This window comes from Pseudorasbora parva, chromosome 14 (assembly GCF_024679245.1).
Source record: "Pseudorasbora parva isolate DD20220531a chromosome 14, ASM2467924v1, whole genome shotgun sequence".
Lineage (NCBI taxonomy): Eukaryota > Metazoa > Chordata > Actinopteri > Cypriniformes > Gobionidae > Pseudorasbora > Pseudorasbora parva.
The window spans coordinates 25,668,299-25,956,656 of NC_090185.1; the positions used below are offsets into that span (position 1 = coordinate 25,668,299).

At 38.9% G+C, this 288,358-nt stretch overlaps 7 protein-coding genes and 1 long non-coding RNA gene across 14 annotated transcripts in view; 2 read left to right on the forward strand and 6 right to left on the reverse strand.

Moving 5' to 3' along the window:
* Positions 1-2,117: 2,117 nt before the first annotated feature.
* On the reverse strand, positions 2,118-3,885 carry LOC137039546 (uncharacterized). Its single transcript, XR_010897686.1, has 3 exons — positions 3,489-3,885; positions 2,425-2,526; positions 2,118-2,152 (listed from the first exon to the last, which is right to left on the reverse strand). It is a non-coding gene; the product is annotated as an uncharacterized lncRNA (long non-coding RNA).
* A 2,954-nt stretch (positions 3,886-6,839) lies between these two features.
* Positions 6,840-129,291, forward strand: dennd1b (DENN/MADD domain containing 1B). Of its 3 annotated transcripts, XM_067416076.1 has the most exons (23): positions 6,840-7,162; positions 7,850-7,914; positions 45,363-45,406; positions 61,084-61,133; positions 61,878-61,997; positions 66,155-66,224; positions 71,517-71,597; positions 72,331-72,384; positions 75,089-75,142; positions 76,201-76,311; positions 82,295-82,395; positions 84,662-84,707; positions 85,926-86,027; positions 97,361-97,486; positions 102,813-102,914; positions 108,096-108,186; positions 108,867-108,907; positions 109,827-109,865; positions 114,563-114,619; positions 117,884-117,970; positions 126,152-126,225; positions 126,458-126,677; positions 127,609-129,291. In XM_067416076.1, exons 1-23 carry the CDS (start codon positions 7,146-7,148, stop codon positions 128,206-128,208), a joined length of 2,352 nt encoding a protein of 783 aa, XP_067272177.1. In that variant the 5' UTR covers positions 6,840-7,145; the 3' UTR covers positions 128,209-129,291. The 3 variants fall into 3 exon arrangements, with proteins under 3 accessions (XP_067272177.1, XP_067272179.1, XP_067272178.1); XM_067416077.1 differs by lacking the exon at positions 72,331-72,384 and having other exon boundaries at positions 6,842-7,162; XM_067416078.1 differs by lacking the exons at positions 72,331-72,384; positions 76,201-76,311 and having other exon boundaries at positions 6,841-7,162.
* A 5,884-nt stretch (positions 129,292-135,175) lies between these two features.
* crb1 (crumbs cell polarity complex component 1) lies at positions 135,176-164,958 on the reverse strand. 4 transcript variants are annotated; one of them, XR_010897898.1, is made up of 14 exons: positions 164,815-164,958; positions 158,605-159,201; positions 157,810-158,005; positions 156,564-156,703; positions 156,139-156,321; positions 153,014-153,943; positions 152,057-152,610; positions 151,281-151,446; positions 149,981-150,899; positions 148,225-148,269; positions 146,911-147,033; positions 146,584-146,710; positions 144,353-144,469; positions 135,664-135,798 (listed from the first exon to the last, which is right to left on the reverse strand). XR_010897898.1 is itself a non-coding variant. In XM_067416079.1 (13 exons), exons 1-13 carry the CDS (start codon positions 164,897-164,899, stop codon positions 135,580-135,582), a joined length of 4,284 nt encoding a protein of 1,427 aa, XP_067272180.1. In that variant the 5' UTR covers positions 164,900-164,958; the 3' UTR covers positions 135,176-135,579. The 4 variants fall into 4 exon arrangements, 3 of the variants coding, with proteins under 3 accessions (XP_067272180.1, XP_067272182.1, XP_067272181.1); XM_067416079.1 differs by lacking the exon at positions 144,353-144,469 and having other exon boundaries at positions 135,176-135,798; XM_067416081.1 differs by lacking the exons at positions 144,353-144,469; positions 153,014-153,943 and having other exon boundaries at positions 135,176-135,798.
* A 1,382-nt stretch (positions 164,959-166,340) lies between these two features.
* On the forward strand, positions 166,341-194,298 carry aspm (assembly factor for spindle microtubules). The gene is made up of 30 exons (XM_067416082.1): positions 166,341-166,708; positions 167,628-167,771; positions 169,046-170,471; positions 170,615-170,683; positions 170,770-170,871; positions 172,094-172,240; positions 172,337-172,573; positions 173,192-173,259; positions 173,382-173,523; positions 173,608-173,738; positions 174,271-174,446; positions 174,608-174,753; positions 174,859-174,944; positions 175,092-175,304; positions 175,481-175,685; positions 175,818-175,966; positions 177,001-177,129; positions 177,219-177,413; positions 177,526-182,535; positions 182,641-182,790; positions 182,976-183,142; positions 183,230-183,389; positions 185,306-185,515; positions 186,653-186,802; positions 187,109-187,300; positions 187,656-187,848; positions 187,922-188,076; positions 190,758-190,934; positions 193,682-193,851; positions 193,945-194,298. Exons 1-30 carry the CDS (start codon positions 166,418-166,420, stop codon positions 194,045-194,047), a joined length of 10,893 nt encoding a protein of 3,630 aa, XP_067272183.1. The 5' UTR covers positions 166,341-166,417; the 3' UTR covers positions 194,048-194,298.
* Positions 194,299-201,413: 7,115 nt separating this feature from the next.
* On the reverse strand, positions 201,414-217,426 carry LOC137039765 (P-selectin-like; the record flags this gene model as incomplete). Its single annotated transcript, XM_067415039.1, has 4 exons — positions 201,414-201,520; positions 203,319-203,510; positions 203,616-203,807; positions 217,219-217,426. Coding segments are annotated over 4 exons (699 nt in total), but the record flags the coding sequence as incomplete, so codon positions are not given.
* A 541-nt stretch (positions 217,427-217,967) lies between these two features.
* cfhl4 (complement factor H like 4) lies at positions 217,968-222,764 on the reverse strand. Of its 2 annotated transcripts, none has more exons than XM_067416083.1 (9): positions 222,609-222,764; positions 222,343-222,525; positions 222,050-222,155; positions 221,878-221,954; positions 221,437-221,625; positions 220,166-220,357; positions 219,869-220,060; positions 219,409-219,594; positions 217,968-218,240 (listed from the first exon to the last, which is right to left on the reverse strand). In XM_067416083.1, exons 1-9 carry the CDS (start codon positions 222,679-222,681, stop codon positions 218,050-218,052), a joined length of 1,389 nt encoding a protein of 462 aa, XP_067272184.1. In that variant the 5' UTR covers positions 222,682-222,764; the 3' UTR covers positions 217,968-218,049. The 2 variants fall into 2 exon arrangements, with proteins under 2 accessions (XP_067272184.1, XP_067272186.1); XM_067416085.1 differs by having other exon boundaries at positions 222,343-222,522; positions 222,609-222,763.
* A 2,047-nt stretch (positions 222,765-224,811) lies between these two features.
* LOC137039766 (complement factor H-like) overlaps positions 224,812-288,358 on the reverse strand; it is a 108,945-nt gene continuing 45,398 nt past the window's right edge. The window contains exons 15-23 of the mRNA XM_067415040.1: positions 270,358-270,534; positions 266,332-266,508; positions 266,089-266,250; positions 265,781-265,957; positions 250,040-250,225; positions 249,787-249,960; positions 249,182-249,221; positions 225,470-225,509; positions 224,812-225,276 (exon numbers count right to left, since the gene is read on the reverse strand). Coding sequence (XP_067271141.1) covers positions 249,211-249,221; positions 249,787-249,960; positions 250,040-250,225; positions 265,781-265,957; positions 266,089-266,250; positions 266,332-266,508; positions 270,358-270,534 — 1,064 coding nt within the window. The 3' untranslated portion in view covers positions 224,812-225,276; positions 225,470-225,509; positions 249,182-249,210. The remainder of the gene's footprint in view (positions 225,277-225,469; positions 225,510-249,181; positions 249,222-249,786; positions 249,961-250,039; positions 250,226-265,780; positions 265,958-266,088; positions 266,251-266,331; positions 266,509-270,357; positions 270,535-288,358) is intronic.
* On the reverse strand, positions 281,706-286,829 carry LOC137040447 (uncharacterized). The gene is made up of 2 exons (XM_067416090.1): positions 285,258-286,829; positions 281,706-281,944 (listed from the first exon to the last, which is right to left on the reverse strand). Exons 1-2 carry the CDS (start codon positions 286,372-286,374, stop codon positions 281,922-281,924), a joined length of 1,140 nt encoding a protein of 379 aa, XP_067272191.1. The 5' UTR covers positions 286,375-286,829; the 3' UTR covers positions 281,706-281,921.

Sequence of the window (288,358 nt, forward strand, 5' to 3'; positions counted from 1 at the left end):
GAGAGCTTAGTGTGATTGAAGCCAGAACCCAGGTATGTCTGACCTTAACGACCTGCAGATGAAACAAAGGTAAATTTGATGAGCGGAGAACAACAATATGAAAAATAGAATGGCTAGAAAAGGCTGATGTAAAAGATTTATGTAATAAACCATTGATTTTACGTAAAGTCTCCAACCTTCGGCCGACTTGTATGCACAATTAACTGACAGAGGAAATAAAAAGATCTCACCAGATGCTCAGTTTCGATACCAAAGGAATCTCCTGGATGGAGATGCTACTCAAGCATTACCAGTTTCTGCTATTTCCAAGGAAGTCCCTCGAGGTTTTAGACTCATTTTCCCTTTCCTCACTCTCATGTTTTCTTGTTCAGTTGTTATGATTCCCACACCTGATCCCAGCGCATGACAAGACTAGCGAGCTCATGGTTTGTGAGTTGTTTGCTAAAGCAAGTTTTCTTGAAATCTGTCTGTGCTCTGAGGGACTGAGCATTGTGTAGCATTTGCGTCTCAGTCACCAAATACTGAGAAACAGAGAAAGGAGGGACAGAAAGGGAAAAAGAGAACGACAACACTATGCATTCTCTGAAGTCATATGATGCAGAAGAATAAGGCAGACTTGAAAGTTGGCCTATTTCATGGTCAGGCACTAGGACTGGGAAGGGTCTTGAATGGCAATGCATCTACTTTAATGTGACAGACAAGTCCCTAGGCAAAACAAGCAGACCCGTGGCAGGCAGGCCCAGGTACTTGATGAGTGTGACACCTTTGCCATTCCACTGGAAATGTTGTTGCCGTACGCTCCGCTGCCTCATCTTAGGTTTTACCCAAATAAATTTGCCTCTCATCCGGACTGACGATGCCACAAGCCCCTCGCCTGCCTGTCCTCCCTGGAACTGTTGAGATCATGAATCTCCTTGTCGACGTTCATAGGGCCTTGCTCCTGATAAATGTGCACCCGCCTTGGGACCCTCCCGCCGCCTGATATTGTGCTCGGCGCCAGTTTGCAAAGCTGGGACAGAGCTCTGCCACATACACATTCCCGCATTCAGAGACCGTTTCCTTGTTCCTGCTCTGCGATGCTGTGTGACAGGTTGGATGGCCAGTGCCTGGGGCAAAATCTTACTCGGCTTTGCATATCTACAGACAAAGCATCAAGTAAAAACAATGACTGCACATGATTATAAATGAAGAGATTTCTACTAATCATTGTGTGATCTGTGTACTTACAGTATTTGTGCTGAAATCAGTTTTAGTCAATAAAAAAGAGAAGAGTATCCATCTCAGTTAGCCACAAGGAGATATAAATCAGAAATATGAAGACACATAAAATGACCAGGAGGTACCACACATTTTAACTTAATTCTTATATCTTATTAAACAAGATTTTGATGAAATACACACACAAAGACCACTGATGAAATAAAAAAGGCCTGTTAATTTCTTTTGGTTAAGAATCCCATATTCCCTCAGGCTCAACATGTATGCTATGCCATAAAGGGCCTTTAGTGGGCACCCACGGGGCCTTGACAGCAACACTGTTTATATAGTGCATTTTTTTTGTGTGCATGAAAATTCAAGAAAACAGTTTTAAAAAAGTAAGTTTAATTAGTGTAAATGACATGTGATAAATAAAATCAAATATACATCTGTGAACTCCTGTGTATAATTACATTTTTTTTTTAAATGAGAAATTAATCGATTGTATCCAACGTCAACACACATTTATGAGAGGGCTTTATTCTCCATTGTGTTTTCTTGGTCAAACATTTACCAGGGAGGAAGTATGTAGTCAGAATTGACAGCTGTCAAAATTATGATAGCCTGTAACCATATGAATATTCATCGCCGCAAAAATTCCCGCTTGTGGAATTCAACTGACAGAGGAGCACACCAACTCCTGTAAGTCAAATCACAGTGGATAGATGTGATTCAAACCATTTCCTGAAGTGTGGGTTGCACATCTGGTGTAGCGTATTTCATCATTTTAAACAGAGTGTAAGACGAATGCGCATTAAAAGAAGTCCAAATTCAATACAGGAGCACACTAAATGAGTTGTTCAGCCCATCTTAACATTTACTGTTATACATAAAACAAAGAGTTGAAGGTTTTCTTCTTAGCAGGATCCTCCACATTAATTTGCCCGTATGGACACTGTCGGGATAAAAAAACAAGAAGTTTAGAGTTAACATATGGGCACTGTAAAGTTAAAAAAGAATTAATATCATGTGGACAGTTTGCTTTTTATTATGAATTGTGGGTTACTGACAGAATGGATTTCTCCTGTCTCAGCATCATGTAATCCATAAAAAAATCAACTAAATTTCACTCTAAATAAAAAATACTTACTGTAAAATTAATACAATACTGACTGACATTTATTTCAGTCCTCTTGTAAAGATACATGTGAAAAATATGAAGCTTACATGTCTGCAGGCACTCCCACAGCATCTTCCTCTTTTCCTATGGGCAAACTCAGTGAACACATTGTAGCCGGTTATAGGGTCAATGTATGTTCTTTCCTGATTCTGTGAACAGATGCAATTTGCAGTTGATCATCTGTTTGTTAATGCTCATATTTGATAAGACCAGTGTTTAAAAAAATAAAATAAAGATCAGTGTTTAAAAAAAATAAAAAATAAACATATTTCAGGGTAAATTATTAAACTTCTAAATAATTATAATAATAAAGTTTACATCTACTGGAAAACATCCCTGGAAATTGAACAAGTCATTAATGAAATACAGCAGAAAAACAATACAATCGTGTTTCTTAAGCATCATTTCTGACTCTTCCTCAGAGAGCATGGCTTCATCTATGACAGCCTTCGACGCCAAAAAGGCCTGAGGCACTTTTTGTGGCATGCCATTTCAGATGCCATCCTTTAGCTCCATAGTGAAGCTGACACTGTCTGTGCATCCTCCAACTCTATGGGTCTTCCATAACTTTCTCTCGGTCATCAAACTACATAGTTCCTGACAGCCAAAAGGAACTTTCAAAAATGACCTAGTCTTCCACACACTGAAGTAGCCTATTCTGCAAGTTAGAGGTCTAGTATGTTCTTTTTAGCTACATAAGAATGTAAAAATATCCTTAGAGTTGCAAAATGTAGGACTTTTTTAATAGTAGGAAGGCTTAGTTTCTAATAACCATCTGTGTTGGTTAGGTTCCCTCACATAGGTCACTGACTCAGGCTCGTGTATCTACACGAGTCTCTATAAATGTGACACCAGCTGCTATGCAGTTTATAAGCGTTTGTTTTTGCTCTTACCTTGCATGCGTCCATATGCAGTTCATAAATTAATCTCTCGTCATCTGAAAGCGTGCTAGATTCACGTGACGCGGTTGTGTTTTTACCGTGAGAATTCGAATTTGATTCGCTCTCGCGTGCACTGCAATATGAACGCGGCGTTTTCTTATTGTAGACCTCATTTGACATTATTATAACCGTTCGACAGCGTTTAAAACTGGTTAATCTTAAGAATCTACCTGAAACGAGGAGCACCATAACTCATGCTAAAAAGGGAAACTAAAAAGTCCTGTCACCTCACGACGTTGCTTGCAGACAAATGCAAACTTGTGACAGTACCTAGACGTGTGGAGACAGTTCTCACAACCACTGCCTACAGGACAAACTGTTGTTGTTGTTTAAAGAACTGTTCACACTCTGCTTTGCTGCCAATAAATGTTAAAAATAACCGCTGTGTTCTTCCTCGTTGTGCTTTTCATGTTCTGACAGTATTTTACACAAGATGCATTTAAGCGCCCTCTCTGTTGGACTGTAGAATTGCAGCAGGGGAAATTGTGTATTGTAATTCTTTTAAAGGCACAATATGTAAGATTTTTGTATTAAAATATACCCCAAAACCACTAGAACGATGTCATATATTTTGTTTACATTACATTACATTTGTTACATTATCCCAAATGCTTCAAAGAATGTTTAAATCAAAATATTTTAACCAGGACACGGACTGTGTCCGTGCATCACCTATCAATTGCATCATACCCGCTTTTATTTTGTGGAAACCATGGAAACACCAAATATACTTTAATATATTATGTGTTGTATTAGACAGTTGAGCAACAGGATACATTCATATACAGAAAACTAATCATTGTTCCTATAGCTCAACATAGTCTTATTGTTTACCATGTACCAAGTACCATGCTTTACATGCATCTTACTGCATTGTGTCTCATAGCTGCAACTTTCAATACACTTAAATGTCAAATCTGTATCTCCCCCATGTTAAAGCCCCACTTGGCTACTTTTCCTCTCGGGGTCCCCCTACAGTTGGGAAAAAATAATGTCCTCAACTACTGTCGTAAGCTCTGTAATCCTACAACAGGGCATGCCATCGCGCGTGCATTTGTTGACATGACAACCCTGATAGCCCTGAACTAGTGATGCGTGGCTCGTCTCATAACCCGCGGACCCGTATGTCTATTTAATGGTCGCGGGTGCGCGGCGGGTTGTAAAAATATATACAGTGGTGCGGTGCGGGCCAAATAACTTCATAAAAGCCTCCCGCGGGTCGGTGCAGCACTAACAGTTCCCCTGAACACTGCAAGAGGATTTCGAGTTCTTCTGGCGTCGCGTGTGAAATGTCTTCATCCCAGGTAACGTTACAGTCAGTGGCATATGCTTCAGCATGTCATATGAATATAATTTCATGGGTTTTATTTTTTTCAAACGCCAAATAATCACGATGCTCACGTTTACAAGCCAGCGTCATTATAGTAGTCTATTGGTTACCGTTTTACAGAATCTATATGATACTTCAGTTCAATGTTTGAGTGGTAGCTCACCGTAACAAGCAGGACAGCATCGGTCGGGCACGCCTCCTTCAGCTCACGCCGACGAGAAAACGCTGGTCACATTTTGATCCTCGTCCTGCCTTTAGTCCCATCACTTTTTCTTTTCCTCTTATTGCTTTCCTCCAACAAAACCTTTTCTTTCTTATGTGTCTGTGCTGCTTCGGACATGACTATATTATCCGACGAACAAAGTTGGGCTCGCACGTCTGAATGTAAGGAAGTGTGTGTGTTGGTGGAAGTGACGTATATGCCGTAAAGCAGTCGAATTTTGTAGTTCTTTTTGTTCTCGGGTTACTACCCGAAACCCGAAGTTTAAAAGTACGATTAAAAACGATACAGACCCCATCAGGCTATGGCAGACGTGTCATTCAACCTATTGTAAGTCGATGTATCATCACAAGAGTCTTAAAAAATATATTATGAAGGTTGAAAAGTTACCTAGTGCTGCTTTAAGATGCCCATCTTTATAGCAGAAACAAATATGTTTATAGCCTACAAACATTTGTTTTGGTCTATACAGCTAATTTTTACAACTTTCATGACAACTGTGAGTTTTAAAAAAAAAGTTTTTGTTGTAATCTGATGGCTCAGAAAGGCCTTATTTGACCCCAATGTCATTTCCTCTCTCAATACCCATAAAAGGCATCAAAGGTGCCCTAGAATGATTTGAAACAATATTTTAAATTGTTCTCTGATATCTAATAGAGGGTATGTGGCTTATTTAAGGTAAAAAAAAAATCCAGATACAGTTTTACAGGTCCATTTACAACCCTATAAATTGTCCCTAGTGTGTAATGTTCTGTTTTTGCCTTATTTGGAGGGGTCATGAATATTAATGCAGAGTTCTGCTCTGATTGGCTGTTTCACTGCACGGCTCAATGACAGCTAACACATCTATACAATTGTCATGATTTTACAATGATAGCTTCTTAACTTTGAATCACAAACTGAACTGGGTAGCGCGTAATATATATATATATATATATATATATATATATATATATATATATATATATATATATATATATATATATATATATTTAAATGTGACATTTAAAACACATGACCGCTTGCCCCACAAAAAACGTGATAAGTTGCACTGACTTGACATTTATAAAAAACTTCCTTGTTCTAAGAATTTATAGTTCATCTGCCATCATTATATAGTTGACTCTTGCCTGTTTAACTGTGCATACTATTACAGGCTTGCATATTTAATTCCTTAGAATATTGTGCTTATTCAGATTACTGGTATTACTGGTAAAATTGAGTAACTACAAACAACACATAACAACAGTATATTTCACTTTGAAATAACAAGCAGTGACACGTAATGTAGCAAGATTTCCCTTCATTAACCACATTCACACAAACCTTGTAGTAGTTTTCCGCAGGAAATAGACACATATAAAATGTCCTTGTATTGCAACAGGTTTCAATGATGGTGACCCATAAGAAACAAAAGCTTTTTTTGGAAACAAGTGGGTGGTGTGAATTTATACTTCCTTTGCTTCACCAATAGTGTTTATCTTATAAACAGGTCCTGTTTTTACATTTTTAAACATGTGGTCATATTCCTTTTTCGAAATATTTAAGGACATAATAATATAAAGAAGGCATTTACAAACCATAAACACAAGCATAGTATGCAAGATAGCATCAGTAAAGACATGCCTATGCATGCATGATAAAGAAAAAATGCTTTGAAGGTGCAGGGACAGTTTAGCTAGGCTACATAAAACATAAATAAAAAAGACATTTACTCCTTTTCATTTCATTTTGTTGAAAACCTTTTGTGTTCCACATTTTTTCTTCTGTGGAACGCAAAAACAGAAAAACTAGCCTATAATAAGTAAAGCAACTGCAATATTAACAGTCACAATTCACTCGCATCTTTTTTCCATTCAAGTGAATGGAGACTGGGGCTGTCATTTCGCCTGTCACTTCATTTTGTATTACACTCATACAGGTTTGAAACAACACGAGGTCGAGCAAAATTGTTTATTATTGTACATTTTTGGAATCACAATCCCGCTGAAATAGGTACACTCGCGCGCTCGAGCAAACTCGCGTGACCCAGGTGCTTCCTGGTGCTTCACTGCAGGATCACAGCCAGGGGAACCGAAACGGTCAGCAGCGCGTCCAGGAAGCGTCACCGAGGAGCACGCGCGCCGGCAGATAGAGGAATGCAGCAGTTTCCGCGACCGTCTGTCAGGTGGCTGCGAAACTAGAAGGTTCGTAGGCAGCGCGCGTGGCTCGGAGTGCGCGACGGTGTTTTATTTTCCCGCCGTCGGCGCGAGCTTCTGCTGACGCGATGCTTTAACCATGGACAGCAGGATAAAGTAAGTCATCAATTGTTTACCTTACACATTTATCGTGTTTGTCGCGGTACGCGTTATCAGTCTCCTCAAATAAAATTATCTTATATGGTTAAAATGAAGGTAGCGGCTATTGTAAATCTGTTAGTTAGCTCATTTGGCTAGTGAGAAGAGATGACAGGTCCAGCTGACCGGTTAGCTGTTTACCTCAGACATGCTAACTAGCCTAGCCGCATTCCTCAACAGCCATTTAAACTTGACAGCTGCACATATTTAATTTAGCTGGAATTAGACGCCGGTAACATCTTGTACCATTATCATCTATGTGTTTTCACTGTAATAACATTATTATGATTATATTGTGAATTCACAAGAGCAAACTGACTAACGTTACATACTATAGTCTCTAATGACATGTCGAGCTTTTAAAGACATAACTTAGTTGATGGAAAATTAACGTTACAGCATGTATAACTTTTTCTTCTGTGGAACACAAGAAGATGTTAGGATGTTGTATGGAAATATATGCAGTAATAGTAATTGGGAACTGAGACTGTCATTTTGACTAACATCTTGTTTTGTGTTTTCAAAAGAAGAATGAAAGTTACGTTGTTTCGGAAAAAAAGGAAAATCGTGACAAAATGTTTGTTCCTTTAACAGTCTCAAAGAGTTGTTAAATTAGTGAATTGTGCTTGTTTTTTCTCTTTTCAGCGAGAATCCTGAGAGAACATTTGATTTGGCCCTTCAGGTTGCATGTCCATCGTCTGAAAATGAAGGTAAGCTTTCATTTATCAATTTTGTTATGTTTTGCATATGCAAGTGTTGCTTTAAAGGGCCCCTTTTTCCTCCAAAACACATTAGAAAGACTTTGTTGATCCTCTATTTTAAATCACTATTTGCTTGCTGTCATATACTTTGAAATGGCATAAAAGGAATCCCTGTTTACTCAGGCTTATGTAACACTGCTCATATTTCATGGCTTTTAAGTGATAATGTGTGGCGTTTGTATTGTACAAAAGTGTATTATAGTTTTTTCAAATGACGTTTGTTTTTGTGTCAGTGATGACATATATAGTTGAAGGTGAATTATGTATGATATTATGGGTATATGCGTCAACTAAATGTGGCAACTGAGTAGCCATTTAATTACATAACACAGTTTTCAACTAAACTTTTTTTACACAACAACAGCGTTTTGGGAGCCTGAAAGTGCAAACTTTTGGAAATGTGATTCAAAGTGTGAGGTTTTGAAATGATGCTGTTATCGCCTCCGGGCAAACTACAAAAACGTGAATTTTGTGACAACGGTGATGTCATGTTCAGTCTATGGGCCCTATCATACACCTGACACAATGCGACATCAGGCGCGACGAAAGTGTTTTTTTTTAGCTAGTTTCAGTCTGCTGCAATTATAATTTTTAAATCCAGCTCCACATTGCTTAAATATCAAATGTGCCCATTTGTTCACCCATGGTCTGAAAACGAGGTGTGTTCAGGCGCATTTTTGGCGCGTTGCTATTTTGAAGCAACTAGAAATGGCTGCACCATTGACCAACTGAAACCTGGTCTATAGTCAATAGCGCAGCATTTTTTGTTATTTAAACGGCGCATTAGTAATATGCACCTATATGCCGTTGGACAATGTGCGTACATTCTGCTTATTACACACACAGAGAAGCGCAACACATTTTAAATATTAAAAATAAAAGGACTGCTTTCTGGAGAAGTGTTCAGTCTTTCCGCACAACTGGCTTTTAAAGGGAATGGGAGATGAGACTCTGATTGGTTTATAAAACTTGCGCCCAAAACATACCTATGACTCATTAAGAGACTAGGTAAAGCCCTTTTGGATCATGCTCCAGGCGTGCCAACTTTTTTTTTTTTTCGTGTCAGTGTCAGGCAAACTAAATAATAAAATTACACTTCAAATATTTTTTCCCCAAAGTTAGTTTATGTCACTGAAGGCAGTTATCATCACAATGATTTCATTTCAAGTGTTCGTTTTTAAAATAAGTTTAATTTGAGTTAGTTATTTGATGCTATGAAAACGAGGGGTGTGACGTCATGATTGACAGCTGAGACTGACGGCTTCTCTGAGTGAAGTTGTCACTGAGGCACTAACTGTCTTTTTTCGAAATTTTTGGGAGCAGATTGGAGCTTTAGCTTTAATTTCTACATTTCCATAACTGTTTATTTCACACCAACATAATTAATTGTTCTGCATCTGCGAGAGTGTGGGCGGGCTTTTGATATCGCAGCTGTACTTCCTGCTCTACTTCCTGCTCTCTACTGCGCAACTCTGGTCCCGAAATCGCTACTGCGCAGACTCGGTCCCAAGATGTCCGCGCCGTGCAAGCCACCTAAAAGCTTCAAATCTACCAAGCGGAAACGGAGGATGTCGAGTCGTCCATATTTTTTTACGGTCTGGTGTTACCTCAGCGATTTAGCATATGGCTTTGTATCAGTTGAAAGCCAGGAGTATATTCTAATGATCATGCTCCCCCCCCCCCCCCCCCCCCATATCCTCCTAAGACGGAAAAAATCCATAGATTTCTGGAAAATCTGAGGATTTTGAGCTGTTTTCCGCATGTTTTTCAACCCGCCCATGGGGGGTGGGATCATACTCAGTGCTCGGCTTGGGCATCTACAGGCATTTATGTAAACGGAGCGGAGGAGCAAAGAGTGTGTGAGCAAAGTGTGCTTTTAACTTTTCAAATTAATTCCTATGAAAGCTAAGCTTTCAAAGGCATGAACTGAAAAAACGCTGCGAGTGTAGGCCGCGGTCGCGCTTACCTCAACTCCAGTGCACCAACACGATGTGTTTCAAACCATGCATTAAAATAGGTCCCTATTATTACGTGGTGTTAAAAAAAAAAAAAGACCGCAAGCTACTGGCCTGGCATAATACAGCATTTTTAAAATAGTTTTCGTGGATCCATGTGAATGGGGATCGCTTTGAAAACATTGACGTCTATACATGAAAAACGCGAAGGAAATCACAATTGTGACAAAAAAATAAAAAAGGTTTTACTTCATTTTCTTAACATAAATTGAACCAAAAATGGCTAATATCCACATTTAACCAAAGTCTTACTAAGCTTATCATCAATCTAACTTTGTACCATCTAAAGCCTTTATTGTGAAACTTTGACAGCTTTAAAAGCAACTTATTTTTAGCTGATACGCTTGGCCATTTTCCATGCTTGAAATGTATGACTAAATGATGCGTTTTGCGTCTGGGGGATTCACGGACAGGAAGTTGTTGCTGTAGATGTGAGGGGTGGTCAGATTCGCTTTTGTTGGGCTGGCATGCGTGTGTTTCCATTTTAGATCAGCACTCGCTTGGTTTGCATCTCCTCTGAGCTGTTCAGAAAAACCTGCAGATGCATTTTGTAATTAGGTTAATGTGCTGTGATATCAATCTTGGTTTTGTGAATCTGGTATGCTTTGAGCTCTGCAAGGTTAAATAGAAAACACCCATATCTTTAACAGACCAGGTAACGACTGCTGTGCTGTGCTGTGCTGTGAAGTGAGACTATTATGAATCTTTTTTGTAACAGAAAGAAACATTCCTATGTTTGGACTCAATATGACATAAACGGATATGAAAAATGGCTTGTTATATGCTTCAACATACTGATTTTTGTTCCTATCCTGAAACTATCATTACTCTTTTTGCTTGACATTGAAGGGGTGGGGAGCAGGTGGTTCACAGAGGCAGCTGTTGCTCTGACCGAAAAAGGAAAATATTCCCGGTCCAGCCGCTGATGTGAAAGTTGAAAGCTATAACCCACTTCCCTCATCATCATATGTCGGCATTCGTCTCATTTCCTGACCCCGACTCTCAGAATTGCAGCTTCATTCTAAGAGGCTTTAAGGCCAAACAGAAGTTCGTCAAGGACAGGAAACAATTCCAGCCTGAGATAACATACACACGCCATTAGCCGCATGCAATATCTTCTCACAAATGAAAGGTTGTGGTTTACAAAATAACGAATCTTTTCCCATTTCCAGTTGAAGCATGTGATTGACTGCTCACGGCCCAGTACTTGAGTTTCATGCTTTTTGTTCTGTTCAGACACGGTGGGCCTGCGGGATAGCGCCTGAAACATATTTCTGTTGCCAAATGGGGTGATTCAAGAGCATTTGTGGGAATATGAGGCATTCAAGGGGATTCTCATCAGACATTCTGCCTCTCCACTCACCTCATGTGTCATTTAGCCTAATTTGATATTTGATCAGCCCAAATACAGTTCAGTTTCTCTTGAGGAAAAAAGTCAAGCAAACCTACAAATACATTGCATTTCAAGGAATAGTTCACCCAAAAATGAAAATTGTCATTACTTACTCACTATTCACTTCCATTGCATTAAGTTGCAGGGCTTGACGCTTACTTTTTTTTTACCCCAAGGAGCACCTGTGCTCTAGCCTAGAAATCTAGACGCATCCTAGCGGCAGCAAATTTATTCTGCCCGCGAGTGTCGTCTAGCAACTCTCAATACCCTTCTGAGCTGTAATTGCCTAACTCTTGCCGGGCCAATCACATCGTGTATAGAGTCGGTGGGCGGAGCCATAATGACGACGGCCGAGTTGCGCATGTGTGCTTCTAGTAAACACATAAACTGGCGAACGGCGGTCTTTCGAATCAGCTTTGACCGGGCCTCTAGAAGACTTTGAGTTAAGCTTTTCTCTGAGAAAAGAACGGCACTGAAGTTATTCTTAAAAAGAGAAGATGTGTTCAGAGTTTTGCCGACCGGATACGGCGAATGTTTAATCTGTCAACAAGCTCTGTTTCACCTTTGTTGCTCTGGTTGGTTGTAGTGCTATCCAATCGCGTGCAGAGGGAGTTTGAAAGACAACCGTTTATCCGCCCCTCAGATTGAGCCCTGTCTATGGTGAGTTTCCAGACCAAACATCTTGATGTGGGTCTGGCTTGTCAGGCTACCTGTGCTCTCAAGTTGAAAAATGTAGGCGTGCGTATAGAAACTTTAGAGGCGCAGCTAACTATCTCACCATTTATATAGAAAATGTACTCAGGTTTTGCCATACTAGTGTTATTTACTGAGATACTGTATAATACATTTAATTTAATTCTGCTTTCATTTTAATTTTAGAGAAGTTTTTTTAATGCCTATAGTTTTTATAAATATTTCAGTTTTAGTTCGGTACATCAGGTTAATTTCAAATAAATAAAAATAAGAAAAGTAAAAAAATAATAATAATATTTAATTTTATGTTGGTTAACTTTTTATTTATTTTCAAGTAAAGAGTTTTTTAATGGTTTTAGTTTTTATTAACTATAATAAAACGTATAATAGTAAAATCTGTACATTTAATAATATGCATCAAATAATATTCTTAGTCTTTTGTTACTGTGACGGGGCATCCTAGACATAAGCTACAATAGATACAGCTGCAATAATGAAATGGAAATTAAAGTAAACTACAAAGTTTGTGTAAACAAATAATAACCGGGGTGGTCTTTTATTTAATAAAGCCCGAAATACACAGGGACTATTATTTTAAACTTCACTGACCACATTACTGCAACAGCCCGGTCCTGCAGATTTGCTTTATACAACATTAGAAAGATTAGACCCTTCCTATCAGAACAGGCTGCACAACTCCTGGTTCAAGCTCTTGTTCTCTCCAGACTGGATTATTGTAATGCTCTTCTGGCTGGGCTTCCAGCATGCACTATCAAACCCTTGCAGCTGATCCAGAATGCAGCGGCGAGAGTGGTCTTTAATGAGCCGAAGAGAGCGCATGTCACCCCTTTCTTCATCAAACTGCACTGGTTGCCAATGGCTGCTCGCATCAAATTCAAGGCACTAGTTCTCGCCTACAAAACAACCACTGGTTCTGCACCATTATACCTAAACTCAATTGTTCAGACTTACACACCCTCCAGAAGCTTGCATTCTGCGAATGAGCGGCGCCTCGTGGTTCCTTCCCAAAGAGGCATGAAATCGCTCTCACGGACATTTTCCTGGACCGTTTCCACCTGGTGGAATGACCTGCCGATCTCAATTCGTGCTGCCGAGTCTGTAGCCATTTTTAAAAAACATCTTAAGACACATCTTTTCCAATTGCACTTTTCCTATTGCACTTGACCAATACAGAATAGCACTTACTGATCATATCTACGTCTCTCATCCGGATTTGTGCCTTCAGGCGGGTATGTTACATAGTTATCATAGCTACCAAAATCCAGTGTTCTGTATTTTGCGTACGTGAGTTTTTGCTGTCGATGGCTATTGCTGCGCGTTAAGCTAGAATGCCATACAAAACCAACCCATTGGGCCACTGAATCCGCATTAACGACAACAGTTGGGGCATCAGCCTTAGTCCTAATGGGTTGTTATCTTAGCTATCCAAATCCAGTGTTCTGTATTTTCCGTACGTGAGTATTTGTTGTAGCTGGTTATAAAAAAAAAAAAAAAAAAAAAAAAAAAAAAAAAACACAGTTGTGTACTGTGCTAATTAATTGAGATTTCTTACAGCTCTTACAGGTTGTTGGCTTTGTTTGTTTTGTTGCTTCTATTGCTCTACCCTTTTTTGTAAGTCGCTTTGGATAAAAGCGTCTGCTAAATGATTAAATGTAAATGTAAATGTAAATTTTGAAATGTCTATGGTTTATTATTGCAGACTGTTTATTCAAATTCAGATGAGGGAGATGAAATATGCATTCTTACAACTGTATACAACATATTACCATATAAACACCATAAAGTAAACATCGTCATAATTGATCAGCATTAGTTCATAAGCAATCGCTTGGCATAAATGAGCGCTATTCATTGATTCCTAACTGATCTGAAGTGTTGCGTGAGCCCGTAGAACTCACCGTACGTAGTTCACCGTTCAGGCTTCGAAATGCGAAAAGCGAAGCGCTCACATTTAATTGATTAAAATCATAGCCTTTTGGAGTTTAATAATCACATTAGGCAGTATTGCAATTTGTTTTTCCACCCCCAAAACATAAGATGCCTTAAAATGAACATTAAGACGCTTGTTATTCCATTTAAGGTATTGAAGACTATTATATATATATATATATATATATATATATATATATATATATATATATATATATATATATATATATATATATATATATATATATATATATATATATATATATCATTTTTTTTTTTTTTTTTTTTTTTTTTAAACTGATCCGCAGGGATTGTTTCTTCACACACAGATGCTCCAAAATACATTGTACAGTTCGCACACATATTTTTAGTCGCAGATGTGAGTGAAATGGTCGCACTGTTGAGCCCTGAGTTGTTCCAACCCTGAGTTTCTATCTTTTGTTGAACTGAAATGAAGATATTTTAAAGAATGTTAGTGAATAGATAGTTGACGGCACCCATTGACTCACATAGTAGGAAAAAAATAATATAGAAGTCAATGGGTGCCATCAAAATGCATTATATTTGTGTTTATCCAACGTGAGCTGCATTGCAGGAGTTCATGCATTTCTTGGGAATCCATCCCATGATCTTGCTTTACTCTGAGTTACAGGAACCACTGGCGTGATCTTTGTTTGTGTTGGTCAGTTTATTACTAGATACCAGATTAGAGGAAACCACCCTTTGCTTTTGTGTCATCTTTCATTTCCCTCTTTGTCCACAAAAGTTTACTCTTAAGTGCATTTTCTAGTAGTGATGCATCTTAGTTTCAGAGCATGTCACGTTATCCTGCTGCCGTTTGTAGGGAGTTTTTTTTCTTCTTCTAATGCTGGAGAGTAATTAGCTTCACACTGTTAATGTGAACAGTGAAACCTTTGCTTTTTAAAGTTCAATTTCCTTTTAAGCAACGCTACTACAACATTACAGGGAACCACTGCATCTATTTTCAGCATGCTGCCACGAGAACACAAAAGTCATTTCCAGGACTTCTGATTCTGAAGATGGTGTCATGTTTATATATTTTTTTTTGTTCTGTTCCAGTCTTTTGCGCATTGTCAAACAGGTTTTTGTTTAATGTGTCTTGCGCTAAGTTTAGGGACGGAAATACTTTTTTGTTTTTTGAAAGAAGTCTCTAATGCTCACAAAGGCTGCAATTTGATTTAAAATACAGTAAAAACAGTACTATTGTGAAATATTATTACAATTTAAAATAGTTATTTCTCGGTTTTAATATAGTTTTTAACTGTAATTTATTTCTGTGATGCAAAGCTGAATTTCCAGCATCATTACTCCAGTTTTCAGTGTCACATGATCTTGTGTAAATTTTTTTGGCTATAGTTTGTACACCTCGTCAGTGTTGTGTATTATATGCGCTTCTGTCACAAGATGATGACAGGAAACTAGGCATGCACTGATATGAAAATGTTTGCCGATACGATGACCGATAATTCTTTATATTTGAATGCCGATAACCCATTTACTGGCCGGTGAATCTAATTCCAAATGTTTACATACATTTTGAGAGCTTGTTTACAAAAACAAAAGTCTCACAATTAAAAGCTGTAATAATTTTATTTAGCCTAAATAGCAGACTTGCACTTCACTGTATTTTCCTTTTTGAAGTGACTCCAATTGTATTTCAAGCAATTTAAAACCGTCACGCTGTACAGTGCGCACCTGAAGTGCCTTGAACCGCGCAGCATTATTCAATGTGTTGACGTAATTTCTCCTGAAATGCTCCAGCTGTAAGAAGCTCCTCCCCTTTTTGAAACGGCCAATAGCGTTTTGTTAATACCACAGTTTGACTAGAGCCTTTCTGTTTTCTTCCGAATCTCTAATGTTTATAATCATAATCTCCTCCATATCTCTTTGAAATGAATCACTTAATCACAGAATTGAAATGTGTCCGATATGTTTTGTTGTCTCCACCGACTGGCGCATTTGATCCGTGCTGCGCTCTCGTGTCTCTAATCAAAGGCTCTGTTTTAGACTGTGTGTGCTGGGGCGGTGTGTGTGAAACAAACGTAAAACCAGGGGCTTCAGATTCTAGAGAGCATTTGATTGGACAGAAGATGTGATGAGAAGGTGAAGTCTGCGATGATGTCATCAAAATCCATGATCCATTTTTACAGAAGTGAGAGACTTTGAATGCCTATATCTCCTAAATGTAAATGTTGCCATTGTTTTGGAACACACCAGCTTTTTCACAACCTGAAGGCTAACATAGTCATACTAAAAGCTAAACACCTTCAATTTTGATTTAAGGGGGCCTTGAGTTTTCTAATAATCCATTAAATAATCCAAGGAAATAATCCATTATTTGTCTGCTTTAATATATCAGCTAAATTATTTTATCGGGCCTATAACGATCATATTAAAAATGAACCTATATCAGCTGATACTGATATGGATGCTAATGTATCGTACATTCCTACAAGAAACCTTTTTCTGTAGTGTGAGCAGCCCAGCAATTCAGGTAGTCTCGCGGTCCTGTAGTGTAAGCTTCCCCTAACAGATCAGTTAACTTGCCAAAGTCAAATTTGAAAATGTGTAGCTTTGCTCATCTCTAATATAAATAAAATAGGATACATTCAGGAACAAATAGTTTTAAAGGTAATGCCATTGTTTTCGTCTCCAGCATGGGTCTGGGGTTGACAGGCCTAGAGACTGCGGAGTAGGTGACTTATTTTAGCTAACATTAGAAGATGAATACTTTGCCAGATTGGATTAAGCAGGACTGCCATGCTTGTGCTTGGCACTAGTGAGCCGCATTGATGTTTTTCATGCCCTGTGCCAAAGCCAGCAGATGATGCTGACTGTGCCAAGGCAGTAGGTGGAGACAGATGCTACCTGTCTTGCCTCTTCTTTTCTTCCAGATTGCACCCAATAATAAAGCAATAAAAAATAATAGACCTGATATTTACAACTACACTTGTGCTGCAATTAGCAAAGTGATTTCCCAGCGATGACCAACAGCTTTTTCGCCCAGGCCACATGTATTTCAGTTGTGTTAAGGACCTATTTCATGGTGCCAAAATCCATGCTGTCCGCCCCCAAGTCTCTGATTTGTTTTTGGTCTGTAAATATGGAATTTTAAATGCAATTTATTCACTTACAAAAAGTTGAGATACGGTCACATTTACCATTTTTCAGCAAATTTTCGTAAGTGAAATAGTCATTTTAATAGAATACACATGATAAAATGTTGGCACACAGGCCAACACTACAGAATTTACATGTTGACCAACAGAAATCTGCTTGGTTTGAGAGTGACTATACATGGCTAAGTTTTTCAGGTTGATCTATAATTAGTTAAGAAATACTACAGAAATTATTGTAATCAAATGTAAATTAAAACTGGATAGTTTTCTTTGTAAAGATTAAATTTAGTATTTAAAGATGAAATGCTATACTTGTAAAGATTAAATGCAGAATAATACTTACAGTTACAAAAGTTCAAAAATGATTCAGTCAAGAGCAGTCTTTTGTTCTTTGATTTAATATGACTGACAGTTGCAGGTTTATTAGGCTGCTGTCACTTTAAGAGTTTATGCACCGATTCAATATACTTCACAACATGCGTTTCTTTCAACTATTTACATTCTTAAACTGACTGCATTTACCTGAATATTTGACCAGACCGGCATTTTGACATAATTGTGTATGTGTTTGACAGTTTAAGCGCAATAAGCCAGAAAAAGAAGAGGATTTTGCACTCACAAGCTGTTTGAGGCGGCTTTATGAGAGCAACACTTGAATAGATCAGTGGTGTGAGCGCAAAACCTGTGGGAATGAGTAGAATTATGCAAAATACAAGCACTAATTAATCAGAGCGAATAAGATGAGAGAGCAAGAATGTGCAGCTGGTATCACTATATCAATACTGCAGAAAATGATTATTGGAACTGTTTCAGATATTTTTAGAAATATTGCTATTTTTGACAACATTAGTTTGAGATGTAGCTTCACTATCGGAAATGTGCTATTTTTGCCTGGGAATATTTGCCAAAATTTGATTAATGTGACTGCACCTTAATAGCACAACTCTGCTGAACATGCCGCACAATTTAAGATAAAATTTGTCTATTTTTTAAATATTTTTTTTTACATAATGAACAATAGTAATAATGATGCTTGTCATAGCAAACACCTCTGATTGTAAGGTAAAAATAAGGTGCCAAAATGAAACCAAAATTTGATCTTTCTTTCAGAGAATCAGTTACATTTGCAGGCTTCAAGATTAACCAGTTTGACTTTGTCATGTGAAGTTTGAGTCATCAAACTAAATATTATAAAAATGTACCTGTAGCTCGATTACCTTTTTAAATATATCCTAGCACATTTATTTTCCTGCCTCAGATTTCACACACCAGCTTTTGACAGGTCTGTGAGCCAAGGGTCTTTTTTTGCCATTTGACCCCCACCTTGTTAAATAACCTGATTGGCGCTCAGCTGTGTCTAGGGTTCAGTGCCAGCTAACACTTTGGTGGGGCTTCGTTGTCAGACTAACAATGCCGCTGTGCCTAAGATGGTGTTGATTGGTCATTACTCATAATGGCTACAGGGGTAGTTTGCGCATGATTTTCTTTTACTTTATAGTCATGCAGATTCAATTCAGTTTGATCTGCCCTCATTATACTTGTGCAACTTCATCAAGTCTCCCCGGATCCCCTTTGCCAGCATCACCCGAAAATACAGCTTAATGATGGAAAAAAGCTTTAGTTTGAAGCCATGGAATAAGTTATCCCACACACCCCTGCTTAGAACTGAATTCAGATTGACCTCCAGTTCTGCAAGTTATGGATTTTCACTTCATGAAACTCTCTGTGCTTTTTTTCCCCCTTGCCGTGCTGAACAGTCTCGTTAGTTGTGAACAGTCTGAAGCCGTTCCACTGGGGCTGTGAATATATGAATTTCTGATTACGATGGAAGTTTTGCCAAATTCACCAGCGCTGGATGGTTCCGCAGTCACCTGTTCCTAAACTCCTACGTGTTGCCGCAAGTGGCGCACGCTTTGAGAACCTTCTCCTTTTTTGATTTGCAATGATTTTGATTGACGTTCAAGTGGTTTTTGTTTTGCTTAGCTTTGCTGTGGTGTCCGGTGCTGGCGAGTGAAGATCAGCAGATGTGACGGGAACAGTCAGGCCCTGCAGGGTGTCGGCCTGTTTCTTCTCAGGTGGTTTGACCCCACACACCCTCCCTCTTAGGCTACACGGGACCTGTTCTGCTGTGTGTGGACTGTGTTTTGCGTGTGCACGGCAGCAGGACGAATCTGCTGATTGGTGTAATCTGAGAGGCAGCTCACCGCAGGGCTCGTCACGGCACTCCAGACTTCCTCGTTTTAAGTGCACCGTCGCAGTCAGTCTTCAAGAACATGGAAAGACTGCTTGGCAGAACTATTCTTGGAGTTGCGTAATGACATTGAATGTGAGGATGCGGTAAATAATTGATCCTGCTGATTTAGATTATTGCGTTGTCATTTCAAACACTTCAGCCTGAACCCAGAGAGAAAGTTTGCCTTTACTTCTGCAAATGCTAATAAGGCCAGCTCTGAAGAAAGACACATTAAAAGTTGCTCCGGATCTTCTGTAGGCTCCTACTTAATGTTGGGTTTGAGTCCACATTAGTCAAGTCCGAGTCGAGTATGAGTCTTTAACCAGTCGAGTCCAAGTCCAAAAGGTCCCAGTCTGACTAAACAATTCTGAATTTCATAAGTCAATAATTTTTTAAACCATAACAACTTTTTATAAAAATGTTGGAACTGGCCACTGTTCACGCCTCCCTTTGGAAGCATATAGAGAAGCTATGGTGGCCAACACAGGACAAAGATGTTGTCTGAGACAGCAGAGAGTGGCTAGCGCTCTGTAGAAAAGTTTGTCCATTTAGGGCTAGCGTAGAAATATGACTGTATGAAATGGTGACGTCACTTATAGGGGACCTGCGAAGAATATAGATAGAAATGCCTCATTCTAAGGTAATAAAAACATAACGGTTCAATATGTAAGGTCTTTATACACCACTGAAAATAGTTAGGTATGTTATATTGCATTTCTGTCAATAGATCCTCATAAATATTACACACTGCACCTTTGAAGAAGCAAATACTTAAAAGTCTATGGGCCAGATTTACGAAACAGGGCAAGTTAGCGTGAGAGTGCAATTCCAAAAAAGTGCAGATGGGAGTGTAAAGTTTTGTGTGATTTACTAAAATTAAGGCCCACAGACACAGCCGGATTATTTCCATAATGACAAACACAATCAACCAGTTAGCGTCTAGTTTAAGACATGCTTTTTTTGGCTGTAAATAATGGCGCGAACACCAGTAAATAGACGAGCGCAAACCTTAGTAAATCACCTTGCATAATTCATTTAGATACTCTCCTCACATAAATTTTGCACCTGAAAGGGAAAATCCCTCAAATGCATATTCAATAAGGTTAGCCGCTAAAATAAATGTGTCCAGCGCTAATTTTTCACTTTGTGTCTTTAGTAAGTCCTGATAGCCAAAAGAGGGTTTGTGTTGACGCAAGTTGTTAGTAAACCTGGCCCTATGAATGGATCATTATTGCATTGATTATTATGTTTCTAGCATGTTATATGTTCGGCAACATTTATTCTAACCCTAACTGATGGAGTGTGTAGTGTGTAGTTTAAACATTCATGTAGGAAGACACATCATGGCCAAGCTGCCTGTTTAAATCCAAACAGCGACTTTTATAAAATAAAATGTTTATTAATTATTATTATTAGTTATTATTTGTTTAGACATTGGTACGAATATAGTGTTTTATATAAGGATTTTCAATGTTCAAGTGTGCTTTTTTAGGTTTGCCTTTTAAAATCCTCTCTTTTTAAAAACGCCTCTGCTTACAGTCATGCTTATTTAGAATGACTTCTTTGACCATTGTGTCTTACACAAATTTTTTTTTTTTTTTTTTGAGAATTAAGTTTTATGCATAAGTGTTGCGTTCTAAGACGGCAAGTTTTTAATACAAAGTTTTGTCTCAAGACCTCTGTGTTCTGTTCTATTCTGTTGCAGGTTTAAATACCTGTTGGGTTCATATTATTTTTGTTTTTAGTTAAAGATATGGCTTCCTCTGTGAAATGTTCAAAATTCCAGTAATATTTAGGGTTCATGCCATTATCATTTTAATGTTCCTTGAGGTTCACTTATAATGTTAATAAAGTTTTTTTTTTGCATAAAAAAACTAAAACAAAAATATATGTGCGGAAAAACCTATTATTTTGAACCTGAAAGTTTTATTCATCGTGTCATGACCCCTTTAAACATTTTGTTACCTTTTTCTTTATTATTATTATTATTATTATTAGGTGAACATATTTTATGATTATCCTTATTTTAAGAGGAGGCTAGATTTGCTACATTAGCTCGGACCTCATTTTTCAATCGTTACAATATAGGCCTCTCTCTGCTAAAAATGTTCATGTGAAGAGTGACTTGTGGCAATTTTTTGAGTTTCATATCACAGTGCTGGCCTCTTTTTGGGCTCCAGCCCACTTTTCACCACTGAATGTAGGTCAGTCCCCACTGCTTGTCTTTGTGAGGGCTTTGCTGTGCTATTTGTCATTGAATATCATGTGACTCATCCATGAGGTCTTTGTTGTCACACATGGAACCGTGTTCTCTCACTTGATTGGTCCTCGGCCCCTCCTCTGATTCAGGGAGTGTCGGATGGAATTAGCATACAGAACTGTCATTAGTTAAGTATGTGAGCATGCCTCTCTCATCTTCCCCACTCCAAGTCATAACACTCTCAGACTAAAACCATTCATTTTTTTTCCTGTGAGAAATGCTTATTAAATTCTACACCATCCTACAGTTGGTACAATTAAAAAAAGAAATCTTATGCTCATCAAAGCAGCATTTATTTGATCAAAAAGTCAGTAAAACATTAATATGGTGAAATATTATTACAAACTGTTTTATGTTAAATATATATGTTAATGTGATTTATTCCATTGGCAAAGCTGAATTTCAGCAGTCAGTCATTATTTCTTCAGTGACACAAGATTTAACAAGAGCTGCTACATGTGGAGACTGTACAGTTCCCTTTTGTAAAACATCTTTTGCCCAAAATGTTTTTTCTGTGAAAGGAGCCATTCTGTGGAATTGGCTTCCAACACATTAGGGGTGTAATGGTTCACAAAATTCACGGTTCGGTTCGATACGATACACTGGTGTCACGGTTCGGTTCGGTACGGTTCGGTATGTTTTAGATACAGCAAAAAGAAAAAATTGGCAGATAAATAACCTTTTTTTATTATTTTTTTATTAAAACTAACAAAGTATGATTTTTTTATTTTGTATGATTTTACCCATCTTCTATGTAGTTACAGCAATAAGACATTAGCTCTTTACATTAGCGTGTGCCGTGTTGCGTTGCGTGTGCGTTGCAGGAGCCCCACACCCTGTAGTGCTTTCACATATGCTGCAGGGATAGTTTGTGGGATAGTTTATGGCTGTTTCTCCTTTTTATCGTCTTGTTGTCGGCGTAAATGAGTTGATTGACATGACATGAATTATTCCCGCTGCTGTACTATCAGCAAATGCGACATACCGTTGTTTTTTAATCCATCACTCTTGCCAACACCATCGCTTACAAAGAATCCAAAGTTCACCCAAACACGAGACCTGTTGGTTATTGGAGGATCTTCTATTTCTGGTTTGTTAAACGCAATAGCCATTTTGCCACGAGCATTCAGCGCGTAGCCTACTGAGTAACGCCTGTTTCACACCGCAAGCGTGAGCAGCACTTCAGCGTAACTACACCGTGACTGCAGCTGCAGACGTGCGAGAGTATTCACACTGGAAGCGTTGGTGCAGCGTCACAGCAGCGGCTCCCACAATGATAGAGCCTATAACTGTCTGAGTATTAAATACTAAACTAAACGAAAGTTTATTATATTTTCTGGCTAGTTTACTTTACTTTTTATAATACTTTCACCCAAACTGAATAATTAAAACAAGTTTAAATGGGTAAATCTACAGATGATTTTTATTCTTCGTTTTCTTTAATTACATACTCCAGTTATTGTTAAAACACATCACATGAGCTTCTTGTGTGCATTTTGAACGCTTTTGTGATATTATATTTATTTTGTCCATCAAAAGTGTGCTTTCACTTTACACCGTGACTGCAGCTGCAGGCCGAGAGCCTTTACCTGTCTGAGTATTAAATACTAAACTAAACGAAAGTTTGTTATATTTTCTGGCTAGTTTACTTTATTAGTTATAATCATAACCATACTCTCACCAAAACTGAATAATCAAAACAAGTTTAAATTGCTAAAATCTTCCACAGATATTTTTTATTCTTCGTTTTCTTTTCTGACATACTCCAGTTATTGTTCAAATACACTACACGTGCTTCCTGTGTGCATTTTAGGCACTTTTTGTGTGGAATTACATTGATTTTGTCCTTTAAAAGTGTGCTTTCATTTTAATTGAGCGTCAGAAGCGTCAGCAGCGCAGCAAAAATAGGCTCGCCGCCGAAACCCCCGCTTCACTGCTGCTCACGCGACGCTCCTGCTTGATGCTCACGCGCTGCTCCTGCTCCCGGTGTGAATGCACTCATTGATTGACATGGGCGCAGAAAAAAATACGCGCTGCTCACGCGCCGCTCACGCTTGCGGTGTGAAACGGCCGTAAGCGAGCACCTGACTGAGCAGCCTAAAACATATTTGGTGTTTTTTCTTTCTTTCACTTCGGCGGTGTCAGGGGCATTGGCTGTTATGTCGTTTTGGTTATTGGGCTACCTTGTTGAACGCATATTATTATATTTCACACACTTTTTTATTTTCCAAATCTAATTAATTAGTCCAAGAACCGTTCGGTACATAATGCGTACTGCGTACCGAACCGAAAGCCTCGTACCGAACGGTTCAATACGAATACGCGTATCGTTACACCCCTACAACACATAAAAATAAATAAAAATAAATAAATTAATAATTAATAAAATAAAAATTTTAACTAAACTGTCAGCTTTTAAAAAAGTTACAAAAACTTGGTTATTACAGCAGCAGAAGTGTAATCATGCCATATGAGGGGAGTATGTGAAATGTGACCTGTGTGAGTTTAAAGACATGTGTTTATCTGATACATTTATCTTTCTTGGAGCTAACTGGTTTCTGGACATTTTATTTTTATTCGCTGTTTTTTTAAATATATATATATATATATATATATATATATATATATATATATATATATATATATATATATATATATATATATATATATATATATTTCTTATTTTTTAAATTATTTCTTCATTGTCTTAATCTGTTAAAAGCCTTACTAGGGACAGGTGTTGCGAATTAGCCCTGGCTAAAAACACTGAGATACATGCAACGGATTGTTCTTTATGTAATAATCTTTGTCAATTTTGTATCTGTTCCTATTCAAATAAACAACAAATAAATAAATAATTTATTTTATTTTATTTTTTATCAAAAAATAAATAAATTTTGCTGCATTTATCTACATTATAAATGTTTTAACGGTTACCTTTGATCAGTTTAATGCATCTTTGCTAAATAAAATATTAATATCCATACAATTTCTTTTACTGACCATGTGTATTCCACAACAAGAATTGTGACTATGAGTGGACCTCACAAAAGTTTTTGAAAAGGTATGAAATTTCAGTGTAAAAATCACACTTTGACAATATTCGAATATTTTGCATTCAAAATCTTACCACAGTGATGATGTCATCACATTTGCCTGCTGAATTGTCTGAATAGTTTTTTTCTTTCATATATTTAAGTCTATAGCCTCCTTTAAATGCAGACACATGTTGATTCTCCTGCACAAGTGAATATCTATTTTACTATGATGTCATATGAACCGTCAGCAATAATCCAAATTTATGTCCCACAAATCTTAAATACACACAATTTGTGTAAATTTCCTGACAGACACCATTAAATGTGTGTCAGCAGATATTTCAGTGATCTATTCATTAAAAGAATTGCTCATATGAGTCATCTGCTTTTGAATCGTTCAAGTTCACATCTTTTTATTCTCATCGCATTAAATGCAGTAACGCTCACATTTCACTTGGGTAAAATATTTCTTTCAACTACTGAAAAAATGTGTGCAAGTTTAATCACACATCATGACACACCGATCAGACATAACATTATGACCAATATTATAACTAACTAATATGTTGGTTGCAACAAACTGTGATGCCCTGTGTATTCTGACACCTTTCTATCAGAACCAGCATTAACGCCTTGAGCAATTTGAGCTGCAGTAGCTCGTCTGTTCAGATCGGACTACATGGGCCAACATTCGCTCCTCACGTGCGTAAATGAGCCTCGGCCGTCAATGAGCCTGTCGCTGGTTCAACAGGGTTCCTTTATTAGACCACTTTTGATAGATACTGACCACTGCAGACCGGGGACACCCCACAAGAGCTGCAGTTTTGGAGATGCTCTGACCCAGTCGTCTAGCCATCACAATAGGGCCCTTGGCAAACTCATTCAAATCCTTACGCCCATTTTTCCTCCTTCTAACATATCATATTTGAGGACAAAATGTTCGCTTGTTGCCTAATATACCCACTGACAGGTGCCCTGATAAAGAGATAATCAGTGTTATTCACTTCACTAGTCAAAATGTTATGACTGATCAGTGTATTTCAATGATAGATCAGGGGTCACTGCTGATTGCCTGAAGGCATAGGTACTATACAAGTGTTTGATGCGTATTAAAGCACCTTCTCTGTCCAATGCCTAATTGTCATATGCTTTAATAGATAATTGAGTTTTTCCTGCAAGCTAGCCCATTTTTAGATGTGTATGTGTTATGTGCGAGGCAGATGGTGCGAGCATATGGTTTGCAACTTGTGATTACCTGCTGCAGCCCCTTTCCAGCTTTTCTCCTCGCGCACCCAAACCGGAGTCGCGGCTGCCCCCCTTTAAGAGGTAAAGACATTTTAATGTCCATGAGATGTAGCCTAGCTTGAGATAAGGCAGTTTGATGACTGATGTGATTAGTGCGCTTGGCAATACCTCCAGAACAGCCTCCCTCCCGTGTCTGTACTGTGCATATAAATTACCCTTGAGTCAGGAGTTAAGGTGTGATTTGCGAGGCAGATTGTTTGAATGTTGTTTATTCTCTTTGTGGTGCGCTGGCTTTCTTTCCCGACGTTGCATGCTAGCTATGAGCCCAACCAAATGGTATGCAAAAAAAAAAAAATACGTTCACATGAAGACAGTTGATAAACATTCTCGCAATTGGACATGTATTGTGACAGACTGCGCTAATATACAGTGATATGCCGGTACTGTCACATAGCCGACATCCATATGCTGCTCCACTCAATCATGAAGCTGTGAAATTGGGTTGCACCCCAACTAGCTTCAAGATTTTTTTTTTCTTCCTCTCTTCTTCTCTCTGCTGTTTCCTAGCTGAAATCTATAAGTGTATGTAAAATATGCAAATGAATCCACACAGACTTTTGACAAATTGTCACACATTGAGATAAAACACGGGAATAATCAGCGTTTGATGTTTGCTGGAGAGCCCGTTCCCATATTTTTGCCTGGATTACTGTATTACACTATGCCAGTTACTAATATGTATCAAATTCACCTGTAATTTGTAATGTTATCTTTCAGAAGTCCTGTCACTATTATTTAAGATTAATTAAACACAGTTTCATAAGCCCATTCAAATATTTTGTTGTACAAATGCCACAAACTCGCTTGAAGTCCATGGTTTTAAGTATGACTTATGAATGCAACATGCTTCAGGTTCACTTAAGACATTAGCGTGATTGCATTTTTGGGCATCACAGGTGATTGTGAAACAGAGGTCGAGATAATCGCGTGTCTCCAAATTTGGAATGAGGAGCATTTGGTGAAAAATGTGCTAAATGTTGTCAGATACAAAAAGATACAATGCTCAAGGGTTTAACCCAACCATCTTAAAATGTCACAAGAAATTGCGACAGAAATATAGGCTAAAATAATAATAATAATAATAATAATAATAATAATAATAATAATAATAATAATAATAATAATTTGATATATATAATATATGCGGTTTGTGAACCTCTTGCAGAATCTGTGAACATGTGAATAATTTTAACAAAATTAGAGGGATCATACAAAATGCATGTTATTTTTTAAATAGTACTGTCCTGAATAAGATATTTTACATAAAATAGTTATACATATTAGGGGTGTAACAGTACACACAACTGACGGTTTGATATGTATCTCGGTTTTGAAGTCACAGTTCGATACAGGTTCGGTACAGCAGTTTTACAAAAAATTTTTTTATTCAAAAGTGGTTTACTGAAAAATGTGTGTCTGTCCTTAAATTAATTCAATTACAACTAAACGTTTCTTAAAGATAATGCTGTAAACTATATATGGATGCCCTTACTTATAAATTGCTATAATATTAAATTCAGTTGCTATTTATTTTTAAATAAAATAATCAACACTCAAATGCTTTACATAAGGCAGTTTTTGTATTAACTTCTAAATATGTATGTGTGTGCATATATATATATATATATATATATATATATATATATATATATATATATATATATATATATATATATATATATATATATATATATATATATATATATATATATATATATATATATATAATATATATATGTTTTCCTTTTTTTTAAAATATAACCATTTATACACAGTGTCATTTTCATGACAGATTTGTTGAAACATACATTAAGTAAACAAGACAAGAAGGTTCGGTAGAATATGATGAATATATATGCTAGTATAGTGCATATATTTAGTGAATGAGTTCATCTCTCTAGTGAACTAACAGCTGTGGACACTGAATGGCTTCTGAGGCAAATGTGACATTATTTATAAGCTGTTTTATCGTCTTTCCACGGTTGAAACACAGATTGAGCCATTACACAACATATGATACATTTTAGTAAGTTGTAATGTATCCTCAACATGATATTCATTCATGTTTATTCTAGATAATCACGTTCACTCGCTTAAACTGACAAGCCTATACAGTGATCAGTCAAGTTACATTAAAGAGCGTAAAGACGGCATTTATCGTTTGAATTTTGTGATAAAATGGACTGAATACTTATGTTTGTGTGGGAGCTTGGATTGAAGTGTGTTCCATGCTTAAAACAAGCCGACCGTTAACTGTTAAAGATTGCATTCTGAACTGTTTGGTACACTCATGCACCGAACTGAAAGCCCTGTACTGAAACTGTTTGGTACAAATCGGTGTACCGTTACACCCCTAATACATATAGACCTCAAGACCCCATTCAAAAGCTTTCGAATCCTTGATTCTTAATAATGTGTTGTCACCTGGATGATCCAAGGCTGTTTTTTTTGTTTTGTGATGGTTGTTCATGAGTCCCTTGTTTGTCCTGAGCAGTTAAACTCATCAACGTTGTTTAGAAAAATCCTCCAGGTCCCAAAAATTCATCAGTTTTCCAGCATCTTCCAGGTCAATGACACAACATATTTTTGTGTATTTCCTTTAAAAAAATATATAAATTCATGACATATCGCTTTATTCTATAAAACCTATTTCGTTTGAATTCGTGTTTAGTAAATTTAAATAATACATGTATTTTGTATATTATTTTATGTTTTGTTGTCTGAATCCTCCAACATGTCTTGAAAACAATTTAAAATGGGTTCTTAATAATAATCAAAAACTTAATACTATGGCATCATTTTAGGTTTGAAACCTTTAATATAAAGACATTTTTAGAAATATCTGCAGTTTTTAAGCTGTTGAGATCCTTCAAAAACTTTTGTGTAATAATTTGATTGCCAGGGTGGCACAACTGCAAACATGGCTCTTGTATTATGGATTGACATTTGTCTGGCTATCACCAGACCAAGCTCAATTTAAATTGAACATTGGTCTGGGGAGTTTGCTCTGTATTTTCTACTTCCGAAGAGGTGTGATAAACAAGCTTCTTTATTCACAATTGGATAGTCCTTCAACCAATCAGACCACAAGAGGCAACACACAGGCCTTCATCTGTGGATAAAGACAGAAACCACTGGTTTTCAATGGGTTTTCACCCATTTGTCTGGTTCACAAGAGATTTAACTGTAAATATCTTCTTCTCTGTATTTTCTATTGCACAAGAGGCGTGATCAACAAGCTTTATTCACAATTGGATAGTCCTTCAACCAATCAGACCACAAGAGGCATGATTAACAGACAAATAGACCCATCGCTTCTCTATCCGTCATTGCGTTAAACCCGCCGAAAGAAAAGCCCGTCTGCAGTTGGTTACCGCAAAAGTGTAACAGAAGCAGTAGAAATGAATGTACAGTTTTCCAGACTGAGCTACAGGGCGAAATCAAATCGCCGGCAGATCAGGTAATAAGAGTAAATAGGATAAAGTATCATCCAGAAGAGCCCAACTGATCCTTGTGGCAGGGAAAAAATGTTTGTAGATCTCTCAAATACTGAGAAAAACTGCTAATTTCAAGCATGAGTAGGTTGGTACACTTTCCACTTTCTTTTCAGGTGGTACAACTACAGTATATAACAGTTTGGTTGTACCGCATTATAACTGCTAATTACTGCTTATTTAAACTGCTTATTATTAGAGGATATGTTTTGAATGGGGTAGGGATTCAGGGTGCAGAATATGGTAATGCAGAAGCAACTAGTTAATAGTGAATCTTTACCAATCTAAATTGTTAGCATATTGCTGCAAACTCATGTCGGCCCTTGTAAGTCACCTAAACTTGTAATCTTGACAGCTGCACGCTTAACTTCCAAGGGTAAATGCAAACTATTGGGGTTTCCTTTTCACAGAGAAGTTCACAGGCAGTAAATGACCAGTGTGATACTTTAAAGAAGCATATCATTGCCGTAAAGTATATCCTTTTTTAAGGTTCTTGCCAGCTAAAGTAGCATGAAATGTAATGCTATTTGTGGCTTGCAAAAATAAAGAGTGAGGGGGAAAAAAACATTTTAAAACGACTGAGTGTTTTCTTTCTGTTCAAGCTTGAAAGATGCCTGCTAATCTGCTTACCCTTTTAATTGTGAGATCTGGGGGCAGAGCTGCTCGAAGCTAGAATAAAGTTACTGATCCAGAAGTAAACTGATGACCACAGTTATTCCTTGCTTTTGGCTTCCAAACACTGCCCTCCCTCCCCTTTCCACTCCCCTTCATTCTGGAGGGGAAGAAAAAAGCTCCTTGTACCAACAAAAGATTTTTTTTTTTTGCCATATGTTCGGTTGACATCTTCATCAGGTTCACAGCGGGTTACCTTAGTTAACGTTCACTCCACTGCTTGATGGGATTTTCTAGCAGTTTCTTGAGTAGCTGGCTCAAAGTCTAGACGAGCCTCCAAAGACAACCGGGACCCTTCCAGCATGCCAGGCACAATGGTATTATTGTGGACGTCGAGGAGCTGGTGCTTCCTCTTTACACAGACCTGTTCGGGCACAAAGACAATGGCTTTGTTCTGGGGCATGGAGTGGGTTAATCCAGACCTCTACATACTGTGAAATAAATCTTTTATAGATGTGCGAAAAAAGGAGCGGAAGAAGAAAAGGTTTTGCCAAGGAGGTTGCGAGTTCAGCATTTTAACCTTTGGCCAAGAATAAGACATGAGGAGGAGGAGGCACACAGGGAGGGTACAAAGAGGAAAGGCAGACAGGCAACACACAGGCCTTCATCTGTGGATGAAGACAGAAACCACTGGTTTTCAATGGGTTTTCACCCATTTGTCTGGTTCACAAGAGACTTAACTGTAAATATCTTGGATCCTTTTTAGAACATTCAGCTGTAGCAGTGAATTCATTTAATGTGTTAAAAAGGACAGTTCACCCTAAAATGAACATTTTAGCATCATTTACTCACCCTCATTGTAAAGATATTTCCAACTGTCAAATGTTTTTGTTTTGGTCCTCATTGGTTTTTTATTGTATAGACAGAAAGTGTCAAAACATTCCTCACAACACGTCCTTTTGTTTGGTGCAAATGAAAGAAACTCATACAGGTTGGGAATGACATTAGGGCAAGTAAGTGATGACAGAATTTTCATTTCTGGGTGGACTATCCTTTCGAACACAAATGAAGATATATTTTATGAAATCGGACTGCTCTCTGAACCACCCATAGGCAGCAACATCATTGCAACTTTCAAGGCCCAGAAAGGTTGTAAAGACATCGTTAAAATAGTCCATGTGACTCCATCGGTTCAACCTCAATGTTATGAATGAAGCAACGAGAATTACTTTTTGTGCGCAAAAAACAAACAAAAATAACGACTTTATTCAATAGTTTCTTATCGTCTGTCAGGGATGGAAATTAGCACCCGCCACCAGCCAAATGCAGGTGATTTTTAGTTGTGTGGTTAAACTCGCTTCACCTAATGGCCACCGTGGCGGGTAAATAAAAATAGCATACTGTTTCACCCGGCCGTATGTCCGAATATGACCAGTGGTTTTCGCCATCATTACCCCGATGTAGTGCCAGAAGACACGAATAAGGACTAGCGTGCGCTGAGAGAAGATCCGGTGTCATGACAAATCCTGTCCGCTATGAAATTTTGTCCGCAAGGACCCCCCCCAGAGCGATTCTATTGGCTGAAAGAAATTTTAATAGGTAATCTGTTCAGTCTGATTTCAATTCTTACAAAATCGCGTTTTGATTTTTGCTGTTTAAATTGTGTTAAAATAGTCTTTAATGTCTTACAAATCATATGTTTCATAGTAGTACTATATAACTGAAGCTATAAGTGCTTATATTTAAGATATATACAAGCATATCTCGTATATAATATTTTTTTTTATTTTTTTAATTCTTTATTATTTACATTATAGGTACATTATGTCATGATTTTGTATTGGCACTTAGTTTATCAGTCGAAATAATTCAGAACATGTTTTTGCTCCCATTATAGCAATCAATTACATATTTCAAATAAATGTGTTGCGTGTGTATGTGTGTACTTAGTATGGCAATGAACTCATAGTTTATTTTTAAACAATTGCTTGTCCAGAACCATGTATAACAACTTTTGATAAGGCATTTAAAACCGCTACCAGCGGACAAGATTTCACAGGCGGATAGGATTTGTCATGACACCGTCACTGTGCATCCGAAAGCACATGCTCGTCTCACAGCGTGCAAATATTGAGTTCTCTTTCAAGTCTTGCGCTTAAACGGACAAACTCACTCAAGAAGTATGTCAACATGTCCGTCTTGATGAGTATCCAAGGAGACAGTCTGAATATGCCTTTAGTGAACTGTATACAGTCGAGAAATACAAGCATATCCTTCTATTAGGTCTTAAAGGGGCAGTAGCCTTTACTGCTGTCTGTTTAATGTCAAACAAAAGGACATCTCTCACTGCTCTTAATTGAATAGCTTTTGTAAGTTAAATAAGGATTAATCTTTAATTTAAACAGTTAAATATGCAGTTATTTTACATTTGATTACTTTATTCAATTTCTGTACTGTTTTGCAGGCCAGTAGGCATGTACATTATTATTTAATGTACACATGAATGAGGTCAAGTTAAACATTTTAGTTTGAATTTTATTTTATACTGTGGATTATTGCAATGTGTTAAATAAATATTTGCATAATTTGTAATTGATTTATTATTTGAAACTTTAGTATTAATGAATGCAATTCCAATGCCTTGATTTTTATTAAAGTTACACAGTCATAGCATTAGCCATAAATGGTACTAATAATTGGCATAATTTCTTTTAGTGTTTTGGTTTCGGTCAAGAATTTTTATTTCGGAGCATCCCTACTGACAATATTCTGCTCGGTATGTCGTCAACACGCTTCAGAAGATGCCAAAACAACTAGTTTCATTGTTGGAACTAAAAACCTAAAACTGGAAGCCATAAAAGACAACGAATCATCCAAATGCCACACAAAAAAAAAAGAGCGCACAGAGCACAGAGCCCTACTCATTTAATGAAATGTATATCAGTTCATGGTTTGTGTGTGTATAAGAAAGAATAAGAGAATATTTCAGTATTTCATTGAGACTAGTTTAAATAAATTGCTTAAGTACTGTAGAGCTTGTAGTATTAATTTTTCACATGCAGTTACACATTGTCGGTTAAAAACGAAAGTGGCTGGTAAAAACATTGAGTGGCTGATAGATTTTGAAATAAAAGTTAATTTCCATCCCTGGTCTGTCTCATTCTCCTACGCTGTTGTCGCAGTGCTTCTGAGTTCACCATTGGCTAGCTCACCGAGAAGGGGCTCATGTGGGGCTCATGTGACCAGCGTCAGCCAATGGCAAGCCAGCGTTCTGATGTAGAACTCGGAAACACTGTACTGTTTGGACCCCAGAAGTTGAAGACGTTGCTGCCTATGGGTGGTTCAGAAAGCTCTCGGATTTTATCAAAAAAATCTTCATTTGTGTTCTGAAGGGTCTGGCGGGTTTTGAAAGACATGAGGGCGAGTAATTAACGACAGAAATTTCATTTTTGGGTGAACTATCCTTTTAAGACTGCGTAAGTAGACAATGTTGTCAAAGTGCTAATATTAACGTCATATGATCACCACAATAACAATCAGTTTGCCTCATCAGACTATAAACACAAATGATTTGCACCACATTAACATCCAATCAGATGTTTAATATTTAGTCATGTGGACAAAATGTCCTGTAACTCGTCTTATAGCCTTTATCTACTGTATTTTTCTCTCCTAACCAGGCATCTTCCAGCAATAAGTAATTTTTCTGTCTACAATAAGAGCCAGTATTTGCACATTTGATGTGATAATCAGTAATATGGAGTGTTTTGGACGCCGCTGATGCTCACTGGCTAGGACAGCGTTATATTTAGAAATTCGACAGACAGCATCCTTTGCCCTGTGGGCTCCACGGTTTGGTCTCTACTTTGATAATACTTAATACTATGATAATGACACTTCATATATTCACGAAACTTGTTGACACAGTGTATTAAACACAAGTCGATCCCAAGGAGTCGTTAAGGTACGTTGAGTTTTTCCATCAGGCTACGATGACAGCTTTGGCAACTCAATCGGCTCGGCATGCATTCCGGCCTATTGGCTCTACACCCATCCCGTTCGCAGATAGACAGACAGAGGTGGTAAAAAGTGGTGTCAGCTGTGAGCTCTTTCCACCACTCACCTATTAACCTTCTTCCCCCCGGCCTCGGCTCTATCAAAGCGGCGTGTATCGACTTTTAAAGACAAGCATTCCCGGGACGTCAAAACATTGATTTGCGACTGACCCGCACTGTCTGCGCTCGGGGCGGCGGCGTGTTGCCACACAGCGGCGGTCCTGTCGAAGGTTAGCCGTGCACGAAGCCCAGGGGGAATCTCTGGAAGGGCCTTCCCAAGCCTGCCATCACCCACGGCCGGCTTCACATTGGGTGCGAAAGCAAAAAAGGAAAAATAGCTCGCTCCTCCGAGGTGATTTCAATTCAATTCTCACCCATTAGCCGCCGTTCGCTCCGCAGTCAAATTACTTGCCAGGTCTGATGCGAGCGGGCGAGATTGTTTTCCTTGCCGATGGGTTTTTAGATTTTTTTTCAAGGTGTTTTCAGTGGTGGTGAGATGAAAACAGTGATGGCAATACATTGAGCTGCCACCACCTTGGCATGCTACGTCAGATTGGAAATGCTGAGGCTAAGCGTAATGATGGATTTCCCCCATCATTACAAGTTTAGTTCAGGTTGATAAATCGCAAATGAACCTGGACAACTGTTGAAGCTTTTGTTAAAAGTCTCATTAGAGTTATATTTGAATTTGATTTATATAAATGTCTGTCTGGACAGCTTTGAGAAGTAACTCCAAGGTTGAAATTTGCCGTGGATTTTATGACCAAAATCTCAATAAATTTTCAGCTATAGTTATTTTTGCTTGTAAAAATGCTTTATTAAATAGCCATGCGGTAATGCCAATTCAAGAATAACTCTGTGAATCAAATAAAGTTGAAAACTTTTATAAAATAATTACAGTCAAACCCATAAAGCTGGTATAATTAATTTTTATTTATTTATTTGATTTATAAGGGAATAATCCACAGTCCCATAAAACACTACGGATATCATAATGAAATTAATCCAAAACTATTGCACAATACATAACTTTTGATGTAAATCCTTTTGTTACAAATATAAAACAGCATATTTAATGTATTGCAAATATTCTTATCTAAAGATATAAGATAATCAGGTTACAAGTCAATGTTATTTATTTTATTAAATTAGTACTTGTATACTATTTTTATTTTATTAATATTTTGCATTAGATGTAATTTATATTTTTAAAATAAAGCAGATTTTAATTTGTAATTTTAGTGTTTTATTTGTAATTTTCATTTTTTTAAATCTAATATTTATCATTTATTTTATGCCACCTTTATTTCAATTACCAAAACCATTTTCTTAAATAGTTTTAGTTTACAACATTGGATTACATCATTCACAATGCTTTATGGGAGAGGGTTTGCTATTTGATTCCCTGATTGGTGGATCTTCTTCTTAGGATTATGGGTAGTGTGGTTCATCACCTGGAATTCTGGGAGGGTCTATAGAGAATCATTGAAAATCAATTTCTCCGTAGAGAAAGTGAATGTGATATTTACTTTCAGAACCTGATAGGTGTACGCAACATACACACACCTGTGGCTGCATGTCCGTTGATTTACATATGACTTAATATATTACTTATTTCAGACACATCCTGCTCTGCATTTTCACATTACCTCTTCACATTACCTGCTCTCACATGTAAATATCTCTACCGACTGACACTGTTCTCCCCATTGTACATTTAAATACCGCCCAGCCCTAGTTGAAAGTCAAGTTGGTCTACCCCTCTTCCTGTGCATGGGTGTGTGTCTGTCTCTCTGTTTCCGTGTCTCTGTGTGCCCACTGGCTCGGGGCGGTTCGCAGACCTGCTGGGAACAGGAGCGGCCTCAGTGTGTCAAGCCCAGGAGGGGAGGCCGTTGGGGAGCTAGAGGGGCGAGAGGGGGATTAAGCAGCCCCAGGTCTGTCACGGTGACATTTCTCTCCCTGCCTCAGCAGCAGGGGTTGGGTTTACCCTCCTAACCTTCAACTTTCAGCCTTAACCCATTAATCCCTTTGTGTCTGCCCGCCCCGCGCAAACACACTCACAATATGGCAGCAGGAGGCTGCGGAGGCAAGGAGCCGGGCTCCCTTTGACAGCTTTTCACCCACAGACAGGGGCCTTCATCTCTCTACATTCCCTAGTGTACAAACCTCCCTCCTCCCAAAAACAGACAGTTGGTCACCCAATCGGTCATTTTTACATGCGTTTGTGCAGATTTTTGTGTTTGTGGTGCATTTTAAATGAACAGTGAATAAAGGCAGCACTTTCGCCGAAGTCCGTATGGGAGGTTAATTGTTAAACAACCTCATATTGAACTGATGATACCATCTTTTTTCAGCGTCACTGGGAGAAATCGCAAAAATGATGGCGCAGCACAAAACTTTCAATATAAGTTTATCTTATATATAAACACAAGTTTTATAAGAAGATACCAATCTATTCATATTATAGTAGTTATTAATATTTTGAATTGGTTTTTAATTTTATATTTTCAGGTTAGTTGGTCATTTTTGTATGCATTTTTTTTCTCAATACACAGATTTTTGCGTGTCTGCGACATGTTTAAACACTCAAACGAATGAAAGCGACACCTTTGCCTAAGTGCATTTGGGAGGTTAATTGTTGAACAAACTCGTGTTTGAACAAAAAAACACGTTTTTTTTTCATCGCCAATGGGAATTAGCGTTACCTGAGAACGTAACTTATCTGAGCACGTCAGATACTGTCATCTTTCTTAAAAAAATGACAAAACGTTTGCTTTGAATACTGCTACTAAGTGTTTGGGCAAATATTTGATTGCATTGCTCAGATTTGAAGCCGGATCTGGCTTGTTGAAGGGACAGAGCGGGTGTTAATAATAAAAGAGCTCATCTGAATTTTTGGGGCTTTTCATGTGAGCCCCCCCGCCGTGCGAAAATCCCACAGGGATAGAGATTTGCAAGTCCTTTTGCCTCTGTGTATGAATAAGCATGTGTCTCAAGGTATTTTTGAATCCGTAAGAACACGGGAGCCTCCAGGATACGCAGCACAGAAGGTGCGTGGTTGGAGGGCTATGCCCCCTCTGTTACCCCTCCCTCTCACCTATCGCTTTCTCTTGCCTCCATTTTTGTTGTTCAGTCTTCTCTTGTAATAAACCCTTTTTATTGTCTTTTCCCTCTCTATATCAAAGCAGTGGATGTGAGCGTATTGACACCAGTGTCCTGCACTGTGAGATCTAAAATAGTTTAAACATCATTTTATGACTACATGGCATATTTTTACTGCCTTTCTAAAGGGGTTGGCACGATTTTTAAAGACGCTTTTGTTCACCAAGGAATTTGATTAAAAATACAGTAAAAACAGCAATATTCTGAAATAATGTTGCTATTTTAAATAACTTTTTTCAAGAAACATTAGTGGTAACACTAGTTTAGGATCCAATTCTCACTATTAACTTGCTTATTAGCATGCATATTACTAGGATATTGGCTGCTTATTATTACTTTTTATTACTATTATTACTATAAAGTACATATTAATGCCTTATTCTGCATGATCATATATTACACTTAATCCATACTTAAACTTAAAAACCACCTTACTAACAATTAATAAATAGTAAATTTAAGTTTGGTGATGCAAGTAGTAATTTGTTAAAAAATGGACCCTAATCTAAAGTGTGACCCATTTCTAATTATTATCAACTTAAAAATGTATTATTGGGAAAAGGTGGATATAAAAATATACACTTTTACATTCATTAAGATTTTAAGCTCAAATCTTAATGATGTTATTGTAAACCACACATCATTCTCTCTCTCTGTCCCTCTGACGTATCTCTTCGTTCTCTTTCTCTTTTTCTCTCTCTCCTCTCCCTTGTGTTCCTCTTTCTCTAACTGGCAGTGGTTCCCATCCTCTCACCCATAAAATCAGCATAAAATTGACCTGACTCTGCCAGATCAGATGGAGGAGTTGGGCTTCAGATCCCTGGGGAGAAGGAAATTCAGTCTTTGTAAAAATATTATAAGACAAGGTCCGTGAAATCTCACAATGGGATTATGTAATGCACCTTTGTCAGTCTTTTCACCCCCGCCCCCCTGAAATCTGGTCAGCACCGGTGAAGAATATGCGGGCATATTTACCTTTGCAGAGAGAAGTGACATGGCTATGGTGGATTTGTCCAGAGTAGTGGTACAAAAAAAGAAGGGGTTTGGATTAAAAAAACAAAATGGAAGATGAAGAAAGGTTGAATTTTAGGTTCATGCCTGACATGCTTAATCATCACAGCATTCATTCTGCTAATCACTGCTTCGTCTGACATCAGTTCCAGCACAGCAGAACTAGATCATCAGCACTGTTCCTGTGGATTAGATCAGAATGCAGAAGCAAGAGTTTCTGTTCAAATATGATGGGAAGTTCATATCGTTGCACTCTAAATTGATGCTGACATGAAAGAGGAAATGGTTAACATGCAAATACTCCATGTTTAACTTGCCTCATTGATTGGATTTAGTGGAATAGCTGCCGTTTGTCTAAACCTACACTAGGGAGTTGTGCCAGGGTGTTATGAATTTGATAAGGTGTTCTAGTGGTTGCTATGGCATTGCTAGGGTGTTCTGAGTCATTGCTAGGTGGTTCCCAAAAGTCTGTTGGTGCCTGTGGATGCTATCAATCTCAGTTGTCAATCATGACGTCTACACATTTTATAGTTTCAAATAACTAACTAAAACCACTCATTTAAACTTAAAAAAGAACAACAACTTAACCTTTTAGGGTGTCCGCGGGTCCTTAAAAAGTCTTAAATAAGGTATTCATTAATAAAGGCCTTAAAATGTCTTAAATTCAGATTCGATGGGTCTTAAATATTTTTGGTCATATTAACGGGAAAATTTCTCCAGTCTGGCGGACACGGGGACTGTTATCCTTAGACAAGCTGCAGGTTTCCCCCCGCTGTTACATTAGTTATGCGTCTTCATCAGAGAGAAGTGTGATGGCAGAATCATCCAGTCGAACTAGAGCTAACGTTAGCTGACCAGACTCCTAACTAGTTTAAATGGGTTTGTGCAAGTTTACAGAAATGGCAGTATCATATCCCGAGAAATATTTTTTCTGATTGTATAACGTTCAGCGCAATTCAGCGATTTATTACTGGTATCAGTGTCGTGCTGTTGAGGCTCGCGTGCACTGCCTGACTGTGAGAAACTTTCATGGAAAAATAAAATTACCGTAATGGCAAATGTTAAGAAATTCACTGAAGAAATGCACTGAGGTAAAAATTCCACATGTTTTGTTTATTTCTAATATAGGCCTATAGGTAAATATATCATGACAAGGGAGCTATTTTGCTGAGTATTTTCACGAGCGCAATGCTCCACCAGTGCTTTAGTGCGTGCGTGCGTGCGCGCGCACGCGCGCGTGTGTGTGTGTGTTTATTCTGGGGTGTTGTAGTTCTTCTTTCGCTAATCCAACTATAGTTCACTCTGTATTACAACTACAAATGAGACCAACATGTTTCTAATATGGCAGACAATTAATCAGCTTTCGTGTTATAAGTCTCTTTCGCATTGCACCACAGACACAAATTTTATTCTTCAGCTAACAGTTCTCCAGTTCTTCCAGTTCCAGTAAGCATAGTCTATAAACACTCCTGTATGTGTGTTAATGTTAAACAAACAACAACAATAGGGGTAAAAAACAGTAGCCTACCTAAACTTAAAGCACTGTTAGTAGCCTATATTTATGTTGTATTTGTCCTGTTGTCATTTTTTTTACTGACCATTTAGGCCTACTTGATTAATTAATAATTTGAGAAATTTTTACCTACATTAAGCAAATGCTTATTGCTGTGGTTTATTTTTTTGGTCATATTTCCCACCCTTAGCGATCATGTTATTATAGCTAGATAGCACACCACTGGACCAGCCTTTTTTTGTAAAACCAAACAAGATTAATACATTTAGTTTTTTTATTGCCATGTGTGACTATAGGACATAGTATATGGGGCATCCTAATTATGGAGAAAAAAAACAATGGGATTTTTTCCCCTGCGTGATATAGGTCTTAAATTACATTCATATTGGTCTTAAAAAGGTCTTAAATTTGATTTGGTGAAACCTGCAGATACCCTGGAAAAAATGTATTTTGAAGTGTAATTTGATTTAGTTTGTCTGGCATCCCATTAGAATACACAGAGAGGGTGGGGTTTATGAGCTATACTGGGACCAGTCACCTTGGGCTGATCAAAATGTTTTGGCTTCACTTTTCAGGACTTGTGTGGTACACTTTGTTGTTCCACAGTTTTTATTTTATTTTGTATCATCATGCTTTGTAGTTTTGATATAAACATACTTTTACTTTCAGAGGGTGTTCACACTTGTAATTCAGTTCACTTGCTTCTTTTACCAACCCAAAAGATACCCCCCATCTTTGTTGACATATATTTTGGAACATGAGGTGTGCTGGACCAAATGTGTACGTACATATGATGCTATTTTTATCAGTAGAGAACTTATGTAATGTGTACTAGGGGTTGCACCGTCTAGTCGACCTTAATGCTCTGTCATGACGCTTTAAGCTTTTTTTTTGTCAACACTTCTGTGATTTATCAATAAAATAGCTGAGAAACTGGAAAGTTCTAGCATATATTTCTTGATAACTAAAACTCACAGCTTCCCTATCAGTAGAGAGACGCTGGCAGGTCGAATTAATTCACAAGCACTCACTCACTAATGCATTCATAAACATGCAATCTTTATTGTGTTACTTTATCTGCATCTTATTCAGAACGAGCAGAAATCTGTGAGAAATATAACGACCGTAAGACAAAAGAACTGATACAAAGCTGTTATGTAGGATTAATAACCTAATGGGCAGTGCTGTGTCATATGCCATAGCTGTCCTGTGCACAAGAAGACCCGAGTTCGAGTCTCAGCTGAAGGTTCAGGTTTATTTGTTCATTATTGACGTCATCAGTGACTAGTCGACGTCGACTTGACTTTCATCACATAAATGTCGACTTTAAAAAATCGGAAGTCGTTTAACCCCTAATATATACACACGGTTCTGATGATGAACTGTAAAGGGCAACATGGCTCCTATGATGAGAAAAAACAGGTATGCTTAAACGTTCTGGCCTTTTTAGGGTCGATTCTTGTGACAAGTCCTGTTTTTTTTTTTTTTTTTTTTTTTTAAGATGTCTTTGGTCTGTGTTGCATTCATATTCTTTCAAAAGCTTTTCAGGGGTCTTGGGAGTGCTTTCACATCTGAGCGTTTGTTTCAGAACCTGGTGCATTTTCTCCTTTGGTTCGGTTCGTTTAGATATATGTGAACATAGCAGTTGCTCTTTGATCTGCACCAAAACAATCGCTCCCAAGATCTCCTGTCTCCTCGATTGGAAACCAACAATTGGGCGGTCCGATTGAGGTGTGAAAGCAATCCGACCTAATGGACCAACAAACCAAATCATGGTATTATAAATCATTACGGGAAATGTGCTGTATAAATAGCAATAGTGTCTGATTCTGTGAGTGGGTCCATTAGTTATCACAGTTGAAAACCAAAAGAGCACCTCTTCATCTTAAAATGTTGTGTAATTGTAAATCTTTGGCGAATGCTCTCCCGACGAATCCTTGATTTCTGCTCTAACCGCATTATAACATTTGTATAGGCTAGTGTTTTCGTGTGTTTAGACAGTTAACCTCTATAAAGTGCTGGGAGATCAAGAGAGAGCGTGTTTAAATTAATTGGCTGCAGTTTTGATATGAGTGTAAAATATAATTTAATTGCGGGAATGACGTCTTCATTCGTAAAGGGTTTGCATGTGTCTCGACATTTACAAATAAAGCCATAATAAGCTAATGGAGCAAAGTTGTCAATCATCTTGATGGATAATGCAGACGAAAGTCTGACCAATAAGAGTACAGTTGCACTTGCATGTGACTTTTATAGACACATTTTGCTACTCTTGGAAAGTTGCCTTCTAAAAGCGAACCGAACCAAGAAAATGCAACGTTGTAAATTAAATTAAGTCTCTGTTTCGGAACAAAACATATGACAGGTGTGAAAATGCCCTTAGTATGCTTTCTTTGGTGTATAGCAACCAAACTGTGATGGGCAACATCGTGACTATGACGAGAAAAAACAGGTTTACTTGAGCATTCTGTCCTTTTTAGGGTTGAATCTTCTGACATTGTTTAAATGCCTGTTGATATCCATTCAAATGGGTATCTTTTTGCTTGTTTGCTGTGCATTAGGGTTCGGATGGCAGCGTTCACACTCATTCAATAAACTGCACCAAATAGAGCAGTCGCATCGCACTCAGAGCTTTGATATTTTTAAGACATTGGACAGTTTTGTGCACTTCCTGTCATGTGCAGTGCAGACACTTTCATGTGGCCAAGACCGCAAGTGTGGATATTTAGATTTAGATTTAGATAGCCACTTGTCTATTAGCCCACTTAATATCACATTAGAAATTTTTGAAGACATTTAGCCACAAAAAGGTCTATTGTCAATAATGTAGTAAGGCATGAAGCACCGTTCGCTCAGAAGTCACTTTCAAACAGAGTAGTTTTCCGTTGGTCAAAGGGGTGAATTCATATGATTAACTTTAACACGAGTGAAATCTGGGTTGTTCTCATACAATTTTGCGTATATTTCTATATTTCCCTCTAAATGTATGATATAAATGTAAACAAACCTTTAGATATGTGTCATAGTTGTTGTACGAGTTTCGTGTGATCATCTCTTCTCTTCTAAGAACACATTTATCTTTCATCAGACAGGATATTTGAGCTTCCTGTAACAGACCAGTCTTTGATGCAGGGTCAGTCATTCTCTCAATGCTACCTCAGCTGAAGCGGGAAACAAAATTAGGTGTAGCAACTTTTGTTTTGGTTGCCAAATATTTAATGTGGTTCGGAAACAACTGATTTATAGTGCATCACAATAAATCAGCTGTTTCCAAACCACATTAAAGAACAGAACAGTCATGTTTACTGTTGTTCGTTGAAATTCCACATGCAAAATCCAGTTATTTTTATAGAAATCCACACAATTCGAAATTTCGCATTATGGTTCAATAAGGGGTGTGTTCACACTTGGCATGCCTGGTTCGAATAAAACAAACCCTGGTCTGTTTGCTCTGTTTGTGCGGTTCATTTCAATAAGTGTGAACGCTGCCATCCAAACCCTGGTGCACAGCAAACAAGCGGACCGAGACCATATGAACGCTCAACAGGGATGCAAACTAACCAAAAACAGGACTTAATATCACAAGATGCAACCGTAAAAAGGACAGAATGCTCAAGTAACCCTTTTTTTCCCTCGTCATAGTCATGATGTTGCCCATCACAGTTCTTAACAGATGTCAGATCGCAGGTCTATCTTTGTGTGTGACGGAGGGATTCCTGCTGCTTTTTTGACTCATTTACACATTTTATAAGCTCTTCACGAGTTCTCAGCTGGTCAAAATACCATCATATGCCGGTTATGCACAGATGTTTGGTAAGTTCCGTTGCGAAATAAAATACATACACGCATAAAAAAACCCTGACCATTCAGGTTGTGATGCATATCTCTATGCCTTTAGGTTCGGTGTTAAAATGTCAATGTGAACGCTAATCCGACCATAGTCTCAGCCTCAGATGTCACACCCACGGGCCATTGGCTGAACGACCGATGCATATGGTACAGTTATCTGGAAACACTTTAGGAGTTTCGAAGTCTTCATCTGATTGGTTGAATTCTACAGGATGTCCGCGAGACATGCGTGTTTTGCTCTTTAAATGGAAACAAATGCTGTGACTCCAAACCCCCGCATTGAACAAGAACGCAGTCGTGTTTCAACTGTAACAATGAGTGCTTCCCAGGATTAACAAAACGCTGGATTTTCAAAATTTGAAGTTCGCGGCTCCATTGTTGCAGTAAACTTGAACAGCGTTCTTAAATGAATAATTTATAGTTGCACCCTGGTCTGTTGCAGGGACACTGACATTACATTTTCACGCCCCTAAACATGACGCGGAACAAAACGAGCGGTTATTGTTTGCGTTACATGTCAGTCAAATGTCCTCCCGGGCGGTCCTTGACCAATAAAAAAAGCGACTATTGAAAAGCAGACCAGTACTCAATGTCTTTTGTTTTGGTCAGGGCTAAAAAAACCAAGGGAACCGAACTACAAGTGTGAACATGCCCTAGGTCATGTGGACCAACAGGAACCTGCTTGATTTGAAAGTGTCTTCTGCGTGCTGTGCTTCATGCATCACTACACTTTTAAAACTAGTGGACTTTTTTTTGTCCTCAAAAACGAATTGAAAAACAAAAAAATTCTCACCCCTATTGTCAAAACATGGAGGTTGTAGATCATTCGTACCTTGCCCACCCTGTGTGTCTGTGAACCAACTCATTGTCTGGTTTCAGTGTTCTCACATTGACCTTCAGCAGACATTGAGTTGTTGTTTTGTGGTCCAAGCTGATCTTTTTAGAGTGACTCATAGCAGAGGCGTCTGGAGAGCTGCCCTATTATGTGTCGCAAGACGTGGTTTCAAAGTCTCCACATACTTATTTATGTCAAGATTACACCGTTTCACCAAAAATCTAAATAATATGTCTGATAAATATTTTAAAACTGCTAGCAATCTAACTGAGGTATATGCTAAGTTATTACCTCCCAAACATTGGTGGCTATACATGCTCTGACAACAATAATTAATACAAATGTACATACATATTTAAAACACATATATCATATTTAACTTGTTTTTATATATTTATAATATTAATAATAATTATTTATTTATGTATTCTCTAATTTATATTTTTCAGGGCCAGAGTTGCCCACCCCTGGTCTATGACATATAATATTTATAAAAATAAATAATAAATGAATTGATATTTTGAATGTGAGCATTATATTTTTAAACGACTGCAGTAAATGCTTTCCTTGAACAAATTTAGGTGTGAAATATTAATGCAGCGCCACACATCTGCTGTTTCTGCAGGTAGTCGAGTATTGTCTCCGTGTGTCTGTGTTTCTAAAGGCCTCTATCTAACCGGATGACATTTGCATATGCAGAACGCTCCATGCCTCCGCTCGTTGCCGCGGTGTGCCGACACATAGGAGAAACCACCCTTGCCCCCACCCCCTTCATTAATATGTATGTGTTCTGAACGGTGCGTGGTTGCTGATTAATGCTGTCTGTCAATTTCTTACAGATCCGACAGTGCTGTGGAAGTTCCCTCAGGACTTTAGAGACCAGGTTGGAGACAGAGGAACTTTTTTTTTCTCTCTCAGTACACCCCCGCCCCACCTCACCCCACCCCACCAGCGCCACATCCACGACCCCTCCTGCTCCTCAGGCCTCCCTCCCTCCTCTCTTCCTTCCTTCCTTCCTTCCTCTTCTCTCTCTCTCTCTCTCTCTCTCTCTCTCTCTCTCTCTCTCTCTCTCTCTCTCTCTCTCTCTCTCTCTCTCTCTCTCTCTCTCTCTCTCTCTCTCTCTCTCTCTCTCTCTCTCTCTCTCTCTCTCTCTCTCTCTCTCTCCCATGCGGTGTGATGTTGCTGATAATGAAAAGTGGTGAGCAGGTCTTCAATAAGCGTTGTTCTGGTAATTATCAGCTGGCTGTGATGTGAAGGGGTGTGGATGGAGCTTCTTCGTACGCCCACCACTGTATCTCACACCAATACAGCTGTGTGTCACTCATGGGTTGGTACTATATCACACTAGTAACGCATAATAAATAGAGTAGTGATAGACTGATTATACCAGCCTGATCAGGTGATATTTGGCTCTTTTAAGATAATCATTCATATCACATTATACCTGTTAATTCCTAACTATATTATATTTTATTATATTATATTATATTATATTATATTATATTATATTATATTATATTATATTATATTATATTAATTATATTATATTATTATAATCATTTTTAAACATATTTATATTTTTAGATAGATATTGTAGTAGATGGTTGGATTTTTTTAATATTATTTTTTAAACATTCATTTATTTATTATACTGTATGATATTAATTATGTTATATATTTAAATACATTTGTAAAAATATTTATATTTTCAGATCAATACTGTAATTTTTTAAATATTATTTTTTATTCAAACTTATTCAAACAAATTAATGTATTATTATATTAATTATATTATATAAATTATGTTGTTATATATTTAAATGTTTTTTTACATTTTTATATTTTTAGATTGATTCTGCAGTAGAAATATTTTTTTTATTTTAAATGTGTATGTATGTGTGTATATATATATATATATATATATATATATATATATATATATATATATATATATATATATATATATATATATATATATATTTATATATATATATATATATATATATATATATATATATAATTTTTTTTATATACATTTAAAATATGGAATCACATATATGGACATTACATTGGCGATGCTGCTCTAGATATTGCCATTGGTTGTTAAAAAGCTCCTATCAGTTGAGCACTAGTTGTAAGAATAGAACTCTTTCACATTTAACATTTTATTGCCCTCTACTAATTAAACATCTTTCAAATAGGCATTGCAGAACTTCTACGGCCTGTAAAACTATGATCAGTAAAAGAAGAATTGAAATGTTTGCACTTGTGTTGGTTGCTGCTTCAGTGTAGTTCAGGTCATGCTCTCTGCACAAGAAGAAGTGGGTCTGGGCCTGGGTCATAGTGCACCGTTGCGGTTTTCACACTTCATTTCTGATCACTCGGCCTCAAGGTCTTCATGTACAAGCCTTTCTTCTCAGGCAAAGAAAATTGGACGCTTCGTTATGAACTAAAATGAGAATAAAAGAAAGAAGACGTGAGCATCTTTGGCTTTCGTGTGCACTTTGGTCTTCATCAGACTTCTGCAGAGATGCTTCAGAAAGTGTAATTTACATGTTGGCGATTATAAAAACTCAAACGTGATAGCACAAAGTCCTCCAGAAAGGCTCCGCTCAGCTTATTTTGTGACAAGATCGTTTCTATTTTAAGATGTGTACAGATGGATCGGCCTTTTCCACATTGACATAAAGGCTCTCATTGAGTCGCCTCATTACCAGGATTAGGCTCTTTTTGCGTCTTTGTACGGCTGCTCCCTCTCTAGCCGCTGAAATCCCTTTTTTCCCCCAAGTTAGCCAGCATATGGCAGCAGCAGCTCCGATCTCTACAGGCCTCCTTTGTTTATCCTCTTATTGTTGCGGCGCGTAATGACAGTTGTAGGCCGTAGATCGGGGTGGAGGGGTTACTTTACCCCAGGGGAGCGGGAGAGAGAGAGAGAGAGAGAGAGAGAGAGGGCGAGGGAAGAGACGGAGACAGACAGGACTGTGGATTATGGAAATATGAATTGATTTTTTATCCTCCTCTCTTCCACTACCCGCTCTGCTCGAATAGGGACTCTAAATGAGGGGCGAACAGACTGGAAGCTGGCACAGAGGGCGGCGAAATATGAAGTGCGATCCCTCGGCCCCAGAGACTCGCCGTGGTCGCGGTCACCTACAGCTGCCATGTGGAGCAGCTAGAGAGCCGTATATATCTGAATCGCAAGGAGGCCATTTTTTGCAAATGAAGCAGACAGATGGAAAAGCGAGACTTTATTGCCCTGATCTCTCTCAGATCTCTTTTCGGATGCCAGTTGAAAGGGAAAAATAAAAGATATTAAACCGATATGCATATGCGGGTTATTATTTCGGTGCTTGCCATAGAAACTGACATTATTTGAAGTTATATGAAAGGGTTTGCTATGAAAAGCATTATGTTTTCATTGATGGCGGGTTAAAGAGCATCAGCTCGTAAATAACTGGAGAGATTAGCTGTTCTCCTCCTTTAAAGCATCGTCTTGTGTTTGTGCTCTATGGAAAATCTCAATAGGACGTTTCATCTGTAAGCATTTAGTAACACTAAGAAATCACAAATCACTTTTATTTATTTTTATTTTTTTTGTCTTTTATAGTACAGTGCAGCATATATTAATGTTGCTTTTTATTAACAGGTGCAGTTATAGTTATATATAACTATATAGTATATAGGTTATTAGCCGGCCCACATGGAATCTCCGCCCACAGAAAGCTTAAATACGTGCAGTATTTGTGTCGTTCATATATTTTGACTAATATGTCCTCTTCTTGTACTTTGCTGTGAGTTCTCCACCATACAAAAACATACTTTTCTTACTTAGTAGTTTGTCTTGTTTCTAGTCCAAACATCTAAAAATTAAAGATTATTTTGCTTACCCCACTGGCAGATTATTTAGCTTATTTTAAGCAAAAACTCTCTTAATTTTGAGTTATTTTTCCCCAAAACAAGAAAATAATTTTTACTTGTCTAGTAAAGTTTTCTTAATGTAAGAATTTTTAGAAATTCTGACTAGAAACGGGAGAAAAAAACTAAGTAAGAAAAGCATTTTTTGCAGTGAGAAAAGCTATAAAAATGTAAATAAGTGATATAATAAAATATCAAATATTGTAAAGTAAAATATTAATAATAAGTATCAAGTAAAATAATTAGAATGTATTTTTTAGACATTATTTTGTTGTTGTTGTTATTATTATTATTATTATTATTAATAAATACATTTCTAAATAATTAAACAAAAACAATGATGTGACGATATAAAAATATATTAATATTTATACAATATATTAGTATTTACATTAGATTTTTATTATAGTTTATATTATTATTATACTTTAAAGTTAAATGTATTTTGTTTTTTTATAGACAGGAAATAAAACGTGAAAGAAGAAGAGGCGGGAGAAGAATCGAAACTCACAGTGTCAATACATTAGGATTAAATATATAGCTTTTGCTCTGAAATCTGATCAGATGAGCCGTTTTTGAAACCGTTGCAAAATAGCCAATTTACACAAAACATCAGTCGAATTCTGTGTTAATTTGGCAATATTTCATCTCACACGTTTTATGAAAACAGTTAGCCATTGGAGGTTGTGTTAAACTAGACTTAGGGTTAAGCAAGGCCTGATATTCTGCATTTAGTAGATAATCATATTGTCTTGTTTATCTCAAATTTAACCTTTAAACATGACCTTATCATGCACATCCTTGAGATTTACACATTTCTCCAGCATTGCTTTGCATCCCAAAGGGAATAGCACGGCGCTAACATCACATTCCAAGCCACCAGCAGAGTGTGTTTGACCTGATGGATGTTGGAGAGTTTCACAGGAAGCCTCCAGATGTCACCCGGCCCTCCATCTCCTTAGTTAGGCGGTAAACCGGCATGCTGAGTGAAGCTACAGCTCATGTAACAAAGCGAGAAACTGCGTCCCCGGAGCCTCGCGGGGCAAATATTTGTCTAGCTTTGACACAGTGTACAATCATATGCCCTGAGCCTGACACTTCATGATTGGTAGCCTTTCCCCCCGCTTCACCCCCTCCTCTGCAGGACACGCACCAGCAGCCCGGGGGGAAGGCCAGCCAGCGGAGCATCATCAAGGAGCGCGAAGAGCGTCGGTGTGGTTTCAACGCTTTAACATGGAGGGCATGTGCGAGATGAGCCGTGATTGAGGAGAACATCGTCTGCTGGAGCTGGAGGAATGGAAAGGGGGGCCATGCCTTGCACTTGGGGTATCCCATACTCGTCTCATTTTGGAGATTTTTCTTCAGTTCAGATCTCCAGAGAACGGGTAATGTGAAGGCCGGGCTCAGTTAGCTGGCCTTTGCATCAGGCTAGTCGAAACATCCTCACTAAGGCCGCGCTGTTGCCCGTGGCGTCTGATTACCCTGACCTTAGGGCTTTGAGAACGGAAAAAAGCGCTCTCTTCATGGCTCTTTCTGTTAGCAGTGCCAGAAACGCTGGAGGGTGCTTGTAGGAAACAGTCTTCATTACATCGGATGTCTCAGACATTGACTTGTTCATCAAGAAAGTGACATCTTGCAAAAAAAACAAAAGGGATATTTTCAACTCTCACGTCCTCTTTGAATATGGAACAGGACGATTGGTCATCTGTCGGTTTTACTTCCCTACGCAGCCACAGTTTCAGTCCACCTACTGAACTGAAATTAAGAACTGCACGGTGACCTCTCATTTGAAATGTTATCTTTAAGTGTTCTAGGGCTCACAAACCTCTTGAGATATGCATAGTGCGACAAACCTCAATCGAGGAAGGAAATGCTTGTCGTTGGCCCAAAGTGCAGGATGTCCTGGTTTGGTGGAGGAAGAGAGAGACAGAGAGAGAGAGAGTGAGCATGAGGGGGTGGTGGTTGCATTTCTCAGAGACTCCACACGCTTGATGTAGCTTCTAGCCACAGCTGAGAGAAAGAGAGAGAGCGAGAGTGAGTGAGCGAGCGATCGCGTGGTCCAATGGGAGTTGACAGCTTAAACGCAGAAAATCCCCCAGGCCACTTGGCACTCAATTAATGATGTTTCTGGCTCTGCGGTTCTCGGGCATATGTAGCTGAATCTCAGCTTGGCCCAGTAGAATATCAGTTGTGTATTCTTAAGAACAAAAAACGCTTACCCGTCACATTAATATATTCATTGCAGAGTGTTTTGGAAAATCTATCCTTCTGCGTTTGCTTTCAAAATTAAGAGAAACCTTGTTGTTTGTACACAGTATTAGCAGCCTGAATATCATACTTGTGGGTGGGCGCGTTTCACTTTGAACCACCTGAAAACCACCTCATAACACCCTGGAAACCACCTAGCAAACGTGTAGTGGCTTATTGATCGCGCAAACTGGGCTAATGAGCTATATTTGGATCGAATCTCTAGATTTATTTGGAAAATTTGTAATTACATTTTTTCCCCCCTCATTTAAATTCCACAATTTTTGTCTCTGAGGCCAGTTTTTTTTTCTTCTTTCAGAAACCCTTTTCTCATGCGTAGCACTATAAAACTCTGGTTTCCAGTGACCACAGGCCTAGTGAAGTTGGTGTTGGAAGGCTTGGGGTGGTTAGCGTGGAGGTTGTGTATCCACACTGCCCCATGTCTCGTCCCAGCGGTCCTGTCACGCACTTGTCAGTTCTTAAAGTGGGCAGAGGATCAATACATCACCTGCTACATTTCCTTAAGCAGTCTCACACAGACGGCGTGTTTGCGCGGGAAAGAAATAACCTCTGTGCCAGCACACCGAATATTAGCTTCTTACCACCTAAGGGTCAGTGCAAGAAGCCACGAAAAAGAAAAGGAAGACAAGGGCTAAAGAAGAGAAATCAACCACCTCCCGCTCTGCTTGGCTCGTTTCAAGTGAAAATGTAATGCCCTGTGTCAATTTGAAACTCTGGATGAGCTACCCCTTTAGCACTTTGCCTCGATCCAGGGGCGAAGTCGGCACTTATTAAAGGCGCGTAGTGCAGGGTCAAAAGCGGCAAGCCAGCAGCATACGATTAAAACGTAATGAAAGGAATCTCGGTTGGAGATTTGAGGGTCCAGAGAAGGCAGAATATTATTTTATCCCCATTGATGTGCCGTTGCATCAGGCGCCAGTTCTAATAGAGAATATATACGCTTTAAGCTAGCACCTCAAAACTGCATGACCATGTCATGGATGGACATGGATTTATATGCCGATCTGAGATCAGGTATTATTCATTTCACATTTTTATTAAATATCATTAGCAGAATTTGACACCCGCCAAATGTGGGTGGATTTCAGCAATGGCGTGTAACACAGTAACTCCTACTAGCCACTTTGGCGGGTATATTTTTTTAGGCTATATATAAAACATTTTTCAATTGTAGTCTTTTGAAAAGTGCATCTCTCATCTCACCGACACAGAGTTGCACAAAAACCCGCCACCCCTCACTCACGCGTTTCATTTTTTCCGGATGAGCATTTCAGCTTGAATTTAAGAGTGAGATTTTTTGTGTTGCACATCATTTTACTCCTTTTTCCTCCTTTTTCCTTAATTTTACTCCTGCAGATTTTATGCGCGCACCCAAAGTGTGTGCACACATAAAGCCGCCTCTCAGTACTAAATTGAGTTCTTTTTCTCTGATTATTGTGTTTAAGCAGTCAAATGCACACAAAATAATGGCAAAATGCCAGTCTTGGCAAATGTTCACGTAAACACAGTCAGTTGTTTTTTAAGTGAACGTAAACATTTGAGAAAGACAATGCAGATGTAACAGTATTATGGATCGTTGTGTCAGGTCTTAAAGTGACAGGAGCCTAATATACAGTACCTGCTGCCAAATTATGAGACAATATAAAAAATAAAACGCACACACAGTGTGTGTGTATTTTTTTAATTTTATATTGATGTGAAAATGCTAAGTGGCTACCCTACTGAAAAATAAATATATTTGAATGAGTAATGCAATTAAAACGTACTTAATAGCCTTGAAATTGTACTTGTGGTATACTAAATTGATATACTTAAAGTCTGCTAATTTGAAAAAACTAATATTGTACTTAATGCACTTTAATTATCCAGAAATAGTAGAAATAAATAATATAGTTTAATAGCACTTTAAATATCTTACATGTACCGTATTTTCCGGACTATAAGTCGCTCCGGAGTATAAGTCGCATCAGTCAAAAAATGCGTCATGAAGAGGAAAAAAACATATATAAGTCGCACTGGACTATAAGTCGCATTAAGGCAGAGCGGGAGCCGCGCGCGCATGCGAGCACCCGCTCGCGTGCACTCGCTCGTGCCCACTCACTGTAAATAACCGAGCAGAAGAAAGAAAGTTTGAAGTGAGTGAGAAACTTGTAAGGGACTGGCGAAAAACAGAGGTTACTTTAACTGTAATGAAGAAAAAGAAGAAAGCTACTTGCGGACTGAAAGCAAGATGGCCAGAGCTGAAGGAACGAGTCCACAGACGCTTTAACTCTCTGCCGGGAGAGGCTCAGCCGCGCCAGTCAAACGCTTTGTGAATCATTCTCCGCTGCATATTTTATTACATGCAGTTTGTATTTTGCAGAATAAGATTTTCTTTATGGGAACATTTTGTTTGTGTTCAGTCTTTCTAAGTTGTTGTCTTTAAGTTAATATTTCAGTTAAGAGTTTTTTTTCTGTTTTCAGTTATTTTTTTCTGGGGTAGACTACAGGAGCAGCATAAAGCGCCCTCTCGCGGCTATGTTTATTCTTGTCAGTCAGTATGAATTAAATTTGATATATAAGTCGCACCTGACTATAAGTCGCAGGACCAGCCAAACTATGAAAAAAAGTGCGACTTATAGTCCGGAAAATACGGTAAACATTGATATCATACAGTGATCTTAAAATAAAGTTTTAATATTAAGAAATGTACATTGTGCAATAAAAAAATTCAATTGTAGGAAACAGCTACAATTATGAGAAATTAAGTAGCAGTTATGAGAATTTGTTGCAGTTGTGCGATAAAGATTTTGTCTGGCTATCACCAGACCAAGCTTGATCTTTTAAGATTGAACATTAGTCTGGGGAGTCTGTATTTTCTACTGCACAAGAGGCGTGATCAACGGGCATAGTTCAAATGACTCCGTACACAATTAGATAGTCAGACCACAAGAGGCGTGATCAACAGACATCGATCAATCGCTTCTCTATCCGTCATTGTGTTAAACCCGCCAATAGCGCGCCAGGTGGATAAGCCAGTCTGTCATTGGTTCCAGCAAATTTGTAACAGAAGCAGGATAAATTATTGTACAGGTTTTCAGCCTGAGCTGCAGGGCGATATCAAATCGCCGGCAGATCAAGCTGGGTTTACCCAGTCTAAGATAAAGTAGCATTTATGAGAAAAAGCTGCAGTTACAACGAGTTGCATCATTGATCAAAAAGTGGCAGTTTTGAAAAGTAGTTACAGTTGGCATTAATTCTTTTTTCCCCCATTCATTTACATTGTTGTAGGGCCCAGAGCCATATTTATATATAGAATGGAATAGATCTAATGCGCAATAGAACCAAGCATGCAGCCATCTTTAAAAATGTGTCTTTAAACTTCCTTTTTTGTGGTAGCTTTGTATATTTCTATGGCATTGCTGTCGAAGAGGAATTAGCTGGTAAAACGAGTGGTTCATTCATAAATCCGTAAGATCTTACCTTCATGCTGTGGAAATACAAACAGAAGACAGAACATCATGAGCACAGCGGTGAAAAGGGGCGGGGCTACGTGAGGTTTATATCAGTAATCAAACACCTAGCAACCACAAAGAACACCCTAACAACCATGTAACGGTATACAACCACACATTAGTAACAGCACCGCAATCACCACCAATGTTTTAGCATCGTGGCGGCGAGTTTTGCACAGGCGAGCAGGGCTCACGTTCCCTTTAGAGAATATAGTAGTTGACGCATTCGGTTTTGGACCCAGTAGCGTTTTCGTCATAATAACCATGGGGTGCTGCATGTGTTATGGCCGCATTCTCTGACACCCAGAGAGAGGGATATGGAGAAAGAAAAAGCAGGACTTAATTGGGGTTTGGGGGTACAGTGAACACTGACCTGTGGGGAGATTGGGTTTGAACCTGTCACTGGGATCTCTGTGCCATGGTGGCTCTGCCAGTCCCCCCCCCCCCTCTCTTTCTCTCTCTCTCTCTCTCTCTCTCTCTCTCTCTCTCTCTCTCTCTCTCTCTCTCTCTCTCTCTCTCTCTCTTTCGTCAGACACACACACAATCACACACTTCTCCCCTGCTGGAGACAGTTCCATAGCGCCGTGTAGACCTGCTGGCTGGCAGAATTTTTAAAGAGCATGGAGGTTTAAAGACAGAAACCCCTGGGGAGGAATCCCACCAGCTTGGAGAGAGAAAGGGGGAGTTTGCTCTCTCTCTCTCTCTCTCTCTATTCCTGTCTTTCTCTCACCTTATCTCTCTTTTCTCTCCTATCTCCGTCTGTCGGTCTGTCTGCCTGTCTATATATCTCAGTTCTCATGCTTTCTCTCCCTTTCCTTCCTTCTGCCTCTTTCTCTCCTTTTCTTTCTCCCTCTATTTCTCACCACATATCTCTCGCACCCCCTCCCTCCTTCATCCCAGTATTGACAGAATGAAGAAATGCTTTTCACTCGCTCATCCGGTGCAACGCTTAGTTCCCACTCACAACATCTTTCTCTCTCCCTTTTCTTTCTCTCTCTTTTTCTCCCTCGCTCCCTCCCATTCTTGTCTAGTTGTTCCCATCTAAATATTCAACTGTAACATTCACATCACCTAGTAACATTGGCTACATTCACGCTGCAGCTGAATGTGGCCCGAATCTGATTTTTTCCCTCTTGCAGATGTGACACAGATCAGTTTTTTTTATTTTATAGAAGCCCATTTCTGAGTAAAAAAAAAAACCCAGAATTGTGAGAGAAAGTTTAAAATAATACATTTGTGATTGTGTACAATAGTTGCATTAAGAGACATACATTTGCAAATATGAAAAATAAAGTAGACTGTAAACCCACACAAGTTGGCAAAAAGTTAAGAAAATCAGCAGAACTGGCAGAATTTAATTTTGTACTCATAGTTTTTAAGTGTTCGTAAATTGAAATGTTTGAGTAGCCTAGAAATCTAGACGCACCCTAGCAGCAGCAAATCTAATCTGCTGCGAGTGTCGTCTAGCAACTCTCAATACACATCTGAGCTGTAAAAACCAAACTCTGGTCAGGCCAATCACATCATGTATAGAGTCGGTGGGCGGGGCTTAACATAATGCTGGCCGAGTTGCGTTTGCGTGCTTCTAGTAAACACTGGCGAACGGCGGTCTTTCAAATCAGCTGTGAGCGTGACTCTGGAAGACTTGGAGTTAAGCTTTTCTCTGAGAAAAGAACAAAGAACGGCACTGAAGTCATTCTTAAAAAGGGAAGATGTGTTCAGAGTTTGAGTAAACTAATTCATACATTTAACTTGAAATTAAATGTAAAAAAAATGTATTAGTATAAACTTGGCTATCTCTAACAAGCTAATTCAGAAAATGCTATCTTGCTAATTTGCTAACATGTTTACAACAGCATAGTATAGAATTTGCTGAATGAGTGTACTTGCTCTCAAACCAAAAAAAAAGAAAGTTCTAAATACGCGTAAGTTAATTTGACTGAACTACTTCGTTTAATTTAAGTTTGTCCTCAAACTAATTCATTATGTTGATCGTTTAGGGTTTACAGTGTAGCAAATGCATGAACATTGTAATTATGAGAATTAAAGGGTTAGTTCACCCAAATTGAAAATTCTGTCATTAATTAGAAGATATATTTGATGAAATCTGAGAGCTTTCTGAACCACCCGTAGGCGATTAATTTAATTACTACTTTCAAGGCTCAGAAAAATAGTAAAAACATTGTTAAAATCATCATTCTGACTCCAGTGGTTCAACCTTACTTTTACGAAGCAACGAGAATACTTTTTGTAATAATGAATAATGACTTTGTTTAACAATTTCTTCTAGTCTGGGTCAGACTCATACACAAACAGAGCAGCGTTTCCAGAACGCCAGCTTACCATTGGCCACCACTGTTCATGTGAGCCTCACAAGTCGTTCTGCCGTAGAACTAGGAAGCACTGAACTGTATTTACTACGTCAACAGCGTGTAAGTCTGACAAGAAATTGTTGAATAAAGCTGTTATTTTTGTTTGTTTTTTACGCACAAAAAGTATTCTCGTCACTTCATAACATTAAGGTAGAACCACTGGAGTCACATGGACGATTTTAACTTTACTGCCTTGTCTTTACTGCCTTTCTGAGCCTTGAAAGTGTTAATTAAATAGCCGTCTATTGAGGGGTCAAAGAGCTCTCTGATTTCATCAAAAATATCTTCATTTGTGTTCTGAAGATGAACGAAGGTCTTATGGGTTATGAACAACATGAGGGTGAGTAATTGATGACAAATTTTAATTTTTGGGTGAACTAACCCTTTAAAGTTACAGTTGCACAAAATAAAGTTGCAATGATATAAATAGTTGCAGAGGAGAAATGGTTACAATTATGAGAATTATAGTTGCATTATGAGAAATGGTTACAATAAATAATATTTTACCAGAAACGGTGGCAGTAAAAAGAAATTTGCAATTGTGAGATAATCACAGATTAGTTATTCAAAATAGTAACAATTGTGCAAAATGTCACAATTATCTAAAATGAAATTGCAATTTCGTGACAATATTGAGAAATCTTGACTTTTTTTTGTTCATTATATAATACTTTTTATACATATCATATAACACTTTTGTCATCATTGCTCCTTTGAAAGCAACCTTATAGTCAAATGTCTCCCTATCGTCAACTACTTGACACTGATTGCTTCTGTGTTGTGGTTCTATTTCTGGCTCTAATCGTGCACCCATGCCATCAGAATGGGGCAGTTTGGCTTGAGGTGTGAACGCTGTCATTATGCAGAAGCCTGAGCGAAGCAGCACAATCCCCTGATATCTGCTGCTGCTGATGCCAGTGCTGGATCTTCTGCTCACATTCAGCCCAGAAGAAGCTCCCTTCCTCTGCAGGGAGTTCAGGGAGGGAGCGGTAGTGTCTCCCGGTAGCGTGGGGCGGTAATAAATGCTGCTGGTGGAGGAGAGAGAGAGATAGTGATAGAGGAGAAGCTGTGATTGCAGGCCTCCGCAGTGGGACCAGGGGGGAATGGAGACTGCTGTCTCATTGAGTGATATCCCTGTCTCAACAGTAAATAAATAATGCAGCCTGCAGAGTTCACCCTGCCTCCTCCAGTGAGTTGTAAATGCATTAGCTGTTTTATATTCTTTTGTCTTGGGAAAATGGTTGGGAGGGAGGCAGAGAAAGGGGAAAACAGTACAACCAAACAACAGGAACGACGGCAACTCACGTTACACCTTTTCACACGATCTGACTCTCCTCCCAGAGCACACTTTGGTATAGTCCCCCGATCACCTGGATGAATAGTAATAAAACGCCACGAGAAAAAGGTGTGTAATGCACATGCGCACAGAGATTTAGATCTACTAAAACCTTGAGGAGAACCGTGAGAATATTTCACTTAGATGCCGGAAGCCAAGCGGCTCAGGTTTAACGGCTACGAATGGGTTTGATAATCAAACATGAAATCAAAATTCAACCAAAAATGACTTGTATGACTTGTTTTTGACTCCACTGACTTCCATTGTATGGACAAAAACATTCTTCAGAATATCTTCTTTTGTTTTCCTTATATCAACTTTTCATGATACTAATGGATTAAAATCAGATAGAAGGTTTTTCCCTGTTACAAAACAAGTAAAAATGGTTGCAAATGCCATTTCACATTGACATTTAATGAAAGGAGTTATTAAAAAGGCACAGGCTTTGGAGTTTCTGTGGTCTTAATCATTGGCTTTTCTTGTGTTTATTGAATTCTTTTGATTGTTTCAGCTGACATGACATTATGAATGCATTCATTCAGCTGCATATCATCACAAATATCGTCTTTTGTTTAGTCCGAATGTGCGGATTTCATTCTTAGTTCCTGTCTCGCAGCTCAGATTGACAGCAGGGACCGGCGTTGACTGGCGTCAAGCAGGCCGGTGTGAGACCCGCGACAACTTCTGCATCTGCGAAGGAGACGATTTTATTTGTGTAGCATCCGTTTGCATACGCTTCTGCAAATGCGTGGCGCAGCTTGGCATAAACACTCGGGGGAAGCGCCTATAGGAGTTAATGATAGTAGCAGTCACATACGGCGGCATCAGGCTTGCGTACGCGTGACAGCTTTACTGCCGTACAGTCATCCGCCGCGCCACGACACGGCGAGGATGTTTCTGCCGCTGCCAACGTTCCTCTCTCGCCTGCCAGAGCCTTCAATCTCCTCGCCGCTCTCTGTATCACATACTAACTCTCTCACTCTGTCTTCCCCCATCAGCACCACCGCCTCCCACCGAGAACAGCAACCAGTCATCATCCGCGCCGTACATGCATATATACGCAAATAAAAACAGACACCCTCGCAGGCTGGCACACATCCGCGCACGTTGACCGATTAATTTAGTTTTAAGGTGCAGGTACGGGTGTGGAAGCCGCGTTTGAACTACCCAGCTGCCTCCAAATACATCGGCACCATTCTTTTGAATGGTCGCAGCTTGTTATACTTTGAGCTGGGGATCACTGGCAGTTCCCCATGGCTAGTCTACAGCCCAGGACTGGCCAGACGTGGCTAACCCATATGGCTATGTAAATCCATATGCTGCTGGTGCTAGGACTCTCCCTCTGGGGTTGTGCGGGAAGGTAAAGCCCCAAAGGCTGGGGCTGCTTTGCCCCCCCCCCCCCCCCCCCCCCCATCCTTCCCGCATCTCCTCTGAACCCCTAGTGCTGCTCAGCCATTGTTCCAACAATCTGCCGTCACCTCCGTCATCCCCACACCTCAAGCGAAACGATCAATGAGCTAATGGCCGCTAATTATTTTAGTCTCTGATCGCCCTCCCCTTTACGTCAGCTTGGTGTCGTTTCCCTTTAAATCCATCCGTTTGCTCATTTGTTTGCCAACTCCTGTTCTGCGTAATGAACAGTTATTTGATATACTGATTTACACCGTTTGCCCTACAAACCATGGTGTTTTAGAAAAGTGGTGTGCTTTTACTTTTCTAATCAATTGAACTTCATCACTGATTTTCATCTGGTAGACAAAAATAAAAACAGGAGAAAAGTCCCTTAGACTTGCATTATAAAGGTATCTAGGGACCAACATATCACAGAAACATTAGTCTCTTTTCACTTGACAATATGCAGCCATCATGCAATGCACTAAAACGTAAATATGTTTTTTTGTTTGTTAGCCAGCTACTGTTTTGCTAAACAAAGTTATTTTGAAAATGATTTACACAATTTCTCCTACAAACCATGGTGTTTGTGAAAAGTGATTTTTCACTTTTCTAATTAATTGAACTTAAGATTTTCGTTTGACAGCCAAAATCAAAACAAACAAAAGTCTTACATTAGAACCATATCTACGGACCAGAATATCACAGAAATGTTATGCTCTTTTGACTTGAGATAATATGGCGCAACCAACCATAGCAACCATTCAGCAATACACTAAAACGTAAATTTGTTTCTTTGCTTTTGTTTGCCAGCTACTGTTCTGCATAAGTTATTTGATATACTGATTTACACCGTTTGCCCTGCAAACCGTAGTGTTTGAGAAAAGTGATGTGCTTATACTTTTCTAATGAATTGAACTTATGATTTTCGTCTGGCAGACAAAAATAAAAACAGGAAAAGTCCCTTAGACTTGCATTATAAAGGTATCTAGGGACCAGAATATCACAGAAACGTCGACAATATGCAGCCACCATGCAAAGGACTAAAACATAAATAAATTTGTTTGTTTGTTGGTTTGTTAGCCATTTTGAAAATGATTTACAGCATTTCCCCAACAAACCATGGTGTATGTAAAAAAATATTTTTCACTTTTCTAATCAATTGAACTTAAGATTTTTGTCTGACAGACACAAATCAAAACAAAGAAAATAAACTCTTGTGACCAGAATATCACAGAAATGTTATGCTCTTTTGACTTGAGATAATATGGAGCAACCAATCATAGCAAACCATTCATTAATACTCTAAAACGTACATACGTTTGTTTGGTTGTTTGTTTCCCAGCTACTGTTCCGCGTAATGAATATTTATTTCAAATGAAGCCGTTTCATTTGATTAACACGTGCGCACCTCAAACTATGTAGGAAACGCGAAAATGTGTTTTTACTTTTCTAATCGATTGCACTAGATTTTCGCCTGGCAGACGGGAAACTGCTGAAAAATCATTTAGACGTACATTAGCGCCCTATCTGGGGACCAGAATATCATAGAGGCATAAAGTTGCCAATATGCATTGAACATTGCACTAAAACACTCCGAACACATTAGCAACCTCATAGCAACACCCTGGCATGTTCTCTGTTTGTCACATAATCCTCTTTATCATGTCATGTCATATCATTAAGTCATTAATTAAGGCTTATCCTTGAAAAACTTATTTTGATTAGTGAACAATGGCATGAATTGAATGACCCCTAATGTCTCTTTTTTGTTTCTTTCCAGGAGGTCCTGCAGACAGTGCCTAAGTTCTGTTTCCCATTTGACGTGGAAAGGTAGGAAGTCCCTCACGCTTCCAGAAAAGAAGTCAATCGATGTGTGAATTGGGAAAAATTAGGATGTTTGTTTACACAACACTCACTCACACATGCTTTAAGGGGCTGTCGTAAACGAAGCACAGGGTAGAGCTGAACACCTTGTTTGGTTTCAGTTGTACTAGTCTCTAATGTCAGACCCTTCACTTGAAGCTCTGTAGAAATAAAGCACCTTTATAGAAATTAAGACACCCCCCCCCCCCCCCCAGTAGACAGTGTCTGTCCTAACTGAAATGATGTGAGACACATCTCCTGAATAAACAGCAGTATGTGTGTGTGCGTTTGAAATGAAAAATGGAAAGTGCTGTTGTATAGTGTATGTGCTGTGTGAGAATTTAAACACTTTCTTCCAGCTAAAGCTTTCTTGCTGCCATCTAGTGGAGATAAACTACACAGTCACCCTTGGTTTAGTTCTTACAACCTTAAATGTAATACAATCGTTCTGCTGCCAAATGTATACTAGTGAATGCTTTTAAAATGCACATTTTTCTTAATGTGAGTTTTTTTTCTCCACATATTGCCTTTTTGATAGCTTTTCAGATATTTTACATGGATATGAGTGTATTTTGCTCTTTTATGATTATGCTGAAAATTACAGTCGCTGGCTAATACTCAGACCATTCCATCAAATATGAAGTGAAGTGTACGCTTTGATAAAAGATTAATTTCAGCCTTGTTTTTCCCTCTCTTTGTGGTGGGCTGCAGAGTGTCCCAGACTCAGGTGGGCCAGAACTTCACGTTTGTGCTCACAGACATTGACAGCAAGCAGAGGTTTGGTTTCTGTCGGCTAACGTCCGGCTGCAGGGTCTGCATCTGTTTGCTCAGGTAAGAGGTTTTAGTTTATTTATGCACTTTTTAAACTTCTAAAGTGCATAATTAGTTATTTGAATGTTGATAAGTCGAGTATTCATCAAGACATTTCTTGAGAAATACCGTGTGTCTGTTTTCCTTTTTAAGGGAAACCAATTCTAGATGAATCATCAAAAGGGATTTGAAACAAACAATACTTCACTTTTATGAAATAATAATAAACAGATTAAAAATACTCCTTTTTGCTTCCATTCTGAACCGTTCCAATGACAATAGAAAGCAGCAGATTGAAGACTGTTACTGTTGCATAAACGATAAACCAGTGTATTTAATAATACAAAGTAATTTAGTAATTCAGAGCAGCTCAACTGGGACATATCACATTATTTTTCCCCTCTGTCTACACTGTATTGATGGACAATCGCAGGTTTATCATCGTCATGATGAGCTGCTGTCGAGATCTCTCCTCCTCCCTTCCCAACCAGGATGGCCTTTGTTTTTTGTGTGTGTGTGTGTGTTTTCTCTTTCTCTCCACTCGTTATTCAGGCACAGAGGCATGCCGGAGACGGTTCACCAATAATTATGCATGAAGCCCTGCTGCCAATTAGCAAGAGTCTCCCCTGTCCCTTTCACTGAGTTTTACATGCTAATTCATTTGACATATGATGTATAAAATTCATTATGCATTCTGAGTAGTTTGCATGGCTTCCTTCATTCATAATAAGAAAAGCATTTTGAAAGTTTTGCTTTTTTTTTTCTTCTTCTTCTTTTTTTTTAGACCCTAGACTTATTTTGTTTATATCATGTATTTGGAACGAACATGGTGAAACATTAAATACCAGAGGAAAGTTTTGTTTTTCTACCCCCTTATATAGTGTGTGTGTGTGTGTATGTATATATATATGTGTGTGTGTGTGTGTGTGTGTGTGTGTGTGTATTCAGACACCTTCAACATTTTCTCATTTACCATTAATACCATTTTTAGAAAATGGTATTAATGATATCATATAAAATATTTTTTTTTAGATTTTTGTAAGTTGACACTTTCTTATTTACACACATATACACTCTCCAGCGGAATATAAAAGAAAAGTAATTAAAACAGTTTGTGTCCTTGTGATTGTTGAAGTCCTGGGACCATAAAATTGTCACCTAAGCTTACACAAGGAAGTTGCCTAATGAGAGGGACAGTTTTATGTGGACGGCCCTTTGTAGCTTTGCAGGTTTAGCCCAGGCCAAATAGGCCACGGTTCCTTCAGGCCAAACCACTTCAAAAACACAAGCGTTCCGTTTTACCCCACCCTCTGCGCCCATTCGGCCCTTGGACACTCTCAGCACATAGCCTTCGGACATCTGCGAGACCCCAGATGAAATAGACCCCCTCTCTCTCGCTCTCTCTCGCCGGTTTTATTTGATGGCTGGGACCCGACTTGGCGTCTTCCTCAGACAGCATAGGTTTTCCTCAGTTAGTGGTCATTTAGCAATTTCTTTTCCTTAGCTGGACATAAAACTCAGGAAAAGTCGGTAATCATGTAATCGTATCTCATCCTGGGAAGGATACAAGGTGCAAGCTGACTTGATTTTAAAGCTCCTAAATACCTCTGATGATTTAGGACGCATGTTGATTTAAGGGCCGATTAGATTGTACAGGCGTATGAGACAAACCAAAGGCCATTCATGCAGCGTAAAGCTTTGTTTTCAGATTGATTTACAGTGGGATTCTAAAGTCTGAGACTACTAGTGAGATTGTTCTAAATAAGTTTAATAAAAGGAATTAGCATAGCAATTTGTTTTGAAGTTAACAATTTGATTTCCCCTTAGTACTAAATATTTAATATTTTATTAATTTCATTAAAAAAAAAAACTATACTAAAACGTTTTCTATTTCCAGGTTTTAAATCCTAGATTTTCATTATGGTCTTCAATATTTATCGATTTAAACATAACTTTTGCCAAGCAGTTGCAGGGATTTATTTAAGTACTTAAGTAGCTCGCACTTAATTCTTGAAAATACACATACATCTTTTCTAATCGTGTCATGACCTACACATTCTCTCATTCATTGGTGGTCAGTTTCTGTCATTTTTTTTTCCAGCTATCAAACCATTCGCTCAAGCTTATCTGATGCTTCTGGCTATGGAAGCAAGGAGCTCGAGTTTGTTAGGGATTGCCAGTAAGCCACAGATAAGTTGGTTTACTCTTCGAGTACACACGGCGCTAGAGAACCTAAAAGGGCCGTTGAGATTGGCTCGTCTCAGCACAGTTCAGCATGATGAATGTTCCTCTATCAGAGGATTTGCCGAATACAAACACATTTTTACTTACTAGCTGTGAAGAGATTGGGCTGGGGTGCCGTGCTCCCCTCAGCCTATTTAAAAAAAGAAAAAGAAAAAGAAATTAAAAAAAGAAAAATGGTGCTCCTGCTTTATGACTTGAAATAAAAAAATGAATCCAAGGTTTTGTGAAAGGTATTCCTCCCTGGATATCTTCACAACGCAAGTCTGCAGCTTATAGAGCAGTGATTTATTTGACTTTAATACAAAAGATTTACATGCTCTCATTTAAGAGTATAATGAGTGTTTGTGCTCTCCAAGGCCTGCCGTGCCTTTCTGACAAGGAGTTTAAATCCCCTTCACATGTGAAAAATGAAGGATTAGCATCCAGGAGCCTCGCATTTCAAACAAAGAGCGAGCAGGAGAGGAGATAATGATTTTTCTTTGTTGTGCAATGCAGCTTGAGCAAGGTGTCGGTCAATTACGATATTTCAAACAACGCGTCATGCTAACTAAAACACGCCACAATCCAGGCCATGGATCATTTTTTCTCGCCCGTCTGCAATTTGCATAGGCGCATTTCATTTAGAATAGTGTGACCTGGTTTGCGATCATTGACATGCATGTCAAAATATTGGCATGTTAAGAGATGATTGTTTTAGGTTAATGGTCACCCAGACTTGAAACTCGCACGCTTGAGCGCACATCTCTGGGAACGGCTTGCCACTGGCCCCTTTCTACGCATTCGGCAATATGAAAATTTGCATTAGATACACTTAGTTGTGTTTTTTGTTGTCTGTTAATTCCAGTCTGCTGGAGAGCCCACTGACCCATGGAAGGATAAAAAAGGGGGAAGAAAAACTTGAATCAAGACACTGCATGCTCTGTGGGTCAACTGAGATCAGTTGATATGAAACCTTGCTTTTTCTTCTTCAAAAATTACCACATTCCCAGTAATTCTTTACTTTCATCGTAGCCAATTAAAGTAATCAAGCAGTAGCGACAAACAAAAGTCAAAGCGCTGGAAAAGAATAGCTGATGTAATCGCTCTCAGTTAAGTGTGAGATTTCAGACCGAGTCGAAATGCATGTTGTAATCACGCCTACATACCGGGAAAGAAAAAGTCAGAGCCCGCTAGCAGGCCGCATTTTTTCACTAGATTGCATAACAAAATAAATGGTGTGTGTGTTCTTACAACCTTCAAGCCAAAACAACACATTGGCCGCGTTCCATCTTTAAAGGCCTGTCAACTTTGCCAAGATTCTGTCAGGCTGCAACACACACAATGTTGCAGATACTCTTGGCTAGTCATTGTGTGATTAGTTAAAACACATTGATAAGGTGTGAATTATTTTTTTACTCCTGCTGGGAAATTAATTTGAAGGAGGGGGTAAAAAACATAGAGTAGTGACATATGTAGTAACTTAATGTACGACAATGAGGTTCAGGTTGTGCATCTGGGCACAGCATGCTTGTAAACCATCCCATCTCTGGTTTATTACAGGCTACAGTGGTCCAGTCATGTTTTTGTTGAAGAAACCAAATACTTTTATTTAGCCCGCTCCATGGTTGGAATGTTTAAAATGCAAATGTCAGCGAGAACCAAGAATGTTGTATCAAGGTTTACTTACCTGAAAATGCTAAAGGAAGTCTAACGCTGGGTCTACACCAGACGCAACAAAAGCAAATGGAAGCCATTATAATCTATGATGCTGTCTACACCGAATGTGCCACGGCACAAAGAAAAAAAACATGATGTAACACACAAGGTTAAAATTCAAGCGGTGGAAGAATCGTCTGTAGTAGTGCAGATTTAATAAAATTGATGTTTATAGCTTTTTCTTGTTAAATATTCCGTAATATTTGTTTAATGTATATTTATTTCTGTTTTTTTGGCAGCTATCTCCCATGGTTTGAGATTTACTATAAGCTGCTAAATACCTTTGCAGACTACTTATCAAAACACCAGGTAAGTTAAGGGAAATTTTCAACTTTTCTTCACATGAAAAAAAATAAAAAGGGTAACACGTAATTTTACACCATCCCTGTTACAAATGTTACATGTACCTGCTATAACAGGAAATTATGCATAATTACATGCAACTAACCCTAAACCGAACCTAATCCTACCCTAAACCTATAGTAAGTACATGTAGTTACTTAATATAACTCAGTACTATTAACAAATAGTACAAATACACCAACAAAGACACAAAGACACCTTGTAATAAAGCGTAACACTGTATTTTAAGTCGGCGTCTGTACATTGGATTTTTAATAATATTTATTAACTACATGTACTTACTATACAGTTACAGTTAGTGTTTTGTTTAGGGTTAGTTACCTGTAATTATGCATAATTGACATGTAGTTACGTGTAACTATGTCACCTTAAAATAAAGTGTTAACAAAAAGAGCACCATAATAATATATTTTATGAAATATTTCTGCATATAAAAAAACAGATAATTTATGTAAAATTGTTCATAATTTTTTTTAATGTAAAATAATTTTTAAGTACAAACTTGCTTAAAAACTTTTTAAAACACCAGCTAAGTCAAAATCTTCAACTTGTCTTCAAATGAGAAAAACTGGCAAAATTTCAATACAAATTTATGAAATTCACATTAAATGCGGCAACCGCTTGAAGAATTTTACACAGTTTTACACTTTTAAGGCAGTTTAGTCTTGCAAACTTTTTAAAACTTATCGAAACATTAGGTGTGTACTTGTTTCCACATGGAAAAAAAAACAAGCAACATTTTAATATGTAAGAATAGTTTTATGAAATATTTACATGAATTCACATTGAATATCATATATATTATATACATTATATATTGGATCAATGGCATGACGAGTATATTTTTGTGTCCAAGTGCATTATTTCCTAAAATAATTTGATAAGTTAATGACATTTTTTTAATACATTTAAGTAATGATACAAATTAAACATGTCAGGAACTGTCCAAACAAATGAACAAATGAAGGAAAAAAAACTATTTAAAATGGTTTCTTAATAATAAAAAATGTACAACATGGCATAAATTTGGATTTGAACCCTTTCATATTATCACATTTTATAAATATCAGCAGTTTTAAAGCTGTTAAGATCATTGAAAAACATTTGATTGTCAGGGTGCCACAACTGCAAACATTTGTATTCTGAATGGACAAGATAACAACAGTAAATATGATAAAGCATCATCCAGAGGAGCCCAACTGATTCCTGTGGAAGAGTGAACACGTTTTTTTAGGTCTCTCTCAAATACTGGCTCATTTCAAGCATGTGCTGAGATGGAACCTGGAACCCCACCTGACATGGAAAGTTGGTACACTTTCCATGTCAGGTGGTACCACCTGACATATAAAAACAGTCAAAAAATATAATCAAAAGGAAATGTTATTTAACAACTGAAATTTGTTTAAACACATTGTTCATGACTTAGTTTTGAAAATATTTTTAAAGAAGAGTTTTAATTTCAATACGTAAACATATCCAACAGTATCATAAAGTTTATTAATGAACTGTAAACATGTGTAACTGTAAAAAAAAAAAAAAAACCTTCCTCTGCGAGGTGGCTTTTTCATGTGGCTGATTGCGCCTAGCCGGACCCCCTATTGAGCAAACTGCTAATGTCACAAACGGCATTGAAATTTCCCACTTTCCTGCCATCCAGCTTGTGAGCCAAAAGTGCCACTGCAAAGCAAAACTTGAGTGTTTTTTTTTTTTGTGTGTGTGTGTGTTTGCAAAGACAAAGGAGAAAGAAAAACGTCATCTATAATCCATCTCAGCGAAACAGGCACAGTTGGTTGGTTGCGCTTTGCTTTGCAGTGTTGTTGACATTTAACAGACCGAGCATCGAACAGGAAGTCAGTCCTTATGATATACGGGAAAACAAATTGTCAGGAAATACACTGTGCCAAATCGTTTTGTTTTTTTCCCTTTCTGAAAGTTTCACAGCAGTAGCAGACGAAGTAAAGTTTGAATTAGGAAAAGGGGATGAAAATATTAAGCTAACATCAAATGAAAAACAGAGTTTGTGTGGAGCCAGTGTGCAACTGAATTGCTCCGAGTTTCTCTATCAGTCTCTTATCATTCAGTTATGTGTAACGGAGCCGCTGAAAGAGAAGTGAAGAAGACCAAGCCTCCGCTACACAAACAAATCATGGGCTAAGTACACTGGGAGACACAGGGGTCAGGAAATAAGCTGTAAGATGCTCGGTGTCATCGACCCATTACATTGCCAAAAGTATGCCTCTTTTTCTTTTCTACTTTAAAAAAAAAAAAAAAGAGTTTCCCACTCATTCTCTAATTCCATGTTGTTCTATATGTAAAGCACATTCTCTTTTTTTTGTTTCTGCAGATTCTCTTATTTATAGCAACTTTCAAAAGATCTTTAGCTTCAATTAGGAGACTATTGTAGTGAACAGATTGAATTGATTCAACTCAGAAAGTTTTCTTTTGGGAAAAAATGTGCCGCCTGTACAACAAGAACGATTCAATACATTTAAACCCAGTACACATAAAACAAACACACAAAGAAAAGCTAAAAAATAGTGAGATTATTTTTAAGCAGTACACCGTGTAAATCAGTGCAACAATTTATTTAAAATGTGCATTAAATATGGAAATTTAGGCAAGCATAGTATTTACACATTTTTATTGTGTAAACCATTTTTACAAATTATTTGCACAGAGATTTGCAGTACATGCAGCAATTTATGTAAGAATAATTTCAGAAAAGATTTACACATTTTAAATAACATTCGTTTTTTTAATGTACAATTTAGACAGAAATTTGCATTAAAATGCGACAGTTTATATAAGAACCACCTTTGCTAATGATTTGCACAGAAACTTGCACTAAATGCAACAATTTATGTAAAAATTGTCTTATGGAAGATTGACACAAATTTTAAATGAAAATAGTTTTTATGAATAGTTTAGACAGAAATTTGCATTAAATGTGGCAATTTAGGAAAGAATAGTTTTTAGTTTTAATTTATGAATTAAATGCGATATTTTTAATACAAGAATGTTTTTTACGAATTATTTTCACAAGTTTGCAGTAAATGCAGCAATTTATGTAAGAGTGTTTTTTTTTTAATAAAAGATTTACACAAATTTTAAATAAAATAGTTTTATGTAGAATTTAGACAAAAATTTGCATTAAATTAGACCGTTTATATAAGATTGTTTTTGCGCATGATTTGCACAGAAAGTTGCACTAAATGCAGCAATTTATGGAAGAATAATTTTAGGAATTATTTACACACATTTTAAATGAATATAGTTTTTACAATTTAGACAGAAATTTGCATTACAGGTGGCAATTTAGGCAAGAATAAGTTTAGGAATTATTTACACATTTTATTGTATGTGTCAATTTTGTGTGAAAAAATGTTTATGTACAATTAAATACGACAATTTATAGAAAATTTATATATAAGAACCGTTTTTACAAATTATTTGCACAGAAATGTGCAGTAAATGCAGCAATTTATGTAAGAATTGTTTCATGTAAGATTTAGACACATTTTTTAATTAAAATTTAGGCAAAGAAGTATTTACACAAATGACCCTACTTTATATTAGGTGGTCCTAACTACTATTCACTAAAGTTTAAATGAATAATTTGATACAATGCACTTATTGTCTACACACATGTTTTTACATTGTTCTCACATTTTTAAAATACCTGCATGCAATTACAATCTTAATTAATTTCTGTAGTTACACTGTTGACCCTTCCGTTACACCTAACCCTACCCCACACCACCACACCTGTCCCTAACTTCACCCGTATCCATCTCAATATCAGCAAAAGTGTACAGCAACACAAATACATTACAAGTGCTTCAGTGTAAATACAAGTGTTTTTCATGTTACTGCCACCTAATACAGAGTGGGACCACACACATTTTTATTGTGTATGACACTTTTGTGTGAAAAATTGATTTGTACTATTTATAAATTAAATGTGTAACTTTATATATGTGAAATTTTCATTAAATTTGACAATTAATGTGCAAACGTTTTTTCAAAACGATTTGCACTAAATGCAGCAATTTATGTAGGAATGGTTTCTTGAAAGATTTACACATTAATCGTCAATGAAAATCGTTTTTACATTCACTTAAGACTGAAATTTGCCTTATATGTGACCAGTAATACAAGAACAGTTTTACAAACGATTAAATGCAAGTTTCCGTAATGGGTCACGTTTATAAAACTAAAGCACAATAACGAGTCTAAATCATTCATAAAAGTATTCTTAAGTAAATTGGTGCATTAAAATTCAATGCGGGAATGAATTTATGAACTGTTTTCATAAATTTGTTGTGTACAGTGGTTTTATAATTTGCATTAAATGTGACCGTGCGAATACTTCTGGTGTTTCGAGAATCAAGCCCATTATAATTTTTTTAACAATAATTATATTTTTAGTTGGTTTTGTGACTCTACCCCTGTCTAACAACAGCTAAACTTGTACGCGTAAATGAATTTCCTTGAGCAAGCAAGCATGATCGGGTTGACTTTTGGCGTTCCGTTCCGCGTGAGGCGGCGTTGACTGACGAGGAAGGACAAGAGCGATGAAGGTTTATGGCGAGGGTAAATGAAGTGTTTCCTCAGGCTGTGTTACTGACCATGCGTGTGAGCATCCAGGCTCTCGTGACAGCAGCTCACACACCCCCGCACACACACATGTACAAGCACACGGCCATATACGCTGCGAGCTCTGGCCGCACGGCTAATCTGGGAACTTGCTTACAAGGAAAGGGCATTTCTAAATATGTGCCTAACTGTTGGATGTCAGTCTTTGTTTTAACAGCAACAGCATCGCTATTCTACAGCAAGTTTGAGAGGGTAAATTGCGCTCTTGTCATAAAAGCTCGTAAAAGCTCAGCGTTATAATCCTGAGGCCTGTTTTGTGGCAAAGCTTTTCTCCAATGGCTTCTTAAAGCCGCCCGCTCTGAGCAAGGACCTTTGGTTAATTACGAACAGCCAATGTTTGCCATAAATCATCCCCAGAATAATAAGCGTCTGCCACAGCCTAGCTTACCGTCTCTTAACCTCAGGATCGCTCGTTAAATGTGTGTCAGTCGGATATATTTCTCTTCCGTAGACTGCTGTAGGAATACTTTACGCTGACTGCTTTAAATCATAGAATCTCTTTTCTTTTGTGCTCGTTCAGTTGTGCCCTTTTCTCGTTTGTTTGTTTTTCATATTAGTCCTTTTTTTCTGTGTTCCTCACAGGAAGAGGACTTGAACGACATGTTGGAAACGCTGCACAACCACCCTGTGCCAAAGCCGAATATGCCAGTAAATCTGAGTGTGGTAAGTACTGGGGAGGAATAACGGTTTGTTTAGAAACAGAAGTGGGACCGCCGGCTCTCTCAGCCTCTTGCTCTGATAAGAGACGGCTGGGCAGAGCTAAACATAATGACCATAGATTAACACTGACTTAAACAGCTGCCAATGACAGACTATCTATCTATCTATCTATCTATCTATCTATCTATCTATCTATCTATCTATCTATCTATCTATCTATCTATCTATCTATCTATCTATCTATCTATCTATCTATCTATCTATCTATCTATCCATCCATCCATCCATCCATCCATCCATCCATCCATCCATCCATCCATCCATCCATCCATCCATCCATCCATCCATCCATCCATCCATCCATCCATCCATCCATCCATCCATCCATCCATCCATCCATCGGTCTCACTGTCTGTCTCCTTCGTTCTATTTATATCTATTCGTCTGTCGTTGTATTGTTCTGTCTGTCGCTTGTATTATTCACCCACCCATCCACCCATCCATCCATCCATCCACCCATCTTTCCATCATCCACCCATCCACCCATCCATCCACCCATCCATCCATCCATCCATCCATCCATCCATCCATCCATCCATCCATCCATCCATTTCTATCTGTCAGTATTTTGCAGTCTATGTCAGTTTTTTTGTAGTCTCTGTCTGTCTATGTTTATGTCTATATGTTTGATCTCTCCATCTAATCCATCTACATTCTTTCCTTCATTTTTTGCAAGAGCAACCACTTACATTTTGCCAATGGGCAAGTAGTGCAAGATCCAGGAAGCACGGTGAGTGGGGAGAGAGTGTTCTGAAGGGAGAGGGATGAAAAGAGAAAGAGAGAGAACGGGGCAGTTCTGAAATTTGGAGCCGTTGGCCTAATCGCATGGGAGACAGCTTTCCAATTTTGCCAAATAATCCATCTCTATTCTTTTTTTAAAATATGGCAAAAACCCACCCTGGGTCTTGCTGTCAGTTCTTTCTTTTTTCCCCCTTTCTGGAAAACAATCAAACTTGCTAAATGATTCATGCTTTTCCATGCTGCTGTATTCTCTTTTCAAATATCAAACATTTTTATTTATTTATTTATTTTTAAAGCAAAAGGCAGTTATGCTCAAGAAATCTCATTGATGCTCTGCCCATTAGCCTACATTAAAAAACAACAACAACTTGAATATCTGCTCAACAGCATTGTATTAAAACATCATGCTGTTTTATTTTTTCAAGCTATAACACTTTATTATATTATATTTATATTTTAGTACATTTTCTAAAGCTTAATTTAGACACATCAGAGCAAAAGTATTTATATATATATATATATATATATATATATATATATATATATATATATATATATATATATATATATATATATATATATATATATATACACACATACACATACACATACACACACACTGTTTAAAAGTTTTTGATTTGTAAGATTTTGAATGTTTTAGAAGTCTCCCATGCTCACCAAATGTCTGTAAATTTTATTTCTATAAATTCTATCAAAAAATCTGTAATTATTTGAAATATTACTCAAATGTAAAATAACTGTTTTCTATTTCAATATATAGTAAAGTGTAATTTATTCATGTGGTCAAAGCTAAATTTATCATCATTACTCCAGTCTTCAGTGTCACATTATTTTCAGGAATCACTCTAATATGAGAATTTGATGCTCAGGAAACATTTATGATTAGTATCAATCAATGTTGAAAACAGTTGTGTAAAACATGTTTTAGGATTATAAAAACATGTTACATGGATTATTTGATGAATAGAAAGAACAGCATTTATCTAAAATAGAAAGCTTTTGCAATATTGTACTAAAAGAAATGAATACATTTATTCAGCAAGGATGCATTAAATTGATCAAAAGTGACAGTTAAGACATTTATAATATTAAAAAGATTCTACTTAAAAAAATGCTGTTCTTTTGAACTTTCTATTCATCAAAGAAACCTTGGGGGGGAAAATCAACATGGATGATAATCATAAATATTTCTTGAGCATCAAATCATCATATTAGAATGATTTCTGAAGGATCATGTGACACTGAAGATAGTGATGCTGAAAATTCAGCAGAAATAAAATAAATAAATTACATTAAAAAAAAAATCAAATAGAAAATAGATTTGTTTTGTATTTTTAATAAAATAAATGCAGCCTTGGTGAGCATAAGAGACTTCTTCTAAAAACATAAAAAACGTACAGATAATATTATATTTATCACACTATATTAAATACATAAAGTTGACATCACTAGTTTTTAAGCTAGCTATTACTCAGCATCAATTATCAAGAATTTGACCTCAACGTGCAATCTAAAAGCCCGTCAGGTCATCCGAAGGGGTTTCTTGGAATTGTCCGTACCGTCTCCCAGCAGGTGGTGGGTTCAACTTCTGAAGGTAAAATGATTAGCAGAACGAAAACTCTGTTTGATTTTGGAATTTGGGAAGAGGGTCTTGGTGATAGGAGAAGTTTGAATCAGCACTGTGTGGGCAGTAATGTTTCAATCAGGCATGTGTATGTGTGTGTTGAGGACTGGTGTTGGGTGCAGGGTGTGGGATTCTGATCACACTACAGGGAGCAGCAGGCTGAGCACGGTGATAACAAGCGCTCTGATAATGTGTGATTTTTATAAACACGGCTGCAAAGTGTTGGCCACCGCCAGCTGGAACTGCAGTCCACGACATCGAGGGCAGTCAGCTGCTCGGTATGGGAAAATAAACACATGTCAGCACATGAAGAAGAGAACTCGGTCACTCCGCTTTATTGATATCTTCAAACTGTTTATGTTCGTACGATTACAGCAAAAGTACTCTGGACACACATAGAGCCAAGATAAATTTTGACATTGCACAGCGCTTGGTTTGATTGCTCGAGTCATGTGATCACAGCATCCGAGATAAATATTTTACAGCTTTTGAGTATTAGAGGATGCTAGTTGCACTTGCGTTTGTTTGTGGAACATATGCGAAGGCAGCAAAAGTTGAACCTGTGTGTTGAGCAACAGATGGGTGCTCTTTACGCGCGACGAATCGCGACCCAGCCTTGGGAAAGAGCGGATCGCGCCACACAGACAAACAAAAGTGCTAAAGTTAGCAGGCAGCGTGGGATCTTTGCTTCGGAGCCCCTTTGATCCAGACATTAAACTTGCTCGCCTGTTCAAACGTACGCCTGGCAGACCCCTCTGATACTGTCAGAACAGAGCAGTTGGCTTTTGTACCTTAATAAAGACTTTCTCTCCGATGCGGGAAGCCTCCTCCGGTAGTGTCCACAGGGGATCGGCGTTTGTTGACTTTATGTATCCGTATCTGTTGTCTGTATGTATGATGTTAACAAGCTTAGACACAGTTCAGGCCAATCGCGGTTTATTTATTGGTTGTGGAACAGACAGTAAGTTAGAGGGTCTATAAACACTAAATACTGGGTGGTAGCGTAATGGTGACTTTCTCTTCATCTTTTCTTGTCTGTTTTCTGCAGCATTCATACTTCATAGCTCCTGACATTATTGGACTCCCCACAATACCTGAAAGTGTGAGTATGTTTAACAATATACGGAGGCATTAAAAATGAAAAATTAAGTCACACTTAATGTATGAATGTCATTGTGCTACATATTAAATCAAGTGACTATGAAGAAAAGCAAAGCATTAATAAATAAAAATAAAATATATTTAAAGCAATTACATTCATACTTTTTGAAGGGTTAGTTCACCCCCCATCCCATGATTTACTCACCCTCAAGACATCCTAGGTGACTTTCTTCTTTTAGACAAACACAATCTGGGCTTTATAATGGAAGTGAATAGTAACTGAGATTTTGAATCCCAAAAAAGTGCACCCATTCATCATTAAAGTGCTCCACACGGCTCCAGCGGGTTAATAAAGGCATTATGAAACAAAATGATGCATTTGTGCAAGAAAAATGTCTATAATTATAACTTTATAAACTGTAATCACTGGCTTCCGGTCACACACATCTGCCAGTCTGCACATTCATGAGAGAGCCGAGTTCCGGCATATGACGTTAGGACTGAGAGTAGACGACTCTCGCGGTTCAAGCAAATAGGGCTGGGCAACAAACTCAAGCTCCTCCGACATTTCTCCTTAAAAATGCACGTTTTAGACTTGTCTTTTCGTTAGATTTTATGTCTTGTTTTGCTCTATCGTCTTCACTTCCACATTCCGCAATACGTCATCCGTCGGGTCAGAGATCACTCTTCTGCCGGAAATAGACTCACAGATGGAAGCTAGTGATTATAGTTTATAAAGTTATAAATATGCAAATTTTTATTACAAAAACACATCACTTCTATTCAGAAGGCATTTATTAACCCCCTGGAGTTGTATGGATTATGATGGATGGGTGCACTTTTTTAGGCTTCAAAATCTGATACTATTCACTCCCATTATAAAGCTTGGACGAGCCAGAATATTTTTAAAATATAACTCTGATTGTGTTCGTCTGAAAGAAGAGGATGACTTGAAGGTGAGTAAATCATGGGATAATTTTTATTTTTGGGTGAACTAACCCTTTAAGTGTGACATGTCCGAATGCATTTTAATCAACATCAACATTTTTCTTCTCCTAGAGAAATTTAACTGAGTACTTTGTAGCAGTGGATGTGAACAACATGTTGCACCTCTACGCCAGCATGCTGCATGAGAGACGCATCATCATTACCTCAAGCAAGCTTAGCACTGTGAGTTTCTGCTGTCATTCTCATTTACACATTAGACGGCTTTCTTCTTACTAAAAAATGTATCGTTGTTTTATACAATAAATAAAAATAGGCCTTTTGGAAACAGTTGCATGTAAAGAAATGTGTTTTATCGTATTTGTTTCCAAATAACATGGTGTGATTGAATCATTTGCCCCCCCCCCCCCCCCCACCCCCAAGACTTGAAACCTTTCTCACGGTGGAAGATGTTGAATCATAGACCTTATTATGTAGATATTATGACACTTCCTGGTCACTTGTTCTGGGCATTGTCAACTACCTCATGTACATCATATTAAAAGTTAGGTTAGATGACCTGTTTCTCATTAATTGAACTTAGGGAAAAAGAAAAGACACAATTATCGAAATCACTACACTAATTCAGCTCTCCCTGTTATGGCATTTTGGGCATTTCTCTGGGCTTATGCACAGTCAAGTCTGTTAGCTTTAAATTATCACTTATTGGATCCCTGACTCTTTCACATATTTTCTTTCTGGCTCTTCTTGCCTCAAAAAGGGAGTGGGCGCTTATCGCATGGGGGCGGATGATGGTCCAAACTTTCACGACAGTTTGAGAAGCGGCAAGTGATGTCATTCGCTCTCTATCTCGCTCCGATCCACCGCCCCACCCCCCCGGAGCATATGCGGTGCGCTAGCCGACAGTGCCGGAACCGAGGGGCTCCCCTCGGACCCTCTGGCTCCGGAGGAGGCTGTCGGAATGACCCTATCCATGGAGTATTTCACTCCTCCGGGCTGCCGCCTTCATTCCGTGTGCTCACTGACACGAGGGGTTAGAATGTGCAAATCATTAGTCTCTTGGGTAAATAGTTTTTTTTTTACTATCTCATAACATGATTTACTGTTTTGCAGAATGGGAGCATGAGCGACCTTGAGTTTAGAAAACTAATATGCCAGAAGAGTTACTATGAAGACTAGTGATATTAAGGTTCCACCTCAGCGAAGACCTTCATCATGTCAAATCCGGAAACTATCCGTCTTCTCTAGAGCTTTGGGAGTTCCAAGCAACTGTAGGAAGACACACACGGCCAATTTAGCCAACAATTCATAGACGCAAATGCAGACATATGAACATTTTCTGAATCGTCCAGATAGTGTATATGGCAGTGTCCAGGGTGTGGTCAGCCTACCGCTACCGTTTCTCCCGCCAGCCAACGGGATAAAGAAAGAGGAAGAAAGGGAATCCATTATGCATGCTGCCAGTGGACCCTGAGTGTTCGGGCCCCCAGTGAACCTGCTGTGTCAGTCTAGCAGAACATGGCCGCACACTTGCCTGTATAGGAAAGCAAAGGAATAAATCATGATCTAACAACAATGCATCAGTTGACTTATTGCTGTTTTGTGACCAGAGGTAAGGAGTACCACTGTTTTAAAACCATGTCGCAGGCTCCAGGAGGCAGCCGCCCATGCAGTCTTGTCATATGCCAGTATAATTGTGCTGCATCAGGATCCCTCTAACTAGTCAACTGGGAGGCCCTGGCGCGTTTCATCTGCGAGACCCCCTCGGCCGGCCCCGAGTCTTGACAGCCGCCTTCTCATCATGCTGTCAGTGGTATGCTAACAAGACCCGATCCCGTCTTGGCCTGTGGTGCTAGCCACTGAGGTTCCTTTCGGCCTCACACTCTCCGCTTTTTTTTAACGCTCTACTCAGCAATGCAGTCTTATTTTCGTTCCTTCTTCTAGCGTCTCTCTTACCACACCTTTAATAGACATTTTATCTTCCTCCGGCACTTCCTGTTCTCTTCTTTGTGATATTGTGTTGCAGTGGGAGGTGGATTAGTGGTGTTTGGCGCCCTGCGCCCTACCTCTACCTTTTCTTTTTTTAATGCCACCTCCTTGTTAGCGATACACCTGTGTCGGCGCCCCGCTCTGAGCTGTGCGTTTGTCAACAGGAGAGGAGAGCGAGGATTGGTAATTGGGAAACAAGGAGAGGGCCAGGGGAGAGAAGTCTCGCAGGTAGCAGGAGTCAGCGCAGACTGCGGCGCTGTCACCCTTGTCAGGGGGAATCGCACCTCTAGTCTCCAGTCTGCCCCAATCACAGATTCCACTGTGAGCTTTGTTGTGCTTATCAAAGAACGGGACCTTTTTTTTTTTTGGTCTTTGTCTATTCTTGGAGAAGTTGCCATGGATATTTTTGAACCCCAGCTTCTTCCTAGATGTAGGGAATATGTTCGTCAACTTGTTTACATAGACAGGGTTCACTGGAAAGGTGTTACAAAGCATATCTTTATACTTCATCTGTTGAATGTATCTCAGCAAGGCAAAATGGTACAAATGTACTCCTAGAGATGAGTGTGAATGTGGTTTGATTGTGAAGTGAGAGTTATGTGACTGTCACCTGATTGGGCAAATCCAGAGTTCGCTGAGCAAAGATGGCAAAATCCTTGCATTTCCTTTCCTCTCAAGAGAAATGCGCAGATCTATCAAGTCTTCTAGCATTCTACTTATCAGTCGAAATTGTGTTTTCTTGTTAGTGCCTTGTCATATTTTTAAGAAACAGGGATTTAATGAATTTGTAAATGAATCAGCTCAGCCTTGAGTGTCATGATTGTTTATGTGATATCAAAGAAAATGTCAGGACAGTTTTTTTTTTTCTCCTGTAATTCCTAAGGCTCAACCGATATATCAGTTTTCCAAAGGCCTATGTTGATCCTGAAAACTAGAACAAATCAAAGGGTGCGTCTCAATCAGTTCCCTAGCTCCTGAGCACATGAATCAGTATATCATGTACTCAAATTCGGGCACTGGTAAGGACAGTAAAGGACACTGGCTCACTGCACATTGGGACACTGATGACTTTCAGTGTCCCAAATATTTCTGGCGACGTGCAACAGCGTTACTGGTATTTATGAATAACAGAGGAGCTAATCTTTACATGTAATGCTATTTAAAGTACATTGATAAATTCAAAAACAAATTTCAGCTGTAAATAAATTATAAATGTGACCCTGGACCACAAAACCAGTCATTAGTTGCACGGGTATATTTGTGGCAATAGCCAACAAAATGCATTGTATGGGTCAATATTATAAATTTTTCTTTTATGCCAAAAATCATTAGGATATTAAGTAAAGGTCATGTTCCATGAATATATTTTGTACATATCCTACTGTAAATGTATTTTTTAATTATTATTAGTAGTAATATGCATTGCTAAGGACTTCATTTGGACAACTTTAAAGGCGATGTTCTCAATATTTTAAATTTTTTTCAACCTCAGATTCCAAATTTTCCAATAGTTGTATCTCCATACATCTTTCAGGTGATGTATAAATCCCAATTTCAATAAATTGACCCTTGTGACTGGTTTTGTGGTCCAGGGTCACGGTTGTTGGCTATGTTGTGTTCATTGCCCACCTAACGATGTATGTTTATGCTAAAATATAATAAAATAATGGTTTCTATTTTTAAAAAAACATATTGCGTGTCTTTATAGGCCGTTATTTGTAGTGAGTTGGCTCCCGTTATTTTTAGATTTGTGCTTCAGAACTTCCGTTAAGGGAGCATCGATGCACCTTGGGTTTTGCAATGCATTGTGGGACTTTTTATGGAGCGAACGTTTCAGTGCGCTGGAAGGATTCTGCGATTGAGACAGTCCTTAAAATGTCCGTTTCCCTGATCAGTGCCCTGAGTACTGAACTTGAGAGCTGATTGAGATGCATACATAATGATGATGTTGAAATATGCATTTGTTCATTTTTTAAAAACAAAACTGACTGTGGTTGAAAACAGGTGTTTATGATCTGATCATTTGTCCCATATAGAAAAGAGTTTGGATCTGGCATGGGCGCGCGGAAATGGTAACATTTCAGTTTCGACCAACGATAATCAGTGTATATCAGTCTATCACTACTAATTTGCATGCTTATTTCGTTTAATGTTGGCATATATTTTTTATACAACTGATGTTGCTTATTTGTTCATTTTCATGCAAGACCTTTCTTGATTACAGACTGTTCTTTCGAATTCTTTAGAATGGAATTATTGTTTTTTTGGAGGTCTATTCTATTTTCAGAGCCGGATCCCTTTGTATAATCTGCTTTATGGTTGGTCTCCATAGAGAAGACCCCCACTTAACACGTCCCCAGCACGCTCATTATCGCTAGCGCCAGCGGTAGCTCACAGGTCTCGGCAGGATGCAGCCCCGCATCCAAACAAACCCTAATCCAGCATTTGTTCTTGTGGATGACTTTCTCATTCAAAGGAATATCAGGCATACCTTGCCTTTTGTGGCCATTTGGCTTTCTTTTTATTTGGCATTTCTTCATTTATTTATTATTCATAAGACCGCCAAATATTTTATTAGGCGCAGCCCTCCAACAGTGCATTGTGGGTGCAACCGAAGATTCAATGGCATCGATACAGTTATTCTGAACTTTCTCTTTAATTGTTGCAGAAAGGAGGTCACGACTGACTTTCTTGCTGGATCACGCGTGCGCTATGATGAATCCCTCGGTTCTGAGCAAAACAACTTTTGTGGGAAAAATATCAAGAGTTAATTTGTTTTTGAATTCCACCTTTTAATGTTTATCTAGGTTTTGCCACCTCCTTTTTGTGCCCTCGTCTTTGAAAGAAGACGGCACGGCTTCACTTTCAAGTCAAGAATAAATCAAGCCAATTGGGCTTGTCTGTGGACATTGTTGAATTAATTGGAATGCGCCGTTAGGTTTTCTCTGCATGGTACGGAAGGGTTCCCCTCTAAGAAACTAGATGGCAGTCTGTTCGCAGTCAGAGAAAAGTGTTTCTTTGCAGTGCATTGACCTCTCAGCATGATTCATTTATTGGACCTTGAGAAAAAGGATCTCGAACAGAACGGGTCTCAAAGCTTTGATATCAACCAAACTTCAGTTGGTGAGAAGCGCCATAAATATTCATTTCTTTCTTCTAAATTGCCCGGACGAAATTAGATCTGTCACAACTAAAGCTTTTCCGTTCTTTTCAGAGAACGGCACAACACATTTGCATATGTTATAATGCACGGCGGTGAATTACTGTTAATTAAAGCTGTACTCTTTCTTGACTCGATAGGTCACGTCTTATCTGGAGCCGTTGCGTTCGAGCGCAATGTCACAGAACTCAATGAACACAACAACAACAACACGCAATCAGCCTTACACCTCGCACCCAGTTGAATACAGACAGGATTTCGGATTTAAACTGATCTCTTTGAAGCTAGCCGTTGTGCCCCGGCCAAGCTTGGTTGGTTTCAGTGGTCAATTGTGATATTGTGTGTCAGTGAGCAGGAGAGTCTCTTGATACCTCGGAGCCATGGTTCACACACATTACTGGAAGCTCCAATTGTCAAGACCCCTTCTTCCAGCCCCTACTCCCTGTGGTATTCCAACAGCTCACAGTCTCTCTTGGCTAACTCATGTTTCATTCTTTGGCAATTTGCCCTAATGAAGTCCCAGAGGAGCCTTCAGACCTCTGTTCTTTTTCCATATTTAATCATGTTATTTTAATCTGGAAGATGAGGAAGCTCCGGCGTGTGCGCGTGTGCCACACAGGTCATTACAACTGCTAGGTAGCCATGAGGGGGAATCAGGGTGTGGTGAGGGGTCACTTGGGTGTTCACTCATTAAACATCCACACCAGCGACGTAATTAAGCGCTCGCCTCTTGTAGAGTCAGATTATTTACTGTGTGTGTGTACGACAGTAATAAAGCATCATTAATTTTGTATCAGTCCTGGAGATGCTACACATTTGACACCCTGTGCTTTGGTGTATTTTTAGGCCCTTGATTGATGCCCCAATGTTGGATTTGAACCTGTGCTGTTATCATCAGAAAAGCACGTTTTAATCAGCTTGTGATGTTTAGATAAAAAGAATAACTGTCTAATTCTGCCGGCTCTCCTGGCCCGCAATAAACGCAATCCCCTGTAGTGTGATGGCGTATTCCTTGACAGAGTTTTTTTTTTTTTCTTCTCTTTTCTTTTTTTGTCGTAGTTAACTGCATGCGTGCAAGGGTCCACCGCCATGCTCTACCCTATGCACTGGCAGCACATCTTCATCCCTGTACTTCCTCCTCACCTGCTGGATTACTGCTGGTAAGAGCTCATCTGCACACTTACACACGTACTCATTTGTGTCTCACTCAAGCTTGGGCTGTCGCTTTCTGAGCTTTAGAGCTGGATGATTTCTGTGCTTTAGGCCTTTTGAGTGAATTTGTACAGCTTTTACATATTATAAGTAAACCTTGGCGGTACCCATGGAATCCAAGTGTTCTGCACTGATTGGGGGAAATCTCTGCAAGTCTGTGGATTGCATTGGAAGCTGATGTAACTGCAATCTATGTCCAAACCAATAAAATCTTAAAACGAAATACTGAATAATCGATCTATTGTCCTGCGGATCTGTCTGTCTGTAGTCTCCATCTGTCTGTCTGTCCATCGTTCTATCTGTTGTTTTATCTATCTATCTAATCTGTATGTCTGTTTGTTTGTCTGTTGTTATCTATCTATCTATCTATCTATCTATCTATCTATCTATCTATCTATCTATCTATCTATCTATCTATCTGTCATCTGTCTGTCTTTAGATCTATCTATCTATCTATCTATCTATCTATCTATCTATCTATCTATCTATCTATCTATCTATCTATCTATCTATCTATCTATCTATCTATCTATCTATCTATCTATCTATCTATCATCTATCTATCTAATCTGTATGTCTGTTTGTTTGTCTGTTGTTCTATATCTATCTATCTATCTATCTATCTATCTATCTATCTATCTATCTATCTATCTATCTATCTGTCTGTCTGTCTGTCTGTCTGTCTGTCTGTCTGTCTGTCTGTCTGTCTGTCTGTCTGTCTGTCTGTCTGTCTGTCTGTCTGTCTCTGTCTCTCTCTCTCTCTGTCTGTCTCTCTCTCTCTGTCTCTCTCTCTCTGTCTGTCTGTCTGTCTGTCTGTCTGTCTGTTAACCGTTATCTATTTATCACTCTATCTGTTTATCTATCTATCTATCTATCGATCTATCTATCTTTTTTGTTTATTTTATATATATATATATATATATATATATATATATATATATATATATATATATATATATATATATATATATATATATATATATATATATATGCACATCTTTTACAAAATTTAAAAAACGTGAAAAGGTCAGATTTCTGTTAATCGGCCAACCAGATAGTCTTTAAATTCGTCCAAACTTTAGGCAATTAATTGGCCTGACCGATATACTCTAATGCTCCATCAGTAACATAGAGTTTCTGAACATGCAATACTACCTTCTGAAATACCCCTCATCCTAATGAATATTTTTTACCATATCTGGGATCTCAAAGGGTTTATGAAGGACATGATTTATCAGCACTAACGCCACCACACTAAGTCTACCAACTTTTCTTTTTCTTTTTTTTTTTATCTATTAGAAACATGTATACGGGTCGAGAAGCAGGCTGATTTCCGTATGCCGACAGTGGGCTGAAACCGTGACCACACTCTTAACTTACAGCCCTGCTGTATAGCTACCAGCACACCCTATACCCTTAAATTGACAGACTTGTGCTGCCATGCTTGACACTAGAAACTATTTGTGGTCGAATAATACAGCGTTGATATAAATGCAGCTTTAAGAGTAGTGCCGTTTTCCCCTCCAGGACAGACATCCAAGATGATTTATCATATTTTAGCTATCTAATTATACAAAAAAAAGCATTACCTTGTTATAAGGCTGTGCATCGCTCATAATGAACGCTATTAGAAATGATGGGAATTAGGCTGTCATAACAAAGTTACACTCACGGACAACAATGACGTGACAGGGCTCACCCTCTGCATGTGCGTGTGTGTCTGCATGTCAGCGTGCCTGCATGTCAGTTAAATCTATGGCCTTAACAGATGCAGCAAGAGAGACTGCAGCTTATTAGCCACATAACCTGATTGAGCGAGCACTGTAGCGGCTACCCAAACCTATCTAATTACACGGCCCTGCCTCGCCCGCTCTGCACTGAGACTCAAAAGTGACGCTCGCCAATTACACTAATCACCTTCACTGCTCAAAAGCGCTCGTTCCGGGAAACGGCCGAGGATGCCATTAAAGTTTAGCTCCTGATGCATGCTGCGTCAAAGATATGTCAATTTACACTGATCCTCGTTTATTATGATTCCCTTCGAAATTGTTGGTCTGGTGTTGTGTTTGTTCTGTAATATGTACGCCTGCATTTTGAATATTTTTATGCTGGATCTACATTGCGTTGGTAAAGAAAACACTGCATTTCTTGAATTATTAGCAGTTTTAAAATGCCATAATGTTGCTAATGTCTGTGTTTTGTCTCTGTTCCCAGTGCGCCCATGCCATATCTGGTCGGAGTTCATCTCAGCCTTTTAGAGGTACGTCACATAAATCTTCCACCAGCAGCCGTTCATCATCCTTAAAGTGTTTTACGTGAAGTTTGATCACCAGTCAAGGCTTCCCGATATTACATAAACCATCATTATTTACTTTTTTTGCACACGGGGTCATTTAAAACCAACCGTTCCTCTGGATTCCGCCTAATAACGCCTATCTACTTTGATGCATCATCAGCGAGCGGCAAGAAACCTACAAAAATTGACACATTGTTTTTTTGCTTTTCATCTCCCGGGGCGCCCAAGAGAAATGAAAGAGCCGGAGAAACGGCAGAGAAACAAAGAGATGGTGCGTTCGGTTATTGAGAAATGGCATGTTGGTTGGAGGTAGACCTATAGCTTCATGCGCAGATCTGATAGCGCTGACAGTCGCGCCAGTGCTGGTGTTTATCACACGTTCGCCCGCTGACAGTCCCCCCCCCTCTCAACCCTCCCTTCCCAATCCGGCTGCACGTAATTAGACCAAATCAGCACACGGGCCGCCGTAGCAGCGACTGTCAAAAATGACAAACCAGAAATTTTTTACACACTTGGCTGTTTCCCCCACCTGCACCGGAGGAATAATTATTGGATTTGTCGCCACTACCGTGACTACCATTGTGTGGAAGCATTACGCCGCTCAACACAGCGGATGCCTGAATATTGTTTTATCATTTGATTAGGAGTTTATCTATATATCGTAGTTGCAAATGTTACAAATATATTTATACACATAATCTGTTTTTAACATGTATTCTAGTGTAATTTATTCACAGATAACATTGAAGTTGCACTAAATTCTTTCTTTTTAAATTAGGTGTTGATATTTAATTCAAACATTTTGACTCTCATCCTGGAGTTTTGTTTTTTTCTTTTCTTTAAGAACACAATTCAAAAGCTTCATCTGCTTTCATTTATGAGAATACGCTGTTTGCATTGTTCATTGTTAATGTGTTTAAATCTTGCCTGCTTTAGTCTTTATGTGGAGATTTTGACAGCATTGAAGAGAAAAAAAAACTGGTTAAAGAAACATCAGTAGTCTGAAAGTGAATACTGTGAAAATGTGGTAATTTTTGTGTTGCAAAAAAGTTTATACAAATTCTTTGTGTAGCAGTGTTGTTTTTTTATTTGTTTTTTTAAGCACATTGTAAGGTTATTAAAATGGTTTCAGGAAATGGGAACAGGAAGGACGGTGTGTAACAAAGTGTGTTGCATTTCCAGAGAGTAAAGAGCAGATCCCTGGAGGATGTGGTCATTCTGAACGTGGACACAAACACCCTGGAAAGCCCCACAGACGATCTGCACAACCTGCCCAGTGACGTGGTGAGTGGCCCAAAACAACACACACATTTACATAGACTTCTGTTTTTATATAAACCTGATTAAAATGACAATATACTAACCTTATAGCTTCCATATATTTTTAGTTTTAGTTTTAAAAAACAATATTTACTTTATTTTTTTAATATTTTATATATAATATAATATAATATAATATAATATAATATAATATAATATAATATAATGTGTGTATTATATTATATATGTATCACACACACACACACACACACACACACACACACACACACACACACACACACACACACACACACACACACACACACACACACACACATAGCTGTACTCTGGATAGACACACACATACGTGAGCATATATAAATATATAATACTGCACATGCATTCAGCAGACAACTGAATATTAAAAATGAGAAAAGACAAAGATGGACCTGTAGATGATAAAGTATTTATTTTATTTAATGCCATATTCTGTATATTTTGATTGTTTTTTATAATTACTTATAACAACAATAAAAACATGCCATATATTAGTTTTTTTTAGTTTTTAATTTACTTTAAGAATTATTTTTAGTTTTTACTCTCCAAAGGATTCCCCTGGTACTAACTTCTGGCAACAATTTTGAATCCCTATCCCTAAAAGTTACACAGACACACACACACACACACACACACACACACACACACACACACACACACACACACACACACACACACACACACACACACACACACACACAGTAACATTACCATTGTCTACTGAATCACACAGACATACACACAAATATGATTGCCATTCTCTCGTTTTCAGTCTTTTTCGCCCACCTGCACATTTAAACAAACAGTATCGTTCTGGTCAGAGGAACACGCCACATCTCTGTCCTCTCATCATTAGCAGACACAGCCGTGAATCCCTAAAAACCACTCTCTGCAAACTTGCCCTGTGACATTAAACGGCCATCGCGATTCGCCAGCCATCTCTGTGAATTTCAAACTCCTGCCTTCATCTCTTTTTTTTTCCCCCTTCCCTTTCTGCCTGCCCAGTGGCACATCTCGCTAGAAGTCCTGGATTTTCTGAAGGCGCGGGGAAGAAGGGGGCCAATTATTAGATCCTGCTTTTCTGCCACCTGCCAGCGCCTTCTCTCTTTAATTAATGTTTAGGTGGCGCGGTCAGTGCAACAGGGAAGTGCATCCAGCGCCAGGGTCAGAAACACGTCTGTCATCTGTCCTTTTGAACATAAAGAACCGTGTTTGTTTTTTTCCCTTCTCTTCTCGCGTTCTCTTTTTCTGTCCCGCTGGGGGGGGTGTTTTAACACTCCTATATGACTCGGTGGATCCCGCTGCTGTCTGTCCAAGCAGAAAAAGCCAGCCTGTTCTGTTATGCCATCTCAGCACTGGCATCCCATTTGTAAATTAAATTGCAAACCGAGAGCGTCGTAAAAAAAAAAGAAAAAAGACTCGGGTCTTTTGAAACTGACGGAGGGGAAAGAAAAAACCTCTTTGTCTTCGTAGTGTGATAAATTAAGTGGCAGCTTCATGTTTGCTTTGATCCTCTCACGCAATTTTTCATTGACTAATGATAGAACGTATTCTGCATATCATGTTAAATTACCCCACCTGAATGTAAATGTCACCTACAATAATATATTTATCACCACGAAAATTCATTTTTCTCTCCCTCTGGTTATCACACCTTTGGGGATATTAAAATTCATAACTCTGTTTAAATCGAGCAAAAGCTCTGGGTTTATTTTTTCCCCCTTTCCTCCTTAAATAGTCTGTCACATGGCGAAAGTGCCTCGCAATTTGACGGTTAAAAGAGGACCAATCGATGGAATTTAATTGAATCAATTAATTTGCTTTTCATTATTTAAAAACACAGATTTTAGCATTTCTAGCTTCTAAAAAAATCAATGCATTTTACAACTATAAAGCAAAATAGAATATAACTAACCCTGGAGCGTTTCTTTTTTCTTTTCTTTCCTCCCTAGTCTTTTATTGATTCAAGCCGAACCTTTTGAGATTCATCTAATTAAGTGTTTGAAGGCTTTTTTTACCATGTGGACTTTATTATTCGGAGAGTCTGACCACTAGACCCGCTCTCAGACGGGTCAGGGGTGACAGTTGTCCTGAATTACCTGGGTCTTTTTTCAGACGAGACCCTATGCTGTGCTCTCCGCTGTCTGTCACTTAATGGCAGTTTTTCCCAATTTCACACATAATATTTTAGATTTATTGACTATTAGACATGCTACCACGCCAGTAGCGATTCCGTTCTGCACAAACCTACGGATTTTACAAATAGAGATAATAATTGCCACGGCTCAAAAAGGATGTGGCGAACGTTTGAGAGTGATTTCAAACATGCCTTTTTATTGGAAACATCAGATGGGACGGGGTTGAAAGTCCACGGATTGTGTTTTTTGGGTCGCAGTCTTAATCACTGCGCTTTTTTTTTGAACGCGTCGCGCGAGGGTTCAAAACAAATTTAGCGCCTTTAAACACTACTTTTCATTGTGTGAAAATAAGATTAAAATGCCTTGGCACTCTGAAGAGAGTTTTTGATCCGCCGTATATATAAACATTAAAATAAAAATGTCTTTTTAGTGTAAAACTTTCTTCTTCTAACTAGATATTCTTTGTTTTAGAAGGTGTTTGTTGCTGAAGTTTTTCTAGTGCCATCAAGAACTGAATTTATAAATATTTAGGAGATTTTAATGATGGGTGGTTGTAGATTTTGCAAGAAATTATGTTAAAAGGAGAGTTTGCTCTCTCACAAATAAACGAAGGTGTTTTCCTTCTCCTTAAACATTGTGAAACTGTTGCTTTTTTATTTTTTTATTCAATTATAATTGGATTTGGTAGTGGGGTGTGTTTACTTGTGCAGTCATTAAAACGATCTAAAAATAGAAAATTATGAATCCATTGTGCTACCAAACAGCGTTGCAGTCTTATTTGGATGCGCTTCTCTCTCTGTTCACAGGTCCTGTATCAATCCTGACACTGTTTTGATAAAATATTCCTTTTGACTTTATTACTTTTGTTCAAGTTACGCCAGATCTATTGTTTACTTTTCCAGTTCCTCTGTCTTTGCTGCTCGTGTCATTCCGGTTGTCTCCCTTTTCGTCTCTTCCACACAACTTATATTTGTACTTCCTCCGTTTGATCGTTTACGTTCTCAATCAACAGCGAAAATTCAAGTTTGCACACCCACCTCGTGTATATTAAGCTACGAAATGAAGGTTAACAAATTAATCAGAGAGAGCGCAATATCCGCGCGCCTCCTCTGAGATCACCCGGCACAGTGTTTAATTGGGATTCGAGAGAAAACAAAAACAAGCACTACATCAGCTGACACACCAAACAATTACTGTTTGGGGAAAGTGGGAACGTTGCGTTCTTCAGCGCTCGTTCTATTTCAGTCAAGCCCGTTCAGGACCCTCTTAAAGGATCAGTGCTGCAGTTTGCGGGACGGAGCAGCCCAGGTGGGGCTCATTTCCGCCCCGAGTGGACTAATGCAGTGTCCTGCCCTCAAGGCACAGCCGTTATTGGTCCGCTGATGAACAATAACTGTACTTGATTGGCGCTTTTTGCTTTAGACGCTGGATTCGCAAAGTGTCAGCCCAAAATCAAATACAGATGTCTTACAAATCAAGGGTTTACATTCACACTTGCATTCAAAAAATGTAATGGGTTGCGGGAAGGTTTTGATATTTTCATTTTTTACAAACTTGCATTCTATCTTCCACATACCAAAATCGAATAACTTGCACATTCAGCATGCTTATGTTAGCATATGAACTAGCAGTGATTGATGGAGTAATTTGCATTGTGAATGCTAACTAGTGAATACTATTGAGTGGTCATTTGTATTGGTGTTTCATTCAGTTCGGTACTTGACTTTGATTTATGTTTGATAAAAGTTTCTTTATTTTAGGTTATATTATTTATTACTGGATTTATTCATTTTACATTTAAGCTGCATATTAACAAAAAGACACTAACCTTGCAATTTTTTTTTTTAATCTTTTAGCATTTCTTATTTATATTTTTTAACAAATGTATTTATTAATTAATTAATTTACTTAATATATGCATTGTATTAAGAAAAAATACACTAAACTGCATTTTTTAAAATCCTTTATTGTTATATTAAGGTATATAATTGTGATTAATTCATTATTTATTTATTTAATTAATTATTCATGTTAAGAACAAGACACTGACCTGTGTTTTGTGACTGATCCTTTAACATTACGGTTGAAATGCGCTTTGTCTTTTTCTAAAAGGATGTGAATTCAGTCAGCGTGTACGTTTACTTTTCAGCCTATTGCACATCAAAAGAAAGCAGAAGATTTTCATATCTATTTCTTTTTTCTTTGTAGTCCTCTAATTGCCTCCCAACGGCTTTCCATCCCTGGACAGAATCCTTAACAAAACATATTTTCCCTCTGTCTTAAAAAAGAAAAGTCTTTCAGCCATACTCCAAAAGGGTCACAGTGTAACCTGAGAATATTGTGAGCAGATTTATTTACATGTTTATATTATCATCGTAAATGGTAATTTCATACATGCTCTTTTCGTAATTTTTTACTTTACTTCTGCTTTTATCAATAAATTGTATCATCATTTATATATACCATAGATCTGGATATATATGTATATGTGTATCCATAAAATTGTATATGTATATGTGACCCTGGACCACAAAATTAGTCATAAGTCACATTGGGTATATTTGTGGCAATATCAAAATTATAGATTGTTCTTTTATGCCAAAAATCATTATTATATTAAGTAAAGATCATGTTCCATGAAGATATTTTGTAAATTTGCAACCGTAAATATATACAAATATATTTATCTATATACATAAATGCATACATAAATATATATTTAAAAACTCTAAATATCCAGTCAGGCTATAAAATTCATCAGATCTCCATTTATAAATCAGGAAAACGTGTAAAATATATCGTGAGGACATGACTGTGTGTAGCGGCTGTCTGCGGCTTGTCCAGTTCAATGAATTAAAATCCCTTGACCATAAACAGCTCAGCTCTCGAGGAGAGACCGGTGTGTGTGTGTGTGTGTGCGCGTGCAAGCGTCTCAAAAGTGGTGTTCTGTTGAAACTCGGGGTGTATAATAGAAGCCCACCGCGGAGCAGATCTCCATGGTATCATCCTTTAGAGCAGGAGACAGTGATGCACCTGCTAATTATCATCTCCAGCTGGTGAGTTAAATGGAGATCTGTTTTCAGGGCCACCTCTGACCCCGTGCTCTTTACTTGACGCACTTCAAACCCTGTTGGGGAGTCCATGCAGTAGAGTTTAATGAGGCCCTGTGTTTGCCCTCGACGGGCTCAGCGAGTCGGAGGCTGCACTTTCATCCTCAGCCATCCTCGCTTGATGTAAATTGAAAAGATCACAGCTATGGGGAGAAGACCTATAGTGGAAAGGCCTCTCTGCATAGATTATGAATATCATAACTCAACATAAGTCATCTCCCCCCTCCCCCCTTCCCCCTCCCTCGCTACCCACCTTCTACAATACCATAGTTATAATTGGACCCAATGGGGGACTCTCCCTTTGATCAGATTATAGGCTGAATGACTTTACACTAAAAAATGTCACTGCCAAATAGGTTTATCACCTGTAGAGCTAAGCTCCCCTCTGATGCCCCACCCGCTCACATCTCGTTAACGTTACTGAAAGTATAGAAGCTAATTAGTCTGACTGATCAATTATTGGCCACGTTTGTGCCGCCCAGTTATTAAATTGAAATGTATCACCAGCATTATCTGTGAATGTGATTTATGAATCGAATATTGACAAAGGAATAATTGCATTGTCATTAACAGTAAATGATTGTTTAATTTAGAAATATTTCAATTAAACAAATATATGTATATATGCAGCAGCATATCTTACATGCTCACAGCAGCATGTTAGTGTATCTCTTTGCTCTAGCATGTATTTGTTTGCGTATTAGTACATGAATAATTTATTATAATAAATAGTAACAATATTAAAGGCCCACTGAAATCAAAATTGAAGTTTTTTAGCTTTAGTAGGACTGTGTTAGCCTTAAAGGCTTAGTTCACCCAAAAATGAAATGTATGTCATTAATGACTCACCCTAATGTCATTCCACCCCTGTAAGACCTCCGTTCATCTTCAGTCTATGCACACTGTACTGTCCATGTCCAGAAAGGGAATAAAAACATCATCAAAGTAGCCCATATGTGACATCAGTTAGTTCATTAGAATCTCTTGAAGCATCGAAAATACATTTTGGTCCAAAAATAACAAAAACTACGACTTTATTCAGCATCAGTCTTCTCTTACGCATTTGTTTTCAAAGCTCAAATAAAGATTCAAACAGCCATGAATCAGTGAATCGATCAATGATTCGGATCGCCAATGTCACGTGATTTCAGCAGTTTGGATCACGTGTCAAACTGCTGAAATCACGTGACATTGGTGATGTTTTTATTCCCTTTCTGGACATGGACAGTATAGTGTGCATAGACTGCATTTACTCTGGGACTAAAATATAAAATATCTTAAGCTGTGCTCTGAAGATGAACGGAGGTCTTACGGGTGTGGAACAACATTAGGGTGAGTCATTAATGACATCAATTTAATTTTTGGCTGAACTAACCCTTTAAAATCATGAGCTGTTATGTTCCAAAACATTGACAACATTTGCATTTAGGAATCTCAGATTTTGATGACATCTTGGCAGACTTCACCTTCTCATCAAATCTTCTGTCCAATCAAAATGCTCTCTAGAATCTAAAGCCTGCCCCTACACTGCTGAACCTGCGGCTGAAATCGGTCAGTTGTTAACACACATTTACTAATGTCTACATAGTGAAAGTCACATAGCACACTATATAATTGATAGGAAACGATTCAGTGTAAATATGCTTTCAGGTGAGGTGAATGAAGTCTGTTTTCACGTTAGTTTCACGCACTACACACACACCAACGGCTCTGGTCTAAATTTAGACTACAGACACGAGAGCGCAGCGTGGATCATATGCGCGAGTCCGCGCAGTCAACAAAACATGTCGACCCATTTGAATTCTGCACAGAATGCTGCATTTCAAAGCGCTATGGAGGAGATGATGATGATAACAGTTAGAGGAAACTGGCTTTACCAAACAGAAAGGTCCGCTCTAGTCAAACTATATTAACAAAACGCTATTGGCTGTTTCAAAAAAGGGGAGGAGCTTCTTACAGCTGGAGCTGTTTCAGGGGACGTTACGTCAACACATTGAATAATGCGGCGTGTTTCAAGGCACTTCAGTGGGCCTTTAAATGTCAAAATGTCTAAAAAAGTAAACCTTTAAATTTATGCATTTCAATTAATAGTAAAATTCCACCAAATTTAATCAAGTATTCAATTCAAAATGTATACAGATTATTCAGTATAATTTGATAAAATTTGACTTTAAACTTTAAAGATATATATTTTAAATATGTGTTGTAATTGCATCAGTGGGCCTTTAAATGTCAAAATGTCTAAAAAAGTAAACCTTTAAATTTATGCATTTCAATTAATAGTAAAATTCCACCAAATTTAATCAAGTATTCAATTCAAAATGTATACAGATTATTCAGTATAATTTGATAAAATTTGACTTTAAACTTTAAAGATATATATTTTAAATATGTGTTGTAATTGCATCTTTTTATGAATGAAGGCCAGTGAACTTAAAACAATCTTCACATAGACCCATTATAATAAATGTCATATTTACCTGTCGAACAGGTAAATTTATTAAACAGTCTGCACTGTGTAAATAATCAATTAAATATAGATTAACCTAATTAACTTGTTAAAGCTACAATTTTCTGTTACATTTGTGTAACAATAACATTAAAGACATACATCACTAACTGTTTTATTAGGCTGCTGTCACTTTTAAGATCTGCCAATGCTTAACATGACGCAGTTCTGACATGCAGATTTAAGACTTCTCTTATGAGGATACGTCTGATGGGGATAATTCTGTGTGCTATTTGTTCAGTCGCAAAAGAACTCAATTCTGGTTCTGAGCGTCGTGTGTGTGACTGTCACATAGACAGCAGATTTACAGACAGCGTGTTTTCTGTTGACTGTGTTAATTGCGTTACATATTTTAAACTGCATGCGTTAACTCGCTAATTTTGACTGCGTGTGTGTGTGTGTGTGTGTGTGTGTGTGTGTGTGTGTGTGTATGTATATATTTGAGGGGTGGGGTGCATGTATAATTGTAAATAATAAATATTACGTAAACATTTATTTCATTTATATATACACTTAAATTGAATTCAGAAATTTTGAAGACATTCTCTTGCACAACCTTTTGTTTTATCTCCTCTTATTTGCCCACTGGGTATGGTGAACGTTCTCCTGAGTGTGAGTGGCATTTTGCTTTCTTTGATTCTTCAAAAATGAAGACTGTTTAACGGATTGTTTGGGGAGAGCGAGAGAAGTGAGGGGAAAAAAGACAACGCATCAACATGAAATATTAATATGGCGCCAACTTTACATAAACATAAAAGCACTTAGCCAGTGTGAATATGGAGATGACACTTGTTAATTTAGTGCCGCTAAACTTCCTGTTTGATGCTTCTGAGTATTCACCATATCAGCTCAGGGACTCTGTGAAGAAGAGATGCGTCCCAATAGGGACAAATGGAACAAATTAAACTTGTTCTATATGAAGAATGCCACATTTTGTGAACATCCGGAACAAAACCTCTTTCCGCATTCAAAGGGGTCAGTGGCGATTCACTCAGGTGGTTTTGCTGCGCTCCTAAGCTGAACTGCCTCTTGGTATTCAGTAGAATGCCTACACGCTCTCGATTATGGTCCTTGCTTGATCTTCCCTAATGAAGCAATCTAAACTGATTATTGATATGCACGCTGCTCAGTGTCAATTGCAAGCGTGCAAATGAATTGCCAGCAGATGGTTATGAGCGCCACAGCATATGTAATCAATTTGGTTAACCTTACATTACCTGGATCAAGCACTGCTTCATGGTTCATCCCCATGTGTTCGTGCACCGCTGTGTCTCATGACAGGCTTGGATGCTTTGATACAGAAGGCTTGGGAGTATGGGGAAAAATCTGGAGGGGACATGCAATTCAAATACTTTTCCTTGATTATATTATTTATTAATAAGTATGCATTTATAAATATGCATACATATTTATTTTGGCTTATGGGTCGATTACAAATAAACATTTAAAAAAACATAATAAAGCAAATAAGAACAGTTTCATACGCATTTAATAATTTTTATACTAATTTTAAGGTTTAAGTTTTAGTGACTCTAAAAATGTCCAGGGGTTTTATTGTCCAATAAATTATTTGTATTTAATTTTAATTCATAAATTATAAATATTTTGATTAGTGACATTTTGAATCATGAATATCTTGATGTTTTTGGTACATGCCAGTTGACAAATGACAGCATAAACTAACCTTTGCTTTCTCTAATTTTATAATATTTTCAACAAAAGCTTTAATTAATAAGTAATATTTTTCATAATGTGTATCTTGACGTTTTCTTTGGGTCATGCCTTTTGATGTCATGTACTAAACTTTGCTCTCTCTAATTCCCTATTTTATGGTTTTCTTGTCCCATGATCAGATGTCACGTATGTTGGTTACACCCAATGTTGGGGGTAACATGAGTTAAGTAATCAGATTACTTATTTTTTCAAATATGAGTAAAGTAATGCATTACTTTTACATTTACAACTAAATATCTGAGTTACTTTTTCAAGTAACGCAAGTTAAGGCCTTTGCACACTAATTCGCGTGCGAAATTTACGCACGCCAAAAAATAAATTCGACCTCATGTTATGTCAATCATGCTTGCACACTGCCTCCGAAACTTTCGTCCATCAAAAAAAGTCGGAACAGGTTCGATTTTCTGCGTTTTTGGGTTTTTTGAGAGACAACTCAGAGCCAACATACATATTATTCTAGCAAAAATACTACAAATATTATTATATCACAGCTATATTTATAGCACATCAAGTCTCTGTAAAGCTCTGTCTGTCGGTCGGAATCTCTTATATTTTCTCATATATACTCTTATATACGGAATCTCTTATAGACATATCGGTCGGTCGGTCTGGATAATCCCGCTTGATAAGGAGGGAAAAACTGCTCTCTATGTAATCGCAGAAGTGGATAAACCCAATATCTCCTCAGGACAAACAAATCATCCTCACTAAACGTCACTTTGTCTTGTTTTGCATTTTTTCCCGTAACGCATTCATTAATTCGCATCGGACTCAGTGTGCAAGGTCTCTTTTTGTGACAAATTTTTCGGATCACAAATACAAAAAAACGCATGCGAAAATTTCAGACTTAGTGTGCAAAGGCCTTTACTTTGTTTTTCCCATTTTTTTTTGACCGAAAAACTGTCCTGTCCCCATGTTGAGTGAAATTGCGTGCAATCGAAAATTCCATAATTCTCACTTCCGAAGTCGTGTTTACAACCTTGTTGCATTCCTGTGCTTTGTTGTTGGAATGAACAGGAATCGCGGAGGACACCAGGTTTATTATTTTTACCTTTTTATTTATTTAAAGGCTTATTTATTTTATTTAAAGGCTTATTTATTTAGACCTTTACATTTGCCAAAAATATAACTCTCTTTGGTATTATAATTATAATTAAGGAACAAACAAGCAAGTCCAGCAAGTTGAGAAATGGAAATGCAAAAGTAACGTAACATTACTTTCCATAAAAAGTAACTAAGTAACACAAAAGTAACTTTTTTTTAGGGAGTAACACAATATTGTACTGCATTACTTTTAAAAGCTCCTCTCCCCAACACTGGTTACTCCATATTTCTAATTTAAAGCAAATCTTCTTTCCTTTTTTAAAGAATTTCCTTTTCATTTACTCACAAAAATAAAAGGACTCATTTAATTAAAAATGGGATCTTCATCAGTATCAGACTCATTTAAAAAGGAGCTAAAAGCAGACCAGTGGCAGATAATTGTAAAGTATATAATGAAAGTATATTTATGTATGTCAAGAGATTTAGTAAGTAGCTAGTAAGAAAGAGAAGGTAAGAGACCAATATTTCCTGCCAAAGTAATTTTGGCTCTCTGGCCCCACCCCTTCACACGGCACCATTGCTTCAATTAACAGAGCAGCAGGTGCTCTTGAGAGATGGAAGGCTTTTCTTTATTTCTTTCTCTGGTTTTTAGGGAGGGGGGGTGACCTGTAAATGTGACACTTCACACTCTGAATGGGTTTGCCTCATCCTCCACCTATTTCAGAGGTGTTAATTTAACTCTCTCCCTCTCTTTCTCTCTTTTAGGTCTCCAGTCTGAAGAGTAAGCTGAAAAAACAGTCAACTGCTACAGGCAGTGGGGTGGCACGGGCCTTTCTGCATGCTCAAGCTGCGCTGTTTGGCTCCTATCGGGACGCCCTGAGATACAAACCTGTAAGACTATTACTCTTCACTTCAAGCTCTGCATGAAATATCACCTTATCATTACTTTATCAACACCAGCACATACCACCTTGATACATAATTAAATTATTTTATAAGGATGCGTTTATAAATATTTTTGCATTTTTATTTTTGCTTATGTCTCAGTGAAAAATAAGATCACATTTTAAAACGACTTTATTCATTTGCAATTTTTAAAAAAGTTTTAATGACTCTAAAAAAAAAAAGTCACATTTTTATGAAGACTTTAAGAATGTTTCAGTTAAACTAAGAAATGGCCTATTTTTATTTTTCAGTCAAAGCCATTTCAAGAGAAAGAAAGGCTTAAAGAAAGGGAAAACCAGGTGCAGGGAAAGGTGGGCCTGTCTGCATAGCTGAAATGTCAGATGTTGAAAAGCCTGGACTGTCTCTTTGAAGTCTCAGGCCCTTCGTGGTCCTCTCAGACCCTCTAAACTCCTGAAATGTGCCTCCCGGTTACGTGAGTGGCGTTGAGGAAAACAAAGTGTGCTCTCTGTTTGTCAAATGTGGCCATCTTTGTTGGCAAGGCAGAGAGTAATTGGTTTGTGTAGACCCACAGAGCGAAGATACATTATTGATGTTTTAGCGGTTGTGCACAAACTGTCTTTTCGCCGCTAGAAAAAAATACACACATGCTCGAAGTCAAGTCTGCGCAACTCTTAGCCTTCAAAGCAGTGCCTCAATTGAGCCCATTGTCTGCAAATCTACATGGAATTACCACTATTTTCATTCGTTTTTTGTTTTTTTTTAATAGAAGGCCCTCAGTCACACCACTTTCATTTTCTCTGCATTTGCTTTAAAACACAAGCTCAAATATGGGTCGCTCTTTTGACAGTCGGCCCCATCTCATTAAGAGTCTGAGAAGTCGAACGATTGAAAATCAGCCTTTGTGCTGCTTTATTTTGATTAATATTTCACTTTGTTATTACAGAGACAAAAACACCCTTAGGTCTTTGAAATGACAGCATTGCAGTGCGATTTAGTTGAAAACATTGCATTAGTTGCAATATTTTATTATTAAATCAGTAATTTTTGCATAATTTCATAGCATTCCTTCTTGAAGAAAGCCTGCATGCATCTGAAATGTGATAGCAGTATTTGATTTTACACATCCAGTATTTCACCAGCATTACTGTCATGTTCTGCGATAATGGCTTATCTTCTGTGTGCTGCATTTCTAAGAGGTTCTTCCATTTGCAACGCATCATCTGTGTGAAATACCGCTCTGCTTTATGGAGCCCATATGCTTTCCCATCAGCGCCTTAACAGAGCGCCGACATCTAACTGAGCTGTAAATGAAACAATGCAGGGAGATCATAATTAGCTCCCATGCAAGAGTCGGCAATCATGGACTTATATAGGTCACTGTAGTGTGATACCTCATGGGTCTCTTTTGTTATTGACCCCCAAGCACCAAGAACGATGGTAACAAATGCACAGATCAGACAGGTTTTAAGCCACGCCGCTCAGCTGTTGTGAAAATGAATTATACAAATTTATAATTGGATTATAATTAGAACAAAAAAGAAAGGTTGCTTGAAATGCTAGCTGTTCTTGTTATTGAGCCTCGTTCATGAATTTCTCTGAAAATTGTTCGTAAAACCATTCTTAGGAATAGTTTTGCAAACCTTGTATATAGAAACAAGTTTTTGAACATAATTGACTTTTCAATGAAAATTGTTCTTTAAACAGTCCATATAGAGATAATTGCATTCAATGCGATGATGTATGGTGGCCGAGAGAGCTCAACCCACTTCAACTGAAGGAAGCACATAAAAAGAAATCCGTTTGACAACTGCTAATACCCAAAATGCAACCAAATAAAGAAACACTCTGTAAATACTGACAACACAACCAAATAAAGAAACGCACTGTAAATACTCACAACACAACCAAATAAAGAAACACTCTGTAAATACTCACAACACAACCAAATAAAGAAACACTCTGTAAATACTCACAACACAACCAAATAAAGAAACACTCTGTAAATACTCACAACACAACCAAATAAAGAAAAACTCTGTAAATACTCACAACACAACCAAATAAAGAAACACTCTGTAAATACTCACAACACAACCAAATAAAGAAACCCTCTGTAAATACTCACAACACAACCAAATAAAGAAAAACTCTGTAAATACTCACAACACAACCAAATAAAGAAAAACTCTGTAAATACTCACAACACAACCAAATAAAGAAAAACTCTGTAAATACTCACAACACAACCAAATAAAGAAACGCACTGTAAATACTCACAACACAACCAAATAAAGAAAAACTCTGTAAATACTCACAACACAACCAAATAAAGAAACCCTCTGTAAATACTCACAACACAACCAAATAAAGAAACGCACTGTAAATACTCACAACACAACCAAATAAAGAAACACTCTGTAAATACTCAAAACACAACCAAATAAAGAAACCCACTGTAAATACTCACAACACAACCAAATAAAGAAACGCAGTGTAAATACTCACAACACAACCAAATAAAGAAAAACTCTGTAAATACTCACAACACAACCAAATAAAGAAACACTCTGTAAATACTCACAACACAACCAAATAAAGAAACACTCTGTAAATACTCGCAACACAACCAAATAAAGAAACGCACTGTAAATACTCACAACACAACCAAATAAAGAAACACTCTGTAAATACTCACAACACAACCAAATAAAGAAACCCTCTGTAAATACTCACAACACAACCAAATAAAGAAACGCAGTGTAAATACTCACAACACAACCAAATAAAGAAACGCACTGTAAATACTCACAACACAACCAAATAAAGAAACGCAGTGTAAATACTCACAACACAACCAAATAAAGAAACGCACTGTAAATACTCACAACACAACCAAATAAAGAAACGCACTGTAAATACTCAAAACACAACCAAATAAAGAAACCCTCTGTAAATACTCAAAACACAACCAAATAAAGAAACGCAGTGTAAATACTCACAACACAACCAAATAAAGAAACGCACTGTAAATACTCAAAACACAACCAAATAAAGAAACCCTCTGTAAATACTCAAAACACAACCAAATAAAGAAACGCAGTGTAAATACTCACAACACAACCAAATAAAGAAACGCAGTGTAAATACTCACAACACAACCAAATAAAGAAACGCACTGTAAACACTCACAACACAACCAAATAAAGAAACGCAGTGTAAATACTCACAACACAACCAAATAAAGAAACGCACTGTAAATACTCAAAACACAACCAAATAAAGAAACGCACTGTAAATACTCAAAACACAACCAAATAAAGAAACGCACTGTAAATACTCACAACACAACCAAATAAAGAAACGCACTGTAAATACTCAAAACACAACCAAATAAAGAAACGCACTGTAAATACTCACAACACAACCAAATAAAGAAACGCACTGTAAACACTCACAACACAACCAAATAAAGAAACGCAGTGTAAATACTCACAACACAACCAAATAAAGAAACGCAGTGTAAATACTCAAAACACAACCAAATAAAGAAACGCACTGTAAATACTCAAAACACAACCAAATAAAGAAACGCACTGTAAATACTCAAAACACAACCAAATAAAGAAACGCACTGTAAATACTCAAAACACAACCAAATAAAGAAACGCACTGTAAATACTCACAACACAACCAAATAAAGAAACGCACTGTAAATACTCACAACACAACCAAATAAAGAAACGCACTGTAAATACTTACAAAGGAACTTAACCCCTTAAGTGTCACCCCCCTTTTTGAAAATATAAATGAAAATTCACTATCCAAACTTAAATGGTTGCAATTCAAGAATGCTTTGGAATATAGACATAAGTTTGGTCTCATTTTAAAGAAGACAGTCAGCAGAGTATTGCTCAAGTGAAATCACTTCAAAAAATTTAAGTTTAAAATAGTTATGGAAGTTTAAATGTACTGTAAATCAAATATACTGTACAAGATATTTAATATTTAATATAAAATATATATGTTACAAAATAATGTGGACTCTAAAATTACTATCAAATCAAAGCCATATGTCTAATCAATTTGTGTTCCAAATTTGAAGTTGATATCACAAAAATTGAAGTTCCCATGAGATTTTGTTTAGGCGTTGTACCACAAATAGCCACCGGGTGTCATTGAAATTCCATAGATTTTTTTAAATGCAATTTCCTGTGTCAAATGTATATATTTTTGTGTAAATATCACAAAACTGTTTGCAGATATAGAACCGTGAGACTAAGACCTTTCCGACGATATGCGTTTTGTCAAGATTAGAAAAGGTTTTTATTATAAATTAAATAAATATGTTAAATAAATATGAAACATGACAACGCCACTTGGGTAGGAGCCCGCTAGAATAATTTAGAGCACCGTTTCCATGGTAAAGCAAGGTCCGATTTCAAATCAGTTTGCACAGGATGAATCTTGAGTTCGTAAGCTTTCGAATGATATATAGTTTGTCAACATTAGATCAGGATAAATATAGGATATATTGTTTTAAACATGCAGTGGCAAATGGGCCCACCGGTGGGCCAGTGACACTTAAGGGGTTAATACAGAAACGCTGCAAATAGTCAAAACACAACCAAATACAGAAACAGACCGCAAATAACACAGACCACAATGGAAATGAGGACTCCCCAACAAGTAATGAACTCGGCTGGGACCGCTTATTGTTCAACCTCTACTCGTCAGGGGTGTCGTCGATGACCTGAAAGGGTAGTTTTAGATTTAACATCCTGATTATATGTATTGTAAGTATTTGCAGCAGTTTTTTTTCTTTGTTTGTGCTGTGAGTATTTGCAGAACGTGTTGTCAAACTGATGAAGATGTTTTCTTAATTTGTGGGTGTTTTTTCTATTTGCTTGTGTTTTCTTCAGTTGCAGTGCATTGATCTCTCATCCACCATAACAATGCAATAAAATTTGCGTGGGGATGGGTTTTATGAACGATTTGCATAGAACAATGTTGTTTTCAAATCTATATGGCCAGAAAATTCCAAAACCTTTTCCTTTGACACATACGGAAGAAGTGTATCCTCCTAACCAGCCTTTAGTTCTCTTCTGGCAACTTTTTTTTTGTATTCTGTTCATGTGACTCGAAGAGAAATTGAAATGATGTAATTGATTGCAACGGGTGATGATGATAAACAAATGAGCGCAGTCAAACAAAACATCTGTCTGTGAGTCTCGGATGAAGCAGCACAGTTTGCAGGCGTTTTAGCCAATAGCGGACTGTCTATGTTCATTAAAGCTGGCTTTCTTGTCCCCAGGGAGAGCCAATCACCTTCTGCGAAAAGAGCTTTGTGGCACACCGCTCCAGCACCATGAGAAGTTTCCTTGAGATGGCCGTGAACCTGCAACTCTTCAAGCAGGTAAAGTGGAAACGATGGAGGAGATGCTCACAGTTTTCAGCCTCAACCGTAAATTACACGTAAAAAACATTGTTCTTGATTTGTGATCTTAGTTGACATGTTTGATTTTTATATAGATACTCATTCAATTTATTGCACAATAACTCTTAGAATCCAAGAGGATTACTGTCTTGCTTGCACTTGAACCATCGCTCCCTCCAGCTCTATTTATAGCCATATATCGAGCCTCTTTGCCTCCCCCCTCAACTGAAGTCTTAATTTATACCCGGAACGAGCAGTTGCGCATTTAATCACGTCTCCGTCTTGATGCACCATCCACATAATGTTCCTTCCAAAACCCAGATAGTGACCAGCAGTTCAAAGACATCTCCACCTCCCGCCCGTGCAGTAGCTCCGGGAGAGGCCTTATCTCCAACTTGGCCGTATTGCAAAAGGCCAGCACCGCAGTGCCCCGTTCTGACCATGAACCACATCCGCTTGGAGGCCAGCCCTGCCTAGAAACGAGTAGAGGCTGGCTGCCAAGAGATTGCGGGGGTAGTCTGTCAACGACGACCTGCTTTCTGTATCCTAACTCCCCCCTCCACGTCTTCCAGCGCCTGATGCTAACTCGCGATCACCCTGCCAACGAGAGAGCGCTCGCAGCACTCTGGCATCTCCCCATCTCCCTGTCTGCACGGGTCCGGTTAACTGGTTCTTCCTCCAGATTCTCATCACTACCCCCTCGACACCTTCAGACACGGCACTTTTGTTTTTTTCAATGTGTCGTAGTTGCATTCAACAAATTTAGTTGCTTGGAAACGTTTTTGAAGCTAGAGGCGATGCCTTTTGTTCATGTCATAATTAATGCGAAGATTACAAATCTGTTATTATATATTCTAGCTTACGATGCATTTACCCTAAATATAGCGTTTAAAAAAAATTATATATATTTTACATTTGTGCAACATTAATATAGCATTATAAAATAAAGAAATGTAGAAAATGAATGTGAATTATCGATTTTTATTTTGAAGAACTTAACCTGTTAAGCTGATTTCTAAATTTTGAAAAAATCCTAAGAAATGTATACTCAGACTAAAACAAATACAGTTTGTGAATCCTTTGCACTAAAAGCATAATTATGGTCTCATTTGAAAGCAGACACCTGGCAGTTTACTGTAAAGTCAAAATGATAATATTTTTTATAATAAAAAAAAGCTATAATAAGCTTCAAAGTTTTGTAAAGTTATTAGAAATTTATTTGTATGAAATATCTTTATGAAAATAAAATTGAAGTGGGCCTTGGAGAAATCTAGAAATGCACTACAGCTAAAGCCACAAGTCTGACCATGTTATATTTCAGATCTGAAGATGATCAGTCTAAAACTCTGAATTTTATTAAACGTTTTACAAGATCGTTTCATGTGATTTTATTTTGAGATATCGCTGAAATATCAACTGATGTTTATTGCCACATCTTCTCAGCTTTCAGTCGCTGTATTGCCTCTATTGTTTAGAGGTGCAAACTGCCCCATTCAGTTTGTCTCCCCGGCATTCACACTTCTGCGGACTGGTTATGGCTCTAATTATTATTCTTTTGTCTGCATTATAATTACTAACGATTCTCTATTCAAACTGTTCTATTCAAACCTCATTTCTAAATCAAACCTCTCACTTTACCCTCACTGAGACTCTATTGAATGCATTTCGTCCAAATAAGCATTTCAGTAGTTTTACATTTAGAAAATGTTCATAAAAATAAAGTATTTACTCAGTGGCAGGTGCATCTAGGGCAAGCTAGCATGTTAGCTTAGCACACCAGCAAAACAACAATTTATACGATTAAAATCATGTTTTATTCAAAACTTGCTTCATATCACTTTATATTTTATATGTAGAGTGTTTTATATAATCAAGTGTTTTATATAACAATATGTGATCTCATATAGCTTCGGGTCAAAAAATCTGACAGAAAATATACAATGCTAAAAGCTATGTGGAATAGCATTGCATTATAAATATCATCTATTATGAAACCACCCAACATGGCATAAAGAACACAGACCAACCATATATTGCCGCGATTGTGTGTTTATTGTCTTAAAACGTGTTTATCTGCATAAAATAGCGATCTGACAATCCCAGGGAGCTGTGTGGATATGTCCATATGTCAGATACTTCCTGAATGTCACATGGTGTGTCTGTTCTTCATGTGTTCCCCATGGGGTGAATTTTCAGTAGTACAGCTTTCCAGCGCCCTCCGGCTGCCAGAATGAATTGAAAACACAGCATATCACAGCCTACTGCTCTCATAATCATACATCCGCGGATTTTGGATAAAGATTGAATAAATAATACTTCTCTGTATAGAAATTTGACTCAAACGTGTGAGAATCTATCAATATTTCTCCACATCTGCACACTTTTGAAGTAAAAGCCCTGAGGGAAGTTGTTTTGTCGAGTGTCTTCATGACGACCAAGGAGGATTTTTTTATGAATGGGAGCAAATGACGCGCATATTACAATCAAAAGGTAGCGACGCCCAAGATCATATTCATAACTCCTGGAACATATTAACACATTACGGTCACTATAAGACTTTGAGAATAAAACAGAGGTAAAAAAATTAAACTTTAGTCTTAGATCTTTTTAATGATGTATAGTTTGTCAAGGTAATTACTTACATCTGATAGTAATTTTGAGCTAATTTAAACTAAGAGACCTTCAGTGCGTCCTCGTCCTCGTGACGGTTATCAGGTTAAATTCTTTTAGTCCTTCTGTTTTCAGCATTTGTGAAAAAACATCTTTGCTAAACATTAATTGTAGCACACCAATAAATCACAATTAGCTTTGTTCTTTATTACTTTTGATGTGAAACAAAGTCTCAGCTTTCAAATTCTGTCAAATTTTATTATGAATTTTTTTTTTGCTGCTCTTTAATGTGTCGTGATGAATCGCTGTAGCCACTTCAGTTCAAGCGCACATTAACCAAACATCTCTTCCTCTTTACTATTAGTAATAGCATGACATAAACAGAAATAACAACATCAGAAGGTATGTTGAAAGATACGATAAGACTTACCAAACTGCATCATGTCTCATGTAATCGCTCATTCAGTGTTTTAACCGTGTAAAAAAAAACAATAAAACAGCTTATATTTTTTTATACTTAACCTGTTCTTTAATATTTAATGTATGTTTGAATAAATTCATCATATTTATATTTCAAAAACCTAAGTGAAGTAGAAACATAATTATATCATTAAAAATCATTTACATGTGTATGTAATGTTTGTATAAAATTTCGTTGTTAATTTTAACCGTTAATGTTATAAAGGTTTCCCTGTGTAGTTTATAGCATTAGTTGATCTGTTTTTTTCTTGAGGAAAAATTGACGCACTGTACCTGATATGTTCAAAATTAACTGATAATGAATCACACGCTTGTAAATTGAAATCAAATGTAATCATGATATTTGTGTCAATATCCAGCTCTATTAGATACCAACCTTTAAATATCCCCTAAACAAGCAGATAGGTAGGAGCAGTGTCCAATTAATGGGACGAAAGTGTGTCTGTAACACGATACTAAAGGATGAGGTTTTGGATAGGTGTTAATTTGACCTGATCACATGCTCTAATTGGATGTCTGAGACTGAACCCTGTGGTCTCATCACTCATTAAAGAGATTGTAATGAAGTTACCCTGTAGCAGAGTCCAATGAAAGGTGCTGACCCCTAGAGATGTCCTCACCCTGTTACTGGGGCACCTGAGACCTGTTCTGGCCCAGTGTTACTCCAGTGGTCCCATTAAAATGATTTTTTTCCACTTTGCTGTTCAAAGCACTTGCACAGAAATCAAGAAGCACTTCTGCTTCTACTTGCTCTACTTGCGGTTAAACTCCTAGCCCTTAAAGCGTAGGCAGAAGTGTGCTTTGACTTCACAATTTGTGTGACTTATGCAAAAAGTGAACAAATTCAAGGTAACATTGTCTGAAAACATGTGGAAAAAACAACTTTATACACAAATATATTTGCACATTTCTAAAAGCATATATATGCAAGCATTTCAAGAATATTTAATTTGTGTTTGTTATATAAAATAAATATACCATGTGCTAAATCATACATTGTATACACTGTAAAAGCTATGATCAATAAGTTTTGCAATTAATGAGTTAAAGTAATTGTCAACTTTTTTATAAGTTATGCAAGATTTAGCTCATTTTTAAAATCAGTTTAATGTAATTTAAGTTAAAAGTACTTAAAAACCCAAGTTGATTGTACTTAAATTTAAAGTAGCAACTTTTTATTTTATTTTTGTTATACAGTGTATGAGTACATAAGCATATATAAAAAAAGATGCGTAAATACAAGCATCTTTTTTTAGATGTTATTATTTAATCCCATAAGAACGTAAAACTTAAGTTAATTTTGGAATGATAAATACATTTCCATAAACTGCAGAACATTTATAAATTCCTTAATGTCTTTATAGCTTTTTTGTGAGTTTATGGACCATAAAATAAATATGAACATTGTCAAACTGTATATACAATTACAAATTGTATATATAATAGTTTACAAAAAGAACCCAAATTATTAACTGTACTATATCATGCTTTAATATCTTTTTATAATGTAGTAATGTTTTATCTATTCCTTTACATAATATATGTATAATTGATCTATTATATATTTATGATATTAGTTTATTTTATATATTTAAAATACAAAATATAAGTTTCCACATCCTTCCAAAAGGTTTAAATCTTTTTAAGACATTGACATAGACATTTTTACTATGATCTGATTATATATATTCAGAAAATATTTTTAATGTATAGTTATCTATTATTTTTATTTATTTATTTATTTATTTATTTATTTATTTATTTATTGTTGTATAAGTATTTTAAAATCAACTTCTAAAATTCATACTTCTTAAAATAAAAAGTCATAGGCCTAGTTTTAATGGGCATATTTATTAGATCTCTTTTATGTCCTCTACGTGACGAGAGGAAATTAAACTTCCCAAAAGGCATTGCTCACACAACATTCTCCTCTGCCATGTTAATCCATCACCTGATGTAAATTACACACAGTGACCACGTCTGGAGCAGTCTAGATGGAATTGTTTTGGTGTTGTTCTCCATCCCCCCTTCTTCCTTAATAACCTGTGATACTTTAATTTATGGCGGCAGTTCATTGAAGGCAGACTGGCCAAATTAAACTCAGGAAGGGGCTTTACAGACGTCTATGAAGAGGAGATCACAGAGGGGGGCTTCTGTAGAAGTGAGTGCCACCTCTCCATCTTTCAATGAGTGAAAACAGCTCACACACACTCACACTACTTTTACCCTTGGGAAGCAGTAGCTGCAATAACATTAGGCATTTTGAAATAGAAAATTTAAAGTAGCTCTTCCAAAATGAAGTTTCTGTCATTAATTACTCATTTCCTGACTTTGAAATACAAAATAAGAAATCTTGAAGAAGGTTCATGCTGCTCTTTTCCATACAAATAAAATGGAAATGACCAGTTGTCAAGAAACCATCCATAAAAGACATGCAGGTTTAAAATGAAATGAGGTTGTGTAAATGATGACAGAATTTTCATTTATTTATCAAAACTATTTTTGTTAATAAATAAAGTTGCTGTTTCACAGTTTAAGTCTTAGATTTGTTTTCTTTTTTTGTTTAAAAGTTGCACGCACGCACACATATATTACATATTTACAAACTTTTATGTTCTCAATTTGAGAATTCAAATTGACAGCTCTAATATATATTGGTGCTCAAAAAATATTAATGTATTTTTATTTATGTTTATTAGAAATAGAAAACTTTTGTAGCATTATAAATGTATTTACTGTCACTTTTGATTAATTAAATGCATCCTTAATTATTAATTTCTTATAAATAAAATCTTTTTTAAATAATATTTAATAACTTTCTCATGCTGTTCTGTTTCATAGGTAATTCAAGGTCTTATCAACAGTGGATTCACACCAAGGTGGTAAGCAGCAGGCAATTATTCGTTTTTCTGCTCATAATGTTAATGTTAATTTCAGTTGAATAATTAAGCCCAAAGCAGCTCAGCGCCTTTATTATTTCCCATCGGTTATAAGGTGATGAAACACATCCAGTTGAGCAAATCGTATGAAAGTGGAGATGCGATGCCAGGGAAGATGGTGAAAACTGTGGCGTGGGACAGTTAAGATGTTGAGACAGGCTTGATATGATGTGACAGCCAGTCATCGGAGATGACACGAGACTTCTGGCAGGAAACACAGCCATTACTCGATAGATTGAACAAAAGAAAAGCCCTCTTTTCTTCTCTCCTTCCCTCTGCTGTCTTCCTCTCACCTCTCTGCGCGCTGTCTCTCGCGCCTGTTTTCTTTTTGACTGTCTCTTTGCGTTCTCTCCCCCCTTCTATCCGTCAGCCGGAGCCGAATTAGTTCTCTGGAGTGCCTTTTTCAAAAGGTTTTGTGTAAAGTTCACATCCTCTGACTGACACAAATCCATAAGAAAGGGCCGCAGTGCCATCATGTCGGTCAAGGCTTTGGGATGTAAACTCGGCAGCATCCCGTGCATTTCAGAGGTTTAGGCAGCATTCATCTGGTAAAGACCGATGTTACCCAGGAACCAGAGATAAAATCAGACAAGAACATACCATTCAGTAAGAGCTTCCTAGAACTCTGCTTTCACACTCGTATAAAACAACCAGACCTGGTTAATAGATTGTTTTAATGGCAAAGGTGTTTCTCATTGCTTTGGGGCAAAACAAACGTTTTGACGCGAGGAACAAGGTGTTTATTCAGCCGTTAATGATTTGTGACAGTAAATGTGTGTTTATTTTATGTGAGGGGTTTCAGCTAAAGTCTTACGAAATGCTGGCACGTTCTCTGAATATGCATATCTTCTCTTCTCCATAGCGGCAGAGGGCGAAACCAGTGGTGAAAAACCTTCAGATGGTAAGAGCATGCAAGAAAAGCCATTCTGACCTGGGATTTATAAAAGCAATAGTAGTTAATAGCAGATATGAGATTACATTATACTATGGTGATTCATATTAAAAGAAACCGTTGCCATGTTTAAATGCACAACAATTTAGATATTAGTTCACCCAAAAATAAAATTTATGTCATTAATGACTCACCCTAATGTCGTTCCACACCCATTAGACCTCCATTCATCTTTGGAACACAGTTTAAGATATTTTATATTTAGTCCGAGAGCGTATCCAAGTGTATGCACACTATACTATCAATGTCCAGAAAAGGAATAAAACATCATGGTAAATGGTAAATGGACTGCATTTATATAGCGCTTTTAACAGACCCTATGGCCATCCAAAGCACTTTACATTTTTGCCTCACATTCACCCATTCATACACCGACGGCGATGTCAGCCATGTAAGGCACCATCCAGCTCATGGGGAGCAGCTGGGGTTAGGTGTCTTGCTCAAGGACACCTCGACACTTGGTCAGGTGGAACCGGGGATCTAACCACCAACCTTTTTAAGTTTGTAGACAATCTACATGAACCACTGAGCCACTGCCTCCACCGCATCATCAAAGTAGTTCATATGTGACATCAGATGGTTGATTAGAATCTCTTCAAGCATTCAAAATACATTTTGGTCCAAAAATAACAAAAAATACGACTTTATTCAGCATTGTCCTCTCTTTTGCGTTTGTTTTCAAACCTCAAATAAAGATTCAAACGGTAATGAATCAGCGGATTGATTCGTGATTCGGATCGCCAATGTCACGTGATTTCAGCAGTTTGACACGCGATCCGAATCATAAATCAATCCGCTGATTCATAACTGTATGAATATTTATTTGAGGTTTGAAAACAAACGCGGAAGACAATGCTGAATAAAGTCGTATTTTTTGTTATTTTTGGACCAAAATGTATTTTCATTGCTACAAGAGATTCTAATGAACTAACTGATGTCACATATGGACTACTTTGATGATGTTTTTATTCCCTTTTTGGACATGGACAGTATAGTGTGCAAACAATTGGATACAGTCTCAGACTAAATATAAAATAACTTAAGCTGTGTTCTGAAGATGATTGGAGGTCTTACGGGTGTGGAAAAACATTAGGGGGGGTCATTAATGACATCAATTTCATTTTTGGGTGAACTAACCCTTTAAAGGGACAGGTTCACCAGAAACTTCTGTCATTATTTATTCACCCTCAAGTAACTCCAAACTTTCTCCTGTAGAACATAAAAAATATTTTGTTATATTTTATAACCTAGGGATTGTGATTATGTGATCATCAGTAGTGAACAATGTTGTTTGGTTCTCAACGTTCTTTAAAATACACTATATTGCCAAAAGTATTGGGATACCCCTCTAAATCATTGAAATTAGATCACTTCCATTTTCACAGGTGTATAATATCAAGCACCTAGGCATGCAGACACTTCTACACACTTTTGAGAAAGAATGGGTTGCTCTCAGGAGTTTAGTGAATTCAAGTGTGGTACCGTGATAGGTTGCCACCTGTGTAGTCCATTCGGGAAATTTTCTCACTACTAAATATTCCAGGATCAAATGTTAGTAGTATTATAACAAAGTGGAAGCAATTGGGAACAACAGCAACTCAGCCACAAAGTGGTAGGCCACGTAAAATCACAGAGTGGGGTCAGCGCATGCTGAGGCGTACAGTGCGCAGAAGTCATCAACTTTCAATTGCTACAGACCTCCAAACTTTGTGTGGCCTTAAGATTATCTCAAGAACAGTGCCTAGAGAGCTTCATGGAATGGGTTTTCATGGCCGAGCAGCTGCATCCGTCACCAAGTGCAATGCAAAGTGTTGGATGCAGTGGAGTAAGGCACACCGCCTCTGGACCCTAGAGCAGTGAGATGTGTTCTTTGGAGTGACGACTAAAGCTTCTCTGACAGTCTGATGGACGAGTCTGGGTTTAGTGCTTGCCAGGAGAATGGTACTTGCCTGACTGCATTGTGCAACGTGTAAAGTTTATTGGAGGAGGGATTATGATGTGGGGTTGTTTTTCAGGGGTTTGGCTTGGCCCCTTACTTCCAGTGAAAAAAACTCTTAAACTCTTGTATTCAGCTTAACAAGACATTTTGGACAATTTCATGCTCCCAAATTTGTGGGAACAGTTTGGGGATGGCCCCTTCCTGTTCCAACATCACCAGTGTACAAAGCAAAGTCCATAAAGACATGGATGAGGGAGTTTGGTGTGGAGAAACTTGACTGGCCTGCACAGATTCCTGACTTCAACCCAACAGACCTGCGAGTCAGGCCTTCTCATCCAACATCGGTAACCTCAAAAATGGGCTTCTAGGAGAATGTTCAAAAAAATCCCATAAACACATTCCTAAACCTTATGGAAAGCCTTCCCAGAAAAGTTGAAGCTGTTATAGCTGCAAAGCAAGGTCCCATATGAAACCCTACTGATTAAGAATTGGATGTCATTAAAGTTCATGTACATGTAAAGGCAAGCATCTCAAAACTTTTGGCAAATAATGTATATTTTGTATTCCATTGTGTTTAAGTAAATGCTTTTTTAACCTAAGTAACCAATATTTTAGTTACTACAAAAATAGCTTGTCCTTGTATAAATCAGAATCTGGGGTCTTTTTGTTAACTTTTATACATTTTGGTAAACAATATATTTCATATTTGTTTTGTTCTTAAAATCAGTCAGAACGTGAAAAAAATGGCCTTTAATTAATAGTCTAAATTTAGTAATTTACCACAACACACTCGCATACCATTGTTAAGAACAGGACAGACTATTATTGTTTGCTATTATATAATTTTAATAATAGCAATATAAGTTTGCTATTATATTGCTATTATATAATTTAATTATTATATATTATATAGACAGTTATTGTGCAAAAGTACAAACATCACAATTTAAAGGGGCAGTCACATTAGCAACATTCCTCCCATATTTTGTAGAAATTAAAATAACATTGTCAATTAGTATATTAATGAATGAAGCACAGCTGATATAGAAGACACTTTTAAACCAAGCAGCTTTCTGTTCTTCTTTTTCTTTTGGCTGTTCCCTTCAGGGGTCGCCACAGCGAATCATCTCCCCCATCCAGTCCTATCCTCTGTATCCTCTTCTCTCAGACCGACTACCTTCATGTCCTCCTTCACTACATCCATAAACCTCCTCTTTGGTCTTCCTCTCGACCTCCTGCCTGGCAGCTCTAACCTCAGCATCCTTTTAGCAATATATTCACTCTCCCTCCTCTGAACATGTCCAAACCATCTCAACCTGGCCTCTCTAACTTTGTCTCCAAAACACATGTGCTGTCCCTCTGATGTACTCATTCCTGATCCTATCCATCCTCGTCACTCCCAAAGAGAACCTCAACATCTTCAGCTCTGCTACCTCTAGCTCTTCCTCCTGTCTTTTCCTCAGTGCAACTGTCTCCAAACCATACCACATCGCTGGTCTCACTACTGTCCTGTACACCTTTCCTTTCATTCTTGCTGGTACTCTTTTATCACACAACAGACCTGACACTTTTCTCCACCCATTCCAACCTGCCTGCACACACTTCTTCACCTCTTTTTCACACTCCCCATTGCTCTGGACTGTTGACCCTAAGTACTTAAAATCCTGCACCTTCAAGCAGCTTTCTGTTGATGAAGGAAAAATTGCATGACTAAAACATTATGCTAAAAAGTCAGTCAGCAGATTCTTATTGAAATTTTGTGTGGTAACCTTAATAAATATCAGAGTGAAATTACTTTCCTTATTCTGTTGAACATGAAAGTCTGCATTAAATAATATATAAAAAGAAAAACAAGTTACATCCGTCCATTTGGTCTACACATTAAAACCCATCTGGATAATCTGAAAGTGGATTTAAAGGGGTACTTCAGCGCTGGGAAGATTAATCTTTATTTAAACTGGGTCATTAATGTAGTAGCACAATCATTCGAATATACTCCAGAGTTTCTACTGATACAAAGCCATATGCTAATTGCTGAAGTAACCCTTTAAACATTTTGGAACATACACATTTTTATTTTCTCCATGGAATCTCAAAAAGCCGCAAATCTATCTGGATTTCACTAGAAACCAACAATTAAAAAACTTATCTGAATGACCATTTTTGGACATAAGAACAATGTTCCCACAACATACCTCAATATATACAGATGGATTTAAATCTGGAAATCAAGTGGCAGTAGCTTTTGCAACAAATCAACCATGTCAGGGTAAATATATACCTGACCAACTTAGTTTTCACTGCAGAAGCAAATGCTCTATCATTGGAATCTATGAAAACATTTCAAACATGAATGAATTTATTTTTGAATAACTTTACCTGGCTCTCGCCATGAACATAGCCATAGAAACTTGAATGGCATTGAAGGAACTGAAACAATCAGAAAAATACATGAAACTAGATATTTTGAAGAATGATGGAAATCAAAAAACCTTTGAGCCCACTGACTTTAATTGGATGGATAAAAAAAAAAAAAGTTTTATGTTCTGCAGAAGAAGAATCATACATGTTTGGAACAAACTGTAGTGAATAAATATTTTTTTTTTTATATGATTTTTTTTTCTTCATTGTTGGTTGTAGTTAGTTTTTCCAAATTTTTAGTTCAGCTATTAATTAGTTTTCACTCTTTTTTTCTTTTTTTTTAAAGGCCAAAGATCACGCAAAGCGGAAAATACGTGACATGAAGGACAAAATGACTCAAAAGGTGAGTTCTTCAGTTCTCTGTTCATCAAAACCTTGCATATTTGGGGATTCAGAAGCCTAAAAATGTTTTTTGGTTAGGCAGCTCATCATCTCTCACATTCACACTTATACAGACTCATGCGCGCACACTATTTAAGATGGATCACATGACTTCACCCATGGCTCGCGCTCAGGGTTTTAAATGGCTTGTGAAACCTCCTTAGTGCTTTGTTCGGGAGTGTACATTTCTAACAAGTGCGCCTCTGGCGATGGGCTGTCATGTCAACCCCCCTCCCCAGCATCACCTTTCATACTTTTTGCATATTTCATCAGTGAGCGAGTGATTTCTTCAAAGCTAATGTAACGAGATGTATGTTTCCATAACACTGATGTCTTTGATAAGGCAATTGTGGCGTGAACTGTCAGGCCAGGAGCTCAGAAAGGCGGCCCAGAGGAGACGAAACCTCTCACAGTTGATATGCCGGATGTTAGCGGCTGCTGTCTGCTCTGCTTCAGCTAAACCAAAACAGATTTGAACAAGACGCTGCTCAAATGAGTTCGTGTTATTGGGTGTGTGAGCGTTCATATAAATAATCATGCGGTCTGTTGCCGTACAAGACTCCAATGGGTTTGTAGCATAACATTTCAAATAACGCACACTGACAAATTGCGCAGGATAAAACTTGGTAAATATCAACTCTTTCCCTGCCAGTGTTTTTAAGAAAAGTTGCCAGCCACCGCTAGCATTTTTGGTTATTTTCACAAGAAAGCCCTTAGAATATTTAGTTTTTTTAACACTTGAATGTGGGTAAATTGCAATAAAATAGCTACATTTTGAGCAAAAAGCTGAGAAACTACATCTGGATTCAAACGTTGATCAAAACACAGATGGAGTAAATCCATAGACTGTAAAAAAATATGGACGTAGTGTAAGTGACGTCACCAGTAGGATTCCGATAAGCCGTTCGGAAGCTTAAAGCTGGCCGTTGCCATCTTGCGAGCACGTCGTGTGTCACTCCCGAATAACAGAAAATGGGCAAAAAAGCAGGATGTGGGCGGAGCTTATGTGACGCAATGACTATAGACGGCAGATAAATGGCTATCCACCTGTCACTCAAAGTAACCACGCCCTTAATTATGCAAAAGGTTAATGCTTTATATAACGTAAATCAGTTATAAAAAAAAATTCACCCCCCTCACAGTTGTCATGAAGGTCAAAATTAGCCGCATAGACCAAAAACACAATTTGTACCAGGCTGTAAACATGTTTTTTTCTGCTATAAAGTTGGGAATTTTAACACGGGGCTCAATGAGATTCTGCTCCCTTCTGGATAAATTGCAGTTTACATTACTTCCGTATTGGCTTCGAGAGATCGCGGGAGGTTGCTGCTTGAGTAAATCACATCCATCAACTGCCTCAAAGCTTTACAGTCCTATAGTTTGTCCTGGTAACATTAGGCTGTTTTGATTTATATGCTATTTATTGTTGATGATGGCAAGTATTTTTCATACGCAACTTCTTACATATGAGATCGCTCGTTTCTACTTCTTTTTCGCCTGTGTTTTGATCAGGATATTCTGTACTCATTTAGGAGATGCCTAATAGCCCTTTCTGCAGCTTTCTGTTGGTGAATGCATTGAATTTGCTTAACTATCTTGAAGGAGTGAAATCCGCACAGGGAATTCCTTCGATCTAATGCGAAATTGCCAATGTGCAAATTCCTATTAAATTGATTTCAGTGGATGCTGAAAAGGTCGTCACATTAGGGAAATTTTGACAAAATTTCACTTGCGAAAAAAATCATTGTCAAAAGTGTAAAGTAGGTTACTTTGGAAATACAAGTTACCCTATTTAAAATGTAATAAGTAGTGTAACTATGTTAATAACTTTATTAAAGTAATGTATTTGATTACTTTTCTAATGCATGTTTTCAACCATTTTCAAACATTTAACCATATAGATATATTTTAGATATATTTAAATATAACCATTTAGATATATTTAAGAGAAAACACACACTAAAGCATACTATTCGTACCACTATACCATACCGCCATGTGTGTGTGAAGGGAACACGTTGTACTATATAAGGACTAATATTTATTTTTCATTAACGGAAGCAAGAATTGATTCTAGTTTCATACTCACTGGCAACCCAAACAGACAGTGTAGCTGTCTTAACATGCATGGTATTTTTATATTACACATAAAATATTGTTTAGGCTCAATGACCAATTGTTGTGTTAGTAGTTAAGTATTACTTTTTTGCAAGTCAAAATGGGACAAACTAATATTTGTACACTCTGTGGTGTTTAAAGTTAACATTCATCATAGGACATGCTTCCTCAGATTCAATATCAAAACCGATGTCAGTAGCATTTTAATAGTTGGCAAACATATTTTGCTCTGAACTGTTATTTTTGTGCCCTTTTCTATTTTCTGGATGAAATGGTTTTTTAACTTCCAGCACTGGAAAGAATTTCATTACTCGCCATGGTGGCAAGTCACGTTGTAGCCTAAAGCTTTCAACGTAAATGTGGATAAATGTAATCGGCTGCAAGTTTAAGGCTACTAGAAGTAGCAAGTGAGTTTTCTTCAGTGCTGTGACGTATTTCCAAGTGAAACGGAATATTGAACAGAGGGCAGGGTTTTACTTCAGCACTCCTCCTCTCCATCTCGCGCTCAGACTAACGGTTGGAGGGGAGTGTTTACGTATTTTGAAACCTAAGCCGTCAACCTGCCGTCATCTGAGAAGGAACGCCGTTTCCAGGCTGAAAGTAACTTTTCAGATTTTGAATAAAGATTACAGCGACAAACAATTTTTTGTTCCGTGTATTAACATGCATGGATTAATTGTTCACCCTAAGACCTGTAATATGTGCTAACAAAGTAAATAGGGTCAGTTTTGATTTTAAACGAGAGCCATACTGTAATGGATTACAGTTACATTTATATTGTAATTAAATTATGTTACTCCGTTACATGTAACTAGTTACACCCTAACACTGTCTGTTGGTAAAATCCGTTTGAACACGAGTGATCTGCATAGGGAACTCCTTCTCTCAGATTGCCTAAATTCCTATTTAAAAATGGCTAAAGATTTTGCAGAGCAATGCCAAATGTGACCATACCTTATAAAAAGATTTTCCCCTTGCTTAACATTAAACAAGATATATTGAAGAATGTTAGAAACTTTTTTTTCCGAATGACGCATGATTAAACTAGGTACAGTATTGTGCATGATTTCTCAGTTTCCCTCTTCTTCTTTTTTTTGCTGCACTGCAGGATGCTGAAGAAGAGGAAAGCCCGTACTGTGCAGGTTCTCCCACCAGCACTAAAAGCCTTTCACCCAGGAGACTACAGAGGAGAGCGGTAAGCACGTACACACTCTTTCACACACTTGCACACAGAGGGAAGGGGTTCACGGACAGTCCGCCTCCTGAAAGAAGCGGCCATTTGCACACCAGTAAGTCCGAACCGACGTGGGGCGGCTTGATTGACAGCTGCGGCTAAAGCGTCCGTGTGTAGTGTGTGTCTTGCGTGTGCGATTCAGTGATGTGTTGCCAAGCCCAGGCAGGGAAGCGGTGAGCCTCCCAGAGACGCAGGAGGTGGCCTGGATTCATACCATTCACTGGCCTATCTCCATTTCCAACCGAAATAGGCCGCGGTTGTTTCACAAAACCAGATTTTGGACTTGCAACAAGGCTGCAGTTTTGATCTATCACTAACGTTGTTAGGTAAAATCACAATATCATATACTTTTCTGGTGTTTTTTCCCCCCTGGGGTTCAATTATAAAAGCACATTTTCATGTTTGATGACCGTTTTCCATCCTCTATTGGTCTTTTTATGTTAAACTAATGTTTTTGCTGCTAGGTGTAGTTTTTTCCTTGGTTTAGTTTAAGCTAGGTGGTTTTATTCTCCTTGCACTCTTACACACCTTTGATCTGCAAAAAAGGTCAAACATGCATGGGCCTTCCTACTCTGTCCCTCACACTGACGCCCATAACCACCCAGGGACTCCCATGATGCTTTCGCTGCATCGATCTGCCCCCTTCCTCAACCTCTCTCCATTTTTATGAATTAAATTCATTTATTTGTACTATCATTCAATAGTTTGAAGTCTTTTTTTATTTTTGAAGTAGTATCTTATGCTCAGTCACTTTTATTTGGTCCATAATACTGTAAAAACAGCAATATAACTGCAATTTTAAATCATTTTCATTTTCTAATATTAATATTTTTCTGTGATTGCAAAGCATAATTTATTCAGATACATTTATATATAAATATATATAAAAAACATCTTACCCCAAACTTTCGGAATTTTTTCATAAATGTTTTTTATTTATAAATTTGATATTATTTTCTTTTCATTGTTTTTTGTTTTATTTTATTATGTAGTTTTTTCTTTTCTTTTTTCTTTTTATTCTTTCTTTCTTTTATTTTCTTTTATTTATTTTTATTTAAAAATATATATATATATTTTAGAGAGTAAATGAAATACCTGGCTACAAGTGTCCAACATTGACTTCTTCATAACTGTCCTTAATAGATTTTTAAAATAAAAAATACAGGTACAGGCTAGTTCTAAATTGCCTAATCAGACACATACACTCATCAGCAGTCTGCCATGAAGGTGTCCTTTGCTCTGTTATTCTCTGTTGAGGCTTTAACAACTGTAGCTCAGCAACACGAATGTTGATCAAAAATTCAGAGCTGAATGGTGCAAGTGTTGATTAGCTGTAAAAATATCTCACTTCCGCTACACTTCCGGCATGAACAGCCAGCCCTTGTTGCCCTTGCATGCTCACACCTCCACGGCCCGTGTCAGGAGGGCATTGGACAAAAGCCACGGCTGGCCTGATCCCTTCCCGCCTGCATGCCATTGTGACCGGTGACTTTCCATCCAGCCCTTAATTAGCACAGCTATTAGTTGCATCCTTGTCGTCGGGGTGAGATGGAGAGAACAGAATAGGCGGCATGAAAAGGTGTGGAGACGGAGGTCCTCCAATTAGGGCTTTTCTTAAGGTGGCGGCCGACTCCCTCCGCTCACCCGTCCCCGAGGAACCCTCTATCAGAGCTCTGAGATTCATCACATACACACGCGTGTTCTCCTGTTTGTGCACCAGAATGGACGGGGCAGCCACAAAGACCCTCCACGCGATCAATGAGCAAATCAATCCGCAGCGCCGCTCAGTCATCGTTACCGTCTAACAGAGAACAAAAGAGCACAGGGTGACGGGGGTCTGAGCGGCAGGCCAACATGCTCTATTCTTCAATGTACTTCTGCTAGTGTTCATTAAAACGGGAGAAACGCTACAGTATAATGAGAGACCTGCAGTCTCCTGTTATTCGTGTTAGTGTCCAAAAGTCTGAGACCACTAGTAGAAATGCTTCTATTTAGCATTTTTCTAATCTGATAAAATATCCTTGTCACATGTAATTACAATAGATTGTGCATAATTACATGCAACTAACCCTAACCACAGTCTAATCCTAACACCCTAACCCTATAGTAAGTACATAGTTCATTAATATTGCTCAGTACTTAAATATATAATTACACTGTAACACAGACACCTTAAAATAAAGTGCACATTAAATTATCTGTAGAAAACATTTTTATGAAAATGTAAAGTTTTATTGAAAATCTATTTTTTAGGAGCCAAAATAAGCCCAGACAGGGTGATTAGGAACCAAGCAAAGCTTGCATTATAAATAAATAAATGGATATGAAATATTGATTTATTAATTGTATTATGTGGGAAGAAAGTGAGAGTTACACATGAGACATGAAATCAGCTCAGCTTTATGAGAAAACGAAAACAGTTTAGTGGTTGATTGCAATTCAGACAATCAACCAATCAGAATCTAATATGAAGGTATGTATTTCTTTTGATGGATTATGAACAAAAAATATTAATTTAACAGAAATGGTCATTTTAGTTATTCTTATTGAACATAGAATTAAACATAAAAATGAGTGCTGTCAAATTGATTAATCACGATTAATCGCATCCAAAATAAGTGCATGATTGCGTAATATATATTTCTCTGTGTGTACGGTGTATAATTATTATGTATATATAAATACACACACATACATGTGTATATTTAAATATATATATAAAAGTTTTTTTATTTTTATAGATTAAATATATATAATATAAACTTATATAAAGTTTATATTATATATATATATATATATATATATATATATATATATATATAATATAAACTTCATATATATATATATATATATATATATATATATATATATATATATATATATATATATAGTATATGCATACAAATATTTCTTATACATGTGTGTGTATTCATATATACATAATATGTGTGTTCTATATAATTATGAAAACATACTTTTTTGGATGCGATTAATTTATTTGAAGGCATTAGTAAAAATGTTTTTATAGTAATGCAAACATAATAATAAAATTATATAATTTTTACACACACACACACACACACACACACACACACACACACACACACACACACACGCACGCACACACACACACACACTTATATAAAATGGATATATATATATATATATACACACACGCACAAAGTACACAGAGGTTTTTGTTTGTTATATTAGTGTTTTGATTATTTTGGGTTTATAAGTGCTGTAGAGTTTCACAAATGCTATAAGAACACTTGCTGCACTCACAAAAAAGTTGAGCTATGTTTTCTGACTCTGGCTCACTGCGCCGAATCCATGTGGCGTACAGTATAAGGGGCTGGTTTTCAGGTCGAGCCTGAGGGCCTGTGAAAGCCAGACTGGGTGTCAGTAGCAGGGCCTGGGGCAGAGTGGAGCTGATCTCTATCTCCTGCTTATTCCTGCCGACTGAAGCTATGGGTGTGTGTGTGTGTGTGTGTGTTGCGGCTGCCTCCTCTGAGTGGCACACAGCCTCTGGGGAATGACTCCACACACACGCTCTCTGGATGAAGCCGGCAGATGGATCCCCTATAGCCGTGGCCAGTTCAGCAGCGCTGCATATTAAAGAGTCCAAAAAGCTCTGTTCAAGTTGTGTATAATTCATACACACTTCCTGCTCTGGCTTATGGGCTTCCACCTTCATTTACATACCGCCCTAAGCAGTGACCACTGTAAACATGATTGTGTTACAGCTGCAGAAGGGTTAACGGTGCAAAATGAACTCTTCATGTCATGAAATTAAAATGAACATGAAGTTTTTAAAGAAATATTCCAGGTTCAATACATTTTGTGGTATAATGATGATTTACTAGATTTAAAAATAATAATAGATGTGACAGTGGATGCAGCCATTTTTTGGAGGATTTAAAAGTCAAAATGTAATGCTTTTGATATAAAAGCACTTACATACATTCTTCTTATGTGTTACTTGAGCTGTACAGTCATAAAAAAGACCATTTTGGGGTTTTAGTTATGTTTACCCTGAAAAGGTGACTTTTTGTTGTTGACTAAAATCATGTTAACACATATTTTGTGGCTGTACAATTGAAACGTTGAGTATTTAGCCCCATTCACTTCCATTGTTTCTCACTGTAACCCAGATTTTTGCTTTTTTTCAAAGAAAAGGAGGGAGATGTCTTGTTTTGTGTGTGTAATCATCGTTTATTGCTGTCGGTTCAAACCAGAATATCCTTTTAATACACATTCTTGTTTATATACTACACTATTTAATGCTCTTTTAAAGAAACAAAATGCTTTTATAATATTTCATCAAAATGATCCATTATTTATAAAATCTCACCCTATATTTTACACAATGGAAGTACGGAAGTCAAATGTTTGATATATATATTTATAATGAAATTCTATATATATATATTAATAATGAAATTCTATATAGATATTGCTCATTGTTTCTAAATTCATCTCGTACAGGTTCATGGCTGTTTGTATGGGCGGATTAATGTGAGGTAGAACTTAGTGAAACTGTGTAGGTCTGGAGGACTGCCAGCATCGAGATGGATTCGTTGGGTGTCAAAAAACATTGACGTACAAATGGAGAGAAAGCGCTCCTGGCCGGTGGACGTTTCGCTGCAAACCGAGAGAAGCCGCACATCTGCATGAGACGGGGATGCAAAGCTCGCAGAAAGAGAGAGAGCCCTGTCGGCTGTAACCAAAGTGCCACCTGCTGGATGCTCCCGGGCGACACACACGTCCAGACAGTTTCTTGCGCTCTCCTGCTCTCTGATATTCGGAAAGTTGCTTTTAGCTGTAGCCAGTTGGAGAGAAGTTGCCTGGGAAGGGGTCCTGGGCTTTGTTTAAAGGGGAACGGCTTGAATAGCTCAGCAGATGCTGGCTTAAGTTTTGGCTTGGAGGCGCAGGGGTTTTGTTTGCATTTTCCAGGCATATCTTCCCTTTCCATACCCTGCCAAGCGCATGAGATCAGTGCCTGGTCTGAAATAGCATATGAAATATATAATGTAAGCCTGGCTATTAAATCGACGAGACGATTGGCTGCAACGTAAAAGCCTTGTTGCCGCTTCTTACAACTTGGCCACGCTAGAAGCAAAATGGGATTTTCTCTTAAAACGGCCTGCCCTGACAAGAGAGATGAAGTTTTAACGGTTTTAAAGTCTCCGTTGAAGAGCGCGGTGTCTGCTCGTCGCTCCGACTGAAGACAGCCCATTTTCCGCGTGGATTTGAACAGGCAGTTTAAGGAGCAGACGCTGACCTGTGGCAGCTCAATATGTCCGTGCTGATTTAGGGTACACGTTAAAGAAGCAAATAGGCACATGTCTGCTTGTTTTCCAAATCGGCGGTTTTGGCCCGTCTCGGAACAGTGGCTCGAACGGCTTTTATTATTTTATTTCATATCCTGGCCTTTGACTTTGTTTCACTTTGACTCACTTTGGAAAGAATGCAGTGACTGTAAAGTTTAAGGCCGACTTTGTCTTCATGTTGCTTCCCAGGACCCTCTGCTGTGTCATCTCAGAAAGTAATTAGCTATTTGCTTAGACAATTTTTTCTAAAATATCAGATTTTTTTAAAGCTCCAGTTTCAAGTTTCAATTTAAATATGATTTTAATAATCATAATAATAAGTATTTTTATTGTTATTGCTAAATAAAAAATAAGGTAATATTAATAATTACTCAATAATCTAATAATTACTGTAATAGTATTATAATATGTCACTGTAAAATATAAAGATTATAAAACAACTATAATTATTTTATTTGACAGTATAACAAGGTTTTATTTTGGCATGGAATCGTCCATAAAGCTTTTGAATCACAAGCTGCTCATATGCAAACAAAGTGCCGCTCTTCATATGTGACCCTGGACCACAAAACCAGTCTTAAGTTGCACCGGTCAAATTTTTTTATTTTTCTGTACTCCCAGAAATCATTTGTCCTATCATAACAAGCAATACATCAGTGGAAAGCTTATTTTTTCATCTTTCAGGTGATGTATAAATCTCAATTTAAAAAAACAATTTACCCTTATGAATGGTTTTGTGGTCCAGGATCACCGATTATATTTATATATTATATTGCCAACACTTTAGTATCTGGAATACATATACACTATTAACTATAACTTTTGCCTTTAATAAACTCCTAATTTACTGCTTATTAATAGATAGTAAGATAGTTTTTTGTAGCATTTAAGTTTAGGTATTGGGTAGGATTAAGGGATGTAGAATAAGGTCATGCAGAATAAGGCATTAATATGTGCTTTATAAGTACTAATAAAAAGCCAATATCCTAGTAATATGCATGCTCATAAGCAACTAGTTAATAACTGAACCTTAAAATAAAGTGTTACCATTGCATTTAATGAAATCACAGCTTGATTGGATAATCGCAGTAAGCCAACTCACAATTTTACTTTTATTTCAATTAATCATGCAGCCCTACTGTTACTATTATTTCACACCCATAACCTCGAGTATAAACTTTTGACTTGGCCATAACAACTGAAACCTTAGCAGCCGCAAATCAGCACCTAGCATTAGCAAGCACTAAAGGAATGTAGCAGCAAGCCAATTAGCCTAGCATTTAGCTTTTTTAATACATACACCTGAGAGAACTAAAGAATGAAGTGACTGTAAAGTTTAAGGCTGACTTTGTATTATTGTTACTACCTAGCATCTTGATGCCTAATTAACTATTGTTCAAGATTAGCATTAATATTACTATTATTTTCCACCCATAACCATAAGTATTAACGTCTTTTGACTGTAAATGTCTTTTTGTTCTGTAAACAACAACCCAAAGCACGCTTGCAACTGCAGAGCAGCATGCTAAAAACATTTTGAACACCTTAAACCGCTAATCAATGGCCTAGCAATTACTTTAGCATTGTAGCAGCTAGTTTTGTGTGAGCAAACATTCTTTTTAAAAAAGTTATTTATATTTTTAGGTTACTAGCAATTTAAGAACAGTTGATCTCTAAGATCTCAGAAGGGCTGGAAAAAATAATATTCGGATGAATATTTTTTTTGAATAATTAGCATTTAGCCAACTAACCGGTTTGACTTTTTTAGTACATGTACCTGACTGTATCAGTTGAAAGTAGCTTTTTTTGTTTTGGGCAGAAGGTGTTTGAGATGCAGGTCTGGTGTTGCCATCCTGCAGAGGGCTTGCACTCACCTTGTTTTAATAAACACCTCCGCTCATAGAAAGCGCAAGAGTGGGGCCGCTCTCTGAACGGCACGGCCCGCATCGCAACTCAAGGGGCTACATAACTGCAAACAGTGTTGCAGGGCAAACAAACACACACACACGCACACAACCCGCCGACACCAAATGAATGTGACACAGTTCCGCAGGTGCATCCAGCCCCTTCACTTAAGCCAAAGTGGCTTGCCGGCCAAATTTATGGCCCTGACACAGGAATCCATTAAAGCCTTTTGGAGGATTCAAGGCCTGAACCCCCCGTAATCGCTTTCATTATAGCTGCCGGCTACTAGCGAGTGGGGCAATCAGTGCCCAACATGTGTTACTGTTTATTCCAATGGCAAAGTGTTCGGTACACGCATCTCTTAGCTATTTTTATGGACAGGGTGGCCGTTAACCCATTCGGCAGGCCCCGTTACCTAAGATGGCAAGAAGTTTTTTGCACGAGCCATTGCGGCGAGACTTGACCAGTTGATCTGATCCACCCTGTCCGGTTAGCAACGTAGCGTGACGTTTTTCTCGCGCCTCAGGCTCAGTAAAAGGCCTTCGGTTTAGTAGTGTGCTTTGATAATGTGGCAAACGGCAGTTTATGGGCTACTTTAGTGAGTGGCGGCGCGTTTGCGTGTGTGTGTGTGTGTGTGTGTACGTGTTGTGGATGGCTAGTTAATGGCAAACCCTAAAGCCTGGGGCCGCAGTGTGAAGCGGTGCCCTATAATGCTTCAATTCTTTAATTTGCCAATTAAACGTGTTACACAGGTGTGTTATAAAAGCCATAGGATTAGCAGACTCTGCCGGGGACAGGAATTAATGTTGTCGCTCTGTAGTGGGGACATGAAAAAGTTTAATTCAGGAAATGTGTTGCTTTAGTAGATTTGGTGGGATTTTAACATTTCAATCCTTTGTTTTAGCATCACAATCAAAAGTCGTCACCACACACGAGCCTCTGCTCTCCAGACATTTACAATGACGACACAGCCAGCAGGTAAGGGTTTAAACTCTATTACAGTGTGTTTTCCAAACCAATTATGGGGTAAACATCATCCATTCTTCAAGGCAACACTGCCCTCTGGTGCCTTTTTTCATCCCACATGGCTTTTGAGTTAACAACCTGTGTGTGTGTGTGTGTGTGTGTGTGTGTGTGTGTGTGTGTGTGTGTGTGTGTGTGTGTGTGTGTGTGTGTGTGTGTGTGTGTGTGTGTGTGTGTGTGTGAGCAGAATATCTTCTGAGGACAGCGGGGAGGTGCCGTCGTATAACGAGGACAGTGATGACTCTGATTTAGAGTTTCAGCCTAAAGCCAGTCAATCGGGCCAGATGAACCTGCTGGAGGAGATTCTGGACTCTCTCAGCACGTCCCACATTGAGGAAGGGCGACTGTCCGCCGCCAAGAGCCTGGACTTTTTCAGATCTTTCGAAGACCTGGACTACAATCCCACGGTGAGGGATGCCTTATATTTATTTAATATTTATTTTATTTTAATATTTATTGTTCCAATTATTTCAATATTTATATTTTACTTGTTATTAATTAATAATTGGTATTTATTATGTATTTATTCTAAATATTTAAGTGTTTTAATTACTTGTTATTGATATTTAATTGTATTTTTTGTATTTTATTAATTATTTTTTATTTTTAGTAAAACTTTTTTTTTTTCTTTCAAGATTTTAATTTAAAAAAAAATCATTGATAAATTTAAATTCAACATGAAGTAACCATTATAACCTTTAAATTATACCAAGCTTTTACTAACAGATAGATAGATGGGATAGTTTTAATTATTGATTTTTTTTTAAATAATAATTTATTATTTCAATTATTTATTTATTTTTTTTAATTTATACTTGTAATATTAACAATGTATTAACTATGTATTAAATATTAATAATGTATTAAATATTATTAATATTAATAATGTATTGCATATTTATTAATATTAATCATTTATTAAATATTTATTATTAAATCAATTATTTTTTAAATATGTATTTTTATTATTACATGTATTCATTATTTTAGTTATTTAATTAAACTTTTTTTTTTACAAACAAATATTTTAAAATTGTATTTCTTTTTAAATATAAATATTTGTAAACTTTTAATAAAATTACAATAAAGATTTAATACATTTTTTAATAAAATAACAATAAAGATTTAATACAATTTTAAAAGACTTTACTGATTTGAATTCAACATGAAATAATCATTTTTACCATTACACTTTTGCAAGATTTTATAATCAATAGTAAAGAAGTATATAATATAGGCTCTGTTTTGATTTCACATTGGCTTTAATGTTTTGTAGGCGATTGTGTGCATGAACATCAGTATGGCCTTGTGAGTGTGTCGTTTGTCATTTGTTTACAGAAAAATTGCAAGTCCCCTCTGGGAAGTAGCCCTGCTCAGGCTGTTTGCGAAGTAGGAAACGGAGAACAAGGTGGATGGAATATGGGTCAAGACGACAGTGCCGTTAACGGTAAGCATCTCCCGCCTTCGCCTCGACGCCAGGCCAGCTCTCGTTCCCTACCTGTCCGCCCTACCCTTCCCAATAACCCTGCCAATGAAGAGGTCCCACTGAGGAACTCTTTCCCCGAGTCACCTACAATTCAACTCTTGGAAGCTGGTGATGCTGACACACCCTCCAGTTCTGCTATAGCCCCGCTGACCCCCGACAGACAGCACCCAGTAGCCCGCAGCCTCTCCCGACAGAAGGTCCTTTCCAGAAAAAAACAGAGGCCCAACCAGGAACATGCCCAGCACAGGGCAACAGGCGGGCAACCTTCGGTCTTCGTACCTTGGGAGAGGGAAAACCAGTCCCAGGAGACAGATATGGAAAAAAAAGGCCATGAGACTCAGGAAAAAGGCTTGCTAGAAGAGATCGAGTCCATGTGTCGCATCAGCATGGCCATCAAAAGCAACCAGGAGCTTACACACATTCAGAACAACACCAGACTGGACAAATCCTGAGAAAATGAAGCAACACTCCCATCTCGTTTCCTATGTACGCTGTCCTATGATGTCACACCAGCACTTTTGCGTGAATTATTTGCAAAGGTGTTTTGTAGTTAATGTGAATGAACGGTCCTCTTATTTCTCACATTCGGTGCGAAACGTCAAACGGTATGTTTAACAACTGGTTTAAAGGGATTTATGTCAATATTCATCATCCAGTTTTATTTATTTTAAGCAGATGATTTGCACTTGTGTAGTTTCAAATCACTGTTTCGATAAATCACTGTGGGTGAGAGACGAACTTCTCTGTGTATTTTACTAAATCGTACAAAAATAGTGAATTTAAATAGTGCACAAATCTCAGCTTAATATGATGCCTTAAACAGATTTAATTTGCTTCTACACAGTATTTCCTGACTGTGACACTGTAGCTTGCTGACTACTAGCACTACCTTTTGCATGCAATGCGTCTTAAAGAGAGATTTATCTAGGCCAGATGGAACAACTGTTTCAGTTTGCTATATTTTTGAGAGAAAAAATATATATATTTTCAAGACAATTCTCAGGTTTCTGCTTATATCCCAGATGAGACGTATTTTAAGTTTAGCTTAGACAAAAATCCCTTTTTTTTTTAAAGGACTAATAGCCTTAAAAATGACGTAGTATATTGACCAATACTTTTTTTTTGCGCAAACACAACTGACAAATAAATTTATATTTGAAACCCCTTTTTGATCTCTTATTCAGTACAAAGTTCAGTCTAAGGCCCAAAATGTAGCTCTACACAAGTACGAGAACACGAATCCACAAGTTGTGAAATTTATAACGTAAACACAAGTACATGTTGCATTCTCAGTGTTGCCACAAGGGGCGCTGATGCTTTAGCTTAAACTAGGTGTGTCTGAAATCGCGTACTGTCTGAGTAGGCACTAAAGTACATTTAATGAGAAACAAACTTTGAAACTTTAAAAAAAGTATGTTCTCGTAGGGGTGTAATGATACATCAAGATATCGCGATACAAAAATGTGACTATGTATCATTGATTTAAACGTTATTATTAGCAATGAGTTGTTTTATCCAAGGCTCAGCTTACTGTATTTATATAAGGTATAAGGTATAGTTTACCTAAAAAGTCATCATGTACTTAACCTCATGTCGTTTCGTTTAACTTCCAAACACTATTTCTTTTATGAAACCTGAGAGATTTCTGTCCAGTAAAAAAAGTCAAGTAAAAAAACAAGTCAAAGTCACAGTAAAAATAACTAATCGAGTGTCTTATCCAAATCCAAGTCTTCTGATGAGACACGATGGTAATAATAATATAAAAAACTCTTATTTGGCTTAAAATATCGCGATAAGTATCGTATCGATAGTTCAGTATCGCGCTTTGTATTGAATTAACTCAAGTGTATCGTTACATCCCTAATAGTGAGGTACGAATGAAATCCAAACATTCTACATCCGCCATATTGCTGTCATGTGACTTGCGTCGCTTTACTGCCATTCACAAATCCTCTCCCCTGGCCTCATGGGAAAGTAAAATGTCCATCAGGTGCCAACTGCTGAATTTTGCCAGAAGTAGTAGGTCATACTATGAATTCGGACATGCTGCTCATCTTGTGTACTTCTTTTATATAGCTGGGAAGTATGTCTATTGGGATGGAGGGTGTGAACTACTGTCATTGTGGTTCGAAGAGAATCTTGCTTGACATATGAATGTTAGAAAACAACAGAACTGCCTGCCAAATTATACCGATTTTAGTTACAGAAATATTTGGCTTGTCCTCTGTTTCCCTCATTTATATCGGCTGTGAACGTCATCTTCAAAGCTGTACTGCTACACCAACAGGAAGTGGTCATTAGATCCAGCACTTGTTTCTTTAGTGGCTGATGAATTGTTCAGGCCGTTGAGCAGAATGATTTAGGACACGTGCCATTCTGTCTGACACTTTAATGACTCACCCCTCCTGCGTAAACTCCTGTGGTAAAGATTTGGCCGTAAAACCATTGGAAGTTTTAGGACCCCTGTCTCAAATCAAGCTAGGCTTTCAACGTAGCAGTTTAGCTCAAAGCTATATATCCTTCGGACGTCCTGATGAACTATGCAAATCCAAATCAGAGTTATCAAGCAACTTGTATTGCCATTTGTTTATTTCTTGAACTTATGAAATCAAAATTAGAATTTTGTGGCTATTAGTCCGTGTCTATTTTTATTCAGTACCTATGACATGCAGGACATGTAGTTGATGTAACTGTCAAAACTGATGGTACGTAAATTAAAAAATAAATGAAATGAAATGCAAGTAGCATCACCTTAAAATAGCTATTCTTTTCTATGCTAACATTGCTCAAAGGTATTTCCTGTAAATGGGAAGATCTCATTTACGGGTACAGTTTTTTTTAACAATCTGCAACTGAAGGGAACTTCTGACAGGAAATGAATCCCCAATCCTCTATTTAAATACAAGGTTGTGCCTTAAATGAGTTCATCTGCTTGACTAGCTGTTCCTATATAGGCAGCTTCCTGCTAACTCATAAATGGAATCTCATACCTGACACTCTACATAGACAGCAACTCCTTTGGTGAGGTTATAAAGGTGCGGTGACATTAGCAAAATTATGCAGGCGATAGTTTATTGATGTGTAATATCCCAAAAATCTGTATCTACAAAAAAATGTGTGGAAGCATGCTTTAAGTGTATTAATGGGAAAGTTCACCCAAAAAGGAGAATTTTGTCATAATTTACTCACGTTCAAGTTGTTCCAAACCTGTATACATTTCTTTGTTCTGCTGAGCACAAAGGGAGATATTTGGAAGAATGTTTCGTGATCCAAGCATATCTCGCCTCTCATTGACTACCATAGTAGGAAAAAAATATTATGGTATTCAGCGGCTGCCGAGATCTGCTTGGTTACAAGCATTCTTCCAAATATCTTCCTTTGTGTACAGCAGAACAAAGAAATGTATACTGGTTTGGAAAAACTTGAGCGTGAGTAAATGATGACAGAATTTAAATTTTTGGGTGAACTATCCCTTTAAGTATTGTTCTTTTAACCCTTTCATTTTTCATTTCTTTTCATTTCATGATTTACTCACCCTCAAGTCATTCTAGGTGTATATGACATTCTTCTTTCAGACGAATACAATCGAGTTATGAAAATTACAAAAATGTACTCTTTATAATGGCTGTGAATGGCTGTTTCTGTCCATAAAAGTGTGTATATCCATCATATATCTGCTCCACACGGCTCTGGGGGGTTAATAAAGGCCTTCTTTAGATGTGTTTAAGAAAAATATCCATATCCCCTTTACAAACTGTAATCTCTAACATCCGCTAAACGCCCTACGAGCGTTCACGATAGACTGGCATTCCAGTGTAGGACGCAGGCGTAGTGTAAGTTCCGGTGATGAATGCGGAAGCACAGAGAATAGAGCGAAACAAAACTTGGTTCTCGTGAGAACTAGCATTTTCTCACCGGAGCGTCCTACGTTACACGCTCTCGCCATTTTTCTCCCGTGAACGCGCATACAGTGGGATATTTTTCTTACACAAATGTTTAGCTTCAGAAGGCCTTTATTAACCCCCCGGAGGTGTTTTATGGACTTCAAAACAGAAATGGCCATTCACTGCCATTATAAAGCTTGGAAGAGCCAGGACATTTTTAATATAACTTGGTTGTATTCGTCTGAAAGAATAACATCATATACACACCTAGTATTAGACTTGAGGGGGAGTAAATCATGGGCTAATTTTCATATTTGGGTGAACTATCCCTTTAAGTATTATTCTTTAACCCTTTAAGGTTATTCTCAATCATGAATGTGTTGAGGTTTCAGTCTAACTTTTTCCGCCCTCATGTGAAATTCCCAAATGCGTGGATGTTTGTGGAAATGACTGGATTTCGCGCTAAAAAAAATCCAGTTGAACAATGGGAAATGTGACCGCACCTTGATGCACGTGATGCTGTCTAGGTAGACGGCTCGTTGGGTTTTGGAACAGTTCATATTTATCACAGGTACTTAAGTATTTTTATTAGCTCTAAAATATTGGTATTCGAACCAAAAACGGAAATCCTTAGTAGAATGTCAGAAAACGTTATTTTTTTGCCTAATAACTTGTTTATTGGTACATGGTTAATGCAAGACCATCAGCCTGTTCGATACCAATCAAGCACACAGGACCTCAGCCGAAGTATCTCAGAAGGGCCATGTGATCAGTCTTAAACATTTGCTTTCTCTGAATATCTTAATTGTCGTTATTACTTTTGATACTGTGTATTTGAAAAACATGTATGGTTTGGTTTATTGTTGTCGCCCATCCATGTGCTCTGTATTATGAATAATGACTTGATATTCGTCTTTGGTAATGACTGAAAATTCAGAATAGCTAGAATTTTGCCTTGTAAAGGTATTTAACCCTTTTCTATATCTAATTTACATTTGCTTTCTTGTTATTTAGCATTATTTGAAATGTGGTCATGTTGCAGCATTGAAACGACCAAGTGTTTATTTTAAAGCTGAAGCGTGTAATCTTTTGGGCTTTTCACACTTGAAATAGTTAACCCTGGGTTATCTTGCTTCACGTTTCACACTGCTCATAATTTAGACCGATGTTAACAATAAATCCTGGGTAATTCATAAAGTGACGTTTCACACTGTAAATTCCAAACCCCTGGGTTAATGACGACCTTATTTGCATATTCGCGGTGCCGGTGTCACTGACTGGACAAACACAGCACGTGACCCATTTACATAAAGACTCTAGCATTGCGCGTTAATAAATTACACATTGCTGACTGTAATATTGTTAAGTCTCCCCTTCACTCCAATTGTGGCATTTTCCATGCTGTTTGACATTTTTTTCCTATCAAAGGCAGAAACACCTATTTATACACATTGTGTAGTGTTGCCCAAAGCACGTGAATATAATGCACGCGATTGGTTGTCGGTTGCTAAACATCAAGTTCTAACAATCAAACACCGCCTCAGTCATTTCACACTGGGCAAGTTTGGTTTGAAAACTCCAGGTAAAACACGGTGCTAACCCCACTTACGTTCCTTAACCCGGGGTTAAAAGCAGGGTTAAGAAAGACGATAACCCAGGGTTAAGCAGCATGAAAAGCCCTTACAAGAAACATCATTATATTTGCAATTTCGCTTGGTTACAATAAATTTGAACCAGTTACTGTTCACCAGCGGTTTAAAATGAAACACTACTTGAAACTAGATAGTAAGCACATAAATTGAAGAACATGCTACCCGAAATCTTTTTTTTCCTTCTTTCCTGTTTACATATGCTCTTGTGTTATTGATGTGCATTTTCGTTGTAAAGTTGTGTAGTATTTTTTTGGCAATGCTGGGAATTCTTTTAAGATGCATGCGCGATGTCAAGTTTTATGACCATGGTACCATTCACATGTTTTTACTTCGTAGTATTGTCGTGACGGTCTTCATTTCCCGTCTGTTTTGCTGTTGAATTCTTTACATTGAGTAATGAGCTGCTGTAGCTGAATCACTGGACTCTTCAGACTGTGCTTTTGAATGTTCTACACAATGCAACGTTTTTGTTACACAAAGTCTGTACAGGTGATTTTATTCAATATAATGGTAGCCGCACCATTAATGCTTCGTTTTCTTGAATGTTTCACATACATATGGAATCACCATGCGATCAGTTGAATTTGTGGTGGTTGAAGTGCTTTGGAGTGAATGAAGCTGGATGGCAGAACTCTTCCGCATGCTCTCAGTGCAGTTATATCGTTTTCAAGTGCAAATTAGCTCAGTCTAGTGTGTTGTTACAGGAACTACTGGTACCACTGTATGCACTGTGAACTGAAATAAATTATATGTCCGTACAACTCACCTGACTCAATTGTGATGTTTGTGTCTGTGGCTTTTAAATGTAACCCTCATTCTTCCCTTGGGTCATTTTGACCCGAAACTTCTTTTATTTTATTTTATTGAGAGTTCACTTGAGTGGCCCAAGACCATAGAACTTTTGTTGCACTTGATTAAATGAGTTTTGTTGTTGGAATTAAAAAAAGTAACAAATCCTTCCCTCACGGGTCAATTCGACCCCCTTAGGAATGAATGAGAGGAATGCTTCAGTATACATAGAAAAACCTAAAATGTAAAAAAAAATCTTATCAAAAAATGCTAAAACTGCCAAAAAATAAATATATTTTTTAATGTCTACATGTGTATCTGAACTGAAGGCATTCTGAAGAAAAACTGATTTAGGACCCAGCGGAACAGCTCATTTGCATAAGGCCATCTTGTGGCAAGAGTCATGAAGTCATCTTTTTTCCACAAGAGGTCGGCAAAGACACCGAATGTAAGATATTTTCAGCTGAATTAAGTTATGCATGAAATTGAGTTATTTTGAATTGAAGTTGAACGAATTTAAAGAACATGCTTAAATAAGTATTTATTGATCAAATCTAGTAATAGGTACTTTAATGATAGTATTAAAGGTAAATAAAATAAAAATAAAAACATTGCATTAAAATATTTTAAAAATATGATCAAAATGAAATAAAATAAACTTACTGGACAAAGAAAAAAGCTTGAGTATAATTTTAGGGCTTTGGGTCGTTTTGACCCGCAAGGGAAGGATTTGTTAGAAAGTGATGTGATGAAAGGATAATCGTTAAATAGGTGATTCTAAATGTGTCTTTGGGAGGGGAACCAAACACTAAATCAGAGATTAAAGTATTGATCATTTTTAAAGTACATTAAGCAGGCGATCTGAAAAATTGCTACTGTACTGTTCTTTTAATATCGACAATATCTTTGCGTTTTTTGTTAAAGAACAAGAGCGGCAAATGATTACAAATCCATGTTTGTGTTTCTATCAGTTTATAAAATGTTGATGTTGATTAAAATCAAAAGCTAATTCTAAAGCTATAACATTTGCACGCACGCACAAAAAACAACAAAAAAAACCATCCTGAGACTTTTGCATACACCCGAGAAAAAAACTCACAAATGTTACGGTCAATGTCCTGACCGGGTGCGATGCAAAAACTGAGCCGTTACTTCCATGAAATCGCATTGGTCCGAACTTTATTAAATATGTTCTAACTAGCCGTGATTGTTGAGCAGCATTGGATGTTCAAGTTACTATTATTATAAACACTTCACAATTCACCAATCAATGAATCCTAAAGCTTTCAGAGGTAAATATCAAAGATAGTTGTTCATCACGAAATAGTATAACTTAAACATCCATTATGTGGAAGATTGTCAAAAATGGTCATTTGTAAGACTGTTATCTAGCTGATGAGAGCTGCCACATGATCGATTTATAAAAAGGCCTTTTTTGTCATCTTGTAAAGCCAACAAGCCACGAACAAGATGAATGGCTGATCATTGGTTGTTTGGCTCAGATGAGTCTCTCCATTGGTGGAGGTTGCACAATGTTCCACATCTCCACTCTTGAGCCTTCCTTCTCCTGTCGACTGGGGCTGTAGGTGCCTCGTGTGGCCCGTCGGTTCATCGTCATGACCAAAGCTGTGGCCACGCCGAAAAGAACCAACAACAGAATCACGGACACCAGGCCGATGGATAGAAACAGGTCAGACGTCATGCTTTCTGCATTCAGCTAGAGGAAATAAAACAGGGTGGAGTTAGTGATGGGTTGATTAATATGCATTTTGCTATTTCAATTCAGTGCTTAACAACCCAATAAAACTATGTATATAATCTACAATAAGATGTTGGTGAACCCTAAGAAGAATCACACACACTTTGAGATCATCTTGGCTCAGTCTAAATATGCTGGAATGCTTGTTTAAGATGTCTGCTCCCAATGTCCCATCCTACCCCCTCCATCTGCCACCTCTCTTGACATATTAACCAGAGTCAAACCTGGCGCTAAAATTAAGTCTTTGCACAAAACATGCCGCCTTTTATACAAGAGTTCATTGAGTAGGCCAATACAGTTAGAATACGACTACATTTAAAGTCTTTTTTACACTCAGTGATGAATCAGTATTTTTGAACAAATCAGTTGAATGAATGATTCAATGACTCACTCATTTGTTTTGTTCCTGCATATGTCAGTAATTTAAATTAATCAGTTGAATGAATGATTCAATGATACACTCTTTTTTTTTGTTCCTGAATATGGCAGTTATTTAATAGAATCTCTTTAAGGAATGACTCAGTGACTCACTCATTTGTTTTGTTCCTGCATATGTCAGTGATTTTAATGAATATAAGTTGAATGAATGATTCAATGACTCTCTCGTTTGTTTTGTTCCTGAATATGTCAGTGATTTAAATTAATCAGTTAAATAAATTATTAATTGACTCTCTTGTTTGATTTGTTCCTGAATACGTCAGTGATTTAAATGAATCGGTTGAATTATTGATTCAATGACTCACTCATTATGTGAGTGATTTAAATGAATAGGTTGAATAAATAAATCATTGACTCTTGTTTGTTTTGTTCCTGAATACGTCAGTGATTTAAATGAATCAGTTGAATTATTGATTCAATGACTCACTCATTTGTTTTGTTCCTGAATACGTAAATTATTTAAATAAATCAGTTTAATGATTTAAATTAATAAGTCAGTGACTCACTCATTTGTTTTGTTCCTGAATATGTCAGTGATTTAAATGAATCGTCTGAATAAATTATTCAGTGACTCACTCATTTGTTTTGGTCCCGAATATGTCAGTGATTTAAATGAATCTTCTGAATAAATTATTCAGTGACTCACTCATTTGTTTTATTCCTGAATATGTCAGTGATTTAAATGAACCGGTTGGATGATTGATTCAATGATTCACTCATTTGTTTTGTTCCTAAATACATCAGTAATTTGAATGAATCAATTGAATGAATAGGCTTGTTTGAGATGCGCCTTGCCTCGCCTGAAATAAAGGCGAGACCAGGCGGCTGCAGTGAGGGGAGGAGTGAAAAAAGAGCAGGCAAGCCAGACAGTTCTCTCTTCTCGTAGTGGATCAGACACCTGCGAGATCAGTTGCGGATATCGCGGGATTCACACTCGTGCGCTCTCTTGCTGATAAACTGGATGTAATTTAAGTTCTGTTGCTTTTATATGGAAATAAAGATTATGAACAAGACACCCAAAGTTTTTGTTATTTATTTCCATTCGAAAGACCTGTTTATCAAGCATTTTTACTTTAATTACATACATGTTTTTATATATTTTTATTAATATGACAACAATCACATAACCAACAGAGAGATCGCACTCTCCGAGAGTTTAAGAATATTCACACATAATTTATTCACATAAAAACATGATATCAGAGTTTTAAAATCAAATATTTTAAAAAAAGAACTATACATCACAGTTGTTTAAACCAATAAGCATTAACGGTGTCGTCAGAAAGTCGTTTCCCATCATGCTTTTGCTCAGCGCAGTCGATGGAGAGCAGCTGCTCTCGACTGCAGAATCCGACACATCCGCCTTTCGCTCGCGAGAGATTTTTGACATACGTCAGCATGACATCAGAGCAAGGCGGACCGCCCTCGGACACATTTCTAACCGGCATGCATCTCGCGCTGATCACCGGTGATGGGTTCTGCGCAGATTTTGCTCATCTCAAACAAGCCTAATGATTCAATGACTCACTCTTTTGTTCCTGAATATGTGAGTGATTTAAATGAATCGGTTGAATGAATGAATCAGTGAATGGCTCAATTGTTTTGTTCCTGAAAATGTGAGTGATTTAAATTAATCGGTTGAATGACTGATTAAATGGCTCACTCATTTGTTTTGTTCCTGAATACTTAAATGATTCAAATTAATCTGTTGAATGATTGATTCAATCATTTCTTTTGTTCCTGACTACATCAGTGATTTAAATGAATCGGTTGAATGAATGATTCAATGACTCACTCATTTGTTTTCCTCCTGAATATGTGAGTGATTTAAATTAATTGGTTGAATGAATGTTTCAATGACTCATAACCTTTGTTTTGTTTCTGAATATGTAAGTGATTTAAATGAACCGGTTTATTGAATGGTTCAATGACTTACTCATCAGGATTGTAGGATATCAAAGGCACCAAAGGATACATCTATGCTGCCTTCAAAAAAGGATTTGGACATGCCTTGGACCTCCTACCTTGGAATGCACCTCTTGAAGGCAGCATTTTTAAGCTTTTGGACGAAGCCTAAGTGTGTTCGATTTGAAGCGGCATTTGCAGATCTATCGGTTTGTGACACCAAAGTACAGTGAGAGCGATTGGAAAGGATGTGGAGCCGTCTTCTCCTCTAATAGCTCTCACTGCACTTTGATGTTCCTGATCAAACTAGTGTTTTTGAACAAATCTTTTGCCTGAATGATTCAATAACTCACCCAGGGAGATTCAGTGCTTTGAACAAATCAAACGATTCATTAATGCAAACAAAAATACAGTCACTTGTCGCCACCTACTGGCAGAACAAAGTAACCTGTGGAAAGACTGACACTAAAACTTATTCATTTAGTGACACATTTATTATTCTATTTTACTATGTCGCACATATCGACCTACTAGGCTATATTATATATAAAAGAATCAATATACACCACCAAATGCTACTTCTCAAAAATACTCTAGAGTAGATGGTCTGATCTTCAGGACCAAAATTAGATTATCCAACCCAGCCCTTCCCACACCGGCTCCATCTGCTGAAGGAGCAGAGACAGGCAAGAAGCTCATGGCCACAGAAACTCTGAGCTGAGCTCATCACCTGCTCTGAAGGCGATGTTTTATGTGTGTGAGAGAAAGCGAGAAGGAGAGAGACAGCCAGACTTTCCAGCAGACAAACGACCCTGTCACTGCGATAAGCTTCTCCCGATATATTTCCCCCCTCGTTTCTCAGACCTGCAGCGATGCTCTGCTGAGTTGCATTTCACACAGAACGGCGCTGCGCCTTTCTGCTGGCCAAGCACTATTCTGTCACTCTGAAGACACAAACTTTCTCTGCAGACGTGGAACAGAACCACAGACCCAAAGATTCCTCACACTGAGACACATTTATGCTTCAGCAGTCAAAAACGCTAGCCCTCAAGAACTGTGCTTGCATCCCTGTCACATTCCCTCCGCATTAATTATCTATTTTAAGATTCTTTTTAAAAAATATATTGCATTAATAATGATACTGTATGATTTTTTTTTTAATTATTCAGAATAACAGAATGTTTAACCTACATAAAGTTATACTGTAATCCAAAGTTGCGGCATATATAATTGCTGACCCCTGATAGGCCGAAACCATTAGATACAACTGACATATTTCGTATTCACACTGTAAAAAAAAAAAAAAAAAAAAACTTATCTGGTTGCCTTAATTTTGAGTTCATTGAAATTAAACATTTGAGCTAATACAATGAACATTGCTGAGAATCGACAACATTGGGTAATTGTGTGTGTTTTATTTGTGATGACGCAGAGATGCATGCAAAATTGTGCTATTTTCATGATTTATCACATTTTTTATGTGGTTCAGATACAATAATAATTTGAGTTTCTATTTATTAAACCAATTTCCTTCATTGTATCAACTCAAAACATTTTTTTCAATAAACTCAAAATTTAAAGGGATACTTCACTGCCGATCAAGTATGGTGACAAAATAAAACGTGGCGCGTTTCTAATCGGATTAAAAAGGAGAACTATAATGTATGGCGGAATAGCACTTCTGAGAGTACTTCGGCTCGGCGCAGTAAAAAGTCCCGGCCGAAACATCTTCCCTCACATCTCCCAGAAATGAGAGTGAGGGGGAGGTGTGAGGAAAGATGTTTCGGCCAGGACTTTTTACTGCGCCGAGCCGAAGTACTCTCAGAAGTGCTAATCCGCCATACATTATAGTTCTCCTTTTTAATCCGATTAGAAACGCGCCACGTTTTATTTTGTCGCCATACTTGATCGTTCAACTATTCGTGTAACTGTATTTAAATAGGGAAAAGATGGAGGTGTTTGGTACTTCTAACTTGATCTCTGTTTGGTTCCATAGTGAATGAACTGGGCTTAGTGGGCTAAGCTAAATGCTATCAGATCATCACCACGCATCAGAGCGATTAACGCCGCATTCACACGGGGCGTAGGCGTTAACGCTTCCCATTTACTTTGAATGGGTGACATCATCCGTTGCCGAACTGAATTGTGGGTTCCGTCGCGGCGCTTCACTCGCTTTGCAAGCGGCAGAAGTTGAAGAATTCTCAACTTTTGAAGCGCCAGCGCAGGCGTGATCCAATCAGATCGCCGTATGCAAATATCCTACAGCAGACACTAGCCAATTGCGTTCATTACTGCTCCGTGAACCGTCCAGACCATAGACCGTTAAAGATCCAGACGCAGCTCCTGGACCACTACGTGATATTCTTCTCGCTGTCAGCGCCTTTTCATGATTTAATGTACTTAACAGCTTCGTGCACCTGTGCAGTGCGCTGACAACAACTACACGGGCAATCGCACTCGCACATACAACCAAATCGGCATCCATTTCGTCTCACAGACTAGCTGTCATAAAAAGGGGCTTTTTTGTGTTGTGTTTTGGTCCAAGCGGCAAGTTAATGTGATTGGCTGTTGTCACTATGACGATCGCGTCAGCACCCAGCTTCAGCCACGCCCTCCATCAAGCGTTAACGCCTACGCCCCGTGTAAATGCGGCGTAAGTGCACGCACTGAGACGAGAGAGGTATGTATCAACTCGTTTTAGTTTAATAAAGCGGTGAAGTATCCCTTTAAAGGCAACCAGGTTACTTACTTTTTTAAGTTAAAACAACAATATTTTTTTTACAGTGCAGTTGAGGAAGGACATATTTTACTATTTATTATTTTGTTTATAGCCATGTTAGGGAGATTTGACGTCAAACATTGAATTAAACGTTACATACACTTACACAACAACGTTTTTCCTTTGCGTTTTTTCGTGCACAGACGACAAAGTTATCAAAACGCCCCCTCGTTCACGCGTATCCTCGAAAACGACTAAAATGCTGTACTATTCATGCCAGGTCAGTGGATGGCAATGCCACTTTGTAAAGAAACACTACGCGTCTATAGAGTGAACACGTAATACACATGCGCATGACGTCATTAATTCGCATTTTCGTAGTTTACACGGAGCGGCATAGTTTTCAAAAACGTGCACTTTGAATCCCGTGCCCCCAAAATGCCGTTGTTATGTAAATCAACGTCCAAAGAAATAAAAAGAAATCCCTGTTGAGAGAATAATTGATTCATTTTAGTGAATCGGTTCGCTCAGATGGTTCATTTGATTGCACCTGTTCAGTAAACCGATTCGCACAAATGTCTACGTGCCGGTTTGTTTTATTACAATATACAAAATATTATACTAGCCAATAATATAAATACTTGCCCGACACATAGTGCTCTGATTACGATGAGCTATAAATAGATCATATTTTTTAGCAAATTGCATGACTGGACAAAAATCCCTTTTCCTAGGAGAGAAAGACTGTAAATTTTAAATGCACTTGTCTTTTTAAAGGGATTTCGTTAACTTCTATGTGTGCGCTATCATGGCTTCGAAAGTAAGTCCCGAATGTCTCATTTTGATTTAGCGGGGTCTTTAAGAAAACACCAAGGCTCAGAGAGCGACACTGTGACGTGTCTTAGCCTGAGATAAGAGCCTCTCTCCGGCATCTATCCTGTTAGATGGGATTAGCTCAGTGGAAAGCGGCTATCTTTAACCACACATTAGCATTATGCTCACATGTTAAAAATAAGGACTTGTTTAGGGGATTCAATTTGTCCGTGCTTTTCTGTTTTCAGTCACAGCAACCTTAAGCTTTGTGATATCAGTTCAGCTCATCAATCACATAAAATACCTTTTGGTCATTGTGTGTGTGTGTGTGTGTGTGTGTGTGTGTGTGTGTGTGTGTGTGTGTGTGTGTGTGTGTGTGTGTGTGTGTGTGTGTGTGTGTGTGTGTGTGTGTGTGTGTGTGTGTGAACCATCAAGTAAGAGTAGTATTTTATATTGAATACATTAAATATGTTTTCAGTATTACATATTACGGCATGTATTTGTCAAATATCATTATTTCTTTAGTCATAAATATGTTTTATCTTATATGGTTAAATGGTTATACCATTTATATAAAATTTAAACAAAAAAGAAAATACTTAATAATAAAAAAGTTATATAAGTTATATATAAATAAAGTTTTTTCTAAGACTTTTTAGTTCATTACAATTTCAGGACCTGACTAATTTAACTTATGAAATATTTAACTTTATGCCCCACCAAAATATCAAAATCTATTACAATTGACCAATAAACATCATCATCATAGATTAAATGATATGAGTTGAATACTGAATAAATGAATTCTGGGCAAATAAAATAATAAAAAAATATATATTTTTTTGTAAAACTGTTCAGTGTTTACACCTGGTATTAAGATGCGTTTTGGTCGATTGGATCACAAAATGAGGGAGACACATTCCTGTTTACACCAAGTGAATGCTGTTTTATTCCATTTTGTCCACTTTCAACCAATTCTGTCCTGATTTCTTTTAGAGGAGGGTCTATGGGCTTATGGGCTTTTTCAGATCTTTCGATCAAATGAACAAAATAAGTTGACGCATTTACAAATGAACATGACTGGAAATGCCAGAAAAACAGCTTTTGTTTCTGCTCTGACAGCCGCAAGACGATGCCGAACGCAGAGTGTGTGTTAGATATCAGGAATGGTGAGAGAATATAGTTTTCATCTTTCATCTTCAAATCAAATTTGATTTTCAGTCGAGTTTAAATCCCGTCTAGCTAGTGCGCTTCCCATAATGTTTACTCATTAGGTCAGTAGATGGAGATAGACGTAGGCTAAATCCGAAATCGCCCCCTACCCTCAAATAGGGCATTATTTGAAGGGACAGCAATTTGTAGTGGTGTCCGAAACCATAGGGAATAGTGAATGAGGGTTTAGGGGGCGATTTCGGATTCAGCCATAGTCTTTTTAGTTGCTCGAATGCATTTACACTACCAAAGCAAATGCGTTTTCGACTACCTCTGGAAGGGGTCGAAAGTGGACAAGCTCAAAATGTTTTACACCCTTTATTCTGCCTGTATTTAGCGTCATCCACTTGTAATCTGAACTTAATACCAGGTGTAAGCAGGACCTATAAGTGTGTATGTAGCAAAGAGTTTAAAGAACTGACTGACCTATCGGTAAGCCCATCGTTATCGCCCCTTAGTTATTGTTACTACCTCGGACAAACAAACAGAGTTGCGAACTTCTTACAATGACAGTGGTCAAAGTGAAAAACCTTGTACCAGGATGTTTTTGATACATTTCGGACACAGAAGGAGGGATGTATAAAATATTTTAAATTATTTATGGTGGGTAGCAAGATTCATTTCGAAGCGAGGGTTTACATATCACAATGCAAGTGTAGCCTCATGTTACGGTCGTCATGACAACCGGGATCAACACGGTTCATGTACCACAGGGTAAGATTAAATTAATTTACATTTGGCCAGTTTAATTGGGAGAGGCACTGAAATGTAGACCTTCATTTATGTGTTTTTGACCTACAATGTACATAACGCGAGAACAGTTAGCTATTTCGTTTTGTATGTTAGCATGGACTCTCTAACTTTAATTGTATGACAACCAGAAAATGAATGTTTTCGTCTGGGGTTGATTTCTTAGGGAACCATGTTACTGCACCCCATCATCATGTGAATAAAATAAATTCAATTGCCTATCCTTTCAGGATACCTGGAATCAGTTACAGTACCCCAGGCAGGCACATTATTTTACCATTTTTGTAGCATCAAACCGATGAGAGCTTTGGACCTTCCAATGTTTTTCTATGGCGCTGAAACCTAAAGATATCCGTGTTTCGGTCCCCATGTCAACTGATACTCAACTGCCATTGGCTCATCTGCATTCGAGGGGAGGGGCTTACCGTTATTCAATTAAGTAGCATGTAATTCCTCATAGAGGAACTGTAAACCAAATTGTTGTGATCCCCTGCCCTCACCAAATGTATCCAATTCTACGCTTAACTCAGTAAAGCTGTCACAACAACTGATATACTGTAAGTTGCATCTGGGAAAAAAACTTCAACTTGTTTCAATCTTGCACAGTACACACTTTTGCCTGGTCTCAACATCCAATAGTGCCAGGATTACACACAAATTGCTGACTCAACACACCTGCCATAGGTTTTACAGTGCCGCTGTGTGTTTGATGTGTCTGCCGCCCCTAGTTCAGTGGCTCTGTCTATCAAAATCTGTGGCAACATTCTTCAAAACCCGCCACTGGCACAGTCTCTGGATGTGTAAATGACAGAAAATAGACAGCTAAACAAAACCGACAAAGGACAAACAACAGATTGATGATGGATGGGATGGAGAGAAATGCTTTATTTAAAGACAGACATCTAAAGACAGAATGTGAGAGACACAATGTACACAGTCTGGTCATGAACACTAACATGGAGATCAACAGACAGATGAACACGTGACAACACTACAAACTACTGAGTGTGACATATTGCTAGTTAAAAACATGGAAAGGATTACAGAGTAGTGGAACATTTTAAATATGATTTTAAGATTTAAAAGAGTTGATCAATAGCGGGATATTGTAAATCAGTTCTGAAAAAAGAAAGGAAAATAAATATGAAAATGAGGATATTCATGGCTAAACAGAAATAATCGAAATCTCTTCTATGCTTAAAGTCCTTTTTAGATACCGTGCCAACAATGAATGCTTTTAAAAATCAAATAACTTCATTATATATAATACATTCATTTTATGGACTTTATTACACCCCATTAGTTATCAAAATTACTGGAAAAATTTGTGCGGGACCAATAAAACAAATTAACAGTAAATTCCTTCACAATGTTCAAAATCAATTCCATACCTTACCTTATAAACATTATTAGAAGTGTTATTAATGTTATATTAATTCTTTTTAATAATTAATTCAATAAACTTAAACACAACAACACAAGTATACTCAAAATTATTTTCAGTCTACCATTCTCACTTTTATGAGTGACACTCATAAAGACATAAAGACTCACTTATAAACACTGTCTGACCACAAGGCACTAAGTGGTTTCAATGATAAGCCACACTGTTTTCCCCAAACCAACAAATAACACGGTACACCATAACATGGTTCAAATACATTACATTTACTTGACAAATGCTTTATTGACATTTAATTAAATATATATTCATATCAAATATCTAAGAACCCTAAATAACAGAGTTGTGAAGCAAAAATGTTTTAATCAAAATTCCATTCCAGCTTATTAAACCTGTGTAGAAAACACTTATAAGGGGCTTTCGCACCGGAGCATAGTTACAGGAAGTAGCCCCCAGGGCGGTCCCCAGGTAACTAAATTTCCCTCTAGGGCCATGTCCCTGGTTGTATTCACCCTGCCATTAGGAACTCTGAAGTTATGTAAGACGTCACTTTCGTCTCTGGTTGTCGTGCGGGACTTTTATTTTGACAGCATGGCTGACTTTTTATTTTGTTTTGGGAGCACGCTCCCATTCTTCATTAGTTTATGATCTGTTTAACAGTCCTATCTAATACATTATTAGATAGAACTTTTAAACAAAGAACGTAAACGGCACACAAAAATGCTATAGCGTTTGCTGTGTGTCCCATTGTCTCTAGCTAAGCAAAATACATAATCACGTTTTCCTTGGGTCCGTCAATGTCGCGTTGGATTTCCTCCTTAGTTCCATCTATCGCTGTTTGTGGAGTAAATATATAGGGCTAGATTTACTAAACAGGGCAAATTAGTGTACGAGCGCAATAACAAAAAAAGTGCCGATGGGAGTGAAAACTTCTGTGTGACATATTGAAATTAAAGAACACAGACACAGCCGGATCCTTTCCATAATGAGCAACGCAATCTACCAAGTTAGCATCTAGTTTAAGACATGCTTTTTTGGGGGCAGTAAATAACGGCGCAAACACCAGTAAATTGACTAGCGTAAACCTAAGTAAATCAACTCACGTGATTCATTTAAATACTCTCCTCCCATAAATTTTGCATCTTAAAAGGAAACTCCTACAAATATACATGCAATAAGGCCAGCTGCAAAAATCCCCCTGACCACGCCTTTTTAGCGGTATTTTTTCACTATGTGTCTTTATAAATTCTGACCGTTTTTTAGCACAAATCGCCCAATACACCCACCCCAAAAGGCGTTCCTATAACTAAAATCATTCCCAGTTCCTGTAGTATGAACACACCAAAAGAGCGAAAGCCCCTAAACTAGCCCCCCACAGACCCGTTTACTCGTTGTCACCCCAGTCTACCTCTGGCTCATCGTCTAAGCGCAGAATGAGGTAGGAGAGAAACTGGAAGAGGTTTTGCCAAAACAAAGCCCCCATGTAAAAGTAAAGGTCGCTTACGTCGACTTCACAGGTCTCGCCCGCGAAGGTCATTTCACAGACACACTGGAACTTGTTGACCATGTTCTGGCAGTAGCCGCCATTCAAGCAAGGGTTGGATCTACATTCATCAAGCTCTACTTCACACCTAAGTGACAAATGCATAGAGAAAACAAACCTTGTTATTTCTAACTTAAATATTATGGCTATACAAAAAATAATACAAATATCCTGATCATTCTAACACTGGTACTGCAATAACATGCCTACTTTCTACATAACTACTCTGAAATTCATTAACACATGTTTATTAGATCATGTGAACAAAGAAAGAGAAGGAATAATCACCAGTGACCCGAAAACCCAGGGAGGCAGTCACACATCATGTTGGTGTCAGAACAGTTCCCTCCATTGAAACAAGTGTAGTTCTGCTGTTCATCACCACAGATGGACACCGGGAGCTTGGGCGGTCTAGGGATGGGGAGGATGAGGGAAAAGAAAGAAACATAACAGATGATGAAGAAGCTATCCTCTCCTCCTGAGACCCATGTAAGGGGCTACTACCTACCCCCCTATATCCGCCCCTACTGCTTTGTCCAGCACAAAAGAGGATTAGCCTACTATTAGAATAATTACATTAGCATGTGAATGGACTTCTGACCACAAGACAAAGAGAATACAAAAAACTGTCGCCTTATGCAGGGATTAACATACAGCTAATATGGAGACCCCCCATTGTTATTCTGTATGGACAAAGATATGATTTGACATATCTTGTCAAGTTTTTGGAAAGGAAATGTTACTTATTGTGGTTTTCTATTATTTTACAGAGACAATCTGAAATTGAGACAGAAAGGTAGAATGGCAGAAAAAGAAAAAGTAGGAAGAAGAGAATGAAAAAAATACTGCAAGAAAGAAAGAAGGAAATAGATATGAAGAGAAAGGAAAGTATTGGAAAGTAGGACGGATGTAAGAAACAAAGGGTGTAAAAAAACAGGAAGGAAAAAATGAAGAAAAGAAAAGGCAATAAAGAAGGGAAATGAAAGTAGAAAAAGACAGATATGAAGGAAGAGAGGAAAGAGGCAGGAAAGAAAGAAAGCAGGGCAGCAATTAAAGAAGGGTTAAAGGGGACAAGGGAAGGAAGGAAGGAAGGAAGGAAGGAAGGAAGGAAGGAAGGAAGGAAGGAAGGAAGGAAGGAAGGAAGGAAGGAAGGAAGGAAGGAAGGAAGGAAGGAAGGAAGGAAGGAAGGAAGGAAGGGTAAAAGACGAAAGAGAGAAAAATTGTCATAGTTTTCAGGCATGAAAGAAATGGTAAAAGTAGTCTGAAGGAAGGGAGGCAAGAAAGAAGGATTAGAGAAGGAAAGGATTTGAACAGAAGGAAGGCAGGGAAACGGTAAGATAGAGGAAAAAAGTAGGATAACAAGAAAGAAGAGATAGAGAGAAGAAATGAAAAGTATGAGGAAGGGAGGGAAGGATTGTAGGAAGGAGGTCTAGGCAAAATAGAAGAGGTAGAGACAACAAAAAGGAAATGTAAGTAAGAAGGAAATGAGAAACGCAGGATGATGACAGGAAAGAAGGGATAGAGAAAGAGGAAGGAAAGAAAACAAGAAGAGTGTATAAAAAGGAAAGGATAAATAAAAGTCAATAGTAAAACGCCACTTACACGCTCCTGACAACTACGTACCACGGAGTCTCTTCAATCTGAGTGCTGTTGTGAGACAGAGGGAACAGGAAAGAGACAAACAAACAGCAAGCGTCATTCTTTTTTTATGCAGCAAAACTTTACACCAAAGATCTCTCTAACTCTGCAGTGGGGAAAAGATAGATCTATTATGTCTCCCAGCTGCCTGCAAGGCAGTTTCAAAGGAATGCTATGAAGCAGTCTGGCAACAAAACATGTTTATGAGATAAATGGCTGCAGACTTGCCTTAGATGCCACCCCGAAGGCCTAACGCAACAACTGGAGGATGGGCACTCTCAACAGACACTATTACTACCATTACCGCTTTCAAATGACACGTATGGCAACAGACACATCTCTGCAGTCACGCTAGCATAAACAACACCATAAAAGCAATTATATGATTTGCATTACCTTTATAACAAATCAGTCCCTTAGGGGTCCTGATTCATTCGAGTTGGTTGTTTATTTGATGGGAATCATTGTGTGAGGTTTGTGGCCCGTTTCAATGCACAAAGTCTAAATTTATGTCTGCAGTCTCTTTCCTTTGAAAAGTGGAGTAGCTTTTTAAGACTAGCTATGGCTTTTTAACACCAGGTTGATATCTTATCTAAGGAAAGTCTCTTCTTGACTTGGTTCAATGTTTTGCAGGAGGGACAAACGTGACTCCTTACAGATGTACCGGTGGATTGCCTTGGTGTAAAGTTTCAAATCAGGGTTGTGGATTCACACAACCTCCGCAATGTCTGCTAAACTTAGATCGTAACTCCTTACCCAACTCTGTCTTCAACCGATATAAACAAAAGTGCCTCCTCAAAACTCACCACCACAGTTTTAGCGTAGTACAATAAGAGCAATCTATTTGTATCCCAAAGATATTTTGGCCCACTTGGTATGCCTCAGGTCCCTCTTTCAAGTTTATTCTAATGAAATTTTTCCCTTGTTTAATTGCCCAACTGTTGAAGGTTTAGTTCACCCAAAAATGAAAATTAGCCCATGATTTACTCAACCTCAAGTCCTCCTAGGTGTATATGACATTCTTCTTTCAGACAAATAAAATCTGAGTTATATTTAAAAACTCCTGGCTAATCCAAGCTTTATAATGGCAGTGAATTGTTGTTTCGTGTATGTAGTGCATCTATCCATCATATAACTGCTACACACGGCTCCGGAGGATTAATAAAGGCCTTCTGAAGCGAAGTGGCGCGTTTGTCTAAGAAAAATATTAAAAAATGTATAGACTAAAGTAACTAACTTCGGGCGGTTTGCAGTACGCACTGATTTACGGCGGAAGAGTAACCCTTGACGCATGCGCATTGACGAACAAAGAAGCGCAGAGGATAGAGCAAAACCAAACACCGGTCATGAATTAGAAGTCTAAAACAAGAATTTGTAAAGAGAAATGGCGGAGGATTTTGATATAACAGAAGAGGGGCTTGAGTTTGTTGCCCAGCCCTATCCGCGAGAGGCGTCAAAGCGTGCGATGCTTCTATACATCTCGTCAGGGGTTACTCTTATGCTGTAAGTCAAATTGCGTACGACAATGGTGGGGCCAGTTACATGGCAAAGTTTAATAATTAGGGTCAGGGCAAATCTTGAGAGCATCTGCCATGCAGAGTTAACTGGCCCTCAAGGGCTGGATTTGAGGAACCCTTGCTTAGGGGCTTGTTCAAATCCCTAACTCTGAGTATGACCAATAGCAATAATGAACATGTCTAATCAACTGCTTGAGACTTACTTGCAATTTGGCCCGGTAAACCTGTCGGGACAGAGGCATGAATAGCTGTTTAAGCCATGCAAGCAGGTCCCTCCATTTGCACACTTTTGACCGGCACATACGTCCACCTTCACCTCACAGTTGGTGCCGGTGTAGCCACTCTCACACGTGCAGCTGTATGTGAGGTCCTGCACACTGCAGTATCCATGTTGACAGGGGTTGGAGGCGCAGGTGTTTGTATTCAGCTCGCAGTGATCACCACCCCAGCCAGGAAGACAGAAGCACTGAAAAAGGTTGAAGTCATCGTCACAGATGCCTCCATGCAGGCAGGGGTTGGGTTCGCACACCATTTCACCAACACAGCCAGTCTGGACAGGTTTCTCTGATATTTTATTGAACTTCTCTTCCTGGTTACGTGGGAATCTCACCTCGGACTGGTCGTAATACGGAAGCACGATTCCACCAATCTCAACATTACTCAGACAACCAATCAGATTCCAACTAGAGTCCGGGCCGAGTCCTCCTAGCATGATATCTGTTCCCTCTCGGAGAAAGTCTAGATTTCCCGTCATTGAGTCAGATACAGTAGGCTCATCCTTTTCGTCTAAGGGAACCAAGATCCACTTGGAACTGTTAGCCCAAGGACTGGCCATTAGCAGCTCTACAACATGCCATTCTCCATCGGCCACTGGTCTTGGGCTGTGCAAGGTCACTGGTGACAAAGATGATGAAGAAGAAGGTCCACTTAACATCTCAAGCACCAGAGAACCATCTTGAATGGATACCGTCACAAAGTCTGGCCCACTCTCCGCATGCAACACTGCTGCATTGCGTTTACGCGTACGGATGCTAAAAACGATGCTGGTCAGGTGGCGGGAGATCAGTCCATTCCCGTGGTATACAAGGGTAGTGTTGTCCTGAAAAGTCACGTTTGAAATGCCTGTGTAGAATAAAGGCAGATGTAGTTTACATAACACATAAGTCTCTTAGCCTGCTACTTAAAGGGTTAGTTCACCCAAAAATTATCCCATATTTTACTCCATTTTAAATGTATACAAATTACTTCTTTCAACACATTTTGAATTATATTAAAAAATATTGTGACTCTTCCAAGCTTTATAATGGGAGTGAATGGTACCTTAGATTTTGAAGCCTAAAAAAGCACATCCATCCACCATAAAAGTAATCCATACGGCTCCAGGGGGTTAATAATGGCCTTTTGAAGTAAAGCGCTTTGTTGGGCTTCAAAATCTAAGGTAATCAAATACTGCTTAAGTACTGTGTTTTATACATCTGAGATCACATGTTCTAAAATACTCACATTCATAACCCTGGTTGAGGGCCCGGCATGTTGCTTGTGGTGGGCAGGGGGTGAGTTCACACCAGCTCACCTCTTCGCAGTGCTGCCCTGCTGTGTTAGGAGGGCAGTTGCACGCAAAGTTGTCCCATAGAGAGAAGCACATGCCACCATTCTGGCAAGGATTTTTCTGGCACAGAAAAACAAGTGACAGATACAAAACTGTCATTAAAATTATCCAATGAATTCCAAATGGTTTAGAAGATTTAAAGATCAAATGTTTGTTAAGCTATTTTTAAATTATGATTAGCTTGTAGCTTAGGAGGCTACAGTTTTAAAGTATACTACATTCAAGCTGACCTTTAAATAATTTAGTTAGCTACTCTAGTAGTTGCTAATAAAATATGGCCAATTACACCAAAGCTATGTAAGGGGACAATATATTTACAAATACTTTCAGATTTTAGTATTTCTGCAATTAACACTTATTTATACAAGGTCAAATAAATAGTGATGATCAACAGTATTTGATAATATTTAATACATTTAAATTAAAAGGCTCAGGGACTTAAATTAACTAGTGAATATTTTTTTGGATTAGTGCCTCAGATCACAACCATATTCTGAATCTTTTTTGCATTTGTTTCGTAATTGGCATGGCCATAGTCTTGAATGCAAACGTTCATCCAGTCCAGAGGATAATAGCTTAATAAGGTAAGCAGGTTTTGTCTACATAGCTGCCAGAACCTAATCATTGCCCTGCTGCGGTTGATAGCTCATGACATATAACTGTAACTTACAGAGCAAGAGTCATCACTGGGGCAGCCTTCGGTAACATCAACCATGCGGTCGGGTCTGTATGACATAACAGAAGCATCAAGTGGGAAAAACTCAAGCTTCCTCCCATTGAGCTGCAAGTCTTGTAAGCACCCTTTAAAGGGCCCACCGAAGGCAGATGAATCTTGTCCATCAAGCAGCCCGCCAACATAGATCACATCCCCAAAGTTAACGGAAACAGGTTGAACATCCATTGCTCCAAACTCATGATCTGACTCCTGTAGAGTTATCATACCCGTCTTGATGGTGATGCTGACGAAATGGCTCTCGCCATCATTAACCACACTTTCACCAGTAACTGTCTTAAAGTTATTGACTTGGACTGTCAGTTTTCCCTTTTCCAGCCACATCCGCAAGTATTCAGTGGTGCTGTTGGCAAGCAGCACCAAAAGACCAGATTCCTTCCGTGTACGTAAGAACATGGACAGATAGAGCATGTCTGATTCCAGTTGGTCGTTGATGGTGAAGACAGCATAGCTTGAAGAGTCTTCGTGGCCAAATCTGGCAGTAATATACTCTGTGTACAGAAGAGAAGACATACAACTCTTTTAGAGTTTCTAGAACTGTTCTTGTTTTACAATTGTAACTTGGACCCTTAGAGGAAACATTAAGATTATCCCAAGGTTTATGAACTTTTACATTTATAGTAGAAGAGGAAGTGAGGAAGAAGACACAAATTTTAAAGAGTTTCTAGAACTGTTCTTGCTTTACTATTGTAACTTGGACCCTGAGGGGAAACATTAAGATTCTCCCAAGATTTATCCTATGATATTTTTACATTTATAGTCTATCAATGCATCTACACTAGAAGCAACCACAGCGTAGCTCTGTTAAAGACAAGGCATTTGCAACACCGCTGTGGACGCTCCCCGTGTAGATGTAGACATGGTTAATGGGAGGTCAATCCCTGGTGTCCTTACCGTCACCACAGTTTTGACCCACATATGGTCGCAGACATCTGCACTGGTAAAACTGCCAAAGGTTAACACACTCTCCATGGTTCTCGCATGGGCCAGAAAGGCATCGGTCATAATGGCTGCAGCCTTGCACAACATTTACCGCTGAGCTGCTCAACCAGTCCTCCGGTACCATCAGCTGCGAGTCCACAAACAAGTCCCTCATGCAGCCGATGAAGGAGCCGATGCCCCCTCCCTCGTCCAATCCTCCAACAAAGGTGCTTTGTAGAGCTGACTCCAGCTCAAGGGCGCCGGTATCCACTTGGGCTGTTGTACCACAGTTATCTGCATCCTGGCATGGCTCCAACAGTTGCAACAGCAGGGTACCCTCTCCAAGTACAGCCTCTACTGTGTGCCATTCGCCATCAGATACATCCTGAGGCAGCATCAGAGTCCAGCTGGTTGTGTCTGTCTGAGGGTCACTCCTAAGATCAAGAAGCAGGTGTGTCTTCTGCAGCTCTAGGCTGAGTATGACCCCTTCGATACCCCTCTGGAAGAGTACCGTGTTTTCCAGCACTGTGCGAAAGCTTAGTGTGATATTAAAGTATGTTTCAGTACCCAGCAGCGGCGTCTGCAGGTGCAGGGATCCTCCAATCGTTTCAAAGGAGAATACAGTGGATGTCTGGCAGTAAGAGCCGGTGTAGCCTGGCTGACAGATGCAGCTGTAGCCATGTACACCATCGCTCAGGAAGGGCATGCAGGCCGCCCCGTTCTGGCACTCGTGACCCTCGCAACCGATCAGGGGCTCACTACAGTTGCGGCCACCATAGAGGACTCCATCATCCCTTTCAGAGAGACAGATGCATTTGTAGCTGCCACGGAAGTCCTCACATGTGGCTCCATTATGACACGGGTCGGTGGTACAAGCAGTAGTATTTTGCTCACAGAAGGCACCTTGGGAAAAGCGCAGAGTGGAATTCAGTCAAGTTTCTTACAAGTAAACATTAACAAAGATTGTTGGCCAAGAATAAACTGTAATTATAAAACAAGACTCTATTGTTTTTATCCTTAAAACTATTTGTTGCATTTGTGCCAATGCCGGAAAACGATACATAACTAAAGACTGGCTTATTCCAGGGATAATGAAGGCATGTTTTAGTTAATAATCCCTCAGGAAAACAAATATGTCAAGCTGATTGCATTACACTCATGCAACTTTATGCCAGAGTGGATACCAACTGAGTTTTGTGTCTGAATGAGTTTAAAATACCTGGATAAAAAATTAATAAGGAGCATTAATATATCCAATGGAAACCAGGATCATTTGCTACACAATCAGATGACCTAAAATCATTGCAATTTTAATCATATCTTCAAATAAAGGACACTTTCCTCCAACACAACTGATTTCACCACTGATTTCTCACTGAGAATGTGAACAAAAATTCAAATAACAAAAACACTGTGAAAAATTACCTGAAATGAGCAACAGGACACTCCAGATCCAAACTAAAACTTCCATGGTATTAGAAGTCTACCATTCAGCAACCACACATCTGTTTAGTCACATTGCCTTTTGATGGGTCCATCTATACCAAAGGCCATCCTCACAGACAGCCGTCAATGTACATTCATTCCTTCAAGAAAAACTGTATACTGCAACACTAGGCCCCCATGAAAGCCAGCTCCCGGGGGATTAGCTTAATGCAACCTGAGCATCTTACAGTGGCGAAGCCCAATTATAGCCTCCGCCTCTGACTCATGTCCTGAAGCTGGTAACCAGAAGTTCAGGCAGAAAGACACTTTTGCATAATCCAAACAGTAAAAATTATTTTGCAGTTAAATGTTAAGACTTAGACTTATCAGAGAACCAGTAGAGTGAATTTGTGCTGAATGAAGTGTTGTACACACTCAACACAACGCTGGTTTTTTTTAACCCAAATTTGGACAAATATTGATTTGATGTTTCGCCATGAATTTGATTTGATGTTTCGTCATGAAACAGGAAGTTGCTGTAACTCAGGCAAACAATGGCCCTGTCCCAAATGGCACTTTCAGTCTTGTGGACTTACAATGGCCGCTGCGTGCGCGTGTCTGTTAAGTCCATGAGACCGGAGGATGTCCCTTTTGTCATTTTAGGTCCCAGAAAGGTGCTCACGAGCGCCCCCTTAGCGGCTGTTTTGTGCCCTCGATACGCACTTCAGACGAGTCCGCACTGGTGCGAGCTACGCAGTGGACTCCTTCCCGGCAGTCAAACCGACATTACGTCGTGAAAGTGCGGACTCAGAGGAAGACTGTGAGGGTTTAGGGTGCCATTTGGGACAGGGCCAATGTCCAATCTGCCCCAAACTCTGAGTCCTGTCCTGAACACATGTCCATGCCCATATTCAGTTATAGTTATTGCACCACCTGCTGGCAACAGTACGTGACATGTTTATCATGGTCATGGACTCCTAACAATATATTAAAAGTGTCAGCAAGTGTTAAATAGGCTAGAAACATGTTAGCAACACTTAGCTAAGTGCTAAAGCATGCTATTAACGCAATGAAACGGGACGTTGCTGTAACTCAGGCATGTAATGTCCAGTCTGCCCCAAACTTAACGTGCAACATGCTAGTAACATTTTAAAACATACTAGCTACACTTAGCTAAGTGCTAAAGCATGCTATTAATGCAATGAAAAAGAAAGTTGCTGTAACTCAGGCATGCAATGCCCAATCTGCCCCAAATTTCACGTTTGATACGAGTCCTGCCCTGAGCACATCTACATGCCAATATTCAGTTATAATAATAGCGCCACCAACTGGCAACAGGAGGTGTGGTGTTTAACACTTTGATGCACTACTAGCATCATACTAAAATATGCCAGTGAGTGCTAAACATGCTAGAAGCATGCTAAAACATGCTATTATTGAGTTATACAATCAAGCATACAATGTCCAATCTACCCCAAACTTCACGTTTGATAAGAGTCCTGACCTGGCCTGAAGACATGTACATGCTAAAATTTAGTTATACTTCATACTTACAGTTACAGTCAACACTTAACAGTATAATCACTTATAATGATCCTGCTTTTAAACAATGTCACACTTAGTAAATGAAGTTTAAATCAAAAGTTTAAATGGTGCTGTGAGTCTGCAAATACCTGAAAATCCTGGTGGACACTCGCAGATGAAGCCAGAAGCATGCCTGGGGTTGTATCGTGTAGGAAGCAGGGACTCTGTGCCATAAAGTGTCTTCCAAGAGCGCTCAATGCAAGTGCCTTCATTCAGACAGGGACTGCTATCACACTCGCTGACATCTGTCTCACAGTTACGACCCTCAAACCCTGGTACAGAGTAGATATGAGGACAGTCTTTTGGTGTTTTGTGTCCAAGTTTGCCTAGTTTATTTAAAGTCTTTACAATGATTTCAAATGAATGAACATTACAAGTATTGTATAAATACATACCAATCATGTACATAACCCTTTTAATTAAAATAAATGCAGAATCACAAAATTAAATTCTAAATTCAATCTGTTAATAATATTATATTCCAGTTTACCCAACTGAGCTCTATTATAGTCACCTGGCCAGCAAATGCAGGTGTAATTCCCCTTTTCATCCTCACAGAGGGCGTCGTTGAGGCAGGGTTGAGACCAGCAGGGAGGAGGTGGGATCTCACAGTGAACACCAGTAAAGTTAGTTTGTGAGCAGTCACAGCGGTAGCTATAAGATTATTTCAAAAATAAATATAGGTTATTTCATTTCAGGTATGCTCATTTTGAGCACATTCACAGAAAGATTCAACATAATGAGCATATTACAGTTTTATACACAACAATATAGTGGATGTGTTTTACACCTATCTGTGAGGGACTAGTTTTATTTATTTATCATTTCATTTACAAATATATTTTGTAATATATAAAAAAAGTATATTCTATACTTTGTTTTGCTCCCCCAAAAATATATTAGAAATTAGATTTATACTATATATTTATAATTATTAAAATAGGCTCAATATGTAATTTTTCAATAGAGTTCGAGTATTCAAACAAAGGTGTAGCTTGATGACGCCTTGATTTCGCTGCTCTTTTATTATGCCGTAGATGACCGATTCTGCTTCTTCTGGTCATGCGAATGTGGGGAAACGCATTGCCGTTTTATGTTATAATGCTACTCTGTGCGTTCGTCTCTGTAAGTTAAATATTGTGGATCTCACATAAACATGTCCCCCCAATATTGAAAAGAAAGTGATTATATTTTGCATTAAGAAAATGAAACCCATTTTGGACCATAAAGAGTTTTGCATTGCAACAGTTTAAAATTAAAAGAACAAATACTGCCATCATGTATACAAATTAAAATTGAATGTACACATTAAAATGTAAATTATATATGATATATATTTTTTCTGTGTGCAAATTTGAGGGGAATATTTAACTGTCATCCTTTTAATCATCAGAAAATGTTTATTAGAACAAAAACTAATTTTCTTTATGCAAAACATAATTTCAAATTCTGGTAACACGTTATTTTAAGATGACGTAGTTACACGTTACTACATGTACTTACTATAGTAATAACAGTAATTTATGCATAATTACAAATAAATAACCCTAAACCTAACTACAAGTAGTTCATTAATATTACTCTGTACGTATTTGAGTAAGTACAATGTAACTACGTCACCTTAAAATAAAGTGTAACCCACATTTTTTCCTTTTCCTCAGTGTGATTAATCCAGGACAGATTGATTGAAAATGATCAATTGTTTCCTGAAGGAAGACCTGTTATAAAAATACCAAAATTTTAACATATATTTATTGTACCTATTGATTTCATCCACACACAGAGCCCCGTTTTGGCATGGCTGGTCACTGCATTCATCAATGTTGGTTTCACAGCGTTCCCCCTGGAAGCCCGCCAGGCAGGTACACGAGAAGCCATTGATGTGGTCATGGCAACTGGCGCCGTGAAGACAGGGCTGTGATTGACACTCATCAATCTCAACCTCACAGCTGCTACCTGGAACATCAGAGACAGTGGCGTTGAGCGCAAAGATGCCGATCCGCTTTTTGTCGAGATCTCTGCATGGCTTATTACACATGCCATCTGGACAGGCCTCATCCTGGATCAAACAGACTGTAACTGGAAGCTTCCAGCCAGTCTTTAGGGTAATTTATATTCTGCCTACAGCTTTTCCGTAACTTGACCAAAAATGTTTTTAGGCGGATTTGAACTGTGAGGATTAACATCACTTGTTTAAAGTGACCAGGGCTTGTTGTCACATGAGGAGGTTGTCAAAAGTTCAATTGAACAACACTTGTTTTCCCTTGGACTTCGGTTCAAACTAATTTTTGTGGCAACTTAGAGACGACAGCATAACCCACTATAGGGTTAACATACTTGATAACCTCTCTTATTAGCTATATTAAGAGATCTTTACATGTATCAGTGCAGTGGTCCTTCATAAAACTAATGTTGCATTTCCGAGTGCAATATCATCATTCAGCCACAAGATGGCAGTGGCTACATTTGGCATTAGTTGAGACGTTCCACATGTCAGTCTAACAGGTGAGTCACACAGGGCAACAGTGCACCAGACCCTCCCTCCTTTCACTCACCCGTGTATCCAGGTCTGCAGAGACAGATGTAGTGCCCGATCTTGTCCTCACAGGTGGCTCCGTTCCTGCAGGGCCACGACACGCATTCATTTACCTCGATCTCGCAGCGCTTGCCCTGGAACCCCGGCACGCAGAAGCAGGTGGGGCCGTCCCTTCTGCTGCGGCAGATGGCGCGGTTGCGGCAGGGGTTCGGGGAGCATTGGTCCACCTCTTTCTCGCAAGAACTCCCGGTGTAACCCTCTTGACAGATGCATGCATACCCCGGTGTCCTGTCTTGCACTGCCAAACAGCGGACACTGTCCCCGCACAGCCCCTGAGCGCAGAGCTGGGCACTGGAATGACAGTCCTGTCCCAACAAGCCGGGCTCACACTGGCAAACTAGTTCCCCCGGGTGGGCGCCGGAGGGCTGACACGTCGCATTGCCCTGGCAGACGGACAGTTGGCAGAGAGCACTGGAAGAATCGCAATGTGTGCGGTGCAGGGCTGGCACAGGCGACTGACACTGGCACAGGAAGTCAGACGGGGCTTCCCTGCACTCTGCCCTGTTTTGGCAAGGCTTGTCCAGGCAGAACGTTGAGGTCTTGAGAAGTGTTAAACCTACAAGGATTTGCAAAAAGAAAAAAGAAACACTTTCACCTTCACTGAAAGTTGTCTGCTTCCCTATGCTGGACGGAAACTGTTACACTCTTAAATGTTCCAAAATGGTGGTTCACAGCAGTGCCATAGAACCATTTGACTTCACTAAAAGCTCTGTACCTTTCTGTAATAAGTTCCTAAAGGCATAGTTCAACCAAAAATGAAAATGTAATGTTTATCTGCTTAACCCCAGGGCATCCAAGATGTGTGTTTGTTTCTTCAGTAGAACACAAATGAAGATTTTTTTACTTCAACCGTTGCCGTATAATGCATGTCAATGGGGTGTTTTCTATGAAAAAAAAAAAAAAAATCACAGACATACAAATCCATATTAAACCCTGTGGCTCGTGATGGCACATTGATGTCTTAACAATCATTTGTTATGAGAAACAGAACTGTATTTTTATACATTTTTACCTCAAATACAACACTATGTATAAAAGCAGCGACCATGCCATCACTTCCGGCAAGGGCGTATCTCAATGGGATACAAGCAGTGAAAGTAATCTCTTGCACGTATCTCTACGCCATTTTGTGTAATTTGACCTCACTTACAGGCAGTGATGGCGCAGGGACGGATGATGTACATAGTGTTGTATTTGAGGTCAAAAATTGTATAAATACTGTTGGGTTTCTCACACAAACTGATTGTTTCGTGTCTTAAGACATCAATGTGTCGCCACGAGCCACAGGGTTTAATATGGACTTGTATGTCTATGTGTTTTTTACTCTCATAGTGGCTGTCATAGACATACACCCCACTGACATGGATTATACAGCAATGGCTGGAGTTAAAAATCTTCATTTGTGTTTTACTGAAGAAACAAACACACCTATATCTTGAATGCCCTGGAAGCAGATAAACATCACATTTTTAATTTTGGGTGAACTATCCCTTTAAAAAAAACACGGCAGCTTTTTGGGACTTTAGCTTATTCACCGTATCCCCAAGAGTTAAATAAGTCCAAACATACCATTCTCATCTCCGTGTGTGCCATAACTTTGTATGAAACACCCACCGCTAGCCTAGCTTAGCACAAGGACCGGCTCTATCTAGCCTACTGCTCAATAAGAGACAAAATAAAGCCAACAAAATAAAGACAAAATAAAGCAGGTTGTCACATTGGTTATGTTGACAGAAGTTAGGCTATTTTCCGGCGCTGTGTGGTAGTGTGCCGCTGCACCCAAAGTTCATGGATTATTACGCAGGAATGAGAGTATAGTCCCTAGCCATAAACTTTTCATTTTCAGTCGTTCTTAGTACACGATGTAACTGTACACATCCCAACATGTAAATATGAAAATGTTATTTTGTCTCTTATTGTGCAGTAAGCTAGATGGAGCCATCTTTGCGCTAAGCTATATAGGCTAGCAGTCAGACAGAGTTATGGCACACACAGAGATGAGGATGGTATGGACTTATCGGTGAATAACGGTGATACGGTGAATAAGCTAAACTCCCAAAAACTCAGTGTGTTCCTTTAAAGTGATAGTTCACCCAAAAAATGTAATAAGCCCATGATTTACTCCCCAACAAGCCATCCTAGGTGTATATGACATTCTTCTTTCACCCAAACACAATCAGAGGTATATTAAATAATTGAATTGCTCTTCCAAGCAATTCTTGCTTTCACACAGTAAGATAATTTATTATTATAAATCTATCCATTTTTGTCTTTACATGGTTGTGGGTGTCACTCTTTAAACTAAGAAGCTCAACAGGATGCTAGTGCTGTTGTATTTATTGTGCGGCGCTGCCCTTGTATGCCTTTCAAACATAACATACGGCCAACAAGCTTTGAAACAAAAGGCCAATAAGCATTAGATGAATCGGCTAATGAGCCAACTGGACTTAAGAGCCAATCAAACATCAGGTGATGGGCCTGTATTGTGCTTGGCCCATCCTAAAATAGTCACTGTAAGAACCACTGTGGTAATGGTGATTCTTCCACTTGTGAAATTGGGGGATTTGTGCAGGATTTGATAATCACATGCGCCAAATGATAATATCCATACTGCAAACAAGGTACAATTCTTGTTCAATTACACAGACTGCAGGAGAAACCCCTTGAATTGAACATCTTTGTCTGCAGCATGTTAGAATCGTGTTGATGATCTCGTGCTGTGTAGTGTATATCTGTGATTGTGTTTGAGCTTTGAGCACCCCTAATCAGATCACAGGGTTTATGTGACTATAGGATTAACCTGTTAGTCCCATCTGAGGAGAGCTGTGGTTGCTGGACCCCTTTAATGAGAGCTGACCATTGCTAAAACAGAAGCCGGAGCCTGAGGAAGCACTTTAACTTCATGCAGTCAGTTATCCGCTTGATAAAACTAACATCTGTATCAGGTGCAATACAGTGAAAAAGTTTGTGTGGTCTTAAAAGTGTGTCTTTTTACACATTTTCACAGCTTTTCTGTAGCCAAAAAAGTTTGATAAGTTATTGCCAGAGTGTGATAAATAAATGCTTGCTTGCTAAAATAAATCACTTATAGCATAGTAACTACTTCTCAAATGATGTCTTTATTGAACAGTACACTGACAAAATATAATTTTATCTCATTCATGTTTTTGTACTTACACTAATCTATCTATCTATCTATCTATCTATCTATCTATCTATCTATCTATCTATCTATCTATCTATCTATCTATCTATCTATCTATCTATCTATCTATCTATCTATCTATCTATCTATCTATCTATCTATCTATCTATCTATCTATCTATCTATCTATCTATCTATCTATCTATCGACTGTATTGACTTCCAACCATCAAACTTTAAACCGAAACTCTTCAAAGTTTAAATTTTTTAAACTTTTCCTAACTTTCTGGTCCGGCTTTCTCAAGCCAATTTAAAGTTTGTCTCAACAATTTTTTTAAATCTAGTTTCCTCTGAAACAGGAAGACAGGGCAGGACAAATCGAACAGCCCCTCCTCCTTTTTTAATACCCAATTGCGCTTTGTTTATATCACAGCTCGGCAGAGCCGTTGAGCTCGTTAAAGCCGCAGTTTCCTCCAAATCTCTAACAATTTAATAGTCTAATATCATTCTGTGCAGAATTCACATGGGTCGTATACGTTTTAGTATGCACAGGCTCACACATTTAATAAGCTTTGTGCTATCATGGCTTTGTCCCAATTCAAAAGCCATGCCTCCGAAGGACGCAAAGGTTGGACTGAGCATTGTTAAATGGGACGATCTCGCCTACAGAGGATTGCTCTTGTCGCATAGCAACTGTGACAGCTGCTGTTGATGAGTAAAAGTAAAATTTGTACTAGACTTATTAAACTGTCTACTGTCTTAAATATGTTCACCATGGTCCATTTCTGTATACAAAAGAGTAGTCTATAAACTAAATATAATCAAAAAGCTTTAAAAGTATATATATATATATATATATATATATATATATATATATATATATATATATATATATATATATATATATATATATATATATATATATATATTATTATTATTATTATTATTATTATCATTATTATTATTATTATTATTCTTTTTTTATTTTTTATTAGTTTCATTAAAAATTGAGTAAGCTGAAACCCAGTACTTCCAATTTCTCACAAAAAAATCCAGTCGTCATTGGCACACAATGAATTCTAGCTGGGGTAGCCAAGTGCGCGAAGGAACCATCTGTCGTATCCTTCATTTTACGGAAAAAAGCTGCATTTGAACGAGCCTTCTAATTGGGACAGCCTTCCGCACGCAGCGATGACGCAATCGCCCTTCGAAGGATGCAGCCTCCGAATTGGGGTGCAGCATGTGTCTCTGGACCAAAGCAGACTGTGTGTGTGTATGTGAGACACTAATGTGAAACTAAACTTCATTCGCCCCAATGGAAAGCATATTTCGTTCCCTATCCCTATATAGTGCACAATGTGCCATTTTTTAACAAATAACCAATTTCAGCCGCAGCTTCAGTGTCTATTAAGGGGGCGAAATGCTTTAGTTTCTAGAGAGCATTTGACTGGACAGAACATCTGATGAGAAGCTGAAGTGCAGAATGATGTCATCAAAACCTTTGATCCATATTAGCTGAAGTGAGAGACTGTGAATGATATATCTTCTAATTTTGCTAATTTTGTCATTGGTTAGGAGCACACTAGCTTAACAGTAATGATAACATATTCATACAAAAAGCCAAAAAACATCATTATTTCATGGGGACTTGAAATAATGTACACCTGACTGGCCACATCTACACAACGCAGGGCCTGCACAGCTTTAGATAAAGCACATACATAAAAGCCTCCTCCTGTCCTCCATCCAGTATTCAGCAGGTCATTCTCGGAAATGCCAGAGGAAACAATGCTCTGTTATCTATCCAAAAAACGGCTTAACCTCTGTGACAGCCCTATTCACGGCGCTCGCTGCGCAAGGACGTTTGCAAACTTTGGAGGCTCAACAAAGCATCAAATTATGTCCCCATAGCAACAAATTCCACACATCCAGCTTTCCTTTTGCAGGGGTTGCCATGGTAACCGGCAATAGACATAAGTCAGTCATTTAAGGGGGTGTCTAGAAGCCCCATTCAAACCCTGCAGTCTGCAATGTTTTTTTTTATTACAGACTGTGCATTGAGACAAAGGCTAATAGCGCAAGCAATCGTGAGCGTAATTTGGCAATGTCGCAATCAGGATTGCCCCTCGTTTGCATTCAAGGTCCACAGAGAGGAAATTTGCTGATATGTACGTTCATTGCGATTAAAAAGTCTTAAGGATTTAAAAAGCTGTGCAGTAACTTTTGAGCGTTAACTTCCACCTTCAAATCAAGGGTAGCCTATATTTCAAGTTATTGACCAGCTGGTTTTGGGACCCAAATTTTGGGGGGATTTCTGTGAGATCAGCTTATTGGAAGTCTAGACCAGAGCTCAGCGTGAGCCCACACACACTATCCCAAACACACAACGTCAAACCATATGTCATACAAACACAGCTCTGTAATCCTCCTAATAAACAGCATCAAACTCAAATGTTAAACAACGGTAAAAATGCACACGTTTAAGTGCCTGTGCCTTTTTTGCTTGTGATGAAAGCGAGCCATAAACCTTTTAAATGTGTCTAGAAAATGAAAAGCACAGCTCTGTTTCTAAGTGTCTTTGAAGCAAAGCCTTTTATGTTCTTAAGTGCCACTGCGGCCGATGCGTCCAGGGTTATGATACCTTTGACCACACTCATCCAGAGTCGTATCAAAGCAAGCGGGAATAATATCAACCTACTGGCTTTTTCATCCATATAAGAAGAACACACACACCCACACAAGCATACACAAAAGTATAAACCATCATTAAGTGTTTAAAAGACTTGAAAAGATAAAATGTAAAAAAAAATAAAAAAACACCTGATTGTTAGAAAATGTAGGCCTACTAAAATCAGTTGGCATGATAATGTTTAAAATACAACTTAAACAACAAGGAAATATAAAATAACCAACAGCATATCTCACATCTCATGAGTAAATCTTAACTCTTTGACACTACAATATTCAACAAGTGGACAAACAATTACGTCATTCCTGGATAAAAGCAACAGGCTGGACTACTTACTTTCTGTCCACTGCAGAAGAAGAAACAAGACACATGCAACTAATCTGAGCCACGCTGAACCCAAAACCGTAAGATCCATATCCATAGTTAGATGTCATTGTGATAGTGGGCAAGCTGACATGATCACGGTGTGTTCCTCAAGCATCCTCCGGTGTGTGTGTGTGTGTGTGTGTGTGTGTGTGTTTGAGGCTCTCTGAGTCTAGCATGCTCTCATTCACATACGCACCAATGAGGCGCAACTCTCTGTATCCTCAATACAAAGAGGCCTCTGGGGATTGGTGAAGACTTGAACAGAGAGAGGCCATCAGGAATGCTGTCTGAATATTAATCAGCAGGTGATGAGTACATTGGATATTAAGTAAGCGACGACAGACAGAATGCTACTTTTCACCCTCTTGCAATCAAGGCCTTCCATCCACTTAAGTCTAATGACTTCTCTCAAAAAGCTCTTAGGGTTGATTTAATGCAAAGTAGACCGTGCCATCTGCCGGGATTCATGGGTAAGAATGTACACTGCCTTCTGGTTAGTGTATAAGCACCCAGTTCATTTGACTTTAAAGCCATGTCAATACTTTAATGTGTTTTTTAGACTTCATTTTTTTAATGAAAATAGTGAGGAATCATTGAATAAATCATTGAATATTAAAGGGATAGTTCACCCAAAAATTCTGTATTCATTTACTCACCCTCAAGTTGATTCAAACCAGTATAAATGTATTTGTTCTGCTGAACACAATAGATATTTTGAAGAACATTTCTAACCACCTGTCATTTCTAACCACCACACTTTGGGGCACCATTGACTTACTATGGGGAAACAAATACTATGGAAGTCAATGGTGCCCCAAAACAATTCAGTTCCCCTCAGTCTTCAAAATATCTTCCCGTGTTCAACCTAACAAAGGTTTGGAACAATCTGAGGGCGAGTAAATGATGACAGAATTTTCATTTTTGGGCAAACTTTTATTTTGGATGCGATTAATGAATTGCCCAAAACTAAAATATAATAACATAAATCAAATGCCTACAATATTATATAAGTATACATCTCCAGTTTTTTAAATGTTAAATACTCTAGAGATAAATAACTAAATATTAGAAAAACCTAAAAATTAAAAAAGCCTACTTAAGAAAAATGAAAAACAAAATGTAAACAGACAGCATTGTAACACTATAATAGCTGCCTGCTGCAAATAAGTTTTGCAGTCTCGTCAAATTGTTTCATTTTGAGGATATTATTTGGTGAACATACTTGCTGTGGACAAGGGCGTGATCGCAAAAACAACTTTAAACATGCAACAAATGGCCATTTTAATCCTGAGCAGTCTGAATAACACGGCAATGTGCATGAATCATCTTCCTGCATTGTGGGCGTGTGTACAGATTTTTTAAAGAAAATCTAGAATTTGATTGGTTCGAGTTTGCTTTCCTGTTCAGTGATTGGACAATTCCATCTGCTGCAACGATCTGATTGGAAGCCTGGCCTGTACTCAAATTCAAACGTGCGTCTGCGCACACTGGTTTTAAACGGCATTCACTACAGCTCGGCAGACTCAATGACACATGGATTTAACGAGTCGTTGTTCTTTTAGTTGAGTTAAACATGTCTTTTAAAATTGCGAAAGCGGAGTGTTTGGACTTCAGTCCAACATTTGATTCTCAATGTAGTCGCGATAAACCTGGCAAGGAAAACAACACTTCAATTCCTGTGCTGAGTTTGCTTCAGTTTTCAAGGTCCCCTTTCGTGTCATTTGGGACGATTAAATTGGGATCGTCAAAATCAATGCCTTTGCGAATTGAAAATCCCACGGAAGATGCAACAACGACAGTCATAGTGGATAAAATTTCAGCATCCAAAGGCTTCTCGGTTGATCAGGCGTCTTTTACAATACAGGTAAGAAGAGAAGCTGCGTTTTGTCAACCTGTGAGCTCGACAGCGGGACATTATTTTTTGGCAAGCAGAAATGAATGTGTTAAGTAACTTAAGTTTGCATATTTAGTTATGGTAAAGTATAACTTAACTGTATCGTAGGACTGCATGCGTTAAAAAAAAAAAATCGTCAATTTACTCCTGCGCAATGCATGAGGCACCTTTACTGTATTAAAGGCATGCGTTAACTAACTTAGTTCACCAATAGGGTTAAATGTAAATTGTCATTTATTCACACAAATCTGTTTGAATTTCTTTATACACACACGCAGGAGATGTTTGGCTGAATGTTCTGAAGCTGTCAAACTAAAATAATAACTGTATTCTACATGACTCCGTAATGTAGTGTCTTCTGAAACAATATGAATATTTTCTATGGGAAACAAAACCAAATTAAGCTATTATTCGCTGGAAATCCCTTTCCCGTGATATTTGTGCAATGTAAATGTGGATATTAAAATTTCGTGTGTTAAAGTGTATTTAAAAAACAAGAAAAGCAACGGAATTGGGATGTGAAACCTGATTTGACATCTTGACACACTGTAAAGTTATTTGAATATTGAAATGTAGAGCTTCCCTGTGCAGAGAAGATTAATAACTGACATTTTGGTCTTTTTTACTTAAAGCTCTCGTCTTTAAAATACTTGGAATACTGAGCATAAGTATGAGAATCTGGTACTGTTTTTATGCTGCTTTTTGTATTTCCCTGCTGCCTTTTGATGCTTGATGACTTGTTCCAGTCCCTATTCACTTATGATATGGGAAAGGGCTGCATTAACATTTGACTGAATATTTCCATTTGAGCTCCACCTAAGAAAGTCATCCATGTTTGGAACTGCATGAGAGTAAGCTTGTAGTTAAAAGTGCGTTCTCTATTTTTCAGCCTGAGGACAGCATTATTTTAACTGTCACTTGGACACCAGTTGAAGAAGGTGGAGTTCGAGAACTCCTCAGCTTTGTCGCAAATGGCATTGTCAAACATCAAGCCATATTGCTCGGGAAAGCAGAGGCGACCAAAAAGAAAAAGGTAATTTTTGTGTATGATTATTTCTATTTAGTACTGGTAAAAAAAAACAAAAAAAAAGTAAGAATACTCCTTTGAAAGAAGTCTCTTGCTCACCAAGCTATTTATTTCTGTTTTAGTGCTGTTAAATCAATTAATTGAATCCAAAATAAAAGTTTGTTTACATAATGTGTGTACTGTGTATGATTAAATATACACACATGTAAGAATAAAAAACAACAACTTTTTTGGGGTTGGAATTTGATTTTCAAATTTGGGATACGAATTTTAGTTTTTTTTTGTGCACACCTGGTATCCCCCTTGAAACGGTTCTCATTTGCGCTTTCATGTGTTTACACTATAAAATCTGGCAAAATACAATTACAATTATTTCATAGCCTAGCAGTTTTTAATAGGATGGACAGTTAAATAGGAACCAAACCTTGTTATACTTAACAAATATATTTGCTGCTTAGTGTTTCCTGCAACAGACTATTCTCTGTCTAGAGCGCACAACTGCACGAGCTGATATGGAAGAAACACAAGCCTGAGCTTCCATTTTGGGTTAAGTTGCGTTGGTTTGACATTGATTGTGGAAAATAGAATAATAGAATAATAGAATCAAAATGTATTAGCCGTTTTACCCTTAAGGGATGTGATGGTGAGAATTTTACCTCACCGTCACATTACAGTGCTTTTGCACGGAGCGGCTGTGAACTTAATAATGGTTCTTATTTTTATCAATGTTGAAAACCATTTTTGTATGCTTAATATTTTTGTGGAAACATTGATACCTTTTTGTCTGGATTATTTGCTAAATAAATAAAGGTAAAAAAAGAACAGCATTTGTTTGATATAGAAATCCATTGTAACAATATACATGTCTTTACAGTCTCTTGATTAATTTAATGTGTCCTTGCTGAATAAAAGCATTAGTACTTTTTATTATTTTATATTACTTACCTCTAACCTTTCAATGGTAGTGCCTAGTGTATCATGGTTTCCAGCACACACAGCATAAAAACTGGAGTAATGATGCTAAAGATTTATCTTTACTATCATAGAATAACATGATGAACATTTTAAAACCTATTAAAATTGTAAATTTAAATAGTATTAATATTTCACAATATTGCTGTTTTTAATTTAAAAAATAAAATAAAAACAGCCTTAGTGAGCTGAAGAGACTTCTTTCAAAAACTAAAAAAATCTGGCTAATAGGCAATCAGTACTGTGTAAACCTAAAAAATATTTAGAGTTTGGTATAATTTGAGGACTTACAAATTTATGTTTTTCAGAAAACCCTATGGGATTCAATTAAATCCAAGAAGGGGCTCCCGGCACCCTCAAAAGAGAAGAAAGTGGCCTTAGTGCCAATAAAGGCTGCAAATAAGACATTTCATGTGTCTCGCCAGTCGCAATACAGAAAAGAGAGAACGTCCAAACCGTTGGCGCCATTGAACCATGCACTTTCTACCTATGGCTCCAGTGGCACTAGGACCAATGCGCCATCCTCCACCCCTGAGATGTCAAAGCCTGCCTTTGTTACAGAAACTTTTGATGATGCGCATTTGCAAACAAACTCGCCAGTGGTTGTCTTGGTACCAGCAGAGAGATTGTTTGATACACCTGGTAAAAAGGATGTGCCTTGTTCTCATAAACCAGAGTGCAGAGAAATTACAAGGGTTTTAAATAAAACGCTGTCTCCCGCTGGCACCCCAGTGAGGTTTGGAGACCCATGCTTTCAGAGCCCACTCCCTGTGATTGGACAAAATACAGAGAAGAAACGTTCTCTGTCTGTAAAAGATGCTCTGGACGTAATCGGATCGGATCTATCGCATGCGGTGAGCCCACCAAACGCTTGCTCAAGCTTTGATTTTTCTGATTCTCTTGAGTCTGAAAAAACGGCTCCAGTAACGTCATTCAGAGTGACTGCTGTCATTTCGCCACCAGTTAAAGTTCCTCACCCGAGGTTGACTTTCTGTGTGAAACCCAACGAAGTCATAGGCGTTGAATCAAATCACGATGCATTTAGGCTCAGGGCGTTGCCTTTTAGCTCCGCCACAGTGACCAAGTCGAATAAAGTTGATGACTCCATAGTAGTTCCTGATGGTCCCAAGAAGTTTACTGTGAATTCTACCACTGTGACCAAAAGCAAAGTAGATGCCTCTGTCGAGAGTCCAGGCTTGCGTAAGAAGAAAACCTCAAGGCGCAGGCTCTTGGAGAAGACCTTGGAGCTCTCAGAACCTAGTAATGTAGAATCTAACACAAGTTCTCCTGACAGCATCTCATCACTACCTGTCATTAGCTCAGATTCAAGTCCAGATGTGGCACTGGAGTCCAAATGTCCCGTATCTTCAGTGTCGCCTACAAAAGAGAGGCTGACCTCATATGGATCCCCTCCTGAACAGCTTTTGTCCGCATTATCTCCCATACAACCTAAAGTTTTGCCCGCTGTTAGCAGTAGTCCGTTAAGTGGTTTGGAGTTGGCAGCCGGACACGTCTCTGAGGAAGTGCAACCTCAGGAGCAGTTTCCTGTACAATGCAGGACACAGAGTAAAAAGAGAAAAAGTGATGAGTTTTTGCAAGGTCAGTCGGAAGATATGTCAAATGTCCAAGCGAAAAAGCGACATGTTCCAGCACGCGCAACAGAGCTTAAGAAACCGAGCCAAGAAAGAACGTTCACTTCAAGGTCCACATCTGGACGGCAACAAAAACCTATAGGTAAGTCAAGTAAACTCATCATGCATGTCATTCAACATGTAGGTGATGAATCTAGTACGTATTATCAAATGCCTACTTATTTGAGATGTTTAGGCATTCTGCAAATTTAGAATGTTTTAAATAAAATCTCTTTTTCCGTAAAGCTCCACCAAGCTCCAGAAAGTTCACAAGACCCCCAGCAAAGAAATCCATTCCAAAAACAACCCCACAAAGTAAGAAAACATTTTGTCGTTGAATAACTTTTAAAAATATTTAGTATGACCAATGATACTACCTTAAACGTATTTCACTGATTTAGATGGTCAGTCTGTGAAGTCATTGACTAGTTCGAATCGAAAGTCAGTGAGGATAGTGGCTGTGGCGCAGGCCAAACTGAACTTTATGAAACCAACACAGACAGGTATGTTTTCATTGATATATTCATGTAATTTATTTGCTGTGTTTTTAAAGGGTTATTTCACCCAACAATTAATCTCATGTCATTCCAAACCTGTAAGACCATCTTCATCTTTGGAAGCATTTATCTCTATTTTTTAATGCACCTGAGCTAACACTAACTAACAGTTGCTTTTTTAACTAATGTTATCAAAGAATAACTTCTGTAAAAATGTAGCTGTTCGCTGTTTGTTAATATTAATTCATTAACTAGTGAGGCCTTATTTTAAAGTGTTACCTATTGTTCTTTATCATCTTTTGCACTTTAATCTGTTTTTTTTTTTTTTTTTACTTTATACATTTTTGTGTATTGCTTCGTTGTATTTGAATGTTCCGTTTATTTTGTTATAAGAAAATGATTAAACCTGTTATAGTATGACAACACTTTTTTTGCAACGCATATCAAAAGCTTCAGCAATTAATCGCAGCATGAAAATGTGATACCGGCACATGCCTATTGAGAGTACAAGCTAGCTAAAGCCGGCAAATTAAGCTTATTCTGCGTAATTTTAAAACAATCCATGTCAGCCATTTCGCAACGAGACTGGAAGCCCCTTCCATTACGCAAATTTGTGTCTGTGAAGTGTGTCACGCATGAATGGAGCCAATAAACTTAAAATGTTCAAGTGTCCAACTATGCAAGAATAGCTCGATTTATTATTGCAAGTCGTGTCTGGTTGGAAGGCGCAGTTACACAGTTGACGTAGTGTAACAATGCAACGCTTCCAGAACGCTGCACACCCTTGGCCGACGCTGAAGTGAGCACCACAACGCATGTGTAAAAGTCGTTATGCTGTAGAACTAGGAACCATTGCACTGTTTACACCATGCCAACAGTGTAAGAATTGCAGGTTGTGCGATAGACTTGAAAAAATTGTTGAATAAAGTTTTTTTAAATTTTTTTTTGCGTACAAAAAGTATTTTTGTCGGTTCATAAAAAAAAAAAGGTTGATCTCTACAATCTCTACATACTACCTGATCCACTCTCTTTCTTGACCTTGAAAGCGTTATTGAATTGCTGTCTATGGAGGGGTCAGAGATCTTTGATTTCATCAAAAATATCTTCATTTGCGCTCTGAAGATGAACAAAGGTCTCACGGTTTGGAACGACATTAGGGTGGGTAATTAATGACAGAATTTTCATCCATGTAATTGGCGTAGTTGCTTAAGTTGTACAATCTTGACAGCCATTCCAAGGCACCCTTTGCCATTTGCTGCAAAGAACATGTTTTATGATGAGCGGTGGATTGAAAAGCAGGAGAGCGGCTTTAGCTGGTGGATGAATTATGTTCTCACTCCTGATGACTTCAAAGTTGCAACTGAAGTTGCTAAAGGTGTGTGCTTTTGTTTTGGTTGTTAGCATCTTTTGAGCTTGGCATTGTCATTTTAAGTTCAATTTATGTAACATCTTTCTCATTGTTTCTTCTTAGTGAATGCCTTATCATTGACTATGGGCCATGACAAATTCAACATACCCAAAGCACCGACAAAAGAAGAGTTGTCTTTTAGAACGTACACAGCCCGTCAACGGCTAAACCGCCTTCGGCGAGCGGCGTGCAAGCTTTTTACTTCAGACACCATGGTCAAGGCCATCCAGAGGCTGGAGCTGGAAGTAGAAGCCAAGAGGCTCCTTGTGCGAAAGGACAGACATCTCTGGAAGGACATCGGTATGAAATGCCAAAGGATATATGTTTTGTCAATGATTATGCTTGTAAAACAAGCTCTTTCTACATATAAAGGTGGGCGTACGCTGTGTAAGTTTGGACACTCGAGGTCGTGAGCCATTTGCACATGTTGGGACAAGTCGGTTAACCTGATAATCATGTCAAAGCAGATGGAACATGGCATGACTACTGCACGGAGAGCCAGTGGCCATCACATGGAGACCGGAGCTTTCAATGTTGCCGCTTTATTTTATAAGAATAAACACTGGTCAAAAATGGCCCGACTCCCTGCTTTTTAAAAAAAATGTGTTTAAAAATTGTCGGGAGGTGCTCGTTTCCTGTCAAACTAGGGCTGTACAATAAATCAAATTACTAATCGTGATTACAATTATGGATTCCACAATTATGTAATTGTTCAAAAAGGCGCAATTACAAAAAAAGTAAACTAGCATTATTCTGTGTTAAAGGTGTTTTTTCTTTCTAAAGGTTAAGGTTTTTATAATTTGTAAAAAAAAAATTGTTTTGTTTTATTAGAACTAAAACACAGTATTTTTTTATGTTTTAATGGGCGTATTTTTCAAAAGGTTTCTTGTTAATCTAATTTTTCACTTTATTTCTCAGGTGAGCGGCAGAAAGTTCTTAACTGGCTGATTTCATACAATCCACTTTGGCTACGTATCGGACTTGAGGTATTTATTTTTTGTGAAAGCATAATATTCATTTATATGCTTGCTGAAAATATATATATTTTTGTCATTAGCTACATTATGATTTCATGTATGCCACATCTTTTGTCCGTGAATTGTTTCAGACAATCTTTGGAGAGCTAATATCACTTGAAAGCAACAGCGACGTCATGGGACTGGCCATGTTTATTCTCGGACGTCTGCTGTGGAATCCAGACATTGCCGCTGAGTTCAGGCATGCTAAAGTGCCCAATTTGTACAGAGATGGTAATTGAATAGTTTTTTTGTCATGGTCTTTAGATTATTGCAGGTAGTGTGTCTGTAATAACACATTCTTTTTTTCCCACTCAGGCCATGAGGAGGCACTGTCTCGCTTCACTCTGAAGAAACTAATACTGCTGGTTTGCTTTCTGGATAAAGCCAAAGACTCCAGACTGATCGAACATGATCCTTGCTTGTTCTGCATGGATGCTGAATTTAAGGTGTGTGTGTCTTGCGATATAATCATGGCAGTTGAGTTTGTGGCTTAACCTCTTACAGTGCTTTTACTGCATATGATAATTCATACTCAGAATGCAGAACTGAAGGGACATTCATTATAAGATCGCTACGGTGACCGGGAGGGGACATGTTCACTTTTTGTCGTGGCCACAAGATATTAATTAGTGGGAACGTAGTATGTGATAGTAATTTGTGGCCTCGAGTTCATTTTGTTGAGGTAATGACATTATTTTGTGGCCACCACAATCATTTATAAACCTACACTAACACAAGAGAATACATCAAAATGTTCATCGCAGTTTCAAAATAGTAATTTAAACCCTCGCTCTTTGCGAGTTTGCATGTTTTTATTTCCACATTTTCTTGTTCAAGAAATTAGTTGCTGTAGCATTTCTATTGTAAACAAGTGGCCAAATATTACAGCTTAAGTGGACATTTTTTTTTTTTTTTTTTTTTTGCCTTATATTAAACAAAGGATATGATAATGATGTATTTTTTTTTCTTTCCCTATAGTCAAGCAAAGATCTGCTTCTGGCGTTCTCACGAGACTTCCTCAGTGGTGAAGGCATTTTGTCACGCCACCTCAGCCACTTGGGCCTAGCAGTGTCTCATGTTCAGACTCCTCTGGATGAGTTCAACTTTGCTGTGAAGAATCTTGCTGTTGACCTGAGATGTGGCATTCGTTTGGTGTATGTTTGATTTTGCATGTCCCTTTATTAGAATAAAATGTTTTAAAACAAAATTGCTGTTGTCCTTTAATCCAATGTTTAGATTTGGCATTTTAAAAAGGCCTCCAAATTCCAATGTTATGTATATATAAATCTCTTAATATTTCTTTATTTATTTTCAGGCGGGTCATGGAGCTCTTCACTCTGGACTGGACATTATCTAGAAAACTGCGGATACCCGCTATTAGCCGCCTGCAGAAAGTGCACAATGTTGAGGTTGCACTGCAGGTTCTGAAAGACAAAGGTGTTGACCTTAAAGATGAGCATGGTGAGTGATTCACCTGTTTCTTGATGATAAATATCTAGGAATTCTTTATGAAACTCTTCATAATTTGTACAAAAGCACACTGAATTTGTCATAATTTTCTTGAAGGAGCGAACATTGACTCCAGAGACATTGTGGATGGACACAGGGAAAAGACCCTGAACCTCCTGTGGAAAATCATATTTGCCTTCCAGGTATCGACCAGAGCTGTGTACCATTATATCGTCGAGCACTATTTTTTGGATAAATCATTTGGATGACTGATACTCATTTTTATCTTTTGATATTATATCCATTTAACGTGTAATTCTTTAAATGTTATGATATTTCTTTCGTCATAGGTGGAGGTGCTGCTTGATGAGAATCAGCTCAAAGAGGAAATCAGTTTCCTCAGGAAAACCTGGAGAACAAAACAGAAACTTGCTTCAATAATGGCTAACAAAGGTGTTGCAGTGACGAGAATGAAGGCGAGACAAGCATTTGAACATTCCAGCGAGAAGGTGACGCTTCTTCTGGACTGGGTCAATGCTGTTTCCGAGTTCTACAATTTAAAGGCGAGTCACAAATGAAATGATTTGCTCATGTATTCACTGTTATGTTGTTCCAAACCCATATTTTGTCTTTATGGAATCAATTATTGTAAATGTGTAATAATTTTCCTGAATATATTTGAACAATAACCCCCAAAGGATCCTATAATAAACAATATCTCTCTCCATTATTTTTGCAGGCTGAAAACTTCACGGTGTCATTCTCAGATGGTCGTATCCTGTGCTACCTCATTCATCATTACCATCCTAGTCATCTTCCTGCAGAGGACATACAACAAAGAACAACTCAGACCATAGACTGTGGCCACCGTGGCAGAGTGGAGCTCAACAACTCCTCGAGTGACTCGGACTGCTCTTTTGAAAATGTGTCCTCAATGCAAACTGGTACTCTTTTTTTCTTTTTCTTTGTGTAAATCACAGACGTTTTACTTTTAGGCGAACTATTCCTGTAAGAGTATGGTAGTCTGTACAATTCATAACTGTAAATGTTTTAGAACAGTTTGTTTTTTGCCTTAGGTTCAGAATCCCTGTCAGTAGACTTCAAAGAGCTACTTGAGAATGAGAGAAGTAACTTTAATTTGGTGAACACTGCCGTGTCTTCTCTTGGAGGCGTGCCTGCTATGATAAATCCAGAGGATATGTCCAACACTATCCCGAATGAAAAGGTACAAACATTTTCCCTGTCTTCTAAAGCTGCATTCTGGATGAATTGAGAATCACGATTTTTGTTTAAAGTGGAAAACTAAACAAAATAGTAATTTACTAGAGGTGCTGAGAAAATGTTAATTGCTGCAGTCCATTTAAAAATGTTGTTATTTATAAAATTCAGTTTGAATGAATGATTCACTGTGTTTTTGAATGACCTTTGAATTAATTGACAATGACATAAACATTCTTTCAGTATTTATCTGACCGTTTTCCATTCAAGAACTGACATCATAGACGTTGGGGATTTAAAAAGCTGCATTCACGCACAAATCTCTTTTGATATGTACAACGCAAGTACATTAAACCACTTACACAGTCATATAGCTGCATACACGAGCATTTTTACTGAGACCGTGCACTTCAGCATTTGAAATTGAAAGCAGCCTTCTGTCACAGTCACAGAATTTTAATATACAAGTCCACTGCATTCCAAAAGACATAAATGATGCCTTCGTAGAGCATTTGTAAGGAAAATACAGATTGGCGAGACTGCGCACTGCAACTATAGTATCAATGAAGCCTGCAAATGTCTTTGTAATTTGTTTCAACCTTTTGGAACTGTATGGAAGGTAATTTTATGGAAGGTTCGAGTGGTGTACATGTGTGAAGAATTGGAAGCAGAATACGGGTGTTTCTAAAGCACACTCGCCATCTTTGCATCAGGTTAAAAACTAAGCTCAGAATTGATTCTGAAATTCTTTGAATCGATCCAGAATGTATAGTGTCAAATTACATTCAAAATTGATATTTTGATCACTAGCGTAGCATAGATATAATTTTTCATATCCGAGCTGTACACTTTTATCCCAGTGCTACTTTGATGAATTTTTGTAACAGAAATAATGATACTGTGTGGTTGAAAAGACTGTGAAGCCGTTTCATACTTGTCAAAAGTTTAATAGACACATCCGAATTGTCATTTAGGAATAATATCGCATGGGTGTTTTAATTGAGATTGCAGTCTTTTAACGATTAATTGTGCTCCCCCCAGGTTGTCACATGTTACCTCTCCTTCCTTTGTGCCCGTCTTTTGGATCTCCGCAATGAAACAAGAGCAGCCCGAGTCATCCAGGGTGCATGGCGGAGATACAAGCTACAGAAGGACATTGAGCTTATTCGGGTAAGGGTATAATTTTTCTACCATGTCAAGCTGCTTGGAACTTTGATGTGCTTAGAACTTTTTTTGTGTCTTATTTTGACAATTCACAGCAAAAGAACCTGGCTGCCACTAAAATCCAAGCCCTTGTGCGGAAGTTCATCTCGAGAAGAAGAATGATTCGACAGAATAAGGCAGCCATCAAGATTCAAACATTCTTGAGAGGATACAGTGCACGGGAAAAATTGAGAGTTCTTAGAAAAGAGAGAGATTTTGCTCTTCAAAATGCAGCTGCAATTGTAATTCAGGTATGTTTGGGATTAGTATTGGTGAAAAAGTACCTAGGCATGTTTCCAACTAGTTACGGATTATATTATATTAATGTATCATTTTGATTTACATTTTCTTGTATTCACACAGAAAACATACAAAGCTTGGAGGGTTCAACATCTCCTGAAGAAAAACCGTGCCGCCTGTGTGATCCAGGCAGCTTTCCGGAAGTGGCATGCGAAAAAAGTTCTGGAAGAAAACATTGCAGCCTTGCGCATTCAAGCATGGTACAGAATGCAGCGTTGTAAAACCAAGTACCTGGATATGCAAAGGAAAGCAGTTTGTGTTCAAGCATGGTTCAGAGGTCACCTTCAAAGATGCAAGTTTCAGGCTTTAAAGAAAAGGCATGATGCTTCAGTTGTTATTCAGAGTGCATTCAGGGCCTACCTTGTCAGACAACAGATATCTAAAATGGAGCAAAATGCAGTCTTGATTCAGAGGTGGTTTCGAGCCTGCATGCAAAGGAAAGCAGATCAGAAGAAGTTTTTTGAGATTAAATCGGCTGTTATGGCTCTGCAAGCTGCTTTCCGTGGATGGAAGGTCCGTAGATCTGTGGCTCTCCGCCACCAAGCTGCACTTCTGATTCAAACTGCTTTCAGGCGGTTTATGGCACAAAGGCGCTATTTGTGTTTGAAAAGATCAGCTGTTGTTCTGCAACAGAGATACAGAGCTAAAGTATTTGGAGAAAAGTTACGACAAGAGTATATGGCTCTTAAATCCGCTTCAGTGACAATTCAAGCAATGTGGCGAGGACGAGCTGAGCGGAAGAAGATCAGTGAACTCCACAGATTTGCCAAAATCATTCAGGCTAACTATCGTAGATATGTGGCACAGATGCGTTTTCTGGAAATGAAACGAGCTGCCGTAGTCATTCAAATACGCTACAGAGCCTTCAGAGATGGACAGAAAGTGTATATGGAATACACTGAAATTAAAAGAGCAGCCATTATGCTACAGAGTGCTTATCGTGGCAAGAGAGTAAGACAAGAACTACAGAAGAAAAACAAAGCAGCAACTTTAATTCAGTCTGTGATAAGAGCACATAGTTGCCGCCAGCAGTTTTTAGCTCAAAAACGTGCTGCTGTTGTCATTCAGCAACGGCATCGCGCTTTTGTACTTGGGCGGTTGCAAAGAAGCCATTATGTCCATTTGAGGCAGGTAACTATAAGTCTTCAGGCCATATATCGCGCGAACAAAGTGAGGCAAAATCTGAGACGAGAGCATCAAGCCGCTACTGTCATTCAAGCTCAATTCCGAATGCATAAAGTACGCATTGCCTTTGTTGCTGTAAAGTATGCAGCGATCATCATACAGCAACAATACAGAGCCTACAGAGTTGGCAAATGCATTCAAGCTACTTACTTGCAAATGAAAAATGCTGCTGTAGTTATTCAGTCAGCATTCAGGGGAATGAAAGTTCGCAACCACTTACTGAAATCACACCAAGCTGCAACAGTGATTCAGGCACATTTCCGTGGACATTCCCAACTCAAAAAGTACCAGAGAAAACAGTGGGCCGCATCAGTTTTACAGCAGCGATTCAGGGCATTGATGACTAAAAATGCAGTCATGAAGCAATTTAGAGACATAAAAACAGCTACCATATGTATCCAGTCAGCTTTCCGTGGAATGATGGTAAGAAAGGAGATTGCAGCAAGGCACAAATCTGCAAAAATTATCCAGATGATGTTTAGAGCTTTCAAACAACGGTGTGATTACCTTGCTCTCAGAAATGCCACCATCCGTATTCAGCAACAATACAGAGCACTTGTAAGTGCAAGGCAACAACGCAAAAGGTATTGCTCCTTGCGAGAAGCTGCCGTCACTTTGCAGTCTGCATACCGAGGGATGAGACTCAGGAAAGAAATCAATAGAAAGCACAAAGCTGCAACAGTTATTCAGGCACATTTCCGTGGACACTCCCAACTCAAAAAGTACCAGAGACAACAGTGGGCCGCATCAGTTTTACAGCAGCGATTCAGGTCATTGATGACTAAAAATGCTGCCATGAAGCAATATAGAGCAATAAAAACAGCTACAGTATGTATCCAGTCAGCTTTCCGTGGAATGATGTTAAGAAAGGAGATGGCAGAAAGGCACAAATCTGCGCAAATTATCCAGAAGACGTACAGAGCTTACAAACAACGGTGTGATTACCTTGCTCTCAGAAATGCCACCATTTGTATTCAGCAACAGTACAGAGCACTTGTAAGTGCAAGACAGCAACGTAAAAGGTATTGCTTGTTCCGAGCAGCTGCCATCACTTTGCAGTCTGCATACCGAGGTATGAAACTAAGGAAAGAAATTGACAGAAAGCACAAAGCTGCAACAGTTATTCAGGCACATTTCCGTGGACATTCCCAGCTCAAAAAGTACCAGAGACAACAGTGGGCCGCATCAGTTTTACAGCAGCGATTCAGAGCATTGATAACTAAAAATGCTGCCATGAAGCAATATAGAGCAATAAAAACAGCTGCCATATGTATTCAGTCAGCTTTCCGTGGAATGATGGTAAGAAAGGAGATAGCAGAAAGGCAAAAATCAGCAGAAATTATCCAGAAGATGTATAGAGCTTACAAACAACGGTGTGATTACTTTGCTCTTAGAAATGCCACCATCCGTATTCAGCAACAGTACAGAGCACTTGTAAGTGCAAGGCAACAACGCAGAAGGTATTGCTTGTTGCGAGAAGCTGCCGTCACTTTGCAGTCTGCATACCGAGGGATGAGACTCAGGAAAGAAATCGACAGAAAGCACAAAGCTGCAACAGTTATTCAGGCACATTTCCGTGGACATTCCCAACTTAAAAAGTACCAGAGACAACAGTGGGCCGCATCAGTTTTACAGCAGCGATTCAGGGCATTGATGACTAAAAATGCTGCCATGAAGCAATATAGAGCAATAAAAACAGCTACAGTATGTATCCAGTCAGCTTTCCGTGGATTCATGGTAAGAAAAGAGATTGCAGAAAGGCACAAATCTGCGGAAATTATCCAGAAGACATATAGAGCATTCAAGCGACGTCATGATTACCTTGCTCTTAAAAATGCCACCATCCATATTCAGCAACGGTACAGAGCACTTGTAAGTGCAAGACAACAACGTAAAAGGTATTGCTCCTTGCGAGCAGCTGCCATCACTTTGCAGTCTGCGTACCGAGGGATGAGACTCAGGAAAGAAGTCGATAGAAAGCACAAAGCGGCCACTGTGATTCAGGCAATGTACAAAATGTACAGAACAAGAGTACCATTCCATGCTATAAAACTGGCTTCATTGGTCATACAGAGGCAATACAGGTGCCATTTACTGAGAAAAGAGGCAAGAGAGAACTTTTTAAAGCTGCGGCATAGCGTAACAGTGATCCAGGCTATTTACAGAGGAAGCCGTGTACGCCGTGATATTGCTAGAATGCATTTTGCTGCCACAGTCATTCAAAGGAAGTACCTTGCCTACAAGCAAAGGAAGCACTTTTTGTCCATCCGGGCAGCTGTAGAATTCTGTCAACGACGCTATCGATCCATTTTAATAGCAAGACGTGTTCGGAGAGATTATTTTGCTAAACGCCAAGCTGTTCTTATAATCCAGGCAACTTTCAGGGGAATGCAGGTCCGGCGACAGGTCCGGAGAGAGCACAAAGCTGCAACGATCATTCAGTCCCATGTGAGAAAGCACATCTTCAAGTTGCGCTTTCAGCGGCTTCGTTGGGCAGTGTATACCGTTCAGCAACATTTTAGAGCTAATAAAATGATGAGGCGAGAGATGGCAGCTCTACAGGAACAGAAGAATGCTGCTTTGATTCTACAAGCAGCCTATCGTGGCATGAAGTCCAGACAGACTTTGAAGCAAATGCATCAAGATGCCACCACTGTTCAAGCGACTTTCCGAGCTTATAGTGCTCGTAAGAGGTATTTAGCCATGAAATGCGCTGCCATTGCCATTCAGCGACGGTATCGTGCTGTAAATGCAGCGACACGGCAGAGAAAGAACTTTCTTGAAATGCGTCAAGGGGCACTTGTTCTGCAAGCATGTTATAGAGGTCTTCAAGTTCGGAGGAAACTTCTGCTACAGCGTCAAGCAGCTGTCTTGATTCAGTCTTATTTCAGAAGACACAAAGAAATGGTCAAGTTCCAGGCCATGAGGCTGTCAGCCATCATTATCCAGAGCTATTACAGGTCATATGTCCAGGCTAGAGCAGATCGGGAGAGCTATCTACGTTTGAGAAAGTCTGCTGTTGTCATTCAAGCATCTTTTCGAGGACACTCTCTCAGGAGACGTTTGGCAGAAAAACAAAACGCGTCCATTATCATACAGGCTGGCTTCCGCATGTACCAGCAAAGGTCCGCTTTTAAGAGGCAGCGATGGGCAGCCAGGGTTCTCCAGCAGAGGTTCAGAGCTTTGAAACTTCGAGACGAGCATATGAACAGATACCAGCAGGTGAGGAAGGCTGCTGTATGCCTGCAGAAGTCTTTCAGAGGGATGAAGGGGAGAGAACTGGCCAGACGGACCAAGGCTGCAAGAACCATCCAGTCCTACCTCAGGATGTCTGTCCTAAGACAGCATTTCATGAAAGCAAAGGCTGCAGCAATCGTGATTCAGTCTGCGTACAGAGGCCATTGCGCCAGAGTTCAGCATTCTAGGATGCAAGCAAGTGCAACGCTCATCCAGAAGTGGTACCGATCACGTAAACTGGTCCAGAAAGATCGGAATGGTTTTCTTGCTCTTAGGCAAGCCACGCTTACCTTGCAATCTGCTTTGCGTGGAATGCTGGCAAGGATGTTTGCAAAAAGAAGACGGGCTGCGATCAAGATTCAGTCAGTGATGCGCATGCACATGCACCGCAAGCGCTACGTGATGCTTCGCTCAAGTGTCCTGAAGTTGCAAGCTCAGTACAGAATGTTTGTGGTCCAGAGAAAATACCGTGTTTTACAGGCTGCAGCGGTTATACTCCAAACGCGTTACAGAGCTCATAGGGCAACTATGGAACAGAGGAGCAGTTACCTGAAGACTCTCCAAACTATAAAGTTCCTTCAGGCCAGAGTACGTGGACACATTGAGTACAGAAGATTTCAGAGATTGAGGGCAAGTGCCATCACAATTCAGGTAATCACCATGTAGTTATATTCTGTCTGGTCATTTATTTTAACTTGATTCACTGAAAATTCAACGGAATTGATCAGAAGGCTTCTTTTCTTGCCCTCAAAAAAGGCTCATTATCGAGGAATGATTGAGAGACGCAGGTTTCAGCAACTCAAGGAGTCCGTTCTGGTTATACAGAAGCATTACAGAGGTTTCCATCTTTGCCAGAGAGAGCGTGCACAGTTTCTTCAGCTGCGAAAGTCTGCTGTTGTGATACAGGTAAGCATGTAGCAACTCTAAAATGTATGTTTGATTATACTTCTCTGAACCCATTTCTCTAGTCCTGCAATAACCCTGCTTGTTTGTTTTTTCTTGTACACTTGTTTTTCTGCTTGTTTCTGTTTGTCATATTATTGCATATGTGTGTATATTTGATCTTTTTTTTTGTCTCTTGTTAACTTCAGAGAGCATTTCGGGCTTATCAAACAAGGCAACATATCTTGCAAACACAGGCTGCCCTGAAAATTCAGTCCTGGTTCCGAGGACGCCTAGCTAGACAAAACTACATCTTAAAACAAGCTGCTATTGCAACTATTAGACAATGTATTCAAGCAAGACGCCAACGTGCAAGGTAACCAATGATAATATTTTATTCTTCTTTTCTTCTTTTAAAGTTGTGTCAGGAATCACAACATGACTATTTCTTCTCCTTTCCAAGATTTCTAGCAATCCAGCACAGTGTCCAAGTCATTCAAAAAAGATGGAGGGAAACTCTGACTGCCAGAAAACAGCGTGCTGACTTCCTAAGATTTAGAAAATCTGTTATATACATCCAGGCATTATGCAGAGGTCGGAGAGTAAGAGATTCCCTTCAGAAGGTAACTATTCTCTTTGTTGGAATCTAGGCCATAACCATTTCATGACATTTGCGTTTTTTTTACCAAAGGTTAAAGTGATACTTAACCCAAAAATGAAAATTACACCATAATTTACTCAGCCTCAAGCCATCCTAGGTGAATGTGACATTCTTCTTTTAGACGTATACAGGGTTATATTAAAAAATTGCCCTGGCTAATCCAATCATTATAATGGCAGCACAAAATTTGAAGCCGGTCTGGCAGAAGCTAGACATTTTAATTTATAAAGTTTTAAATATTTATATTTTTCTTACACCAACCAGTCGATTCACTCTAGGCTTTTTTTTAACCCCCTGGAGCTGTATGGAGTATGTTTATGAAGGATGGATGCACTTTTTTGAGGTTAATTTTTGGCTGCCATTATAATGCTGGGATTAGCCAGGGCATTTTAATAGAACTCAGATTCTTTTCGTCTGTAAGAAGAATGTCATATACACTTAGGATGGCTTGAGGGTGAGTAAATCATGGGGTGAAGTCCATTTTTTGGGTGAACTATTCCTTTAAGGGGGTGAGGCGGATGTTATTGATTTATTTAAGAGTTCAAAAATTAAAGCATTTAAAAAGGATTTAATGGAGTAAAGAGTAAAAATAAAATAAGGAGGGTTGGGTTGTCTATGGTAGTTACAACCCTGGGGGGAAAATGTTATTATATAGAAAAATGTATTATATAGGTAATATGTTTATCTCAAGCATGCTTTTTTTCTGTGCTTGGTCAGAATGGCTGTCAAGTTTGATTTACACTGACACCTAGTTGTGTGGATGCAGTATTACACACAAATGTACATTTATTACACTACTGACATAACTTTTTCATGTGAGTGTTCTTTATAATAAATATTTATTAAAAGTTAAATTATTGTCTTTGTGTGTAAGGCTTTTAAATACGAAAAAATAGTGTGCACATATATGATTTAGGAGAACTTGTGCTTTTGAACTTGTCATGTTGTTTTGCCAACAATTTGTGTAAATTCCTGTAAACATAATAGACTTGCGCAATGATGAACTCGCTCAGTAAATACATACTATCTAAAGTTTACCATTTGTAGATAAAATTACAGAGAAACTGTTTTCAAAGTCCATTTATTTCACAGATTGTTGACATTATACTGTGTAACTTGTGTTGCCAAGCTTTTCTTATAACTTGTCTGTCTGTCTGTCTGTCTGTCTATCTATCATATCTATCATATCTATCATATCTATATATATGTATAATATATATATATATATATATATATATATATATATATATATATATATATATATATATATAATATATAATATATAAAATCATTGTCCATCTGCACTGTGAAGCGCCGTCCGATGAGTTCTGAAGCATTTGGCTGAATATTAGCAGCCAATTGTCCCAGTACTTTTTAAAAGTCTGCAGTTAAAGCACATCTTGTTGATTTCATTTTAAATCCATTGTGGTGGTGTATAGAGAATCAAAAGTTTATGTTTTTGAATATTCTTATAATTTCTTATGCTCATCAAGCCAGCATTTATTTGATCAAAATACAGAAAAAACTTTCTGTGAAATATTACAATTTAAAATAATGGTTTTCTATTTTAAAACATTTTTCCAGCATCATTACTCCAGTCTTCTCTTCAGTGTCACATGATCCTTCAGAAATCAATTCTAATAGGCCAAATTACCCAATTTTTAATATAAGATTTATTTTAAAAAAAATCCAACATTAATAATAAATCAGCATGTTACTCTAGTCTTGTGCTATATGCAAAAGTTACACTTTTTTCATATAGCTTTAGTGGGTCTTTGGAAGTCAATTATTTTATTCACAATAAAATCTCAACATGAAAATGTTGTTTACCAACTGTTAAAAAGCAACACCAAACCTTCCGTGTATTCTTTTTCACAGCAAATAACAGCTGCTGTGAAGCTACAATCAGCTTTCAGAGGCTTTACCCAAAGACGACGGTATCACCAACAGAGAGCTGCCGCCATCATTCTGCAGCGGCGTTTCCGAGTCGTGCAGCTTGCCAGAGTTGAGGAAGAAAATCGAAGACGGCGACACAATGCCGCTGTTTATCTTCAGGCTTTGTGGCGTGGTTGGCTTGCGAGACAGCAGGCAAGTTGTCTTTTGTATTTGTTGTTTTTACTAAGGCTGTGCACAAGTAATTGACTATTGAAGGATTAGCTCTGCAACCAGCTAGTTGGAGTAAAATTTCTCGAATGCCATCCATAATCCAAAGTTTCTTGAATCAATTGAAGGGACTGAATATGGTAAATGTTTTGGGCCCGGTTTCTCAGACAGGACCTAGGCTAATTCAGTTCAATTAGGACATTTAAGGATCTTTTATAAATGTGCCTTTGGAGAGAGAAAAAAAACATTACTGGTGTGCATCTTAAAGGTGGGGTAAGTGCTTTCTGGTAACCGTTGTTGTTATTTCAAATCACCAAAACAAACTAGCCCCTACCCCTAAAAGGGTCTCGGCCCTATTTTGATAGCTCCGCCCCACACATGCGTAGCCCATGCAATGACTATGGCAGAATCTGCATGTTACTAATCCAGGTTGAATATTCAATAAAAAAAATTATTGAATAATAATTTTTCTCCGTTCTCCGAAACCGTTCTCATGAACAACTCGATAGAACACAAGCTCGATAGTCCAGCTAACGACATATTCCATTTATGACCGGATAAGGGTTATATAGATCATGAAAAGAGAAAACAAACGTATATTAGGAGCATAGTATCTTACTTGTCGCACACATTTTGTGAGCTGATGCTTGAAACAGACAGTGAGGAGATTTAGATGCCACATGCGGTGTGGAAATGAACAGGTCTTTATCATCGCTGAAGTGAGTGACAATAAGATCGCGAATGGACAAACAAATGAACATGACACGAGCATATTCAAGCAAAAGCTAGCATATATTAGTTCTTGGCTAATGTCCTTAATGTGTGACTCGTGTGTTTTGAATAATGACGTGCACCGAGGCTCTCTTCTCACCATCAATAGTACACCCGCCCCGTACCTGCTGATTGGCTACAGGTTTGTTATTGCACTCGGCCCGAGTCCATTTTGTAAAACAGTTTTGTAATAACACTTACCCCATCTTTAAGACATAGCAATGGCTCTGACATATTTTAAGAAATGTCAGTGCAAGTTGAAATAGCTCAAACATGCATTTTAGTCTGGGACTATTCTTAATTCTTGTCTGTGAAACTGGGGGATAGAGTATTAACTTGTTCCCTTTATAGGTAAAAGAAATGGCTTGTGCTGCAAGACGTCATCGTTTCACAGCTGCCATTTACCATCATCTCTGTGCAATAAGGATTCAGAGAGCTGTGCGAGCGCACTGGGCTCTTAAATCGGCCAAGAAGAAAATCTCTTCAGTCCTATACATCCAGGTACATTTAATCCTTTACATGTTAAAAGGAAATCATTTATGTAATTGAATTCCTTCAAAGAAACACATTATTCAATACTGAAAGCTGTAAAATTAAATGTACCCCTCAACATAACTTGATTGATGTTTTATGTGTGTCATAATCTTGGGAATATCACTTTTTAAAAAAAGTTAAATTGGATTTGTTAGCCAGAGGTAACATTGTGCAATAGAAGGTTAGCCCTTAACATATTACACATTTTACCTAATATAAATGTTCTTAATTTAACTACATTTTCTGTTAAATTTCCTCTCCCCAAATTTCTAGCAAAGTTTTAGGGCAAAGCTGCAGAGAAAGCGATATCTTAAAGACCGAGAAGACATCATCAAGACCCAGAGGGCAGTGAAAACGTGGTTACGTCGCCGCAACCAAGCTGCTGATACTATCCAGTGTGCAGTCAGGAAGCTGCTTCTTAGACGTCGCAAGGAAAAGCTACAACGTGGAATAATAAAGGCGCAGGTGTGGAAGAAAGGGCTTGATACATAATGCATATACATTTCATATTATGTAGCAAGTTTTCTTTGTGTATGTATTTTCTTTCACTGTGCACAATGCAAGTAATATTTAATTCTAGATTAGTATTACTAGATTCAATGACTAAAAACAAGTATTCTGAATGGATAATTTCATTTAAAAATGAAACCCAGTAGTTCTGATTAAGGGTTTTCCGAGTAAACTAGTTTGCTTGCTTTCTTCTTGAGACCATAAAAGGCAGTATGTTGATGTTGTCTTTATCATACAATGACAGTGTTTTAAATTTTGCGTGAACAACTCCATTATTTGACCTTTTGCAATATGATTGAATTGCTTTCAGGCACTCTGGAGGGGTCATTGTTCAAGAAAACGGCATGACACAAGCAAAGTCGTTTCCATGAGGCGACGTCTCTGGGAAGTAAATCAAAGGGTGAAGGAAGAGGACAAGCTGTGTAACAAGACTACAACAGCGTTGAGCTACCTGCTTGGATTTCAGAATTATGCTTACATTATTGCAGCCTTGAGACATTTAGGTAAGGCGCTGTTTTAAAGATATGAGGTTGGCTGTATCATAAAATGTAACTAACATTTTTTTTATGGTTAAAGAAACTGCCACCAGACTTTCACCGGAGTGCTGCGAACGCCTTGTTGAAAGTGGAGCAACACACACCATCTTCACTTTGATAAGGAGCTGCAACCGAAGTGTGCCTTCAATGGAGATCATCACATTATCCATCCAAGTCCTTCTCAACCTATCAAAAGTATGTTGCCTCATAATTTGTGCTGTCAAATTCTCTATGCCAGTGGTTCTCAAACTTTTTACACCTTTTTACATTCAAAGTCCACCTTCAGCCCAAAAACAATGGTCTTAATCAGGGCTGAAGGTGGACTTTGAATAAGGGTATCTGCTAGGGATGCACCGAATATTCGGCAACCGAAATTATTCGGCCGAAAATAGCCAAAAAAAGCACTTTCGGCATTCGGCCGAATAAGTAAAAAGGCCGAATAATTTTGGCCGAACAATGACGTTTTTAATGACGCGATCAAAAAGTAACCCACGTAGAGTAAGAGATGCGTGCTTTATGCAGCAAACATGTCAGCAGTGTGGAAGCACTGTTTAGTGCTGAAATTTAGTGCTCATGTCATCGATGAGAAGAGGAACCGACTTTCATGTGAGAAAGCAGAGAAGCTACTTTTCATAAAGAAGAACCTGCCACTTTTCCTGAAGAAGTAGGCTAAGTAGGCTTATGTCTAAGACAGTTATTTATTTGTTGTGGGTTCATCCACATTTTTTGCACTATTCAATGCACATTAGTTGTTGTAGACATACAGAGTTACATTCTTTCAGCAGTCAGTTATAGGCCTAACATAGGCTATTCAAGAAGGGGGGCTTCTAAGATGGCCAAATAAAAATATATTTTTTATTTTACTAATTATTTATTTTAAGTTATGTTGTGCTTAGTTTGTATAATATCTGCTGGAATGTTAAAAAAAATTCAGTGTTAAATAAATATTTTGAAATTGTATTTTTGTTATTTGATTTATTTCTCTGAAAAGCAACACAAAATAGTAAAAAGCAAATTTTTACTATTTAATTATTATAATGGTAAAAAAAAAATTGCCAAATAAATGGAAAAAATGCGAAACACCGCGTTCGGTATTCGGCCTTCGGTCTTCGGCCAAGCATTTCATTATTATTCGGTTTCGGCTTCGGCCAAGAATTTCATTTCGGTGCATCCCTAGTATCTGCAGGTTTTACCAAGACCATTTCTAAGACCATTATGAATTAAATTTAAGACCTATATCGCGCAATAAAAAAAATGCATAGGTGCAGTATCACTAAATTACTTGCAAAGCGAATTCATTTATTTAAATTGAACAAAGTATTAGTAATCTTATTATACATAGCTCAGTCCCACCGGGATTAGCATATATATATATATATATATATATATATATATATATATATATATATATATATATATATATATATATATATATATATATATATATATATATATATATATATATATATATATATACACATATATATATATATATATATATATATATATACACATACATACATACACACACACACACACACACACACACACACACACACACAATACATACATATACACACACATCCACACACGTTACATTTTTATTTTATCAAAATTATTTATTTTATTTTGTGGTAGCCACAAATTTGCGAACATTTTTATTTTTTTCATAATTAGGATGCCACATTAACCATAACAATAGTCACACATGGCAATACAACAAACAAAATGAATGAATCTTGTTTGGTATTACAAAAAAGGCTGGTCCAGTGGTGTGCTATCTATCTTTATTGCTTGGGGTGGGAAATATGACTAAAATCTTACAAGTAAACCACAGCAATAAGCAATTGCTTAATAGAAGTAAAACATTTTCAAGTTATTAAGTAATCAAGTAAACTGGTCAGTAATACTAATAAGGGCCTACTTATTAACAAATGACAATAGGCTATTGTCAGAACAGGACAAATTAATAAAACTTAATGATACATATCTACAAACAGTGCTTTAAGTGTGCTATTTTCCCCGTTTGTGTTGTTATTAAGCTATATTAGTTTGCTTTCACTTTGAGAACTTACTAATTCCCAGATCCAGAACTTACTCACACATCCCAAACCTTTTTACTCAAGTCAGATATAGACATATGCATAATGTGTGTATTTGATCGTTCAAGAGTAGGCTAATAGGCCAAAAAAAACAAAACAAAAAAAACAAACATCCAATACACTCACGCGAGCGCTGACAGGCAGCAAACACACGCAGTCTGACATCGGAGTTCGGCGTATACATCACTGTTATTAACTCTTTTAGTGCAATCGGGTATATTATACTTTTATTTGGTCATTATGCAAGATGGTGAGAGATTCGCCTTTGCTTTCACGATCGCGGAACTGCAAGAAAGGTCAGCTGAAGAATAAAATCTGTTTTATGCGTCTGTGGGGTACGATCAGAAAGAGGCTGGTGCCAATAACACGAAAGCTGATTGGCTGCAATACAAGATGCATACTGATCTAATTTGTAGTTGTAATAGAGCGAACAATAGTTGGACTAGCGAAAGAAAGAACAACAACACCACGGAACACGCGCGCTGCGAAAGAGCTTTTCATAACTTATCCACCTCCACCTCTTCCCATCACAGCCAATTCATATTTAATTCAGCGATTCCTCCGCGTACCACTAGTGGGAGCCTGCATACCACTTGTGGTACGCGTACCACACTTTGAGAATCAACGCTCTATGCTGATTAATTGCATATTTGCTCATCATATATATATATATATATATATATGTATATATATATATATATATATATATATATATATATATATATATATATATATATATATATATATAATTTTTTTATTATAATTTTTTTTCAGTACAACAGAACCACAGATGCAGTTTATGATGTGGACAACTCTGTAGAAACCCTCCTGGATCTTCTGCAGATCTACCGTGAGAAAGCTGGAGATAAGATTGCAGAAAAAGGTGGCAGCATCTTCACCAAAGCTTGTTTTCTCTTGGTTCTCTTGGTCCAGGATGAAAGGAGAGCAATGGTGGGTGTTTTCTTATAATAATAATAATTTGATAGGGCCTTTTAAAAGTTTTACAAAGATAAAAGAAAAATACATTGAAATGGGGAAAGACAAAATGAAAGTGTGCATCATATCAATTTAATAAAAAACTATGCAGGGTTGGGAGGGTTACTTTTAAAATGTATTCCTCAAAATATTTTAAGTGGTCATTAATGGACCATAATTATTGCACAAATATTATTTAGTACCAAAAGAGCTCTTCAAAATATAAATATAACTAAACTACAATATTGAGCATTTATTTAATTGAGAAATAGTTCAGGTGTACGGTCACATTTGACTATGATAGTAAGGAATACCTCAGGGCTAAATACAAGAAAAACATAACATTAATGTCAACAATGTTGCATTTCCATCGATCTCCATAATAAAATTATACTGTAAATGTGGTTGATGAATCAATGCACACTATGCTGTACTGTTTACCAAAAATAGCTGTAAATACCTGTATAGTGAAGCTTTAATCTATTCAGATGTATTGATTGACACAGCGCTGGTTTGTTTAGAACTATTGAGAGCGCCATGATCACGTGACTGCGCGCTGCGGCGAGATGAACGCATGTCGCAACTGTTATTCAACATCTCTGGTGTTAACCGTTATGCCACACTAAGTTTTTTTTAAAAATGTAAAGCTTAGATTTTGTTTCATATCAAAAACAATTTGGATTTTTTTGGACAGAGTGAGACTTTAGTAAGATTGGGATTCCTTTGATTATATCTATATCTCCATCTATCATGCATCAATCTGTCATCTATCTAATGTTATAAATTAGAAGCATATGTGAACCCCGTCTGTGAAACCCGGCTAAAGTCGCAAAATTTAATTATGAGATTTTTATCGTCAATGTTCCATAGCCATAAAAATGACGAAAATAGGTAATTTGTGTTTATTGCTGTAAATGATAAATTATACTAAGGAATTTGAGATACAATACTCAATTTTTAATTCATAACATTATAAATACTGAAATTAGTGATTTTATTGACACTACACTTTATGCTTTTGCACAAAAAAAATTCCGGATGCGGGCTCCCTAAACATGCGGTCTCTCCCATTAAACATTTTAATCATCTCGGGGTTTTTCAGCGCAACAACACCAGCTGATTTGTATGTTATTCAGTTCAGGAACTTCTTTTTTTACCATTAGGAAGAGAAATACATTAAAATCAATCGGCAAAATAAAAGCGATACTACCCCTGGGTCTTTAACAGACAGCATTAAAGGCTACTGCTCCTTTATGTAAAAAAGATAAGGAATCACACACTGCTGTTGATTGAATAGCTTTTGTAAGTTTAATAAGGATTAATTTTTAATTTAAACAATTAAATATGCAGTAATTCTTCATTTGATTACTTTATTACATTTATTTACCTAAAAACTAATGTTAGACCTAGGCCTACCTGAAAAGCCCGAAAAGCATTGTTTGGTTAGTAGCCTATCTATGCTCAATAGTAATTATTTGTGCTGCTGCTTGTATTTAAGTTATTTGTTCTTTTCTTTATTTTTATTTGACAGTAGTCCTTTTTTCCATGAACATAGCAAATACCGAACCATACAGAAACCGTGAACCTGAACCTGGGAACATAAAACCTTGATACAAACCGAATCGTGAGCAGTCTGTACCATTACACCCCTAGTGTAACGTATGCAAGGGTGTGCCACAAAATTAAGAACATTTTCAAAGGGTGCCATGACTGAAAAAAGGTTGGGAAACACTGGTTTCATGAATTAAGTTATCTAGGCTATTTGACATGGCAGCACTTAAACGGGAGCTGGAATAGAAAAAAGCTGATTGCTTAAAAGGCTTTTCCGATATTAATCTCTGTGGAATTACCCCGAATAATGATATAACCGGGTTTATTGAAGAAAGTGCAGGTTTGGAACAACATGATGGTAAATAAATGTTGACAGAATTTTCATTTTTGTGTGAACTATCCCTCTCTTTATTTTTGCTCCAGTACTGTACTTAATGTTACAGTAGCCCAGTAAAATAATTTAAGTTAGAGATTTTATACTGAAATGTAATTTATTAATTCATTTATATATTAATGACTTTTTCCATGGATATTTAATTTTATTAATAAAGTTATACAAATAATTTCAATTAATTGCTGCTACAATCAAGCTCTTGTACCCCCAATTTGTTTGAATGTTTTTGTGCTTTTTGGACATGCGCATCATAATAAATAAGCCTGTTTTACAAAACTTTAAGAATTTTCCCATAAATGTGTCATATATCACTGAAAATGGGAGAATCTCAGCTTTAATGTGGTATATGGCTCATATTCAGGTGTTTACATTGAGAAATTCCAAAAACATGATTTTATGTAGAAAATAGTGAATCACAAAAAATGACTTTAGCTGGGTTTTCACAGACAGCGTCACACATTATTAGGCTACTTATAAAGCCTTTCGGTAACCTACAGTACACACACCAGTAAATATAAAAAAATAAATATTATATTTAATTATGGCCTAATTAATTATAAGAGATGCCAGTCAAAATGCCTGCGTTCCCTTTTAACTGGAAGTCAAAAAATGTAAATGGCTTCAATAAAAGCTAAGCTCAGCTCGTTCCTCAGTTTAAAAAGACTAATCAAAAAGCTGGGAAAAAGTGTTGCTTAACATTCTTTTAGCTATTTTCAGGAAAGTTGTCATGAAACTTTGTTCAATAACATTTGATTGTTTGAATGTTCTTTTTAAACAGGAGGTCCGAAAGCTTCCAAAGATTTTGGATCGCATTCGTAGCATCTACCGACTCACGCTTCGAAAGTACAAAATGGACACAGAGAGAAACAAAGTCAAACAGAAAATGAACGCATCTCTCAATGGAAGTTTCTTCCAAGCCACCCCTCGGAAGTCAAAACCAGTGACCAGGTATGCGGATCTCTGCTATCTGGAAAATTATTTGCCTTGGTTTGTGTTGTAAGGAAAATACTGATCCTGACAATTTTCTTTTATTTCCCTTAGGTTTGCTCCAGACTGGGTTCTACGCCGTGACAAAATGAAGGACATCGTGGATCCTCTTTGTGCCATTCAGATGCTGGCTAATGCTCTTGCCCTTGTGCCTTGAAAATATCGCAGCAAGAAAAAAAGTTATAAACCTGTGTGCTGCCAAAGTGCTTAACTGTTGCTCAAAATAGTGTACTCTGTTGGCTTTGTAAATATTGTGGTATTTTTTTATTTTTCTGTGTGTGTATATATTTTTTATCCCTGATCTCTTAAATGTTGTGGACTGTTTTATTGCTGCATATAAGGGTCTGTGCTGTAAAATGCACATGTTAGCTTTAAGATGCTGTAAATAAAAGTGCATTTTGGAATTTATTTTCTTTTTAATGTGCGGTAATTGGATATTAAAAATAACCACAGGTTTTTTTTTTTTTTTAAATATCCTGGTGCAATTTTTGACTGAAATAACTGTCTATAAGGTTACAATGTGAGTAAATTGTTAGGTTATTGTTATTCTTTTTATTATAAGGATTCGGAGTGTTGTTTTTTCCCCTTGCCTATATTGTTATGTAGTATATCCGAGGGAAGCGTCTAAATTGTTAGGTTATTGTTATTCTTTTTATTATAAGGATTCGGAGTGTTGTTTTTTCCCCTTGCCTATATTGTTATGTAGTATATCCGAGGGAAGCGTCATCTTCAGGTAACTTGATTTTGAATTTGTGTGACGGTTTGTCATGCCCTCGTGCCAGTACACACGTCAAACAGAGAAGATATGTCCCTGCAAAAGAGGGAGTTATTTTGTATGATATTTAGAGGGCTCCTAAATTATAAAAATAATTATGTGCACGGATAAATAATTAAAGGGGGGGTGAAATGCTGTTTCATGCATACTGAACTTTTTACACCTTTAAAGACTTGGATTCCCATCCTAAACATAGACAAAGTTTCAAAAACTAATGTTGGACGTTTGATGGAGTATTTCTGTGTTAAAAATACTCCTTCCGGTTTCTCACAAGTTTCGGCGAGTTTTTTTCGAGTATGGGTCATAGACCGTAAAAAAATAGGGCGCGCGCGCGTGACTAGAGGGAGAGAGAGGAAATGCACGCTGTAAACAGTCTCTCAGGTGCAGATCCAGTCGTCCGTGAACACTTATGTCGCGCCGCGCTCCACTTTATTCCTATGGGTGACGTCGAGCGACTTCAACGCTTCAGCACAGCATTCCGGGAAGGCAGCGCTGCATTTGAACCGATTTGAACGCAGAAATGACGGGAAGCTTCAAGGCATCGCTTCAGTCGCGTCGCAAAGTGGATTTCCACGGTCACTGCTGTCACAGGACTTCACCAAATCATACCAAAGAAGTGTGTTTTTGACAGAGCGGTCCCAGCGATAAAGTTCGGTCCTGCTTTGGAAGATGCCGGTGAGTAAATCAACTTCAAATGTCTCTGCTATTGGCTCCCGTCGCATGAGTAAACATCAGTAAATGATACGATCGCGTGCTTCGTCATTCAAATGCGCTAACGGTTACTCCATTGTTGTTCTGTATAACGTTACACTATTCTGACTCTGACGTGCAAAACCATTTTGCTTGCTACCTCTAAGGTCTAGTCACATACAATAGTCCATAAACCGAATCATGTCCTCATAAACTGCACACAAAGGCCCCTAAATACAGTACATACCACAGAGACGGACATCCTGATGTTGCCGTTTCTCCTGTTCAATTTATTTCAGCCTCAGATTTGATTGTGGATCATTATCTGTATTAGCTGAGATAGATGGGTTTCTCCACGCTTGAGGACGTCACTGCTTTGCGCGCTTGTCATTCTTTAGCTCCGCCCACACGATACGCCTCCAGGCGCTCGGTTTTTTCCGGAAAGACTCGGTACAGCCCATATTTCTTTTATAAATATGATAAAACTAAAGACTTTTCGGAGATATGAAGGATGCAATACTACTCTATAGGTACTCAAGATTGACATGAGATTGACTGAAACTGAGTGTTTCACCCCCCCCTTTAATGATAAATGCTGCAGTATTCCATAGAATCTTTTTTTGTCGTCTACACATGTATTCCATACCGCGTTTACCATTCATTTTCGCGGGAAGGGGCCGTTTGAAATTAGTGACCAACCGAATCCCTCCTTTGAGCTCTACTGGTTTTCCGGTTGTGGGATGCGGCAACTGAGGTACTTGAAGAACTCTAAAAGCACACTTTTCTTATGGCACAAAGTACCATGGAACATATATTTCTCTTTATTGTGCGTAGGGGCATTCAAAGGCCAGATATTCCTATCCTCAACTCAACTGCAACGCTATAACTTTTCTTCGTGGTCTCTACTATACAGGTAAGTTAAAGGGGTCATGCCATTTTTGTACAAGTTAATGTGATTCTTTAACCTAAAGGTTACGGTCTAAATGAAAACTTTAATTTTCTGTAATAAAAAACTTTAATTTAAATGAAGACTCTTCCCCCGCCCATCTGTGGGGCGCTTTTACACCAAGCGGCAACCTCCCGCGATCTCTTGAAGCCAATACGGATGTAATGTAAACTGCAATTCATCAACTGGCCACTAGAGGCCGGCTCCAGAAGGGAGCAGAATCTCATAGAGCCCCATTTTAAAGTGCCCAAATTTACAGCAGAAAAAAACCTGTTTACAGCCTGGTACAAATTGTGATTTTTGCCTATATGGCAAATTTTACATTATATAAAGCCTTAAAGTTCTGCATAATTAAGGGCGTGGTTACTTTGAGTGACAGGTGGATAGCCATTTATCCGCTGTCTATAGTCCTAGGGTGCTTCTCAATATCCCTCCTCGTTTCCTCGCTCTTCCGTCCTCCATCCTATGACCCGGAACCGATGGAGCTCAGCCATCTTGGAGGAGATCTCAATTCTCTAATTGCACCATGAGGAGGCGAGGATGGAGGAGTGAGGAGGCTTCCTGAGGAGTCATGAGTGAGGATACACAGGAATATCCTTTGCGGAAGTGTTTTATCGACTAAACGTGATGCAAGCATTAATTCTCCTCCCTCATAGTTTATTAATCATTATTATGATGTTTACATGTACAAGACACAAATGTTTGTCAAATAACAGCACCTGTCAGTTGCATATCAAAGCACAAGAAAATGAAAAAACAAATAGAAACTAATATTATAGGCCTACAACGAAAAAGCAGTTAATAACTGGAATTCGTTGTTAATAATAACCAGTAATATTGATTAAAATAGGGACAAATGTGGTATTTTGTGGAGGCTGAAGCTCACAATATAAATAGATATCTCTAATGTTCAAGAATCCCGACTAAATCCAGCGGTGTCATTATTAATTGACGCCGCTTTGAAGTGACGTTAAAGGGAGTGAGGATATATCAATTCACTTGATTCAATTCCTCCGCCCTCGCTTCTTTTCTAGGAAAAGGAAGCTAGAAAAGGAAACGAGGCTGCACAAATAAGAATTGGGAAGCACCCATTGCATCACCTAAGCTCCGCCCACATCCCGCATTTTTGCCCATTGTCTGTTATCCGGGAGTGACACGCGATGACTCGCTCACAAGATGCCAACGCCCAGCTCGCCCCTACTTTAAGCTTATCGGAATCCTATGCGTGACGTCGCGGATACTACGTCCATATTTTTTCACAGTCTATGTTTTACATCAAAACATAGACTGGGGGGTTTAAATAACTCATTTGTAACTCATTATATAAAGCCTTAACGTTCTGCATGATTAAGGGTATAGTTACTTTGAGTGACAGGTGGATAGCTGTTTATCCGCCGTCTATAGTCATTGCGTCACCTAAGCTCCGCCCACATCCCGCCTTTTTGCCCATTTTCTGTTATCCGGGAGTGACACGGAATTACTCGCTTGCAAGATGGAAACACCCAGCACGGCCCTACTTTAAACTTCAGTACGGCTTATCTGAATCATATGGGTGACATCAGGGACACTACGGCCATATTTTTTACAGTCTATAGGTGTTTCTCAATGTCAAGGATGCTTCCTTGGAAAGACTGATCCTTCCAAGTCACTTCCTTCAGAGGCTCTTTAGCATTCGGAGAACACGTAAATGGAACAGGCTAGCAAGTGCACGTCATTGCGTCATTACGTCAGTGAAAAGGTCCGTTGGCCATCAATAACGTTATGCATAACGTTTTTACGCATTTAAACGTTAAACTTTACTTATATTTACTACGGTTATAACAAATGTTTGGTAACGTAAATAAAAGCATTGTGGCTAGCAGCGAGGTGAGGGACCGTGAGAGCGGGCCTGTGGAGTGATAATGAGCGGCAGCTGACCGCCACACCGGTCTCGGCTCACGGCAGTGACGGCAGTATAATTGGAGGAGGATGGAAGACGAGAGAGGACCAGGCCTGGACTTCATGTTATGGTTTGTTTATGTTTTATAATGTGTGTGCGGGCGCCCGTGAGGGGCTTCCCGCGTTACTTTTGTTTTGTTTATTATTTATTATAAAGTTGTTGAAAGTTCGACGGTTCCCGCCTCCTTCCTTCCCATCTACAAACCCCGATACAAGCATATTTGCCCCGTTCACGCTCCGACTCCGGGAACGTCTGAAGATAGCAAAGCTGTGCGCATAGGATTGTGGGTGATTTAAGAGCGCGAAGGCTACTCATATGCATCCTTTCCTGTATATAAAATATTTTTCGAACGAAGGACTCAGTCCTTGGTTGAAATTCCGAGGATCCTCGACATTGGAACAGTCCTTCGTCGGATGTCGATGACTTTGCATCCTTGGAATTCTGGCTTCCGAGGATCCTTCCTTAACATTGAGAAACGCCTTATGTTTCACACACATGAGGAGCTGTTGCCCTTGACAACAGTGGAGGCAAAAGAATGGCGACGTGAGTCTCTGAGGACAGAACTGTGCAACTTTATCAGAACCGGAGTCGGACTAATGTAATATTATTTAATGTAAAATAACTTTGATCTATCTATATGTACTGGCAGGGTAACATTAGCGCAAATGCTGTGTGTTTACTGATGTATAACATTACGTTAGTTCATTGACAGACTGATGTTACAGCTAATGCCAATAAAATTTTTTTGTCTGTTTGCGTAAAGTTATCTATGCATTGTAATAACTTACAACACAATTTATTTTTTGACAATAACAGACACCGTTATAAACCATCTACATAATTAAGCTTAGTGTTACCACGTCGACGTTAACTTTAAAACCAGCGTACACAGTTTGTAATAACACAATAACCATAACGTGTTGTTCATTATAAACGTGGGATTATGAATTATATTGAGAAGATCATACATAGAAAGCATGCCGTAATGTAACTTACTCTTAATGTCGATTCGCACGGGACTACTATTACCTAAATATGGTAGGTAATTTGCAGGGGAATTTTTACTTTACAAATTACAGACATGGCCGATTCGCACGGGATTAAGATCACAGACATTCTCTGCAATTATTACAAATCACCAGAGGTCCCTAGATAATACTAGTCCCGTGCGAATAGGGCTTCAGCTGCATTATACTGACCCTCGTTTATAAAGCAGTCTGGTGAGAAATGTTTCGCGGTTCACAAAAACAAAACTCAGCCACTGTGTCTTCAGCGGTTCGGATTTAGGAACATCAAAATGACTGCTGTGTTCATCATTACACCCATGAACAGCACACCACAATCGCTTAGATGCCATTCTGTTCCAGCAACAGTAGCAGACTGTGATGATGATGACAGAGCTCGCTCAGGGCGGGTCTGTGTTGAAACGCTGCTGTCAAATAACAGTTGTTGGAGGGGCACGGCTTGACTTGAGACAGGAGAAAACATGCGGAGATTAAAAAAAAACACTGGATGGATTTTTATCATTATAGGATGGTTGTGTACAGGCACTACCAACACACATTTCCATACAATCATCTTGTAAAAGTGCATGTACCATTATATGACACCTTTAAGCTAATAATTTCAACCCAGATCATTCCATCTTCAAGTAGGGGAGAGTGGGCCATTATTACTTAGGCTATGTGGTCCTCAAGATATGGGGAAAACGAGGCAAAAGTATCTAAAGTATTTATCAATCATTGAATTATTATTTTTTTAAATTGAAATTTAATAAATGAAATTTCCTTTTACAAATCATATTTATTTTCTTAAAGCTAACTTAAAGGGATAGTTAACCCCCAAAATTAAATCCTTCTTTAACACATCTTATACATGCTAATTGTAGCATTTTTCTTGCAAGAAATTTCAAACAGACAATACTGAATTGGGGGGAAAAAGGTTTAATTTTTATTTGCTTATTAGTTCATCTGATGCCTCAGTGATGTTTTATTCTTCTTGTCACTTCTCACACACAGGTAAAACCATCACTCCATCATTACATATTTGTGATAGGTCATTGACTTTTAAGTATTTCCCCCACTGACATGCAAAGAATATTCTTTTTTCCCCATGTGTTGAGAAAATATTTTGCTGTTCGTCTTGATGTCTTGAGACATGTGTTGCTCTTTGGGGCACGTTGTTGCAGTGGTTTCATTCTTATCTTACTAATAGGTGGTATGTTGTTAGCATTGGAAACCAATGCTCATCTGAAATACATCTAAAGTCTGGTGTTCCCCAGGGTTGGAATCTTGGTCCAGAACTGTTTTCCCTTTATATCCTCCCCTTAGGATCTACCTCACCTAAAGGATTATTAGGAACACCATACTAATACAGTTTGACCCCCTTTCGCCTTTAGAACTGCTTTAATTCTATGTGGCATTGATTCAACAAGGTGCTGAAAGCATTCTTTAGAAATGTTGGCCCATATTGATAGGATAGCATCTTGCAGTTGATGGAGATTTGTGGGATGCACATCCAGGGCACGAAGCTCCCATTCCACCACATCCCAAAGATGCTCTATTGGGTTGAGATCTGGTGACTATGGGGGCCATTTTAGTACAGTGAAATCATTGTCATGTTCAAGAAACCATATTCAAGTTTTGTGACATGCATTATCCTGCTAGAAGTAGCCATCAGAGGATGGGTACATGGTGGTCATAAAGGGTTGGACATGGTCAGAAACAATGCTCAGATAGGCTGGGGCATTTTAAACGATGCCCAATTGGCACTAAGGGGCCTAAAGTGTGCCAAGAAAACATCCCCCACACCATTACACCACCACCACCAGCCTGCACAGTGGTAACAAGGCATGATGGATCCATGTTCTCATTCAGTTTACGCCAAATTCTGACTCTACCATCTGAATGTCTCAACAGAAATCGAGAGTTCAGAAATCATCAGACCAGGCAACATTTTTCCAGTCTTCAACTGTCCATTTTTGTTGAACTCGTGCAAATTGTAGCCCCTTTTCTTATTTGTAGTGGAGATTAATGGTACCCGGTGGGGTCTTCTGCTGTTGTAGCCCATCCGCCTCAAGGTTGTGTGTGTTGTGGCTTCATAAATGCTTTGCTGCTTACCTCGGTTGTAACGAGTGGATATTTAAGTCAAGGTTTCTCTTCTATCAGCTTGAATCAGTCGGCCCGTTCCCCTCTGACCTCTAGCCTCAACAAAGCATTTTCGCCCACAGGACTGCCACATACTGGATGTTTTTCCCTTTTCACACCTTTCTTTGTTAACCCTAGAAATGGTTGTGCATGAAAATCACATTAACTGAGCAGATTGTGAAATACTCAGACCGGCCTGTCTGGCACCAACAACCATGCCATGCTCAAAAATGCTTAAATCACCTTTCTTTCCCACTCTGACATTCAGTTTGGAGTTTAGGAGATTATCTTGACCAGGACCACGCCCCTAAATGCATTGAAGCAACTGCCATGTGATTGGTTGATTAGATAATTGGATTAATGAGAAATTTAACAGGTGTTCCTGGGTATATGCAGGAATCCTGAAGTTAATTTCAATACCGTTTTAAGACTTTTTAAAGACCTTCTCAAAATATTTTAAGACCTCATCACACTTCAAGTTCTAATCGGCAACAAACCTTTAACCTAATAAACAGTTGTAGTAGAATGTAGAATTAAAATCTCTATCGTAGGTAGAGGGCGAAACATCACCTAACTGCACCTTTCGCAAAATACGTGACGTCACTCGTAGGGGATGGAAATGAACTTTTTTGTTCACCAGTCACTGTGGCTGGTGGATTCCAAAATCTAGCAGCCACTCAAAGGTTTTACCAGCCACTTTCTTGTTTTTAACCGACAATGTGTAACTGCATGTGAAAATTAATACTACAAGCTCTACAATACTTAGGCAGTTTATTTAATCTCAAGTCTCAATGAAATACTGACCTTTTCTCTTTCACACAAACCATGAACTGATATTCATGGTTTATAGATGAGTAATGACGCAATTACGTGCACTTGCTAGCCTGTTCCATTTGCGTGTTCTCCGAATGCTAAAGAGGAGCCTCGCCTGGCCTCTGAAGGAAGTGACTTGGAAGGATCAGTCCTTCCAAGGAAGCATTCTTGACATTGAGAAACACCTAGATATTCTCACAGCACGTGCAAGTCTTCATTCGCGTCTTCACGCGTGTGATGACAGAGAAAACGACGGGTCATATTCGAACATACGACAGCACTCGCATGCATTGATCAGAGTTTACAAAGAATTGAAACAGTGCGAGTTTACTGCCACAACTCAAAAATCACTGCATTTGGCTGGTGGTGGTGTTAATTTCCATCCCTGGTGCGCGCGCTCCGAGCCGATCTCAGACTGAGTTGTTTTTCAATACTTATGGGGAGGAAAATAAATATATTCATTAAACCTTTTTGGAGACAAACTCTTTTGACAAGGCTTGAACAAAATTTAATACTTCATAAAATCGTGCTAAAGACTTTTTATACTTTTTAAGGTTCTTAATTTTCCCAAAATGGATTTATCAACTTTTAATACTTTTTAAGTCACCGCGGACACCCTAATAATCCTTTATGTGAGTGTATATTAGGGATTCCATAATTCTCAATATAATATTGAACCGTTCGGTATGGCATTCATGGTTCAATACTTGATACTGGTTTTGCATTTAATTTATTATTTCTATTTCTCTCCGTTTGAAATAGTTCTGCCTGTGAGTCTACACGCTGATATGAGCAAATACACACTAAAGTTAGGGGGTGTTAAGCCGCGCTTGAAATGCTGGTGTCAGAGAGTTATACTCACGGAACACTATAGTTATTCACAATCCTGAAAGTTCATTATTTGCATGCATTTTTAAAGCCTTGTCGGTTAAACATTTCATTTGCGTGCTTATGCTCTGTTTTACATGCGCTGAGCATGCGTACTAAAAGCCTGTCAAGCACACGTGATTACTGGACTAAGTAGTATTAATGCGCTAATACTATGAAATACACACAAAGTTAACATATATAAATGTTGCTTATGTCTAAAGTGAAAGTAAAATCGCCTGTGAATCATACCTTTTACACATTTAGGGAATGGGGCGTTCCATTCTCCGCTTGCCAAGCAGCTGATTTGTCTCTGTCCTAGTAATTCCTGTCCCTCCTGATCACATGAAAGAGTTATTGTTTCTCCAGGTCTGACTGAAACCTCACGCCCCAGGTCTCTGTCTGATCTCATGTTTGCTGGCAGGTTTGCGACACACGTTACCTCTAAAGAACAGAAAGATCGAATCTATAATCATCCTCCATGTGAACAACAGATCAATCTTTGAACTATCTTTGTCCAGTCTGAGGCTTTACCGTCAGTGGCTTTACCTTCACATTTAGGAAAAGGGCTGCTCCGTTCTCCCTTTGACTGACAAGTTATTTCTTTCTCTCCTTTTAATTTCAGCCCTTGCCCATTGCATGAAAATATTAACTTGTGTCCACTTTTGGCGGGACCCTGAATATCAGGGATTCGCTCAATTGTTAAGTCTTCCACTGTTGTGTTTAGAGAACATGTTGAAGAAAGAAAAGTTTAGAAAGCACATATTTAATCATATTTATCCACACAGAAGCTTTTATACTTTATGTGGCCCAGTGTTTTGTAGTCACTATACTTCTGATTTCCAATGTATATTACTGAGAAGTGTTTTATCATAACAATTACATTTTTGTCATATGGTACTGAGTTAAAAATGATGTAAACGTCTATCCCTAACAACGCCATGAAAAATTCAATATGGTGTCTATAAAGCACTTATATAATATAAAATAATATTAAAGGTGCACTTTGCAGTATTTTTTGCAGTAAAATATCCAAAAACCACCAGGTCAGTGTTATATCAACCCGATCACACATAAATGCGTATAAATAGAGTGTGCAATGTCGTGGAATGTATACGCCAAAACTCATTTTGGCGTGCATATGATACGCTGTTTTTCGCGTGCATATGATACGCACTTTATGGCGTATATATGACACGCTCTCTTGGGTAGGTTTAGGGTAGTGGGGTGGGGTAGGTATAATACGCCATAAAATGCGTATCATATGCACGCAAAAACAGCGTATCATATGCACGCCAAAATGAGTTTTGGCGTATACGACATTGCACACTCGTACAATTTATACGCATTTTTCGTGAGATCGCCCTGGTTATATATTTTGTATGAAAGATTATTAAGAGCCTTTCTTATTCTACCCTTTCTATAATATGTTGCTGCCTTATTAAAAAGATGCACTATACAATTTAAAATAAATGTAATTTCTTAGTATATATAGGCCCTATTTCTATAAATATATTTACTTGATTTTCATTAATGTATTTTGTTAAACATTTTATCAGATTTACAGCTACACTTATTCACTTTTATTTTTTACCCACTAAATGTTTAAATTTTATACAATTATTGGGAACTCATGGTTTTTAAACTTTTCCTGCTAAATTATCCACTAATCTAATTTATTCTCCATCTATAGTAGTATTTTTTGTCATAGATTGTGATTATATATATATATATATATTTTATTTGTTGTTTTTCTTTATAATGAAGTCTGTATGTAGTTGATTGTGTCTAACAAAAGAGTGATTATCATTTCAACTCACTGAGGTTTAGAAATGTTATATAGAATTTTTTAACAAAACTGCATTGGTATCAGATTGGTATCGGTTTAGTATCGGCATCGACCGGTACTCAGAATTTTTAATATCAGATCGGTTCTGAAAAAAATGGTGTAGGTGCATCCCTAAAGGTAAAGTTAATAACTGCATCAAAGAATATGATCTCCTCCCGAGTCCTATCCTGATTCCTTTCCTCTGGCTGAGCATGTCCCAAGATTCTGAGCTCAAACTTGGCTTCATCACACTATGCTTTTGTTGTGAATACGCATACTGTGTTTGTAATAACATTATTTATGAAAAAAGGGTCTGTAAAAATATTCAAAATAGTATTATAAAATAAAATGTAGGCTAAAATATATTAAAATAATCCAACCTAAAATATTATAAAATGGAATGTATAACATTATAAAATAATTTAAGCACATTAAAGGGTTAGTTCACCCAAAAATGAAAATTCTGTCATTAATTACTTAACCTAATGTCGTTCGACACCCGTAAGACCTCCGTTCATCTTCGGAACACAAATGAAGATATTAGTGTTGAAATCTGATGGCTCAGAAAGGCCTTCATTGACACCAATGTCATTTCCTCTCTCAAGACCCATAAAGGCACTAAAGACATCGTTACAAAGCCCATCTCACTACAGTGGCTCTATAATAATTTTTATACAATAATAAAAGTTTTTGTGTGCAAAAAAAAAAAAAAAAAAACCTAAATAACGGCTTATATTGTGATTGGTTGATTTCAAATCAAAGCTTTAAACCATATCAGCGTATCGATTCATGATTCAGATGTAATGTAAAACCGCCAAACTGGTGAAATACACTGATTCATAACGGTTTGAAGCTTTGTATTGAAATTGGCCTATCACTATACAAGTCGTTATTTCGTTTTTTTTTTGCACACAAAAACTATTCTCGTTGCTTCATAAAATTATTTTCTGCTTCACGAGTTCGTTTACCCATATACTCTTTAGCTGATAAGGTTTAAACATATTTGGCTTGCTGTCCACGGTGGAGGGGCTCGAGGGCGCTGCTTCAACTCGAGCTTAGATTTACCCCCCCGGGGACTACTAGTGCTAGGAAGAAGAGAAAGGTAAACATGAATGTAAGTAGGTGGAGTTGGGGAGGTGGAGGGAGCAAAACGACTGATGCCTGAAAGAGGTAGGAGGCTGCTTATATGCTTTGCGGTTGATTGAAAGATTAGATGGGTTCACGCCTCTCGAACTTGCGTTTGTGTACGTTGCTAATTGAAAGATTAGATGGGTTCACTCCTCCCGAAATTATGTTGTGAACTTCACTTCACGAGTTCGTTTACCCATATACTCTTTAGCTGATAAGGTTTAAACATATTTGGCTTGCTGTCCACGGTGGAGGGGCTCGAGGGCGCTGCTTCAACTCGAGCTTAGATTTACCCCCCAAAAAAGCAAAATAGATTTAGGACAGCAAGCTGGTAATATGCGAGTGGAATTGATGGCAATGTTTGCTCTGGAGTTTCAGTTTGATTACGGAAGGCGGCCCCCAAAAGAGTAAAAATTAAGTTACGAGAGGTGATGAGAAGCTGAGGATGTGTGGTATTGTATGAAGCATCTCGCTGCTGCGTTTATCGACCTGGGTCGTGGGCGAGCACAGCTGCGGCAGTGACGCTCCTAGTTGCTCCTGCGGGAGCAGCGTTTGGACTGGAGGGGAAAAAGGGGGTGGAGGTTGGGTACGTTCTGCCTTAGCATTCGTGACATGGGACCCCCCGGGCTGGAATAACAGGGGGCCCTTGATGTCATGAGTGAGGAAGGAGGTCCTTGTCCTTGAAGAAGCGGGCCAAAACTGCTCCCAAGCGATAACCACGCCACCCGCCACAGAAAGAGAGACCCTGCGATGGGTAATTTGACGCAGTGCTTCCCTCCCCCTGAGGCGAGGGCCCACACCGCGTGAGAACATGATGGCCCACAACTACCCAAGGACGAATATTGAGTTCCTCCAGTCCACTGTTCGGATGGGAGAGCCCTCACTGCGATCTGAACGGGAGAGCCCTCAAGATAGAGAAAACTGAAGGATCACACTGCAATTCAGAAAGGGAGTGCTCCCGCTGCACCCGAACGAAAGAGACTCACACTGCAATTCGAACAGGAGGGCCCTCACTGCAATTCGAATTGGGAGCCCATGGTAAACATAAGACATGAAAGCTCCTGTTTAAGCGAACGGGAGGGCCCACACTGCGATTCGAACGGGAGAGCCTGCGTTGCATCTGGTTGGGGGGGCCCACACTGCAATTCAAAAGGGAGAGCCCACGCCATGCGTGGTGGCAAACCCGATTGAACGGGAGGGACCTCACTGCAACCAGATGTATGAAAAGCCCTGCGGGGCTTGGCAAGCAGCGAGATTTATGAGGTTGTGAGAGTTTGGTGGGCTTGTCTAATGTGGAAGAGGTTTGATCTTACATAGGATTCGAAAGTGTGGGACGTCCAACGACCTAGCATTTTAATCTGGGTTTCCGATAGGCCTTTTTGTGCAGCTGTGGTAGCTGCTCCTATGCGAAACGAGTGGGAGGAAAAGTTTTTAATGGAAATTCCTGATCTGGCGAGGACGGTTTTTAGTTTTCTCTGGAACCAATGTCTGGATGCTGGGTAGTTGTTCTCGTCGAGGAATAAAGGTGCGAATGGAGAATTGGTTTGTGAATGCCTTTGAGATAGGAATGCAGCAAGGGACTGATAGGGCTGGATGGGTGTTGGTAGATTGAAAATGAAGACTGGATGACCTCGTTTTAGTTGGTCGGTTTTACTCTGTTTGATGTTGAATCGAATTGTGTCATGGTTTAAAATTTTGAGATCTGAGATGGTTGCATGATTAGCTGGATTGAAAGTGGAATTGGTTGTAAATTCTGAAACACGGAGAAAGCCAAAAAAGGCTAAAATGAACATGGCGTCCAGGGTTCGGGTTATGTTCGGAGGGAAAACCCCGGAGCGGATGGTAGTCAGGCATTTGCCTAGGAGGTCGATGGTAAGAGGTTGCCTGGTGTCGGATTTGGTTGGGTGAGTTTTTTGTAGGCCTTTAATGAGAAGAGATGTCTGGGGATTTGAGATGGCAGGGCACTCGTGACCATGGATGATTTTGAAAAAGAAATGTATGCCGCTGAGGTAGACTTTAATAGATCCTGGCTGAATGGACTTGGAACTGTTCATGTGGGAAATGAAAGAAGTTATAGAAAGGAGGGAAAAATCTGGGAACGCTAAATTGTAATCTGTATGGAAGTTTTTAAAGGAATTCCAGGCTGTCCAGTAGGATCGAAGAGTTCTTGGAGAAACAGCTTGTAATATTAATTCCATGGAAAGGGTGTGCAGATGACTGAGGGGGTGGTCTATGGGAATATGAGTTCTGAATAGGGAGGAACTGGTGTCGGGTTGTAGTCTGATTCTGGAACCAATGTTCTGAATTTCTGGAAGAGAAAGCGAGAAAGAGCGTCAGCGATTTGGTTTTTATGCCCTGGGATATATTCAGCTTTCACAATAAATTGGTTACAGGCAGGTATCCAAATGAGGCGTCGCAGTAGGGGCATGATTTTTGGGGCATTAGAACGGCCTTTGTTTATGCAGTGAACTGCTGCTTGGTTGTCGCAAAAAAAGGAAATGGTTTTTGATGACCAGTTCGAGCCCCATAAATGGGCTGCTACGATTATGGGATATAGCTCGAACAATGCGATGGATTGGTCGGAATGGGGGGAAAGGGTTAGCTCAGGAGGCCAGGGTGAGGCGAACCAGTGGCCTTCGTAGTAACCTCAAAAACCTATGGATGGGGCGGCGTCTGTAAAAAGATTGAGGTCGCTGGCTTGGGACAAAAAATTGTCGTAGAAGTATGTGAGCCCGTTCCATTGCTTTAGGAATGTTGTCCAAAGTTTGAGATCTGAACGACAAGGGGGGTTTAGTTCGACTAGGTCTTCGAGACCTTGGGCTGCAGTAGCGAGGGTCAAAAGATGTGAAATGAAAGGCCTGCCTTGGGGGATTATACGCATGGCGTAGTTGAAGTGCCCTAAAAGAGAGAGCAAGTCTCGTTTGGTGCAGTGGGAGGCTTCTAGCAAGTTTAGAGAAATGGCTATTATTCTGTCTATCTTCTCCTTGGGAAGAGAAGCTTGAAATTTAATGGAATCGAGATTGATTCCCAGGAATTCCAGAGATGTAGAAGGGCCCAAGGTTTTCTCCGGGGAGAGGGGGACTCCTAACTGTGAGAAGACTTTTTGGACAATGGTTAGATGTTCTGCTGGGGGAAACTGGCTGGGGGAGATTATGAGAAAATCGTCGAGAAGATGAATGAGGAAAGGAACGGCGTAGTTGTTTTGTAGGATCCAGCAGAGAGCTTCAGATAGAGTATCGAATATTTTTGGGCTGCTTTTGCAGCCGAAAGTCAAACGGACTGCAAAGAAAAATTGTTCTTGCCAACGAATGCCGAATAAATGCCAAAAATCAGGGTGGATGGGCATGACCTTGAAAGCTGAAGTAATGTCGACCTTTGCGAGCCAGGCCGCTGTGCCGGCATGTTTAATGAGATTGATAGCTTGGTCTATGTCATGATATTGCAGTGAGAATTCTTCTTGGGGGATTAAGCTGTTGATACTTGGTTGATTTTTTCCATGCAGGGCAGAAAGGTCAATTATGATGCGTTTTTTGCCTGAGAATTTTCTGGTGGGATGAACGTAGGATGAAACCTGAGGGTTGTTTGGAGCGTGGTCCGCTGCGAAACTATTTTCAGCAGCCGCTGTTGCTGGCCGGAACGAGACGGGAGCGGACGCGGAAGTGTGAACGGTCGCTATGGCGGCGGACCCGGAAGTACGAGCGGTCGCTATGGGGATAGCGTGCTGCGTTTGGGAGAGATTTCCCTGCTGCGGCGGGGGAAAACGAATGTCTGCAGTGCATCGAGTTTTTCTCTTGGGGTTTTTTGGAGGAAGTTCAGGAGGACTGGGAGTGTTATTTGCACTTGCCAATAGCTCGAAAAGTTGGATCTTTGTTGATCTGCGTGGAAAGTGGACACCTGCATTAGCGAGTGCTTGACGGAGACTGTTTACCGTCCATTTCGAAATGGGAGGAAATGACGGAACCTCTATGCCAGTAGGCAGAGATGAAGACTGGGGAGGCTGAGAAGGAGAGATGGAAGAAACTGCGACTCTTGATGGAGGAGGAGAGAGTGGTCTTCTTGTACGTGGTTTGTACGAACGCTTGAGATGACGTCCTGGTCGCTCAAGCTGTGGATCGCTATCCTGGGTGGAAATGCCTGGTTGAGGTTGAGGAGGAGAGGTAGGCGTCTCTGGGATGCTGAGAAGTTCGTCGTCGTCTGACGGAAAAAGTTGTATTTCCAGATGATCGGACATGGTTTGTCCGGATGAAGCAAAACGACTGATGCCTGAAAGAGGTAGGAGGCTGCTTATATGCTTTGCGGTTGATTGAAAGATTAGATGGGTTCACGCCTCTCGAACTTGCGTTTGTGTACGTTGCTAATTGAAAGATTAGATGGGTTCACTCCTCCCGAAATTATGTTGTGAACTTCACTAAATGCATAAATGTAAATGTATTGTAGAGCCACTGTAGTGAGATGGACTTTGTAACGACGTCTTTAGTGCCTTTATGGGTCTTGAGAGAGGAAATGACATTGGTGTCAATGAAGGCCTTTCTGAGCCATCGGATTTCAACAAAAAAATCATTGCACACCTGTAACACCTTCGTTCATCTTCAGAACAGAGTGGAAATGTACTGAATCCCTATGGAGGCCTTTTTGAAGCCTTTCTCAGCCATCAACTTTCAACAAAAATATCTTAATTTGTGTTCTGAAGATGAACGAAGGTGTTACAGGTGTCCAACGACATGAGGGTGAGTAATTAATGAAATAATTTTCATTTTTGGGTGAACTAACCCTTTAAAGCCACACTTTGTAACTTTTTTAGTTTATTCTTAGCTAAAAACACTTAGTTCTTTCAAAAATATGTGCTCATTAATGTATATTTACTTCTTTCAAGTAATAAAGTATTCTCCTAAGTTTATAATATGCCATTCAAGATACATACGGGTGATGCCGGTCGCCATGTTGCCCCTCCATCTTGACAGTACATTAGTCAAAGAGGGACATACCCATAAATTCAAGCTTCGCTTTTTGCGTTTTAACATTCAATGGCACTCATTGACGAGGTCGAACTGGAAGCCATGTTAATCTTGGACTAAATCGGCCACCATAGGAGTTAAAACATAATCGTAATTAAGAGGAACAGAAACTAATATTCACTGGATTGTCATATACCTTTACACCGCTAGATGGGGGAAAATATCACACAGTGCAGCTTTAATTGTGGACAATGGTTCTTCAGATGAAATGATCTTAACACTATGGAAATAAGGAATTCTTTTAAGAACTATTCTGTGAAAAACACTTTTGGAACCTTTACTTTTTCTGTTCTGAAAATTAAAGTGGTGTTTATCCATGCAAAACCTGCTGCCACATTGCTAGTGTGTAACCATGCCTACTTCCTGGTTCAAGTGTAACAGATAAAGCCCAGTAAGAGCTATGCATGTAAACCTCACTCCCCTTGCCTCAAGAGGCGCTCTAGCTACTGGTGTTTGCGGCAGCATCCAGCGTACTTGTTAGTGCGCCCGCCTTCTAGGCCTGTCGCGATAGTCGATAAATCAATTAATCGCACATTTAAAAAAATGAGCTCGATAATTTTTCCGGCCGCGATAATTGCCATTTGCATGCTTTTTTGTTTTCCTTGTCTCTCTCGTTGACTGCGCGCGCCTATTCCGTTTGGGGAGGTGTTTATACTCGACGTGCAGACCGGGTGCGGCGTGATGAGACGTCATTCTCGGCCAAGCAGATTCGTCTGGAACTCGTGGCTATTCGGTTGCGGAGCCACATGCAAAGTTACAAAATTTGACGTGCACATGCACAAAGCCAAGCGAAATGGGGTCTCGCGCACTCCGTGTCGACGTCATTTTTGCCGCGCGCACTCGAGCGGACACGTCGTGTATAAACGAGGCTTAAAGCTACACTGAATTTTGATAAACGCAAGTTAATTCTTCAGTTCAATCTTTGTGTGCTAAAAAGGCACATGAGTTCCTGTAGAGATAGCAATACACATTCTCCTTTTTTGGCCAAATAAATGAAAAGCATGTCATCAATGTCTTCTCTCTTGCTGTATCAAAATATCACTTTCCTCAGAGATGGTCAAGTTCAGTATGCATGATTTGGCTATGATATAAACATTTTTTTTTTAATACTGTATCCTAAATTGTGGATAATTAATATATCATATGCTAAAGTACATTTCTGGATTAAAAGAAAAAAAACAACAAGAACCGTACAGAACGTGACCCTAAAACCGTGATACGAACCGAACCGTGCCGCCCCTAATATGCACCTAAAACACAATCATCCGTTGCAGTTTTCATCCATTTTATTTATTGTTTTGGTACTTATTTAAATGCATTTTAAACAGACTGAGAGTCCATGCTTTAATTGTTTTTGGTTGTTTTGTTTATTTATTGTGGTTATTTAATTTTTTTTCCATTTTTAGTGTTAAATTAAAGTTTATTGATCTTTGAAAAGGTGTACTTGCATTTTTATGCCATTATGATTATTTTAGATGAAAATGGTCTTAGAATGACAATATTATCGTTTATCGCAATAATTTCTTGGCCAATTTATCGGCCAGCAAAATTAGTTATCGTGACAGGCCTACCGCCTTCCACGCTAGATACCACGGATTGAATCCCGCTCAGGGGTGCGTTTTCTGAAAGCATCGTTAGCCAACTTTGGTCGCAAGTTCGGTCATAATCAACATAGTTCAACGCGTCTGTTTCCCGAAACCATCATTCCAACAAACATTCACAAACAGCATCGCAAAGTCAACGGCTCTTGAGCTGTGGTTTGGAAAAGCAGAGTTTCTTTTTTGCATTACGTGGACTCAATAATTCCTAACAATGAGCAAAATAAGTTCCCTTTCGAAAGGGAACTCGAGCTGTGTCAGCTGACGCTACGGGGAACGCCTCCAGCGTGACCGGTGTCTGAACTACTATCAAATCATGGCAATCCTACTGACCAGCGACAGCCTATGATGTCATCAAGGTGCAGCCAGGAAGTATATAAGGGCGCCTTGCAAACATGACACTAGCTTTTTCGTCTTCAGGGACTGTTTTGTCTGAATGCTTCAAGTCAAAGGTAATCCGAATTCATTATGATTTCTGCCTGGGATTAAGAGCGTGCACAGGCAAGCTCTTATGGAGTTGTTTGTTTGTTTGTTTGTGTGCAACGGGAGCGTTCGTTAAACACAGTATGAGATCGCTCCGCTCTCGTCTGACTCTCATCCTGAGGGAAGAGGATGGTTGCATCTGAGACTAAGTGACATAGTCCCACTCACGCCAAGGCTGAGCACGGACGCACGTCATGTTTCCTCGGATGGGGCTTGCCGATCGTCTCAAGAGGGCGTTCTCTCTGGCGATCTGGCGGCTGACGAGATCTATGAGAAATGCTCTTAGGGATGGCTGGGAAGAAGATAAACTAGTTAGCAGCCATCCTGAACGTGTATGCGGAGCTGATGAATGTTATGTACGCTCTGCAAGGGCTGCGGCTGCCATATGGGCGCGTTAGAGGAGAGATCCATAAAATCATCGGCTCAGTTGAGCTTTCCATTCCTTTCTGATCTCCTTACTGAGATCGGGAGGGCATGGAAGAACCCATGTCCAGTTTGAACACTGAGAGCTCCAATCCTGCCATCTGAGCTTTTTTAACGATACGTTTGTTAGATGGCAGGGCATACACGGCAGCGGGTCAGCCCGGTGCTACTTTGTGCACGATGTCGGTGCTACAAGTATACTGGGAAGGTCTGCTGAGGGATCTCAATCAGGGAATAAAATAAAATAAAGTAAATAAAACCCTGATGCAGGGCGGCGGACACGCGCCACTCCAGCGATAGCAGGGCCCGAGGGCCAGCATCGAGAAAGCGTGTGCGGTGGTGTCTGAGGACCCGCACGCCGCTGAGATCCTGGTCCCAGGCAGGCGGGAGGCGTCGCGGTCATAGACCAGTGGCGGGGCCTGAGGGCCAACATCGCCTCTCGTGCGCCCCGTGGTTGAGGGCGGGGCGCAAAGAGGTGGACTTCCGAAGAAGAGGAAGGGTTTATCACAACGCGGTTGGTGATATGGATGAAAATATGGGTTAAGAAATACAACTGACTTTTTCTCCTCTTCTTCAGTATCTTCCCAGGCACTTCTTGCAATCGGCCTGTGGTGGGGCCATGAAGCGATGATACTCTAGGTTCCGCCTGGCAGGTATGTGAGAAGCGCCCCCCTCAGGTTTGGTGCGCCGAAGCATGCATGTTACATGAAAGCGATGAGGCACCAGAGGAGAGCGGGTGAGTCCCCTTTATAGGGCAAACATTCTTTCTTTCCCGTATGTTTGGACTCTATGCTTCCCTGAGGGGTTTTGTGGGATGATGGATGTGGGAAACAAGTTTCTACAGAGAAGAGTGGGCCTGTAGTTCCCCGGTGGGGTGGCTAGAACGATGCTTGTGATAAACACTGTGTGTTTATTTTAGGCTGTATGTTTTGCGAGTGCAGCACTGTGGTCTGTGGTAGGCAGTTTCTCATCTGGATATGTGAATATTAGCAGTTGAGGCCACCGCACATGCCCACGGACATGTAGCTTCGATATAGACTTATGTGCATTCTCCTAGTCGAACTGTTAGGCCCATAGCCACCCCTGGGTAGGGTTAGCACCTCTGCTAGTGAAATATCTAGATGAGTGTATGAGGTCAGGCTAGCGCATGAACTGCAGTAAGGTCTGTCCCAGCCCTTTTTAGGGCCTTGGTTGTTGGGTTTTTATCAGACCGATGCTGGTGCATCAAGTTGGCCTAGGCTGCTGGTGGGATGGCGGAGGCGTCTTGCGGTGGTGTGTTGCTCCGGCAAGTTGCCCCGGGCTCCTGTCAGTAGATCTGCAGTAGAGCTGAGGTACAGCAGGCCTCATTTGGCCTCCCCTGAGAGGGTGTCCCTGGGCTCCAGTCACCAGATGGCAGGTAGCAGGCCTCACCAGGCCTCCCTGAGGGCTTGCTGGGTTACAGCAGGCCTCATCTGACTTCCCCTGAGGGGGTGGTCCAGGGCCTCGGCCACTGGGTGACAGGAACTAGGCCTCTCTAGGCCTCACGGAGGGTGAGCCCCGGTTCCCAGTTCCTATGACAGTGAGCACGGTTGCTAGCCAAGGCAGCTAGCATGTTCTGCTATCAGGTGGCAGGCCTCACTAGGCCTTCCTGAAGTCGTTCCCCGGCCCTGCAGTGTTTCCCGGTGGGATTTGCCATTGGATAAGCACCGTCTGTCACCAGGACTCTAACAGGGAGCTGCCATTTGGCAATAGGCCTCTCCAGGCCGCCCTAAACATTCGACTGTACGTGAGGCATCAAACAGGCCTCCTACTGTGCTGTCAGGTGGTAGGCCCCTCTGGGCCTCCCTGGGAAGGGATTCCCGGATCCGGTCTCGGTGACAAGCTAGCCATTAGCAGGCCTTGCTGCCAGGTAGTAGGCCTCGCCAGGCCTTCCTGAGGGCGAACTCCACTGTTTGGACACTCGTGCAGCTCGCATGGGTGGCTTCTGGTGTTGATGGCCTCATGGGCCTCCCTGAGGGGACAAATAAAGCCACCTCCCTGTGGCCTTTAACAGCTAACCTCAACGGTGCCAGGTAGAGGCTCCTTCAGGCCTCCCTGGGGGGGAACGAGTCCCTCGGACGGGAACCAATAACTGGCTTTATGCTGACAGCTAGTGGTTGCCCGCTGTTGGGTCCCGAGGGCGGGCGGGCTCATGCCCTAGCACGACGAGACGCCGTTTCTGCTGCGCAGTCCCTTCAGGACAGGGACCGGCATGCCTACAGCATGGTTTACCTACCAGGTTAAGACACGGGTCTTCGATTTAAAAATATACTGCTAATACCAATGCTTTGTTTAATAAAAAAATTAATAATAAATAATAAGTTGCATGCATATTTAAATATGTTGCATTTTGCAGGTAGTTTAAGACACAGTAACTACCTACAAAGTAACCACTGGCTCTGCACCAATATCCTAGACTCGCTTGTTCAGACTTACACACCCTCCAGAAGCTTGCGTTCTGCGAGTGAGCGACGCCTTGTGGTTCCATCCAAAAGGGGCATGAGATCTCTCTCACGGACGTTTTCCTGGACCGTTCCCACCTGGTGGAATGACCTGCCGATCTCAATTCATGCTGAGTCTGTAGCCATTTTTAAAAAACATCTTAAGACACATCTTTTCCAATTGCACCTGACCAATAAAGACCGGCACTTAACTTTCCAATACATTTCTTTGTTTGTTTGTCTTAAAATATATATATATATATATATATATATATATATATATATATATATATATATATATATATATATATATATATATATATATATATATATATATATAAATTGTTTGTGTACTGTGCTCGATTAACTGAGAATTCTTACAGCTCTTGCAGGTTGTTGGCCTTGTTTGTTTCGTTGCTTCTATTGCTCTCCCCTTTTTGTAAGTCGCTTTGGATAAAAGCTTCTGCTAAATGTAATTAAATGTAAATGTAAAAAGACTGGTTAATAAGGGAATGGTAGTATTTTGTATGTTTTTGGTGAGTTTCTAATACATTTCTAATATGTAAAAAATGATATTACATTATGAGCTCAAGATTTTATTACGTTTTGAGAAAAATACTACATTATGAACATTTTATTGCAATAATAATGTAATACGTATTACACTATATGCTGTTTTATGTGCAGTTAATATATTATGAGTTGCTACATATCACAAAAAATCCTGAAAACCAAAATAATGCTTTTGCCTAATGTAACCTTACCTCTTACACATTTAGGAAATAGGACTCATTGGGCTGTTTTTGAGTGTTGGCAGACTACAACGTCAACTTTCAAAATGTTTTTTAAATTTGAAAGTCGTATTAGTTCACAAAATGATCTAAGCCCAACAACCACAATATCTAGTTAAGCTCCAAATTGCACTAGCATCTCACATTTTTATTTTTCGCTGTGTAGGGTAGACTGAGGCTTTGTTACTTATTGATTAACTCAAACTAAAGTAAAGCAATCTGCAAACTAAATCTTTAAAAGGTATTTGCCAGTTTGGGACAGAGTTCATGTGTGTATGTATTGCATGATTTATGTTTTAATGAATCATAGAACAACACATTACTTTTTTTCATTTTTTTCAATTACATTTTTTATATTTTTTCAACATTTTTTACATTAACCGTCAAATATTTTAATCAAATATATTATTGTAGTATCTCTTCATACCTCCACATTTTGGATATGGGTTATCCCATTTTCCACTTGACAGGCATTCAATTGCTCGTTGACCGAACATCTTTAGGTTCACACCTGAGCATCGGAAAACTAAGATATGTCCAGGTTTAAAAGGTGAAACGATACCTGAATGTCCAATTAAAATGTCAACATTGATGAGATCTTCACCCTCACATGTAACTTCTGCAGACGAAGAAATACAGTTAATTCAGTATAAAAAAGAGAGTAGTTTACTGGAATCAAGAACAGTTTAATAGCATCTGATAATAACCAAAGGCATAAAAAGGAGGAAAATATGCTCTAAGTAAGACATCAAGACACATTTGAAGTACCCTAATTAGGGTGTATGCCATGCTAGTATACTACTAATAAAATCAATGATACTCTTGTTTTATTATTTTACTTCATTTTTATAATCTCTTTCAATTTTCAATTTCAAAATTCAAAAAATCTAATTCAAAAAGGCACACAGCTATTTTCTGAGTTTAAACAGCACGGAACTGTAATTTGTTCTGTTTGTGCACTTATATTAGCTGAAGTTTCGCAATTTAATCCATTTAATTCTTTTTGTGACCAAAATGTACTTTTTAGTTTGAAGAGTCTAAAAAGAGTTGACTGAATCTTTTTTTGGATTTTTTTTTATTGTAAAATACACATTATGATCACTTAGCTGACATTAAATGAATCAATGTCATACATGCATATTTTTAAACATTTACAGCAACTCACAAATAGAGAGATTGTATTAGGAAAAATGTTTTATTCTGATTTGTTTTGGCTTATTAATACAGCTGATGCATCAGTGATGTTTTATTCTTCTTGTCACTCACACACAGGTAAAATCATCTCTCCATCATAACATATTTGTCTTAGCTCATTGACTGTTAAGTATTTCCCCCGCTGACATGCAAAGGTGATTCTTTCCTCATGTGCTGAGAATATCTTTTGCCGTCCACCCCATCGCAGCTCTATACCTCTTTTATCCATTTCCTCCACCGTCACTGTACAGGCCTCTGAAACAAACGCATCTCACTGTCAGTGTTACAATATTCATTCATTGATTCATCAGAACCAGGGGCCGTATTCCCAAAACATCTTAAAGATAAATTTTTGCTCACAAAGTATTTTAGCACTAAAACTAACTCCTAAATCCATTAAATGTTAGGAGTAGTCAAGAGGACTCTTAAGACAAATCACTAAACAATCCTAAAGCTGTTACTGCAATCTGCCCAAAGACACTATACAACACTGAGGCGATGGTGATTATAATGTATCTTTCATAAAACAAAAATCAGATTTCCTGTTGCAGTTGTTTTTACAAGTTCACACTTACAAATTTTCATATAGAGTAAAAATATATATATATATAAGCGTATTAGGCACACTGTCCGAGGGGATCAAGGCACACTGTATTAGGCACATATTAGGGCTCCGAGCTTTGAAATGAGCCCAAACCCAGAGTTCTTCCCCGCAGTGCAGACCGTGAGTGAGGAACAGGCGTAGGGATGCAGAAAACTGTCGCTGTAACTCGGTGAGTCGGCTCTTGGCTGTGTACCTCCTCTCATGCTGATCAGATAGACCCTTTGAATGTGCTCCTCATAAACTTTGTTTATAAAACATAATTTCGCTTGAGTTCTGCAATCTCTCGGGATGAAGACATGTAAGAGGCTGACAATTAGCTGAACATATACTAGTTTAATTAGTGACACTTGGCCTACTTTTTAAATCTTTGAATATGGCAACATTTTGATTTTAAACATTCTATTTGAATATAGCAACATGAAACCTCATTCAACAAAATATTTCTATAATTAAATCACTGACAGAGACCCCTCCCTTATCAACCAATCACTGTGGTCATAGTTAGTAAGCATGATGACATCAGCCATACATAGCAATGAGATCAACCCCGCCCCTACTCTTAGCTTAAGACTTCTCTCTATTCCTTAGTAAAAGTTGCTCTCAGCAGCTTTGTGAATAGGTTTTAAGAGAAAACTGGTAACTAAGAACTTTTACAGATTTAGGAGAACTCTTAGTGGTAAGATAAAATGTTTTGTGAATACTGCCCCAGAACTACAACTTCAACTACAAGATTACATCAAACTAAAAAAAAAAAAAAAAAATACTGTAAGAAAAGCCTCACATGTCTTTGATGTATGTGGTGTAGATGTTCATACTTACTTAAACACCTAATAGTCCCTCTCCATTCACCATTTTCACAGGTCATGTATTTGGTGTAGGGGTGATCCTCAAGCAGTTTGTATTTATTAAAGCATTTGTATTCAACTCTCTCCCTTAAATTGTATTCAGTTTTTGCCATTTCTGTTGTATCTGCAAATTCCACTTGTGGTGGTCGCCCACATTTCCCTAAAGGCCAAGACATTTTTAGATTGTTTTTAGATCAAGTAAATGTGGCATTAATAAATGTCAATATCAGCCACACACATTTTTTTTAATCATTTCTATGGTATCTGAGGACAAAGACATGTCTCTGGCCAGATAAAACGGTGAAAGACTAAACATTGTCAATTTACAAATACTACAGACATTGTAACAATATAAAGCGCTGTGAAAATCAGTAGTGATGCTTGAACTGAAAACACTGTTAATAAAACGTAGCAATTAAACCTGTGAATCTTACCCCCTATACATTTAGGGAATGGGGCGTTCCATTCTCCACTTGCCAAGCAGCTGATTTGTCTCTGTCCTCGTAATTCCTGTCCCTTCCGCTCACATGAAAGAGTTATTGTTTCTCCAGATCTGACTGAAACCTCACGCCCCAGGTGTCTGTCTGATCTCATGTTTGCTGGCAGGTTTTTAACACACATTACCTCTAAAGAACAGAAAGATCTGATCTATAATCATCCTCCATGAGAACAACAGATCAATCTTTGAACTATCTTTGTCCAATCTGAGGCTTTACCGTCTGTGGCCTTACCTTCACATTTAGGAAAAGGGCTGCTCCATTCTCCATTTGGTTGACAAGTGATTTCACGTTGTCCTTTTAATTTCAGCCCCGGTCTATTGCATGAAAACATTAACCTGTATCCAGGTTTGACAGGACCCTCAATATCAGGGGATTGCTTAATTGTTAAGTCTTCCACTGTTGTGTTTAGAGAACACGTTGGCTCTAGAGAAAGCAGACATTTGATCACATATTTATCCACACAGAAGCTTTATGTGGCCCTGTGTTTAAGAGTCACTTTCCTAATGATTTCCACTGTATATTACTGAGAAGTGGTTTATCATAACAATTACATTTTTGTCATATGTTATATGGTATTGAGTTAAAGATGGTGTATGGTGCATCTATGCCTAACAACGCGGAATGAAAAATTCAATATGGTGTCTATCCTGACTAAGGTCCGTGTCTTATGTTTAAAATGCCTATACGCCTGAAATAAATATGAAATATTTGTATTTTAAATGTTGTTTGCAAAAATATGAATACATTAGAATATATGGTTACTTTTAAATGGTAAACCATTTTCTATAGTGTAGGTACGACATCTGCAAGCAGTGCATGGGTCTGAAAACTCCTCACTGTCACGGGAAATTTAATACGGGAAACTATGAAACTATAATATAGGGTATGATTCAACAAAGTGACAGAGAATGATAACTGCAAATCCATGTTTCACTGCTTGGAGTTCAGTTGTTTCTGTGAATTGCAGCGATGCATTTGATTCTCTTTTCCGTATAGCTTTTGGCAGTCTGTAAAATATTCCTCAGATTTCTTGTCAAATCTGTTTGTACAGTCAGTCTCAAAGCTCTTTCCCATTTTACCTGAGTTTTGTGTGTTTTTCGACTCATTCACACTGAAAACCAATACAACCAATACTATCTTTTTGCCACTCAGTGTGTGCAGTGCAGTCACTCAGAATGACGGTGTACCAGCTCTATTTTGACAAGCGTCAGCATGACGTCATATCAAGTTGGACAGCATCTTATAATCAAATAATTATAGCAAAATACATTATCTTATAAATTAATTGTATAATATAAAATAATATGAATATATGAATTAACATGTAAAATATTTTTTGGTAGAACAATGCAAAAAAGTCCTATAATGTGTATAATATATTAAAATAATCAGACCTGTGAAATATTATAAAATATAATTTATAATGTGTTATTTATTAATTTATTTATACATACATATGCATTTTGTGATATTTAATTTGAATATACCCTTTGTGGCCTTACCTACACATTTAGGAAATGGGCTGCTCCATTGTCCATTCGACTCGCAGGTGATTTGTTCCGGTCCGTCTAAGATCAGCCCATGAGCACACGAAAATGCCAATCTGTGTCCAGATCTGATAAATTCATCATAATCATGGAGTCCCTCCACTGTGAGGTTCTTGTCTGTGTTGTCTGGGACACACGTTATCTCTAAAAAAAAGAAGAAAAAAAGTCTAGTTTTCCTCTCAGACTGCAAAAAGGAGTTATATCAGGCCGCCCAGCCACTTAAAAAGTTAAAAATAATTTAGGATATTCAAAATATAAAGACAACCTTCTGATGTCATCTGTATTTTTGTGTGAAGTCAAAAAAGCATAGGCCTAAATGCCCCCTTTACACCAAATGTACCCCGTTTCTTCTACGAAAACCCACTTTTGGACCCTTGACTTTTACTTTTTCAGTACCTTCACATGTAGGTAATTGATTGTCCCATCCACCATCCCGACATGTTCTGGTATCAGTTCGACTCATCAGCTGGTAGCTTGACAAATATATTTACAAATATAAATTTGTATATTTACGATTTTTGTTTACATTTTCAAATAGTTCTGTCTGAACATAAACTTACTTACTTACCCATCACTGCAGATATACTTGATGGCCGTTCCGAAAACAAAGTTGCCACCACTCACAATAATGTATTGCCCATTTGGAATATCTTCCGGCAGCTCACAACGTTTGACTGAATGTGAATCAGAAACAAAAGATACAATTCAGAGTTCTAAGAATTCAGCTTTTGAAGCCCAGTAAAAATTGCATTTTAAGAAGTTACTTTAAGAATGTTGAATGCATACAATAAGATTTACAAGTATTTTTTAAGAGCAGTCCACTGACTTCTAAACTTTGAGTGTGTGTCTTTGTATACCTACGTGAACATTTTGCACCACGCCATTTAATCCACTTATTATCCACACATAAGTAGGAGATTTTTTGCGGAGTTGTATAGCCATGTTTGCAATTGTAGTCAAGTTTATCACCATTAGAGTAGTTGTCTTTCCTTGAGTTTTGAGAAACTTCTGCATTTGCCACCTCTGGGATCTCAGAACAACCTGCTAGACAGTTATACAATGCCATCACTGCTATCATTTTTAAAAATGTAATTCTTTGTTATCTGGTTAAAAAAGAAATGCCTTACCATTCGGTGTTGATGTTAATGCATCAACACTAAAGCATATCCAAACACATAAAATAGCAAAACTTGATCTCATTTTCCCCAATCGGTTAGTTTGTTCTCTCTAGGAGATGAAGAACAAACTCACCAAACAAGGTATTTACCCTAGTTAATGTTTGTCAGTTCTGGGCAGGACTTATGTGTGCTGAATGATGTTTATTTGGGATCATATGTGCAATTTATATGTGAAAAAGATGTGTATTTTTGTCTAAACAAAAACAATAAAACAGAAATACACTTAAAACTCAAATACACATTGAATTTACTTAATTTTTCTTTAGCACACACAAGTACATTTCACATATGGAATTAAGTAAACTGTACTTTAACTAAGTTAAGTAAAATTAACAAAGAAAATAAGTCATTTTAACTTTGCCAGTAAAAGTTTGAGTAATTTCAACTGAGTTGAAGTATCCTTTGCAATACTTTTTACTCAAATAATATAACACTGAATTAAACCACGATAGTGGTTTACACAGTTGATAAAACAGTGTATTTACAGCTGGAAAACGGCAAACAATTGATCTTATTAATTATTCAAGCCCAGTGCATGATGGGAAAACCAGTATTAGAAAAGTTGAGTAGTTTTAAATAATTTTAAAACGTTGATATTTATGCTTTAATTTCTACAAGCTTCAATTGAGTACTAATATAGAATTTACTTTGTTTTCATTTTTTTTTACGTTTTCATGAAGAAATTACATGTTTTTTCTGTAGTATTTAAAATACTTTTTATCAGTGTATAATGAGATCTAAAAGTCTGAGCAAAAGTGATAATGATCCCATTTAGCATTTTTCTGTTTATTTTGAAATTCACCACAAAGTAAATAACTGGCAATCATCAACAATTTGAGTGAAAAGTGAATAAAAAAACAGAAAACAGAAGAAAATTGGGACCTACTTTATATTAGGTGGCCTTAATTACTATGTACTAACATTTAAATTAATAATTTGATACAATGCACTTATTGTGTACATACATGTTTTTACATTGTACTTTTTTTATTTTATTTTTTAAATTTTTTAAAAATACCTGCATGTAATTATACGTCTGTAATTAATTTATGCAATTACATTTATAATTACACAGTTGACACTTCCCTTGCACCCATCCCTACCCTCAAACTGACCCATATCACCACACCTGTCCATAACTTTACCCGTATCCCTCCTTGATATAAAAAAGTTTTTTTTACAATACAATATAAACACAATAAGTACATCGTACTTATTTTGTGATGTAAGTACATAGTAGTTAAGGCCACCTAATATAAAGTGGGGCCAAAAATGGCTTTAACTGCAGTATTGCAAATGTATGAATTTGTTAAATACTAAACATTTCATAGTTGTTGTCATTATTTATAATTTTTTCTCAATATTTTGTAGATTTTTTTTGGTATATATTGTATACATTTGTTTATACAATGTAAAAAAAAAATGCAACGTCTGAGATCACAAAAAATACTTTATTTGCGATAACAACCACTTGAGGGAGTTGTGTAATGTCTTTCTCCTGTGTGTGATGTACTCCAGCTTCAAAACATTGACCAATGTGAGCTTGGGACCTCTAGAACTGTTGTGGTGCTGTTGTAACACACATTTAGCAAATTGAACCACTGCAAAGCAAATACTCTGTGCAAACATGAAGTGCACTTTGTATGGGAAGATCAAATACAAATATCCTGGAACTGATGTTTTTGAAGGTAGATGAAGCGAGGCCATGGACAAAATAAAATCATTCGATAGGACCTTCTGCAATTTCACAATGTATTTATATCTGGCCTCTTCTGAGCAAACCGATGGTTCAAAATTATTACAATGACAACACATTTTCTCCTGTTTGTCTGTCACCAGCTGCCCTTTTTCATGTGACATATAGCATAAATGAGAGTGAAAAAATATTTTGGTATTATACAATATATTATATATTCATGTAGTATAGCCTACTGCAGTATATTGCAAAATATACAAAGAATTGCCAATATATTTTCAATATATTGCAATATTGGAAAATATAAATATTAAATCCCAGATTCATCATCCTAAATTTCTTTAGAAAGCACAATGGAATTTTTTACTTAGCGCTCGTTTTTTTAAGTTAGTAAAACTCATATAATGAATTGGGAGAAAGTAGTAAGAGTAAATAAATAAATACCAAACTTTGAGCAATAGTTTGCATGTTAAGCTTTATTCTGAAGCAGTGTTAACACAATGTCATAGAGAGAGAGAGAGAGAGAGAGAGAGAGAGAGAGAGAGAGAGAGAGAGAGAGAGAGAGAGAGAGAGAGAGAGAGAGAGAGAGAGAGAGAGAGAGAGAGAGAGAGAGAGAGAGAGAGAGAGAGAGAGAGAGAGAGAGAGAGATGGCAATACCAAGAATCCTTGTCCGTGTGGGGTAATGTTTTGATCCCCATGAGGAAAACAGCTGATTTTTGAATTTTCAGATGTTTTTTGAAAATGTAAAAATGCCGGTTTTCTGTGATGGGTAGCTTTAGGGTTACAGGATTGAATATACAGTTTATACAGTATAAAAATCATTATGTCTGTGGAAAGTCTCCATAAAACATGAAAACACAACTGTGTGTGTGTGTGTGTGTGTTGGTCCTGCAGCAGCTTGTCTGTCCATCTTCATTCATTCTTAATAGAGAAAACAATGATAAATGCAGTTATTTGTGCACATTATTGTTGTTTTTAATGAGTTTACATGCTCACAGACACATTCTAATAATCATTACAGGATCTTTATCCCATTCTAATTCTGCACTGTAAAATAAACTCTTACTGTAAATCAAATGTGGTTAGTACATTATCAAAGTGTTTCAGTTTTTACCTCAGTGTTTTACTCCAGCCTTCTTTCAACTAGTTTGGGGCTGAAAAAAATAAATACATAATTTTCAACATCAATAAAAAAGGATTAAATTCAATCAAGGTTATAGATATTAACTGAATGTTTTCCTTTTTTAATTAAGTAAGGATGTGTTTATTTGATCAAAAGTGGCAGCCAAGATATTTCTAATGAAAAACCTTTAAAACTTTTCTGTTTGAAATAAACACTGTTCTTTTGAACTTTCTCTTTAGTTTAGCTTCCTGTAACTGACATGAATTGAAAGCTCAACAAAAGCGGTGTATAATATCAGATGAATTATTATCAGGATGATAAAGATGAGTCTAGATCAGCTGCAGACAAACCTGACGACCTCAACTAATTCTCACAGGAATAAAAATACACAAACACATATAAATGTAGAAATAGTGCCATATACAATACGTTATAAATATTATATTAACTGTATATGTAAAATGTGCCCAAAATTTCACAGATAAATCACAATACGATTTGTGCTTTGCTGTAAGGAAACCTTTCAGAATTTTAATTATTAAATGGATGCCGCCTTAAAGGGTCATGAAACCCTAAACCAACTTTTCTGAGATTTTAACAAAAGTATGTGTGTTGAACATCATGGAAGACAATGTTACCGTCTGTTAGTTTTAAATGTGGGAGACAACCAGCGGCGGCGCCAGGGGGGGTCTTGGGGGGTCTCAAGACCCTCCTAAAAAACGCCTTGACCCCCCATTTGACCCCCCACCCACCCTCTTCCTGATAAAAAAAAAAAAAAAAAAAAAAAAAAAAAAATATATATATATATATATATATATATATATATATATATATATATATATATATATATATATCCGTGATAAAGATTTAAAAAGGTTTCTCTTCAAACTACGTAGAACAATAATAATTAAATATTTATTCAACATATAAACGCGATTAACATTGCGATTGCATTTTCTTTTTGATCCGTGGCCCGTATTAGAGAAATTTAGATCAGCCATAGACCCAAGGATGCTGCAGCAAAAATTAATAGGGAAAGAAAAGGGTTACCATTAACATTACTCTGAAACAAGTGCAGTTATTGCCTTTATAAGCTAGCCTACCATATTTTCTGCTTAACTTTTATTAGGCTCCGCAGGTCGAAAGAAAAGTGTTTATTCACAAAAAACATTCTCTGCAGTGAGTGCAGTCCGAGCGCGATAGACTGAAGCTCACTCTCGCTCATATCTGAAGTAGCCTAAATCATTAACACCATCATCACTACTTACAGTACATGTGTTTTATTGAACTATACATTACAATCAGCTAAAACGAATAAGCAGCAGGTTACTTTTCTGGACAAGAGCGCTCCCGAGTCCATGTTTCTCACTGCGGCACAGCTCGGCGCACACACAAAATACCGGCAGGAACAGACATATGGGCAGGAACGCGCATCTCTTAAAGGGGCCACACTATATTCCTACTTGTGGAATATGGTGTGCTCACAGGTCCGCATTACAGCTTTTGAACTGGGCCGTGTTCTGAATTAAACTGCCAGTGTAAAAAATCCCTTTATTTATATTCTTAAAATGAGATAAATCACTGCTTATTCTGAATTGTTGGCTTAAGAGACATGAACAAGTTCTTTGAAAATCATCTGTGACCTTTGGTACATGTCTAGTCTTCATGCTCTGAGTATGGTTTATAATAAACATACATTTGCATAAAGCATGCATTTTCTCCATACCCATGTTGATTAGAGTATTGAAAACTTGAAACATGTTCATTTAAGGTACATTTAGAACTGATAAGAATGTGCGATTAAATTGCGATTAAATATTTAATCGATTGACAGCCCTAAAAAAAATATAAAACAAGAATTACTGCGCCACACTATGAACGTTGCTGCGCATTGCTTTGTTGCGTTCAATGCGCTGCAACAAACCTGCAAGAACTGATACGCTAAAGCTATAGCTTGGAGCTAAAAAAATTGTTTTCTCTGACATGGGTGTGGCTATGAAAATTAAAGTTTGAGCATATTGTTTGCAAACTGCAAATTTAAAACAAAGTAGTTGATATGTTGTGTTGTTTTTGTTTAGCAGCCGTAATATGCAGTTATTAGCTGTGTCCGCTGTATTTTTTGTTGGTTTTCATGAGACCCCCCATTGAAATGACCAGGCCCCCACATTGCCCCCCCCCAATCAAAATTGTCTGGAGCCGCCACTGGAGACAACTAGTTAATTTTAAGTCTTTTAGCTCTATTTTCAACTTCCTGGTTTAAATTCATCTTCATGTCAACGTCATAGGCTGTGACATTTTCTCATACTATAGTATGGATGACTGTTGCCTAAGTTCTCTTTAATAGATCCTGAATCTTCACACAAACGCGACTTGTCCACACTGTGAGGTGTATAATATTAGATGAATTATTATCAGGATGCTACCGATGAGTCTAGATCAGCTGCAGACAAACCTGACGACCTCAACTAATTCTCACAGGAATGAAAATACACAAACACATATAAATGTAGAAATAGTGCCATATACAATACGTTATAATGGATCGAATGTATGTGTAAAATGTGCCCAAAATTTCACAGATAAATCACAAAACAATTTTTGCTGAGAGGAAACCATTTTAAAACCTTTCAGAATTCACTTATTAGAATTCACATTATATGGTAAATAATTTACATAATTTGTAACATTAATGTCAGCACATACCAGCACACAGTGGATTTGTCCATCCGTCTCGTGTGCATGTGGCCAACACATTCTCACACCCAACTCGTCACATATGGACGCTTGACCAGGACCCCTTGTCGTCACTTTTCAACGAACTGGGCGTACCTTTATCGTCAATTTTCGACACGCTGGGTGCTCCATTCATTTCAATGAGAAACCTTTGGCGTCATACACAGACGCATTATATTCTTTGCGTTTGTAAAAGCAGACATGATTTTATTAATATTTAAAGGCTACTTTTATATTTTGGAGCAACTAACCCAACTCCTACCCTAAACCTACCCACATCTTAACAATATAAAACACATACCAGGCAAATAAATGTACAGTCACAAGTATTTATTGCAAAATCTGACCAAAACAGTATAAAAGTATTAGCTCATGTTGCATTCCAAGTCTTCTGAAGTCCTACGACGTCTTCATGTGAAGAACAGAGTTGATCTTGATGTTTTAATCGCTGAAATGATGATCCTGCTGCCCCGTGAACGAACTCATTCATATCTCATTCAAATAATTCAAAAGACTCTTAAACATGACGCAATCGGTCACAAGACACAGGAGAGCCAATGACATTTTACAATCAATGCTGACGTAATGACGCAATTGGTCACAAGACATATGAGAGCCAATGACATTTCACTACGAAATCTGAAGTACGGGCGGCAATATTTGAAATTTGATGTGTTTGTTCATAATCTTCGGCGGATGGAGATGCTGATCGCTTTTGGGGATTTTCTTCATTCAAATCAATCGTTTGGCCTCGGAAAACTTGGATTATTTAACTTTTTTGAATAACTCGTGGATGCAGTCGTATGTTATATCCTGTGTTTGATATCATGTTCACACAAATGGATAAGTTTAGGGATGGGGGTGGGGTTGGGTTACATGTTAAAATGTGTCTAAATAGCGTAAATAAAATAAATGTTAATGAAATCGTGTTAAAATGTGTCTAAATAGCGTAAATAAAATAAATGTAAATGAAATTATGCTTGCTGATTTAATTGAGAAGCACACTCCAACATGTCATAATGGCAAAATTATAAACCAATAAATAATTTCAATAAATAAATCAAAAAATAAATTTCACCATGACGATAATATTCCCATTCCCAGTGCGTCTGTGTATGACGCCAAAGGTTTCTCATTGAAATGAATGGAGCACCCAGCGCGTCGAAAATTGACGATAAAGGTACGCCCAGTTCGTTGAAAAGTGACGACAAGGGGTCCTGGTCAAGCGTCCATATGTGACGAGTTGGGTCTGAGAATGTGTTGCTGTGCTGCCATTTGAACATATGAAAAACCTATTTTTTCCTCACATGAAAAAACCTCGGTAACACTTTAGAATACTGTTTCTTACTTAATGCATAACTAATAAAGAGTTACTGCAGTACTAATGAATAATTCTTCATTAACACTCAAGTCACTAATATTAACTACTAAGGAATGAGTGTTAACTAATCAATATGTAATAGCATTTTTTAAATTGTGTTAAGTATCAATTAGTTAATCAGTAACTATTCAATTCAGTTATGCCTCCTTAAGAACTACTATTAAGTAACTACTAATTCAGCTTCACAAGGAATAACTATTAAGTAACTACTAATTACAGTATGCACAGTATCAGATAGAGGCCCTTTCTTCTTCTTTAGTACTAATGTTGTTAGATAAATGTACTACTGTTATGTGTACTATATTCATTTACATTCACTCGCAAATGTGCCGATTAATGTTTCTGTCTGTGTGTGTCCCCACGCTATAATGTTGCAGTTCTTGCAGCATTAAATCAGAGAAAACAATTCTAGTGAAAGAGTACACAGATTCATGAGTGCACATGCAGAGTGCACAAAATGTGAGCGCACACGCAATTTCTGTGAGTCCAGTTTTGTGCGAGAGAATGGATTGAGATTCCGCTTGTAAGCAGAGATTCATTGCTTGTAAACTTGATGTGCTCTCGCGGTACAATATTAATACTACATTAATGAGGATGTTGATGATTTCTTTTTTTTTTTTTATGTAAGTATTGTGTGCAACCAGAAGTTCAGGACGGAACCCCATCCCCAATCTAAGTGCCTTGCCAACATGGCTCAGGCATTTTATGTTTATGTGATACCAAATGATTTCTGTATTTAAGGCAATGACTGAGGGGAAAATGAGAATACAGGGAACCTATGAGTCATTAAAAAAGAATTACCAAATAGTTCTCAAGTAGTTACTTAGAACCTGGAACAGTATTCTAAAGTGAAAACAAACCCATTCATAATTATTGAAGAATTACCAAATAGTTAATAGTTAAATAATTAAGCCTAACTACCATTAATACAGTACTAATAAAGGAAATTTGACCCTCTATTCTAAAGTGAAAGTTTTATCCTCATTAATTATGACACTTATTGAATGATATTTAAGTTTATTGACCAGAATAAGTCAATAATTAAGCCTAACTACCATTAATACAGTACTAATAAAGGAAATTTGACCCTCTATTCTAAAGTGAAAGTTTTATCCTCAATTATGGTAGTAATTTATATAAGTTAATAAGCAGCTTCTACAGACACAAAACATATTTTTTGTCTATTTGGATAAATAGTGAAAGGTACAACATGAGCGTATTGGCAACATTTAAACAAAGGTGTTTTTACCTCAAAATACATAAAATATATTTTATATCATATACACATTTACAATTTTCCTTTTACCATTTTATAGATACATGTTACTTCCCTAAACACAAACATAGCAATTTAACAGAGACTAAAAATGACAATACAACTTAATGGGTTAATGGGCAATCTAGCATTACAATTATATTTTGAGCCCCTAATCTCACTCAAACCTCTAAACATACACATAATGATTTTTTTTAAAGTGAAAATATATAAAGAAAAACATAACTAACAAAAGTGTAATCACAATCATTTCTTTATTGTGAAAATGTCAAAAGCGGTACCAATAGTAGTCCGAGTGACGATGTGTTGCAGTCGCAGTCCTCTCTGGTGATATAGTTTTGTATGAGGTAACGTTACAGAGAATTTAAGTTATTTAATTTAAACTTAATCCCACTATTTGAAGGCGCGCACGTTTCTCATTCACCACAGACTAAAAACTAAAACACGGCTTGTCGCAATCTGTGACGAAGCAGGCGAGAGCCAATGAGCGTTTGATATCACTGGCGTAAAACGCAATGTTTGAATTCCCAAACAGCGCGGGTTTTGTTCATAGACAGTAAAAGAAATGGACCGAGCGATCCCATTGACGTCAACGGCGAAAGAATGAAGTCAACCTAGGGGCACTCACTTCCTGATGGCTGAGCGAACTGCGCAGGCTCAGACTGAGCTTGAGGACGTAGATGTGACGTGAGCCTCCTGTCTGACAGCTGTAGGTCTTCTAGTAGTTGTGGAATGCGAAAGCTGAATCACGTTGTTTAAATATTTTCTCCCGTTGTTTTTGGCTCACTATGGGCTTCTCCCCATTCTTCCCCCTTGACTTTATCAGACTTTATGTCTCCACGTCCCCCCGACTGTCTCATAGACAGTAAAAGATTGCCTGCGAGCGTCTCCTCAGGTCTATACGGTAATTTCTCAACTGTGCGACAGGGTCGCGTTGGTTATGACGCAATCGTTAGCCTATTTTTACAAAAACAGCTTCTGCGGGGCGATAGTGTAAGATACAAGGTATGGAGCCTTTTATACATTGTCGTGTTTCTTTAGAAATAAACAATGGACAAATGGAGTCTTTAAACGTCTCTGATGTAAAGTTATTCACTGTCAAAGTGACTCAAAAATGAATGGGAGTCAATGGGATGCTAACAGCAGGTGATGGCTTGGTTAGCAATGGCAGCCCCTAGGGGTGGAACGCTTTCCGAGCGCTAGATTACCCCCTTGGTTTTGTTTACGGTCGCTGTTGAAGAGAAAGATGGAGCGCGGGATTTGTTTACGGTCGCTATTGAAGAGAAAGATGGAGCGCGGGTTTTGTTTACGGTCGCTGTTGAAGAGAAAGATGGAGCGCGGGATTTGTTTACGGTCGCTATTGAAGAGAAAGATGGAGAACGCTGAATAAAGAAGTTCCTCGTATGGATTCTAAAGATGTGGATTACACCGAACTGTAACGACAATGACTTATGAGTTTAATGTCTCGGGGAATAATTAACTCAAAAGGGATTTAATATTCAATATTCATGAATTTATGAATATAATTTGCCAGTTGTTCATTACGTATTAAAATTTTCCGATAGGGAAAATTGTTTAATTAAATACAAGTAACTCTTTACGGAATTGCTTGAAATTATCCTACTAAGTTTGTCCTGCAAATTAGTTATAGACTTTTCAAATCAATTCTCAATAAGGGATTACTGCTTTACGAGCGCATAAGAAACATTAACTTTACTGATCAGGACAAGTTCAATATTTCAAATGGTCATACAGTTTTCTTTACTAACATAGTAGCATAAGCAGTTAGGTAACGTTAGATCGCAAGTTTCATTGACTTTGTGTATGTGGCAGAATAACAGATTCAACTCATTAAATGTCTTTTGGAGGTTTAATAAACACAGACTAAAAATAACACTACAATTCACACAGAAAGTACACACTAAATATGCATCAAGATAGTAGAAATATAGATATTAACGAAAGAATACATAAAAGAGAATAATGAATAGACTGAAATTAGAGGGAGATAAAAGAGAGAGAGAGAGAAAGAGAGAGAGATGGTACAAAGCATTAGAGGTAAGAAGCAGCTTTCCTTCAGTTCATCAAATACAACCTTCACGGAGTTAACTTGTCCCAACGGGAAAATAACACACCCTCTTTACAGCAGTAAGAATAAGAATACTTCCATTCTTTTTGGTTTCGTTTTGGCTTCTCGCTTGTGTGCGTATGTTCCTGCGTGTTCGGTGGTTCTTTCCGAGGTCGGGAGGGAAGCAGCTTTTCTCTAGCGGCGCTTCGTGTTCTCCTTCTGAAGAATGCCCTTGTGGCTAGTAAGTTGATGACTCAGTAGGGAAGCGAGGAGAACAGGATTGTTGAAGATCGGATTGTAGAAGAGAAGATTTTTGGAAGAGCTGAGGCCTGTTGGCCCCATAGTGTGGTGGGCCTCTGGTCCCACACAGCACATGGCTCTGTGTCTGGAGCCCCTCCCTGCTTGGGGGGGGGGGGACCTGGTGGTTCAGCCAGGGAGAGAAGACGAGAGCATTTCGGAAGAGACTTTCAGAAGAAGAGGGAGGGCATCCGAGGTCCTCCTTTTATGGTCTGGGCGTAGTCCCACCCTCCAGGGTTAGACTTAACCAATGAGATTGTTGGGATTTCCAGGCGGGAAATTCCTCAGAAGATTTTATGGCTCTTTGTTTCAAAGCTCGACTCAGTGGGTCTCGACCATTCATACTATAATTAATGCAACAAACACACACTGCATTTTCTGAATAAGTGATATACATGGAAGTGTAAGTCGTGAAGTGAGCATTAATTTGATAGGAGACATGACATATATGAGGTTATCTGAACTAGTAATTTGTTAAGACAAAGATAAAAAAGATGCAAAATACCATACAGAAGAAACATTTTACAAAACAGTTATGTGTTTACATATAATGTCCTGGGGTGCATGTTCATTTATAGATGGTTTGTCTATAATTTGAGGCAAAAGCTCTGTGTCTTAAACTCTTTGTGTCTGAAACTTCATGTGGCCAAATTCTTTTGGGCCATAAAACATCTTATCAGATGGTTTCACAGCAAAATCTCCAGTGTTAAAATCCTGGTGTTAAGGACTCTCAGAGTAAAGTGTTACATTTCTGGTGTTGAATTAACACTGCTAGTGTAAACCGCACTCTCTGGCCGGTGAACATATGTAGAGTTAAATCTCAACACCGAGAGAGAGAGTAAAATTACATCCGGGGCATTTCGGCGACACAAGCTGAAACTTTTTTCCACAGACGCCATTTTTTTTGACTCGCGATGTGGACCACAGAAGGAGGGATAACGCTGATATTGCGTGTTTTATGCGGTTTCATCGTATTTACATATGTATTTTATTACATCATATTGGTTTATACCTATGAATGTGCTGTGCCCGGCTTAACAGCTCTCATACAGGCATTTTCGTTGACGTGTGATTCGGAGCAGACCGGAGGCGGTTGCTTTTTAACAGGGAAACGCCGTAAGTAAGTGTTTACCTAATTTACAATATGTATTTTATAACATATTGATTTAAAGCGATGTCTGGATTCTCTGCGAGCTTAAACGAGACAACTTTTCTCACATGCTGCATCTTTTCACTCGCGATACGGAGCGGACGACGTGGAGGGTTGCTTGTATAAGGGAAACACCCATAGGAAACACCGAAAGTAAGTGGTTTTGCCTAATTTGCAACACGTTTTTTTAGGAAATATTGTTTTATAACGATATACAACTTGACGCTTTAATAACGCGCCTAAACCTCTCAGATTAGGCTGAGGCTCGTGATCTGGTGCACACGGAGTTTGCACCGCATCACAGAGAACAGAGAAATTACCGAAACAGAGACAACGCCGAAAAAGTAAGTGTCCCACACCTATATTAATCTATATCTATAATGTATCATTATGTATTTATGTCTTGGAAAACGAATCCAGTAGCTATGCTGCTTGAAAGGCTGCGTAAGAGTTTTATACAGACGAGCCATGCACAGTGGCCTCCCTGAAGAAACTAGCATCAGATGGAGAAACGTTAACGCTTTCACCTTTCTTTAATTCATTGTTCATTCATCAAACTGTAATCTTATTGCACTAACGTTACTTAATCTTTGTGTCTGATTTGTATTAGTTAGAAATCCAGATTCAAAGATGCAGATGAAATGACTAACAAAGGAAGGCTATTTGTGTGCAAAATCAGTGACAAAGTTTTAGGCAGGATTGTTTCATGAACGTTTTTTTCTGAAAATGTTGACCTCTTGTTTTGCGCAGAAAATTTGACCTGTCTGATGTCTCTGTCTTCAGAAGCATCAAGTTCAACATCTGCATCAACACTGATTTTTGACAATCCCCTAATATGAAACCAAGGCTGCACTGATGACCGTTCTTGCTGTTCTGCATTAAAAAAGGTATGTATATGGTATAGACAAAATGTGTGGTGCCTGTCTTGGAAGATTATTGAAGGATAGATAATAATATTTATTTACAATAAAGCACAACTATGACCTCTGTGCATACCAATTCAAATCACTTATTGACATGTTTTAGTCAGGACAGGATGGTAGTTAGAAAATTATCATAAAAGAATAGAACAAATACTATGTAAGTCAATTTGAGTAAAAGATGACAGAGTTCAAAAATTTGGGAGAACTAACGCTTTAAAGTGAAAGTTCACCTAAAAATGAAAATTAGACCATGATTTACTCTTAGGTGTATATATGACTTTATTTCCGACAAATACAATCAGTTATACCAAAAATGTCCTGGCTCTTCCAAGCTTTATAATGGCAGTGAATGTCTGTTTATGCTTTGAAGTCCATAAAAGTGCATCTAAACGTGCCAGGATGTTTTTTTTTATATAACTGATGGAATTTGTCTGAAAGAAGAATGTCATACACCTAGAATGACTTTAGGCTAAAGTAAATCATAGGATAATTTTCATTTGTGGGTGAACTATCCCTTTATCTTAGTTGTTGTTGAAATTATTGAAGTAGATGGGTAAGAATTTTAATATAATTGATTCATTATGAATGGGGTCTGATTACAACTAATAAAAAATGTATTCTTTAAGACTATTTAAAGTATTTCTTCATCCTCAAACTATCTTTAACTCTTGTTTGCCAGCACACCTACCATATGACTGAAAAACAGAAGAACAACTCCTTATTTGGAGGACTAATACTTTTAGAATGGGTAAGTAATTCTTTCATATTAAATATTTATGCAAAATGTATTTATCATTTTAACTTTTGGGTAATGTTTGGATATGCCTTCATGTTTAAAGGGATAGTTCAACATTTGATGCTTATCTGCTTACCCCCAGTGCATCCAACATGTAGGTGAGTTTGTTTCTTCAGCAGGACACAAATACAAATTTTTAACTCCAACCGTTGCTGTGTGTAGGTCATATAATCATGTGAATGGGTAACAATTCAATGAGGGCAAAAAAAAAACATGCTTAGACAACATGCACAAAGAGCCCTGTGGCTTATGACGACACATTGTTATCTTGAGACACAAAACGATCAGTTTGTGTAAGAAATCAGTCCGTATTTATATAATTTTTTTACTTCAAATACAACAGCCTGGAATGCGCTTCATGTCCGGTAAGATCAATATACACACTCTGGATATATACGCGCTTCACTTCCGGTAAGGTCAATATCCACGCTCTGGCTCGTATATCGAGTGTGGATATTGACCTTACTGGAAGTGAGAGGCGTTCCAGGCTTTTGGATATAGCTTTGTATTTGAGGTAAAAAATTATATAAATACGGCTCAGTTTCTCACACAAACTGATCGTTTTGTGTCTTAAGATATCAATATGTCGTCATGAACCACAGGGCTCTTTGTGCATGTCGTCTAAGCATGTATTTATTTATTTTTTGCTCTAATAGAATTGTTACCCATTCACAAGATATGACTGACACACAGCAACAGTTGGAGTTAAAAATCTTTATTTGTGTTCTGAAGAAACAAAAACCTAGCCTGACAAGCCAGACCCACATCAAGATGTTTGGTCTGGAAACTCACCATAGACAGGGCTCAATCCGAGGGGCGGGATAAACGGTTGTCTTTCAAACTCCCTCTGCACGCGATAGGATAGTGCTACCACCAACCAGAGCAACGAAGATAAAGCAGAGCTTTTTGATAGATAATTCGCCGTATCCGGTCAGCTAAACTCAGAACACATCTTCCCTTTTTAAGAATGACTTCAGTGCCGTTCTTTGTTCTTTTCTCAGAGAAAAGCTTAACTCCAAGTCTTCCAGAAATGCAGTCAAAGCTGATTCGAAAGTCCGCCGCCGTTCGCCAGCTTTTGTGTTTACTAGAAGCACGCAAACGCAACTCGGCTATCGTCATTATGGCCCCGCCTACCAACTCTATACACGATGTGATTGGCCTGGCAAGAGTTAGGCGATTACAGCTCAGAAGGGTATTGAGAGTTGCTAGACGACACTCGCGGGCAGATTAAATTTGCTGCCGCTAGGGTGCGTCTAGATTTCTAGGCTAACAAAACCTACATGTTGGATGCACTGGTGGTAAGCAGATAAACATCAAATTTTCATTTTTGGGTGAACTATCCCTTTAAATATATTTGTTTTTATATTTTCAGTTTTTAGGAGTTTCTGTAATGCATCAAGTTAGGCCCTGGGTTGGTGCTTAAAGACTACAGAATAGAACCTGCCTGGTGAAGATGCAAGATGGCGCCGATGTTCCTGGCATGCCGTCAGTCTCTGAAGCTGATTGTACTATGTTTTTTTAATTACCTTTTAAACCATGGAATTTTTAATTCACCTGTTGTCTTAAGCCAAAGCGTGTCTTCTGGGTTGGTTTATGACCGGCAAACTCTGCTGAGTATTGGATTTGTGGCGGATGGACAGACACGGTTAGTGCCGGGTACTGGCGGGACTCCTCCGCCACTGTTGGCGTCTGTGCCGCACTTCCTTCGTCGAGTGCAATGTTTGCCGCTGGAAAAGAAACGACGGAAGCGTAGAGGGAAAAGAGGTGGTTTCGCGGTTAAACTTAAACTTTCCCTTGGAAGTAACTGGAGGAGATACGGGTTTCGAGCTCTGGTTGTTGATGGAAAGGACTGCTCCCGCTTTGTGAGATGGCGCTCCATGGAATCGTCGTATAACTGGAATGTCCCGATTTTCCCTACTTTTACTGGATCGAAACAAGTGCTTCGCTCACCGCGTCTTCGCCTCGGCGGGGTAAGATTATGTAATATTAAACCGCTGCCTCGGACAACAACTCGCACTGATGATGATACAATAAAGCTGAAGATCGGTTTGATCAACGCGAGGTCAGTGATGAATAAGACATTCTTGTTAAATGACTTTTTTAATGCACGTGGCTTAGACTTTATGTTCATTACTGAGACATGGATTACAACTGGGGACATGAGTCCTTTTTCTGAGCTTACACCACGGGGCTGCAATTTCTATAATACACCTCGCTCATTGGGACGAGGAGGAGGACTTGCGTCTATATTTAAAGATAAGTTTAAGTGCAGACTAATTCCAACAGAAGAATATGCTTCTTTTGAACGACAGCTGCTTTTACTGGACATTGGTAGTCCGATTGTTATTGCTATTATTTACAGGCCTCCAAAAGCACAGAAAGACTTTATTAGTGAATTTGGGGATTTTTTAGGAGGTCTGTTTTCAAAATTTGATAGACTGCTCATTTTAGGAGATTTTAATATACATGTGTGCTGCCCAGATATTGTGATGACGAAGGACTTTTTCAACCTGATTGACTCTTTTGACCTAACACAATTAGTAAATGGCCCGACTCATATGCAAGGCCATACATTAGACTTGGTACTAACACACGGACTTCCTACTGAAGACTTAGAATTAATTGACCATGTTATCTCTGACCACAAACCTGTACTTTTTATTATCCCTGTCTCATGTTGTTCTGTAAAGTCTGTGAAATCTTTGCAAAGCTTTCGCAGCTTCTCACCTACGACTAGTACAGAATTTGTTGCAAGGTTTAATGAGGTGTGTGAAGTGTCTGACTCTTCTCTTCAGGATATGGGTGTTGATGAGCACCTGCACTGGTTGCATTCAGCCTGTGGAGAAGTATTAGACACAGTAGCTCCCCAAAAAAAGAAACCACGCAAAGCTAGGTCTGATCCATGGTTAAATGATGAGATAAGAGGTCTTAGACAAATTTGTAGGCAGGCAGAAAGAAAGTGGAAGAAAAATAAGCTGCATATTAATTATGATATTTTGAAGGAAGCACTTAAAAATTTTCAGAGGACCGTAAAAACAGCTAAATCTAAATACTTTGTCGAGCTAATAGAAAAAAATGCTAATAATCCTAAGACATTGTTTAATATTATAAACACAGTAGTAAACCCTCCGATATTAAATGTAGATTCATCTCCATCAATATGTGAGAATTTTCTTAACTCATTTAAAACAAAAATTGAGAATCTTAGAGGGACTATCCCGCAATTGAGTTGTGACTTTTTACTTCCTGTTATACAGACCACCATTTTTAATCAGTTTGAACGTATTACATTTGAGCAGTTAGGAGAAATTGTAAGTGGATTAAAACCAACTGGGTCAGTTATTGATATGGTTCCTCCATGGTTTTTGAAAGAAAACTTTGACGCCATTGGACCTAATATTCTTCAGATTGTAAATAAAAGCTTAGATACAGGGGTTTTTCCTAACATGCTGAAACAGGCCTTTGTGCAACCTATACTAAAAAAACCTAACTTAGATCCGACTGATTTGACAAATTTTAGACCAGTTTCTCACCTATCCTTTTTGTCAAAAATTTTAGAAAAAGTGGTGTTTAGCCAACTACATGTCTTTCTAGAACAGAATAAGATTGGTGAACTTTATCAGTCTGGCTTTAGGAAGTATCATTCCATGGAGACAGCCCTTGTAAAAGTCTTTAATGATTTACTGCTGACTGTGGATGCTGGTGATTCTGCAGTGTTAGTTTTATTAGACCTAACTGCAGCATTTGATACAATAGATCATATGGTGCTGCTTTCACGGCTAGAAGAGTATGTAGGGTTGCAGGGCAAAGCCCTAAATTGGTTCAAATCATATCTGACTGACAGAAGCATGGCAGTACAATATGGAGCATATACATCGCGAGCGACATCGCTTATATGTGGTGTGCCTCAAGGCTCCATCCTGGCTCCCACGCTTTTTTCCCTTTACATGCTCCCATTGGGGGATATTTTTAGAAAACACAATATAGCATTTCACTGCTATGCAGATGATCTACAAATATACCTACCATTAACTAAAAGAAACAGCCTACAATCCTTGATGTCTTGTCTTTCTGATATTAAAGCATGGCTGGCCTCTAATTTTTTATATCTGAATGAAAGCAAGATAGAGGTTGTAGTGTTCGGTCCCAGAGGATCTAAGGGTGCAGTAGAATTGAATTTTGGCTCGCTGTCAATGAACGTTAAAGAAAGTGTGAAAAACTTGGGCGTTTTTATTGATAGCTCCATGAATCTAAACAAACAGATAAATTATGTTGTAAAGTCTAGCTTTTTTCATTTGAGAAATTTGGCAAAGATGAAATCTTGCCTGACATTTAAGAGTCTCGAAATTGCAATCCACGCTCTTATATCTTCAAGATTGGACTACTGTAACTCTTTATATAAAGGAATTAGTCAAGCCTCTATTGCACGGCTGCAGAAGGTCCAAAATTCTGCTGCGCGATTATTAATGAATATTAAAAAACATGAACATATTACTCCGTCGCTAGTCTCTTTACATTGGCTCCCAGTACAATACAGAATTGATTTTAAATTACTTCTACTTGTATACAAATCCCTGCATGGCCTTGCACCGTCTTATTTATCAGACCTGTTAATTAAACATCAATCAGGAAGAACTTTGAGATCTACAACTCAAAATTTGCTTAAAATTCCAAGGACTAAATTAAGCCGGAAAGGGGATCGTGCATTTGCGGCAGTAGCACCTAGACTTTGGAATAGCTTACCAATAAATGTCAAGGATGCTGATTCCATACACGTTTTTAAAATACAACTTAAGACACACTTGTTTTCCATGGCGTATCCCTAGTGTTGAAATGGATATTAATACATAGATAGAGAATATTTTTATTATGATTATTAATATGTGTATTGTCATTACTAATATTGTTTTTATTTCTTTTATATATAGATGTTGTAAAGCACATTGGTCAACGTGTGTTGTTTGAATGGTGCTATATAAATAAAGCTGACATTGACATTGACATTGACATTGACATTGATGGTAAGATTTAATAGTTAACATATATCAGAGAATCATGGGCACAAAAATAATGATAGCTTTGTTGGAATTTGGCTAACATCAAATAATAACAAAAAAAAAAGAGTCAAACAAATTGTTTTCATGATTTGACATGTAGATGGTTTCTGTTTGATTTTAGACTCAACAGATTGGGAAATCTCTGCCTATCCCAAAGTCAGGAAGAAGCGAACAAAAATCATTCCAGCAGCTGACTAGTAAGTGAGATTTCTGTAAGGGAAAGTTCACCCAAACATTAAAATTATGTATTCATTTACTCGCCCTCTTGTTGTTCCAAACCTGTATTAGTTTCGTTCTTCTGTTGAACACTAAAAAAGATATTTGGAAAAATGTTTGTAACCAAGCAGATAGAGCAACCATTCACCACCATAGTGGAAAAAAATACTATGGTAGTGAATGGTTGCTCTATCTGAGTAATTAATTAACATGAGTAATTAATAACAGAATTAACATTTTTGGATGATGTAAGCCTTTAATTTACTTGGAAATCAGTCAATTCTAACCAAAATAGTTTCATGTTTGAGTCACCAAAGTCTAAGATGATTGGACTTTTTCCACCATAAACTTGCTGTATTTATAAAATACAAATAATATTAATTGTAATTGGTCTGGTTTTGTGTTGTCTAGGGAACCAGCATTCCAGGATTTTTCGAGAGAGTTGGATCTGCACAACCTTCCCTGCTCTGCATGTGAAACAACAACCATGCACTGAACTGTACTGTTAGCAACTGGACACAACCTGATCCACAGATATCCTGCAACTGTTTTTCATCTGCTGAATGTTGTGTTGACTCAAGTACTGCTGTTCTGTTGCAAAGTTGAAGGTACTGAACCAACTTCACTGATACAGGACATATATTCACTGACATGGACTTGAAGTATTACACACCACTTGAGAAGTTTTAATATAATTCTGATGACAGAAATGCCTATACTGTGCCTTATTCATTTATTTTAAAAGTTAACCTTCAGTGATGTAAAGGGTCTTGCTTGTTAATAAAGAACTAGTTTGTTAAAACAACTCTTTGCATTCATTTTTTCAACTTTCATTTTTCAACTCCATTATACTCAATATAAACTCAATTCGAGTCAAATTTAACACTCATAAAATGTATATATGACTCCGTCCTTTTGGGAGTTAAAATCACACTTTTTAAAGTGTGAAATATGTACACTACTCACAAGAGTACATTTTAACACTTAGGGAGTTAAAATTTACTCTGTGAGTAGTGTACAAATTTTACACTTTAAAAAGTGTGAAAAATGTACTTTTCTCACAAGAGTACATTTTAACACTTAGGGAGTTAAAATGTACTCTGTGAGTAGTGTACATATTTCACACTCTAAAAAGTGTGATTTTAACTCCCAAAAGGACGGAGTCATATATACATTTTATGAGTGTTGAATTTGACTCGAATTGAGTTAAATGTACACTGGCTTTTTTGCTGTGGCAGGGTAGCGAAGAGTCTTTCTCTGTTGTGTTGGGGGAAGGTCTGTCAGTAAGCACAACGCTTTCAAAAACATATTTGTTAAATGTAACTGGCGATTGTGTGTTTGATTCGCCTGAGTCGCTACAGAACGAATTAAATTAGTGTCTTTTGTGAATTTATGTTGCGTTTTGGTGTATTTTTTAGTCATTGTGGCCCATGGCAAGCAACATAAGTATTACTTGATAAATAATGGTTAAATGATTACAGAAATCTTATTCATTTTAGGGTTTTAAGGTGTAGTTTGTTTAATGTAAATCCTTTGAACTGAGTGTGCAGCAGAATGTTTATTGCTTTTAATGATTTACGTATTAGATTCACGTAGAACCACACTTTACATAAAAATACACATAACTGCTAAACAATAAGAACTTATCTTTAGAATAGAGGGTCAAATTTCCTTTATTAGTACTGTATTAATGGTAGTTAGGCTTAATTAGTGGCTTATTCTGGTTAGTAAACTTAAATATCATTCAATAAGTGTCATAATTAATGAGGATAAAACTTTCACTTTAGAATAGAGGGTCAAATTTCCTTTATTAGTTCTGTATTAATGGTAGTTAGGCTTAATTATTTAACTATTAACTATTTGGTAATTCTTCATTAATTATGAATGGGTTTGTTTTCACTTTAGAATACTGTTCCAGGTTCTAAGTAACTCCTTGAGAACTATTTGGTAATTCTTCAATAATTATGAATGGGTTTGTTTTCACTTTAGAATACTGTTCCAGGTTCTAAGTAACTACTTGAGAACTATTTGGTAATTCTTTTTTAATGACTCATAGGTTCCCTGTATTCTCATTTTCCCCTCAGTCATTGCCTTAAATACAGAAATCATTTGGTATCACATAAACATAAAATGCCTGAGCCATGTTGGCAAGGCACTTAGATTGGGGATGGGGTTCCGTCCTGAACTTCTGGTTGCACACAATACTTACATAAAAAAAAAAAAAAGAAATCATCAACATCCTCATTAATGTAGTATTAATATTGTACCGCGAGAGCACATCAAGTTTACAAGCAATGAATCTCTGCTTACAAGCGGAATCTCAATCCATTCTCTCGCACAAAACTGGACTCACAGAAATTGCGTGTGCGCTCACATTTTGTGCACTCTGCATGTGCACTCATGAATCTGTGTACTCTTTCACTAGAATTGTTTTCTCTGATTTAATGCTGCAAGAACTGCAACATTATAGCGTGGGGACACACACAGACAGAAACATTAATCGGCACATTTGCGAGTGAATGTAAATGAATATAGTACACATAACAGTAGTACATTTATCTAACAACATTAGTACTAAAGAAGAAGAAAGGGCCTCTATCTGATACTGTGCATACTGTAATTAGTAGTTACTTAATAGTTATTCCTTGTGAAGCTGAATTAGTAGTTACTTAATAGTAGTTCTTAAGGAGGCATAACTGAATTGAATAGTTACTGATTAACTAATTGATACTTAACACAATTAAAAAATGCTATTACATATTGATTAGTTAACACTCATTCCTTAGTAGTTAATATTAGTGACTTGAGTGTTAATGAAGAATTATTCATTAGTACTGCAGTAACTCTTTATTAGTTATGCATTAAGTAAGAAACAGTATTCTAAAGTGTTACCACGCTCACAAACATACACAACGAACCAGCAAAGACATGAGGGAAGGTAGCACAATATAAAGGGAGCAGAGCACATGAGGAACAGGTGAGCACAATTAGTGAACAGAGGACTAGACCAGACTAAACTAGGGGGCGTGGTAACAGCAAACAAGGAGGCAGGACAAGAGGAACACATGGCAAACACAGAGAGAGACAGATCCAAACACTAATGCTGCGTCCCAATTCGCCTACTTATACTACGTCCTAAAAGTATGTACTCTTTTTGTGAAGAAAAGGTATATACTTTTGAGTGTGTAGCAGAAAAGTATGCAAGCTTCGGGACATACTACTTCGCCATCTTTAACGGACTCTGTCGCTTAGTTACGTGTATCCCGTCACCGTTTAACTGCCCTGTCAATCATCGTCAGATTCGTCACAGTTCAAATCCTCCACATTCAGTTTAATCTCCTACTGTATCGGAGAGAAATGTAGCCGCTCGTTGATCTGCCATGTGTGGGTCTTTGTGGGTCCGAGACTCTCCGCATGTGTTTGCAGTTTAAATATAATGATGCATTTAAAAGTTAATGGCCAAACGTGTCATTAAAATGTTCACAATGCTGCTGCAGGTGAAATATAATGTGGACAACATTGAATAAATATATTTTTGTCAGGTTAAATATTGATAGTTGGTCACTCAAACCCCTTTATCTAAACTTCTCTACTTAACCGTCGAGCTCGCACATCCGTCATGTTTGTAGTTTTTTAACGCCTTTTATCCGCGTTTGTAGTTCTAATCGAATCCTCGTCCAATCACAATGGGTTGTGGGCAATATCAGTCGTTTGAGTGCCCATCGATCCATACTACGAATTCGGACCGGAAATAGTAAACCATCCGGGAATCTTTGGAATACTCTTTTCAACATACTACGATTTGGGACATACTAATTCTATTTTCGAATACTATTTAGGATGGATAGTATGCGAATTGGGACGCAGGGTGTGACACAACACAAACATAGAAACATTAAACAAAGACAAAGCAGACAGAGCTGCCAGGTTAGAACCCTGACAAATATTGCATACACTGAAAAAAACAATAAGTAGAATTTACTTAATTTTTATTTCGCAAGTTTTTGCACAACATTTTTTCAAGTAAATTTAACACCTAAGGAAATTAAGTAAATTTACTTAACTAAGCTGAGTAAAATTTACAAAGTGCACAAGTACATTGTGCATTTTATTGAGTAATTTTTACTTACAAATATTATGATGTTGTTAATATAATTAAGTAAATCTATTGACTCTTTTTAATGCATTTCACTTGTTTTATACAGTGCTGGTTATTACCATATTTTATATTAATTTAAATCACTGATCCTTTTAATACAGTTTACTTGTTTTATGCAGTGCTGGTTATTTTAAATTAAATTAAATGTTGCTTTTATAATGTGACAAAATAATACTGTGACAATGTGCAGTTAAGGGTAGTTTATTGACAAGAAATAAAAAATAAGCACATAGCTAATGCTTCACTCAGGTTTAAATGTTTCAGATAGCATCTTAATCTCTATCAAAACATTTTGAAAGCATTTAAAACTAAACACGGAAACAAAACATGAAATACAAATGTAAAAACATTTTTTTCAAAACATTTTTTAACAATTTTAGATTTAAACCCTCATTATCAACTCAGATATTTGCATGCAACTAATACAAGTGTAAATGTAAAGGTTACACACAACATTATGGATGTCACAGAGTACAGGTTTTCTCAAGGGTAGTTCTCCACAAAAAAATAAAAATAAAGATAATTGCTTTTGGATGGAAACATGTAAAGTCAGTCAAGTTACTCAGTATCAAAACATTAACAGACTACTGTTACAATTAAAGCCAAATAAAGGGAGAGTTCATCCAAAAATATAAATTTGATGTTTATCTGCTTTCCCCCAGGGGATCCAAGATATAGGTGACTTTGTTTCTTCAGGAGGACACAAATTAAGATTTTTAACTCCAACTGCTGCAGTTTGTCAGTCGTGTAATATGTGTGAATGGAACAATATCTATGAGAGCAAAAAAACATGCACAGACAAATCCATATTAAACCCTCTGCGGCTCATGACGACACTAAGATGTCCTAAGACACGGAGCACCAGAAGTGATCTCTCACGCATATCTCTACGCTAGATTGTGTACATTGACCTGAAGTGATCGTGCGCTGAAGGCTATTGGACATCACATTCAACGTAATAAATTATATAAATATTGTTGGGTTTCTCGCACAAACCTGTTTTGTGTCTTAGAACATCAATGTGTCGTCACAAGCCGGTTTGATATGGATTTCTCCGTCCATATTTTATTAACTCTTATGGATTTTGTTTCCATTCACATGCATTAAATGACTGACAGACTGCAACGGTTGGAGCTAAACATATAATTTTGTGTTCAACTGAAGAAACAAAGTCACCTATATCTTGGATGCCCTAGGGGTAAGCAGAAAAACATCACATTTTCATTTTTGGGTGAACTATACCTTTAACCAAGCCACCAAATCAACTGTACCACAGAGTAGACTTCAGGACAACCATAAGTTGGTCTCTCACTTCTGTCCCTTGCAACCAGTTTACATCAAATGCACAAAGGACTGGATGCACATTCTAAATATTCTGGAATTAAGAAAAAAGACACAAAAAAACAATAATCAGTAAACAGCAAATATTTTAATATTAATATTTGCATTCACATTATTGCTTTCCCTAATTTGATGATGAAAAATAATTTTGAAACTGCTGTAACATAAAAACAAGCCCATGCAGAGCGTCTGTGAGTTTTACATTTGTTTGCTGTTTAGTCTGTCGACCAGAATGTCATAATGCAAAGCGTGTTTAAAAAAAATGATCAAAAGAACTCAACGAAACGTCATCATAACTATCTAATGTACCAAATCAGATAAGACACATTACAACTTCTTGCATTAATGTAATACGAGGTTCTCGTCGCCATTTCCTCACAATAATGCTAGCATATGTGATGCACAACATGAGAAATATACCCTGACCACGAATTAAGGATTTGTTCTCTCGGTTTACTCAGTCGTGTCTACATTGTAACTATTAATTTAATTTGTTCAACTTAACAAATGTTAACGTTAAACTGCTAACATTCTAGGAAGTTAGCTCATCATTAAAACACTCATACTGTTGAACTATACAGAATTAGGTGATGACAGCACAACCATTGCATGAAATTACATTTACTGAATAAAATAAAAAACGACTATATAATGCTGTTTATTGCTTACCTGTCGAGACCATGGACGAGACTTGCGTGCAGTGCAGATTGGAGAAGCCCTCAGCGGTCACGGTTCTTTCCGCGCATGCGCAGCTTTCTTGCTCCAAGACGACGTAAATTTTACTTGTTTTTTTTTAAAATAGCTTCATGTACTTTATTAATTTGTGTAAATATGCCAGAAAGTCACAAGTGAAATTAACTTGTCTGTTGGATGTCTAATATTTACAAGTAAATATTGAGTACATGTTTAGATTTTACTTAAAACTCTAGAGTTTTCACTTTTACAAGATTATTCTTATTATTCAAAATATAATAATAATAATAATAATAGATTTTATTTATAATGCACTTTTCATTCCGAAGAATCTCAAAGTGCAACAGGGGGGGGGGGGGGGATAACAACAAAAAATGAATAACAAGTAAAAATATAGAATACTACAAACAATCAACCAACACAGAAAACAGAACAGAAACAGAGCTGATGGTGAACAGAAACAGAGCTGATGGTGAACAGAAACAGAGCTGATGGTGGACAGAAAACAGCTGATGGTGGAAGTCTCTGTTAGCTCCGCAGCACACTGTGGTCCACTCCATGTTTCAGATTTCTCCCAGCGGCAGTGTCCCGATGACATCGCCGAGGCACGACAGCTGAAGACCAGATGATGGGTCTTCTTCATGATGATTCAAACGATGGGGATCGCTGCAGCACCATGCAAGAGGCAGAACATTCCTCCGGGCACTTCTGTGGACACACCGGGGCCGGCGCAGATGTCGCTCCACGGTCGCAATGCAGGACGGAACAGCGGCGCAGCCGAGAAGCAGAACATCCCAACATCATGCCGGACGCCGACGACGAGAGCCCGGATGACGCTAGCCCGGTGCAAACTTCAGCCACCATGCAGCTTAAGCCCAAGGGAGACCACCAGTGAGCACCCGCGGCAAGAAACATCAAATGTCCTCCAAACCAGAAACCAACCGCAGCAATTCAAACGTAAACATTAGAGAAGCGGTTGAAAACGGCGAAACGACGAACAACGACCTCTCAGTGGCTGCCAGCAATCAGCAACAGTCCCAATTGTAGCTCTGACTGTTAGACTAGTCACAAACATAAGGAAATAAAATAAAATGTAAATCTAATAGTACATTAACATGATTTGTTGTGGGTGGAGAAGCGGCGAACAGACAACGCCAGCGTCCTCTCCCCCACGTTGCCTAGCAACCAGAATAAAAATATGCATAATTTTTCCTGTTTTATTTACTTTGCCATAAAATAATTTTTTACAGTGTAGATAGGCTATATTATGCCTACAGTTTGAATCAATATCTCTTCTCTTTGTGCTTTGAATGTTGTGAAGCGGCGGCGCTGTCTCCTGTGACGTTGACAAAAGAATGATCTAGGTATCTTCTACACAATGAGGCATCATTTATTAGTTAATTCAGCACTTTTTTTTAAATCTTATTTTAAAATGTATTTTAAAGCTTAAGGTAATGTGGATTTTCAACTCTTACATGAACTAATGCTTTATTTTAATGCGTGAATTCATGATGATTCATGTACAGGATCTTTATCCCATTCTAATTCTGCTCTGCAAAATAAACTGTAAATTAAATGTGGTTAGTACATTATCAAAATGTTTCAGTTTTTACCTCAGTGTTTTACTCCAGCCTTCTTTCAACTATTTTGGGTCTGAAAAAAATAAAATATAAAAAATTCTACATCAATACAAAAGGATTAAATTCAATCAAGTAGTACAGATATTAACTGAATGGTTTACTTTTTTAATTCAGTAAGGACACATTAAATTGATCAAAAGTTACAGTCAAGACATTTCTAATAAAACAAAAGCTTTTCTATTTGAAATAAACACTGTTCTTTTGAACTTTCTATTCAGTTTAGCTGCCTGAAACTGACATGAATTTAAAAATCAACTAAAGCGGTGAATTATATCAGATGAATTATTATCAGGATGATAAAGATGAGTCTAGATCAGCTGCAGGCAAACCTGACGACCTCAACTAATTCTCACAGGAATGAAAATACACAAACACATATAAATGTAGAAATAGTGCCATATACAATACGTTATAATGGATCGACTGTATGTTAAAATTTTACAGATAAATCACAACACGATTTTTGCTTTGCTGTGAGGAAACTGTTTTAAAACCTTCCAGAATTCACTTATTAGAATTCATATTAAATGTTAAATAAAAGAAACTGTGCGAACTGTAACATTAATATCAGCACATACCAGCACACAGTGGTTTTGGTGTCCATCCGTCTTCTGTGCATGTGGCCTCTGCATCTATTAGATCAGGCTCAGATGTGCAATAATAATTTCTTGTTTCTCCCAATTTCGAATCTCCTTTGAAGTAAATGTCTGGTCTTAACACATTCTGGTCACGTGGAACTTCACATCTAATTTCTGAAACATGATTCACATTATTTTAATAACATGCAGTAAGTTCAGCTCCTAATGCAGAAGTGTTTCTCTATAATCTTACCCACACAAACAGGCTCATGATCCCACTGCCCATCATCTCGACATGTAAATGATTTGATGGATTCTTTTGTACTTCTTTTTTCAGCACAGGTGATCTCCACTCTTTCTCTAGCTCTGAAAACAGTTTTACCCTCTGGATTGATCTTTTTCATTCCGATTATGGTGGATTTCAGCTTACAAGTTATTTCTGTACAAGACATAATTATGTAGAAATAAGGGTAAGAAGAGAGGAATCATCAAAAATACAAATTTATCAGATAACTACAAAAAAAATGTTTTTCATCAAAAACCAATTCAGTTCAGATTGCTGTGGTGTTCATTACCATGACAACCGTTTGTGTGTCAGGATCGCAGAATCCATTCATAAAAACTTGCAATGCTGATGAATGGTGCAGTCTGACGTATGGTTTACTACTGAAGCATGCGCAGCGCTCACAGTGCTCATCTGCACAATTCATTCAGAGTCAGAGACACAAAACATACTAGATTCATATTTAACCCTTGTGCATCCTTATGGACATGTTTGGCTTTTTCAGTATCAATATAAGTGTGCCTGTGGTTATGCTAACTGCATAACATTTGTGTGTATTTTTATTGGAATTTTAATATTTAACCACCATTTTCTTTATAAAAAAAACTATTTTGCACTATATTCACTGCCATTGCCATTTAACTATAAAATTTAAAGGTCCGAACGCTTTGAGTCCGGTCAATGTAAGCGCGGAGAGCGTGGACCGGACACAACAAAGCCAGGGCTGGGTCTGCCTCATCCGAAGGCAGAGCTTGCAGGTTCACCACCTGATCCCGAAAGGGAGTGGTGGGAACCTTGGGCACGTATCCGGGCTGGGGTCTCAGGATAACGCGAGAGTTACCAGGCCCGAATTCTAGGCACGATTCGTTGACCAAAAGTGCATGCAGGTCCCCTACCCTCTTGATGGAGGCCAATGCGGTCAGGAGCACCGTCTTCATTGACAAAATTTTAAGCTCAATTGACTCCAAAGGCTAGAAGGGAGGGCTCTGAAGTGCTCTGAGCACTAGAGCTAAGTCCCAAGAGGGTATCGAGTTTGGGCGAGGAGGATTTAGTCTTCTCGCACCTCTGAGGAACCTGACGATTAGGTCGTGCTTCCCTACGGACTTACCTTCGACTGCTTCGTGGTACGCCGCTATTGTGGCGACATACACTTTGAGGGTGCAGGGAGACAGCCTTCGCTCCAACCCGTCTTGCAGGAAGGAAAGAATGACACCAATCGAACACCTTCAGGAGTCTTCCCGGTGGGAAGAGCACCACTCAACAAACAGGTTCCACTTCAAAGCATAGAGGCGCCTCGTAGAGGAGGCTCTAGCTGAAGAGATGGCATCTACGACTGCTTGTGGTAGTCCATCTAGAACCCCTGCGTCCCGTCCAGGGACCAGACATGAAGTTTCCAGAGGTCTGGACGCGGGTGCCATAGAGTGCCACGTCCCTGAGAAAGAAGGTCCTTCCTCAGGGGAATGGGCCAAGGAGGGGCTGTCGCGAGGAGAGTTAGTTCTGGGAACCAGGTCTGGTTGGGCAAGTAAGGCGCAACTAGCAAGACCTGCTCCTCGTCCTCCCTGACCTTGCACAGTGTCTGTGCGAGAAGGCTTACTGGGGGAAATGCATACTTGCGTAGGCCCTGGGGCCAGCTATGCGCCAGTGCATCTGTGCCAAGGGTACCCACGGTCAGGGAATAGTACCACTCGCAATGGGTCGAGTCCGGAGAGGCAAACAGGTCTACCTGTGCGGCCCCGAACTGGCGAAACTACCACAGAATTTTGAGTTAAGGGTCCGTGTTCATTTCACAAAATTCTGTGAGACCAGGTTGGTTTAAGGGAAGGTTTAGGTGTAAGGGAAGTGCCAACTGTGTAATTACAAATGTAACTACAAAAATTAATTACAGACGTAATTGCATGCAGGTATTTTTAAAATGTAAGTACAATGTAAAACCATGTATGTACACAATAAGTGCATTGTAGCAAATTATTAATTACAATGTTAGTACATAGTAGTTAAGGCCACTAATATAAAGTGGGTCCGGAAAAAAAAACGTTTTTTTTTTCAGTACAAAAAAGGCTAAACTTTGAAAACAATTAATTTTAATTGTTATAATTGTGATTTCCTAACATTTAGATATGAATCCAACTGAAACATACTTGTGAAAAGATGTCTTTCAGTCAGTTAAATAGCACATCAAATAGTGGAGCTCTGCAGCAATTTACTGGTAAAAGTCATTTTGTTTTTATTTTAAAACTATATTTTCCAAAAGATGGGCAACAACCTTGTCAAATTATCCATGTTATCCCCACAAATGAGAGTTAGAATTTTGGGTCTTTTATAAAGTGAGTTTTACATAAAAAAAATGTATTTTGTGTGAAAATCCATTAATATATATTTTAATTTATTCATATCAATTTAAAAATTATTATAAATACTCCAAAAACTGCACAGATGTTGAGTAAAAACATTAATAAACAGAGTAAAATTACATTTGTTCTACAAAAACAATTGGTCGAATTTGTTGTCAAAATAAAATTTCATTGCCTGGGGTCTGTGGAGACCCCAAGACCCTGGTGAAATGCTGTTTCATGCATACTGAGCTTTTTACAACGTTACAGACTTGGATTATCATGCTTAACATCAACAAAGTTTAGAAACATAATAATTTAGAAGTTTGATGGAGTATTTCTGTTTCAAAAATACTCCTGCCGGTTTCTCATAAGTTTCAGATTTTTTTTTTCAGAGTATGGGTCTGTGTGAACATAAAACATTGTGGTAGGGTTGTCAATCCTGTGAAATCAGGAATTTAGTTTTTACTGTCTATTGTGTGAACTCAAATGTGTGGAATTTCCTTGGGCTTTGCGCTTTAGGGTGGCATTAGGGTGCATTGCAGTCACAGGACTTCATGAAATCAACAATGTCACCAAAGAAGTGTGTTTTGTTTGTCAGGGCAAGACAACCTTGTACAGCTTCCTAGAGAACCCACCATTAATGGGACAGTGGATGGAGTTTGTTTTCCGGAGCAGCAACAGGGTTGTGCAAGTGTTTTTGTTTGATCCCTGCATTTCAGCGACTATTTGTTTTTTATAAACAAGGCCTAGTTCGACGCCAGATTTGTAGCTCGTCTAATGCTGAAAGATGGAGTGGTTCCAGCGATAAAGGTTCACGGTCCTGTGTTGGAAGCAGGTGATGAGTAAAACTGCTTAAAATGTCTGTGTGTTGTTGGCGTAGGCCTAAGTAGCCTACACATCATTAAACAACACGATTGTGTATAGTTAATTTATCAATGAAGCATGGGATACATGGTGTGTTTAACATTTGTTTAGCTGAACACTATCGGTGTCTGTTTGCTTATTGTAAAACCACCCCAAACATATTAAACCTAGGGGCCATTCACACAAAGTGCACTTCTTCATTCAAATGCACTACTATTGCATTGTTTTTCTATGTAAACACGCACTAGTCTGAAGTGCAAAACCGTTCCACTAGCTACTGCTAACGTTTAGTCGCATACAATAGTCCATAAACCAAATCATGTCCTCATAAACTAATAAACACACACAAATAAAACTCAACGTCATAGCATGGCTAACGTCATATAGGTTAAATTTGCAGCATTGCAAATTTATTTCCGCTCATTTCCACATTTTTAAAATGGCATTTATAAACAGGAGATTTAAATGATTAATAATTTCCTATTATTAAATTAAATTAAATATGATTTTATTCATATTATTGCATATGACATTTTTACAGCAGACAAACCATCATTCGACTGACCATGTGAGCTGCGCGTTCCCAGGTGCGCAGGATCACAAAACTCGCTCCTTCACCGTGAATAAATCACCATCCGAATGCAAGTTTAATCACTGAGGTGGCATGCAAATTTATTTTTTACAGATGTCCACATGAGAGACAAATACCGTCCGAATAGGGCTTATGAAGGTATTTTTGGTGCAAAACAACTGAACATGTGCAAGAGTAAAATTTGAAGCTGTAAAGCAAATCCACAGTGTATCAATAAATTTGAAGTACAGAGGAAGGTATTTTATCACAGAGGAACTTCACTGCAGGTGCATAAATCCTATTCTACAAATCACACATGAAGAAACTCATACACTCACATTTATGCTTCAGTTGCTGCAGTGCATATGGTGCTCGCATATGCCTGCATAAAAAATGTGAAGTCACAGAAAAATTTTGCACATCAGCAAATTAACATGTGAATCTATGCAATGAGAACCAGGAAGTAATGGCTGCGTTGCGGAGTCCACGTCCTGCCCATAGGGAGGTAACATGTGGAAGATACATGTTTGGGCTGGCTATCTAGGCAGTGCAAAATACGGAATGTCTCTGGGGTGGCCCTGGCCGATCTAGGCGGAATACTACTCTGGACAAAGACGGAAGAAAGGGAAACAATACAAAGAATAGAATACAAAGAAAGCGTTGTAAGGAGGTGGAGGAACTCACAGGGTTCTCCTAGCTGGGGAACTCTACTGGAGCAAAATTGCACAATTATCCAGTCCATGGGGAGGGGGATGATGCAGCAATGGAAAAATGTGTGATCTATTGGCCCCTGGAGAAAACCGGGCGTGTCTCCATTTAAGCGGGCAGCGGATAACTGACTCAGCGGACGTAAGGGGAGAACGTAAGAAACATCTCCTACCTTTGACGCTGGATGTATGAAGTCGGACCAGTCCTGCACGAGATGCTCTAGGTGGCAATTGTGACAGGGCTGGATAAGCAGAGTGAGCATGAGACGGCCAGAAACACTGCAACGGTCTGTCCCAGCCTCAAACGTTGGACAAAGCTCTCCTTTTTAAAAAGGAGAACAAAGGAGCCGGAGCAACGAGGCGCCTATGAGGTCTATGGCGAGGAAACGACTGCGAGCTCCCCAAACCATTGTAGGTGGGGATGACCCTGGTCGCTCCTCTTCCCAGAGAAATCCTTCCTGAGAGAAGGATTTATGTGAAGTTGAGCCATTGGTAGTGCTCTGCAGCCACCAAGCCAGACCTAGAGCACCCAACAACACAAGATTTTATTTTGTTTTTGCCAAAGATGGAGAAAGTTTGTGTGGACAGCGTGTCCTAGACCACAGGAATGGTGGAATAGCCTTGCTTCACAGAACCAACGAGGTTGGTGAAGTCAGCGGCTGCTGCGTAAGTCAAGCAAGCAGAAAAAGGCTTTTTTTTGGCAGCTTCCTTCATGCTGGTCAAGAGGTAGGACTGTTTAGATGACTGTGACTCGCAGAGTTCATACGGTCAGTCGATTGCAAGCTTCTCAAAAGCATGCGAAAGCATATCAATAAGCTCAGAGTAACGTTAGGCCGCAGAAGGCCATGCTTCCTAGCCGCTAGGTGGAAGAGCGTCATCCATAGAAACAGGACCAAAATCCTTGGAGTTGAATGCTGTAGTGAGCACAACACACAGCCTGAAAGAAACCACATTGCGTGCTTACGGGCTAGGAATAGATAATCATGTGAAAATTTGACTGGCAAAACCACGGTGGGCGTGTGGGCGATGATTCTGGATGATTCTTTCACAAAAAACGTGAGCCTAGAGCGGAGAATTTTGAAAAGGAGATTGTAATAGAATCTGCATTTAGAAATGTCCTGAACCGCCTTTTGTGTGTGTGAAAAATCAAAACATTTAACACACTTACCATGGGGGTTGTAACCCTCGATGATGCAAGTGAATGGCGGCAGGCAATGACAAAACTCACTTCACCACAAGGAAAACAAAGTTCCACTTATCCGTAGTCGCAGAAGTGCTTAGCGCATAGGCGAGTCTGATGGTACGGATGAGACAGCGGGACGGGCTGGGAAGCACTAGCCAGGCCCCCAGCAACCGAGCCAGTAGAGTCAATGGCACCACAGACGTACCCGCAGCGGGGCAGCGAAGCACCGCCAAGCGCGCCTTCTTGGCAACCAGCGGTATCGGAACTGCTCTTACAAATTTAGAATTTTGGGTAACATTGGCTGTTTTTTAGCCTAGAAATCTAGACACACCCTAGCGGCAGCAAATCTAATCTGCCCGCGAGTGTTGTTTAGCAACTCTCAATACCCTTCTGAGCTGTATTCGCCAAACTCTTGCTGGGCTAATCACATCGTGTATAGAGTCGGTGGGCGGGGCCATAATGACGACGGCTGAGTTGTGTTTGCATGCTTCTAGTAAACACAGAAACTGGCGAACGGCGGTCTTACGAATCAGCTTTGACCACGGCTCTGGAAGACTTGGAGTTAATCTTTTCTCTGAGAAAAGAACAAAGAATGGCACTGAAGTCATTCTTAAAAAAGGAAGATGTGTTCGGAGTTTTGCCGACCGGATACGGTAAATGTTTAATCTATCAACAAGCTCTCCTACACCTTCGTTGCTCTGCTTGGTTGTAGCGCTATCCTATCGCGTGCAGAGGGAGTTTGAAAGACAACCGTTTATCCAGCCCCTCGCATTGAGCCCTGTCAATAGTGAGTTTCCAGACCAAACATCTTGATGTGGGTCTGGCTTGTCAGGCTAGCTGTTTTTAACACCAGTGGCAGAACAGATTTTACCAATAGTTCCACACCCGGCCCTCCTCCTGGGAAGAGCAGCTCCTGACCAAATCTGGGTGACCCGTCCTGACTGACAGCCGAGACGGGTGGCACTGTGGGACCGATGGCCATGGTGACGAGCAGACTGAGGGGTCGCCAATGTTTTTGGTCCAGGGTGGACATCGTCTGGCCAAGGGCCAGCGCTGTGACTTTAAATATAAATCCGTTCCCTTTCGTTCAGTCACTCTGACGTAACGTCAGTGACTGACGAATGGGGGTTTCGCCTAGAAGCCAATCATCTTCGAGATCTTAGAAAACGCCCAATGGCAATGCCAATGCCATGGGCATGCGAGATTTGCATGCGTAACTCCGCCTACCCACCTGGGTATATAAGGAAGTAGCGGGCATGTATCGCATTATGTTTCTGCTTCGGAGCCAAGAGCATCTCTTCACTCCGGCAAGCCTGAATTCTGAAGTCCTCTCTTCAGTCTTCGAGACGAGCAGTTCTCCAGGGTGTTGGTGTACGGCGCGTTCCAGCGATCTCACATTGCCTGCCTGCTGATCTGTGCAGTGATCTGCAACAGCTGTGTGTGTTTTTCCTGGGCGCTTCGGCACTCTGCAGAGCTTCCTCTCACAAAAAGAGCTTGCGTGTGGCACGTCTTTTTCAAGACTGTTTGCCCGCGCACTTCCGGGTGCGGTCGATATCTGTTGCTGTCTTTGGGACGCATTCACTGCTCGACGTGTTTGGGCAGCACGTTCGGACAGTGTTTGTGGATGTGCTGTGTTCCCTCTGCGGGAACATGACCATCGCGATGTTGTGGTCGAGACTCAATGATCTCTGTTAAGAGAGAGAGTCCCCTCTGCCACACCCCGATCTACCATCTCCGAGAGAGGTGATACTTTGGCAGGGTGACCTGAGGGCGGTGCTGTGGTATTAAGAACCCCGACGATCATTCCTCGGGCCACTCCCGCCCTCTTGCACATCTCTTCCAGTGAGTGTTGGACTGAAGCAGCGGGACCGTCTGCTGACGCCCCGTTCGTTTCGTTCATACTCCAGATAGCAGCGAGAGGTCGATTGCCGCATCTCAAGGTGGGCTAGAGTCCTTTGGGGATGACGATTCGGCTATAATCCACCTCCGGGTGTGGTAGCACTGTATAATCTGACCTAGAGTTGACAGCCATGTTATCTCGGGCAGCCGCGAGCCTCGGGCTGGTGTGAATCTCCACCCTGTCACGAGTGCTCGCGGTTGGGCGATTGGTTTTTGGAGGTGGCACCCGACAGCTGCGGGCCCCGCCCCCAATGCCATTTTGCTCCCGAGATGCATGAGGAGTGCACGCGGTCCGGGAGATCTCGGGGTCTTCCTGCGACCGTTCGGTGGCCTCCTCCGTCTTCTCTGCCCTCGAGGGGTCGCGGCCTAAGGGTACACTGGGGTCCCTCCCCCTCAGTCAGGTGCTCTGTTGCGCACTACGGTGTCCACTGAGTGTTTTGACCTGACGCGGTGAGGCTATCCTAAGCGCCCTCCCAAGCCTGTTGGCTACTTGTCTACTTCGGTGGCGTAGTCCAGCAGTGCTAGGAGGTAAGCTGCCGCCCCGATGCGTATGCACGAGGACAGAGCTGATCCAGGGCTTACGAGCCCCCTCGCAGAGCAGACCCCAGTGGAACGCGAGTCCTTCCCTGGTCTCCTCTGTCAGGGCGCAGTCGTTACCAGTGCCCCGACACCGGGCCGCTATGCCACCCGAGTCCGGGCCGGTAACACTGCCTCGAGAAAGGCGTGCCGCCACCGATCCCGCCCAGCGCGGTGTAGGTGACCACACGCCCCCTGGGTTAGGAGATGTCCACAGCTGTGGTCCGGGAAAGACAATTGGCCTTACTTGGTTGATGTGGGAAGGCTGAGTGAGCCCGTATATCTCACTCAGCTATAGCTCGCCCATATCCCAGGCCGGCCTTATCGGCGGCACGGTCAGGGACTGCGCCCAACAGTTCTTGGCCGTCCCCAGAGGCAGACTGAGGCCATCTGCCCCGGCGGCCCGCTGCTGCGCCTAAGCGCCGCCGGCACAGTTGCCTCAGCCTCTTCGCCGCCAGGGCGACTTCCTGCGACGCCCTCCCGCGTGGCCACAGCAGCAGCCTTCACCCTGGCCACGCTGCGGAGCGAGCTGCAGGAAGCCGTTCCAGTCCGCGCCAGCCCCGCAGCCTGCTGAAAAAAGGCCAGCGGCGCTCCGGACGTGGACAGCTCTGGGATGGGCAGTTCTTTCATGGGACGGTGGCAGGTCCGCCCCTTCCCCCGGTTGAGGGCAGGTGGGGGAATCCTTTGTCCAGTCCTTTGACCCGTGGGCCAGCAGCACCCTTTGTAAGAAAGAACTGATTAACCCATCCCTGAGCACCCAGAGACCGGTGACGGCAGTGCGCGCCGCCCCCGGGCCACGCCGCTCTCGTCTCTCTCTGTCGCCAGCCCCTCTCAGAGCAGACCCCAGTGGAACGCGAGTCCTTCCCTGGTCTCCTCTGTCAGGGCGCAGTTGTTACCGCCGCCCCGACACCGGCCCGCTATGCCACCCGAGTCCGGGCCGGTAACACTGCCTCGCTGCCCCACCGAGGGTACACCGTTGCTCCGTATGACCCTGTTGGTATACTCCCTGGGAACGTGGCTACAGCTGCCGGGTCTGTCCCACTGGGTGGCGCGGACCATCCGGCTCGGCTATGCGATTCAGTTTGTGCGAGCTCCTCCCCGCTTCCGGGGTGTCCGGTACACCATGGTGGAGTCCAATGCCCCTGTCATGCGTGCGGAGATCGCGACCCTACTGGCGAAGGGCGCGGTCGAGCTCGTCCCTCCAGCCGAGATGAAGTCCGGCTTCTACAGCCCCTACTTCATTGTACCGAAGAATTCCGGTGGGTTACAGCCGATCCTGGACCTTCGCGTCCTGAACTAATCCCTTTACAGGCTTCCGTTCAGGATGTTGACTGCGAAACGCCTTTTCGAATGCGTTCGTCCATGTGATTGGTTTGAAGCGATCGACCTGAAGGACGCGTACTCCATGTGTCCATCCTTCCGCGACGCAGACCGTTCCTAGGGTTTGCGTTCGAAGGGCGGGCATATCAGTATGCCGTACTCCCATTCACTCCCGCCGCATGTCCCAACTCGCCCAACATCTTGTTCTATGGAGTCAGAAGCGCCTGAGGTCCCTTCGTGCTGTCCATATCCCGGGGATCCTGAACCGTGCAGCCGACGAGCTCTCACGGTTTCAGCCAATCCTTGGGGAGTGGAGACTCCATCCCCAGACTGTCCAGCTGATCTGGGATCAGTTCGGGGACACACAGGTAGATCTGTTGCCTCCCACGACTCGTCCCATTGCAGCCTGTACTATTCCCTGACCGAGGGCACGCTCGGCACGGATGCACTGGCGCACAGCTGGCCGCAGGGCCTACGCAAGTATGCGTTTCCCCCAGTGAGCCTTCTTGCACGTGTTTTGTGCAAGGTCAGGGAGTACAAGGAGCAGGTCACGTTGGTCGCCCCGTACTGGCACGGCCGGACCTGGTTCCCAGAACTAGTTCTCCTTGCGACAGCCCCTCCCTGGCCGATTCCTCTGAGACAGGATCTCCTCTCTCAGAGACGGGGCACCCTGTGGCACCCGCATCCCGATCTTTGGAACCTCCACGTGTGGCTCCTGGACGAGACGAGGCAGGTTTGAGTACCCTACCACCTACGGTGGTGGCTACCATCACTTCCGCTCTGGCCGAGTCCACGAGACAGGCCTATGCGTTGAAGTGGAACCTCTTCGTCAATTGGTGCTCTTCTCACCAAGAAGACCCCTGGAAATGCCCGATCGGGTCTGTGCTCTCTTCCTCCAAGAAGGGTTGGATCGAAGGCTGTCTCCATCCACCCGAAGGTTTATGTGGCCGCTATCGCCGCTTATCATGACCTCTTGGACGGTAAAACGGTAAGTAAGCACGACCTGGTCATCAGGTTCCTGAGGGGTGCGAGGAGACTACATCCTCCTCGTGCTCCTCTCGTACCCTCTTGGGACCTCTCAGTAGTTCTAAGTGCTCTGCAGAGGGCCCCATTTGAGCCTTTGCGGTCAGTAGATGTTAAGTTCTTGTCTATGAAGACAGCGCTCCTGACCGCATTGGCCTCCATCAAGAGGGTAGGGGACCTGCAGGCATTTTCGGTTGACGAAGCGTGCCTGGAATTCGGGCCGGCTGACTCTCACGTGATCCTGAGACCCCGGCCTGGATATGTGCCCAAGGTTCCCACCACTCCATTCAGAGACCAGGCGGTGAACCTGCAAGCGCTGCCTTTGGAGGAGGCAGACCCAGCCTTGACATTGCTTTGTCCAGTACGCGCCCTTCACACTTACGTAGACAGGACGCAGTGTTTCAGGACCTCAGACCAGCTCTTTGTCTGTTATGGTGAGAAGCTGAAAGGGAAGGCTCTCTCAAAGCAAAGGCTGTCTCACTGGATAGTGGACACCATTGTTTTGGCTTACCAGCAGCAAGGGCGTCCATGCCCCCTTGGGGTCAGGGCACACTCCACTCGGAGCGTGGTCTCCTCTTGGGCTTTAGCATATGGCGCTTCGCCAACAGACATCTGCAGAGCTGCAGGCTGTGCGACACCAAACACATTCGCCAGATTCTATAATCTCCGAGTGGAGCCTGTATCCGACTATGTACACGCCTCTACAAGTGGCCGGTAATGGATTGGCTCAGGTGTCTTCACTTGCTCGCCATTCCACTCCACGGACTGGATACGTGCGATATTCTTCTCAGGTGAGCTCCACGAGAGCCCTGAGCTCCTCCAGCACTGACGACGCCGACGCCAGTAAGTCTGCCCTTAGCCCAGACACTCGTGTCCGGCCAGGTGGCCCATGTGCATGGTTCCCCTCCGGCGACCCCCACATGTGTATTTCCACCGTAAGCCTCCCTGAGCGGGTGTTTTCCCTTGGCAACCTTGCCACCCCCTGGGGTTAAAAGTCCACCTGCGGCTGGTACCCCAGTGATCTTCCGTATGCAGCCCCTCGGGTCATACGTGTATCCTTAAGTCCTCCCTACGGGTAGGCATCTTGGTGCATATCTCCTACTGGATATGCCTCCCAGTTTACCTTGGTATTCCTGCGTTAAGCAGAGGCCTTTGACCGTCCTACTTGCATCAGGGCTCTCACGCTTGCGCAGGGCACTGGAAGACAGCGAGTGGCGTGATTACATTGGGACCCCCATTCGTCAGTCACTGATGTTACGTCGGACTGACTGAACGAAAGGGAACATCTCGGTTACGTATGTAACCCTCGTTCCCTGAGAGAGCATGAACCACCCATGAACACAGTCTCAGCATGCTGTGATGCGCTAGAGGAGTGAGGGGCCCGCTGAGGGCAGGGTGGTCCCAATGTAATCCTCAGATCACCCAGACTTATCAGCCAAAATAGCTCTTTTCCAGATCACCGGAAAAGAAACTAGATCGGGATATAAGTGAAAGGACTCAACCGCATTTGAGGTATCATAGTCTCGACCGCGCATCTAGAGCGCTGTGTGATGCGACACTCAAACACTTGAACACTCAAACCTTCGAGACGAACAGGGCGCTGACGTGATCCCGTTATCCTGAGGAAACATTAATCACCCACAAACTCAATCTCAACAATAGGCTTGTTTGAGATGCGCCTTGCCTCGCCTGAAATAAAGGCGAGACTAGGCGGCTGCAGTGAGGGAAGGAGTGAAAAAAGTGCAGGCAAGCCGGACAGTTCTCTCTTCTCGTAGTGGATCAGACACCTACAAGATCAGTTGCGGATATCGCGGGATTCACACTCGTCCGCTTTGTTGCTGATAAACTGGATGTAATTTAAGTTCTGTTGCTTTTATATGAAAATAAATATTATGAACAAGACACCAAAGTTTTTGTTATTTCATTTCGAAAGGCCTGTTTATCAAGCATTTTTATTTTAATTACAGACGTTTTTATATATTTTTATTAATATGACAACAATCACATAACCCACAGAGAGATTGCACTGTCTGAGAGTTTGGGAATATTCACACATAATTTATACATATTAAAACATGATATCAGAGTTTTGAAATCAAATATTTAAAAAAACAACCTTACATCACGGTTGTTTAAACCAATAAACATTAACGGTGTCGTCAGCAAGTCGTTTCCCATCATGCTTTTGCTCAGCGCAGTCGATGGAGAGCAGCTGCTCTCGACTGCAGAATCCGACACTTTCACTCGCGAGAGATTTTTGACATACGTCAGCATGACATCAGAGCAAGGCGGACCGCCCTCGGACACATTTCAAACCGGCATACATCTCGCACTGATCACCGGTGATCGGTTCTGCGCAGATTTGCTCATCTCAAACAAGCCTATTGTTATGTGAGAGGGCTCGTGGCCATCAGGACAGGAAACGACCGCCTCCAGAAACGAGCGGGTGGAATGACGTCTTCCACCCGCACCGCTCTTTTACAAGAAAATTGGCTCTTTTAAATGTGCTGAAGCACCCAGGAACGACCGCGGCAAAACACAGGAGATTAGTGCAACCATGTGTATGCACCCATGAATTCCACCAGTTCCCAGAGAATGGTTTATAACAGAGTTTTTAATCCTTTTAAAAAAAAAGTACCATAGGATATTTTGCTGTATAATTATCTGAGCATGCAATATATCAAAAGAAAGAGCTTACCCTCTGCTTTAAAAAAACTAAACAAAATCATTTTATTCAAGCTTCGTGCATTCCTTTTTTTATCAACACTTAAATATGCCTACGTTTCATAAAAAAAGCAACATTGAACAAAAAGCTGAGAAAATCTAATTTTTGTTAAAGTCTACATCCAGATCAGATTCAGAGCGATGATTAAACACAGATGGAGTAGATCGAGTCCATCAACACTACTAATGCTTGCACAGTCATGTAGCTCGTCTACCTGGGTAGCCTGGGTCCACATTTCATTCAGTAACATTAGGCAGTTTTGATTTATATGATGTTTAATGTTGATGATCATGTTATTTTATATGTGTATCTGCTTACATACAATCATATCACTTGTTTTACTGCATCTTCTTTTCCTGTGTTTTGATCAGGAGATTCTGTTCTCATTCAGAAGATGTGTAATAGTACACCCCCTCCCAGCGCATAACAGTGAAAACACAGAAAATTCTGTGTCTAATGGGGAAAGAGTTAAGCTCTATTTTCTTTTACTAATTTTAAATTCTTAATTCATAATATGAATAAAATGTTCAATAATATCAATAAAAAAGGTTAAATTCAACCAAGGAGTGCTTCTCTATAACCTTACCCTCACTAACCGGTTCATGATCCCACTGGCCATCACCTTGACATTAAATAATTTGATGGATTGTTTTTAGTGATCGACAGATATATTGGTTTCCCGATATTTAAAGGGATACTTCATTGCTTTTTCATATTAAACTATGTTATTTCCTTAACTAAGACGAGTTGATACATACCTCTCTCGTCTTAGTGCTTGCACTTAATCGCACTTACGCACGGTGACATTCTGATAGCATTTAGCTTAGCCCACTAAGCCCAGTTCATTCACTATGGTACCAAACAGAGATCAAGTTAGAAGCGACCAAACACCTCCACGTTTTCCCTATTCAAATACAGTTACACAAATAGCATGGTGACACAAAATAAAACGTGGAGCTTTTCTAAGCGGATTAAAAAGGAGAACAATAATGTATGGCGGAATAGCACTTCTGAGAGTACTTCGACTCTGCGCAGTAAAAAGTCATGGCTGAAACATCCTCCTTCACATCTCAGATGTATTTAAATAAAATAATTAGGCCTTTCTCAATGAGAGACATTCTGTGTAAACGCAAAGAAAACAGCGCTCTGCAAGGTATTTCATAAATCTATACCAACACAAACATTATTAATAATTCTGATAACGTGCCAGATGAGACGGACTCTATAATAGGGATGATGTACACTCACCTGAAGGATTATTAGGAACACCTGCTCAATTTCTCATTAATGTAATTATCAAATCAACCAATCACATGGAAAATGCTTCAATGCATTTAGGGGTGTGGTCCTGGTCAAGACAATCTCCTGAACTCCAAACTAATTGTCAGAATGGGAAAGAAAGATGATTTAAGTAATTTTGAGCATGGCATGGTTGTTGGTGCCAGACGGGCCGGTCTGAGCACAGTCCACAACCTTAAGGCGGATTGGCTACAACAGCAGAAGACTGCACCGGGTACCACTCATCTCCACTACAAATAGGAAAAAGAGGCTACAATTTGCACCAGCTCACCAAAATTGGACAGCTGAAGAGTGGAAAAATGTTGCCTGTCTCGATTTCTGTTGATACATTCAGATGGTAGAGTCAGAATTTGGCGTAAACATAATACATATTAAAGTTTCAGCCTTGTAAACAATTGTGAAGTGAAATTTAACCCAAAGTACCAACTGTCCACTCTAATACTGTTATAACCTCTTTACATGAACAAGGGATCAGTAACATGAAGAAAGCACTATGGCATAAGGTCGTGCAGCAGCAAGCATCAAAACAGTGATAGAAACCTTTTGTAAATGTGTGCAATTGTACAGGGCCCTGTTCCTGTGTTTTGCCTGGGGCCCCCAAATCACTAAATCTGCCCGTGTCGTAATTTCTTACGACAATATGTGGAAAGATGAGCGGAGTCAGATTCATTCTTTTAAATGTTCCTCATTAATAGTTTTGGATTAATTCAGGTTTGTAGATTATACTTAGTGTCTCTGCTGTATTTAAACGTTTCTATAATCTATTTTATTTTGGATTAACGTGACCATTTTTAAACCACTCAGCCCTCTTTCTCTAGTGGCTTCAAGCAGGTGAGGATCTTTATCAGAAGGACATTTAGCACAGTGGCATTTAAACACTCATTTGATTTTGATTCTAGAAAATAACATTTGGACAAAAACTGTTACATAGGATGAATCAATCATATTCTTGCTGTTTTGCCAGAAGAGAAAAACAAGTCAATTTTACAAGCGTATAAAACGGATGATGTTTAACATTATATTATCAATTATTAATCTAGAGCAAAAGTGCCAAAACTCCTGATTTCACAGAATTAACTGTCATCACTAACACAATGTTTTATGTGGACTTGATGTTATTCCTCATGATCTTTAAATACATTTTTTTTTTTTTTTGAAGAGATGTTTTTCTCTAAGAAGTTTTAAAAGATTATCAAAGATCAAAACCTCACCTTCACATGTTGGCGGTTCTTCCCAAATTCCATTCCGGCAGGAAACTGTGCTTTTCCCATTCATTGAGAATGACTTTTGACATACATATTTTACACTAGATCCATATGCATAAAATTCTTCAGGTTTAGATGTTATGAGTGTATTTTCCACCTTTGGAGGAATGCCACAACGCACACCTAGTAAAAAAAAAAAAAAAAACAATTTATGAACTCCAATAAGACTGAGATTAGATTGTCGATAGACTCTATTGTCCACTATATGCTGTCGCTGCTCCTCACAAACATGCAATGAGAATTGAGAAGCTCACCCTCACAGACTGGTGTCTCCCATGTACCATTGACACATTTTATCAAGGGTTGAGTTGGTATGAACCCTGGAACACATTCCACTTCAACAGGTCCTTGATCATGACTGGTTTGCTTTAGTTTTCCACGGTGAACACTGGGTAAAGCTCCACATTCTCCCACCGCTGTAAAGACAGAAAACAGGGAGCACATTTCAGTACACTATCATTCGTCTAACACCTGAGACTGACAGTAATAAAACTCACGGATGCACCGAGGTTCTTCAGACAAAGAGCCCCTGCTGCATGTCACTGAATCCCACCAGTTCCCAGAGAATGTTTTATAACCCGTGTTGCAGGAGTAAAAGATTTCGTTCTCATTGGAGGGGAGCCTGTATGTGAACCCGTTTTCCACAGATAGATCACGGCACACGTTTTTTTCCGCTGTGAGGAAACAAAATTCCGATTTACATGTTTTTGAGTCTTCATAGTTAAAGCCCATCTTTCAAGTTGAAGATCACTGTGAATGAACGTGTAGATAAATAGTATAGGAACTCGACTTGCGTGAAGAAATTAATCATAGATGTGCATTAAAACAGTTTTTTAAAAGAAATTGTGAGTAAAATTACTTCCGTTGTGAAAAACGCTCTGATTGGAAGTGAAGCAACGGCCGGTAAACATCGTCTCTTTGTAATGGAGTCAGACAGCGAAGAGGTTGCAGTTGGGATAAATTTCAACTCTTACGATGGGCCATTGCCGTATAATTACGAGCCGCCTAGGTGAGACGGGTCAGGGAGAGTTAAGGGGAAGGGGAAATGGACAGAGGAGAGAGATAGAGTTGTGGTGTGAGGAGAATCGGTTGAGAATCGGGCAGGTGTCACACAGCGATTCCGGCAAATACACGGATAATGCGACCCGGCATTTGTTCCCGGGCCGCTAGATTTTGTCCATTCACACTGCCAGCGAAATACCGTAATATGTGCGCTTTCACACACAACCCGTAACGGTCCCGGGTCGAGTTGACACGTGACATCCTGATGTGACGTATAATGGCGAGCGATCTCAGCTTCAGCGCGGATAGTAAGGAGCTCCGTGGTCTCGACTTGTGTCCAGTTTGCGCACATTTCTGCTTGTTTAATTTTAGTTTATTTTGTATACGAACACTCTCTGCGTTTAAAACACCGACTAGCTCTTCTGGCACTGCAGGGTTGTATTATTGAAAAAACAAGCTCTAGGAGTCGCATGATAACTACGTACACGTTGCGGCATTAGTTTTGGCTTTTGTTCACACAGCGCTCGTCCCGGGTCGAATACCGCAATGTTACTAGGTCTCCGACCCGGGTTCAATTCGGTAATCAATTCCGCGACGTGGTTGCTTTCACACAGAAGGCGACCCGGCAATGTTCCGGGAATATCGTGGGTCCGACGTGCAGTGTGAAAGGGGCTTTGGTGAGTGACCACAGGGTATAGCTAATTGACCCTTCGCTAAGCCCCGCCCCCCGTAGTTACTGTTGCTACGCCTGTCAAGCTTTCGCGCCTGACACGTCTATTACAGTATGTATGCGCCGGTGTCAGACATTTCCGAGGAGATAATTAGTCATTTCTGGCGAACAGGGGAAATATCTGAGAGAGTAAGAAAAAAGGGACTGCAGTATGTATTTGCGGAATATATCCGCGACATATTATGCAACCGATTACAGAATAATTTCGATAAAATTGAAGCTAAAGCCTATGGTCTCAGCGCAATCAGCAGCTGCCTCATATGTATGTTCAAGCACAACAGGGTAAGTAAAATGAGAAAATAATCGAATAATTATAAATCAAACAACTTATCAATAAATCTTGTGGAATAAACACAAGACATTAGCCTGAAAACTTTGCAATGATTCTCCGGCTTAACGTTATATTTAGCGCGTTGGGCTACTGCTCACATGTCGTGTGTCTATAATCTACTCCTTGGACCTGGCACTAGCCTGAGATTCTGACCTGAGCCATTCATCAAAAACCACACATTTACTGAAACCTTATAACAGAAAGCCAGTCTCTCAAACATGATGGGTTTTATTAATATTATAAACACAGCCACTGCAACAATCCTTATGATGAAGGTCTTAATTTGCACACATTTTGTCTAAACAAAACTACAATACAAATAAATAAATAAAGCTAAGACAGTTCTTTTTATAGTCTATATACTGAATCATATGTAATAACTTGCATCAGTCAAAAACCTCATGTATTTTCAGTTTGTTGAAGCAAACGTAGGTGTTTTTGTTAATCCTGACGACATTTAACGTTAGTTGTGAATGGGGTCTCACACACATTGCTTGATTCAAGGCTGGTATTTCTTACCTTCAGTTTTACGTTTTGGGGAAGGAAAAAAAAATACACCATCTGTCCAAACTTTTAGGATAGGCATCAGATTTGCACAATCCATATACGCACAGATTTGCATCGGCATGTTTCCCTCGCTCGAAAGCTTGACAGACCTTCCGTGCCTAGTTACAGTTGCTAAGCCACGATTGGCCTGTGGTGGTATTCGGGCGTGGCTTAGCGAAGGGTCAATTGTGACTAACGTTGTCTCCATGTTTATCACATTGCAGTATCTTTAATAAATCATATTTGGCTATATTGTTGTCGACTTTGTTGTTTTTCAAGCATCCATGTAGATTGTCACCATCTATGCCAGCAATATGTGTCTTAAAATAATTAATTTAGATCCCAGACTTTAAATGAATGTTGTAGGATGTAGGCTATAGCTTACATCTGTGACGGTCAGATAGGGATAGACATTCTGTGCATTTCTACACAACATAGTTTATTGTGACATTCTGTAGAAATTGCTAGCTGATGTTTAATCAGTAACGTTAACTGCTTTTAGACCTAGGTGTCCGCATGTTCTGCTTCTGCAGATGTCAGGCGTTTGGGCCGTATATCTGAACAACATAACCGGACAGCTGGAATTCCGAGCTTAGTCGGCTGTTATACTACTACACCTCTTAGTATTTCCGACGGACATAATGTCCGTCATGATAAATGTGAGCTGTAAATGAGCTCACATGTACTGTGGAGTACGTATGAAAGCAGTTAGTCTTTCGGCTAGGATGGGAATATGCTGTTCATGTAAATACAGTCATTGTAACAAGGATCTTTTATTGATTCACCATTGCGACAACAGAATTCACCATTGTGACAACTCAAACCTACTATAACTATAATTACGATAACGACAATCTCTATTTTCTGTTTCCACCTCTCAAGACTACGTAAACCCACACTGAGAGCCAGGGCTGCTTTTTTTCTTAATTTCTGCGCGTGGATGTTGTAAAACATATGTATTCTTATGTATGTCTTTTTAAATTGACATTTTCATACAATATTCTGTATAAAATTAGTTATAAAATTTAATTGAAATTTGGCCTTTAAGTGATTTTATTGAATATTGAAAAGTTCTAGTATCTGTAATATATGTAACTGTAACACATACAGTATGTCTGTCCATTCAGACTGGGAACTACAGGTGATTTGTACAGGCTGCTATGTTATATTTAAGAGTTAAACAAATGCTATTTACATGCTTGTTTCTTTTTTTATGGTTTTTGGTTTTAAGAAATTTACATGACAGAAAACAATGTTTAGATAAAAACATTTTATCTAAGTAACCAACAGAGTAACCAAAGTAAAACACTAAGTAAACACTTTACTAAGTAAACAAGTGTTTAAAAAAAAGCAACATAATCCCTTTATTCCTTTAATAATAATAATAATAATAATAATAATAATAATAATAATAATAATAATTATAATAATTATAATAATAATAATATAAAATCCCCCTTTTAGATCAAGTTTAAGGGAGAATTTTTTATTTATTTTCTTTATCTTTATCAGGATCTTTATCAGAAGGACATTTAGCACAGTGGCATTTAAACACTCATTTGATTTTGATTCTAGAAAATAACATTTGGACAAAAACTGTTACATAGGATGAATCAATCATATTCTTGCTGTTTTCCCAGAAAAGAAAAACAAGTCAATTTTACAACCATATAAAACGGATGATGTTTAACATTATATTATCATATTAATCTAGAGCAAAAGTGCCAAAACTCAATTTCTGATTTCACAGGATTAATTGTCGTCACTAACACAATGTTTTATGTGGACTTGATGTTATTCCTCATGATCATTAAATATCCAAGTACCTTTCTTGATTTTCACCTACATTTTTTTTTTTGAAGAGAAGTTTTTCTCTAAGAAGTTTTAAAAGACCATCACAGATCAAAACCTCACCTTTACATGTTGGCAGTTCTTCCCAAATTCCATCGAGGCAGAAAACTGTGCTTTTCCCATTCATTGAGAATGACTTTTGACATACATATGTTACACTAGATCCCTCTGGATAAGATTCTTCAGGTTTAGATGTTATGAGTGCGTTTTCCACATTTGGAGGAATGCCACAACGCACACCTAGTAAAAAAAAAGTGCATTTATGAAATCAGTTGGTGCTGAAATTAACAAAGACAGTCTCAATGTGTTTTTCTATTAAGAAACTGGATCTAAATGAAAGATTTAAAATTTACATACAAAATGAAAAAAAATAATTTTGTCTCCGAATTTAAATACCTTGGATTGGTTTTAGATCCTCAACTAAAATTTACTAAACATATAAAGAAAATCTCTAAAATAATACAAAGCAATCTTAACTGTTTTAGATTAATCAGACACTATATACCAAATAAGGCAGCCCTGCTGTACATGCATGTCATGATTTTTTCACATATTTCATACTGCATGACAGTTTGGGCGCAAGCAGCTCCATCTGCAACAAAACACATTGGTTCACTATATAATCAAGCAATAAAAAATCATGGATAAAAAGCCAATCCGCCATCATCATTGTCATGTCCTTGAAAAATATAATTTACAGAGCTTTAAAAGCTTTAGTGATTTGAGTTTTTTTTTAATTATTATTTTTAATGTATTCATAATTTAGCACCTGAGCCACTTAGCAAATTTGTAAAGATACAGAACAGCAAAAGAGTTACTAGAAGTACTTCAAACTATAACTGCGTAATACCATACTGCAGGACAAGCTTTGCTCAGACAGCCTTTTCTGTCAAGAGCTGTAAGCTATGGAATTCATTACCACTGGACATTAAGAAAAAATCTGAATTCAAAAAGTTCACATCTAGGCTTAGGTTAAGGCTGAAGGCAAACCAAAACTGTAACCATTTTTAAATATTCTCTCTCCACTATATGCTGTCGCTGCTCCTCACAAACATGCAATGAGAATTGAGAAGCTCACCCTCACAGACTGGTGTCTCCCATGTACCATTGACACATTTGATCAAGGGTTGAGTTGGTATGAACCCTGGAACACATTCCACTTCAACAGGTCCTTGATCATGACTGGTTTGATTTAGTTGTCCATGGTGAACACTGGGTAAAGCTCCACATTCTCCCACCGCTGTAAAGACAGAAAACAGGGAGCACATTTCAGTACACTATCATTCGTCTAACACCTGAGACTGACAGTAATAAAACTCACGGATGCACCGAGGTTCTTCAGACAAAGAGCCCCTGCTGCATGTCACTGAATCCCACCAGTTCCCAGAGAATGTTTTATAACCCGTGTTGCAGGAGTAAAAGATTTCATTCTCATTGGAGGGGAGCCTGTATGTGAACCCGTTTTCCACAGATAGATCACGGCACACGTTTTTTTCCGCTGAGAGGAAACAAAATTCCGATTTACATGTTCTTGAGTCTTCATAGTTAAGTGATTTTATTGAATATTGAAAAGTTCTAGTATCTGTAATATATGTAACTGTAACACATACAGTATGTCTGTCCATTCAGACTGGGAACTACAGGTGATTTGTACAGGCTGCTATGTTATATTTAAGAGTTAAACAAAGGCTACTTACATGCTTGTTTCTTTTTTTTATGGTTTTTGGTTTTAAGAAATTTACATGACAGAAAACAATGTTTAGATAAAAACATTTTATCTAAGTAACCAACAGAGTAACCAAAGTAAAACACTAAGTAAACACTTTACTAAGTAAACAAGTGTTTTTTTTAATATCAACATAATCCCTTTATTCCTTTAATAATAATAATAATAATAATAATAATAATAATAATAATAATAATAATATAAAATCCCCCTTTTAGATCAAGTTTAAGGGTTTTAAAAAAATATATTTATTTACTAATTTAACCGAATCTTAATGTCTTATTTTAAAAAGCGCACGTACCTGTGGTGTTTGGAGATCCATATGTCACCAAACATACAAGAAGAAAGCAGATTTTAGCATTGAAATCCATTTCCAGCACCGTCAGTCTTACTGAGGTCAAACAAAATGAAGCTAAGGACTTTCTGTCTGCAAATATTTGACCAGAGAACGTGTCATAAACGTGTCATAAGGGGCGTTTTGAACTCAACTGGAGCTTGAAAAGTAAAAACACTTCATTTTTGCAATTTTTTTGAAAAATATTTATATTAAATTAAAAAATAATGTGTTATAATGTAACCGTATTAAAGGATGGCCCTAGATTCATCTAGAGATGGCCTCAACTGAAAAAGGCAAAAATTAAAAGCCAAAATGTTATTATGTTTATATTAACAGTGTGCTGAACCCAAAAGATTTTAAACTATTATCTGGAAAATATTTACTTTGCAAAATAAATAAATTTACATTTTTTGTTCTTAACTCAATTCTAATTCTTTTGTGCAGCAAATTTATATCACTCCAAAGCAGCATTTATTGAGAATATGAATTACCGGGGTCCTTGACCAAAGATTAAAAACTGAAATACAGTTTTACAGCAGTGACATTATGATGCCTATTGGAGTTTACCTTGATGTTTGCTATGTATGTTGTCACGATTCATCAGTAAGAGTGCCCTTGATTACCACCAGAGGGCACTCCACCACGGACTGTCACTCCATCAAGGACTACATTATCCAGAATCCTTTGCACAGACTCATCAGCACTCATTGTTTACACCTGTGTCTCCTCATTACCTCAGCCTATATAAACCATGTTCACACTGTCATTCATTGTGAAGTCTTGTTTATTGTATCATGGCATTTCTGAGTGTTTTCCCTGGTTTCTTGTCTCTTGGTCTTGGATTACTTGCCTGTTCCGAGGATTACCCTTTTGCCTGTCTTGTTTTCCTGTTTAACTGTGTGTGATCTTCTGCCTGTTTTTGACTGCAAGTGTAGACTGTCCTTCATTAAAGCTGCATTTGGATCCTCAACATTTGAGTCTCGGAGCAGTCAGAAACAGAAGACTTAAGACTGCAACATACTCCGCAAGAACAGAGAAAAAAGTTCTCGCTCCCTGGGCTGAGAACAAAATGACGTCATTTTGTTCTTGCACCCCAGGTTTGGGAGTTCTCGCAGCTTGTTCTTGACACATCACCTGAGCAGAACTTTTTTTTTTTCCTTGTGGGTGTCCGAGAACTATTGTGTGACTGGTCGTACATTTAAAGTGTACATTACGACAGCAAACACCAAATTATTACTACTTGGATACACACTTTTTGATTAAATCAAGTATATTTAGGTTTATAAGGGTTCTGGTTATCCCTTGTCAAAAAATCCTATTGGATTTTCACTTTGTCCTATAGGATCTTATTGGATTCTTAGAATCCTATAGGACATTCTGATTTATTTTAATGGAATTTCACTTTGTGCTGTAGGATCTTATTGGATTCTTAGAATCCTATAGGACAATCTGATTTATTTTAATGGAATTTCACTTTTAAATGAAAAAAAAAACACTAGATTGGCTTAATATTGTTATATAACCAAAGCAAAGCGTTTGCATAGAAAAACAATCACACTTTCAAATGAAATAATTAGGTTGCGTGTTCCTATAATAATACAAAATATATATAAAAGTGCCATTTTGTCTCACTAGTGCAGGGGTGGCATTTTGCACCTATGAATGGGTCATATATGACTAAATAAAATTTTAAATTCAAGATTTAATATCAATGAGATTTTTATTCATGTAATGTTTTAAATCTAGATGGTTATTTATCATGTAAATAATGTGTGACTGTGGCGTTTTAATGCGCATGCGCGTTGGACATTCGAATCGCGTTCTTCAAACCACACTGGAGCAGAGTTGCCATGGAAACGGGGACTCGGAGTCAAACGAGCAGCACTTCCGCGCTGTTTTCACTAGTTTCAGGTGAGTTTAGTCCCTAAAACCACACAAATAATAAACACAACTGTTCCTGACACCTTTCTTACGTTAACTGACACACTTCTGTTGAATATTTACTTGATAGAAATGGTTTAGTGTCGAATTCGGGAGCATCTCAACCGTTTTCACAAGAGGTAACTTAAGCTAACGCTGCAAACTGGTAAACAAGTATTGTAAAAATGTTCTGACGTCAGGAGGGACAAAATAACCCATCTACAACAGAGGGGAAGATTCCAACATTTCTGGAGGAAGCTGCTGACAGAGCTGTAAGAAACGGGTGAACTGAGGAAGGTAATTTTAATGCATGTATTTCACATATTTGACATAATATCAGCATGATTTAGTTATTTTCTTTAGCAAAATTATACATATTAAGAAGGCTTTGACATTCAAAACATAAGTGACACTGTATGAGGAATATTAAATTAACAAGTAAACCTAAAAACACAAACCCTGTTTATATTAAAACAGGTCACAAAACTATTGAGTTTTACTGGTATTATCTATAGTGGAGATGAGTGTGATGAGGTTCAGGTGTGAGTAATCAGTATTCGGGAGAGGGAGCGCTGTGATTGGCTGGTGTGAGAACCTGGCAGATTTATAACAAATAGAAATTGAATTTGAATCTAAAATCGTGTTCTGTATTGTTAAAGAATTAGTTCACCCCAAAATTAAAATCTCCTGATAATTTCCATCGGTCATTTTCTAAAAAAAAAAAAAAGCATACCTTTTACCTCAAATGCACGACTTTGCTGTTGTTTTCCCACTGCGTATTACGCCGGAAAGGTCAGTGCTGACCCAGTGCCGAAAAACTCCATCTCATGTTCTCCTCTAACTTTAAAATGGTCCGACATTGTTGTTTTACCTTTTATTTTTGTAAAGGGTGTTTGATTTAGTCTTTGCACGTTTGTTTTAACACTGGGACGGTACTTCCACATACGTCACACGCATGACCTTTCCAACGTAATGACGCCACAAAGCCTTACATCATCAAATTCGAGCATTTGAGGTTAAAAAGTATATACATGTTTATTTATTTTCTACTGAAGAATGAAAGACATGAACATCTTGGATGGCATTAGGGTGAGTAAAAGAATAGGAATTATCTTTTTTGGGTGCACTAATCCTTTAATGTACATTCTTTCTGCTTTGCTTTTGGAGCCATAATAATTTATGGGTTGTGAAAACACTGAATGAATAGACATCATTGTACTTGGACATTATTAAATGGCTACTCGGTAGTAAAGTTAAGAATTCCAGCTAGCCGTGTGTTAATGTGGTGTGTATTCTTCTCATTTTAGCTCCTACATCCATTTGGGCTGAAGGTCAAGACAGAACCAAACCAAAGCTGGCCTGTAACCTGCCGGCCTATATGACAGACTTCACACTGACAGCTGCTGACATGGATGCTGCATCACATGTTTTTGAACACTTTTCCACCTAGAATTTAAAGTGTGGAGTATTCATCCCCCACCAGGAGACTTCATGTCTTCATCTATTGTGAGTGGATATCATTTTAAACATTATTTAAAAAAACACGAATTTCTTCTAATTTTTATTGTGTAGTATATGTAAGATTTTTCCATAAAAATAAAATACAATTTTAGTAATGTTTTTAAGTAATAAAGTAATGAATTGTTAAGTAATGTTGTTATAATCCTGTTAATTTATGTACAGTATAAATTGCAAACGTATGCTTGTTTTGGGCACATGTTTGCAGGTTATAGACATTTTAGAGGAGGAAGATGCTGTGTATTTAAAGGTGCTTTAAGTCATTTTTATTTGTACAATGTTATTTTTGTATATAAATCATTATTACAATGGAACAAATTGCTATTTTTTTATTTGTAAATTAGCAACTAAATGTTTTAACCATTGCACAGCACCACTTTATCAAAAATAATTTACAACTTTGTAGTTTATTATTTTATGTCACATGAGAACACATGAAAGTTTATATTTTTGTTCAGATTATGTAATTTCTGTAATAAAGTTTGTATCATAGAATGGTAACTTCTTTCTGTTGTTATTATTTAGATGTTTGTTGTAACTTAATTACTTAAATGTACTTCAAGATAATTGAGTAAAGCCATGGCTGCACTGTGGTAATACAACCAATTTATGGTACATGATCCATGTTTTTTAAAACCATGTTTACTGCAAAAAACATGGTTGCTGCAGTCATGGTTACAATGGTTTTATGTAGTATTACTACAATATAACTGTAGTAAAACCATGGTATTAAAACCATGGTTGTTAAAAATACCAGTTACTACAGTAATTCAAACTACAGTTTTACTATAGTATTACTACAATATAACTGTAGTAAAACCATGTTTTTTTAAAAACCATGGTTCGCACCAAAATACCGCGGTTACTACGGTCATAGTTGTATGGGAAGTTAACCTAACTATGACGACTTCCGCTCTGAGAAACCCGGAAATGTGAAAAGGGTCTAATTCTACTTTTTTTTTCTTTCTTACAGTGTACCAAGTATTCAGACATAGTAGCCTTGGTACACTTTGCTATCTTTGCCGTGTCCGAATATGCCTTCCCTACCATGTAGAAAGCAAAGATAGCAAAACCGTGTGTGTGTGTGTGTAAGAACGAGAGAGAGAGAAAGACCCAATTGAATCCAATAAAATCCTGTTGAAATTGTCCTACAGAATATGTATGTATTGTCTTATAAGACAATTCTCACAGAATCTGATAGGAATCAGATAACATTTGGAATCTTATTGGAATCCTTTAGGATTTATCCTACGGGATATTTATGTATTATCTTATAAGACAATTCTCTAACGGAATCCTATAGGAATCAGATCAGAATCTTAAAGGACAAGACATAAATTATCCTATAAGATTATTTCTAACGGAATCCTATAGGAACGGTTCCAAAATATGATAGAAATTTTTAATGGAATCCTGTACAGATTTCCATTAAAAATCCTTAAGGATTTTTTGACAAGGGATCTCATTATTAATTAACATCCTTTGTAGTTTGTGAGTAAAGCTGTAAATTCAAGTGAAATTCGCTGCGCGGCATAACTGATAAATCTATTAGGCGGTCTATTATTGAAAGCGTTTTTCTTCTGGTCTTCTACAAAACAAAAAGTTGCATCATGAATGACGGAAGGGTGCTCCGGCCTGATACGTTAAGTGCGAGTGTGAGCGCAGGCCAGCGGGGGAGTAGGGAGGGGGGACAATCGCTCGGGCACGGTATGAGGCAACCCTTAATGTGCAGCATAAAGGCCCATTTGCACTGCTGTTCTTATTGCAACCCCAGTTTGGTTTGTTTCAAGACTTTAATGCCAGATGTGTTTGATTAAAAGCAGATGGTTTTCTATCTTCACAGTACCACAATAACATACATACCTACATAATTATTGTATTTTTATGAAAAGGTTGTTCATTTTTGTCACTCATTCATTAATTTCCGAACTCCATGACAGAGTGCACTTTATTTTGTGACAAATTAATCCAAATATTTAATGAATGGTTGAAAATGTTTTTTTTTTTCCCCAAAGAATTATCAGTAGAATTTTCAAATAAAATTATTTTCTGTTTATTTCCTTATATCCAGGGTCGTCTTATATTCGGGTATATATGGTAATTAATGATACAATTTTTTGTTGAATGACACGTTTTGCCATTCATTTTTAAATACATCATATTAAAAGGAACTGTAAGAAATGTATTTCAAGTGATCATAAAATTGCCCTGATATGTCCCTAGACATTAAGAAATCATGTTAATTTCAAATACACATTAGTGGTGGGCGATACTGCAAAATTTGGTATCGATCCGATAGCAAATACATATAGGGTCCTTGTTACCGATACGGTACTTTTTACGTGGGCCAGGATATGAAAGTAGCGTTTGCTCAGGATTGTAGCAGTAGAAGACACAAGCAAAGTATAATGAACCTAGATATTTAAATTAAAATATCGATTCAATTACAACTGTATCGATCCGATACAAATACCAGTAGCCGCGTTTCCATTACAGATTTGCGAAAAAATTTTGCGATATTTCTTAAATTTCGATAAAAACTATTGCGAAATGACATCGTTTCCATAGCCGCAGTTATGCGACCAAAACTTATTTTCCTCTCGCGATAGGTCATTTCAAAATGATGGCACTTGGTAGGTTTGTACATCCCATCCATCGCACTAGCCATTATTTTTATTAGAAGGACGTGTGTGTTATCCAAGCATTAATGGCAAGGAAAGCCCCTTAAGCGGCACGGATATGAGGTGTGTGTGTGTGTGTGTGTGTGTGTGTGTGTGTGTGTATCAGATCTGCTTTATGATAATGTGGCATTTCTGTGTTTAGAATCCAGTATTACTGTAATTCTATATTGTCTTAGGAGTTTAACCTGTTAAGCTGACTTCCAAATTTTGAAAAAATCCCAAGAAATGTATACTCAGACTAAAACAAATACAGTTTGTGAATCCTTTGCACTAAAAGCATATTTATGGTCTCATTTGAAAGCAGACACCTAGCAGTTTACTGTAAAGTAGGGCTGGGACAACGCGTCGACGTCATCGATGACGTCGACGCAAAAAATACGTCGACGCAAAATATGCGCGTCGATTCGTCAGACTCAAAATAAAGATGGCGGCGCCGGAGAGTAGTAGCAACCATAGATGTACATAATAAAGTATATTATGTAATTAAGTATATTATTTATTATGTATATCTATGGTAGCAATACGAGTGGCTCCTCAGACTTTCAGAAGTGCAAGGCTTGCGGGTTGGCCACAGTCTATGGGGTTGCCGCGCGTTGCGCGCGGAGCATCACAGGCATGCGCGCACGCGTTTTGTTGTCACGGCTACATAAACAAATTTCTGCACACAGGAAGAAAGATGTTTTGGTAATATTTGATGTATTTTAATCACAAAAACAAAAGTTTGCATCAAGTGAAAGCATCGGACACATTGGCTACGTTACCTACATAATAAGCTGTTTTAAATTTAAAATGTTCAATGTCTAATCGCGCTGATGTGACCGAGGGTATCCATCCTCTAAGTGAGCAGTTTCATCCCAGGACTATTCCGGTTTTAAACGGAATATTGGCGCCCATAATGCACGCTACATGTAACTTTTTTCACTGTCATGCCGCGGATGCGCGTAGCGTTTCTGTTGCGGGTCAGCCACGGGGCTGCGTGGCGTTTTCTCTGCCTTTGCACACTAGAAGCGTGTCTGACGCGGCGCTGCTGCTGCTATTGATGCGGAGGGAAGCCCTATTCCTAATGTTAAACATAAATAGCCTACTGATACAGCAAAGACAACGTCGGGAGTAGCCACATATCTATGGTATTGACGGCAAAATAGGCTACAGAATATTTCGTTCTGTATTGACAGTTGCAATATTTCAAAATCGATAATTGTCGTTTTTTATTATTAAAATTAAGCCTATATCTGCATTTATGTAAACCTACAGACTTTCAAACATGAAAATGTAATTTAATAATATGTATTCGTGTCAAAATGATATATAAACATATTTTCTTATTCTATTTTGCCTGGAGACGCTCCCAACACACGTGAAAAATAGGCGCTCTTCTATTTCTAGCATGCACGCGTTTTCGCGCGCCACAGTCAGTGTGCAGAACCTGTTAACATGGGAGCCGAAACAAAAACAGACACGCCACGCAGCCGTGACGCTCACGCTTGCAATGTGTCCCTGGATTTGATTAACCAACTTGTTGATATTTAATCGATGGGCATAGCCTGTAGGCTGAGTTGCATACATAGAAAAATCGTATAATATGTTTCTTTGTTGTAGGTTAATACTTATTTATTTGTGTGTGTGTGTGTGGGTGTGTGTGTGTGTGTGTGTGTGGCCTACTTTATGTTTTCAAGGTTTTATTGAATGCATTGCTCTTGTATAGTCTTACTTTGGAATTTTAAGAGCAATAAACATATATTGCAATGTTAAGGAATTCGTTTTTTCATTCAGATAATTAAATCAACATGTATAAATTGCTATTAGGCAATTAATGGGGAGATAATCGGTAATCGAATCGAATCGTAACCGAATCGGGCAGGAAAAATTAATCGTTAGATTAATCGATGCATCGAAAAAATAATCGCTAGATTAATCGTTTAAAAAATAATCGTTTATCCCAGCCCTACTGTAAAGTCAAAATGATAATATTTTTTATAATAAAAAAAGCTATAATAAGCTTCAAAGTTTTGTAAAGTTATTAGAAATTTATTTGTATGAAATATCTTTATGAAAATAAAATTGAAGTGGGCCTTGGAGAAATCTAGAAATGCACTACAGCTAAAGCCACAAGTCTGACTATGTTATATTTCAGATCTGAAGATGATAAGTCTAAAACTCTGAATTTTATTAAACGTTTTACAAGATCGTTTCATGTGATTTTCTTTTGAGATATCGCTAAAATATCAACTGATGTTTATTGCCACATCTTCTCAGCTTTCATTCGCTATTTAGCCTCTATTGTTTAGAGGTGCAAACTGCCCCATTCAGTTTGTCTCCCCGGCACACATTCACACTTCTGCGGACTGGTTATGGCTCTAATTATTATTCTTTTGTCTGCATTAGATTCTCTATTCAAACTGTTCTATTCAAACCTCATTTCTAAATCAAACCTCTCACTTTACCCTCACTGAGACTCTATCGAATGCATTTCGTCCAAATAAGCATTTCAGTAGTTTTACATTTAGAAAATGTTCATAAAAATAAAGTATTTACTCAGTGGCAGGTGCGTATACGCATATATATTCCCTTGTCAAAAAATCCTTAAGGATTTTTAATGGAAATCTGTACAGGATTCCATTAAAAATTTCTATCATATTTTGGAACCGTTCCTATAGGATTCCGTTAGAAATAATCTTATAGGATAATTTATGTCTTGTCCTTTAAGATTCTTATCTGATTCCTATAGGATTCCGTTAGAGAATTGTCTTATAAGATAATACATAAATATCCCATAGGATAAATCCTAAAGGATTCCAATAAGATTCCAAATGTAATCTGATTCCTATTGGATTCTGTGAGAATTGTCTTATAAGACAATACATACATATTCTGTAGGACAATTTAACTGTAGTAACTGGTATTTTAACAACCATGGTTTTAATACAGTTATATTGTAGTAATACTATAGTAAAACTGTAGTTTGAATTACTGTAGTAACCGGTATTTTAAAAAAAACATGGTTTTAATAGTTATATTGTAGTAATACTACAGTAAAACCATTGTAACCATGACTGCAGCAACCATGGTTTTTGCAGTAAACATGGTTTTAAATAAACATGGATCATGTACCATAAATTGGTTGTATTACCACAGTGCAGTCATGGTTTTACTAAATTATCTTGAAGTACATTTAAGTAATTAAGTTACAACAAACATCTAAATAATAATGTAACAAGTTCGATATAGTGAGGAAGGAAGAGGACACGGGGGTCGGCAGGACTGTTGATGCTCTTTATTCTCAATAACTTAAATCAATAAACGTGCACGCTTCAGCGTGTGTTTGTCTCTGTGTATGCTCAGTTTCGCTTCCGGGTCACGCACTTCCGGCTTCCGGATATCTCAGGGTCTCCTCGCATCAACAGTCCGACTCTCTCTCTCCTCGGTCTCCGGTTCCGCTGGTGTTTTATCCCGTCTCCGCGCTCATTACTAGAACAAGAGACAGGTGTTATTAATCTGCGTCCAACCCACTCACTTACCGCTCGTCCCGCGGCCCTCTCTCCCGCTGCAGACCTCGCTGAACCACGCCCCCCTTGCCACATACCCCCACCGCCCGACTCAGGCCGGGGAGCCGTCCGGCCTGCAGCCCCCCCCCCCCCCCATTTCTGGAGAGGAAATCGGCCACAGCCATCTGAGCACCCGGCCTGTGGACCACCTTGAACTTAAACGGCTGAAGAGCCAGATACCAACGGGTGATCCGCGCGTTGGTATCCTTCATGCGGTGGAGCCATTGGAGAGGAGCGTGGTCCGAACAGAGAGTGAACTCCCGCCCCAGGAGGTAGTAGCGGAGGGTGAGAACGGCCCATCTGATGGCCAAACACTCCTTTTCTATGGTGCTGTACTTAGCTTCTCTCTTGGAGAGCTTGCGGCTAATGTACAGCACCGGCCGCTCTCCCCCCTCCACCTCCTGGGCCAGGACTGCGCCCAGCCCCCTGTCCGACGCGTCAGTCTGCAACAAGAAAGGGAGAGAAAAGTCAGGGGAGTGTAACAGCGGCCCGCCACATAGGGCAGCCTTTACTTGGGTAAAAGCCTGTTGACACGGCTCCGTCCACTGGACCGTATCTGGTAGCCCCTTTTTAGTAAGATCAGTCAAAGGGCTGGTGAGGTCCGAATAATTTGGTATAAACCGTCTATAATATCCCGCCAGCCCCAAGAACTGTCTTACCTCCTTTTTGGTCTTGGGCCTCGGACAGGTTGCAATTGCGGCAGTCTTATCAATTTGAGGACGCACCTGTCCATGACCCAAGTGGAAGCCCAGATACCTTACTTCCACCCGCCCAATCGCACACTTCTTCGGATTGGCCGTGAGCCCCGCTCTCCTCAGCGACCTCAGGACCGCCCTCACATGCTGCATATGCCGCTGCCAGTCGTGACTATAAATCACTATGTCATCTAGGTACGCCGCAGCATATGCAGCATGGGGACGCAAAATCCTATCCATGAGTCGCTGGAAGGTTGCGGGTGCCCCGAACAAGCCGAAAGGAAGCGTGACGAATTGGTGTAATCCGAACGGCGTGGTGAAAGCTGTTTTTTCTTTGGACAATGGAGACAAGGGGATCTGCCAATAGCCCTTTGTTAAGTCCAGTGTCGAATAAAATCGAGCCGAGCCTAACCGATCAAGCAATTCGTCAACCCGTGGCATTGGATACGCGTCGAACTTCGACACAGCGTTCACCTTGCGGTAGTCCACACAGAACCTGACCGAGCCGTCCGTTTTGGGGACCAAAACTATCGGGCTCGCCCAGTCACTGTTGGACTCCTCGATTACTCCCATGTCGAGCATTGCGCCTAATTCGTCCTGAACTACTTTTTTCTTGTGTTCAGGCAAGCGATACGGCCGGCTGCGAACTACCACGCCCGGCTCGGTCTCGATATGGTGCTGAATCAAGTCGGTACGTCCCGGTAGGGGCGAGAACACGTCGGCGAACTCCGCCTGCAATTTCGATAAATCAGCGAGTTGTAACGGTGAGAGGTGATCTCCCCCAGGGGCCAGCGCGACTGATTGCGCTTTAATGCTCGCCTCTGGCCCGAGATCATCTTCTCCCCCGATCACCGTTGCCAACAACACCGATTCCACCTCATTCCATTTTTTCAGCAGATTGAGGTGGTATATTTGACGTGCCCCGTTCCTATCGGATCGTATCACTTCATAATCGAGCTCTCCTATCTGCCGTGCGACCTCAAACGGCCCCTGCCACTTCGACATTAATTTTGAGCTCGAGGTTGGGAGTAGAACGAGCACCTTCTCTCCCGGAGTGAATTTGCGCAGTTTAGTACCCCTGTTATATGACCGGCTCTGGCGGTCCTGGGCTTGCAACAAATTCTCCCTAGATAGCCGCCCCAATGTGTGGAGTTTTGTTCGCAAGTCCATGACGTACTGAATTTCGTTTTTGGCCAACGAAGGCCCCTCCTCCCAAGTTTCTCGTAGGACGTCCAGCACCCCCCGTGGCTGACGCCCGTAGAGAAGCTCGAAGGGGGAAAACCCCGTGGAGGCTTGCGGGACCTCGCGCACAGCAAATAAGAGGGGTTCTAACCACCGATCCCAATTTTTGGCGTCTTCTTGTACGAATTTACGGATCATGGATTTAAGAGTGCGATTAAATCGTTCGACCAAGCCGTCTGTTTGTGGGTGATAGACGCTGGTTCGAATGGATTTAATGCCCAGTAATCCGTACAATTCGCTTAACGTGCGTGACATAAACGCCGTGCCTTGATCAGTGAGGATTTCTTTCGGAATCCCCACCCGGGAGATTAAACGAAACAGTGCGTCCGCAACACTCTTCGCCGAGATGTTGCGGAGAGCCACTGCTTCCGGGTATCGTGTTGCGTAGTCCACGATAACTAGCGCAAAACGATGCCCGCGTGCGGATCGTTCTAATGGCCCGATGAGGTCCATCGCAATTCTCTCGAAGGGGACCTGCATTAATGGTAGAGGGCGCAATGGCGCTTTTGGGGCGGCCAGTGGGTTCACCAACTGACATTCAGGACAAGACGCGCACCACCTGCGCACATTGTCATAAATGCCTGGCCAAAAGAATCGGGTCATTAAACGATTCAGCGTGGCCGCCTGTCCCAGGTGGCCCGCCATCGGGTTCGAATGAGCCGCCTGGAAAAGCATTTCCCGGCGGCTCTTTGGTACTAACAATTGGGTTGTATCCATTTTTGACTGAGCGTCTTGGGTCACTCGATACAACCTATCCTTAATTATGGCAAAATAAGGATACGTGACGGGCAATGCGGGTTGAAGGGGCTGACCGTCGATGGTGCGGACCTGTTGAAACGCATGTTTTAGCGTCTCGTCTTGAGACTGCTCCAGAGGGAAGTCATCGCGGTCCGAGAGAATCAGTCTCTCCACCCCGCTCGGTTCCTCTGAAGCTGTTCCCAAGGGCCCCGTATCAGCCTCGCCAACCTGCACTCGCACCGCCCCGTTCCTAGCCTTGTTTCCCCAAGCGGCATCCGCGCACAACGACCCCAATAACGCCGAAAAGGCGGGCCAATTCGTCCCCAGAATTAGCGGATGCCGGAGGTGGGGACTAACCGCCACCTCAACACTATGCTTTTTCCCCCTAAACTGTATCGTGACTGGGACAACCGGATATTCCACCACATCCCCGTGCACACACCGCACCTTAACCACGCGGCTTGTATCCAACGCCCCAGGCTGAATCAGGCTTTGATGGATCGAGGTTTGGTTACATCCTGAATCCACCAAGGCCTGATATGTACCCCCCTTGATACTTACAGGAATTTGGTACTCTCCTGCTTGATCGGGGGTGGTCCGCTGGACGTCCGGGATCCGGATCATTGTTCCGATGTCCATCATCGGACATCGGTCCACCAAAATGATCCGGATCACCGCACCGCCAGCAGGCCAGCCCAGGCCTACCCGCCGCCCCGGCGGCGGGGAGTGGGTTGGAGGCTGAGCGCGGATAGGGGGCGGAACCGGATCCATAGTCACTACCCGTCCCCAGCGGCCCCGCCCCCCTGGGCGGGACCCGCGAACTCCCAGACGGTCCAGGGCCCATCCCACCCCGGCCTCTGGGGGAAACGCGAGGAGGGCCTGGAGGGCGGGACCTGGGGAGAGGGACAGGTCGAGAGAGAGAGAGAGAAGGGGGAGAGAGAGAGGGAGAAGTTAGTGGGGGTGCGCCGACCCCCGGGCACGCCACCAGGTGGTCCTCCGCCAAATTGATGGCCGTCTCCAGCGACGTGGGCCGGTGGCACTGGACCCACTCGGCGGTCTTCCTGGGGAGCCGAGTGATGAACTGCTCCAGCACCACCAGATCGACGACATGGTCCACGTCGCTGCCGCCGGCCAGCAGCCATCTGCGGCACTCGTCCCGGAGCTGTTGGGCCAAGGCGAAGGGTCGACCGGACTCGCCCCACTCCAGGGAGCGGAAACGCTGGCGGTGTTGTTCTGGGGTCCGGCCGACCCGCTGAAGAATGGCCCGCTTCAGATCATCGTAGTCCAGGAGGTTCGCAACCGGTAGATGTTGCGCGGCCGCCTGGGCTTCGCCGGATAGCAGTGGAATGAGGCGCACCGGCCACTGTGCCCGGGGCCACCCGCAGGCCTCCGCGGCTTTTTGGAAGAGATCCACGAAGGCCTCGGGATCATCTTCCGGCCCCATCTTCTGCAGGGGCACGTGCACCGGTGCGCTGGCCCGCCCAGCGGCCTCGGCGCGAACCTCCCGGTCCATCCAGCTCCGGAACTGCTCGCGGTCCTCTTGCTGGCCTTGGACTATGGCCGCGAAGCGGCGCTCCTGTTCAGTCCGAAGGTCCAGCAACGCCGTGTGATGTTCCTGGTGGAGGGCCGCGAGCGATGTGATGATCTCCGCAAATGGCGAGGCGGAGGGCGTTGTCATGGCGGCGGCTCTGTCCTGCTTCCTTCCCGGGTTTCGGCACCAGTGTAACAAGTTCGATATAGTGAGGAAGGAAGAGGACACGGGGGTCGGCAGGACTGTTGATGCTCTTTATTCTCAATAACTTAAATCAATAAACGTGTACGCTTCAGCGTGTGTTTGTCTCTGTGTATGCTCAGTTTCGCTTCCGGGTCACGCACTTCCGGCTTCCGGATATCTCAGGGTCTCCTCGCATCAACAGTCCGACTCTCTCTCTCCTCGGTCTCCGGTTCCGCTGGTGTTTTATCCCGTCTCCGCGCTCATTACTAGAACAAGAGACAGGTGTTATTAATCTGCGTCCAACCCACTCACTTACCGCTCGTCCCGCGGCCCTCTCTCCCGCTGCAGACCTCGCTGAACCACGCCCCCCTTGCCACAAATAACAACAGAAAGAAGTTACCATTCTATGATACAAACTTTATTACAGAAATTACATAATCTGAACAAAAATATAAACTTTCATGTGTTCTCATATGACATAAAAAAAGTTGTAAATTATTGGTGATAAAGTGGTGCTGTGCAATGGTTAAAAAATTCAGTTGCTAATTTACAAATAAAAAAATAGCAATTTGTTCCACTGTAATAATGATTTATATACAAAAATAACATTGTACAAATAAAAATGACTTAAAGCACCTTTAAATACACAGCATCTTCCTCCTCTAAAATGTCTATAACCTGCAAACATGTGCCCAAAACAAGCATACGTTTGCAATTTATACTGTACATAAATTAACAGGATTATAACAACATTACTTAACAATTAATTACTTTATTACTTAAAAACATTACTAAAATTTTATTTTTACGAAAAAATACATATACTACACAATAAAAATTAGAAGAAATTAGTGTTTTTTTTAAAATAATGTTTAAAATGATATCCACTCACAATAGATGAAGACATGAAGTCTCCTGGTAGGAGACGAATACATTCTAGGTGGAAAAGTGTTCAAAAACACTAAGTTGTAGTTGTAGTTGTAACTAAAATCATGCTGATATTATGTCAAATATTATGTGAAATACATGCATATAAAATGACCTTCCTCAGTTCACCCGTTTCTTACAGCTCTGTCAGCAGCTTCCTCCAGAAATGTTGGAATCTTCCCCTCTGTTGTAGATGGGTTATTTTGTCCCTCCTGAAATCACAGAACATTTTTACAATATTTGTTTGCCAGTTTGCAGCTAATTTTCGCGCTCCATGTAACTGACATCATCGATGAACAGTGTATACTTTTAGATTTTTGATACGTACCATTGACAAATTAGCAGCAAAACCTTAACAAAACTATCAAAACATTTAAGTTTCACATAAAGATTTATTTAAAAGCTCAAGCTTTCATAAACAAGGGCTCAATCGATCAAATCGATAGAGTTAGCTTAAGTTACCCTCTTGTGAAAACGGTTGAGATGCTGACTTTTCCCGAAGACACTAAACCATTTCTATCAAGTAAATATTCAACAGAAGTGTGTCAGTTAACGTAAGAAAGGTGTCAGGAACAGGTGTGTATAATTTGTGTGGTTTTAGGGACTAAACTCACCTGAAACTAGTGAAAACAGCGTCTGAGGAAGTGCTGCTCGTTTGACTCCGAGTCCCCGTTTCCATGGCAACTCTGCTCCAGTGTGGTTTGAAGAACGCGATTCGAATATCCAACGCGCATGCGCATTAAAACGCCACAGTCACACATTATTTACATCAGGGGTTTTCAACCTGTGGGGCCCGCCCCCCTAGGGGGGCGCCATCACCTGTTAAGGGGGGCGCGAGAAACTGTGAATTCAGAGTAAGATAGCAAATCTTCATTCATCCACTAGAGGGGGCAATCTGATTAGTACCGCAGTTAATCAGGCGAGGCGACCTTGTTTATATATTAGTTGGTTACAGAGCAGAGTTGACGCGATCGAGTTCAAGCTAAATATTAAAAAAACTAAACAAAAATGGACCGTTGGC

Bases quoted from the DNA above. Each gene is read 5' to 3' on its own strand.
- dennd1b (XM_067416076.1), top strand. The intron at 61,134-61,877 runs GTAGGAAGTCCC...GGTGGGCTGCAG, and splicing joins TTCCCATTTGACGTGGAAAG to AGTGTCCCAGACTCAGGTGG. The intron at 117,971-126,151 runs GTAAGCACGTAC...CCTTTGTTTTAG, and splicing joins GGAGACTACAGAGGAGAGCG to CATCACAATCAAAAGTCGTC.
- crb1 (XM_067416079.1), bottom strand. From the start codon at position 164,899: ATGGATATGGATCTTACGGTTTTGGGTTCAGCGTGGCTCAGATTAGTT. The intron at 159,202-164,814 runs GTAAGTAGTCCA...AAATCCTTGTAG, and splicing joins TCTTCTGCAGTGGACAGAAA to GTTTAACACTTCTCAAGACC. The intron at 148,270-149,980 runs GTAAGTCTCAAG...GTCTCACAACAG, and splicing joins TTTACCGGGCCAAATTGCAA to CACTCAGATTGAAGAGACTC.
- aspm (XM_067416082.1), top strand. From the start codon at position 166,418: ATGTCTTTTAAAATTGCGAAAGCGGAGTGTTTGGACTTCAGTCCAACA. The intron at 166,709-167,627 runs GTAAGAAGAGAA...TCTATTTTTCAG, and splicing joins AGGCGTCTTTTACAATACAG to CCTGAGGACAGCATTATTTT. The intron at 185,516-186,652 runs GCAAGTTGTCTT...TTCCCTTTATAG, and splicing joins GTTGGCTTGCGAGACAGCAG to GTAAAAGAAATGGCTTGTGC.
- cfhl4 (XM_067416083.1), bottom strand. From the start codon at position 222,681: ATGAGATCAAGTTTTGCTATTTTATGTGTTTGGATATGCTTTAGTGTT. The intron at 221,955-222,049 runs GTAAGTAAGTAA...ATATTTGTCAAG, and splicing joins AAGTATATCTGCAGTGATGG to CTACCAGCTGATGAGTCGAA. The intron at 219,595-219,868 runs GTAAGATTCACA...CTTGGCCTTTAG, and splicing joins ATTCCCTAAATGTATAGGGG to GGAAATGTGGGCGACCACCA.
- LOC137040447 (XM_067416090.1), bottom strand. From the start codon at position 286,374: ATGACAACGCCCTCCGCCTCGCCATTTGCGGAGATCATCACATCGCTC. The intron at 281,945-285,257 runs GTAAGTATCAAG...CTCTTGTTCTAG, and splicing joins CAGGAGAGTACCAAATTCCT to TAATGAGCGCGGAGACGGGA.